Source organism: Aquila chrysaetos, chromosome 11, assembly GCF_900496995.4.
Source record: "Aquila chrysaetos chrysaetos chromosome 11, bAquChr1.4, whole genome shotgun sequence".
Taxonomy (NCBI): domain Eukaryota; kingdom Metazoa; phylum Chordata; class Aves; order Accipitriformes; family Accipitridae; genus Aquila; species Aquila chrysaetos.
The window spans coordinates 20,864,482-21,094,695 of NC_044014.1; the positions used below are offsets into that span (position 1 = coordinate 20,864,482).

The window sequence follows — 230,214 nt, forward strand, 5'->3', positions numbered from 1 at the left end:
TTGGCATTATCTCAGGACAAAGTATGGTATCGGGGGAGAATCAAACTATTCTGCAGGAATGAATAATGGAGTGGGTAAACTCCCCGCTAGTGAAAAAAACCCTTAGAGAAGAACTGCACGGTTTCTACAGCTACAAACAATGAATGCTATCAGAAGGATACTGGGCAGAAAGTCAATTTATTTCTGATAAAAGTTGGATCTCAAAGGCTTGAGGTTTTTAATAGTTTTCAAATAAGACAGCCAAGAGGTTCACAATAAAAATGGATTGTGGTATCTTAAGGAGGACTGCATTCCATGCAAAAATGGAACAAGATTGTTTAAAGCAGGGGGAATGGAAAGTATAAAAGGAGTTTGTAACAGATCTAAGACTTGAAAGATGGACATTTTTTCTGGAAGGGCGAAAAAGGGTGTTGGGAAGGATGAGAGTTAACTAACCAGGTCCCTGATAAGAGAACAGTTCTTTGTTGGTGTTAAGACACACACACACACACACAGGGAATTCAGAGACGGGCTCATGAAAGATCCAGAAATAAACTCCGGCAAAACATCTGGAATCAGCCAAGCAAAGAAAGTCATTCACACTTGACTGAAGCTGACAGAGTGCAGGCCGCTCTGATACTGTGGCCACGATAGCATACAAAACCACCATAAGTAAAGAAATCAAGACAGGACCTGTCTGTGGAGCTCAGAGTCCAGAACAACAGTACGTGACTCGGCACACAAGCCAAAACCATGCCCAGAGTTTAAAATTATGCAAGAGCCATAATTCTTGATGAGATGGCAAGCAAGGCCTGGCAAGTTCAATGATGGTAACATCAACACTGCTACTTCTGGGGAAGTCTGGACAGCATGGCTACAAAACATGATTTGGCTGCCAGCTGTGGGATGCTTACTAATTTTGTCTCTGATGTGCAAGTCAATGTAATGCTGGGAACAGTTGTATTAGCACTGCACTGAGGATAAAATAGGTCAAATGCAAAGCCCATTAAAGAACTGTAAGAATTAGTTGTATGGACAGTTAACAAACTGGAAACAAGACAATTTTCTAAAACTTGGTGAAGAAGGAAAATCTTATTGCTGATCTTAACATGGCAAGTCTGATCAAGACAGAGCACCCATCAGAGAAAGAGTGACCAAGACAACTGAAGAAGGCTTTAGGGACACCTTTCAGGAAATAAGAAAGCTCTCAGAGTGCTGAACAGTGCTGAAAGGACACAATTATTCCAAGACACAGGCCCCCAGGAGAGCTACCCTTGCCCTAAAGAGGAGGCAAGCTTAGGACCATTTCTCTGGGAAGGCAGGGAAAAAGTATCGGTCCAGTTGTTGAACATCTGTTCTGGTTGCTGTAGGGGGCAAAACAGACAATTCATGGAAAGCCAGGAAGTCCCTGAAAACAAATGCTGATATAAGTGAAATCAAAGTACGGCGCAGGGTATTATAGTTTTTAAATTTAAATTTTAAATGTGCTTTTGCACAGTTTATTAATCCACAGATTGTGCAGTATTTAAAAATGGAAATGTCATAGCTAGAAAGAACTACAGATGTTAGTAATTAGTGGCACATTACTCACATTTCATTGTAAAACAGATGTGTGTATTATTTTAATTATAATGACTAATATAACATATGCCTTTGACATATATATAAGCATAATGTTTTCTGTGAGTCAGTGCTTTAAGTATGATTTTGATTTTATTTACTTTCCTAAGTTCAGTGTCAGAGAAGGAAAGTATATTTGTTACATGCTAACAGATCAAAAGAAGCAGAGAAAGCCTCTGTGTATTATTGGAAACCTGTGTTTTGACGGTATGCATTTGCAACTGGTAAGTGGAATGTTATGATCTCCAGCTTCACTCAAATTACTTCTTTTTAATGATAATATTTCCTTGCCCTGAGGCTATACCACAAATGATTATGGAACATTTTGGAGCCTGCACTGTGTGCTATTACTTTCAAAAGATAGTATCCTGCTTCCCTTTTTTCCCTACAATCTTTTTTTCTTCAGAGCAATGTCCAAATGCACTCCTTTTTGAAAATTACTTGCATATGCCATGACTTGTATTACAGCCATTTAGCACTGTGGTCATTTACTGTATGGCTAGCTTTTCGGTTAAATTATTGACTGCCTTTGCACTGACAGAGAAGAGTCTGTATATTAAAAAAAAAAAAAATCAGACTTCAAGAGCAGAATCACCAGCAGACATTCAACAAGGTACTAATGTACCTTATGTGCCATTCAGGCAGAATTTAGATGCTTTCACCCACCCATCCTATTTAATTTTAGAGGTTACCTAGGTTCAGATACAGACTTCACTGAAAGATCAGCATGATGTCTATTGTGAGTCCCAAAGAAAGAGCTGAGTCCTCCTCCTTTCCATTTGCGTCTCTTCCCAGCCACTCAGGCACACACAAACCTTTGAGCCCTCCATTAGCCTGGTGAAGTCAACCCCGAGCACTGGACACTCAGTTACACCCTTCAGCAATAACCCTCCCAGCTGGAAGGCCTTTGCTCAGTGTCTGCTGTGGACAACGTACATTTTGATAAAATTGCTGCTCCAAGTAACAACGTTGTTTTTCTATGTATAATCCCACAGACCCATAAAATGCAACATTAGAGGTATTGACTACGCATATGCAGTGATCCTTCCCCTGACCAAGGGAGGATTGTTTTGGAGAACCTGAAGTGCTTCACCTAGAAGTGATGCACTGATCTTAGTTAACATTACAAGTTTCACTCTCTGACATCCTCCCCCTTTCCATTTTCTCCTGCCAGATCCTCAAAATAAAAAGTGAGTGAAGTATTGTCATGTACCAACTTCTCAAGGATGTAGTAAATCACCAGGGTGGGAAATCAGTAAATGACACCCTTCTTTCCTAGCTGCTGCCCAACAAATCCCAAAGTCGCAGGAAAAGCCCTCAGCCTGCTGCAACTACTGAGATTCAGCAGAGACACGAAACCATGGACGCTTGGCCTGTCGGTATAAGCTGACTTGTGTCAGCTCTGCCGCTGCTCTCAGCATTACTGTTGTAACATTTGCTGGCAATTTCCCCAAAGTTTTTAATATCTGACCTTTTTAAAATTTCCCATTTTAATGTTCACATTGCCGTACCACCTCTTCCATTGCACTCAGCCAGTGCTTTTTGGCACTTTCCATCAGCAATCCCCATCACAACCCTCCACGCCCATTATTAATAACTTTTGACAGACTTTAACCATCGGAGTAGAAATGTTCTACATGTAGGCTCTCCACCAGGAGTTGTTTTTTTTTCAAACTGAGCAAATATTAGCTATCTGTTTGAAAAAAAAAAACAACAAAACAAACCAAAAACAAGCAGCGAGCTTTGCCAACATCTAACTTAAAATCAACACAATAAACTTTTAATACCTTCATAGGTGAGAAAAATAATTTGTCATGTTTCCAGGGGACAATCCTGAGTTCAAAGCTGTCTTGCCCAAGTCATAGAAAAGAAAATCATTCATACAGGCTTTCTGTCATTTAGAAAGTGCAGAGGAAAAACCCTTTTTGTACTTGCACAGAGGGATTTGATGGATGCTTACTTGTAATTCTGCCCACGTCCCTGCCGCCCTGCACAGACTATTGTTCCACGTAGCCATGGAGCCAGCAAATCAGACCGGACGCAGCCAAAAGGGATCTGGCTGCTACTTCACCGCATCAAAATCACTAATTTTAATGGGTCAGGACCTCCCCTCTTCCATCAAACAGTGCAAATAATTTGGTGCCTTTCTAAGGCCCGTTGTTGAAGCAGTCATGTTCTCCGTGCTTTAGGAGATAGAAAAACAAGGAACTTTGTCTATTGCCTTCTCATGTAAGGAGAGGAATGCAGGAAAAAAGATGATTCTTTTCTTTTAATAAGTAGTGCAAATTTAAGAGTTTATACAAGGTAACTTTTCAGACAGAAGAAATACAAGCTAATTTTGTGATATGGCAACACTGCATCTTACCCACGTGGCCACAACACTGCTAAGAAAAATGTCTATGTTTGGTTAAAGGATGCATCCAAGCATACGGTATGTACGGTATGCAAGATGTGGCTTCTCTCATACTCTCTGCAAAGAATCATTAAACAAATGGCACCTGAACTTCTGTATTTTAAAAAAGGACAGATAAAGCATTTCTTTTGCTCCTTATTTTTACCTTTAAAGGAAAGAAGATGAAGAACACACAATATTCAGCACCTGACAGCTACGCGAATGAGATGCCTTTGACTTGCTACAGTATCAGCCTATTTTAAGGCTATTTAAAGGCAGATACTACACATCCTCCTCTACAACATGAAAGAGAATCTATCCTACAATATTTGAGGAGAATCTATCCTCAATATTTGAAGGACACAAAAGTCAAATACTCTGTTTATTCAAAGCTGTGCCAAAAATTCTTCAGAGAGATCATCTTAGAAACACAAGTGAGGTAACTTTTTAAGCAGTTCATGGACCTGCTGGATATTTGGATGAGTATTTGTTCATTATTTCACTGCTCAGCAGGAAATGTAATCACTTGTCTCATCCATAACTCCTCCTGAAGCTCAGAGGTCAAAGTTCGACCACTACTCAACCCTATATAGCATACAAAATTGGCCTGGAGCTTACTGATTAAACTGTCTCTGGTAAAGATCTTTACTGAAACAATTCCTTAAGAAACAGTAGGTTTTTACGTCTGTTTTTAAGTTTAAAGAATCTGTTTTAAAGTTAGCAGCTGCCAAAGCATAGCGACACCATTCCTGACAACAGAGCAAAAAGCAAACACATCTTCCAGGGACATTCCTGAGGTTAGGGAAGGATTCCCTGCTTTTCTGACAACAAACTCTGTGCTGTGGGTACGTGTGTGGGTACTTTGCTTCCAGCCTGGAATGTTTTAAAAAATGCAAAACAGAGAGACGTAGGGTTTATTATCTGAACTTAAGAAAAGCAGAAACAGAAGAAAGTCTTGGGGGATATGGTAGAAAATGGAGATAAGAGACCAAGATGATATCTATGTCTGAGTAGAACAAAGTAGGCCAGAGACAAAATGTTGTTACTCCTTGGGATGTGAAGAGCTTAAATGTCTTTTCTGTCGCGTGTTCAAGGATTTAGTATTTCTACTAAGGAAGACAAACATACAGAGAGCATAAAACAGTATCAAAGAAAACAAGGCTAGAAGAGCTCCTCAGATCTCATTTAGTTCAACATCCTTCTGAAAAGCTGACCTGGTATACTTAGACCATTTCTGACAAATATTTGCCTAATCTATATTCAAAAGCTTCTCATAATGAGGGCCCCTCACCTCCCTATTCCAGCCCTTGACTAACGTCATGGTTAGAAAGCATTTTCTGATATCTAATCTTGCTTCCTGCAATTTAGATCTGCAGTTTCTCATTCTACTGTCAGTGGACATGGATGGTTGTTTATTCCCTCCCTTTGCCAGAGCCTTACAATACCTAGAGATTTATTATGCTTCCCAGGCCTCACTGAGCAATCCCAGCTTTTCAGTGTTTCCTCACAGGCCATGTTTCCTAGAGCTGTGATCTTCCTTGCTGGGCTCTCCTCTGGGGTCTCTCCAGTTGGTGCACATGTTTTTTCAAGTTTGTAGTTGCTTTCCAGCTGTGAACTTCAGCTGTTCCCAAAGGCAAGTTAGCAATTTGTAAAGTGCAGATAGTAATTTGGTTCCACTTGTTAGATAACAGAATTAGTAAGAGCTTCACACTCAATTTTCCAAACAGACTTCCTGGAGAAGGTAGGTTCTACATGTATCATAGCTCTGTAGGTAGGGATAACTAATGCGTAAGAATACAGCGTGGAATATCAGTTAGGAGCAATATCTGAGCAGTTTTGGTTCATATCTCATCTACATCTTCACCTTAATTCACCTTCATCCAAACCCTGTATTCCACAGCCATTCATTTCTCTGCTTGGACACTACCCTCCATCTTTCTCCTTGATCCATGTGGCTGGGTAAAGGCAGGTCAGAAATACCAGGTGCAGGCAAGGGGTGCATTTCTTGTAATATTTCTGGCCTGAGCAGAAACAGGTAGGCCCAAGGAGTTTATGTGGAAGCCTTTATTCTTAAGATACATCCAGGCTAAATTTGCTAATTTCTTCTTGTTGAAGAAATGTTTGAAAACTGAAGACAGTAAATCCAAACATAACCAGACAAAGGCTAGACAAGTACGCTATACCTTCTGATATTAGTTCACTGCTTTTGTAGTATGACTTTTCATGGGCCATGTAGTGCCAGTTGACAGCAGTGGCTGTTTGAGTGTCCATGTACAGGTTCAGAGATTCTTTCATGATCAACCTCACCTCAGAAATTTGTCCCTTGGTAACCACCAAGCTTTATTCCTATCAGGGCCACATGCAATACCGTGGGAGCCACGGAGGCAGCCTGACCAGGGAGGAGGAATATGCTGGCAAACTTCTGTCTCTTCAGCCCAGAACAAAGTGACAAAGGAGCACATAGTGGGGTTGGGTCGAATCAGTGAGGGTCTGAGACGCAATGTCTTGCTGAGACAGTGAGTGCTGCAAACCATATGAAGTTGGAAAAGTCTCCTGGGAGCACAGTACTGTGTGTTTGCCCTGCCCTACACTTCTTTAAGTATTTGCTATCAGCCACAGTCAGAAAGAGGGCACTGAGCAAGGTGGATCATTGCTCTTTCCCAGTAGAGTCATTCTTATATCTCCTGTTGACAAAGAGGCAGTGGGACGTCTCTTGGACTGAAGATCCAGAGACAAATTATGGACACAAAGTTTTAAATACGGTGCCAGCACAGGTTGTGTGGAAAGCACAGACCAATTTCCATGAGATGGGGGACTCCATACATAAACCATGTCCCTGAAGTCTTGGAGAGGCTTGTGCTTCCCCAAACCTGGCTGCAACACTCATTTGGGAAGGCAGGCAAGCCAAAAGAGGGGATAGCATGGTGCATTGTCAGGGCAACTCTCACTGACCATGTGGTTCTGGAGTCAATGCCCTCTCTGAGCTGGGCAGAGGGGGATCAGCAGGCTCACAGCGGGTAGCTCAGAGCAAAGTACTCTCAGTAAAGTTTTAACTGGGATGGGCGCCTAATGAGAATGCCTAGCCAGAACATATTAATGCACTGAAAAGGCTTTGAAATCCATCTTAGCATGACATTTGCTCACCTACTGCCAGAAATAAGGACAGCTAAAAGTGACTTTTTAAAATCTTTGGAGAACAGAACTGGAACTTCAATAGACTTTTTAATGGTCCTCAGATGACACTGCTATGTATCACTATATGAAGCTGAGACTATATCTTTGTGCATGACAATGCACAGTAAGACTTAATCAGGTTTCAACTCTTGCAAACACTTAAGGATGCAGAAAGTACACATGACTGAGGCTCTAAACACTCTTGCAAAAAAATCCACAAATCTTATTTTTTCAGGATTAGCAGTACCCTGCAAATTGGAATGATCAAACTTTAAGCAAGAGCTACGGAAAACATAATAAATCCCCTGTGCTTTTATGCACTCCCAAACATAATCATAAAAGTAGTAACAAATGCACGTTTCCTGAACTAAAAAGATGTGCTCTCATTTGAAGAAAGAGAAAATTGAAAAATACGTTACAGCATCAATAGTAAGGATTTCACCTATCCAGGAAAGTATGGCTGTACCACAGAAAATATCAGATCCTACCCAGATACCTCAGTATCATTCATAACCCTGAAAGAAAAAGGAAAAGAGAACGGAGGAAGGACACCTTACACTGGGGAAAAGGAAATCTTCAGTAACAACATCACCCTCACTAGCAACTTGCCAATCAGTCAGAAATAAATGGCAACAAGTAAACTAGCATCAAAGCCCCAAACACAGTGTAGACATTGCATTACATTCAGAGACCTAAAAAGCATGGTGGAAGCTCTTATGTAGTGTCTTGCCCGTTGACGTGGAGCTGGACCCACAAAACAGTACTTCCTACATAGCAGTCCACAAAATAGCCATGGAAAAACATCAGGGTAGAGTTTTTAATCCAAGCCATGTTGTTCAGAAGCTCTGGGCTGCTACAGTTCAAAGTTAATTTGGCTCGTTAAAGGGATGGGAAAGTTTGGATACAGATTTAAACTCCCTCCATGCTTGGCAACACTGAATCAGTTTGGATTTTATCCATTTCTAATCACCGAACATTAATTTATAATTACGATTCCATGGGCCATGGGAGCTACCAGCTGCTGGATTCCAAAGGAGACCTGGCCATAACTCATGTCTCTATGATAAGGTTCAGGCAGGCAGGTAGCACCTTTGCCTGCTGCCTGGATGAGGTGTGGAGGGTGATAAGCTGTAGCTGCCCTGATCAGTCCAGGTAAAGAAGAGAAGTTCAGAGACACAGTTTATTGATGCAGGTGGGTAGCAAACTCCCATATATCACTCAGAACAAGCATAACTCTCTTTAACAATGTATCAGGTATGAAAGCGCGCAGTCAGCCGACCCCAGTCCATCTACACATGGTGAGAGTTGCAGCCTCGTGGAGACATTTTTCCCAGTGCTAGAGCACAGCCAAAGCAGCCCTGTGTGAGTTGCAGTAGATACTACTGTATTCCTCTGCTGCACTGCAATATTGCTATAAGGGCAAGCCACAATTCTGCTCACAGGAATCCTGCAGGAGTTTTTGGAGACAGATTTGGGGACGTTAGTAAGACCTTTCAATGGAAGAAGATGGGTTAAGAATAGCACCCGGGGAGGGAGGATGCGACAGCAAAAGCCAAGATGCTGTGGTTACCTCTCCTGATGCGACTTTGCAGAGACGCAAGGGGGATTTGCACAGCAGGTCTCCCCCAGAGTGACTGAGGCTGATGATTTCAATAACACTGCCCCCAGGGAGCAAGGGGCTCCAAGCTCTGCACGAACAGGCAGTCTGAGCTGTGTCAGCTGCACGGGAGTGCTGAGTAGGCACTTTCCTCCTCCGAGCAGACCCGTTCCGGCAGGAAAAGAGGCCACGTAGGTTCTGCCAAAGCTGAGAAAGCCATATCCTGCGGGTGAGAAGCTCTGCACTCGTGCGTCAGCACACTTCCAGAGAAGCTAAGGGAGGTGCACTGGCTTACAGAGCTGTGTGCCTGGCCTGAGGGTGAAAAAGGGAATTGTTCTGCATGTTCATTTGGCCTCTGGGATTTTTGGTGCATGGGTAAACTGTAATGGTATCAGGTAAGATGCATCAACAAGCTCTAATAAACATTTTACAAAAGCAGAAACATCTCAGCTGCTACAAATGGGTTGAAGTGATGAAAGATTTTAACAGCGAAATAATCCAAACCACAAAACTGCAACCTTTCATGCAGGTTGCCCCAGTTTCATTAGCAAGCCCTTCCAATCCAGGCACAAAGGAAGGTTACAGATCACCTAGCTGCAGCCCAGAGGTTGGAACCAATTTGCATAAAATCATCCAAGAAGTCAGCAGCAAATCTGAGAAGATGGGAGCTCAGCAGTCTATGTTTCTCCACAGCTCGCTAGCCTGACTAGTGCTGTCTGCCCCATGAGTATAACTGAAGAAATTGGCAACATGTAGATTTATTTAGGTATGTTAGGTGCTGGGCTGCCTAACGAATGCTTCTGGTGGTACAGGTTAGTGGCAAGAGAGAGACCCATGCATAGAAGCTTATGGGTCCCGTTCCTAGCTGTGCAAAAAGAAAAACTCTCCCTTGGTAAACAAACTATGAGGGCAGCATCACCTGAGCTTATTTATGCAGTGACAAGTATAAAAGACTTTCAGCCTAAACCACTTTAAAAAGTACATTCTGAAATTTAAAAGAAATGTCCCTTTAAGAATAAGGAGCCCTTTTCATGCTCTTATGTTAATGAAGATCTTTCAGTGGGGGAGAAATGAACTAAATAATTCTACACAAAGAGAGAACCCACAACACACAGGGAACTGTCAAAGGTACAGAGATCACAAGCAGCAAAATAGAAAGAATATGTTTTCAGTAAACTGGCAGGCACATGAGACTGGAGAAGCCCAGATGTGCCTCTGACTCGTCTTCTGTCTATCTTCTATCACAGGCAAATACATCATATGATGCCCTCTCACCAATTGATCAATCTAGCTCTGTCCCAAAGCTCATTAGGGTTCTTGATGCAATTAAAGGAACTATAAGTGCCATTGGTAACTGGGATGGTAACAATGACAAATATTGATACTGATTCTCACAGTGCATCTTTGAGCTTTGTAGGGTCCAGGCACTCACATGAGAGCTTATGCAGTCCTTACTGATACCTTTACATCAGTCTTTTGTACACACCATTAAAAGATTAGTAGACTGAAGGGAATTATGAGACACATGGCATGAGGCATGACTGAGCCTGGCAGAATTATATGAGCAGGTCTAAAGTGTCCATACAGCCTAATATCTTTTCTCCAACAATAGCAAGCAGCAAATACCTTGGAAAAGAGTATGTAAAATAGGTAATCCATGGTTTCCCTCTCAATCAGCAGTCTAAGGACTTCCTGAGATGGAGCTTCCATCAGGACCATCAAATTAAATAATTGCTGGTACAGTTTTTTGTGAATTTGCCAGTTTCTTTTTGAATTAGCTTATCTCTTTGATAGGATTTCCCTTTGCTATGTTAAAGGAGTAGACTCAAATCTACAAATCTTAATTAGCTCCCCAGGCAGTACAACTTTTAACAAGTCAGTCTGTTTCCTCAGGTCGGCTGATTGTTCTGTGCACAATCCAGACCTGTCATTCTCTTGCGAGGAGTGCTTGCTGTACAGACACAAAAGTCTGTCCCTGAAGTAAACGAATTGCATGATATTAAAGGCAGTGTTCAGTCTCATAAGGATCAGATGAAGCACATGCTAAATTTTCTGTGATGCTTAAAAGCAGACACGTATTAACCTGCCTAAGTGATTACTAGGAGAGGGGTGGAGTAGCTAAATCGGTACTCATTGCCCTATCCAGGGAAGCACGAATGCCAAGGTGTTTGTATCATCCACACTTCACGCCTCGTGAATACTAAAATCAGGCATAACCCATCATACCTGCTGGTAGAAGGATTAAGCCTGTGTCTCTGGAGATTTGTGGACTTTCAAATGATAAACACCTTCAAAAGGAGCAAAGGGGAAAGGCAGGAGTAGATTGCCAGGTGCCAACTTCACTTGTCCTTTCTGGCCTAACAGTATAGTACCATTCGGCAAAACAAGCACAGTAACCTTAGGGTGATGCACCTTAAGCTGTTATAGCAGTTAATTCAGCACTTTTTTAGAGGAGGGTGAATGTCAGTGGTCAGTAGTTGTGCTGCCACAGCAGAGGGCACAATCCTCCCAACAGCAGAGCGCTGTGTGTAATGTCCTAGCACAGGTGTCCAAACAGCCTACAGCATCCATCCCCATGCCTGCTGAAGGGCCAGCCACTCCTGCCTGCCAGACCTCCTTGTCCCCAGGCTGCCACCGACAGAGCCTACAGAGGGGGAGAGAGCCGTTAACTAGAACTGCCTGAAAATGGTGGTCCAGTTCCAGTTAAGGAGTGGGACAAGGGCAGTGGGCATGAAGCCCTGCACAACTTCAAACACCTCCGGGAAAGCAGAGAGGGCGCATAAGACAGCCTTCCCCGTCCCACCACCCTGCCCCACAACCCCTAGCTGCCAGGCTGTCTCACCCGCTGGCAAAGAGGCTTTCTGTGCTCAGAGAGGGGAGCTTCCCGCTTACCATCTGCACAGATCTGTGTCCTTTGGGCAGGGGGGGTGTGCACAGCGGGGACCACAGAGACTACAGATGGAGCCGCCCTATCTAGCCCTACCGCCACCCCGCGGCCCCGAGCTCGGTGGGGAGAAAAGAAAGGGAAAGAAGGCGAGAAAAAGAGGAGGAGAGTTGAACAGGGGGCAGGACGGTGGGAAGAGCAGAGAAGTGGGGAGGGAAGGAAGAAAGCGGAAAAAAAAGGAGGAGAAAGGGGAGGAGATGAAAGGCAAGGGGAGAAGGGAGGACGGGGCGGGGAGGAGGCGAGAGGCCGGGGACGAGAGGAGGGAGGCAGCTCGGCAGAGAGGGAAGGGACGGGACCCGGCGCCCCGCGGGCCATGCGCCTCCTGGCCGCGGCGCTGGCCGCCCTGCTGGCCGCGGCCCCGGCCCCAGGTAAGCGGCACCGCGGGCGCGCAGCAGCGGCCGGCGCGCAGCCCCGGCAGCCCCGTCCCGGCCGGAACGGGGCAGCCCCCCTCGACCGCCCGCGGGACCCCGGGCTCCGCCGCGGGCTGCCGCCCTCCCCTTCACGCAGCGAAGCGGGGGCCGCCCCCCCCCCGCCTTCCCCCGCTCCCTCCCCGCCGTCGGCACCGGGGACGGGGCTGGGCAGCGGCCCCCAGCCGCGGCAGCGCCCGGCCCCCGGGCACCAGGAGAGGGGGCTTAGCGAGAGGTTGAGGGGGGCCGCCGCCCGGGGAAGGCCGGCAGCCCCCGCCGCCCCGCTCCCCTGCAGCCGGGCGGGCCCACCCCCGCCGCCCCCCGCCCCGGGGTGGTCTCTCACCCCGCTCCGCCGCCGCCTCTCCGGGCCCCCGGCGGCAGCGTTTCTGCCCGGCGACCTGATGGGCAACTGTGTTTTTAAAAAAGAAAACCCTTCCCGTGCAGAAGTTTATGGAAATGGGTCCTCCTCCACCTTCTACGCCAGGCGGGACAACTTTGAGCTGCGCCGTGGAACTGCAGGCAAAGCTGAGGCAAAGAAAGGGAGATTTGGCATTGTTTTTTCCACAGGTGCCTAGGTCCCGTAGGCATCCAGTGGAAACGGAACCCGCAGGTCACTTGTTAAAAACCTCCTCCATTCAAGACCCTTATGCCTCCAAAATCAAAGGTGAATTGGGCAGCGTTGTGTCCTAAAGCTGCAAAATGGACACAGAGTCCGGATCTGAACTTCAAGGTGCAGTGAGGGTTAGAGGGGTGGGGAAGCCCTGCTCAGTCAAGGTTAATAAAGGGGTTGAATTTGAACCTTCACCTCAAAAGGGCAGGAGGTGGTGGAGGCAGAGGTTTGGTTCAAGTCCATTTCTAGTCAATGCAGAAGCTTTCTCCGAGAAGGAGCCTCTGACTTGTGAAACTTGCAGACAGATCCGTTCAACTGAAAACAGCTGGTTGCTTTTGGTGATCTTGCTAGCCAGCTCCTAATTATTTTCATTTAAACAAAGAGCTTTGCTTCTTCCTGGCTCATTTGCTCTTCTTACTTTGTAATTATAGAGAAGTCAAAATAAAGCAGGCTTTGACAGCAACATTGTTTCACAGAACAAACTACAACACAGATAAAAGCCATCCCATACGCTTCTGGTCATGCAAATCTGAGATCAGAAGGTAACTACCCTGATGGCATGCTTCTCTAGTCCATTAGCTATCAGCAGGGGCTGAGCAAAGAGCTCAGCCCAGAAGGGTGGGTTGTAGATTCTGCCTGTCAGTGCCCATGGAGGAAGGAAAAGGGGCCTGTATATAACACTAAACCTGGCTTGTGAGCAGTAGTGCACAGGAACAGCTCTACTCAAGAGTATCTCCACCAAAGTAGCTGGGGTTCTTCCACAAAAACACAGCCACGCTGAAACTGCTCACCAAACAGAAGGACCCAGCAGTGACTGTGGGTCCTTTGCTACTGTTCCAGCACAGACAGAGGGGGCAGCCCTGGCATAGACAGGTTTCTGGCTGCTAATATATATAGTATAATTTGTTACTTCTGACAGTGCCGTGAAAGTGTTTTGCTATGTAATATGGCAGACAACAAAGTCCAAACATAGCTAATACTTGGAATTGAACTGGTGTAAGCAGAAGTGGACTATTTTCAAAACAGGATTTTTCAAAACAGAGTTCAGTCAGCAGTAACCTTCCCTGACTTCCAACAGGCTAGTGAGACATGCAGGTGGAGGGTACCAAAGAAACCAACAGCTAAAACATCAGGATGGGGGCCACTAGGTGAGCTGGTTGCAAATAGGAGAGACGTGTTTGATGATTAGGCACATTGCAAAGGAAACCTCAAGTCTTTGACTCACTCTCCTCCCCTTTTCTATAAATAGTTTCCCTTTCCAAGCAGAAGCAAGACTAAAACTCTTGTGGTGAGCTCCACCTGAGCAGCTACATCATGCTATACTGGGAAGGCAGGAGAAGAAAAACAGTGATTCCTTGCTTGAAGCAGCAATATGAAGGCCAGAAATTCAGTACTCTGTTGGCACACAAGCCGGGTCTCGAGTTGTGGAGGAGTCTCCTGTCTTGGCAAGGAGCCCATGACAAGGGTAAACCTCATGTTGGGGCTGATCCAGTGCCTGCTAAAGACAGGAGGAACATTTCCACTGGTGTCTGGGAGCCCTGAAAGAGGCTTTTCGTTTCCGCGTAAGAGTAAATGACCTCTTTCCTCCAAAATCCACCACTGATCCTTCTCCAATGGCAGTGGGAGGATACAGTCAAATGGACACTGTTTTTCTGTTTTATATAAAGCATCACCTGACCCTGTTCAACATAAGATGAGATGACAGTAAAAGCATGAGGAAATTTCCAAAACTCTCCCCATTGCTGCACTTGTACAGTCGCACCAGTAGGAGCCATAGAAGGAAGGTAAGGAGATGGGTTCCCACTGATCAGACAACATGAAGGATGCAAAATTTGATATTTCCTTATAAAAAGGCATGGGCCCAGAGGAAAAGTAGAAGCCTTAGGTATAAAATAACAATGTTTGTATGAGTGTAAACAGCTAAAAGGGGATCAGAGATTCCACATACAATGCTTCTTTATCTTCTTGCAGAGGCTTCCATCATCACCATATCTGAGTTCCTCTGTATTTTCTCTTGGGTACTTTTTGGCACTATGTTCTGCCTAGTTTTGAATTAAGCGATGATTCTTTTGCCTTTTATTTTGGGACTCTATTCCACAACTAATCCTAGCCAGCTTTTTCAAGCAAGTTCACATGTCAGGAAAATGACATAATTGTTTTTCTTTACAGTTTTCAAGACATGTTGATAATTTCAGTAGAAAAAGTTTGTGTTTTTCATTTACCCAAACTACATTTTTATAAATGATTTATTAAACACTTATAGCCTAAGTAATTCTGAGAACACCAGAAAGTGTTGAAAGTCTTAAACTTGTTCCTTATTTACTGAGTAGCACAACCTTCAAAATTTAGTCCTATTTTGATGGCAGAGGCAACCATCTTCACATCTGCCTGTAAAGCACCAAGGTCAGGTAACTCCAGCAAGTAATAACTGAAGTTTCATGCCTGAAAAGCTTTTGGTAGTTATTCAACCTTAATTTTAAATTTCAACATCCTGTTCTACTTGTGTGCTTTCTACAATCCAAAATAATCTCTTGCTTTGGCACTTACACGAATTGCACACACAAACATCATGCACAGATAATTATATCAATAATCTAAGCCATGCTTAGCTGTAGTTTCTTAAAGAAATTAAAAACCAACCCTTTCTTTATACAACTTATTTTCTCCTTCATAAAGAAAAAATAATGTCTACTTGGAAAAAAATACACCATTCAGTAGACCATTCTATTGAAATGACTGAAAATAATTATTATACTATTAATTTTCAGAGGGTTCTTCTCAAACAGTTGAATGCAACTTCTTTAATTTAGTGGATTTACTTTAAGTAAGGTGATACAATTCACCACTCCGTTTCATGGCTTCACTGGGGCCATAAAACTAGTGTCTCTGCCTCCAATACTCCTTCAGAAATAGAATGGAAATACTTTACTTGCTTATTTTGAAGATAAATATATGTTTGTGTTTCAGGAGCTGATGTCAGACACGAGTCTCTGCCAAAACACTCATTCCCTTTGTTAAAATGTTCCTAGCTGATGTGCTAGAAAAGTGTCCAGAAATGAAAAAATCATTCTCTCAGAGTTGCAATTCTCATTAGTATTTGAGTACACTGTATTCACATAACAGGAAGCTTAATATTCACATTTTAGAGGACATGTCATGCTTTGCAGAGTGCATTGCAGGGAGTGTTGCTTACTGTTGAAATATGGTTCTCTCCCTAGTGGATGCCATCAGGCTGGTAGATTACACATTACAAGTCATTTAGGGAACACATTGCCACAATATAGCATTGGTCAAAAATAGATCAGTCTCTGATATGACTAATAAGAACATTCTTAACGTACATTAGGAAGGAAATAAAACAAGTGTTGATTCCCATGCCTCAGAAAATCAGTCCAGCATAAATCAGTTAGGTCAGGAAAGAAAAATCTTCCTTTAATGAACAGCTATGGACTTTCAACCTTCACATATACTGGCTGTTGTTAGAAGTAAAGCAGAGAGACAAACAACTGGTCTAAGCTAAGTTCATGATGAAGAACAGAAAAACAAGAGTCAGAAATGAAAGGAACAATGGAATAATAATTTGTTCCAATATAATCTCATGTCATATTTCATCACGCAAGTAATGTCAGATTAATTTGAATTTGTAGTCAGAAGGACTAATCTGAGAGATTTAACCCAGGCTTGAGATGACCATTTGATTATGACAAGGAGAATATTACTTAAAACAGAGGACATTGGGAACTGCAAAGTGAGGAGCTGGTTAGGGGCGTATAGGGAGGTTAGTAGTCTTTCAGTGATTGTCTAGGGAACAGTATCATGTAAGGTTTGCACAAATGATGTGTAAAAGAAGTAGACAGAAGCATGCACATTGAAATTATGTGACCTTATCAAGTTAGCACAAGATTGGGATAGCACATAGGAAAAACTGAGGACCAAGTAACGAAAGTGGAGCAGAACTTAGTAAAGCTAAGTCACGTACTTGGGGATTAGTAATAATTTCTTTGATACACTAGGAACTGAACCACAAATGACAAAGAAGAGAAAACGCCCAAGTATATTATGTAATTATAAACTGACATATAATCACATGTGAAAATACAATGAAAAAGGACAACATAATTCTGGGCATAGTATATCCCAGGCAAGGTATATCCTGGTCAAATCTGGGAAGCACCATGACTATTTCACAGGACATTGGAGAGCTTCTTTCCAGACACTGTCTATAATTCCAGTCACCCACATTAAAAAAAAATTAAAATAATTACAATCAAACCTAAAATTTAAACTGGAACCAATGCAGAGAAGGGCCACTAAGGTGAATAGGGAAGTGAAGACACTACTTTAGTAGAGGAGACTAACAGAGCTTGGTTTCTTTAGCTCAACAAAGCAAAGACTGAGAGACCAGATAATTGTTTTCTATATGGAGTCAGGAAGGAAGCACTAGGGAAGAAAACACTATTTAAACTTAAAGTTGGCACAGGAACAAATGGGCATAAACTGGCCATTGAAACAATTTAGCCTGGAAATCTTAAGAAGGATGCAAGTCATTGGAAGAGCATCTTGTGGAACAGCTTTCCAAAAGACATTCTTGGCTCTTGCTCCAAGCTAGTTTTAGATTAATGCTTGTTCAGACTGACAAAAGATTATGTGATGTCAGGCCTATGACAGCAACAAAGTGTCCACTTCAACCCTATCTTATTAATTAGTGATAGCAAGAATACTAGAGCAGGCTTGCTGAAGGAGGGCCTCATACCGTCTTTAACATTCACAGAAAGACAGATGTCAGGTTCTAAAAGCTCATTAAACTGCGGCACACTGAACGGATGCCATCGGTTTACCTGCTCTGGACTTGCGTGCTGGGACAGATTATGATGCTGTTGTGCCAGTGTAGAGGATTCTCACCATCTTTTCTTTCCTTTGCAGATGTTTGCGAGGCTTTAAATGTGACAGTCTCTCCGGGACCAACAGTGCGATACTCCGAGGGTGATAATGCTACCCTTTACTGCCACATTTCTCAGAAGAGAAAGACAGACAATTTGCTGGCTGTGCGGTGGGTCTTTGCTGCATCACCTAACCAGGAGTATCTGATGATCAAAATGACAAAGTTTGGGTCTGTCCAGTATTATGGAAATTATACTCATCATTTCCACAAGCAAAGACTTCATCTTCTTAAAGAGAAACATGGAACTATGTACAAATTTCTTATTCTAAGCCTCCAGCAAACAGACCAAGGATATTATATATGCAAAGTCCAGGAAATTGGCAAGCACAGGAACAAGTGGACAGCATGGTCAAATGGCACAGCAGCTACTGAAATAAGAGGTGAGAGGCTACTGATTTCTATCATTTTTTCTTGTCCCATGATCCTTTTTTTTCTTTTCTTGCAAGTTCACCCATAAGACATTTGAAGTTAAGTTATTTTTAAGTGTTATCTGTGGATATGGGAAGAAAACTTAATACTCAACTTCTTTACTTACACATTACGATTTAAACGTTATTCAGCCCACAATGAAATGTAAAAAAGTGAGAAGATTGGTAGATTTGTAGAAGGCAGTCTATTTCCTTTGCCTTTTACCAGAATAGCAGTAATTAAAACTCCTTTACATTTAGCTACAGGTCTGTGGTGGGTCAACCTTGGCTGGACACCAGGTTCCCAACAAGCCGCTCTATCACTCCCCTCCTCAGCAGGACAGGGTGGGGAGAAAATAAGATGGAAAAAAACCTCGTGGGTCAAGATAAATCCAGCTTAATAAAGCAAAAGCAAAGGCCATGCATGGAAGCAAAGGAAAACAAAAGATTTATTCTCTACTTCCCATCAGCAGGTGATGTGCAGCCACTTCCCAGGAAATAGGGCTTCAGTATGCGTAGCGGTTGCTCCGGAAGACAAATGTCATAATAACAAATTACATCCCTCCTTCTTTCTTTTTCTTAGCTTTTGTTGCTGAGCAGACATCCCATAGTATGGAATATCCCTTTGGTCAGTTTGGATCAGCTGTCCTGGCTATGCCCCCTCCCACGATCTTGCCGACCCCCAGCCTACTGGTGAGGGGCAATGTTGGAGAGACAGCCTTGATGCTGTGCAAGCACTGCTCACCAGTAGCCAGAACACTGGTGTGTGATCAACACCTTTCTAGCTACCAATACGAAGCACAGCACTATGAGGGGCTGCTATGGGGAAAATTAACTCCATCTCAGCCATACCTAATACAAGGTCTCTACAACTTTTCTAGTGTGAATAAACAAATGCCATTATTATTTAAATACAAAGAGACAGAAACAGAGAGAAATTAACTTATTTTCTGAAGAATATGCAGTGGGCGAACCTGAAATAGGAGCATTATATTTTAGATCTATGTTTTGCCTCTGTCTTGGTGTTTTCATTGCTTTTAGTTCTAGATTTGCAGCAGTTGGTAATTAGCATTTCTAGTATCACTTCAGTACTTTTGTTTATACCACTCGTAGCCAGAAAGCAGAGCTAGAAAAGCAGTGACCAGCCTGCTGGTATTGAACTTCAGATAAAGAAATGACCAGCAATGAGTGAGGATTTTGAACCAAGTTGAAACCAAGCCTTCTCTTTGGGATGAGTCAGCTCAAATCTAACACCACAACACCCACACTTTCAGAGATGGGTGAAGCTGGATTTAGAGAACAGACTCCTTTGAAGAGGTCGTTGAGCTCAGCAGTTGTGCTGTTAGCACTAGCTGGAAAACTAGCCCCCTGCTTGTGGCTTTATAAACAGAAAAGTTGATTTCCCACAGGGCCAACTCTAAAGATAATGCCAAAAATCAAGGGTGACCGCTTGGTCCATGGGTCTGGAAATTCAAGCGGCTCATCCAGCAATCACAGAAAAACTTGTGGGAGGAAACTGCTTCATCAAGTTTCTGCCATTCCTGTTCATGCTAAATTTATCGTTGTGTTTAGACCCCAAAGGTTATTCCTGTAGCTGGGAAACCCTAATCCTATTTATCTACCTTATATTTTGGTGAAAATGGCCCTAGCTCTCCTCTGAAACCAATTTTGGTCTGAGGGAACTTCACAGACTACAGACCTTTTCAAGATGGATTTTAACATGCTTATGTAGTCTTAATCCAAAGCACATTCCCTCAACACCAGCTTAACTGGTGTCATTCAGGTTTCTGTATTACTTTTGGACTATAAACACACCAGGGAGAGAAATGTGACAGTAAAAAGTAATCTTTTTGAGTGTATGATCTCCTGTGATGATAGCTCTCAGGTATCACAAGCTTTCACTTCAATCTATCAGAAGTTTGAGAACAAAGATGTGAAAAATACAGTATAACAAGAGTTAAAGAGCAGCTTCACATTGACCAGCAATGTTTAGATCTGCCTTGAGAAATCATGGCATTAACGTAATATAATTAACTGATTATTACTAGCAATGATGAAAGACACTAACAATCCAAAGCTGAAGTTCTGTTTGGATTAGTAGCAAAGACCATGGATCAATTTTAAACAACAGCAAGAAAATCCTAGTCTATGCTATTTGGTCTTATTGGGCATGCAAAACTAGTCTGGAAAGCCTCTAAGACATTCATATGGGATTTCCTCTGCTTTTTGGTTGCAGTCAGAAGTATAAATAATGACAGAGCAGGACCCAAGTCCAAATGGAAACCCCAAACCCTTACCTGTCTCCACCAGGGAAATGCCCACCCCTCCAACATCCAGACCCCAGCTTTGTACATCAGTCACACTTCTTTTGCACAGAAGACCACAGAACCTGGACTTAAAGGAAAACTTCACCAAAGTTCATTAGACTCCTAAATAAAAATCACCAGAGCAATCAGTATCATGGGTCAGAAATGTAATCCTGCAGCCAAATGCCATCTGTAATCCATAACCTGGTATCCTAAAGAAACCAAAGCCTACATGATCACACTATCAACTAGTCTGCACTCTTTTGAATCTGTGGGCTGATTTTAATGAGATAACGGTCTTAAAGATATTAAGGTTGTACAAGTAATGTGAAATTGGCTCGGGGGAAGGGAGAGAAGATCTGTACGAACTTCCTCACTGAAGGAAAGCTGTAAGAACAAAAATGGTAAATACTGGTTTTGAGCTGCCATGTGCCCAGTGACCTTCCACATCGCAGTCAGTAACTGGGGCTCCTGGACATACCACAGGAGAAGAAGTCCAGTACTAAGGTTGTTGTGGAGAGGGGAGCCATTTGGGATGGAACACAGAATTCATTATCTTCACAGCTCAAAGAACAGTTTCTTGTTTGATTTTTGTTGCTGTTTTCACTCTTTTGTTTTTAAACAGGGAGGAGTGAAAACACTAGACCCAAACATCTCCTGAACTCAGCCATCTTAACCTCTGGAGGGCATTAAGTTTTACAAGCACTGACCCCATGTTGAGTGGCTGGAGCCAAGACACAGTGGTTAGTCTTGTAACCACACAGGGTTATGAAATGAAACTTTATTGCATGCATGATTTAGCCCTACAGACTTCAGGCATTAGCTTGCTTCATGCTCAGCAGTCTTTCTTCCCTGCTGTTCCTGTGCTTGGCTAGGAACTGGCTTTCCTCCTCCTCTCCCTCTCTCTTCCTCCTTCACCCCTCTAGGTTTGGCTGAAAGCAGAGATTAAGCCACTGTCAAGAAGGAACTGGCGAGCAGGACTGATTGTCCCAGCTGCCTCAGCCTCCCACATTTGGGAAGGGGCTAAGCTGGTGGCTTGTGTGGGGAAGGGAAGCCAAGGCTCTCGTCTCAGCCTACAGAGAACAAGTGGTTCAAACGCTCAAAATGGAAAAGAGGAGGAGAGGCTGAGAGTAACTACCAGGTGTTGTTACTTCCAACAGCACCTCAAATGGATGGTCAGGGATGAAGCTTGCAGGCCTACAAGCAAGGCTAGGAGGCCACCATACAATCCCAGAGTCTCCTAGAGGATAGACTACTCTTTTTTTTCCAGTGCTTCGGAGAAGAGTTTCTCAGAGTAACTTGAGGGAAGGGAGCTAGAGAGGGCCAGGTCTGGTGTCAAGAGACAGAGAGAAGCAGTGAAGGAGGAGAGTGGTGTTTCAGCTGGGGGTTTACACTATACTGACCCTTCCCCTCAGATCCTCTGCACCAGACCAGGTAGCTGTCTCCAAGTGTAGTACACTGAAAGATAGAGTGGATAACAAGTAATGTGTTTCTTGCATGAAGGACTTGCAAAATAGACCAACGCATGTACCCAAGCAGTGCAGAACAAGTAGCAGGCTTGTGGGGGAAAAAAAAAAAAAAAAAAAAAAAAGAGAGAGAGAAAATCAGATGGAGAATAATTTTTAGGATTTTCCTGCGATAATGTCATTTCATAGGGCAAGTCAGCTGTTTAAAGAGTGTTTTCTCATTCACTGAATGATTCTTAAATGCCTGTAGTGAAACATAGGGATTTGTCAGGAGTGCTTGGAAAGGGAATGACATGTTTCAGGTAAATGGCAGCAGAAGAAAAAGCAATACAAAATATTGTCAGACCACCTGTCATACCCCTGCTCACAAAAAGCCACTCTGCATCTTTCATAGCTGCTCAGGCTATTGCTAACCATAACACAGAAACCTCTTAGTGCTCTTCCTAGCTAAAGTGTGGGATTCAGATCAATTTAGTTGTTGCAAGAAGGGAAACTGTACCTTTTCTGTCCAGTCCTTAAATACTACTTTTTCACCTGATTTTTAGTATGATCTATGAAAACATAATCGGGGCGGGGCGGGGGGTTGACACTTATGACTTCATCTTTCTCACACTGTCTGGTCAGCTGTATTGCTTCTCTCTGCTTCAAACATAACCCAAAGCGGAGCAGGAAACCTGAGACAAGGGAGGAAGGCAGGCCCACCTGCAGACTAAACACACTGACAATACGCACTGTGGGGATCTGAGGCAGACACCACCACAACCCTGGGCCCCCCAAAAGAGTATTGATTCTAATTCTAAATCCAGATTAAAGATCCTAAAAGACATCTGAAAAAGGACATATCTTTAAATGCCATAGCAACTGTTTTACTGTTAGAAGCCTTTTTAGTGGAAACAAAGGACCGCCTTAGCTAGCATGGGGTTAATGCACTGTGAGTGTACAGGACTCGCTACACATAGGAGGGAAGGCAACTCTTTTCAGAGTGGTGATAAAGTCTCCAGTTTCCCCAATGGTAACACTTGGGCTTTTCAAGGAAATTTTCTTCCAAACACATTTTGTATTTTATATTATGACAGGTTACACTTTTTACTGCAAAGGGATTTACTTATGTTACGGTTAGATCCAGGATGTAACAAAACGAGCAATACAAATTGCCTGAAGCGTTTGGGTACTTAAATTATACCGCTTGTGCTTTATCAAATAAGGTAACAGTGTTCAAACACATCACAGTTGCTGTCTTGTCTAACATGTTGTTCCAGTTAATGTGTCTGCAGTTATGCCCAAATTCAAAATAGTATCTTTATGCTAAAGTACCAGGCAAATTTCTTACAACCTTGCACATCAAGTGGATGCAGAAATAGCTTTTAGGTCCCTTTTTTGTTCACACAGAAAGAGGAGGTCACTGTGTAAGACACAAATTTCCACAGGGAATGGGAAAGGGTCATTCAGCTTCTTCAAAATCTGACTTGCTCTTGAAGCAGAAAAGACCTGGGACAGTTCAGTACATAGCCTTTGTCAGCCACCAAGCATAGCACTATTCAAAGCAAAAGACTTTATCAGATTACAGCTGGGTCTGTAGTATCTACTGCTATTAACTGATATTCATATTTTGTAATTTGCTAGCAAGTTTGCAGGTGTGAATTTGTGTAGGCCATTCAGAAGTTGCAAATGCATTTTTCTTGCAACACAAATTTATACAGATACACATACTGGAGTTGTAGAAAAAACAATTGAGTTACAGGCTACAGTTCCTTACATCTAATGATGGCAGTTAAAAGTTTAGCTACATATCTGGCTTCTCCTTTGGGGACAGAATACATTTCTTCAGAAAAGGAGCCTCATCTGATGGAGACGGAGTCCTTACAGTCTTCTCTTCATGGACTCATGGGTCAACCAGAGCAACTTTGTAGTGTTTTCAGAATGCCCAGCTGAAATTTGAACTGTTGCAGTTTGCCCCTTTAGGTGTAGTGAATACAAGACATCAAATAGGATTTATAAAAGGCTACTGTTAAATCTTGGTAGTAAAGGCAAGAAAAATCCATGTCCTGATGTTGCCAAGTGTCTCCTACCCCAGCCTTGCAACATCTTCCAACTAGGCTAAGGTGAACCTTTTCCCTTCCCCCATCTTATCAAAGGCATCTGTACTTTTCCTGGGCTTGTGTGGTCAATGTTAGCCTAAAACCAAGTTAGTGATCTTTATTATAGTACTGAATACACCAGAAAACAGTTTATTTGAGGAAAAAAAGACATCAGAAAGATGGTTCTCCCACTGCCTTCCTATCAGAAAACTGAAAATAGTGAGTAGTCCTCTCAGAACAATACACAGCATCTCCAAACCATCATTTACACTTGGGTAATCCCTCAAGCCCACTGTGCAAGGTACTGCACATCTCTTAGGATGAGCAATACATGTTCCAAATGGTTTACAGTCCAAGAGAAGAGAATACATGTAGGAGGACAGTCCAACTATAATCCTACTGGCACGGATAACACAAACAAGTAGAGATGATCACAACAATCTGTCTGGTTGGGAAGTTTATGTGTCAGAGTTTCCCATAGAACAGAATCTGAGTTCTATTAAATATTAGTTGCATGTGGCATTTTCTAACAGCAAAAATGTTGCAAGATACAGGAATGCAAGATTTAGGGGTTTTTTTCCCCAAAATGAATAAAGGCCTTTTTTTTCAGGGAAGGTATTCTAAAATACTTGCCAAAAATCTACACATGTGATGCTTTCATGTAACAAATGAGCAGATCTGTTAAAATATTCAGGATGAACTTCCCATCACAACTGAATAAAAGATTTCATTAGCCCTGAAAGCAGCTCCATATCCATTGAGTTAGCCCCATGCCTCACATCACTACAGGGCACTCCTTAATGAATTCTCTTTCCAGTAAAATACTTGTTCTTTAATGATTTGCCATTTGAACATCTCTTGGAGGTTCAGACCTTATTGGCAATCTGGAGGTCATCACCAGACTCCTATTGCATTGCAATGATTGCTAGCAGAAGAAAAATCATGGATTAACATAAGTGACATCATCTAATCTGATCAAAAAATGTCAGCATGCATAAACAATCTGGCTGAGGAGAGAAGAAAGGGTTTTGAACAGTGATCCAGCAGTCAGACCATTCGGATTCTAGTGCTAGGCTGTACAGCTCTTATGATACTGACATTCAGCCATTCGCCCAGAGCTCTGTAGTCTGCTCCTCCTTCTGAAACAGGGCAGACAATTCTGTGCAAACTCTGCTGCTATTTTCCCTCTTAACTGAGTTAGAACACAGTCATTCAGTCAGCCCTTTTTCTAGGCTATAAAGGTGAGCTGGTACAACTTGTGATCATATAGTCTTTCTTCTCAGGAAAAAAACTCCCATCCATAGGCAGAGGAATTACGCCAGCTGAGAATTTAAGCTATTCTGCACTCAATAGTCAAAGGCCATTGATACAGCAGTGACAGAGCAGTTTACATTAGTCAAGATGTTCGGCCTAGTTTGTTCCTACATCTAAGCTAAGGACACTGAGGGTAAGTAGAGACATTCTGCTTTTCAGCTCAGATAGGCAATTTCTGAAGCATTTGGACATGCTTCAGGAAGTCCATGCACACATGAATGGTTTTTTTGCAGATAGGCAGGTATCATATCCATGTATCTTTAAAAGGTATGGCATGGAAGCCAAATTTCAAAGGAAATAAGAAGAAAAAGAACTCATGAGCAGTGCTCTCACTTGGGGTGAAATGTGCGATTTGGGTGCTGTTGTAGGAATTGCAGGGCAATTCAACCTGCCAAGGGACATCCATGAGAGCTTTGGAAGGAACGCAAGCTGGGCAAAATCAGGGGCCTACAGAGTCGGTCCTGAAGCTGGGGAAATGCTGTTGTGCTGGCAGAGATTACTTCAGTGCCAAGCATTGCTAGAATGACTTCCCTGTTTTTTAAAAAAGCTATGTCTAATGTGGCTGGCTCCAAGTCAGTTCCCAGGAAGCCTTCAGAGCTGTGTCCTTCAGTAAAGCCACTCCTCTTCCAATTATTTTTTTCCTTAACCTCTTAGACTTAGAAATAGACTACAGTGTTAAAAATCTTTCTTAATATATAACTAAAAGGGAGAACAAATTCCTATTCACTTGAGCAAAAGTTGTTCATCTCCTCTCTCAGAAGTAGCCTGTTTTGGGACAGAAACAGAAGCTGCAACCCTAGAGGTACAAGTTCTAGGTAACTAAGAACACAGAGTTGGAATAAAACTAGCTACATACAGCATTAATGGCAGCTTTTTCCCTGGGATACTCAGACCATCTCCACAAAGCTATTACAGACCTTACAAGCACATGGCCACCCTATTCTAAGGCCTAGGCTCTTCCAAAGTGTGTTTCTATTCTCCTGCTGTTCTTCACTGCATTTAACTTTTGATTGAAGAGCCACACATTGCATCTTCCCAGAATAAGATGACAACAGGGAGGCAGTCTCAAGCCATACGGCACTCATGGGGGGTGCCAAGCCAGATGAGATTTGCTGAAAGACATTTTTATAATGCTGCTTTATAACTGAAGTGTTTCATTGGAAGGTAATTATCCCATGAAATAGAGCAAGATCTTGGTGCACTAAAGTCTAAGGCAGAACTACATTTACTTCAAGATGTCCCAACTTTTTATGCCACACGTTTTCAGTTCTTGTCATGTCTTCTTTGGTTTTTTTCCAGTGATTTCATCAAAGTCTTCTGATGATCCCACTTTCAAGAAAAACCATGAAGCTTGGAAGTTTTTTGAAGGTAAAGATGCATCTAACTGCTACTAGTTCTATACAAGATGTTAGTTTAGTCCAATGCTACAGGACAACTAAAGTGCCCCAATCAGGACCAACCTTGCCAGTTCCTGTGCAAACTCAGGCCTTGCCTGAGAAACCATCCCACAGAGTACAAGCTGTGTTGAAGAAAAGGCTCCAGCTTCAGTTTCTTATATATTTGTTATGCTCAATGGGAAAATAACCCATGCAAATACAGACCGTTATCCAGGAAGGTGCTGAGCTTGTCTGAAGAGGTACGAAGTGCTCTATGCTCCCACTAGCCTTAGAAACTGCTCACTGAACATGCTCTGCACTGCAAGAGCAGCTTAAAGCTCCCTTGAGTTTCAAGGCAAGCAGTATTTTCTGTGTAGATTAGTGGACAACTGTTCCAGGAGACTGAAATCCAGAATTTGCATGCAGTTGGGATTCCCTCCTCCTCGTCCCACCCTAATCTGGAGCACCAGTGAAGCACCAGCATGGCATTTCCAGCTGCTGTGCTGCCTGCCAGGCAGCAATGCTTGCTTGCAGGATGGCCTTGCTTCTGTGGGGAGCCTTGCTGTTTGAACCACAATTTACAAACTATATTGTTGTACAGCTTAAGGGGAATGAAGCACAGTACTGCAGGTCAGGGGTCTAGTTCCAGCAATGCTATTTTCTACAAGAACACTTGACCTGTGAGGCTTAGTTTCCTTTCTGTGAAGCAGGAAAGAAGCCAATATACCTCCCTAAGGACATTTCAAAGCTTTAATGGCTAGAGCATCCTTAAAGCACTCTATTTAGAGTTCTAGTAAAAGCAGAAGTAAGTCATTAAAGATTTCTTCTCCTTCTGAAGAAAATACTCCATCTTGATCTGCCATGGTACAACTCCTGTTAGCTCCACTGGGATTGTGTTATGGCACCTGAATGAAAGCCATAAAGGGAGACCGAGGCCGTAGACTAAAAAGAAAAAAATATATACAAAACCTTCAAGCCAGTGCTGCCACCAGAAGAAGAAATTACAGAATTTCTTCCTTTTTCCTCACCCAGTCAGCACTTTTCTTGGGGGGTTTTTTTTGGGAAAAAAAAAAAGTACAGCTGCTTGAACTGGGAAATAATCCAAATGAAGTCCTTTTGGTTTTCAGTTGCTGCATTAAAAAAAAAAAAAAAAAAAAAAAAAAAAAAAAAAGAAAAGAAAAAAAAAGGAAAGAGAAGAAAAAACCCCAAACCAACCCTTTCCTCCCTGCCAAAAGTAAGCCCTCTTAGGTGTAGTTATACCTATTTGCATTTATGGAGATTTCAGCCAAATTTTAAACTGAGCAGGATACTATATGAAAGTTTAAAAGCATTAAATTACTTTTGAACTGTTACCCTAAATCTTTTGGGGCAGGGTCTATTCAGATCTTGTAGATGTAACTTTTTTCTATCCTGTAAGCACGAAGCATACATCTGCAACACTGACTGTCATCTATGCTTTGCTTTCAGATCTGTACGTGTATGCAGTGTTTGTGTGTTCAATAGGAATCATCAGCGTCCTCCTTTTTACCCTTGTCATTCTCTGTCAGTCAATTCTGAACAAGAGGAGATCCACAGGTGAGTGAAATGTCATGCTTGCTGACTGCAAAGCCCTTACCAAAGAGGGAGCGAGGGGAGAAGGAGAATGCAGAAAAAGCCAGAAAGAGAAATATCTCCTTGCCTTGATTTTAATAAAAACAAAAAAAATATTGGTAGGAAAAAACATTTCTGTCAGCAAAACTAGAACAAGGGCATTTTGCTCCCTTTGAATAGCTATTTCACTTTAAATTTGCTTTGGAGTTTTCAGAATCTTTCTGCTTTGCTTAAATATAAATTGAAGGGGTTTGGAACTTCTTTCAAAGAAGACCAAGTGCTGTATCATTAAATTGCATTCTGATCAGATCTAGGTAACAATTTGCATGAGTGACATTTCCGCAGACATTTAGAGGGGTTTCAAAGCAGTCTTTTTCTGTTCTGTTTTATTCTCCCTTCCTGACTAGCTGTCAATATTCTTGGGAATACGGGGGTTGTTATTAGCTCGCTCTCATTTGTAGCATTCTTTGAAACTAAAGCATCATTTCATCATTCAGAGCTGCCCTTTTATAATACTCTTTCATGATCAAGGATTACTGTTTCATTCTTCTCTTCGTCAGGAAGGGTTTCTCAAAGAGGCTACATCTGCATGAAAGCGGCCCTGTTGTAATTAGAAGTGCTATTTCAGATCTGTGGAGTAGCTGGTGCAGGCTCCACTTTCATTTCAGTTTAAGAGTGGTTTATTTGGAGACCTCACACAAGCTGTGAGGATGAGATACCAGCATGCTTAGCAGCCACCATGTTAGAGGAGAGCATAAGGACCACCTCTGAACAGAAGCTTTCAAAAAGGGTTTTGTCAGTGACTTGTCTTGTTAATGACAGGAAAGAATTGTGATCTTGTTGCTTCTTCAGCATTACACACATAGCATGAAAGAATTAGTGACTCAGATACATGAGGGAGAAGACATGTAAGCCAAAAATAGATGTATACAGAAGTCCTTGCCTGACCACAAACACATTTCAGGCTGTGGCTCCGTCTTCCCGGTAGTGTGCTCAATAGAGTAACTCTGATTCTAAATGAACCCAACAACTCTACTTGCCAAGAGGAAGGAACAAGATCAATGTTATTCTTCCTACCCTGTTAAGTGATGACAAAGGTTTTGTGCCAAGGGAGTACCCACACTTAAGTATGTTGGTCATGGTGAGTCACCCTGAAGCCACAAGCGCTAGACACACTGATGTATCCTGGTTTTTCTTGAGCAGACATTGGGCTAGATTTTGCTTCTGGTTTTGTTGATTTACGCTGCTGTAAGCATACAAGCAGCTTGGAGAAAAGGCCTCTTTACATTGAACCAACACCAGTAAAATATAGAAATAATACAGAATACAATATAGAGTAAGCATATACAACAGAGAAAAAGTAATTTCTTCTGAGCTGCTAAATCCTTTCTTCACTACCCTAATATCTGAATAATTTCAGCCTTCACCAAATTTTTATTTAGATTTTGAAATTACCCAGTAAACACTGCCAGCATTAAACTTATGGATTCAATGGAAATATAACAGAATAAATCTTAGCAGACAGGCACTCGGTATACAATGATAAGACTATCAGGCAAATCTTTCAGCTAGGACCACCTGATCAGACTATTTTCCGGAGCCATGTTAATTGGCTCAGCATCCAGTCAAGCATCAGGGAATTAAAATTTCTGAAGCAGTAGTGGAAGAAGCGTCACTGACAGACACAGTCTCCACCAGCCCCGTATTGCTTTTTCTCCCCGCAGCCTCTGGGCCATGGCAGCAAGCTCAGCCCTGAACCTCTGCCCCAGGGAGCAGCAGTTCATATGGGCACGGGGCACAAAGAGCCCCCTCCTCCCATAACACTCCTCTGCCCCCTCCAGAGGCACGTTCCAGGGGTTAGGGTCTGACCACAAGATACCCAGCCTGTCAGCCAGCAGCAGTGCTCTCTCATTCAGACTGTTAGAATAAGGCATCGCACCTCAAAAAGTATTATCTTACCTCCCCTCCACCCTCGGCACTCTGTACCTCCATCCTGGGCTGGACTAGGCAGGTGCTAGTATTCATGTGAAAAGAGCCTGCAGTGAAATCAGGAAGTCCATCCTTCCTTGAGAAAAGGAGGAAAGAGAGGGACAGCAAACCTCCCTCTGCATCACCCCCAGCCTCCAGGCAGACACCAGGCACAGCCTTCTTCCACCTTCAGTGAGGTGGTTGCCGCATCATCTTCCTCAGAGGCCCTCCAAGAGAAGCCTGGCTCTGCTCTTCCCCCTGAGACCAGGTCAGGGGCCCAGGCCTACTGTTCTCCTGTACATCTAAAAAAGGCCAGACAGATAGATGGAAGCGCTGCCTTGGCTGGCTTAGACACAGCCCCTGTGTTGGCCCCAGTTCCTAGCACTCTCAGCTCCCATTTCCTTAGGACTAAAATGTACCCCCCACCAGGAGCTGTGTAGCTTCCTTAGAATGGGAGAATTTGGATAAGACCAAGTATGAAAGCTTTCCTGTAGAGAGGGGCATAATCATGTAAGTGCACTGTTGTCTGGTTTTCATGGCCTTTTAAAGAACGGAGAACATGAAGGGAGGGAGGTGCCTATGTTGTATTGAACTTCACATCATGGCCCAGGGATGCACCCTCTTTTCCTTCTGAGAAATAAGTTGGCAGTAGGTCGACCAGAACAGCCAGAGCCTCTCCTCCTGCCTGCACGTCTCCACCCTCAGCACAGCTTGGGCAGAGCACAGAAGCCACTAAGCCACAAAAGAGCATCTTAATAACCCTGGCTCCTAAAAGACTGCAGGGGAGGGGAGCTGTCCTTGCTCAGGACTACTGGTTCAAAGGAATATGAAGCAGAAGGATTTATACAGCTCACACATACAGCTGTCAGAGACAGGATAGTGGCTGGACTGGACTTCTGATCCCATCCCAGGAGGGAATCGCTTTATGCCTGAGGCCACAATCTATCTTACATTAGGAACAGCAGTGGCTCCTGTGGGTGAATGGTTTATTTCAGGCTTCTGGAAATAAATAGAGGCACCACAAGGGAAATAAAAGTCTTCAAAGTAAAATTACTGGCCTGCTGTGCTTTTCCTTAGCAAGCTGTCTTTTGGCTGGGCTGACTGCTGGAATGTGTGTTGCCCAGCACTTCCACAGCAGATTTTTGGTGGTGGTTGATACGTTCCCCTCTCCGAAGCCCAGCTATGTCTTTGAGTCAGGCTACATTTTAATGCACAATATAATGTACTGTGATGATTAGCAGCTCTCCCAGTGTAACAATCTGGCAACTCCAAAGTCTCAGCAACACAGGTCTAGCTGCATTGACCATTTGTAACTCATAAACTGTGTTGGTGTGAAGCCACATTTTCTTTCTGTTTTTTTGTTTCTTTAACAGTGAAACATTACCTGGTGAAATGCCCCCAGAACAGGTAGGAGATTACACTTCTCTTGACTATAACCCAAGGCACCAGTTCTGGTTTTGTTTTGTTATGTGTGCTGAAGAAGATGAGTAATGTTTTCCAAAATGCCTACAGGAGGTTAAAATGTCCCAGGTCCATGACTCATGAACATGCCTGCAAGCCAATATCTGCTGTGCGTGATAAGGGAGATCTACCTGGGCTATGTAGCTGCAGGTCCTGCAGGTGCTTCAGTGACAAGCCTCTCCTTGAGACTCCGAATTGTTTTCTGGAGAAGCCTGCTTTCATCCTGTGTGGCTTTCTAGGGTTTCCCAATACCTCACCAGATGGTAATGACTTAAACCATCCAGGTACATAGAACAAAACACAATGTTACCCAGTAATTCCCGCCTGCAGGAACAGGGAGTGGGGCTCAAAAGCAGATTTTCAAGGCCCACAGTCTATTTCCAGCTGAAGACTCCAAGTGATGGGAAAAATCCTACTTCTGCTGCAGTCATTATTCACTGTCCCTTTAAATACCACTGACTGCCAAAAGTTTTTGATTGTGTGGTGCTATAAAACTGATTTCCATCATATGATTTTCCTGAGATATAAATTGTGCTGGAACTGCAGTAAAAAAAAGATGATAGAAGTATTTTACAAACAAAAAATATTAGAGAGAGATGCCTCATAACAACATAGAACAGCTGTTTCCCAGTTTTCAATGACATAAAACATATGTTTCTAGCCTTGTAATTTGAATCCGGTATCACAGATACTATTTCTCATAGTATCTTTTTAGATACTATGAGACTCAAAGCCAAGTATAGCATACCCTAGATCCTCAAATAGTGTAATTTTTAGTGCATTCCCATGGGATTATCACTGTGTTCAATCTAACTGACACTCGCATGTAACTGAAGTTGCAACAAAGCAACAGAGAGTTCAGGAGGGGCCAGTACAAACTGAAACTTCCATTATTCATGGAAAGATCTTTGTTCTGTGACCCTGACCAGCCATTGCACCACACCAAAAATTTATAGACACAGCTCAGCAGTTTTCATTTTTCCCTGGATGCTTTCTCTTCCCCCTTCTTTATTAGCTGCTGGGACAAAGTTGGAATTACAAAAGCAAAAAAAGAAGGGGGAGGAGGAGGAAATCAAAGTAGATTGGTAGAGAACACAAAAAGAGGAGAAAAATGAGACCAGACTGAAAAGATGACTGAAAAAATGGAACATGGCAGTCAGATAAAAAGACTCGTACTACAGAATCTGCCTCTTTGGGAATAGATGATGTGGTAGTGATATTACTGCAAACACTAAACTTAGGAGGCTGAATAGTAGAGGGAAAACAAGCCAGCATGATTTCTTCACTGTAAAATGCAATCTCCGGAAGCGAGAGAAATGCGTGACTCTGTACGGATAAAAATATGGTTTCATATATTTCAGTGTGACAAGATATGCTAGTGAAAGCCCCGATTCCACAAATGCATGTCTAAAGCACATTGACTTCAGGGCTTTAAAATCAAATATCTATGAAAGTGTTACCAGTATCATCATTTTTGTTATGCTTCACACTTGGTACCATTTATTTTCCACCCTCTGCTCAAAACACAAACGGTTAATTCCTTTGAATTCATTTCTCTTCACCTGCGCATTCCTTGTCTTGGAACTTAATTCAACACATTTAGACCCAAACCCAGTGTCTAAATATCCATTAGGCCAAACTGATGAACTAATTTGCATGAGATTCCTACCAGTCAAATGACTACGCTGTGCAAAATTCAGTCTTGATTAGAAAGGCTCAGCTCCAACTCCCCCAGTGATATTTCAAACTCAGAGCAGAAACCAGTTTCAAAATTACATTAATAGTTCGGTGTCTAAGAAGTGTCTGTACTCCCACTGCAGTAATACCTAAGCATCTTAAAGTATTTTATGTCTTGACATCATAATGATGTTTTTACTTAATTGGAATCTGAAGCACAAAGGGCTAAGTGATTTGCCCCCGGTCTCACAAAATGGCCTTGGTAGAAAAGAAAATTAAATCCAGATTTCCTGAGTACAACAAAGTAAATGTTTAGGTTTTGGTTTGCTACTTGACCAATAACAAATTAAGGAAAAAAAAAATGAGTTAACCAAACCCCGTTTCTTTCCCACATTTTAAAAATAAATACCTAAATAAAAAGTACAGTTATTTTGGGTTTTCCAAACCACCTAATTCCATTTTATGAGGTTTTCTTTTCTTTAAATACGCTCCTTCTTATTATCTTCCTTGTTATTAAATAATTTTGTCAGTTTTCAGATCCAGAAAACCCCAGGAGGTGTAGCTTTGAAAATAGGAATTATTTTTTTCTGTCTTTTATATTTGTTTTGGCCTGAATGCTCCAGTCCTTAAAGTGACTGCTCTTCTGGAGACAAATAATTTGAGGTGAAAAAATTGTTCACCTCAGAACGCTGTCCGTCTCGACACCTTGGTTCCACAGTACCAGTCTAACATCGTAGGAGCAAATTCGGCCAGACTGAACCAGAACCAAGCACCCAGTCCATCCCTGGCACCTTTTCACACAGCTCCCCTATTTGGAAAATACCAAAGCAGCTCCCAGTTCACTCAAGTGAATTTTTTGTCATCCCACTGCAGATCTTTGACAGTGGGAAATAACTGACTTAGATGACAACAGGAAAAGTCCCACATCCTTGACTCTAGTAAGGATAGTAAAGACAAAATTGTAGTAGTTTTCCAGCTCTTGGGACAGCCATGACCTCCAAGGAAAATGCTGTCCTAGTGCCATGATTGTTAGACATCTTCCACAGGTTTTTCCCCCAAACTCCTGTATTTTTCTTACTCTCTAAAACCTCATTAGATTCTTCAAGAAATGCACAATCTGACACTGTTGAAATAGAAGCCAGGAGGCTGGAGGAGGAGCTGGAGATAAAAAACTAACTTTCCTTTTAGACATAGAACAAGACAAGCTCACAAAGAGGCAGTGTTTTGGAGCCAAGGAGTCTTTTCTGAGCCTCCTTGTTTGGTTTGAGGAGCTCAGTTCTAAGGCAGCAAGTACAGTTATTGTATCTCCCAGAATTAGTTAACCCTGTATGGCCCTGGCATTTAAAAGAAAAGCGTAAGCCACAAATACATTTCTCTGTAGCTTCACTTTTTCAGTAGCAAAGCAAGAATAACAACTAAGGCAATGAATTGACACTAAGCCTTTTCATGTATTGTGCTTAAAGTAGCTATATCAGAATAATAGCAACTTTAAGCTACACATCTGCCGTAATGACCTTGGATTATTAAAACCAAAAACATTTAAAAAAATCATTCTCATCCCCTTTTTGCTATTCTTTGTTCTTTGCAGTTTGCTGTGTTTGGACAATGGAGCCAGGCAGGACAGTTTCATTTCCTGCTGGTTTTAAACCATTTCATGTTTTGATTTTAATATAGAAACAAATGGTTGTTGTGGGATAGGTTCACAATAGTGCAGGCAGACTTTGAGATTATTTTAATGCAACCCTCAGTTTACATAATTGATGTGATTTATTTACAAATCATGAAAATATTTTACCTTTTAAACACTTTAAAAAAAGTTTGGCTGCAAACCTATGTTTTGGACTGAGTACACGGAACAAAACTCAGGAAAACCAGCAAACCAGAGTCTTTTTGTAATCTACGCAAGTGTAAATCCAGAGTGATTTTACCAATGGTAGTGACATTCATTTGGATTTACAGCTGTGTAAAATGATAATGTCTGTTATTTTGTTATTCTTGTGTGAGCAATAGCTGAGACATCTTAATTTTCGGCCCAGTTTGAATATTTTATTCTATTAATATAAAGAGAATATTTCATTATGCAAAAGAACCTGGAGAGGAGCAGGAACTTGTGACAAATGATTTAAAATCCAGTGAAACCAGTGTTGTCAGTGTAATGACTGTGGAGACCCTGGTGGGATCCCATTGTGTGGTGTAACTCACCAGCACAGAACAGAAAGGTCCCCACAACCGTACTGCGTTAATCTTTCCCAGGCTGAGCCCATGGTCAGATGCATCTGAGCAACAGCCGCTTACCAAGTCACCTCCACCACCATAGTCATCATAACTAACTGCTATAACACTCTCCTCCCACCCCAGCTGTAAGTTAAGATTTCTTTCATTACCGGTTAAGTCAATGCAATTTCATTTCACGTTAGTTGCAAGCTAGGAGCACTTGCACAGTCACTTACCACAGCTCAGCTAACACACGGTGACAATCGCTGCAACATGACTGCGTATCCAAGCCCTCGTTTAACATCTTTGTTGGCGACATGGATAGTGGAATTGAGTGCACCCTCAGCAAGTCTGCTGACAACACCAAGCTGTGTGGTGCTGTTGACATGCTGAAGGGAAGGGATGCCATCCAAAGGGACCTTGACAGGCTTGAGAGGAGGGCCTGTGCGAACCTCATGAAGTTCAACAAGGCCAAGTGCAAGGTCCTGCACATGGGTCGGGGCAATCCCAAGCACAAATACAGGCTGGGTGATGAGTGGGTTGAGAGCAGCCCTGTGGAGAAGGACTTGGGGTTATTAATGGATGAAAAACTCAATATGAGCCAGCAATGTGCGCTCACAGCCCAGAAAGACAATCGAATTCTGGGCAGTGTCAAAAGAAGTGTGACCAGCAGGTCGAGGGAGGTGCTTCTCCCCCTCCATTCCACTCTGGTGAGACCCCACCTGGAGTACTGTGTTCAGCTCTGGGGCCCCCAACATAAGAAGGACGTGGATCTGTTGGAGCAAGTCCGGAGGAGGGCCATGAAGATGATTAAGGGGCTGGAGCACTTTTCCTGTGAAAACAGGCTGAGAGAGTTGGGGTTGTTCAGCCTGGAGAAGAGAAGGCTCCAGGGACAACTTATAGCAGCCTTCCAGTATCTAAAGGGGGCCTACAAGAAAGCTGGAGAGGGACTTTTTAGTAGGGCCTGTAGTGATAGGACAAGGGGTAATGGCTTTAAACTGAAAGAGGGTAGATTTAGATTAGAGGTAAGGAAGAAATTCTTCACTATGAGGGTGGTGAGGCACTGGAACAGGTTGCCCAGAGAGGTTGTAAATGCCCCGTCCCTGGAAGCGTTCAAGGCCAGGTCGGATGGGGCTTTGAGCAACCTGGTTTAGCGGAAGGTGTCCCTGCCCATGGCAGTGGGGTTGGAACTAGGTGATCTTTAAGGTCCCTTCCAACTCAAACCATTCTATGTTTCAAAGCAGGATTTACAACCTCAGGCTTTGGGAGATGCTAAGGGTAAAAACCCCAGACTTAGACGATGTTAATCCATAATAGTCCAAACACAGAAGCTTTCTTGGATTGGAGTCTGTTTACAATGTAGCCTGTACTCTTCCCTCATACCTGCTAGTGCTTTTTGAGCACAGATATACTGGAGAATGCCCAAGTTTAGAGACAGGGGCATGGTTTCTCCATTTTATACGTACTGAGCACACTGGCCTCTTTTAAGAAGCTAGTTTTTTCAAATGTGGGTTTGTGAGCTGTCTGAAGACATGGTGCACATCCTCCTGGCCTGCTGGCCGCTCAGCCAGTCTTAGCCCAGAAGTCGCATCAAAGATTTTGCTTTGCCGTATGCTTTCTGTGTGAGCTTACGCAAGTCACCTAACCCGTCTGTGCCTCTGGTCCTCCAGGACATACGGGTACAAGCTCATCCTGGGTGCAGCAGTGGGGTCATACATGTCCTTAAGGAATAGAAGCTATGAAATGAGTCTTGTTTAAACTGACACTTTGCATTTTCTGCACCAGGACAGATAAGACTCCTGAGTTTCTCAGCCAGGCTCTACGGCTGAAAAAATGCAAGACCCAGAGCATTTCAACCCCTGTAAGAGTTTTTTCAGTATATCCTCAGGTCAAAATCCAAGTTGTTGGGCAGGGACTCTCACAAGTAGAAGGTAATGTGTTTGCATGAACTCACTGGGACAAACTGTCTTTCCCTCCATTGCCTTCATTTTGCCCTCACATATGGGTCTCTGCTTTGCAGCTCTGGGGAGACAGTTACCAGTGTGACAAGCATGTCCCCTCTACAGCCCAAGAAGGTAAAGAAAAAGAAAGAGAAAGAGAAACTGGAGCAGCCACCAGCCATCCCAGCAAAAGGTATGAAAACAGAGATGCAGACGTATTTCAAATCCTGAGCACAGCCATGGAGGGACAACAGAGTGCGGGATGTCAGGACTCCTGCACTCTGCCACTGACTCTGCCTGTGAGGTGACCTGTGCTCACTCCCATCGGTGGGGGAAGAAATGGCCCGTGCCTGCTGCTGTGAGCAGGCTCTCACCTCCCTGCAGCTTTGGCTATTGCAAAGCTAGTCACCAAGTCCAAGCAAGAGGTCTCGGCTCCCACTAATCAGAGTAGAGAGAGGAACCTCTGTAGCAATATTCACCCTGTTTAAAGAGAAGATTAAAATCAGGCAGGATGAAATTTCATGTTGGGCATAGACTGAGGGAATCCAGCACATTGCACTCTTAAAATTGCAGGTGCACTTGAGAAGTCAAGCTAGCTGAGCAGATAAAGATCAACCTCTTGGGGACCTCACTTTCAAAGAGCATTTGCAATTGCCTCTGGGGTCAGTCTCACAAACTCTTGGGCTTATTTTCTGAGTGCTACTGCCAGTGCTGAGCCACTGGGAGAGAGGAGGGAAAGGACCTTACTGTGGGTTGAATCACAAGTGATCAGTTCTGAAAGGGTACATTTGCTCTGGCTTCTGCACACAAACAGCATGTTTTGCATATCAGATTCTTTAATCTTATGAATTTTTCTCATTCATAAGCCCTATGTTTCATTGCAAAATATGTTACATGAAATACAGTTAAATTCTGGTATAAGTACATGTATTTGCTCCTAATCTGCTATTAATCTGTAATTTATAAACAATTTATAAATTGCTAATGCATATACTAAAAGTGACGGTGAATGATGATAATATGAAATGATCCCTTAATATTTATTTCTGTAGCTCCAATAGCCAATAATTTTCCTAAGCCCAAGCTCTTGAAACCTCAAAGAAAATTGATCCTGGTAAGTAATTTTCTCTGACATTATTTTCTCCATATTCTCCTCTCCCAATACAATTGCTGTACCAGATACAACGTTCTGTAACCAGAACTCTAGGTTCAGAAACTATACATTGGTTTAAAAATCATACAAGTCCTTTTTTTTAAGTAATACTTTTTCAAGTGATGAATTATCTTGGCTCTTTTCATTTTGAGCATTAGGTTACACTGGATCATGTTTTCCAGCTTTCTAGCAGGCATCGTGTCTACAAATTTAGCCTGTTCTTAAATGAAACCTGCTATTGATTCTCACATGCTTCTGGCAGCTGGTGCTTTGGAAAAAATACCAGTTACTGACAGAATCACAACCATACTGGTCACATGGCTTTTGAGACTTCAAGTCAGAAATGGGGAGCCTGATTCTGCCCTACAGTGGTGTAAGTCAGGAATAACTGAATTGCAGGAATAAGATGTATGTATATAGATCATATTAAGGGAAAAAAAAAAAACCCCTCATATGACAGTTTCTGTTGGATATGAGTTTCTGTTTGAAACAAAAACCCTGCAGATACATGCCGGACAAATCAAATAGGTGGAAAGATGTTTCTCTGCTTTAGTAACAAAACAGTACCAAGGGTAATAGAGACAGAGTTTTATACCAGCTAACTTCAGCTGGCTATATAAACAGGGTGGTCTGCTAGGGTCCCTATATAGTCAATAGAAAGCGAGATGAGTTAGATTGGGAGCCTGATCCTCCTACCAATTCAGACTAGATGCTTTGAATTGCCTTTTGGGGATCCTTTCTCACTTTTCTGGCAATAGAGAGAGCCCAGAGTGACTAACTCCCTAACTTAGGTGAAGGTGGGTGCCTAAAGTTAGGCTATGTGAATAACCCAAACACCTCTGTGATGGTTTCACTTTCAGATGAGGGTTAGAATTGGGAACCTTCCCACCAATTGTCAGGAAAGAACCTCTGCCCTTCTAAGCATGGTCAGGGTACAACCCAGGATACCTGGGCATAACGCGAGGTGACTTCAGAACAGCTCAGCTAAAAATCTTAGGCTTTATTGCTCCTTGGGTATGGAGCTCACCTCTCCTCTGCTGATCCTGCAGGGATTGCACCTTGGCCAGGCTCTGCTCATACAGGTCAGGTTTCAGTAGAGGAAAAGACAGAGTTTTAAAAGTCCATGAAAAAAAGCTTACATCCATGTAGGTAATTGTGTCAGGCCAATGCTATGCTAAGAGGCCAAAGACACAGATGAAAGCACTTGGCATCAGGGTATGACAGCCACCCTTTGCTGCGTGCACACTGCATTAATCACTGCGCCCAGACACACAGCTACATCAGAAATCAGTTAGTCTTCAGCCCTCCTAGGAAAAGCTCTCATAGTTAAAGCACTCAGACGCTTCCTGCAGGTCAATAAAGCACTTCAACACATGCTGAACTTGAGGTAAATCTGTTTCCAGATGCTTTTTCTTTCTGGAATAAATCCAAGGATATGGGCCACAAATAGCTGTTGGCTTTTCCCTTCCTGCTACACAACCCCAGTCAAGGTTCAAACTCTTTGGAGGTGAGCAGGAATAAGCCTTTTCAAACAATAGAATCAGCTTTGTCTTCCCTAGCGTGACTGAGGAGCCACATGCTACGTGCAGCCAGCAGACTCGGTTTTAATGCCTTGCTGTTGGACTTGAGTCTGGCAGCCGTTTCCATATGTTACTCTTTTCCCTTTCATTTTTCACCTCAGAGTGCACCTGGAGAGACATCACAGCCTGCAGAAAACACACGATCTATGGATGTGAGTTAGTTTTTAGTCAAAAAGTAATCCAACAAATACCATCCAAAGGATTTTCAAGACCCAAACTCACCTAGCAATAAAGTGCAATAAAGGACAAAGTAAACTAAACCCAAGTCAGTCTTTAAGGCACATCCAGAAGTTGGGCAGGACAATCCCCAGAGCTGTTTCCCATTTCTGTTCCTATTGCCTCCCTTTACAAAACAGTTGGTTAAACCTCTATGTTTTAGTATTCTCAGAAAGAAGAAAAAAAAAATCCATTTTTTCTGCTTTTAAATGATTTTTTGGTGAGGAAATCAAACTAATTGAAGTAAAAGAAGTTTCAACAAAGATACAAAATTGTAATAATTACAGAGAAAAAGACATATCAAATTCATCTAAATGAAACATTTTATTGCTTTTCAGCAAACTTGCCTCCCCATTTTTTAAATTCTCAAAAATTTCTTGGATTTTAAATCTTCAGTCTACTTTGGGGCAAAAAAGTATTATCATCATCCTGCCAAATCTCTGCAGGATAAAATAATTTTTTCTTTCCAACTGTAATTATTGCACAGCTGGTGTCTGCACTAGGTCCTTTTTCACTGATAGAACATAGTTACTAGGTAATCGTCACTTCAAAGACAGACTCAAATTGCTGAGTTTCTGGACTTCTTCTGCAGCTTCCCTGTGCAATCCAAGGAAGGTACCACACCGGGGCACCAGGACAATATTCTAGAAAACCTAAGCAAACAAGCTAGAGTATCAGGGAACATTACAAAATAATTCCAGTGTTTTGGGAAATTTTTTGTAATAACCTAAATACCAGCAAAATTATTTCCAGAGGACATGTGTTTCTGGTTTCTTGAACGATGTTTATAATAAGCTAGAGAATTTCTTTTGTTGTTAACATGCTAGAGTGGGTTGCAGTATAATTTTACAAGAACACAATAACCTGGATAAAATATGGACATAATCTCAATGAAAATTAAAAAAAAAAAAAAACAACAACAAAAAAAACCCCAAAACAAAAACGAGAGAGAAAGCCTAATATCGTGTTCAGTTGCACAGCCTTGAGTAAAGCCTTTTAAAAACTCTGCTTAAGTCATATTGCTTTTGCTTTAGCCAGAATAACAATTCTATGCTCCCCTTGTTGCAAAAATATTCCCCATCAGTGTCATTCTCTATTAGCATCAATGAGAAATGTGTACAGATCAAAGGAAATAGAGATGCTGAAATGCAAAAAGGGATGGTTTTTATAGCATGCAAGAAGTACAGAGAGTCATTAGGAAGAACAAAATTCTGGGGACCCACAAATTCTGCTCTCTAAGGGCTGTTCTGCTATAGCCTTAAGTACTTAGCCCTTTGAGTTGGTAGAGATAAATCTTATATTTCCTCAACCAAATTTTCTGGTAAGTCTTTCATTGCTTCCTAGAGATTAGTTGTCGTAGCCCAAGAGTGCCAGTTATAGAACATCATCTAAATGAAAAGGTTTCAGTGTCTTTTCATGAAGGTTTGCACCACCAAGCTTAGGAGCTCCTGTGCGATTCACTAGAGCCAATGGGAAGGATGTGAATTCAGGTTAGACCAAATCCTGCAATCTTTACTTATGCAAAATTTTTGTTGACTTCATCATTTTCACACTAAATTTTAAGGGGAGGAATACCTGCACAGATAAGACAGGCTATAGGGAACCTTTCTGATTTTGCTGCTGTCTTATGTGGCCTCTGCTAAGTCATATAATCATCCCACTTTGAAATCAAGTAGGTATATCCTGTATTACAAATGATCCCCTTGGGCTTAGTTCTTCAAACAGATTGTACATGTAAAGCACACAGTACATAAGAGTTGGCTTCTGCTGTTCCTACACTGACTAACCTCTTGAATAACCTCTTTACTAGAGTGTATCTGGCTTCTCTTGTTCCCCACCACAGAATACATATTGGTCCTGTGTGACTTCTGAAGCAGAGTGCTTTCAGTAACCATAGCTGAGCTATTTAGGAGAAGCATCCTTCTACCTTCAGCTCATACAGCATAGACAGCATTGCTTATCTCAGCATGGATTGGATCACTGGTGGCCTGGCACCACACCATTGCAGAGATTTTCTTTTGATGATGATGATGATGATGATGTAAAAGCTACCTGAGAAACAGGAAGGGCTTATGGTTATCTAAGACTGAGGGAAATTTCTGGAATTCATTTTGTTAACTTTGAGTGAAAGCATAATCTTGGGCATGCATTCTACCTGCCTGCCTTTTTTAGGCACCACTTACATATTTTATGCTGAGATTTGCAAAGCCAGCTCAGAGATCTGGATTCCCAGGTTTTAACAGATGTAACAGAAATGGGAAGCAGAGGTTTCTTTCTGCAGCTTTGAAAATCCCATCCTTATATACCATTTTAGGCTAAGTGCTGACAATGTGCTGAGTGCCAGCCAGTGCAGGTCAGGACAGTCCCTGTGCTGAAAGTGCTTACTCTGTAGTGAGTAATATGTCTGAAAGTCTGGAATTTGCAAGTATTCATTCAAAGGACAGCTTCCCTGCTCCTACCATGTCCACAAAGCAGAAGGGTGTTGTTTTGAGCAGGAACTTGACATAGGTTTGACACCTGTGGAACCGAGAAGGCTGTGACTTGGTCTCATCAGTCACATATACTCAGCAAAATCAAGCTTTCAGCATTACACATTTAGCTCAGTGTTCTACATTGGTGTATACTCCTGAATCAAGCAATGAAGACAGGTGCTCCTAAAGCTGCCCAGAAGCTTAAGTTTCCTTCACCTGAAAAATCCTTTTGACTTTTAGGTTTCAGGAGTACGTTTCCCATTGTACAACAAACCAACCAGATCCACTGTATATCAGAACCAGTGATGCTGTAGTCCTTTTGGGAGAGGGGTCTAGATGTGCGAGTGAATTGTCTGCAGTCTGATTACCACGTCAGAGCCCTGAAATGTAAAGAGCTGCTTTTGGTTTTTGATTGCTGGGAAATTTGTGCCTTCTAAGCTGGGGTCCAGCCTGCTGTCCTGCAGCTTCAGCCTCACTGCAACCTGGGAGCAAATTTACACATTGCAAGATTGTACTTGATGGGAAAACTGATTTTTTTCCCTGTCTTCTTTTTCATTTTACAATTAAGCACTATGTCATTTAAACCAGTCTTATACCTGTCCTGGTTTCAACTGGACAATATGGACAGTACCATATGCATCAAACTAGCTAGGTAAGGTAGGCTAGTCAGGTTTTTTGTGCAACTAGTGGGATTCCTCATTATTCTTAACCTGTAGGTACTAGTGGCCCTTTCCTTGAGCAAGAAAAAGGAAGTGAAATACATCTGTTCAGTAATCTGTGGATTCTGGATCTGGGAACAATCAGGTCTTCCTTTCTCCTGGATGATTTTAAATTAAAAGCTATGCCACCCTCTGTTAGAAGAGTTGTTTCCTCCACAACATATAACAATGGGTGATGATTTAAGTTCCCAATTTCTTAAGGTATTATTGATCTCCACAGACTTCAAGTAACATTGTACATGTGATATACAAAGGAGTTGTAAACATTTTTTTCCTTGACTCCCTGTGATTCTTGAATATTTCTATCCAGTCCACATAATTTCTCTATCTGTGAGATGAATAATCCTTTTTTTTTTTTTTTTTTTTTTTTGCAGTCTCTCCTTAAGATGTGAGGTGTCCATAGGAACATTAATATCATTTACACATTCAGGTTGACACTCAGAACACAACATACTCATAACTACTGAGTTATGCCTGCTTTCCCATTCAGATCACAGGTTGCTATCCTTACTCCCAAGAAGGAACAGTTTGTATAAATACATAACATCTCTTGCTGGAATTGTGCCGAGACTTGTGTATTTACAAAATCCCACAGCAGATGATTTTTGTGTGATAAGACATTTGGAGTAATAGAAGTGTCACCAGAGAACTGAAAACCTTTAATTACTTCCTTGGGCCTTTTTGAAGGATAAGAAGAAATCAGCCTGATTTCCAGCAATGTTGGTTTAGAATCTAGGAATAATTCTGTAACTGTAAAGGGAATAAAGCATTAGCAAAGGTGATGATGCTCTTCCCCAAAAGCTGTTAAAACAGGCTGGACAAACCTCTGCCAGGTATAGTTAATTCTGTTAATGAAGAAAGGCAGAATGACTCACCCCTTAGAGTCACTACCTGCCCTACTTTTGTGGGATTCTGTTTCTTTAAAATAAAATCATTCAATGGGACTTAGTAAATCATCTTTGTCCCTGACTTTGTTATCATCACCTCTGTGGGATTCAATAGCAAAATTGAGATGCAATGCTGAAAGAGGCTTCAGAAATTGTTGTAAATATTGTTTCCAGGGAGTCTGGGAAGTATTTTTTACTCTAGGGAGTGAAAAATAGGCATCTTAATGGAAACAACCTGTCCTTTTTAACTGATAGTGCCACTGAAAGTCATACTTCCTACTCTCCATATTTCCCAATGTCCTATTTCTCAGCTTTGGCACTGCGAAGACAACAGCTCCCTTGATATTTCAGCACTCTTACTGGCCAACAGTTGCATTTCTAGGGGATAACTCATCTTGCAGATCTAGCTTCAGATTTACATGAAGGTCTGCAGAAGTAATTTTTGAAGTTCCTCTCTTCCAGAGGAATCTCTGGATTTCTGCCTGCAATCAAGACGCTGACATTAGTAAACTCTCAAAGTACTAAAGAGAAAAAAAAAAGATCTCTTTCTGACTCCTGAGTTAAGTTACTACCTTAATGAAGGAGCCATCCCACCAAAGTTCATAGGGTTTGAGCATAAAGTGTATCTGTGGCCCTGAGGAGTACTACTGATTTCAGCACAAGACCACACATTCTAGAGAGAGTGATTTTTCCAGTGTATATTAAAAAAAAGGACTGTCGAAGGCTAATCCTTTTCTCTCTGAAGTTACAGTGTACAGTGAGTTTTCTCACTATTAACTTTGCAAAATCCTGCCTAACCTCACTGCTAGCACGTGCTGTCTCCCCCTGTCCCGGTGGCCCACACAAGGGGGTTGCAGCTTGTCCACCAAACATACTGAATCTTCACTTCAGCACACTCTTGCCTTTACCTCCATAACTGACCCTCTGGTGATAGCCAAGCTGGCAGCCATATGCCATTCCCTCCCACAGCTTCAAAAAAAGGATGCTTATGAAAAGAAGATATGCAGAGGAAAAGATGGGCTAGCCCCTTTTCCTTAGGCTGCACGCAGTATGCACTTTCCTCCCATCTGGGCATTCAAGCAGAAAGAAGCAACAATCTGTCCCTGTGGCCAAAGCCCATCCAGCCAGCCTGGAGAGTCCTGTCTAGACACTTTCTGACTGAGTTGCTCAGGCGTGGACACAGGATGCTCCTGGGCCATGCCATGTGGACAGTATCCGCATTTTTCCTGTGGAGCTCTTTACTGAGTGTGACTACAAACCAGGATGTTTCTCAAATATGAAAGGGAAAAGGACAAAGATTCAAGTTTGGCCTTGGCAAGAGAAAGGGAGAGAAAAAAATGGTAGTTCCAGCGTGTGCTTGCTAAGAAAGAGCTACTTCATGACACTGGGGCAGGGCTGCTTTCTTTGTGCTGTGGAGTAACCTGGAAAGGAGTGCAATTCCTACAGACTGGATCAAAAAAAACCTCACTACCACCTCTTGACTCTGTACCTTTCCCATTTACATTTCCTACAGCATCCCCCTGGCACCACAATGTGCACCCAACGGCACAGCATGGCCAGTCCATAGGTGGCAATTTGCCATGTATTGGCAATCAAACCAGCAAACATATGCATAACTGGCAAGGTTTTATCCTTGCTAACCTAATAGATTCACCCACGAGCACAGGGCATGCCAGTGAGGTTGGGGTTTCATTTTCAAGTCTTGCTGCAGGAAATTAGGATTACTAAAAATATTATGAAGATCTGACTGGAACTTGGGACATATGCTTGTTAAATCCAGAGAACTTAGAGGTGAAAATTCAGTTTGGTCTATAAACAGTTTTCTTGCCCTGGTCCGTGTTAAAATCCTTCTGCATCATATCCCAAACAAAAACATCACATGCGATCATACAGACACTGAATTCCAAGGCAAATGTCTGCAGCAATAGTCACTAAAATATATAAGATTGAAGTGAACTGGGAATTGAGCCCTTTTCTGCTTATTTTTGATAGTAAACTAGAATCAGGGGAAATTTTTTTTTTTTAAATTAGAAAATTACATTCATTTTGTCATCTTCATGATAACTGGTGTGGTCACGGAACAATGAGATTGCAGCAATCTGTAAGTGCAAGTTGACATCATTTCTTTTTTCCAGACAAGTTAAATTTATTCCTGGTAATCATGACAAAAATCAGTGTAATTTTCATTAAAAATCCCTTCTAGGTAATTTCTAACACGTTTATATACTGGACAAACTCAATAAAAACAAAACTATGTATACACATACTTTAGTTTCCTTTAAATACTCATATGATAGACTTTGCAGATTGTTTATTAAGAAAAATGTTCCTATAAGTGAACTCGTTCGAATAATTGCCCATGTGACTGGAATAAACTAAAATTAAACTGGAAGAAATCTGGAAGAGGGATCATTTTGCATTTGCCAGAAGATACTCTGGAAAATGATGACTCTTCCTAATTTGTATTTGTGCAAAGTGTGTGATCCCAAGATGAGAAAACAGAGATACAAGATAAAGACTGTATCTAGAAATGTCACATTGGAATAGAATTCTATTTGAAGAAATCATTTCAATGTTATTTTAGAACAATAATGGAATTTTTCAGGAAAGGGTGTTGTAGCCATAGAAATCCCAATGACCTCCTAAGTGAAGAGCCAGGATGGAAAGAGAGAGGTGAATGGCCAGTCATTCACTGTCTCTTCCTCTTCTGCCCTAGTATCAGTCCCACCTATAACATCAGTTATTAAAGTCACGCTATTGTTCCAAAAAGGAGGTGGTGGCAGGATTCCAGGTTTACACTGCCAAAACGCTATCCAATCCAAATGAGATATGAAATCGTAGAATTAGTTTTCTTTCCCTGCCCGTTCAAAAAAAATTGTTTTTGGACAAACAAACCAGCAAAATTAAATTAAACATGTGGTTGATAAATGAAGTACAGAAGAGTATATGGAATAAAACCCTGGCTACCATAGGTACTTTAAAGTAGTGTTGGCTTCCATGCACTGTTATTACGCATCCTTTGCTGAAAACTGTATACCCTTCACAATTTTGAACCTCCTGTGTGTTTCCTCATATTTTCAATCAAATTATTACATACTAGAAATATGCATAAGGGAAATTATTCTACACATTTTATGGTGTGCTGTTGCTTGTAGCAGTAATTGAAGTACCTTTTCCACTTATGAAAGTACTAATTTTATTTGGTTTTATTGCTTTTCTAGATGCAATTATTTATTTAGTGTGTTTTGGCTTTATTAAATTATGTTTACTATAGGAACATCATAAAAATGTATGAAAGCAACACATCAGCCACTACTGCCCAATGACTTGTTTTGGGGAATCTAGTGTTATTTTTCATATCCAAACATAATAGAATAAAGTAAGAATAAAGAGATAATCTACACTGGAAAACAATGCAATTTTGAGATAATATAATAAAACACCTGGACAATATGATTTCATAAATCTTAGTTCTAAAATTTACATGAGCTGGGTGTTGGGGTGGCTATTTTAGGACATGCGGCATTTTCTAAATGGAAACATAACATGAAATACAATTAAACAGCAAAGGGGAAAGTATATACAGATTTAGCTTGCTCTGAGCAACTGATTTCTACAGAACAATGAAAATATTTCTACTTCAAAAGATGCACTGGGTCAGTCCTAGGAAATGTAGAGTTTTACTCTGGCAGTGACCAACAGCTTGTTTGAAAGTTTTATCAGATTCATTTTTAGGAGGCTTTTCACATGCACTATATCATTCTGCATTGAGGGTCTGAGGTGACACCCACTGAAGCTGGCAGCAAAACTCCCAATACCTTCAAATAGAGCCTAGATGAGCTATCATACACCAAGAAGAAAATCTTCAACATTTGCTGACGTTATTGTGATGTCCAGCCTCAACTCCTGTATTTAGCCTCTGTACTACCTATTGAATAGGTGGGCACATATAGTTTTGAGATCTCAAAAGGAATCTTTAACATACCAGAAAAGGCAAAAACAACTCAAGCGTCTAGAAACTGAGGCTAATACTCTTGGGCTAGAAGGAAGAGAGGAATATAATAATTGATAAGTATCAAAGCAGTTGACCAAGAGTATTTTCTAACTCTTTAAGCCACCAAAGCCAGGATAGGACAGATGTCTTTTTAACACTGTGGTTCAGTTCAGTCCTGATACACAAACAAAGAAAAGAAATGTGTGATTCTAATTCTGTTACATACAAGATCAGGCTGGGATCCACAGGACATCCTTTTACATCATTACACAAGAGAATTCAACGAAAGCAGGAAATTTTCTGTGTAGTCAACAGTGGCGCATTTGATAGTGAATGAGGACTAGAAGCTGAGATCAAATAGGACTACCCATGCAAGGAGGGGGAGGAAAGACCATGTGAATAATCAAACGCAAAGATTACAGACCTGCAGGCAGCCTGCAAATGGCCTTTACTCACACGCACAGATCAACTGACTTCAATGACACCACTTGCAGCAGCAGCTGCACAAAGTATTTCAGGATTGGATCTACAGAGAAGAAGTAAGATTAAATTAATGCTGGAAAAGTGTAAACTGATCCACCCAGGGGGAAACAATCTGAAATACAGAGTGTGAGCAACTGTCAAGGCAAAATGAGAGGATTCCAGAGCAGTGCAAAAGACAGGAAGCAAGGGAGCACAGGGACTGATTTCAGAGGATATTAGATGTTTATCTTTTTAGCCAGAAGACAATATAATATTTATTCAAACACATTTCAAGGAAACAGGAATCATTTATGTTAAATCAGAAAGAAATAAATAGCAGTAAATAAAACATAAAGGAAACTCTTGGCATTGGAAAATATTGTCAATTTCTTCATTATAACATTTAAATACTGCATGGAAAATCTTGGTTTATGAACTTTGAGTCAGTTTTCAGTTTACAACTGGCAAAGCCTTTCTTGGTCTTAGAGATGCAACCTTTTCTATGAGGTATAGTCTTGTGACTGCAAAAATTTGCATGGCTGAAATGGGTTTTTTTTGTTTTAATTGTCCTTTTTAGGCTTAAACTTGAGGACACCAGTTATATTCAGGTAGAACACAGTACCTGAAAAGATAAAAGAACAAATTCTCCAGTTCTTCACTTGCACAGGGCCTTAGCGCTTCACACTTCTTCAGGAAGCACAGACTTTAATCTTCTACAGATGAACTGAAATCTATTTCAAGTACTAGGGCCCCACATACAATTCCACAGCAACTCTTTTATTTGTTGCTACATTTTCTGAGGTGAATTTGTTATGAATAACCCACTCCCAGCTGATGAGCCAACACACACAAAGGAACACAAGTCAAGACTTTCCTCTTCTAAGCCACCACTCTGAGTCTGGATGAAGTCCCCAATAGCAGTAGGAAGCTCTCCTGTCACCCACATGAAATTTGTTCAGTAAATTGTCTTGATAACATCTCTCTTAGCTAAGTTTTATAGTTTTAAGTCTAAAACTCAACCACTGTAGTACATCAGACAGCTTTGGTGGTATGGCCTTTGTTCTAAACTCTGAACTCATCTATAGCACGGCAAAAGTGGTGAAATCCCATTGGAATGACAGTATCTCAATTCTATCCATTTTTGCTGCCTTCTGCATACTTTTAACATGGTTTTTGGTTCTGTTAAGAAACATATTGAGAGATACTGTGAGTGGCTGTGATTAGAGATGTAACTGGTCCAATGTTTACAGCTGGGAAGCAAATCTGGCATATATATTTCAAATTGTGTAATCCACAAGAACTAAAATTAAATTGGGAAATTTAGGATTAAAGAGGCTGAACATTTTGCTAACATACATCTTTCAAATTTGCAGTATTTGAATTGACCAATTAAAATGTTCAGTGTTTGAGAAACAAAGAGAAATTGGAAATTAACCTGAAAATCCTACTATTTCCTGTTTCTTATTATTAATATTAATTTCATCCTCTATCAACTAAATCTAGTGCTGATTAACTGCATAGTAGAATTAGCATGTGTGAGAGAAGAAATGTAGCCCATTCTATAGAATATTTATATTCAGTGGTAACGACATTATAACTGTAATTTCTTGGTTCTGTTTCCTAGCCAAAAATCGCAGAGGAGAATTTAACATACGCTGAACTTGAACTTATGAAGCCGATTCAGGAAGCCAAAGGCATTCCCAGTACGACAGTCTATGCACAGATACTCTTTGAGGAGAACAAGCTGTAATAGTTCATGCCTGTATAAATGGCCTTTGTCTGTGTTCTATTTAATTCTTGCTGTGCTGTTTATTTATAAAAATCATACAAATGTCCTTATTTTTTTATTTCCATTCATGCACTTCTATTTTTCTATGAGACTTTTAAACAAAATGTAGTTGAAAGTAATCATAGAAAAAACAGCTGGTCTACAAGTGACATCCGAGAGACACCCTTCATAGTGTTCAGCCCCCCTGTTTTAAATGGACTGAAGTTCCACCTGGGGCATTTTCAATACCAAACGTTATTCCTTCTTTGATACTAATGTGACAAGTCCAGCTGCAAACATCAACATCTTAGCAAGCCTCAGAAGGACTAGTAGCAGGATCTATGCACATCAGCCTGCTTCTGAAGGCAAAGACCACTGACCAGGAAATTTGCCAATTGAATGCTGTTGTTTCCATCAGAAAAATATTAGCTCAGTAAAGCTGAGACTTTTTTCACAGCAAAGGAAAAGCTAAAACTACTTTTTCTTTTTTTTCCCTCCAGAAATAGTTATAAAAAGGTTTGGTTTCTATATTTTCAAATTCCCTTTTAAATGACATTGTCTTTAAAAACTTATGTTACTTTTAGTAAAGTGCTTCTTAAGTGCTTGAAAACAAACATTTCAAAATAATCCAAAAGAAACATTCAAAGTTAAACCCCAGTAATTTAAGGAAGAATATTTGTAGCTTGGGAGCATTTTCCAGGATTTGATCTTTTTAAAATTCTGATTGGGAATAGGAAAAACTTGATAGTAAGTAAAAGACTTTGACAGAACCAGGACACTGCTTTTGGCCTTGATTTAGATTGGTGCTTCCAAACCTGCAACAGTGTCCTCCTGTGGCCTACATTACTGAGCTGCTGATCTAGAAGAAAAATCACACAGCTTCTCCTTTAGTATGGAGCAGACTCCGTTAACACCCTGCTCACTTACGTTGGAGTTATTTCTTTGGAAAGACCAGGGCTCAGGAGATAGAGAAATGGGCCTAATGTGAGAGCACAAAATACTCTTCCTCTTTCTTCACCTCTTGATAACTGAGAAGGAATTCTTCCTTTTCCTTTGATACACATTCCTGGAAAATGGGGTATTCTGTGGCATCCTAGGAATATCAGTCATGAAGGATAGCTAGACTGATGTTTTCAAGCTTCTAAATCTACAATGCCCACATTCCACCAAAGCTCAGGGTCAGTTGGGTACCCAACACCTTTCAGCCCTTGAGAAGCTTTAGCCCTCGAGTACCCATAGAGTTAATGGACACATAAAAGCATGGGCTCTTTAGCTCACCATCAGGCCGTGGAGATCTGATATTTGTCATGTGCCAGGTCCTCTCCAGGTCTGGGAGGGAGCCGCTTGACAGGCCACTCATTCAGCAGTATCCAGTGTGGATTTTGGAGTAGCACTTGCAGGCCTTGGGTTTTGAAATCCTCACCGAGGTGATCCAAGTTGCTTCCTCCTTTACAGGTCAGGCCTTTTCAGTGATACAGCAACTTCTCACCGGGGCACAGAGCACAGCTGGGACCTCATGCTCTTATTCCGGTTACTGCAGGGGAGCACAGAAGAGTTGGGCAGGGCTGACAATGCAGGAATGGGGACACACGACAAAGGGGTAGAGCACATCACTGCCTTTTGGAGGGTTTTACCAGAATAAGCGAGTCTGTATAAACTGCTTTTTAACTTTTTTGAACAGGGATAGAAATTAGGCAGCATACATAATCTGTTACTGTATAGCCAGGATGAGTAAATGTAAAATACAGTCACCTGCTTCCATGTTAGATAAAAATCTCTTGTATAAAAAAGGAAATTTAAGAAAAGCTTGGCCATTATGTACAGTACAAATTCCAACTCTAGTCCCTCATCAAAACAGTTCTTTCCAAACTAAAGCTAGCTTTTATCAAGAGGTTTGCTAGTAATTATTTGCATTTTTAATGTTTGCATTTGTGAGCTGTCAAGAAAATGTTTGTTTCACGTTTTCATTATCCCAGGAGTTTAATCACACACCAAAAGGGCATGGTATCTTTCCTTGTCCTCTGATCGGGTGATGGACTTTCAACGACAACAGCAATCAACTCATTGACCAAAAAGAAATTGGTGCTAAAGAGTGATCAAACATTCAGGGATCAATTTTGGAACAGCCAGAGTTCAACTGACTATTCAGAGAGGACATCGCTTATGCAGACAGGTGTAAGGAAGGCCTCAGAAAAGTATAGTATATATACTATATATAGTATATATAAATAGAACTTATTAGTGATTCCTTTGGAATTAAAAATAAAACCCTAACACATTAATGAGTTGACCACTTAGTTGTGAAAACTTTCTAAAGTTTGGTGTATATAAACATTCCTTTTACATACAACTGGCCATTGTGCCCATTGTTCAGAAAAATCCTCTACTGTATGTTTATGCCCAGTATTTTAATGAATACCATTCTTTGTGTATTAATATTCTGTATATTCTTGTTTATATTTGATATCTAATTCCCCAAAATAATAGTTAATTGAGCTAAATAAATTACCTTCTTTGGTGCAATAAGTTCTCTCAGTCTGTGTAGGATTTATTGCTTGCTAGAGAACAATTCGAGGATATGTGTTTATCTCATACTCAGCATTTAGACAATCCCAATAGGTGGCAATTGAATTTTTCATTCTGCAGAAGTTCCATGATTTTAAATTTTTTTCCATTTGTGACTGCCTTCAGATGACAGCAGAACCCTGAAAGGCAACAGACCAGCTGAGTGAAAGGAGGCCAGAAATACTACTTAGGAGAACACCCATCTTCCTGAGTAGACATTTCCTATGCCTTTTATTATGCAGCGTCCACCCAGATTTAATAATGTCAGATCATATCATTGGAGAAAGAAAAACATCATCCTTTACCTTGCAATTAATTGTACATCTTTAAGTATCAAAGCAACTCACTTTAAAGACTACAGAGAAGAAAATTTCACAGAGTATGATGTGCTTTGGTGGGAGAAATGCAGAATAAATTGGATTTAGCTCCTTCTAACAGGAACGGCAAGGCCGAATTAATGTCTGGCCTAACTCCGTCTGGCTTCAGCAAAACAGCAGAGCTGAATGTGGTCTACTGTTCTTTTATGACAGGAGCTCCCATGAAGACTCTTAATACCTTATTAAGCAGCAGTTGGAGTCTGCTGAGTCATACTATTTTGGTTACTCCTTCTGTTGTCATTGGTAAAACATGGGCTAGTGCTGAAATTTTGACAAATACAGCTCTATTAGCTTCATGCCAATTTAGTATCAGATTGTTAAATGTTAATGTACTGCATCCTATAGCTTTAAATAGAATTAGAGATGTTTACAGCTTTGGTTAAATGCACCTTGTTCCTCCACATTAAATTTTATTACTAGAATCCTCCATCAGCAAATAGGAGTAAATCATATTAGTGTTGTGGGCTGTATGGGGATTGAGTCTGCAGCCCAAGGAAAAGGTGTTTTATTACTCTTTATTACAACTTTCTAATTGGTAGGTGTGGTCAGAATGTCATTATCTCTGTAATTACAAGCAAATTTTTTGTTTTAGAATAACTGTAACATAATTGTGGGGTTCTTTTCATTAAGAAATTCAATAAACTTTTGTACTTAGCCAGGGTTTGGCCAGGTTCTGCTAGCATAGCAGGACTCAGACCAGATGAGGTCTCATTTGATGTTTGATTTGTAGGTCAAATTCTGCTTTTTGAGGGCTTCTCCAAAACACCTCTGGTGAGTGACATCAAGGAGCAAAGACCCTTTTTGGCTTCGGTCTAACTTGCCAGGGTAAAACATAAAATTCCTAAATTCCACTGCATAACAGTTGCTCTTCTGAGTTTCCTGCACTAATTTGAAATATACTCATTTGGTGTGCTTTATTCCACCACCTCATTTGACTCCATTTTACTACCTTGGTTGGGAGGCAGGGTAGATTGAAAGACTGCATGTCAATAGAATACTCTAAGTTTGTGTTATTCCTCTCGGAAAAAAAAAGAGAAAATGGACATAGAACGTATTTTGAGATGTTAGCTAGTCTATTATTTGATCTCCAGGTTGGATCAACTCAGCCTGACTTAACCTGGTAGAGGTTGGTCTAACCTCTTCTTAGAAACTTATGATGATAAGGTTCCATACTCTTCTCACCATCCATTTCCACAGCCCTAATCATTCAAAATGCTTCCTAGCATATAGGCTATATCTTCTTGCCTTTTCCCCAGTAGACATCCAGAACATCTCCCTTTCCTCCTAACAAGCTTCTCCATATTTGAAGACTATCGAAAGGAAAGTTGAAAAGAGAATTGACAACCTCAATTCTGTCAGGCTTTCCTCTTGTAAAGAACAAATGATTCCCAACACTGCTTCTGTGGAAAAGATTAACAAATTATTCCAGAGAAAACAGCCCTGGAAATTCAGGGAATGGTTAGATTTGGGTTCTGAGCTGGCTTCCCAGATCCCATTCTGAGCACAGCCCACATGGGAAAACACCTGCTGAAACACCTGCACAAAACACAATATAGCTCCAACATGTGGATCTCAAACAACCCCTCTCCCTGACTGCCCCAGCTCTTTCAGCAAACTTCACAGCAGTTTCATATTCCAGCATTTCTACTCAGAGGCTAAATGCTGAAGCAGTGTGCTCTACTGACTGTAGAGCAATAGGTAGGGTAAGAGTCCTACTCGTCTTGGCACCATATTGTGTTAAGTCTCTCCTGTTCCTCACCAGCATTGCTGGGTTGTATGCAAACCCCATAAGAGGCTTTTCAGTCTTTGACTACCCCAGTCAGAAATGTTCTGGCAGTCCTTTTCGAGCCTCCAGCTGAGACTTGCTCAGGTTTTCATTTTAGTACATAACACAGCTAGTCACTGCAACTGCATTTCTCCCTGCTGTGCAGGACCTGGGACTCTCCTGCATCTCACACCAGGGAAGTAGGAGGTCCTGTGCACAGAGTCCCCAGGCAAGCTCACTTGGGTTCTGGTCCTGGCTAGGGAAAAACTTTGGGCAAAGGGACTTCTTAGCTTCCTGCGTGCCTGTTCCCTGTGCTCCTCTTGAACGCAAGCTGTGGAGTCGAATTTAAAACTTTCCCTCTTGGATTTAATTTGAGTTGTTAAACCATGTTAAAATCCTATCTATCTTGTCTGCAGCAATATTTTACCATAAGGAAGTGAATGAGAATGCAACAGTGCATTAGGGCTCTGTGCACAGAGCTGCACAAGACAAGATCACCTCTGAGGGCTTTTGCCTTCCTGTTCTGGGCTGGCATGGTCTTGGGCACAGCTGACAGCAGCTACAGTACATAGCTACCCACAGCCCCACATCTATCTTTGAGAAATTAGCTCTTGATCTTTTGGATTATCCTCAGGAAAGAGGAGGCGTGCAGGAACTTCTCTGACTACTAACAGTTCTCTCTGACACCAGGGGGGAGTACAGCACAGAACCAAGGCATCACGTAAAACATACAGGGCAAAAAAGATATGGGGATGTGCAACAGTTATCACTTTCAAACATGGTAATGTGACACGTGTCCTCCCCTTACCATAAAAGCAAACAAGGCATCACTGGATGCTGCTCAGTGGTGCTACACCACTTCCTCCACCTCTGATTCTGCCTGCTGCTCACAGAAACTAGAAGGAAAACTGCTCAGCACCATCTGTGAAGGGATTTTTCAGGCAGCCAGTTAAGCAGCTTTACAAATCTCATTCCCCTGCACTAGTCCTGTGGGAGACAAGTAAGTGGAGAATCCTGGCCTAGGTACTCAGATCAGAGAGGATCAACAAGATTGACAGCCAGCCATCATTATTCTACATGGCACCTCTACGCCTTAAATGGTCCTGCTTTGCAATGGCACTCTGCTGTCACAGGAACATGTGCCCTTCAAATCCCTTAGGCAAACATAGCTATGCTCACTTCTACCTCTGCTTCCTCCTTGCTTGCTCTCAGAGAACAGCCAGAGAAGAGGAGAGCTGTGTCCTGCCAGGGAACTAACTCAAAAGCCAAAATTAGTAAATCACTGTGCACGTGACAACGGCAAATGGCAAAGGCCACTCCTATGTATCACTATAAAAAATAACATTAATTGGGATGCTTTGCAATTTCCTGTACAACCCATAATTAGGTTAGATAAGAAACTAGCAGTGTCTAAGTGCTATAAATGTCTAAATTAAGTTATTTTGAAAGTGCTCGGCACTTTGACATTTGAGAGTTCAGAGTAATTGGGGGATTGAAATAAAATTGCTTCTGTTATTTAAAAGGTCATTATCTTCTTCGGGTAGATATATAAGGACTATTTTCCACTCTACTGAGCTGTTCTATTTGGTACAATTAGACCTGCTTGAGTAGATTTCTAGTGGGCCTCCTCCCACTTATCACAGTCCCAGCACTGCCACAGGGAAGGTCCTGTAAATATACAGCCCAAATACAGAGTATATATTCAGCTCATAATCGGGCTCTGAAGAGCCAAGATTATGTGTGGAGCTTCAGACAGACACCCACCATGAACAGCACAGGCTGCTACACCCAGCAAGGTGGCAACTGAGTCATTACACAACAAAAGTCAACAAATGCCAGGTTACAGGCAGAAGCCAGCCTGCCAGGCAGACAAAGGCTTTGGAGCAAATCAGAATTTTGCCTTCCCAACCAAATTACCTCGTAGTCTGGCAGCAACTATGGTTATTTCAATAACACTACCGGAATCCCTTGTTTACAACATCCATGGTCTCACTGTCACAATAAAGATATGCCTTTTGCTTGCTTCCCAGATCTGGTGCTCTGCAACTGTGACAGTCAAAGATGGGAACTTACATGACTACACCTTGACTGCATTTTATTTTGGTTAGTCGAGCAGTGTCAGTAAAATAAGGGGGTATAAAGACATAGACATTGGCAGAGGAGATTTAACTTATCACCACTTCTCCACCAGAGGCTGCCACAGCCAGGAGACCATGGGGAATGGACTGAGCACAGGAGTGGCCAGAGAGCACTGTTCATTGCAGTGGCTTAATCCCTGTGCTCCCCCCATGGGAGCTGAGCATCCCACCAAAACTGGAGTAGCTATGGGAGCATGACTCTTTGTTGTCCCTCTTGGCCAGGGAACAGGTGTACAAGGGAGAAGCAAAGTCCTTAGAGTCTCCTGTCCAAGCTGAACAAGAAGACAATTTCTGACCTGAAACAGGGAAAGTTCTCATGCTGCTGTTGCAGTCACCCACACAGAGACAGCTTCTCCCCCATCCATAAGAGCTCACGATGTTCTTTCCACCACAGGACTCACCTGACATCCTCAGCACCAGCCACCCAGCCAGCACTCTCACCGTTGCTCCCTCACTGACTGCCCTACAACAACAACCCCCCACATGCATAGGGTTGTAACACTTGAGTATGAAACACATCAAGTGATGACTGAACACAGGCACAGCTGTCCCCATCACAAGGCCTACATTTGCTCAATACTCATTACAGCAAATATTACTCATGGTTACCAAGATCCCAATGTACTGCTGAAGGCTGCCTGGTTCCAGATGCCAAGTTTCCATAAGACATTTAACTCCAGTGCAGGGAATGAGGGGGTTCCCTTTTAAAAACTTCATGTGGCAAATTTCCAGGAGCCTCCTGACACTTGGGAAGAGCTCTGATGACAACAAGTGTAGGGAAGGTTGGCATTCCTCCATGTTGTGGTTTAACCCCAACCAGCAACTAAGCACCACACAGCCGCTCACCCACTTCCCCCCCCAACCCAGTGGGATGGGGGAGAGAATCAGAAAAAAAGTAAAACTCGCAGGTTGAGATAAGAATGGTTTAATAGAACAGGAAAGAAGAAACTAATAATGACAATGATAACACTAATAAAATGATAACAGTAATAATAGAAGGATTGGAGTATACAAATGATGCACAGTGCAATTGCTCACGACCCACCGATCAATGCCCAGTTAGTCCCTGAGTGGTGATCCCCACTCCCCCACCCCCCCAGTTTATATACTAGATGTTGCGTCACATGGTATGGAATATCCCTTTGGCCAGTTTGGGTCAGCTGCCCTGGCTGTGTCCCCTCCCAACTTCTTGTGCTCCTCCAGCCTTCTTGCTGGCTGGGCATGAGAAGCTGAAAAATCCTTGACTTGGTATAAACACTACTTAGCAACAACTGAAAACATCAGTGTTATCAACATTCTTCTTATACCTAGCTCAAAAACATAGCACTATACCAGCTACTAGGAAGACAATTAACTCTATCCCAGCTGAAACCAGGACACTCCACCAGCCCTGTTCTCACTCACACCTCCCCATCAGCCTGCCTGATGTCAATGACAGTAATTGCTATGCACACGTCTGAAGAGTGACACCATAATGCAACAACTAGTCTGATCCTTAAGTGATGTGTGTGACCATAAGCAAACAAATCACTCCACCTACCTGGCTCAGAGGTGCTCGGTACCAAGCAGGAGGAGACAAGAGAGCTGGGATCAGGTCCAGAGCTTTTCTGGGCTTCTTTTTCAACTTTCTTTGGATGTCCCTCCCAAAAAATGAGAGACAAGCATAACAAGCTGCATTTTCATGCAGAAGGGAGCATATTCCTGAAAATTATTTTAGCTCATATGGCACTCAGATAACTTCGCTTGTGACAGCCATAGGCAATCGTGAATGAGATGATCTTCTCACCAATACCCTCTTGTAACAAGCTTTGAGATCCCTGTATGAAAAGGACTTGAGAACAGTAGCACATGGTGACAATCACAGGGGAAATTTTCCTGTGGGAGTTACAGATCGGTTTGCATGGGTTTCTCAAAAAAGGTTTGAGCAAATTCTTTTTTATGAGGATGCAAAGGCCTGGCAATGCACAGGCAGCTCTGCAAATATTGCTTCACTAGTGTTTAGTAGCCAACAGAAAGCTACAGAAATCAGCCAGTATTTAATGCTCACTGTAACATTTATAAGACTTCTATTGCCGAACAAGGAAGCAAGATCATCTATGCAGTAACCAAATAAGTGTGATTAAGGCATTTTAGGGTTTATGATCCTCGATGAGATTAAACTGATTTTTAAAGTCACATAAAGGTTGTGCTGTTCCACATTTCTCTTCTTGTTTTCCCTACAGGGCAGAGGTAAGACTGTGCCTTATTTCTGCATTTCTTATCCTAATGGGATTGGATTTCTTTTAAGGGTAATTCTCACCCTGAGCTACTTACCCCTTGCAAAAGTTGGTTCGGAGATAATTACAACACTCTGTTGATGTTCACACTGTGCCACTTACAGCAACAATGGAGTTGTGCTCAAAGTATTTGCTGTGGAATTGCTCTACTTGCTTAATTTTTCAAGCATGTTCTAGATCTGCTACCCCTACATCCCACGCAGCTATGAGAGAATGAGTATCACATCAGGATACCCACCAAGTAGGCACCACTACTGCCCCTGAGCTAGCACCAAGTCTTGTCTATGTGTCAGTGAAAGCTACCTCCACATCTAGAGCTGAGAGAATTTCATGGACATTCATCATTTATCAAATACACAGGAGACCAACACAAATATAAAAGTAGGTGCTCGTAAGAGCATTAGTTTCAGCTAATTGTTCAACCATATATTACAACTTTCTAGCAAAAAGTTCATGTCACAGAGACTTGCCTGCAGAAAAATGACCAGGTAGCACTCTACCACTGTTGCACACACTGGCTGTATCAGACCTAGGGAATGTGATGACTGCAACATGCTTACATTTGTGCCTTAACTCTGCAAGCAAGGAGTGGTGCTTTTGGTACTCACAGTATGCATTTCTTCCCATGACTTACAACTCTGAGGAAAGATCCTCTAGAGCTAGAGAAGAAACCAAAACTTTCTCAACCAAAAAATCACTCCTAATCAGAATTTTCACCAGAGGGAAATTGCAACCCACTTCTTCTATCCATTTGCCTTTTATATTCTCCCAAATTACAACTCCCTGAACATTAGAACAAACTTGACTCAGGAAGATATTAATTGGTAACCTGCTGACTTCCATTCACACTTGCACACTTTGGATTTGTTCTAGTGATCCAAAACAGCTGATGCACCTCATCCTTCTCTTGAAGATGTAAGACAACTGATGTTAGGCACAAGGAGATGAGCCTGTCAAATCCATGCATGGCTAGCCTACAGCTGGCCTCTTCTTATACCAAACAAAGTCAGGTTGATGTCTAGAGCATTGGAGCCATTAGTGCAGCTGTCCAGGCTGCAAAGTAGGTGCCAGTGCCGGCTCTAGGAAAGGAAGTATCTGCTATTTGCAGACAGGCTGCATGAAAAGGCTACAGGAGGAGACACAATTAGCAAGCTATCAAGATGCATACTAGGTAAATGAAAACATAGGTAGTGAGCTTCTTTCATGGCTCTTAATCACCTTTATCATGGTTCAGTAAAGCTGTATTCACAGCGGACAGGAGTCCAAGTTTTGCTGTCCATGTGTCCAAATCACAGGTTATTTTTAAGGAATGTGCAGAAGGAAGAGGAAAGAAGCAGTGTACTTAATTTTGTTGAATTCTGTGACAACTGACCTTTCCCCAGTCCTCAAGAAAAGGAAAGATGGGCATGGTCCACCTTTGCTCCATAGGGTTACTTTGATTGCAAAAACATCGGTGCGTTTTGGCCTGTTTTCAGTCTATGTTTCACTGAGCACAGAAAGGATAGTATTCGAGTCATCAAGTCACGCACTTGGAGGTTAGAAAGGATAACCAGCCAGGTCATCTGTGTAGACATAATGCAGTCTTCCTTGTATGTCTGCATCATGAGCTAGCCTCTAATTACTACATTTTCTACAGGCAATTACCTCACTCACTGTGGAGGTTAGACCAAGCTGTGGGGTGGGTTAGGGCGGGGGACATGTCTCAGCACTCAGTAAGGAAGGAAGCTGTTTGCCGTAGGCAGTCTTGCTCATTCAGCAGCATAATTCAAAAGAAGAGTCATTAACAAAGCAGTGCCCTACAGGAAGAAGAAAGTTGATGGTGTAGTTAGAAGACAACTGGTAAAAACCTGTCTCCTACTCCAGATTCTTTCAAATGATGCTGGCAAGTCTCTAGCACCAAGATTTTGGCATATAGCAGTTCCTCACGTTCCTCAATCTCTGACTGTCCAGTGCAGCACACACAGGGCTACAATCCTGCAGTGCTAACCAGTCCCAGTGTAGTGGAAATCAGGGAACTCTCCCGGCTCTGTCTGTTCAGGGTTGTGTTTGGTGGTATGAACACAAGGGCCTTCATGGCCATAATGTCCTTCGTGTTCTTCCTGGCTCTGCCCTGACCTAGTCTGTGGTGTTCAGGAAGTGGCTCTGCCTAAGTGGGTACTCAGCCCTTCTGTGTGTAAGATAAGATACTCAAGTTCTTTACCAGGTCAAGGAGGGGCAGGGGAGAGAGGGAGCTGAGTTGTCAGTTTAGCTCCTTCAAATTATCATAACTTGTTAAGGAGCTTGATTTTTCACACTTTCTCCATCTCCATTAGGGACACAAATGGCACTTAAATTTATTATGCTACAAATACCCACCTCTACCATGCAGGGTGATTGTGAATGTAAATCCTGAAGTATGTTTTATACACTGATATTCCACAGAACATCTAGACAAAGCTAGGAAAGAAGGCAGTGAAGGAGGAGAATGAAAGAATATGTTGACCAACTGTGTCAGATCTTCATCCTCACCCATTCCATGCATTTTGCCTGCCTTGCTCACTATGAAAAAAACAAGTCAGAGATTAGGAAACTAAAGATTGCACTGTAACACATGTTCACAATGGGGCTGGATAAAGGCACCACTATCAACCTGGGAATTCCTACCTTTACTTTGCAAACAAAATAGCTTTTCAGAAGGCATGCATACATTTTCATGCAGATTCAGGGAAGGAGGAAGAGTAGGAATGGATATATTAACATACCTGCATGTTAATAAGAACAAAGATACCGCAACAAACTCACTTAACATCTGTTTAAAGCCTCAATATTTTCTGATCTCATGGTATTAAAATTAGAATACTTGAATTTTATTAAGCTACATTGCTCTTTGGCATAATCAAGGCAGTTTTATTTGCTAGCTATTATTTGTGAAATACAATGTTTTATGCCAAACTCAGTATCTAAAATAACATTTGAAATACAAAAGCTTTCACAGGACAAATACTGCAAAATCTCATTGTCTATGTGCATGTCTGTCAGTGTGTCTCACAACTTTGGAGTCCATTCTCTAATTTCAATCAGGCTTGACTGCAGGGTCAGTCCAACAACTCCTTTGAGATTCAGTCAGCAACCATAGGCTTCCAGTTTCTCTGATTCTTTCATGCTCTGAAGGGTAATTTTCTCTCCATCCAACAGGCTGAAAAAACAAGAGTCCTTGGCTATTTCTTCCTACCCATCCACAGACCAGCAGCAGACTCTTCCCCAGCTATCACCAACTAGGAGCTTGGAGGAATTTCTTGAGAAAGAAAGAAAAAGAGAAAAAAGTTTAAGAACAAGACACAGATAGGATCAATGCTTTCTCCTGTATGTGTAGCCATTAAAAGGATGCAACATTCAGGGGAGTAGATTACCTTTTATGTTAAATTTGAAGAACACTGATATAGAGTAGACAAAGATTTGTACTTCAAAGACTGAACTTAGAGTTGGATCCAAGCTTTCCTGGAGTTCAGTGGGTTAGTTGTGGACAATCTAGCCATATCAGAAGCTCTTACCCTTCTCTGAGACTCTATGAATGTTAAATAATCTACTGGCCAGATTCAGAATTCAGACTTCTTAGCACATAACGTCATGGCTTCAGCCACTGAAATCTCTGCTGCATGCAGTGCCACCAACACTAATGAAACTAACCCTCCCCTGCAAACTTTCCCACTTTCAATGCATATAAACATCACACTCACGAAATGCTCTAAATCTGAGCATGCAAAATATAGGAACCATTTTAGCAACTATCAAAATGCCAACACTTTTGCAGAGAAAGACAGCAACTGTTTTACAGTACATCGTAACATCCTGGAGTAGGAGATAACAACTATTACAGCCAGATGAAACTGCAGGAGGGGGATTGCGTAAACTCAAATACTGCTGGCTGTGCAAACTGAGTGGAGTTTGACAACAAAGTTGTCCATTGGCCAAAATCTTCCTGTTTACATTTTAGGGAGACAGTACCTCCAGCAACTCCTAGGGTAGAGTTTTTTCTATGGTGCAGAGACAGTGTAGCAGTTACCGATCTCTACAGCTATTCTAGCTGAAACCTGCTATTTCTCCTGGGTTGTCTATCTGACCACTGACTGTCCCAACATCCTTCACTTAATAGTTAGCCAGGCCAACTCCCAGAGTGTCTGCATTTGGCTGAGAGTGACTCGACTGAGATTTAAGAAAAAAAGAAAAAAAAAACAACAAAACAAACCACAACACAAACACCAAAAAACCCAACAACAACAAAACCCAAACCACAAAAACCAACAGTAATACTAACTCCAGAATAAAATAAAAACCCCTGCCGATTTGGGGCTGGGTGGTGAAGACCCCGAGGCTGGCGCAGTGCCCTCCACCGGACAGCGGCTGCAATGCAAAGGGAAGGACAGTACCTCGATACTGCCAGCGCTGTCACCACTGGGCTGGTCTTACTTGGTTTTCCAGTCAAGGCAAGGCTGGGATTCAGTTCCCGACAGAGAACAAGATGTTTTCCACACTTGTTACCTGTTGTGTGGTTCAAAAATAAATATTTAGAAAGTGTCTGGGGGCAGCATGGATGGGATTGTTATTATTTACGGTCAGCAAGTTGTTAAGTTGAGAACAAATATATTTAATCTCAGCCTGTGCTGTTGTAAAATAGGCCCATCCCAATTTAATTTGTGGCTATGATAGTTACATGTGCTGACGTGCGGCTGTATCAATTGTGTGCTAAATTGGATTTGTGTATTATTGCTTTCTAAATTGCATGCCTAGTTCAGCAAAATTGTTCATCAGTTTTCACTGGCTCTATGCTTAATAAGATGCCCCACAATACCTTGCTGCCAGGATATAATACAGCCCATAATTGCCTAGTAAAAAGAAATTACATAAAGCCCTGGTATTATCAACTTATCTAAATCTGCTCATAACAGAACCAATAATTAAATGCTGAGAACATTTCACATACACACACATACGTACACACACACTTAACAACATAACTCAATCATAGTTACTTTGGTCTTTTTAATGGCTGTGTTTTGTATTAATTTTATTTTCTTTAATGCATAGAATGAGATGTGGGAATATTGGGCCATTTAAAATAATTCTGAAGTCATCTGAATGGTTTAAGGGAGCATGTCACCACTTTGATTACACCTCTCAACTCTTTATTAAACGCTGTTGCTGTATGCATCTGAGAACATGCATCCTTATGCCCATGTGCAAACAGGTGTGTGTGTCTACACATCACCAGATGCCTGGGGTCAGTGCATGTCTTCTACAATCCTTTCTGAAAAAGCCACAAACAGGAGTATTCTGCTGTGCTCCCATGGGCAGCTTTTAAGTCCTCGTTTAGAAAACTGTTTAAGATATAAATTTTAAAAATAGCTAAAATCTCAGTTTGTTCAGAGACATGCTTATGCAATCGTACCTGAGTAAATAGGACATGGAAATTTCTGCCACAGGAAGTTATGGACAACAACTTAGGAAATTCTTAAAACAAATTGGATGTTTCTACATGTAGAAAGAATCTGCAAAATGACTACAGAATACTACAAGGACTTTGGAAGGAATGTTAAGTCTTTTGCGTTGACTTACAGCAATCTCTGATTAGAGACCACAATGAAACCAAATATGTAGCTACCACAGCCAGACTATCTCACATCTGGGATCTCTGGTGTTCTTGCACGTTCCCTAGAAGCACCTGGCTCTAGCTACTCTGAGACATGACAAAAGGTAGGATGGGCATCTGGTTTGGCATTAGCAATATGCCTCTGTATGTATAAAGATTTTCACATAGCAATCTAAGTAATGTAGATGCCAAGTTCCATGAACAGCATTTCTGAAGATCTCAGTGGTAATGCCCAATTACTGTATAATATCTTTTTATGCAGATGTTACATCTATAGCTCTTTATTTATGCAAATTGTATGCCTAAAATTGAAGTAATAGAGAATGTCTGTAATGAGGATCACAGCAAATAAGTGGTGTAAATTATACATACTAACAACATAATTCCTTTCGCTTATAAAATGTGCTTGTGAAAAGAAGCAAACTGTGCTATTTAGGATGTGCCTTTAAAGCTCCCTGGCAGGTTTCAGCTCCTGTATTTGTTAGAACAGAGAGGTGAGCTTGGGTTGGTTTTAATACCAGTCCGCACTGTAGCCCCATCATGTTATTAACCTCAACTCTGCAAGAACTCCCGGGTATCAACTTTAGCTTGGCACAGCCTTGAATAAACAGCTCCATGCACTAGGGTGTGTTGCTGGCCTCCAACCAGTTTGAAGGGCCTCTGACCTCGTTTAAGGTGGCAAAGACAACAAACTTCCGTGTTCCATCCCAGGGCAGGATCTGGCACTGCCCACTCTGACATTATGCCAGTATACTTTAGTACAGACCATCAACAGAGGTGCCAAGGGAATGGGCTTTCTGGAGCCAGGATAGTTCATTAATTTCATAGGTTTATGCAGCAAGGTGGTCTATCAAGCTTGACAGAACCCGTGAGAGAGCCTATGAAGAAGCTTTCAGCTTCGTCCAGGCTGGATGTGGCCATGAGACTGGTGGCTCAGGGCTGCTCTCTGTCTCTAAGGTAGGGCAGTGGCTGCCCACTACTTCTGCTGGTTACAGTAACAGAATGGTAACAGTTACCTGCACCACCTCCACTTCACACCACTGTGCCCACACACCCTCTTCTTCCTCAAGACCAAACAAGGTCTGCAGCACACAGTCACACTGCAGTTCACAGCCCACTCTGTGGTCATACCTGTGTTGCCTGGCTCTTCCATTGTGCCTCTCTGCAGTCTCAGTCCAGCAGCTTGGTCTGTGGCATTGGTGTATTCAGTCTTCCACAGCTGTGCCGGGAAGGAGGTGAAAACAGAAAAAGCATGGATTATAACAATGCAACAAGAGAGAGATGCAGCTGCCTGCTTCCCAGCAAGGGGTGGAAATTGGACTTCTAACATCAGAACAGGATTTTGCAGTCATCTCTCCCTCTGCCACTGTGCTGCAGGGCATCACACTAGAGAAATGCATGCAGGGAGCTGGTAGGGTTGCGAGGCTGACACACTAACGAGGATGCCAGTAAACCAGGAAGCTCTCCCACCAGACTGGAGGTGGAATCAGCAGTGAATTCCTGCTCCTGAGAAAGTGTGACTTAATAAACTGGGCTGTGAACCAACTCTCAGAAACCAGACTCAAACACATTTTTGATGGACAATATAATTTTTGCTTTTAAAACCACACCAGAATGAAAAGCGCATTTTCAAAACTCTTCCTGAACAGCAAATACTCCTCCATTGAGGAGGATAAAAATTGATAGGAAGCAAACATTTTACTCTGATTTTCAGCTTCTGCCCTGTGCTGCCCTGTTAAGAAAGTGGCATGGGCTTTTAGTAGTTCTGTCTCTCCATTTAGGATGCAAAGTTCTGCCTCCGGTCTACAGTGAATCAGGATTCCCTTTCCCCTCTCCCATCCACCTACCCTCACCACTCCATCTGTGCTTCCTGTGATGATGATGCTGCGTGTGTCCCAGTCCATCACTTCAGCAAAGCAACAGCAAACAATATGGCATTCAGGGCTGCAGGTGGTGTTAACACTTGCAAGAAGCTGGCCATTGACTGTCCACAGATACAGGTAAGATCCAGCACAAGAGATAATATCACCCTGTAACAAAGCAAGAGGCAGTGTTTCAAAATCCTACACTCATCCTCCTCACAACCCTTAAGTGCTGATTACAAATTACAGAGTTGTTCTGACTTAAATTCTGACCTTTGTTTTGCTTCTGGGCAGATGAAGTAAACCAGAGAAAGTAAAAATGACTTTTTTTCTTGTGAAAAATTCTGATATTTTTACAGGGTAGAAATCCAAACCAACTGTCTCAGATTTAGCAAGATAATGCAGAAACGAAGGGGGGTTTACATTTTTTAAATGAAAACATTTATTTAAATGTTCCCTTCCTATTTTCCAGAAAATCCAGGCTTTTAGTAAAAAAGCTGACCTAGCTGCTGTCAGGGACAGGGACTGTGCACAGGGAATGCCTAGCACAGGTTCTGGGCCAGGGCTAGTGCTCTTAAGTTCTACAGATAAGCATTCTCTTAAACAAGGACACGGTGTTCACCTGCTTAGCTGCGAAGCCTTTGGTGATTTCATAATCCTCCTCTGCCCCTCACAGGGAACTTAATGTCATCGCATATTTAGACTGTGTTTTCCATTTGACCAACGACCAGGTCAGCATTCAGCGACCTGCACTTCCGATGCACAAAACATCCTTTGCAACTGAATCCCTCCTCTCCTCTCCCTTCCATGTAGGTGCATAATCTTACCAAAGACTGCGCGTAAGGAGCAAATACACAGGTAATCCCTTAGCGGCAAGAAACACACAGAACCAAGAGCCAATGCTGCATTTTTAAATGATCTTATCAAAAGTGCATTTTGATCAAGTTACTAATTGAAATTCCACCTAACCTTTCCACCTTTGATGCATACTAAAACCCAACTAAATAGAACACTGTCAGCAAAGTCATCTGATTCTGGCAAAGGCCAGTGTGCCCTTAAATTAGCAGCATGCATCTGGTTTAAATCAACTAACACCGTACTTCACCCCTGCCTGATTCGGGGCCAGGGCTCTTCACACTGCAGGGCAGAATTCTGAAGACAAAACAAGGATAGTGCATTTGAAACAGAGTTGCCAATAATTAAACAGATTAAATTTCAGCTACCTTATCTGCATGAGAGTCCATAATGTCCAGGCATTTGGTAATGATCTACAGTTTTTTTTCAGGTCTAGACCAGGGATTTAAAACTAACTGAAATCATTCATTACAGCAAACTTTTACAATCCTCCTTAGCTTATAAACTTTTTGGGACAGCCTTTTTATTTTGTGTCTACGTGATACAAACACCATGAGATTTGGATCTATAAATGGAGCTTCTAGATGCTCAAGCAAATATAAAAACTAACAATCACATAACAAAGAGCTGTATAGGGTTCTTATTTCACAGAAAGTACGTGGTTCAGAAATTTGTTTCCTTCAAAAGTTTGCTTCGAATCAGTCTGCATTTTCCAGGAAAAAAACTTTGTTACCAGACATGTAATTTTGTGTCAATCAACATACTTAATTAGCACAATGGAAACATTTTGTTGCTATATTCGTGTTACAATATATAAATATATAGAGAAAATTTAAACAAAAACACTTTTCAGAATGAAGCATCCTGTTCTGCTAAGGTCAAAAAGAGTTTGTTCATCCACAACATATGGACCCCTTCATTTTTTTTTCCTTGAAGTTTCAGTTGTACTTTCTTAAGGCTTCTCCTCTTTTAAATGAACCTTTCTGCAGACTACTGCCCAATCAGTTTAACCATTTGCACTCCAACAAGCTGGAGAGCTGTGCGTGGATCAATCGCCAGACTGTTCTGGCACAGACGACCTCGGTTTTGGACAGCTCCAGAAGAGCAGGCTACCAATTAAAAAGGCTGCTGTCAACGGTGGGCTGGGACATAGAAAGGAAAGGACTTCATCTTATTGGGGTCTCAAGCCCATGCTCTCATTTCTGAATGCTTGGCACTGCTTCAGCTGACTTCATAAGGAACACCAGGGTATTCTGAACTGGCCTGCTGAAGCCACTAGCCATTTTACACTAACCAGGACCTCTGGGGCTCGGAGCTGAGCTGGCACTGAACAGACCAATTAATCCCCACCCTCAATTACTAACCATCAGACTGCATGGTTAATAAAGATCTGATATGATATGAGATGACTGTTTTGGCACAGACTAAGCAGAGAATATCTGCCTGGTTTCTTACTGCTATGAACTCAATTTTGCCTTTCTTGGTGCAAGTTCCAGTACTGGATCCAACCTCGAATTGTCTGAGCAGCTGGAACCCTGCTCTGGTTTATTAACAGAGACAGAAAACACAAATGTACAAGCAACATTTTTGGGAGGTAGAAGGTTGGAAAGAATCTCATCCAGAGTGTTTATAGTAAAATCCAACACAGAATGTTTTCATAAAAACACGCATGCAATTCTGGCCAGGCACAGACCACAACAGAGTTATACCCACTGCTATCAAGAGCTCCCCCTGCACCTGAGAGTAGAAGGGAAAGCAAAAAGCCAACATTGTTACTGCAAAGGTGTAAGGTAGTTGTCAGCTGAGGTGGCAGACTGAGGTCTAATATGTCTCAGCTGATATGGCTCTGCTGCATGAATGTCAGGAGAAATTAATGAAATAATGGAGTGAATAAAGTTATGGGTGAGCCAAAGCCAGGAGCTACTAGGATAATACTTCATGCTCCATAAACGAAAAGTTGTTTAATCCTGCTATCTACCCATCCAAAGATGCTTCTACTTAGCTACTCAGTCTAAGACGTTGCTTTTAGTGCTTGCCTCTCATCATTAAGAACACTATTAGCAACCTCTGTAGAAAGAAAAAAAAAAAATCAATGTATCAGACTCTCAGGATGTTTTTATGTTGGGAAGAGCACCCATTAAATTATCATGAAATGTTCATGGATGCATCAGAAAAAAGATGATAAATGAAGATCTTACTGTTGAATTGTTGACAGCAACAGAACAGAGGCTTGCCCCGTGGGCAGGAAGCTGGTTTATGTACGTCAGCTGGTTCAGGTCCCAAATGATGCAGGTTCTGTCATCGGATCCACTCACGAATATGCTGTAGGTCACAGATGCAGCAAGGCAGGTCACTGCCTGAGTGTGGCCATACAAAGCCTGGTGGGGAAAAAGTAACCAATAAACCACAGCAGAGGATGGCTGATTTGCTAGGGAACCACAGTCCTACTGTCATTTGCTTAGTAAGAACAAGCAACCTAGTCATTCTTTGCTGAACCAAAAAGGCTATGAGGGGGAAATACTAAAGGATCTTATAGAAGCATCCTTGTCCTCAAATCGTGGTTGAAGAAAGTTGAGACTCCAAGAGATTATATGACTTGCCCTGAGTTACACAGTAACTCAGCGCCCTTGGCATACGTTTCAGACTATACAACAGTGCTTTAAGCTCAGCAGCAAAACATCATTTTTCACTTCAGTCCATGCAGTTTTCAGTAAAATTTATGCTTGGAAATTACTGTTTCTCGATATTTTTAAAGCATTTTGAAATAAAACTGAGCAGGATATATTTCAGTGACCTTCTCAGTCTTATCTTTCTGTTTTTCTGAACTAATATTTTTCCAATTTTATTTAAGAAAAACAGCATTTGGGGAGAATCTTTGCTTTAAAGCCATATAGGAATTCCTTTCTCTCTCATCATTACACAACATTCTTTTGTTGTTGTTTTATAAGTTCCAGAGACACAAGGAGTGCCCAGTTCAATTTAGCCTTATTTAAACAGTTTCATGAAAAAAGACTACACTTTAGGCAATTTAATAGCACAGATAGAAGTCACGGATTGAAGTGTACTGATGACAATTGTTCAATGCAGCATTCTCAAGTGACAGCAGTATACATTTCTGCTGCATAACCACCAATGACAGTGAAGCCTGTAGGGCAACAGAGAAAAAGTCCTTCACAGCTTTCCTAAAAAGACTTTCAGGGCTCAATTTTTAGCTGCCTTACTGTGAAAAATCAGACCCACAAGTTTTAATATTGGTTTTAACAGTAAATGCATATTCCCTGCTGGCTTTCTCTACATGACATAAATAGCACATCTTCAGGGTCTGTCTCAGTTCAGCATGGAGCAGGAGAGCCACATGTCCCAGATGATTTTTGCAAATACATCTCATACTCTTTTCCAGTGTGTGACTGTGAGACTGAACTCTTGCTGGCTAACATGTGCTGCCACTTGCCAAGGTTACTAGGACAACAGTGTTCAAACATTAATCCACTGGTGAAGAAGCTGAGCTGCAGCAGGTTACGTACTACTGAAGGTGACCTGCAACTGCAAGGGATGAACTTCAGCTTGTGATTTATTCCATTCACAAGAACTGCTGACTAAAATACTGGCACAAAATGGGGTCTCCAACAGTGGTTTTCAGAGGTCAGAAACACTCTCAACTGAGCATAGAAAAGGAGGCTCAGCAATAGCTTTGGACTGGCTGTAGAACAGTCTCTTTACAAAGGGCTGGGCATAATCCAGTGCCTGTGCTCAAGAACTGCACAAGGGCTCTGCAAAAAGGGCTGGGACAAGGCAAGTTCAAGGGCTCCAAATATCATCTCCTTCCTCCAAAGCATGAAAGAAAACATACCCACTGTGACAGCATCCAAACTGCCAAGCCAAGCCAAGCTGAGCTCCTGCACAAGTTTTAATAAAACCCTTTTTTTTCTCTTTTTAACCCAGAAAGATCCTACCTAGCAGTGAAATGCCTTAAATACAGCCTGAGGGTGGAAGAGAGAGCTAGACCTGTGCCCAGTTATAATCTCAGCTTCAATCTACCAGTGTCTCAATGCATACACATGCAAAAACAGTTGCATGCTTTTAGCTCTCTACTGTCTTCTCATTATTGCTCTGCAAAGACTGGCAGCTTTTCCCATAATAGGAAATAACCCGCAGCGTGTCTGCAGAAAGAACTGTGAGGCCTACGTCCAGAGTAAGTTCACAAATATCAAAAGACAAAAAAAGAAGACCAGCTTCACTGCAGGAATGCTTAGTCCATGAAAACTTAAACCAAGTTTGACCATCCAACTTAGCTGGCTGACATGGACAGAGACACTTCACAACTATGCTCAACACCTCCCTGAGAGGTCTGTGTGGCAGAGAGCACAGCTTGCCCAGACGCTTCTCCAAGTCTAGGGTTTCATTTGGCCCAGAAATTCTGGGAGCTGGATTGCACAGATCGCTTTGCTCATGAACACCAAGGGAACTGGTAAATTGCATAGATCAATACTGAGGCTATTATGCTCAATCTTTAGTGTTCCACGAAACTGGAAGCAGCTCCTGCTAGAGAGGGAAAAGCGACTTTTTCTGCTGAAATATAGTTTCTGTACTTTACTACATTCCAAACCAGAATGTGTCAGTCCCATGAGACAGCTGGTAAGTGAATAGCATCCACTTTATAGCACATCAGCTTTACTTAAGCAAAGCTCACTCTCAGGAAAGATGATACAATTTTTTTGTTCAGCAGAAAAAGCAGCCACCATGAAACAGTGAATTACATGAAAGTAGAAAGTAATTCACTGGAAGACATTTAGAACCGTAGTTCAAATTTACATCTATGCCAGACAGTCATCAAAAAAAAGCCTCTGCTAGCAAAGAGAAGGAAAAAATACGGAATTGGTCATTGCATGATCTCATGCCACTTTGTGGACTTTGGCTAATACCAGATTAATCACAGTGGAACACATCAGCAAAGCTGATTTTAGATTGTTAAAGAGAAAGGCATTATATTGGAGAAAAAAAGACAGCCTCTTCAAACAGTTGCCTGAAACTTAAACTGACCCCCTGACTGGTATAATTTTGATGTTGATGAAGATTAATGCTTATGCTTTTCTCTACTGCTATTTCTTCCATTTCTATGTCCATGTCCTGGTTTGGAATAATAACCAGCTGGATTAAAAGGTCATCACTGAAGATCTTGTCTAATATTTCTGGCTTCTCAAGCAGGAAACATCATAAACCACAGAAGAGACACTGCTCTAAACACAGTTTCCCCCCTAATTTCAACACACAAGAATTTCAGATAAATGAAGATCTAAATACTTCTCTGGCATCCCAAAAGACATTGAAGTTTTCACATCAATTAATGACAAATAAAATATGTTTTGGCTCAGGGTATGGAAAGCACTGAAATATAATCTGAATATTCCTCCAGAGCAAATGAACAGAAGAAGCTTCTAGCACTTGGAGACCTTGCTGATCAGTGAACCCTTTATTAGTTTGCCTGAAAGTAGCAGAGCATTTTCTGTCTCTTGCTTTCTTAGGGGAAAAGGGTCCCATGCTGCCTTTCAGATATGATAGAGGTGTACTCTAGCTTTACTTGTAAAGTTGAGAACTCACCATAGCTGAACCACACAAATCTTGAATGAGAATTCACTTTTGTAAATGAAATAGTATTTATACAGCTGTTTGATGACTATAGATGAGCTCCGAATCAACAACCACTAAAGGACTTTGGACAATGAGGACACAAACTATATCATTTTTATTGAATGCATCCCTACCTCATGGAGTGACAGATAAACCTTTTATGTTCTGAATTTAGGTTGAGAGAAAAGAATTGAGAAATTTGCCTAGCTGAGCCTTCATCTCCATCAGCTAAGTTCTCAGGGTGTTTTGGATATCCTATCCATTACTGTAGCAGCCCTAAAAGAACTATAAGCATCTCCAGGTGATACTGTTTTTTGAAAATAATCCAAGGGTTGGCTGCACTTCAAGTAAGAAGACCATATGCCTTATCTTCACTGTTTCTTTGATTGTGATAAACTTTGGAAATGCTACCAAACATAAAAAAAACAAAAAAAAAAAACAAAAACAAAAAACCAAAAAACAAGCAGAGTTTATAACTGTAAGCTGTGAGTTTAAGGCATATTATCAGCTCCTGACCTGATAACAGGCTGTCACATGATACTGATGATTATTGGGTTTTTTCTCCCTTCTTCATTCACCTAAAGTTGTTTCCTCTGCCAGTCATCTGAGAGAAAGAAACTAATCTTTTAATTTTCATTAAGTTTCTATAGCAAAAGAGCCACAGTACTGACCTGTCTCAAGTTTAGACATTTCACTTTGTCCTTGACCAAGGAAAGTTCCCAGACACACACAACTGAGCTTGTTCCAGATGTGATTATGGTAGTTGCTGAAGGACACACAGCGCAGAGGCACTTTCCCCAGTCCGCCATGCACTCAAATGTAGTCACGTTCTGTGCAAGAAAGCAGCTTTAAGTCAAATGCTCATCTGGCAATACCATGCATTTGTTAATACCAAATGGTAGACTCAATTTTCAGAACTGAACCTCCATCTCTTTAAATCCAGGTAAGAAAAGCTCATCTTAACCACTCTGCGCTCACAGCACAGCTGCATAATATGTACATGCAAAGGCTGTGTCTGCACACAGCTGTGGCTGCATGCAGCTGTGCCATCCTCCAGGGGCCAAGCAGGAAGGCTGGGCAAAGGTCAGTGTCTTAAGTCTTAGGAGACCCGAGTCCCAATCCCTCTTGTGCCACAGACTTCCTACATAACTTAAGGCAAGCTCATTCTGCCACCGTATAGTGACAGAATGCAAACATTCACTGTAGATTAAAAAGAAAGCTCAGGCTGTGATGGCCACTGCTAACAGAGTTAGTGCCAGGCTCTGCAAACCTCCTCTTACTTGGATTGAAGAGACAAAAGCCAAAGCACTAAATTCCATTCTGTGCCAATGGCTCTGTTAGCAGCACCCAAACCAGTCTAAACCAAGGTCAGGTCTATTACACTTTGCTACAGTTACAATATAAACATCCTTCTGCTCACATTCTGCATTAGCTCTCTCCCACACCACGGAGACAACACTATGGTGCTAAAGATTCTGGTGGAGCTGGACAGCACAGCTACAAAAACCGTACCACAGACAGAACAAACATTTACCTATTCACAATGAGGACAAAAAGTTCTTTTAATGTCATGTCCAGAGGCACTGTTGACCCAGAGAGAACTCAAGTTGGACTCCTAACTACTTCTCACAGTGACTGTGTAATCACACTCACTATGCTCAGTGTCATTAGGCTCAGTGACACCCTGACTTTTGAAGAGACAAAACAAGTAATTTATACCTACAGCAGCACTATGAATTGCTAAGCACTGATTTTAATTGAAATCAATGGAGAAAACTCTCAATAATTTTATACAGTAAGCAGAAAGTAAAATACATCTCATGGCTTTTTCACTTCCATTGACTGCACGTATGTCTGTAAAAACATAATGATGTGTCTTGTACAAACACCCAAGTCAGTATCTTGCTGAATGATGTATTCTGCTATTCTGGTACCCAAGCTAACTCAGATGTCTTTGCATGTCATAACATTGTCCCAAACACACCCAAAAATCAGTGTGTTTGTGGTAGAGGAAGAAACTGGATCTGTCAAGTGCCCTAACAAGCTGTGTGATGACATAGACTGTTGATTTTTAACAGCAAAGAAGTAAGAGTATTACCTTTCTAGAATAGAAGACATTATTATTTTGAATGAATGCACTGGGCTAAGCTTGGGAGCCAGAGGGGAATAGACAGATGGTCTTATCTTAATTCCAGCAGAAAGTTCTGCACAATGAAATTCTAATCAGTGGCCAGGAGACCTTGTATTGTCCTTACAACCTATGAAATGGGGTTTCTCCTTCATTTTGATGGACAACACAGTCACTGGAAGGAAAGCTTGAGATAATTTAGAGGGGAAATGCCACATTTTTGAGCCTTGTAGAATGACTTTGTACTCTGTTGGGCTATCCAACCTGAGATTCCTCAAGAAGCTTGACTGTACAGCATCCTCTGAAATCAGCTCCCTAACAGCCTCTGAAATGGGTGCCCAAACTAGCCAAAGACCACATCATATCATTCATTTCTGGAATGCTTAGACTTTTTCTTATTTACCTTCTCAGACCCATAGTTGCCAAAGCAGCAGGTGAAGTCCTCAAATCCCCAGCAGAATGTTTTGCTCCAAAGAGGAGGCATCAAAACTTTATTTTTTTCGACAGCCAGAATGCCTTTCTCAGTATGAACAATATGCCCAATAGCTCCCTTGGGATAGTCTGACAAGACAGAGAACATATTTAATTCTGTTGTTTTTAGAGCACTTATGTTAACTTTCCTCCTTGCACAGCTTGTGTGGTGAGGCTGGCAAGTCCCACAACTGGGCTCAGTGCTGTGGCCAGGCCCACAGACAGAAATCCACTCTACAACTGAGATTCCAGACAGAATAGTGGAAACACTCCTCTCCAACGGACCACATAAATCCATGCAGAGGCAGTGACGTACTCCAAAGGAGGGGGTTTAACAGCTGTGTCATTAAGCTCCTTTTCATGCCATGCACTACAGAGGATGCTGGGCATGTCACCAACAGCCTCTGTAGTACAGCTATGGGAGCCCACTGTCCTCACAAAGATGTGTGATGTAAAGAACACCACTGTGGGATGAAAAAGTAGAAACACTGAAATTTCCAGACTTCTTTATGGTAAGAAAAGTAGCAGACCAAGAAAAAGATGAAGAAAAAGAAAAGATTTGAAGATTGAGAAGTGGGGAAAGACAAGCAGTATTTACTTTGCTGTTGAATATGAAAAGAGAGAATGTGAATGGGAAACAGTGAGCTTTATGTTTCAATTTAACATATCCAAAATGTAGAAGACAGAAAAGATTTAGGTGTCTTATAAAAAAAAATCTGTTCTGAACTCTACAACAGAAGTTTCAAGATTTCTCCTGAGTATTTGAGTGTTTTCAATGCCCATTCACAATACACACATACACAAATAACAATTGGCAGAAGGGATCTTGATTGCACCAACTCATACAAAGCTGTGTAGCTATTTCTGTCCTCTTGAAAATCCAGATTCACCCCATCCAAGAATTCTGTACTCATTAGCTCAGAAAATGGAGCACAGTCCCTGCAGCACCTTTTATTGTAACTGGTGAGAGTTTCAGATTTTGCAGGCTGCTCATAAAAGGAGGAAGAATTCCACTTGAGTGAAAGGACAGCACAGTCTCTCTTCCTGAACTTTTCCCTTGGGCATTCCTGGATGGATGTGGTTTCATGAAGAGCTAGAACAAAGGAATGGCATTGAAAAATTAATCTCTGTTTGCCAGATCATGCAGGAGAGACATCTGTTTACATCCTTAATCATAAACTCCAGTACTATCACACATGAACCTCTTCATTAAAATAAAATCTTACCCTTATTACATTTTCATCACACTACATCCTTTCCTCACAGAGATAGGAAGCTAATCCCAGCAATTCAGGAGAAGAGAGAAAAGTATAGGTGAGACTTTGAGCTGCTTTTATTTGACGGTACCCATTCCCAGACTAGTGGTTATTTGTGACTGTACTGAAGGAGCAGAATCAGATTTGATGCCATAGCTCTATGGCATACAACAGGAACAGCACGATTAGAAAGTGGAATCACACACGTGTGTGGGTGCATACTGATGTAGTACACCATCTGGAGAAGTCTATAGCCTGTCTTTCAGCAGATTTAAACCAGAAAATGTGTCTGATTTAAGTTTCTATTCTTGCTTTCCTGTTGAAATACTGCAAGATCAAAATAAATTATGCTTTCTACTCTCATGATAAAGTGGTACCTGCTTTGGTATCTGTCCAAAGTTGCTGATAAAACCCAGGATGGTGCTCTTAATCAGAGGATCTTTGATGTTGTTGAGGTCCATCTTGTCTCCATAGAAGTAAGGGTGATAGGTGTTAACTGCTTCCACCGCAGCTGAGCCTTGTTGCTTGTGGCCAAAAATCAGATCTATCCAGCAATGGAGGTGTGCACTGACATAGTCACTTTCCAGTGCCTAAAACCAAAAGAAAATTAATTAATTCAGTAGAGAGTATCCATTACAAATGCATTACCACTTCCAATCCCTGCTGGAGACTTAAATTCTCTACAAGTGAATCTTCAGACTTTCAGTTCCTCCAGTGCCACCATTCTCAGCACATCCTCACAAAATGTGAACAGACATGAAAGGTGAATTCCCACAGGAAAAGGACGGACAGAGTGCGGCATGCTTGACTTAATAGACTCCAGGAGCAATATCCTCAGAGACAACACAGGCAGGTTCCACAAAGCAAATTGCAAGCACTCCACAGATCTTAGCACATCCTCCAGCTTCCAGCACACATTAAAGCCTGGGTTATCATGTCTTCAACAATACTGTTACTGACACAAGATGGTTTAAATGAGCAAAACATTTGTTAGGATTTGGTACCACCACTTTGCTCTATAGGAAAACCACAGGTAAATTTCTGTTTGTAGAAATATGCCTTAGTTATGAATCACATGGAGTAGCAGAGACGTTATTTGAAAAGATACATATAAACATAGATTGGAAAGGGAGATGACTAGAAGAGGGGCTTTAAGCTGGGTCTGAAGGATACAGCATGGGAGGCTGAATGCCATGAAACAGCAAAGAGAATGTAGAGCTTGTAGCGAAATGGCAACGGGTGCTGCAAGCCAAGAGAGGCAAGGGGTTTTGCAATAGCAGAGTTGGGGTGCAGTGAGGCAGCTGTATGACAGAAGCTTCAAGACTGACTTGGTTTGATCAACAAACATTTTGCTACCCTCGTAGGGCACCACCAAATTTCCTCATCCTGGAAAAACTTGGAGTCTGAACTTTTTTCCCTGAAATGGTTAACTTTGATTAGATTTGCCACCCATAGTGACAGGTGTGTGGATTAATGGGACCAGAAAAAAAAAATTACTACTGGAGAAGACGGGGAGAGATGCTACAAGGCAATACATTCACCCCAACATGGGCACCCTAGAAAGCTCAATATAATCGTAGTGGAAAACTTGTGCTTGGAAGACCCAGACAGCAAGTTCATAAGCAGTAGAAACAAGTCTGAGTTGAACCTTTGCCCATCTCCAGGTTAGCCAGCCTTACCCATGAGGCTTCACTAAATGCTTCTGCCCCTGCCATCACCTGCTTCACCAAATTTTTGTGCATTCCCAAACGGCCTTGCCCAATGATTCAAGCAGCAGTGTTAAGCATTATTAAAAATACTTTCCTATCTCCAAATCATTTGACTGTGCAATACTCCCTGATGCTCAGTTAAAGGTCTCCCAAGCAGACCATCCCACCCAAAGCACAGCAGAAATAAACAAGCTAATGGGATCCAGAACAATGGCTCATTTCACAGAGCAGACAGTTAGCCCAGTGCAGCTGGTTTAAATGACCCTGCCCACAGCTATAATGATCACAGGGCAGCTCAGAGAACAAGTATGGCATACAATCTGTCCCCTGCAAACAACAGGAAAACACTTATGAACAGACTCAGAACTCATCCTCATTAATAAAAGCAGTTAGTCCATGAATTACAAACTGTAAATTTTGCCTGGCATCACTGCCAGAGCAAAACAAAGCAACCAACAGAGCTGCAACTGTGCAGCCTCTCAGTATTTCACTGAGCACTATGACAAGCCCAGCCAGGAACGGAGAACTTGTGGTCTAAGTAGGAAGTAAATAAATTTCTTTAGTATACTAGATTCCTAACTTATTAAACATGAAACAGGGAGCTACTCAGAGTTTTATGTCAAGAACAAATCTTTGCTCTCATATTCTTTAAAGCAGTAGCCAAACCTCAGAACAGTGTTGACCTGGATCTGTTTAATGCACCAAACTCACTGTGAAGGCTCCTAAAAACGACCATGATACCGGTAACAAGTACAGCCAGTCTTGTGGATGATTTCAGAGGAGACAGAGACCCTCATGTTTCAGAATTCAAGATCTCTAACTCTTCACTTCAGGGTTAGATGAACTTTCCCAGGCAGGCTAATCAACTTTCCACAGTAAGATTTCTTGCACTCTCCTGTGTAACAGCTAGTACTAGCCATGGTTGGAGATAGAATATTGCACTGACTGTACATTAGGTCTGATCAGGTCTGGCAAATCATTAAGAACACGAGTCTATAAACATGATCTTTCATTTGCTAAATTGCTCCTATTTGAGATTTGAATTAATTTGTAAAAGTTGTGTGGCTTTATCAGCTGTGCCAATGTTATCAACTAGTGCAGCTCAGTGGAAGCAGGTCTGTAGAACAGAACAGATGGTAGAGAGGGCCCAGTATCCACATTATGTGCACTGTGGGGGCTTTACTTCAAACTAGATCTAGTCTGCTCCCACAGGCTGAATGCCACCAGCATCTGGAGTGCACAACTGGAGTGCAGTTTTTGGTTTCGTTTAATCCCAAACAAATCTAGTTCACACAATCTGAGATCAGTCTACAATGAGAGCAAAACCATGCCATGCAGGGATGATTGATAGATTCATTTCCAAACTGCACCCTTACTCCAAAGTACAAGGCAAAAGCAGATGTTCCCCATTGTATCTAAGTACCTTCATAGTGCTCACCATTACACAAGCAGTAAGGAGCACAGCTCAGTACTTTCCACTCCAGACAAACCACAGTGTAAGAGACAGCATTTCTAACTATGTTCTTCCTTAAAAAACATCAGCATAAAATTGCAGCAGCTTTCAGGCATCCATGGATTTCTGTCTGTAGCACCTCTGTTAGGGAAGGACAGTGTTGTCTTTCCCATGTTTGGTAAACTGGAGAACAGAAACTAAGCACCTTGGAAGGTCACAGAGGGAGCATGAGATAGAGCAGAGAAAGGAACCAGAGAGCCCCCAAACCTCCATGTCTTCACTGGAGTCACTGGAGAACACCAGGGAACTGTTGCATGTTTGACCTCAGTGGCCAAAACCTATTTGCAGTGGGTAGCACTCAGTTGCTTCCCTGCCAGGAAAGGAATTGGGCACTCCCTAGGCTCAACTCTTCATTTTAGCAAGGACTGTACTTCAAGTAGCAAGCCTGCAGTGCACACAACACTTACATAACGATCTCCTTCCTCGTAGTAGATGTATCATCGTGTGGTTACAGGCACTGACAAAAACTCAGGTCTCTCTTCCCTTCCACTGCCTTTCAGTGTGACTAGAGCTCTGAGCCTCTAAATCACTCTCTAGGCAGCTTCAGAGATGTCTGACTCAGTAATACCTAATATTGTGTATATACAGGAGCTTAAGCAGTCTGAACACGGCTCTTAATCTCTCTGCATCTCAGTTCCTTGGCAAAAACATTCTCTCCTTATCCCCTCAAGCTAACAGGTTGCAAATAGGCAGGGGACAGAGTTTAGCTGAAAAAAATAGAAGCTAGTTCTGGGGGAAATTCAGACACTGAATAGTGTTTTCTTTCCAAATCAGAACAAAAAGCCCAACTCTCAAGTTTTCTCATGCATTAAAATCTGCCCCCCACCCAGTTCTAAATTTGGAAAAACTACATCCTTTTATCTTACTAATAATGAAGTTATATACCATACAATACAATACTAGTTATAACAGCTACATCATAAAATCAAGTATTTTCAGTTCAGCCTGTAATCTAATATAAACATTGCAATGAAAAGATCGTTTTGATAACAAAGACAGAAAGTTGAAATAATTTATTGAGACACTTTCTTGTTACTACTGACACACTCCCATTTCAACCTGACTAGTTTTCTGGTGAAAAGCTTTTCCGTACACTTTTTTTCCAGGCAGGTCTACTCGCTGTGTGCTTGTCAGCCCAATAATACTGGGCTGTGATCCAAGTTATACAGGTAACTGCCACAGAAATGAAGATTGAAGAAATGAAGAAAAAGAACAAGAAGATTAATGTAGCTTCTGTAAAGGGCCTGATTAGTCACTGAATATGCTGTAAATTCAATGTACTGGCTTAGGTTACTAAACTGTGTGGCAGCACACCATTGAGTCAAGCTACTAGGCATGGAGACACTTGAGACCTGCTAATAATAGTAAGCAGCTATTTTCCACACCACATGACTTGGAATATCATTAATTCACAAGCTTTTATGTATTGAGGCAGGATTCTGGGGCAAAAAGTGGTACATGACTACTTTCAATTACATTTTCAAAATGATTGAAAATAACATTTTTAATAAGTATGTACAAAAGTTATCAATTTCAAAATAGGTAAAGTAACAAGATAGATATCTAACAACTTTTAAATATTTTTTAGCATTACTGTTCTGACACAGATTTGAAGTGAAGTGTTCAGGTCATGAATTCACAATAGAGGCTAAAGGAAGCCTCTTAATTAAACCAAAAAATGAAATATCTCACTATATACTCAACAGCCCTAAAAAAGAAACAAAGGTAGGACTACTGCACAAAAAAGTAGGCAAGTACAGGCTTAGATCACATCCATGTTCACTCACAAGAGTAATCTAAGCACATGTGAATGAATCCAGAGTTGAACAGGCTCACTCTCAGAGTTATTCACAAGCCAAAGTGTTTGCAGCATCAGGAACCTATAGACACAGCATGGGATGCAGGTGCTACAAAGCACTGACTTGTCTTTGGAATATAAAGTTTTAACAACAATTAATTCTTCACAAGATATGCAAATGATGCACACTACCAGGAGCCTGTTCTCTTCAAACTGGGTTAATAGAAGAAAAATTTCTTCAGGATGGATTCACAGTCCATAGATCAGCTTATAAAGGATTTTTTTGTTTGTTTTTTAAACATGGATAAAAATGGCATTGCCAAACATGGGCCTAAGGCTAGATTACTAACAGCACCCAGGTGGCTGCAGGGAGAAGGAGATGTAAGAAGAGGCCAGAACAAATAAATCACATGTGTAGAGTCTCAAAAGGGAAAGGAGAGACACTTTAGGTATGAGGAGTGGAACCATACAGAAATTCAAAATATAAGGGCATGGGGAAGGAGATTTGTATGCAATACCAGACAATGAAGATGGTGCCCTTCCATTTGTACTGACTTGAAACAAGGTATCAGCACATCAGAAAGAATGAGATGAATGTTCAAGAGAATGCCCATGAAAAGTACGTAAATGGTTTAGTAGTATGGACAATCACAAAAAGTATGGACTCTGAATGCAGCACAGAAGTACAAAGCAAGGGACATGAAAGTAATGGTAAGTTAGTGGGAGCATGGTGGTTGCTGTCAATAGTTAAGAAACAGTGGAGAAAAGAATATTTACAAGACAAGAGTATGAGACATGTTTTTCAAAACTCGAACAAAAAGTTAAGTCAGTCAGTAAGGAGGTCAGAGACAGGATTTAAACCAGCATTTGGAGAGGTCAGCTGAGGAAAGGCTTATCTGGAGATATCAAAATAGAGAAAATACATGTATCCACAGGTTTGGATACAATCACCTAGAGAGATTATAGAGAATGAAAGCTGAACCGCCAAGGGCAGGACCTGCATAGCATAGGAGAGGTGAGAAGAACCCACTGAGGCAGAAACTGAAGGTACACATAACAAATTAGGATGATGCAATGCCTTGAAGATCATGGGCTATTTGTTTAGTCCCACCAATGCTAACATATAATCATCACACTTCTTGTACATAGCAACAATCTGCACACACTCACAAATACAGATTGACTCCTTTTGCCAGAAGAAATCTCATGAGGTAATGCAGGGGCATTATAGTACAGCCCATTACCTTTTTAGCTCTAATAAAAAGAAAGACCTGCACCAAGATATTCTGTTGCAAAGTCTGTGTTCAGTGCAACAACCCTCATACAGAATTGCCTTTGCACTCACTGCTACATAGCAGGCAACATCATACAGAAGTTAAGACTTTCTAACTATTAATAGATAGCACTAATTGTAGTAAGTCTCAGGACCTTAAAGCTATTTGCTTTCAAATTGCCAAGGCTGACTCCATTAAAGGCAGGAAATCACATTACGTTTCCCCACCCCCCACCCCAAATAAAAAAGCAATTGTAGTCCTGGCATGACTCAGAGGTGGAGGTAGATAGTTTAAATAAACACACAGCTGGTTAGCAACAACATGGAACTGTATGCATATAAATGCCATGTGCATGCATTAGGTTATGGTCACATATATTTATGGGCTGATAGGTCCATGCTATGGACCTAGATACAAACCTCACCTGGTCTGGAAAGCTGGCCTTGATTCAGGCTGAATTGTTAGGCAGACAAGTAGATATGCAAAGTTCAGAACCCACATGAACTCTGCAAAGGTGGCATGCATTTGTATCTTAACATTTTGGTTTGTGACTCTGGTCTTCAGAGTTTCATTTTCTGTGGGACCCAGTTCAGCATTTTGTCACAAATCTTGATATTCACTGACCTGTCTGTGCAGGAGAATGAATTTATGGGGGTCCCCATCTGCCCAAGGAGGAAGCTGCACATCTCCCAACACTGTTCCATCCTGCATGCAGCCTGCAGGAATTACAAAAGGAGAAATAAAACCAAGAATCACACACACTGCAAATAGGAACACCTTTTCCAAAACACTGAATTCAAAGGAAATTGAGGTGATTTTCACAGATGCAGTTTCAGGTTCTACATCAAGTATAGCTTCATAGAACACTGCAGAACCAATTTCTCCTGGGATTTCTGATTCAGTAATAAAGTACTGAGAAGATGTTCTAGTAACTGTTGCTAATGCAGTAAAAATATGCATGTCCTCAGCACAAAACGTTTTAGCACAGACTGCAAACTTAGACAAGACAAACCTGTTGGCATAACTCTTTTTATACATAATCCTGTGGGCCTAACTGCCAGATATTCCTACTAAAGCAGCCACTGAGAGGGATTTTGTTCTCAAGTCCTTTGCAATCTGATTCCTTTCAGAAGGTGAGCATATGTTCTTAAATCAGAGCACAGTGTTGCGTAACTGGATGAATTAAAATCTAAGTTGAGGCTCAGGTCTGGGACTGCAAGTTTCCTTACAGTGTAGCGGTGAACAAATTCAGTTTCTTGGCTTTGCCTATTGTAAAATCTTCCTGTATATTTGCTCTCCATTGGCAAGATTCTTGTGTCTTTTTTAGGTCCCTCCACTTAATTCCGCTCAGGTCAGTCTCTGGATCTTGATTTCAGCCAGGCTCTGTTTCTTGGCCTCCTCTCAGGATGAAACTAACCCAATTCTTCCTTATCTTTTCACAATCTTCTAACATCTTTTCCCCATTCTGCTCTTTTCTTAGCATGTCTCATTTCACTGAGATCTTAAATACAATTATAGCTAGACCTCAATACCATGGATTAAGTTGCCTTTGCTGTCACCAATTTAGGATGATTCTTAAGGTGTTTCTCCTCTGCTTTAACTGTTAACCAACCTGTGTCCACTACAGAAAGCAGCTCTCCATTGCAAATGCAATGAATTTCCTGTAAAGTGAAGTGAATCAGGACTGCCACGCCTATTTCTGAACACTGTTTTTTCTGGATTCTCTCTGACCCTCCATCACTGACGCAGAAAGGTCTAGAGAAAGTGTACATTCAGAAGGGATTATGATGCTGCTTGAGGCCAGGGACAATATATGAAGTTCATGTGAATTGTGCAGAACCTTTCAAGATGATAGTGAGAACATTTGGCAACTTTAATCACTAGAGACATGAGATTTAAAATAACACCTTTTACCAACACCATTTAAACAACTGATCCGTCTCCAAAAGTCAAATTAATATATTGTTCATAGCCACAAAGATGTGATTATACAGACCAGATTTTCAAAAGCAGCCGACTAGACTGCTTATATCAAAATCCTCCTTTGTCTGACAAAATGTGTAGTTCCTTTGCACAGTAACTAATAGGAACTACAATCCCTTCTGAGCTGCGAACTTGGTTCTTCCGATATCATTCAGGTATCAGAAGCTTGTATTCTTGTAGCTGTATTTTAACAAAAATTGATCTCTCATCACTAGAAAGCCTCAACAGTCTGCATAGTCCAGGGACCAGTTCTCAACATGTGATCTGGATCTTTTCCCTTGGCAGGGTGCTGAGGAGTGGAAGGAGAGCACTGAAGTCCCTTCTAGAACTTACCAAGTTCAAAGTTATTTGCATTAGTTAGGAACTCTGGCAAGTAGAAGAATTCAGGGATGAGTTCCCTGACATCACTCATGTTGTCCCTTGATGCTGATTCCCACGTGCTCTTTACACTGTGAAACATCCTGTCTGCAACATCAAAACTCCCGCCCTGTGAAATGGACACAGACAAAAAGACTGCAGCGTGAATATTCTGTTAAATAAAAAGCAGATGCAGATTCTTAGCCAATTCTGCAATAACCACCTTATCACATGTTTGATATCTCAAGATCTGTCCCAGCTCGATTTACTGTGATATTATATTAGGGGCTAACTTAGTCCTGATTTGTAGATATGTAGTTGAGAATACCATAAAGCTTGGAGACTTAGCATAGCTTGCAGTAACACAGAGGCAAGCAGAAATGATCATGTGCAGCTTGAGAATATCGGCATACCCATTATTAATGGTTCTGAAGGCAATTCATTCCTTTCATACCAAAGTGATTTGCAAGCAGTGGACACAACTTCAGTGTTTTCACTTCAGTTGTGACCCAAATAGTCGTGAACAATCTTATGTGCAATTCTCCTGAGAAAAACCTTTGGGGTAGGGGGGGTACCACTGAAATAACATTCATCAGATCCAGGCAAACAGGAAAGGCCCAGTGGGCAGGAGCCTGCAGGGACTGTTCATTCCTTATGGGAAGGAGGGACAGCATAAAGAGGGGAAGAAAGGAAGAATGTCTAGGTCCTAAGCTTAACTGGTGTGCAAGGAAGGAGAAACAAACTACATCACATCCTGAGAGCATTTGAACATGTTTAGTTTAATGAGAGTCAAACACTAGACAAAAGCAGCCTTAGTAGCCCAGGACATCGTCCTGAACTAAGGCCTCAAGAAGAAAGAAAAAAAAAACCACCACAAACAACCATAAATAAATCACTCACTCAATGAAGGGTATATGCCTTACATTGGAACCATATTTCATACAGAATTTTCTAATGGGATTTCAGATACTGTATGCATTTGTGAAAATCTGGGTTCACCTTTACATAGGGATCCCTACATCGACCATGAAAGGATTTATTTTAACATAAAATTTCTACAATAATGGGAATAACCAAATAGAAATCAGGTTTTGGAGATCATCTGAATGAGCTTGTCAGAAAAAAACAAGCTGTTTCAGAAGAAAGCTAACTTTTTAACTCTATAAAGTGACAGAACCAAATTGTTTCTCACTACCTAGTTCAGGTGCTGGCAACAGTATAGCTGTCCAGCTGCAGCATGCTCCCAGGCTAATATAGGCATTTCTCATTGCGGTTAATTAATTTGGATTATATGTCATGGGACATAACACCACATCCCACTGCCAGGGCTCAAGAGAGATTATCAGAGATAGAACAAGTATCTTTAAATAGTTTTGCAGTGCAGTGAAAATGTATGAATGATTGTTCATCCTCAACCATTCAATCTTCAAAGCTGCTTCACTAGGCAAAAAGAATAAGCCAGCGGGTTTGCAGAGTGAAGACACTAAAACCCAGAGGTGGTGCAAGAGTCAATCTGTTAATGAATATGAGATGCAGTCAGGTTCTGTCTATGGCTGACCTCTTGCGAAAACTTTATAGCTTTTGGTTAGTTTTCTCTCTGCCTGTAGACCGTTGCATGTGCCAGATGAGGAGGATGCTGCCCTTCTGCACAATAACAGTCAGCTGAAGCTTTGACTTGCAATCTGTTAAATAGGAAAATAACATCTAAGCATCCTCATGCTGTAAGGGTGGGATCCCACTCCCATGGACCAGATGAACCCTGGGCAGCAGTTCCCACATTGGTTACTGATGGTAAGAACCACAGCCCTTTTGACCCGCTGAGTACCTGCACACTTATGATGCAACTCCTTTGGATCTACAAACTCTGCTAAGACTGGGAACTGCAAGTAAAAAAATAACTTTTGCCATATCTTTTGTTAGGGAAAAACTACCCTCATGGATAAGCTATCAAAACACAGAAGTCAATAAACCCTAAGTTCTGAAGCCACATCTCTTTGCTTGTCCTTTGAGATAGACTCCCACCAAAAGCCAACACATATTCCAGATGGAAAGACCCTTGTTTCCCTTGAGGTCAATTCTGACCAGGCTTTTGGTCCAGCCTCATCTCTAAATGACAGCATAGTTCTGCTTTATCTCCTTGTCCTTCTTCGTTACACCGCTGAGAGTTGTGAATCCTTCCCACACCCACTCAAGGGACTGAATGAAAAAGTGGCTAATCACATGAGTAAGCCTAGCTGGAGTTAATCTGATGCACAAGGTCATCTTGTTCTTGATCATTATTAGGCAGGGACCCTTGGAGTCAAATTCAAATTGAAATTAAAACAGAGTAGAAGAAGGGCTATAAATAAATCAACAGCTAACAAGTATCTCATTGAAGCATATTAAAGGGCTTTGTATATTTAATCTGCACACAGTGTGCTGTGTCTGGTGGTGATTGATGCTTTTTCATCTTTTTTTGCAGCTTTTATGAGAGCTGATGGTAATCTCCTGAGAAACAATATGATTTGTAATAAAAAGATTACCTGTATTAAATAAAAATAATATATACATAGGAAATGCTGTTAGCGCGACAAATCTGGTTAAAGATATTACCACCACGAAAAAATGTGATTTTTTCCCTGGCTGTCTAATTCATTTTAGGGAAAAGTAATATCTTTAAAACTTAAGCCTGTATTATTTATAAAGGAAGCAATAACTGATTTTCCCATTTCCTATATTAATAAATTTATTTGCATATATTTATATCAGAATTAATGAGTTTTCTCTCTCTATGAATGCAAAAACTGCACTGAAAGGGAAAAAGAGAATCAAGAATTGCTTTATGCCTTTAGATTGCAAGTCAACATGAACTCTTACGGCTTTTCTATAGCTAGACACAGTAAGTCTCTGTTTTATTTCCTTTCAGTAGAAGCCTTACACTGTCATCAGGAATACTGGAAAAATTTGCTTTTTAAAACTACAGTTCAGCAGGGTATAGAAAGAAGAAAGAAACTAGTCAAAAGTGATGTCTAGAGAGAAGTTAGAACTTCCCATGTTTATAAAACTAAGTATCAGTGATCCTTGGTGGTGCTTTAAACCCAAAGACCTCAAAGTGTTTGTAAGAGATGCTCGTGAAGGTGCAAAGACTTACCACACACCCAGAGATGCTAAGAAGTAATTACCTGCAGACAGTGCTTAAATGACTGCTGAAGAGTCAGTGACACGATGGAGAGTAAGAACCGTATTCTCTATAAGTACCTTTGAGAGGCAAATGCCAGGAAAGAAGATCAGCCTGCTAGCTGAAATGCAACAGTGGGATAAGAATAAAAGGGGATAAAAGCTGAGTTGAACCAAAAGCAAGTCTCACTAATCATTGAGGGCATGGGATCCTAAAATGAGTTTCCAGTGAAGACACTAAACACAGAAACCTTTGCTGCCTTTTTGTGGTGCTAAGAAAAATCCTGAAAGGAAATCCAGGAGGTACTTGACTAAGGTGAAGTGGAAGGTACCATCCAACACCTGTCTGATGAGCCAGTTTTTCATCCATTCCAGTACAATATGCAAAGCACATACACACTTTTCTCCAGAGTTAGATCTTGATACACTTAAATAAAATGTGAAATAATAAGGTTTTGTAAACTCCTGTACAGTTCCCTTACTAAAGGCAATGTTTCCTCACTGCCTTCTTCTGTAGTCAGGTGCAAATCAATTCTTCAACTTGAGAAACAGGATGTTATGCCAACATCAATTTTTCACAAGGGGTGCACCCAAGTTGTTGCATCTCATTGTCATGTACATTCAGACTGGCAATTTGCAGTTATAAGCATAGCTTTTCCACTTTTTAAGATGCTGACAAGCTCCCAACTCAGCACCCTTCCAAGGTCTTAAGTTTGGGAGTACTCCTTTTCCAACCTCCTCTTGATTTGATCATACAGTTCTCAGGTCTGCTGTTTGCCTGACTGCCTCTCAGAGCAATTCCTAAGCCACTATAAGACTAGTCACCTGGGGAAAATGACAGCGATGACCTCAGCTGAACATGCAGCAACATAAGAGCAAAGGAATGAGAATGGAAGAAGTTCAACAGTTTCAGTGGATCCACACCCAGACAAAATTTTGAGTGTTTCAGATCTCAGCAGCCTATGAAGATAACTATCCCCACAAAAATGCTAATCACACTTTAACAGAGCTGCAAAGCAGCTACTCAGACTGGGAACTTGTTATGCGTGAAAAGTGTGCCAGTGAGATGCAGCAGCCTTTGTTGTTTACAACAAGAAACAACTGCTCCACAGTCATTCATGACTGCAGCTAACATATGGCTCACAGAGTGCGATGGTAACCATTGCCTCAGGTGGTTCACTAACCCATCAGCTACTGCTGGTAACAGCTGATATCATAGGGCTTATTACTTAATTAGCACAGAGCTTTATTTGTAGTAGTTCATTTGAAAAAAAAAAAATAGAAAAAGAAAAATAAAAAAGACCAGCACAACAGCAAAGCACTTGGAAAACTGCAGGAGGCATGGCCAGCCCTCAGCACAGTCTCTGAGTGTGGAATATTCTGGCCTAGCAGTCTCCCTCACATTGCTTTATAACAATAGCTAGATTTTAGCAAGACACTCCTTAAAAAATACACTTTTGAGGACCTGTCCTCCTAGCAGACCCTGCTACAGCCCAAGTGTCTGTGCTTGTGCATCACCAACTGCCTGCTGAAGAGGGCAGTCAGGAAATTTGGTGTCCTTGTATGCTGACCAGCTGGGAAAGGTAAGCACAAAGTTCAGTTTCCATGAAATTCAATTCCATGGTGAGTGCTTTTGGCACCATAAAACAGTGTCAAGTTCAGAACAAGCTAAAACAAAATACTCCTTCTGGAGCACTGGATGTAGTCTCACCCCACTTCTCCTTCTGGGAGCTGATCCCATGATCCCTATTGTTTCCCACCCACCAGAACCTGTGCGTCCTCATTTGGCCCAGGAATGCTCTTTATGCCACCATAGCCAGCTGCAAGTGCTTGCCTGTAGCCGCATTACTGTATGGGCACCTGGGCTTAGAATACCTACCATGAAAGTCTCATCTGTCCCAAAGTCAGAAGCTTATGTTCAGACAGATAGTGAAACATTGTCTAGGTGTTTACATGCCTCAGTTCTCACAAAATGCATCACAGGACCAAAACGAAATAATCCTTCTCCCTCAGAAAAAAACAAGATCATCAGGCATCAATCATGCTCCCATTAAGATGTTTTCACCGAATTCAATAGACATAGATATAGCCTTCAGTGAGTCCAGAGTCCACATATACAGAAAATGTCGAAAGAATTAATCCCCCTTCATTACACAGCCACTATAATGTGCTACATGGTTCATAACGAGGTGTACGAGGGAAGCTATTTTGCCCCCTTACCTGCAGAGAACAGAAGGTCTGGGTAAATGGCTCCATTCGGACCAGGTAAGATGCCACTATAATTGCTGATGAATAGTGAGTACAGTAATGGCACTGGGCTGACAGGTCTCCTGGAAATTGAACACAAATCTGATTCCAGTGCAAAATATCATGATTTCAAGCCCATAGTGTCCAGTTACCGCAGCACAACTAAATAGGAAGCATCTTTAAAGCAGATGTGTTCAAGGATCTGTGAGCAAAAGCACACCTTGCATATTTGCATTGAATGTGCAGTTACTATCATCTCTATATGTTGGTGGTTTTTTTCCTTCCACATTTCATTTTCTGAAGAATAAGGCCTTTAACTTTCCAGACCATCCCTTTCCCCATTAGTACCAAAAAAGGTCTTGATCTCCAGAGGTCAACAGCCTCAATGTTCTGTTTCCTTTTCTTAAAGTAGCTGTTAGCTAAGCTGTGTGCAGCAGTCTTCTACATGCAGCTTAGCTAACAAACAAGACTAATGTGTGCAGCTTAGCTAACAGCGCAGTCTTTTCTAGGGAACATTGCTTTTGCTGTAGCATCTCTTCCTGCCCAAGGGATGAGAACAGAATGCAGCAGTACAAGGCACATAAGGCAGTGCTTGCAGGAGTAATTTCTCTTTGAATCCTCAACCAGTTTGTATCCAGAAGCGAGAGGACCTCCTTGGCATGGTGCTTCCCTTAGCCGCAGCTCTGGAAAGTTTTTGGGTGACATTTTCCAAGGGATTCACCAGAATCCCCAAAGGCCTGAGGGGACTCAAGCCTCTGCTGTCTGTTAGTGTCCTAAAACACTCACCCTCACTCTTCTCTACCTCATTGTAGCGCTGGATGAACTTGCGTTTCCTCTCCACAGTCTGTGCTCCCATGGGCTTTGACAGGTCCCGAAATGTATGAGGATTAGTAAGGTTTAGAGTCTGAAAAGCAAAACCAGCAAAGATGTAGATTTTTAGATCCCTGAGTCTTAGACATCATGAATAGCTCAGTGACACTGGACAGCAGCAAGGCTGTGTTGGAAGTTTCACCTATACAAGAAGGTCACAGATTCAGTACTAAAATACCCATCTCCAGAACTGGGATGGGACTTGAAAAGAGAGTGGCAGCATGTGCCACTGAAAGGGTAGCATGTACAAGGATCTTCACAAATAAAGGACCTGGCAGGTTGCAAATGGCTCTCAAGACTTTTCTGTCCAAACCTCTTTGTCAGGGGCCAGAGAAGCCTGTCCCTGACTATCTGCTGAGCTGATGTAGCCTGCCCTTAATTAGGGATGTATTTAACAGATGTTCATCCACCTTTCTGAGACAGAACATTATCCTCAGCATGCTGATTTGAAGATAAGGCTAATCTATAAAGAATCAGTACAGTTCAAATGAACTATCTCAAATTTTGAACCCTTGGTCTAGACCCATTTTCTTCAATGGCATCATTCAACAAACCTTTGTATGGTTGCTATCGTAGAAAGTACAGAATGCTGCAGCGAGCACTGACCTCTGAGTGATAGTCAGCGAGGACCCATGGAAACACAGGATACTGCATGTAATCATTGTAGCTGCGGCCAGCCAATGTGTTCAGGTACATGAGGTAATCAAAATTGCTGATCTCCCTTTTCTGCCGGGAAAGGAAACAAGCATTAAAATCTCCTAACTCCACCCCTGAAAACCATGCCTCAAAGGCACCCTCAGAGCCCTGTGGTTCCCAGGTCCACCAGGACAAGAATTTTAAATAGTGTAATCAATCATCCATTGCCATTCAGATCAGCACAATATCTCTTATACAACAACCCATTCAACAGAATCTTTCTTCATTCTGGCTCTTCTTCAGACAGGCCATTTGCATTTGTCTATAATCATGCAGTGCTTTTATGCTGTATTTGCATAACAGAGCACCTTTTTCCAATTTAAAAGTGAGCCAAATGCATGCAATCTGTATATTGGAAAATCCTGGACAACTGCCTGTACAGAAAAGGCTGCACAAAGTGCTACATATAAACAAGAAGGTATAGATTTCTTCAGTGTGTCTTAGGTCACCCAGATCAGGGGTACAGGAAAGTTAATGCATCTCTCAGCTAAGCAAAACTTCTGGGAAAATGAGAGGTGCATTGAGTTAGATGGACAGGTGATCTGTGAACAGTCATTCAGCTGGGTGGCTCTCTTTGGTCTCAGTTTAAAAATGTGCATAAAATCACACTTAATCTGCCAGACAGTAGCACCATATGTTTCACAGCAGGAGGAGCAAAACCTCTGCAATAACCAGATGTAAATACTCTGCTCCTCTTGAGAATAACCTCACCTTCAGCAGCAAGAGAACAGCTTAGGCCTTGAAGTACATACCTACACACACACACATATCTGTGTCCAGACACACAGACAGGTGCTGAAATTCTTCGCTTAACCAGGTGAAGCCAAGATTTAGCTTACCTGCCACTTCTGGAGCATTGTCTTTTCCCCTCCTGAGTGTTTCCTGTATGGAACAAACATTTGATTGAAATGGCCTGCTTCAGAGCAATAAAAGAAAGTCAACACCTTAACATCTGTGCTCCCTGTGTGCCCCCTGTTCTCATCCCGCAGAAATGAGAGAACATCAAGACTAGAAGAATGTTGAATTTTCATGATTGACCAAGTAATTCAAAAATCAGAGTGTCATCAGTTAGGTTAGTGCAGCACAATACAAATTTCATTACTGCTTTCATTTGGACTGAAGGCTCTGCCTGGTGAACAGGGATGGCCTAGCTTCAGATGGCTGATGAATTTATCACTGTCAGTCACTCTCCCTATGACATGCTGACTCTCCCTAAGCTACTTGCCAGTCTTCTCCTGAATGAAGTTCCACTTAAAGTATGATATTTAATAAAGAAAAAAGAAGGAAGTAGGGTGGTGGTGCTAAGGATGGATTCTGTTTGCCTTAAGAAATTGCTGCAAACTGCCATGGTGGTGCCATATGGTAAACTGCAAGAATTCAGAAGCTGACTCACAGGCAGGGAAGATGCCCCTGCAGCAGAGGCAGATGGACAGCTGGGGACAGCAACCTCCTCAGCTGTTCCAAGCTAAGCCACACTGCTAATCAGTCTGTGCTCCTGGTCTCATCCCATTGTTGAGCTAGAGTGCTAGTGACAGGTACCATTAAGGCTGTCTGTTTCTATTCTGAAGCCTTATTCTCAAAGGCTTATGCTTTTCTGAAGCACTCTGAAAACACTGACTTGAAAACAGAGGTGTCTTGGTCTCCATATCAAAGATGATATTTTTGCACAAAGCACTTTGAATCTAATGTAGTCCTTAAAAAGTGGGTTGCCATTTTTATGATTTTTTTTAAAGTAATAGACTAAATATGGTTTTTCCACTTTGTTCTCAAAATGCAACTTTTTCTGAAACTTTAAATAAGAAACAAATCAGCTGAAGACAGGTTCTAAACAGGGTTATTGACTTGAAAATGTGAAAGGGTCAAAGGTTCTGAGCAAACTAAAGTCACATTTCAACTACACTGAACTAGAAGGTGTCTCAGTATCTGAAGGCCATGGACTTGCTCTTGTCAATTCCTAGAGACCAACCTCAGACAAGTGACAGCTTCTGGATTAAAGAAACTTTCAATCTGCCAAAGTAAACAGGGTTACTGATATGATACGATATAACTGTAGTAGGAGATGCTTTTCCCTTTGAGTGTACAACTTTAAACTAATCCTAAGGTGCCAGGTCAGAGACAGGACTACTAACTTCCCGAAGAGTAAGGAAATCAGTTCAGCCATAGATTATAAAACTGCTACAGTAATAACTAGCTGCTATTTTGCATTCTTGTGCTCTGTATTGGATCACACTAGAAATCCACAAAGCTAGGCTTAAAGCAGCCTCAGAGATCTAAATAAAACACCAGAATGGTCTATGATCATTACAGTTTTATTGAATTTGCAGTATTAAATTCTTGTAAACTACCTCTCATGATTATGAATCATTATTTTACTGCCTATTCACTCCTGGACCAGTTAATAGTGTACATAAAGGAAAAACACTATGGTTTACTCAACACAGTATTTTATTGCTTGCTTAGGCACTCTTTTCAGAGAAAAGTGTGTATCTGAGGGAAGGATTTTGTATTGCCTAAGGAATAACCTATACCATGAACAAACATGAAACCCAGGACCAATTCTAGCACATGGTCTACAACTCTCAAGCTTTGTTTAGTTCTCCTGCTAAGCATATGAAACCTAACAATGATAGGCTATGTTTATAGAAACCAGGCAACACAAAAAGGTGTAGTTCATTTCTGATATGGGAAAATAGGATCTTCACTCTTTGTCCTAAAAGAATGAATAGATTATATGATGGTCTAATTTACACAATGTAAATCAGAAGAAAGTCCATTGACTAGAGTAGAGTTATGGTGGCTTTCCACTCCCAGTTTGAGCCACATGTGGCTCAAGGATGTAGGAATTCTAAAGTAGAAAACGGGTATCATGAGCACTTACCCTTTACAATTCAGCCCTCTCGCACTATATGTAGATTTCACAGAGTTTTGCCCCACTGGCCTTTGTAAGGTCTCCAACAGACATTCGGAACTCAGAGAGAGTATCTCAAAGGGACGGAACAGGATCAGGATGCCTGGCATTATTTGAAGTGTGGTTGGATTAGGGTATTTGTCACAGAGGGATCAAGTTAGGTTCTTCCCTTTCCAAAGGGGCAGACTCACTCACTAAAACTGCCCAGGTCTATTTTGGATTTATGGCTGAGTTAGAAAGCAGGGGATCATGTAATGTACAAACAAACCTGCTCAATCCATCAGTCCTCCAACATTTAAAGTGGGAGCTTTATAAAATACTATACACAGGACTAAACTGGGCCAGTCTGTGTGTATGTTATGCAAATATACATATGTTGACTTGGGGGTGCCATGACCCTCTAGTGGAACTCTTGCTTTGCTTGTCACAAGCCCTAACAGCTAATAAGGACTCTACAAGGGTCAAAACAATCCTCTCTGCTGACTTTGGAAGCCGTTATATAACTCAAAGAGGTCAATGAGTTCACCACGTCATGAAAATATGCAAGGCTAAATGTAGTCACTCCTCTGTTAAAGCCATCCTTCTGGGTTTTGGGGGACCAGGCAGGATGCTGCCTCCAAGTCCCCAGAGATCTGGAATTCTGCATTCTCCCTTGTCGACTTGCAGGGGCTCAGAACAAGAATCGCATTACAGGCAGCTCAAGCCTGTTCCTCCCTTCTCCTTGGTAATCAATCAGCATTCCTCCAGCCAACACCTCTCTAGCCAGCACAGCAAAAGCTCAAAGTAGATCAACTGCAGCTATCCAACTGCAGTAAGTGCATTTAAAAATAAATAAATAATCAAAGGCTGGTTTGAAAAAGAAACAGTAGAAGTGCTTTATAGATATAAATAACTAAACTTCAAGAGGGGGTGAAGTTATGTGAAGTCAAGAGAAGTACCTACACATCTATCTATATCTAAATCTATAAGGTATTTGTAGGACACTAGCCATGGCAGAATCTAAGCATGATGTATACTAATGATGATCCACCTTTGGCTACACTATACATAAGTGATTTATTAATCCCTCTTCCATTAACATCAGACTATGATCTCACTCTTGTGATAGCCAGTGCTCTCCATTTGCTAGAGACAGGTGGACCTCAACCCATTTGGAGATTCATTGCAGATGAGATAATCTCAAAGGATAAGATTTTGCCCCCACTGAAATGAATACAAAAATTCCAATAAACTTAATGGGTTCTTAAACTTTGCAAAGCTGCTTTCATTTTCTTTTTGTCTTCCATCCTCCAGACTTCTTAAGTCTGCAAAACAGTGCCAAGGATCTCCTAAAACCACTTTTCCTAAAGAATCTTTGCAATTACCAAGAATATTGTAAGGAAAATCCCCTTCCTGGTAAGCCACAACCTCAGTCCAAGTCCTACTATTAAAAGAGGAAATAAGATGCCAAAAGGAATGCCAGCTTTCCCTGTGAAACAATCAAGTCTCTCTCAAACTCAGAAAAGTGTTAGGTTAGACTACTTTAGAATAAAGGTACAGCATCTTCCTTGTTTGATTGTACCAGTTTACCTTCTGGGGATTCTTAGTCTGTGCTCAAAGAATAGAAATATAATACAAAATTTATGAATAAGTTTAATATTAAAGTAGGGCTCCTTGAAGTAGGATGTCTTGAAAGGGCTAGGGTGGGAGAAAGGAATCTCCCTCATTTATGGAACACTGTTTGCACCTGTTCACAGGCTTAAACCAGACAAAGGAATGACATTTCCACTGCAGAAATGCTGCACCCAGGCACACTTTAGGTCATAAAGAAAAACATCAAGTAAATTCAATTAATTTGTTGAGGTGAGCAGAATGCAATCTCCAACCCTGGAATCAGGCAAGCACATCAACATTATCAGATTCTTTATGCCAATAATATCCCGGACCCATTATCAGCAAGAGAGGGACTTCAATGTTGCATCTCCCGTGAACAATACTTACCACAAAACACACAGCTATTTCTCTTTCATGGTTCTTTTTTTCCAGATACTATTTTGAAATTATTGCAACCAGTTACTAAAAGCTTGAGCTTGTTAGCCCCAGTCACAGAGACAAATTCCAGTATATTCACATGCTACAAAGGGAAATTGTTGTACCAACTGCAGTTTTGAAGGGTCACAGATAGATGAATATAAGCCGTAGCTCACATCCTCTCTGCTGCGCTGCTGAATGAGCCTTCCCTCCTGTGTCCATATCTGTCTGACCTGGCATGTGCTAAAGATGGCATCACAAATGTTGTGAGTTTTAACACACACATACAAGTATCTCACACTGTGTTACATCCAAGTAAAATGAAATAGCCAAATGACTAAAATGGACAGTTAAGGCAACGTTAGAAGCTGACGAACAGCTTCTAACGAGGTCCAGATGCTTTTTCTTTCTGCATAATTTGAAATCTAACATTTGCAGGCACTGCATGCCGTTTAGTTCTTTTCCCTCCAGCTTGAACTTGCATGCTGGAACCAAACATTATGCTAATGATCTCTAAGGACCTAGCATTGCTGTTGCTTAGGAACAAAAGTTTCACAGGCTGTGGAAAGAGAATTGAATAGAAAGACCCTGAAGCTGGGGAAGTCCTTTTCACTGTTTCTCCTCCTCCCCGCACATTCACATACACAAGTTTCTTGAAGGGCTGCTATTTTCCATCAAGGAAGTACAATTCAGAATTTGCAGGACTGTGAAAAGGAAATTGTCCTGTGCTCCCTGCTCGTGGGTTTATTTACAGACTGAAAGACTAAATCATTACTCAAAGACGAGTAGACAGAGGACAACTGCACAGTAACAGACCATGAAGGCTCATCCTACACTACTGAAAAAAACCAAGCAGCTTTTGACGTCTATACCTCGCCTTCTCAGTCTTCCTAGCTGCTAGCCGGTAAGATCTTATGCAGGGGGGCAGTCTGGCAGAACTGTTAAGATGAAACAATATTTTCATTTATTTTTGGTGGGTCTTGGTTTTATAAGTGACCTTGCACTCAGTGATAGCACAGTGGCTCTGAAGTGATCTAGAAAAGCAAGAAAATTAAGGAAGAAAACCTCTCTCTGCCTATTTGCTCATGGCAGGATTTAGTCTAAACCTGCCTGTTCACATGAGACTGCATTTAAGATAGTGAATTAATCTCTCTTCCACAACAGATTGTATCCAACAACAAAGAAATGGTAACAGGCTTGTAAGCAGGAAAATAAAAACCTACCCTAGCTGGAACTGCTTGGCTTCATGCAAAATCATTCACTGTACAAATGCTGTTTTTAAGCTTTATATGAAAGTATTTCCATAGAGCTATTCCATGGGTGAATTAGAACATGTCACGTCACTGCTTTCCTGCCACCAGAGAGGTGCAGGGCATGCGTAGCTCCGCTGGGCTTGGCAGGCCTGCTCTGCAATACGCAGACTTCCAGGAGGAAAGACAGAGGAAACTTTTCTCACAGACTAGTTCAAGATGGGGTTAAGATGGTTCTGTGCAGCTTTGGGTGCAGTGAAGCAACCTATAGAATGAAAAGAACAGGCAGAACCACAGAGGACAAGGTCCTGAAACACCCAGACAGTGTCACAGGCAGAATGCCTGTTCTGCTTCTACCAGCCCTATGCTGAGAAAGGAAGAAGGGTCAGGCAGAAGAGACTGCATCAGCAGGGTCGAAATCTGTATTCTTCTAGCATCAGATCTCCTTCTTAAGACAGGCTTAAGCTACAAGGAGTCATGACTGGGCCCTGTGCAAGTGCTTAAGTGCAGATAAGGAGTAATCTCCAATCCTTCCTTGCCTCAGGGAGACGCTGACAGCCCTAGTCCTGATGCTCAAGGTCTGTTCCCTCCCTGCAGCTCCCAGCAACACAGAGCACCACAGACAGCATGATGCCCTTAACACATTTTCTATCAATTTCTGTATCAGGTCAGCCTCAAAGCTCTGGGCCTGTGAAACACTCTTAAAGCTCTGGGGTTAGCCCTGGGCTTTCAAAAGCCCAATCCAGACAAAAGATTTTACCAAGCGTGGATAAAAAGGGAAAGAGTTTTCTAGTTAAGATACTCTTTAGCAAGACCTTATACACACAGAAAAGCAGCATCCCACCCCTGGGCAAAGGATTGCCAGCAACTCAGAGGGTCAACCTGGCAGTGTGGTGAGGGTTTCAAGAAAATGAGTAAAGAGAGTTCCCTCTTGTCATCATTGTTTCTCAGGTAGTAGGGCAACACATGTAACTCTCCCTCTGCTATCCCAGGAGATGCACTGTAAGCATGAGGTCAAACAGCAAGGAGGGCTCCTGCAATTCCTGAATTTTTAATATCAGTGGCTACAGAACTGGAGCCCTCTTATGCAGAGCTAAAGAAAATGAGACACGGCTAAGTAAGTTCCATTATCTCCAGCTACAGCCCTGTGAAACACTGATAATTAGTTTACAAGCATGCGGAGAGAAGAGAGCTATTCATTCCCTTCAAGTTGTCTGGCTCTCGGTGTTTCTGCAGACCTCTAGTGCAAATCCGTATCTTTGGGATTGCAAATCACCTTTTTGTAAGTTTGAAACATGGCTGCAACTTTTAACCCAAAGGAAATAGCACTTGGAAAGGATGAGCAATCCCTAGGGACTCATGTTTTCCTGATCAGTGCATCTTAGAGGTCCACAGTAAAAATTTGACTAAAGGAGGTGGTTAAAAATCTCTTTGAAGTCTGGGCATTATCCAGTGCAACACACAAAGAGATCTGTCTTCAGGAAAATTAAAGTGATATGTTTGTTTGGTCTGAAAGTCCAGGTTCAAACTTTGTAACAAGTTGGCAACGGTTACTGACAGAGAAGTACTCAAACCCAAAAGGTTGAACGGTGCTGTTCCTGACAAGCCTCCAGCACTCAACCTTGTACACCAGGCTCCCTCTAGTGCTCCCAGGCACGCACAGCACAGAGGGACACCAGCACTGGGAACCAGCATTAACAGACAGCTGCAGAACAGGCTGATTTTTTGGCAAGCTGGTATTTTTAAGAAAGGAAACTGTTTTAGATCAGTGTTTCCCCCTTGGATTTTAAATGAAAAGTAATAGAAAAAAATTACTAGGAACTGAAAAAAATGTTTTATTTCTGAGAGTTTTACAGATGTTTCAAAAAGCATTTTAAAAGAAATTATCATTTTTTATTCAGAAAAAAATTTTCCTTGAGGCTCCCTTTCATTTTTTTAAAGGCATACTTGGCTGAAAAGCTTCACTGATCAAAATGTGCTGAATGTTTTGGGCAACTCATCCATCACAAAATTCAGAGATAAAGTTGGACCCAAAAGTCACCAGGTTCACACCAATTGCAGGAAGCAGAAAGTCTCTTTCCATTCTGCCAAAGTGTAAGGAAGCTGCCCTGCAGATCTTTTTCTGAAGCATGGTAGTGATGCTCGATGTACCAGTAACAGATTCAAGGTGTCCTGTACCAGCGGTAGGGCTCTGGCATTTCCCATGCAGTTGAACTTTATCTTCACAGAATTGCCAACAAGAATATTGCATCAAATCCTTAAAATGAGTGAATTGTGATTAAAAAAACTGTTGTTTTGATCTCCAGAATTTCCTACCCACTCCTGGGCAAATTATTTAAGCTAACTTCAACAAAGGTGGAGAAAGTGCTTAATTTTCCACTGTAGAGTACTTTGCTTCAGTTACCAGTCTACACTATGGAAAGAATAGCATTGATATTGTCCCTGGGGCACTGTCAGGTTAAATACAACAAAGAGTGAGAGGCCTTCAGATATAATGGTAATATGGCCCTGTAAGTACTGGTGAGAGACAGAAATGTGGGAGTGACAGACACATATTTAACTGTGTTTAAATATTTTTATATAAAATAACAAAGATCCAATTTTGGAACATACCCTCAGGGCAAGACTGACCCCACTGTGATGCTTCCAGTATTTTTTGAAGCATCTGCCTCATTATGGAGCTCTTGAGAGGGTGGGTGGTAACTGGCAGAGATCCCCCTTGCTTTCGCATTATTTTTGGCTATGGCATGTAATTGAAAAGGAGCTGAAATGCCTTAGTTGTAGCCTGAGCTTCCCCTTCATGTATTTGCACATGATTAATGAGTAGCCAAAAAGCCTGAAGGGTTTGTAATGAAGCCTTTCTAATAGGGAAATGTATTGTAGACAAATCCATATTTTGTCCCAAACAATCATTCATCAAAGCTGCAATTTGACTCTTCACAATTAAATGCCAGAGCACCCGGACCATCCTGAGATTAGCCAGCTGTAACCCATGCTCCTCTCTGCACTCTGGTTGAGAGGACATTGTCATCCATTTCCAGGCAATCAGTCTATTTCCTTTGTCACTAGCCATAATTAGCAGCTGTATTTGATGACCTTCGATTAGAGCAATAGTTCACCAAACCTGAAACTACAGTGGACTACTACTCATACAGGCCTCAATTCGACAAAGCACATAGTACACGCTGAGCATCAGTATGAGTCAAAAGTCTGGCCAGAGCACCTACACGCATTTTTTGAGGGTGGGACACCTTTGCAGTGGGAGCCCATCTATCCTGCAGCATGGATGGAAAGACAAGGTTAGAGTATCCAGAGTCTGTCCTTGAAAGCACAGGAGGCACTTAGCAAGGCCTGGTTTAACATGTCATTAAGCAGCACTGACACAGACCCCCTGTTGCAGTCTGCCCTGCAGGTGATCTATGAACTGGAAGCAGTCCTGGCAAATCTGGGACCCCACTATGTTCCTGAGGTCCTGGTTAAAACAAGACCCTTAATCTTTTGCTTTAAATATTTAATCTTTCAATAGTGTCTACAGCCCAAATCTCAGGTCCATTAAACAGGATGTTTAACCAACCTTTCAACAGATGCCAGGCCTGTAAAGAAGGCAACCTGTTGGTCTGGCAGAATATGTGCAATTTTGGATAGCTTCTTTTAGTGCAGTCCCTAAGGACCGGATTGAGACCCACAATACATTTTTCTTAGGTCCCCAAACAGCTGATAGGTAATTACACATTTCACTCAGTTTCATTACATGCTGAGCTCAAATCAGTATCTAGGGATGAAAGACAGAAAATTTCTCCCACTTGTAATTTCACCCTGTAATGCAATGTAGGTGTTACAATGCAATAAAATAATATTGTAAATTATTAGAATTTCATCTACTCAAAATACTTTCAGGAAAAACTTTCAGAGTTGCAGCTTCAGGGTTGAAAATTCCTGACCTTAAAAAAAAAAAAAAAAAAAAAAGAGACTTCTGAACAGTCCAGCAGTCACATGTTAATTTATAATTATGTGATTCTTTTGTTTTTATTTAGGGAGTAACAGCCACTGCTTTCAAAGGCTTTACTGGAGTTTCCACCTTTATCTACAGAGTCTGGTGTGTCTGTCTGCCTCTCAGTGGAGAGATGGCCAAGGGGAAAGCAAAAGGTCAAAAAGGGAAAAAGATCACCTTGAAAATTGCCAAAAATTCCATCCGGATATCTTTTGATGGAGGGCGCCGTCTTGACTTAAGCAAGATGGGTATCACCACCTTCCCCAAGTGCATTCTGAAACTGGCTGATGTGGATGAACTTGATCTGAGCAGAAACATGTTAAAAAAGATTCCAAGCAGCATCGAGAAGTTCCAGAAACTGCGCTGGCTGGACCTGCATAGTAATCAGCTTGAGGAGCTGCCCAAGGCAATAGGTACACTTCAGAACCTCTTCTACCTGAATATATGTAACAACAAGCTGACCACCAAAAATCTGCCAGAAGAGTTGAACCTTCTCAGGAACCTGCGTATTCTTAACCTTGGCTTGAACTGTCTTGACAGTATTCCCACCAGTCTTGGGGCCCTGAAGGAACTTAATGAGATAGGTCTCTTTGACAACACCTTGACCACCATCCCAAACAGTGTGAAAAAGCTCCCCAAGCTCAAGAAACTGAATGCAAAAAGAAACCCTTTCCCAGATTCAACAGAACAAGAAGAGCATGCTGACTCCGTTAAACGCACAGAAATGCTTTACTTAGTACAAGATAAAGACCTGTGCTCTTCCTGCCTGAAGATGTGTCAGGATGAGAGGGTCAAGCTGAACAAGCTAAAGAATGTGACACCTAGCCCCTCAAAGAAGCCAAGTTTCCCTTTACTCCTAACACCCAATTCCACTGCAAAGGATAATCAAGAAGAATGGAGATTAAGAGGCTTAAAACATGATGATTAAAACATCCCTGAAATATACCAAGGCACTCCACAGACCATGTCCCATGAAGTCCAGTCCAAGCTAATAAAAAGCTGACTTCCTTCCTCCTCCCTTTTTCTGCAGTTCTCTTCCTTTAAAGATCTACTCAGTTTTAGAAGCAGCAGACCTGTGTGGTCTCTAAAATGGAATCTAAAACAACTAAAACAGATGTATACTTGGGAAAGGAAGGACTATTTCCATCTGGACCTGTTCCTACAACATGTTCTCCACGTTTGGGTTTGGGGTTTTTTTTGGTCTTTTGTGTGTGCACGTGTCCAGTGAAGGAATCTTCAAAACGATAGTTTTTTCTAGTAACTCCACTCCCACTACTGAGCTCCAAACATTAGTTCTGTTCATTTTCATAGGGTGAGACACAGTTAAACTAGTCTCAGTAAATACCATTTGGAGGAAAAGGAACAGACCTGGGAACCTTCTGCTGCTGGTGGCTGCCACCAACCCCTCAGAGAATCTCAGATAGGCACTGTCAGTGTAGGAACCGTGAGCCTGTTCCAATTCAGCAGAGGCAGACGACACAAATATTATGCGCAGGAGTAACTGAGCAGTGCAAACACAATGCTTAAAGCTAAACAACCAGTCATCCTGTTTGCCATCAAGGGGCCAGACTTTGCATAAGGAAGTTCTCTGGGATTTTGGGTGCTATACCTGGGTGCAGTGATCTCTAACTTGAACGACACAATCAGCACCACCACCTATGTTCATTGTGTTTTGTCTGCCTCTGAGTCTCCCTCCAAGGAAGGCACAGAATAGAGAAGGGGTAGGGAAAAGATTGCTCTTTTTAAGGGTTCTGGACATATCACTTAAGCAGTGAAAAGAGAAGAAGAGTCACCCTCTTCCATGATCCAAGAGTCAGCTGGTGAATTGATGAAATCAGGTGTGGTGTCCCCACAGTACTTCTAGCTTTCTGTTCACATATGCACATGTACATGTGCACCTGAGCACACACATTCACTTGCTCAAATCACATCCCTAGGGCAGAGAGTGCTGGCAGCCTGCAAACAGCAATATACAGGTACAACCAACAAGCAGATTATAAAAGCAGTCAAGCATGACACAAGAAGAGATGCTGGCTGTGGCCGTAGTAACATATGGTGACGGCAAACATATAAGTATATTTAAATGAAGAATAAAGTGCCAGGGGCAAAGTACTCAGTTGTCCAGTAACAGCCCATTATAATTTCTTCAATGGCTACAGTAGAGCCTGGGAGTCAGAACTCCTGGGTATTATTCCTATGGGCTAGGTGGAAAAACTGATATGGGGTTTCACAGAAATGCTACTACCTCAATGTCATAGGATACATCAAACTAGTAATTTCTTCTTTCCATGCTTCAGCTGTGCAATTATTAATAGTGTGTCTGGGCAAAGAGCTCAGTCTGGACTTCCTCCCTGTCTCAGGTGGGGCAGGAAAAGCTGGGATGCTGTGGAAGATGGCCATTGCCCCCTAGATGGGGAAGGAGCCCCTTGTGCTGGTCTTAAATTTTTCTAACTCAGAAGTGGCTCCAGAATTTAAATGAGAGAAAAGTAAAATCATCAAGTCCTCAGTCCTTTGGTTCCCAGACTGGAGCTTGGTAAAGGGAATCATGCCCACTGGGGTCATTTTCTCTAACCTTCCACTTAAGCACAACTTTTCTGCGATCATTACTTAGGCAGTGGCACTATCTCGTGTTTATTTTAATTCAGCTCATGGTCTAACATGGCTCAGCCAAAGCTATGCCAAAGGCCCCTTACATGCTGAGAGTAAGGTGCACAGGGTCCTCTCTCAGCCAATAGAGTAAAACTGAAGGCAGAGCCTTATGGGATTCAGGACAGGCTACTTTAGACCTAGACATATTCCCTGCTTCAATCTCTGAGACCAGACATGAGTCAAGTTTTTCTCACGATAATTGCATGCCCAGCTAAAGCCCAAAGTTCCTGCAGCCATAGTGCATCTTATCTCAAGACATTCCCACCTGTTGAGCACCCAGCAAGCACTGGGAAAGGAAACCCTGGGGTCAGTTATTGGTTACTCTGCACAGAACATGCATCATGCTCCAGAGTCAACCATCACCTCTGGCATAGGTTAGGGTCTAGCCAGAGCTGGCTGCATACTGCACTGATACTTTTTGCAAGCTGATAGCTGGTAGTCAGGGGTGAAAATATTCATTTACAAGATAGGTAGTGATCTACAACAGGTAGAGTAAAAATTAAGAAGAATAGTACAGCTGACACAGGCCACAATAACTCCCAGGGGTAATCTGCCCCTCAGGTCTCAGCAGTATTCCAGCCTCCAGGCAATCATTTCAGAGGACACCAATTAGGCATTCAGGCTTGTGTTCCTCAGATATCCAAATTGAGAAGAGTTACAGGCGTGCAAGTAACTCAAGGTCAGCATGGAACATGCTCTCAATCACCTCCCACTAGAAGAAATCTTTTTTCCCTGCAGTGGTAAATCTGACAGAGTTATTATAACATGCCAAAACATCCATGTGTGCATCTATCGTTGTCTGCCCTAACCATGCAATAAAGAGGCCATTATGCAGAAGCATTATGGATTAGCTCTAACCTCACCTCACTGACTGTCTCTTTCCCACACTAACCGTCTGTGTAGAGTTTACCAATAAAGTCATATTAAGGAGGTAATAATTATTAATCAACTATGCACAGTCAGCTACTCAACATGTTCTTCATGTCTTCACACTGTGGATGCTGTACACTAGAATGCTTTTCAGAGTTCTGGGGACACCTTTGAATCTTTAAAACAGGGGGCACAAATAGGTAAGTTTCTAGATGCTTTTTTAAGGTGCAACTTATTCACACAATTGCACTGATACAGTTATCCAATGTTTCCTATGTTTTACCTTATATTCAAAGACTCTTCCGTTATCCCCTTTGACTTCAAAGCAGGTTGGAAAGAGCAAAATCTATAGGAGATATGAAAGGTCACGTTATAATTATTTAAATGGTTATCTGTATACTTTACATATGTATATAACCTATATCATGTTCTGACAGCAACTTTTTTCCTTAAGGATGCCACAGCATTTCACTGAGACTCTAACCTAGGACAAAGCTGCAAGACAACACAGCAAAAGCTTACATTTAATATTAAGGAGTTGTCTATGGGTTGGATAAAAGCAGTTTCTTTCCCAAACAGGACCTTGAATTGATATATAGGGCTATGGACTTATGATCAGGTGGTTTAAGGTGCTATTAGTTAAAGCCAAAGAATGAGAACCTGCTCAGACATTTATCGAGGAAAAACAGCAGAAAGGAATACCAACCCATGCCTCAGCCATTCCTGTTTACTTTCACTGGGGGTTTATGATGTCAGACACCAAACTCTTGAAATATGTAGGTTTGGTGACCTTCAGCTGAGGGGCAATACAGGCAGCTGAGGATCAAAACCTTATATTGAACTGCCTCCACAAGATTCCCCTAAGAGATATTTGTCAGAGCTGAGACACAGCAAAGATAAGGGCTAAACAAAGCAGCAGGCTCTGGGGCAGAACCTGGTGATTTTAAGTAGCCATACTATGCAGCCAGTTTAGAAAGAACAAACAGATAAATCTGCATTGACTTTTTAAGCAATACCCCATTAGAAACTGTTCAGAGATTTCAGGAGCAGAAGGAACTGCTATGATTGTTTAGAAATTAACAGTACCAATCCTCAGTCCAGGCTGCAGAATTTGCCACAGGAACTACTACGTATTGAAGTATTTTTTCTGCATAAAGGATAGTGAAATTAAACCTGATATAACGGCCAGAACTGCAGTAGGAAAAAAAAAAAATGCAAGAAAACAAAGTGCAAATTAATCACCTCATAGTCTTACATTCAAGTTCCATCAAACAAGACAAGCACTTAAGGAGAAATCTTTTTTTAAACAAAAATTCCATTGTTAAAAGTTAACTCTACACCAAAGATTAAGTCAGAGTCAGAGAGACAAAAAAATTTTATTCCTAAAGAATCTAATGACACTTCCTGTGTTGGAAGAAGGCAGGAAGAAACCTTCTTTAACCCAGTACTGTGAGGCGAGATGGAGGTGGCTGTCATCTCAGTGAGAGGAAGCAGCACAGCTACAAATGCAATTTCCTGGGATGCAGGGACATACAACACACCTCTGGGTGCTAGAACGCATGCACTAGCTCCCTTGATAAATCAATATATAATGCTCTGAAGAATTCACAGGTCAGCAAAAGGAAAATTTCATAGCTTTGCTTAAGTGTAACCCAGTAAAGACCAAGGGCCTGCAATTGAAGAAAAAGCCCCTGGGGCAGCACAAGACAGACATCTGAAACCAGGATAAATAGGGGCAATAGACCAGGAGTGTCACCTGGGTGTTCACGTGTTATTATGAAGTAGTGATTACCTCTTAAATATCTTATTTCTGTCGCTGTCATGGAAGACAAGAAATCTGGAGTAACCATTTTTGAAGAATATTTCCAAGGCAATCTCCTGGAAAGATAAACCATTTACAGTGTGAAGAGCTGCAGAGCAAAGCCTAGTGCTGCAAAGAGTCCATCATGGCCTGACCAATTCTTCAGGGCTTTAAAAAAAACAGGCCTTGACTTTGTCAAGCGTGAAGAACTATAGCAAAATATGCTTAATATTCCCAATTTCTCCAACTGTAGGAATGGTCCTACTGGGTTGACTAGGAGTTCAAATGCTTCTCTGAAGCAAACCCAAACTCCAGATATTGGTTCCATCACCCACCTCCTCCTGCTGCTTCTGAAGCATTTTTATCTTGAAATCTCAGTGTGATTAACAAGACATTAGTAGTATTCACTTCTGATTAGGTGAGAAAGATTACATGAAGAGGGGATGCTAAATAAGAGTTTCTTTTAGAAAGCAACCATACTGCTTTCTAAATGAATAGTGAGCTCAACAGAAATGCCAAAATAATTTCTCCTGACAAGAAGCAGCAGAGGAGGAAGGGGAGTTTATGACACTTCTCACTGAAGCTTTAAACAATCAAAGTTGAAAACTTCACCCCCTTTTTTCTGCAAGGTCTCCACACAATTGTTGTGTCAGACATTTGCATATAATCCTATTATTTACTCATTGAGTGGCCCTTTTTTCCCCAAAGTCAGTCAAGTAAAACTACAAATGACATGTAGTGTCTGGGGACCCCAGACATGAGTTTCAATTCAAACATGGCAGGTGCAATACAAACCTAGAAAAACATCTCAATGGCAACTGCCCCATACATGATTCACAAATAAAGTATAATCAGAAAGGTAATATGAGAGCAGCTATGACAATAAACAGCTTGCAGCGTTTGCTCTGAAGCTCAGCTTCCCAAACCAAGTCTGCTCAAGTGTCATCACTACAGAATTGGGCCGTGTGGTTTCACAGTGCTTTGCTCTGAGCTGGGCTATGTGCACGAACAGGAGATAGCTTTCTGAGGCACAGTAGCTGCCCAAACAGCTGATCCACCTGTCCTGCAGGGAAAGTGCAAGGAATCAGTTTTCTTCTTTTTCTGCAGTATTTTTTCAAAGCAGTTTGTGACATGGAGTCCTAGTGCAAGAACTTGAGAGCCTGATACAGATACCTGAGTTTTTAGTTTGTTAATTGAAACAAATCAAAACAAAACAAAACCACCAAACCACCCCCCCCAACCAAAAAAACACAAAACCCCCTCAAACCAACAAGCCCCGCCTTTGCCCCAAGCCCACTCAAACAAAGACTGCTTTTACTCATCTCCATTTTTCACTTTGGGTCACACAAAACATTTCCATTTCACATGTTTAAAAAAATCCATGCATACACAGACATTTGAATATATGAGAAGGCAGCAAGATTCCACTAGCAACTTTGATGCTATTCACAAAACAGAAGAGGTGACAGTTCTGTTGTTCAGGTTGCTCACCAGTGATATAAGAAAATAAGCTTCATACAGTTACTCAGAACAAGACTTAACGTTCCTATACATGCTTGGAGAGTGACCTAACCACTGAGATATGCTATATCTTGAAGCAAGTCTCACCTAATAAAATTGTCCATTTTGCATACATAATTAAATATAAAATAAAACAGGCCTGAGTCATGGATGAGTGCCATACTACATGACATAAGACAATTATCAGCCCCATTTTCTCCAACCTTTGAATCTTCTGAATGTTTTCTTAATTCTCTTTTGAATGTCCACCTTCCAAAAATGGATTCAAAATAACAGGTAACCAGTTATGGCTGCTTCAAAATGCCATACTTTTGTCAGACAAAATCTGTGAATTACTCTTTAGACTGTACCAAAACCCTCTAGAGCAAGCACAGGCTCTGGTGCTGCAAGGAGCTCTAGCTACAACTCTTCTGTGATTCTCATCACAGGCCCATCTAAACCAGACAAAACTAAAAGGGTACCAGGCTACTGGTGATGAGTAGCTTCTGGGTAGCGCAGCTAAAGGCACAGAGGATTCAAATCCTCTGCTCTGACTTATGATTCATTTATTGACTCACATGCACAACTTGGAAGTTATTGCAAGAGGCCCAGGGTAAGCATGTTACACATACCCATAATCCACTGGTGTCCAAAACTACTGAAGTCTGTGGGAGCTGAATATTACTGAAAGTCAGACACTTACTGGGAGCTTCCATCAAAACACAGGATATTGACTTCAAGTCTTATTTTCAAAAACATTGAGATAAGCTGTGAAGAACATTGTTAGCCTAACAACTAATAAGCCAACCACTCCAGTGAGGGTGCTTAAACACTCTGGTGAATATAGGAAGGAGTTTGTATTACCAAAGGCTAATGAAGCAATGATGGGAGCAAAGGCATTTTGGGACTCAAGTAAATCTCAGCAGTCTTAGTAAAAATTGTGGAAGTAGTTTTCAGTCACATGTCATCACTGCTGTTGCAGCTTTTTCTCAAATGACTGAGCATGTTAGCTCCTACCTGCAGAAGAAAGCGCATCAAGTGAATTTCTTTTATATCATGATACGAATAACGGGAACACATCTGGTCTCCCACAGCATGATCTTTATGACATAAGTTGAAAATAAATGGATCACTGATGCTGGAAGAGAAAAATATAAAGAAAGAAAAATTAACTTGAAACAAAAAAGATCAGGAGAGCCATCACGAACATCCAAGTCCTCCCTAAAGAAGAATAAAAATACTATGAGAGAGCAAGATCAACTGGGGCATACATGAATTGAAAACAAAGCTAAATACTGAAGGCAGATTTTGTACTAGTTCCCAAAATAAATTAAAGAGCCTGTGGAGGCTAAGGGTAGGTTTGGAATTATTTTAGTGCATGCAAACAGGCAGACAGCAAAGTTTTGCACACACTGAAGTGTGAGAAGCAGCAAGGGAAGGAGTTGGGTGGGAGAACCTGAAAGCCTGGGGCAAGGGCAAGCATCATAGGGACACACAGCTATTATAAACAGCAATTAATTGGAACTAATAATTAAGCAATTAATTCATTATTACTTTAGTCATGTACATGTACTGCAATTGCTATCTACAGCCTAGTCCATAGCAAATCCCTTAGAAAAACAACCTAAGCTTTTATCGGACCCAGTCCAATCGATCCTTAAGTCACCTGATCAGATTGACTGATATTGGACTTAGTAAGAATCGGATGCAGAGCAGACAGTCAGGGAGTAAAAACACTGAGTTACTCACTGTCCCACTGGGCTTTGCACATGAGCACACAGTATGCGCAAAGAGCTAAGTCTAACAGACTCATTTTCAATATTGATCAGTTTCAATATATCATGAGTCAAAGATGATAGCAGTGTGCCAAATATTAATTACGATTCTGTCTTGGAGAAACAAACAAAAAACTTACGAGACAATGAAACTAAAGGCTCTTGTAATGACTGTTCCATATGAATAAAAGATGGGAGCCAATTAGAAAGAAACATTAACAACACTTTAAAAGAATTGAAAAACAGCAGTGTGTTAGACTGCCCACCATCTCCATCTGTGGGAGCTGGGAGTTCTTGTTGCACCTCCAAAGCCTGTGAACAAGCACCTGTGTTAGTTATGTTAAACAATTCCATTAATAGATAGAAAGAATGGGAAACGTCTTGCTGTGCTAATATCCTTCTTGAAATTCCCTCAAAGTCTGTGCAAATCCTAGGTATTCATGTGTCAATACTGAAGTTAACCAAGCAGATCTTTGGGAGGAAAGAATGACTCACCTGGACAAGCAGTGACGTGTACAGTAGACTTCTTCTAGAGGAGATAACACAAAGCACTCGCAAATGTAAAAGTGCTCCTTGCCGAAAAGCAGCACTCCTTCCAATGCTGTATGCCCCTGCACAACTGCCACAGAGGACTTGAATGTGACCTAGTATGGAAGCAAGCATAATGAAGCCAGGAGTGGGTAACACAGGAGACAGGGACAGCAGGAAGCAAGACCCAATGATTCAGAAGGACATATATTTGTACCAAAACAGCTGCCATCTTGATCAGCAGGTCTATAGGGATGCAACCACAAAATCACCATATGACTGACAGTGCCTGCCTCTGTGGTACTAGTAGTGGGAGGGTCTTACGCTCTTTTCCCCCAGTAAATCTGTTACTTCCCCGTCTATCTGTGGCTATATTTAGCAACATCACTACAGAAAATGAAGAGCTTGCAAATGTTACAGGAGTTATCACTGCAAAACTTTGTTAGACAGCAGTACTTACTACACAGGCAGGGGGTTGAAGCCCTGAGGAAGGAAGTGATTTACACAGCATCAAACAGAAAAACAGTGGCATATAATAAATATATGTATATTTAGAATACAGTGAAAGGCAAATACTTTTATTTAGATCCCAGTGAAATATATACTTGAAAAAATCCTACAAAGGGATCCCAGGGAGCAATGAGCAAGGAAAGGATCTAATAATATTCTAGGTATCTATCTCACCATAGTCAGCTGGATCAGCATACAATGGATTGAAATCTCAGTAACATAAAACTCCTTGCACTGGCACTTTTCCATCCTATATTATACAGAAGGCTAATCAAAATATATGAATCTGTGATTCTAGTTGTCTTAAAGATTTAGTTAAACATTCTGGAATAGTTTAAAAAACCTCCCTTGGCATCCTAAGACTCACTTTCTTTTTCTTTCTCCTGAGCAAATTAACTTGGCCCTTAAAATAGAGGAATTTCTAACTCACAGTTTAGACGCATTGGGAATTTTTCAACAAAGTAGTTCTTCAGTCATATATGCCAGTTCATAGAAAATTTTCTTGGGAATTGACCAGATTTGATAAAGAAGAAAAAGCCTTTTTTCTGGAACAGTTTCAATGGCTGAGCGATGGTATAGAAAGGAAACAGACCAATACAAAGACCAGAAAAGCCCAACAATCTGGAAAATTGTGTGGGCTGCAGGAAACTTAAAGTTCTGATTTTAAATCAAGCAGTAATTCTTTGTAAAGAATTTCCCTAACATTTAGAGGCATGAAGTTCCTAATTTTTCTTGTCTGTCGATTCACTCTTCTATACATACTCAGCTCCAAAAGAGCAGTCCACTGGTTAGTGCAGTCAACTGGGAGGATCAAGGTCAACCCACTGCTGTGCCCAGTTTGGACCAGAACTTTGAACCAGTATATCCTACTTTCCCAGGGAAGGAGGTAGTAGCTAAGCATCAGCCTATAAGCCCAGTCTTGGATGAAGCACCCTCTATTTGCAAAGATCCCTTTAAATGTTCATACTACAACAAAACACTAATGCTTCCAAAATTTTAAAACACTAACAGTACCTTACATACTAAGAAAACTGCTCACTGTTGAGCTCCCCCTATAAATCAAGACAATCCTGAACTACCTACAGTCCAGAAATTCGTGTAAAATTTTGTAAGCTGAGTCCATCTGAGCTCCAAGGACCAGAGGGCTGGATACAGAGGGATTAGATCTGAGAGGCAGTTACATAACAGAAGTTTGCTGGTTCAGAAATCTAGTGCAATGTTCTTGAGAGAACTGATTGACAAGTATGAGAAGTATCACAAAGTCTGTTTTTTCTTTTAAAATCTCAATGATCTTACCTCTACCAAACTTCATAAGAACAAGGGTCCTGTATTATATTTTGTGCATGCAAAAATGACCCAGAAATAGCATTGGTTCTACTGGATCACGTAAAGTCTGCACAGTCGTATGTAGAGTAGGTATGGTTCTCCTTTGCTTTTTGCCTTTGTTCCTACCACACAATTTCTGGAATCAAATCTACAACCTTCCTTGCCTCTATCTCAAAATACACATAGGCTAACTCAGGTCAGCTGAAACAGACCCACAGTGCTACACAAGCTTTCAGTCTTGGATGCCAGCATAACATAAATAATAAATTCATAAATAATTGAAATAAAATCTTTTTTCTACATTTAATTTTTTTTCACTGAAAAGCAATTATTTTACCAGCAAAATAGGGGGTTTCATTTTGAAGTCACATAGTGGGCACAGAATGTTGTTTTCAGTCTGGGTTTAAAAAAAAAAAAACAACCCTGAAAGATTTCTGTGGGTAATTTTTCATTAAAATCCCTTCAATCTCTTTTTATTTCCCCTCTAAATTATTTCTAAGAGGAAGCTAGCGTTTTTCCATCACCTCTCCTGCAGATCCCACAGGAATACCTGTCTCTGTGGGGATATGCCAACCACAGAACTCTCTGAACTGGACTGCCTGCGTATGTCTGTACCATTACATGGTTAGAGGCATGTATGCTTGCACTGAGAATACTGGGGAATTCTGCTCACATTAGCAAACCACAGGGTTTCCTGAAGTAATTAAATAGCAGAAAGATCACTTCTTCCCAAAAGGAAGGTAACTGAATATTGAAACATCAGGCAGTTGTGTAAAATAGCTAAATGGACACAAAGTTGAAAACCAGACTTCTAAGAAATCCACCTCAGCAAACACTGCCCATGTGCCAGAGATCATGTGTGTGGTTTTGGGAGGCACGTGGATTGTGAAGGGGGCCTGCTCACGATTACTAATACGGTCTGGCACAAATAATCACTTTGTTACTCCACCTAAGGCAGGACCGGCACATTAGCAGGCCTTGAGAGGGGAGAGACCGTGTACCTCTCTTTGTCAAACCTTAAACTCTAAGCCCCAGTACATTCTGTCTTCTGTACTACCCAACCAGTAACAGTCACCAGTGCCAAATCCATTTCTTCAATTTGATGTCATATCCCCCGACAGAATTAAACACATTTGCACTGTTAGGAATACTAGAGCCCTTGGGCTGAGACAGTTGTTCCAATTTGGAGAGCAGGGCCATTTTATTCCGGGTGGGTAATAAAGATCTGACAAAGAGGTGTACTACAGAACCCCCACCAGGACAGTCTTGTACCTACGGTCTTGCATTGAAACACAAAGCAGCCTGAAATTATCATAGATTAGATAAAACCTTTCCTTTTCTGTCAAAACAGAACAGAATCCAGTTCACCAGCCACTAGAATCATTAATCAATGAAGCAAACATGACATAAAATAATTGAATAATTACCTTCTAAGGTATTGCCCAAAGCCCTGCATCTCTTGATTGCTCTGTTCATTCAGATGTACAAGGAAATTAAAGCTAAAGGCATGGGGTTTTTTCTTTTTCTTGTTTTTCAGAAGAGCTCTTTGTAAATGTTCCAGTTACATTAAGCAAATAGCCATAAAAGCATATCTGCTCTTGAGTTCAAGAGCCAGATTTCCAAAGGGATTACATGCCTGAAGATGTAAAGAGTCTACACAGTTTTTCAAAACCACTGAAAGAGGTTAGCCATCTATTTCTGCAGACTCTAGCAGCGTTAGCATGGCCCCTCCAGGGAAAAATACAATGCAAGGAAATTGAAGTCACAAAACCATGTTACTGGAACACACTTACCCATGCCACACAATCTCCTGAACACAGCATGTTTACAGAGTAAGGACAAAAGAATGGCTACTCCAAGGCAGTTCAGTGGTTCATCTAAACAACTATCCTGCATCTTAGTAATAGAAGCTTATGGAAAGAGTGTAAGAAACATGCTAGGTATGGAGTGATTCTTGATCTTCATATACCTTCTCAGCAACCAGTGGCTTAGGGACTTCCTGAAGCCCCTTCCTCCTCATTGTCACATCTCATGTTTCCTTGTAAACACTCACAGCTGTCTCTAGTCACTTGCTCAGCAAAAGCTACAAAAACTTTACACGACACACATAAAAGCAACACATTCAGGTAGCACTGTATCAGGAATCACAGAGATGAAACCTGTAGTCATATACTATTTCTGCCCTTTCTGTTGTGTATTGAGGAATCCCAGGGTGTATCAGCTACAAATGACATGTCAGTAAACTAGGGCCAATGTTATTTAAGGCCACAGAGTTTAAAATTACTGGGAGTGCATGAAACCAAATACGCTGCCTTCACAATTTTTGCTAGGGAAACATACGTGTTATCATGGTAAGTGAGACCAACACAGGTCCACCTCTCTGTGCCACTCACAAGACCTTTTTCCTGCAATGATTGTTAGTTTGCTTGTTGTTGAAGTCTCATCTTACTTTGAAACCATCACACATGCGTCTCATTAATCACAAGAGTACATGACAGGTTGCTTCATTCTCTCCAGCTGCTCAATGACCAAAGGAAACTAAATCTGCTTGACCTAGTCTTTAGTGGTAGGGGCTCTAGGCTCAAGTTTGGTCACATCTGAACTGTTACAAACATTGGATTAAATTTCTTCTGCTCAGACTTGAGTGAAACCATTGCAATCACTAGAAAGAAAGCCTTATTGTCACAACTTTGCCTTAGAAGACCGAGGACACATTCCTTTTTTGCAGCTAGCCTCCGCTCACCCTCCCTCCCTTACTCCACTGGAGCAAAACCCCTTGTGGAAGGTGTTTCTTTTGCACGCACTTCTCAGATTTTAACAACTTCTCAAATGCTGCAAGGAAAGAATATCAGATATTTGGGAGAAAGCAATGGTGGCAGGAGGCTTTTGTCTTGTATGTGGTTGTGGGCACTGGGACTGCTCTTTGTCCTTGCTTTCTGTGATGAAAGCTGCCATCTGTCCTGGCCCATCACCAGCCTGAGAAGCCGGCATCCCTTAGCTGATGATAGCATCTGGAAGACAGTTCTAATAGGATTGTGCTTATACCTCTTGCACACCCAGACATCTCTGTCTCACTCCAGGCTCCTCTCAAAAAGAAAAAGCTGCCAAAAACTAATATAAGCCCTTACATTTCCCCTTAGGTAAGTTCACTCAAGTTCATGCCCTTCCAACTGCTCCCGTGAATCTCTCAGGATTAACCACAGCAAAGTCTGCCTGCTTCTTTCCCTGCTGCATCATTCTAAAGAAAGCAACTGTTAGGGGATCAGCTGCATTTGCTTGAGGTGGCAGTCAGGGCCCTGGAGTTTGTCAGGAGCTCTGCAGAGATCCAGGGAGAAGCTACAGCCTTGCAATTGAAAGACTTTTTTCATCAAGGCAAACACTGAAGAAAACCCACCCTAGAACCAGATATGAAGAGAGAATACTAGAAGGTATCCACGGAGCACAAAGTAGTATGGTAAAGAGGCACATCCAGAAGAGCAGAGATCTGGCTAAAGATGCTCTGGGTTTTTTTGTGACACTTACAGCATGAGTCAGACCCTGTCCTTCGCACCTAGTAGCAAAGTTGCTCACTGAGCTGGGGTAGGGGTGGAGGAACATGGGCTGGGGAAGGGGCTTGTGCCAAGGACCTGGCTTCCCAGCCTTCTGCTTTGACCACAACAGCTAGTCCCTGGTTCCCACTGTACATCAGCACATGTAAAGTTCTTTACTGCTGCAGCCTTGCACTGGGATGAAGTGTAACAGTGCTCCCATGAAAACAGCGTGCCTTGATGTTTTGCATTTTGCTTTCTACAGCTTCTTGAGGATGGGTAGTGGAGAGGGAGGTGCTGATCTCTTCTCCCTGGTATCCAGTGATAGGACGCATGGGAATGGTTTAGAGCTGTGCCAGGGAAGGCTTAGACTGGACATGAGGAAGTATTTCTTTACCGAGAGGGTGGTCAAACACTGGAACAGCCTTCCTAGAAAGGTGGTCGCTGCACTAAGCCGGTCAATGTTTAAGAGGCATTTGGACAATGTCCTTAATAACATGCTTTTAACTTTTGGTCAGCCCTGAAGTGGTCAGGTAGTTGGACTTAATGATCACTGTAGGTCCCTTCCAACTGAAATTATTCTATTCTATTCATAGCTGTGAGGTATGTGCAATGCCCCTAAAAACATTGGCTCCACAAGTGGATGCAGAGCTGCTGCACCATTCTGCCAGTCCTAGATGCTGACCTTTATAGCTGCTCCCTCTTTCAGTTGAGCCTGTTCTTTAATCAGCTCTTTTCTCCCAACCATGGATCCCACTCCCTCTGATTTATGCTAGTCCCTTCAGCTACTGTTCTTTGCATCTCCTGTGCTCTCTCCAGCCCCTCCTTCAAGGAAAGGCATTGTGCCCAGATTTCTGCTAGGCCATGCCCTCTTGTTAGCTTCAGATTCATTACCCCAGCTGCTTGGATTTCTTACCATCTTGAATGACTTGCTGGCAAACAGAGGTTTACTTTTCCCCAAATGTCACAGTTTCTACACCAAAACCATTCCCCAAGCCTTCCAACGTTTTCTTCATCTATTACATGCTAACTGCACATTAACAACCTGGTAGGACTACTTTAGGCTTGTAAAGATCAGGGAAGCAATCTTGCAGTTGGGGCTCAGGTTGCAGATAAGGAATGCAATCTCCCTGTCTCTGCTGGTAAGCCAGAGTTATTTAAAGGGTTGGCTCTGGCTTTCGGTAGGCAAGTTGATAGATTAGTTCAGGACAAGTTCCTATTTGCATTTCTCTTGCAAAATTCTGCAGCAGCACATGTTGTGTAACATCACCCACATCACATATAACCTGTCCTTCCATGTCTGTGATGTGTACAGTCTCAGTATACTAAAGATACCTGCAAAATATAATCTTCACTGTGCACATTATAACCTTAACGGAGTCTCAGCAAAATGTATAACCAAGCAGCCAGAGTATGACAGTTCAGTAACTTCTGAGAGGACAAGCCTGACAGCAGCACCTGTAAATCTGCACCTGCAGACTGATATATTCATCTAGTGAATTACACACATCAACTTGTGTGCAGGAAAAAGAAAAACACCTTGTGCTGCTTTGGGCATATACACATAGATACTACTTTACACTACTGTAACTACAGCACCTGTTCCAAACATTCAGCAATAAGGTGACTCAACTCCCAACTTTGACTTCAAAGTCACATTTGTCCCAACCACACCAAGAGCAGTCCTTTTGCCCAGCTTTCGCAAGTGGTCCCTGCTGGGGCCATCTGTAAGGGAGGATGTGAAGCAACAAAATATCTCAGCTACCAGCCCACCATTCTGCTTTAGTCTGCAAACAACTACCCTGACCCTCCATCCCTTGTGCCCAGACCCTGAATGTGTGGGTGAGCCACAAACATCTACAACTCCTCTGAACACCCGCTTACTTCTTTATGTACCTCCACAGAGCCAAAACACAACAATGGCCCTCTGTATCTTGCATTTCACCAACACTGCATACAAGGTTTTTGGCTTTTCAATCTGCATCTAGCAGATCACTGAAAGCTGTTGAGGACTAGGGGGAACTGGTGCAGAATATAGAAAGAAACAGGGAAAGAACAGCAAGGAGCTTCATATAACTAGAAATGACACTACATCTAGGGTAGGGTGACTGTAGAGGAGAGACTAGGACTCTCTGGGCAAGGGAAATAGGATGAGATCAAGAATCCTGAGAACTGGAGGCTGTACTATATAGGTGAGGAGAATGGGGTAGACAGCTCAAACAACAGGAATTCAGGGGCATCTAAGAGGGTCACAACAGCTGAGGCTAAACTTCAAATAATCAGGAAAGAAAATGTGCTCACCACAACATGCTCTCCCTCCCAAAGGAAGGGCTGGGACACACGGTGGAGGAGATTTGTGTTTCCTTTGCAACCTCCTCCCTCTACAGGACAGGTCCATATCCAGGATCAAACATACTCCTACTATCCCCTCCAGCTGCCACTTGGCAGAAGCCATTATAAAGGCCTGAAAGGCTCTAAAGGTGTTTTCTCCAGCAGATGACAGTGTGATAACTGTAATTTTCAGCAATTCTGCCATTGGCCTGCTATTCTTGGGAGGTCTGATAGAGGCCTCCATTTTCAAGCTTTGGGAATGTCACACAAAATTTAAGAAAGCATTATTATGATTGCAAAGTCATACCCTCAAAAGCCAGCCTGAATTCAGCACCTTTGTAAATGCATTATGTTACCATGTAACTACAGGATTAAATACTATTCTTTTCATAGAGCCTGCTCAGGATGGACCTATTCTAGTAACAAATTAACACTGTGTAAGGAAGATGACTGGAATCTACAGCATTCCTACTTGCTACAGAACACAGAACATGCAGTTATATGATTACAAGGATGCTGGCTGGAAGAGACAGACTTATGATCAATACAACTAAATACTACTTTAAAGGTATGAATTTGGATGGACATACCTTCCACTCTATGTACTGGTAAAGCAGAATGGATAGTCTTACAGTAAAATCTCAGCTAGTGATTATGTCATTAAGGGCTGTAATTGCACAGATCTGGCATTAATTTCTTGTTTTCTGGCATTTCCTAAATTCAGAGTGTTTGACTTTGAAATCTGGGAAATGCATTCCTCTGTGGATAGTTTATTGCATTAAAAAAGTGACAAAAAAGGACATATCTAAAGGCTGGACTTTGCATGGTCTGGGTGCTGTTCAAACACACAGAGCATGACTGCTGCCTCATACAATTAGTCTCCCCTCCCTCAGGGACTAACCACTCAGTAGCTTCCTTTAGCCTATACTCAAACTATATTCATTTGCTTTCTCCTTTATAGTCCCTTTCTCTTGCAGTCCAAGTGGTAAACTTACCTTGTTTAAATACTTAAAATTATTTTCACAGGAATGCCTAGAAATGTTTTATATTCTATTTTTCAAGTAAGATGAAACAAAAGATTGATTATATTAGCATAACAATACCCCATCTACACCCATATTCTCCTGATTTAACTTGCTGAAGAACAGACTCTGAACCAACAGACAATGTCAATAGCATTTGATCTGCTGCTTCTGCAAAAAAGCCATCTCTCATATCTGAATGTGTACAAAGGTGTCTGTTTAATGGTAATGCAAAAAAATAGCACTGGGTGACATTATAAAACAACGATCACTTTCCAGACAAGGGCTATCCCTGTGTTCCAGAAATCAACCTAGTATCTGCCAAAGCATCGCAATGTGTTTTCTGTGCAGTGCAGTAGGTAAGATGGTTCCAGTTGCCTGCTTAAAGTGCAAACAGCTCACGAGGCAGCCATTTACAAGGCAGGACCGCAGCGCACTAAGTGAGCGCAGGACAGCTAATGTCACCCCCTACTGCTTTTTTTAATACTTCTGTCAGCTCAGCAACACAGTGACTGCTGCTGGAAAAAAACATGCCTGGCGTTTCTGACGGCTTCCTGTGGAGTTACATGGAGAAGAGACAAACAGCCTGAAGGCTCAAAATGAGATCAGCTCACGGAAAACATGCCTCACATTTTCATGCCTGTCTCCTTCTCCTGGGGAGAGGTATGGGGGGAGAGGAGAAAAGGAGGAGGGGCAGGGAAATGAATTATGTTGTATAGACAGACAGTGTACCAACAGCTCTAATAGCATGAGGAAGCCATCATGTTAGAGAGCACAAATGTGACCCTTGGCCACTGGCAAAGCATCAAGAAAATTTGGTGATGGTATTGAGACACAAAAATAAAACAATTATTTCTGTATCTATGTACAACTATCACAGCACTCTGATGGCTGAGTTTAAATACTCCAAGTCTGACCCTTGGCTTCCACTATGGGATGCTAACACTTGGGCCAACAGGGGGAATGATGCAACTGGAAGAAACAGGTAGACTTCAAAAGATCATAGAACGAGGCCAGGTCTACTACTCATGACAAAATCTCTCATAGTCCTGCGGAAAATGGCTATATGCAGTGCATATCCAACATCAAGGATTTGATTTGGAGTCACCCTTGTGGGGACTACGCTAAGAGCAAAGGGCAGGTTGCTGGCTTTCGAGCCAAGGGATTAAACGAGAACACCAGACCAAAGTTACCATCCCCCTAACAGAGTCACCCCTATTTACTCCACAGTTCATGTCGTCCCTCAGTGTTCCTGAACCTGCCTCTTCCTTACGCTGGGAAGAAACCTGGGAGAAGGGCCATCTAGTCCAGTACAAGAGCAAAGAAGGAACAGCACTGTTTTGACTAGATGACACAATGGAAACATCAAACAAGAAGCAGGGAAAGTCTCTATGGCATTAGAGGGAACAATCTGTTCAGTAGTCATGGGGAGGCAGAGAGGAAAAAGGCATGTGAAGGGAGGAGGAAACGTTTTCTGGTATTCATCAGGAAGAGATTTAAACATCACTGAACTAACAACCTATACAAAATTGGCACACTCTTCCAGAAGTAATAAATAAATTTGATCCAGGCACTGCTCTGAGCATGAGTAAAGGTGGGGAAGCAGGATAGGATTCTCAGAGCCTCATAATAACCAATTATGTTTATGCGCGTGTACAGCGTTGATATAACCAATCATTAAGTGTAACTAGGCACGTGGACAGTGTGTGAATAATGTGTGTAACCAATAGTAAAATAGCTAAACGCATGTACGGATGTAACCAATGTATAAAATGATGTCTGATGCTCTAGTAAAGGGTCTTCAACTATGTTCATATTGATCTGTCGTTGAGTCCATGATTATGCTCCCGCAAATACTGTCTCACAGGTACAAGAATACCTTTGTCACATGCCCCAATTTTTTTTCTGTTACTTCAAAGAGTTAAATGTTAATGTTAAATGTTCTTCAAGAATAAGTCTATATAGGAGTTCATACAGAGGCTGGAAAATTTTAACTGCTCTAAGGAAACAAATAGTGATGATGTTTACTGTAGCCAGAATCCACCTGAACCCCAAACTGAAAGGAACAGATAGACCTCCAAATACAGCTGACCCTCTAAAATGCCATCCCCCCCCCAGAAAATTTTCTAGCTCATCTTTCCTACCTTTTCACTCTCTGCAAACTCCTGCAGTATAATTTGTCTCTCCACACACAGTTCCAAGAAGTCTTCTGAATGGAAACTTTCGTGTAGTGCAGGGAAGAACGTTAGCTGGTTGCAATCCAATCCCTTCTTATCCATCTCCCTTTCTGCTCCATTTAACATCAGCTCTCCTATATCAGTATAAAAGAGATTGCAGTTTTAGTGGCAGCCGAATGACACCAAAAGCATTTGCAATTTAGACTTTCACCCAATCTGTTCTACCTTGGGAAATAGCATTATTTATCTGCAAAAAACAGGCAAGAGAGAAGTAAAACCTGTGAGTGCTAAAGAAGGATGCTTAGTTCAGGGAACTAAAAACAGGTAGCTGGACTCAGTCATAATTCAAACTAAATTCCTACAATCACTGAACATTAGGAAATTAGGAAAAACTGAAAGTGGTAGTCTTCTGGGGACATGAACTGAGCAGGATCTTAAGAGAACCCAAGGAGTGACAATCCACTCATATCTTGCTTTGTCCCAAGTTTTGCAAATTCGTGCAGTTCACACAGTTAGGGAAGGCATGATCAGCCTTCTTATTGAGGTAGACTAACCACTTTCATGCAGAAACTATGTAGTACTTCAATCTTGTTTGGAGTCTACAACAATGAGCTCCACTCTCACTTGTTTGCTAGGCCCTATCACATTAAAAAAATATACGACAATACTGCCTATTTCCAACAGTGTACACTAGAAGCTTGACCTGAAGCAGCCATACAGGTGGTTGAAATCCACAGCCTTAGACTTGGTTGACATTTCCAAACTACAGTTCTTTCTCAATGTTTCCACCCCCCTTCTGAAAAACTATTGACTTCTATACCATACTTTATCCTCCCTCCCCTCTTCTTTTACTGTCTCACGTAACAGAAAACTGGCCTTGGAAAATGAAAAATGTTGACATACTGATCATATTTTGAAAAATCTGGTTCTATTTTGAACGTTGAAAACCAGTTTGAAAGGTTAATATTCTTGATGATTTCCTTCCGCTTTCCACTATTTTGTCCACATTCTCAGAAAGTTACAATTCCTATTACCAAGTGGTAATAGCCATCTATCACCTGGTTTTAAATACTATTTCAGAGGTAGAGCTGGAGTGTCTACTAAAAGCAGGGGGAAAGTCTGCACTTTTCCTTCTGAGTTTAAGCAGTTAGGAGCTTTCCAGGTGCCCAAGAACGCGCAAAGCTTTCATTTCAAGATAGCTTTTTTGCTTTCAGATCTTCCTGGTGGCAACAAGAGAGCAACAAATTCCAAAGACAATTTATGTACCACCTCTAACGATTGCATCAGTCTTTTCCCAGACTTTTCCCAGTGACTTTTTAGCCCAGAGCACTGACAATAAGTTTTTTCCACTAGATGAAATTCTGACCTGGAACTCCATACACTAACTCCAATTATCTTTGGCTGTTTGTGTCCACCCTCTTGATGATGTAATTTAGGCCTAAAAGGTTACCTGGATTCACTTCAGCAGGGGGTGTTGTTTCATTTCTGTTTGCTAGGAGAACCTGAAAAGAGACTAGGTATGACTAGAGTGGAATATGCAGACAGGTAAACATAACTCAGAATATTGTTGCAGAGAAAAACACAGATTTAGAACTACATTGCAAATAAAGGCCTTGGAAATTCAAATAAACTCATGTGAAAGGACCCAAATGAACAATATAATGTAGGAACAAATGTCAACAATTAAGCAAAAGGACTATTGCCTTTTCAAAGACGACCCTGCATGAGGCCAGTTATAGGATAAAAAACATACCACCCAGCCTACAGAAAACTACCAGAATCCAAGCTTCACATAAAGGCTGAAAATGTCCTAGAGATGGGAACCTCCTGATATACTAAAGTGCTTCAGCTTTGGTTGATAGGATTTGGCACTTAGACACTACAGAGGTAGACAGTTGTAAATACGCACATATACGCTTCAATGCTTAGTTCAAACCAGTCTAATTCCCCTTTTGATCATCCACCAGTTCTAGCAGCTCTGACAAGCATAAGACTAACAGAACAGTGCAGTCTTCTAAGTGGGCTCTGTGGCATACATTGGGAAGCGCTATACCCATGAGATACTACAAGCAGAAAAGTATGGTTGGGTTATAATCTCATCTTTCTGGGGAGATCTTACACCAGAAAAGAGGGAAAATCATTCTGTTGCTGCTAAACACAGTGCAGCCCCTCTTACTCTCAAAACCAGACCCATTCAGTGGGTTCTTTATGCGTGGCACAGCATACTGATGAATCAGGTGACGAGAACCAGAGGAAAGAGGTGAGTATAAAGTCACCAGCAACTGCTACAGAAATTGTGCACCTCCTGCAAAAGCTTTCTACCTCACTCTTCATTCGCATAGTTGCCACTCGGGTGTTCACATGTTGAATCCTCCTCCTCATTCGTGAAGGCCCTTCATAACAATCAAGAATCCATCGTGGCTCTAAGGATTGTGGTGCATCTCTCCACAGGCCTCTTCTGTAGAAAAGTTGCTCCTCAAGTATCATCCAGTCCTTGGCTGCTTTGCTGTAACCACACTGCAACATCTGTGGGACAGAACCACTTTGTGTCACCTTTTGCACACTCCCGTCCTCCTGCCTAGCAGTGGCACCACCCCAGTGATTCAGAGGGATCTACCCAACCTACCAGATGGGACCCCTGCAGAGGGAGCACTGCAGACCCAGCAAACACAGGTCCAACTGACCACTGAAAGTATGCTGTGGGAGATACTAGTAGTCAAACTAAGATACAGTGACAAATACAAGCACGTCGCAACCTTCAACCTCCTTGAAAATGGCTGCTTTCATTAGATTTCCAACTCAAAAGCAGTGAGTCAGGAGAACAGCATCACAGGTTTTATTCAGTCCAGTTTTTTCTGGTGAATGTTTGTGTCAAATGACAACAACCACGCTCACTGAAAACACAGTCTGAAAGTCTCAGTCAGAAGTGTACTGTGCTCCCTCCAAGAATGGCACAAATTTAATTATTTCTGCTTAGGAGGTGTGTGCAGGGAGTTGGGGGACACTAAAATATCAATTTAAAGGAGAGAAGAGGTGAGAATTTCAAAGAATGAAAAGCTTGTTGGTCTCTGATGGCCAATCCTGAAACAAAAACATACCTGTGAGATTTTACTGGCTACGAGCTTGAGACCTCTTGAAAAGTTTTACTGGCTGCTGAGAAAAAAAGGTCAAATTCCTCACTTTCATTTTTGCTACTGTAGGAGTGGAATAATTCATTTAAACAAAAGAAAAAAGGCTCTTGAAGATAAAAGTGAAGAATCTGGTGAGTGATGCTATATCACACTTCAGGGGTGATGTCAGGAACAGAGTATTGACTCATTAACTCTCGGCATTTCTTTGGGCATACTACTCATCTCACTTCCGAAATGCCAGATTTCTTAGGGTAGTCCAAGAGCATCCTTTCAACAACAGAAAGCTGTTGCACAATATTCCTGTTCTTTACCTGTACATGGTTCTTGTACAAAGAGGCATACAGCTCCTGCCCAATTCTTCGGTACTGTTCCATACATGACACAAATCCCTAGAAGAAACATCAGAACACATTACAGCAAGATGCTGCAGGTGTAAACTCTGTGAGAAGCAGAAGCAGGCATTAGTTGCTCTGTCTTTTACAAGAATAATTAGGCAATATGACCTGTGTCTGCAAGTTTGATGGCTCTCCAGACAGTATAGTGATGAGGCAATCATTTGAGAGCAAGTTGCACACTTACACTGGGAAGATAAACATATTCATGATCTTAACAATGGTCATTAGTGGAGCTACTCAGAAGGAGAAAGAAAACAGCAAATAAAATTTAAGGCTCCTCCTTTTGGAGCTGAATTAGTTAGTACTGCAAGTAGCATAAAAGACAATTATCTGTTGTAGTGACCTCAACTGAGGTAGGGATCCATAACAATACACCTGCTTCTTGCTGCGTAAACAGAAAGTGCAAACAAAGGAATGGTCCATGTCCCCTTTTTGCAGACAGGAAGCTAACTGCTTCCAAAAACATTTTTGAGATTTAGGAGCCTAAGTCCTCTGGCAACAAGAGGACTTGAGTATAAACACACTATTTAATGGGATTCTGATACAGAGATATCTGAGCTACCTCTAGAACTGGAAACTTGCAGAGCTGTGCTAGTGCAAGACAATACCCATAATAACTGTCTCTGCTCCACTACACAGCACAGACATGCCCTAAGCCCCAGTGCTACTCAGGTGTTTCTGGAAATACATGTATTCCAAAGCAGTCTGACAGAACTTTCTGGCCACCTTTCCTTTCCTTCCAGAATGCACTAGACTCACAGAACAGTGAACCTATATTAACAGTCATACATTTCATCTGCTATTTTATTGGAATAAACTTCTCAAGGTAAGGGTCTCTGTGCAAGTACAAGACTGATGAACTGCTGTCAAGAGATTATGAGCTGCATTCCCCATTCTGCAAACAGACTGTTATGTGATCTTCAGCAAGACATGCAATTGCCCTAAACCACTACCTCTCTAACCACAAAACAGAGACTAAAATACTAACCTCAGAGCTACACAGACTAACAATGCTCCAGTGTGGTGGGATCCTTAAACTCAGGGAGTAGGGAAATTAAATGGGTTTCATTCTCTTCTTACCTACTCCATCAAAACCCACAGGTTTTGGGGTCACAGGGTTCACATAGCCAAGACCTATACAGAACACAAACTGGAGAATTTCAAACAGTGCTTCCTATCTGAGCCTCCCTTTTGAAAAGGTCAGCAGAAACATTATTAAACTCAGTAGTATACCTCAGGTGCGAAACTAGCATCATGCAGATAACAACAAAATACAACCTAGGATTTTCACTATCATACTAATTCCTGAAATTCCCCTGTTTAATCAAAGACAAGCTTCCAGCTTTGAAAATACTAGGTTTGTTCCCCCATTTCTCCTAGCCATCTATGAAATTCTGGGTCCCAAAGAGACTTGAAGTAAAGTATTTGTTCTCATGACATTTTTTTGCCTGATCAGAGACACAAAGCATATGGAAAGGCAGTGTGTATAGCTGAAGTACTGAATAGCTGCTGAGTAAGGTACTGGCTCATTTTATCTTATTGCATGAAGGCAACTGAAGAACCAGCACAGGACTCTGCTTTAAAATGTTGTCCAATGCTCAGGGGACTGTTCTACAGTCTTGTAACTCAGACTTTCCTATGCAAACACAAGGATAGATGCTCCATCTATTTCTCTCCTTGCTCAGTGTCTCTTTGTGTGACTGCTGACAAGTAGCTACTGGGAAGAATTCATTATCACAGCCTTCTTACTAACGGTCTCCTGTTTGACAGTGTATTTCCTGGAAAAAGATTCTAGCTATCCTATTACAACTACATGATGCCATGTCTGATCTTCTGGGCATACTTGCTTTAAAATTTTCCAAACCAAAAGCTCTCTTAAAGAGCAACTTTTTTTTCCCTGAAGTTAATGGTACAGCACATTGGGACCTGACTCAGGATGGTGCTCCTAATCACTGCTGAAAGAAAGAGAATCTCCAAAATCACAGTATCCAAATAAACTATAAATATCTATTCCATGTGCCAGCCAAATTTGTAGGAAGGATGCAGGCTTACTTGAATATGATTTTGAAGTCAAAATAAGATTGCTTACCCTTCCCAGGAATTTACAAAAGGTACACCAAAGCCATGAAGTGGGAAAAGGAAAAAAAAAAAAAAAAAAGGAATCAGAGTGGCTGATCATTAACGGCATTACAGAGAGCAGCAGAAGTATCTGTTCCTTTGATATGTTCCTGAGGATTAGAGGTGGCAGAGAAGGCAGAAGCTCATCAGAGATTATACAGGAGAGGTTAAAGTGCCCCCAGTGCCATTTGAAGGCTCTCACGCCCACCGGAGCTTCCCTGACAAAGGTGAGACTGCTGTGAGTCACAGCACGAGGCTAAACTGGCTGTGAAAGTCCCAGCCTCTCACTACCTAAAGCCATGGATCAGATGGGTAACTTTTAAATGCATGGACTCTGTGCCATGCTGGCAGTGATTCCTCACAGCAAACTATCTAGCTGCTGCTTGCACTGTGCTATAATTAAGTTAACACACAAGGTCTATGTGGTGTGCCGATTACTGCTGGCTGCCAGCCAGGTCTGTACCCCTGCCGCGAAGTCACATTTATTGGTGTTTCCCTGCAGGAAGCTCCTGTTTTACACTGATGGAAGTCATTACATTTTTGTTTGTTTAAAGCATCATTAAACCTGTAATCACAGTTGCGGCCTCACAAAACTATTCCATAATTCATATAAAACTCCCATAAAGGCTGACCTAGAAAGCAACAGCATCTCTGTGCTGTTGAGCCGGGCCCAGTACAGGAGAAGAGCTGAGATCCCAGCTGTATGTGGACATCGGGTAAAAGCCATTCAGAATAGACAACCAATTCCTCCAAGTATTAACAACCACTTCAGATACCCACAGGCTATTCAAGCCAAGTCAGTGCTTTACTGGCAGCTGTTTCAAAGTAGCTCATAGTCTGTTATTTCACTCATGGTCACCGATCAGACCCCTAAGGTCAAAGCCCACATTGCAAAGATTCTCACTGACTTCACTGACCCAGCTCCTAGCCTTTGAAACATACGAAGAGTCCTAAGAAAGAAAAATGCTGCTAGCCACGTCTGGTGAACTGAAGACTAACCACTTTGGCTTCCAAATGAGCTATAGCTAGCCATTTTCAACCAGATGAACATGTCCCTGATGATGATCCCCACAGGAAAACCATCTGGTTGTAAAATGAAATGAACAGTTAACAAAATTGGAGATCACTGTGACTGGAAAAGAAAAAGAAAAAAACCAAACCAAAAAAACCCCCAACCTGCAAAACAAAACAACAAACAAAAACAAAACCTGAAAAATATATAAAATAAACATGGAGAATATAGACCAGGCTATTATTTATTAAGTGTTCAGTCAGAACAATTACACTGTAATGCTTAATGAATAACCAGTGCAAACAAGTTTCTAACAAATAAAGAGTTTCCGTTAAAAATTGTAGGTAGTTATCCTTTAAAATGGCAACTCCTTATGCAGTAGATTAAATACAACAGAGCCACAGTGTAATATCTATCTTGATCAAAAACAATATGCCAGCTTTGATAATTGTTAATATTGTGTAACATAATATAAGGTTTGAGTTTCATATGCTGAAAAGCAGGTGTAAATGCAAGAAATATGACTCCCATTCTAGGGAAGAGCAGACTAACAGGCCATATTGACCCATCCTGGCCTAAAAATTTGAGTATGATACCATGCTTTAAGTCTTTTTTATACAGCCTTCTCTACTTTGCAGCCTTAGACAATCACATTCTAAGTAGAATCAGGTTGTTTTGCTGCCTCAGATTCCCCAGCCAATATTTAGAGCTTGAAAAGGTGATGGAATTTACAAGCTATTTCCCTATTAAAAAAAATGAACCACAGAATCAAAACCTGTTTCTCCTCTGTCTGCATGGAGACCTGAAGCAAATAGGAGAGAAAATGATTAGCACTGGGGAAAGGTAAAACCAGCAAGGAGAAAAATGCTGGCAAAAAGACAAATTAGCATGCCAAAAAAAACCCAGAAAGTGGATTTTCTATAATTTCTTTCAACTAAAGCAATTGAAAGGCTGCTTGTAATAAGAAACAGTTGAAAAGAAAAGAAAAAAAAAAGAAAAAAGGTTGAGGTGTGACTTCTAAGTTAACAATTCTCTACTGAGCTCTGGAATGTTTTATGTCTGATTTTTTTATTATTTTTATATATTTATATCACTTAGTACTCCTGCACCCCATAAATATTCAGGCTTGCCATAATAATCTCATATTGCATGATACAGACGCCACATATGCCACAGTTCTTTCCTAAAGAAACATTATGTCATTGGAGCGCTACACTTTGAGGTTTTCTTTGGGGAATTAAAGGCTATGTGTTGTATTACAGAACACACATGCACACAAAAGTATGTGCCAAAACTCTTAATAAATAAAAATAAACTTCAAGACAAAATATTTTTGGACTTTGAAAGGCCAAAAGGGAAGCCGAAATATCCAGATCCCTCACTGTACCAAGTGAATAGTCCCATGGATGATAGTGAGAATACCCACGTAGTTGTTCTGAAGCATGTGTTTTAGTCATCTGTTAGTGAGGACTAGAATTGGTGATATTAGCCTACTATTTTGCTCTTCCAAGCAAAAGAAATATTATAAATATAGAAGCACACACAGTAAGAGCATTCATATAGCATCACAGCTATAACAAAAATATCTACTCTTGTACAGTACTTTTCACCAGTACAACTCGAGAGGTCTTCATGACTGAGGTCAAAGTCTTCAGCTTACAGATGGGGAAACAAAAACAAGTGAGTTTCTGGAACATCCTGCCACTATGACTTGGTTGCAGGGAAGGGGGATTGGGGATGGGGCAAACCCAATCTGATTTAATTTGAAACAGCCTGATAAGCCCACAAAGGGGATGTATATGGTAACAGCATGCAGTAGTGGGAGGGGGAAACAATTTGATGAACCAATTTGGAAATCACTTCTACTCTTATGTTCCCAGTGCCAGATAGTATTCTAATATAGCTGATTTACTAGATACTAGATCTTATATCACAGGAAGAGTCCACATACTGTATTTATCTAACTTGGGCTTTCACAATTCTACATGGAAGGTTTTTTGATCTAATTACAGCTATTCAAGCAATCACTAGGCTTTTAGAAAGTATTCTATGGACATAGAAGAACTTAACAGCAGGTAAGGAGCTCTTAGAGACACAAGAAACTGCATGTAAATAGCATATGTGACAGTGGCAAAGAGTTCGTGCATGGCAGAAACAGATTTGATGACCATGATTCAATAAATCACTGTGTTTCAGGATGTGTTTAGGCATATACTTCACAACTTTTATATACAGGTTGTCTGCTACTGAAGGGGGAAGATTTGCCTTTAATCCAAGCATTTAAGGTACAAAAATACAGATAATACATATGCAGCACTTGTACCTTAAAAATGGCAATTAAACATGCTTAAAACCTCTATGGGTGATGACTGCAAAAGAGTGAAACAAGAAATTATCAACATTAGAATGAAAAATATGACATGATACTAATGTGATACACTCTTCCCATCTTGAATAAAACAGAAAAGCTGCATTTTTATGAAATGGAACGCTAAGGAAATGCCATTTTATAAAGAGCAAATTGTTCAGTTTTACTTAAGTATATATTTCCCAGGAGCACAACATTAAATGGCATCCACCTGTGGTGCAGCATTGCTCCTCTTGGCAGCCCCATATCCCAGCTCTGTCCTCTGGACTGCATGCCCTAACCAGTGTGGATCTCCTGTCGCTGATGCTGTGACTTAGTCAGGAAGGAGACACTTTCTCACAAAAGTGACTGATTTTCGCAGTCACCATCTAAAGCCAATAATCTTTTTAACGGAAAATTCCTGAACCACTATGATTTAAATAGCTACAGAGCCAGATTGTCAGCAGTTAAATTTTGAGCCTAAACTCTTCTGAGGTGTGAAAACCATCTTCTTGTATTCACTTCAGTTCTCATGCTCCTCCTTTTTCCACACATCTAACCAGAATTTCCCTTCCTGACATGAACAATTAGAGCCCAATGCTTCTGGTCCTTTCCTGCTAAATCACAGAGAATAAATCAATCCCTTCTTCAACAGCCTCACAAGCAGAGGATAGGATTACAGCTAGCATGGCAGTTTTACAGAGAAGAATCTGAATGTTATAGTAAATTACTAGAGCTGGGTGAATTCTCCAATTCACCAGCCATGTTGCACTCAGATACAGGGACAAAGTGCATAACATCTCCAAGTCTACTACTGCTACTAAATCTAACATGGTGAATCAGAGACCAGGTATACTGCTACCCAGTGCAAACGATAAGCCACCCATCTTGTGACAAGACTACTTTTCAGGTAATTGACTATGCACTAGGAAGCGAATGGGTTCATTTCATAAGAGGAAAAATTGTTTCATTAGTCACCAGGTAACAAGCATTAGGCTAAGGCAGATCATGTTTTTCTTAGCTGATTAAAGATCAGTTTATCTTAGTCCTTCGCATACACTCTCCATGCTGAGGGTTGTTTGCAGGCTCTTTTGAATCACAAAATTGTTATTGCCATGTGGATTTTATTGTTGCTTTGCCAAAATTCATTTAGCTTTTCAACAGACTGTAGTTCCAGCAGTTAAGTGTTGCATGGAAGCTTCGTGCCTCAACCCGCTAGGAGGCTAATGCACAGTGCCAACTGCTCCTAAGATCATGGATGGATTCCTGGCATCACCAGTTGGTTGGGGAATAGCAAACTTAATGAGAAAAACCTCCATATTTCAGTGCATCATAAATGTACCCACACATGGGGGTGGGTTTCAAGAGGATAAACCCAAAGTATGGTGTACATGTGATGAGACTTCCACACTGTATTTATCAGCTAAACTCAGGCAGCACAGAAGCAGCTTTACTTCTATAGCAACTATATATATGTATGTATATATGTGTGCATACACACACACTCCAACAGATGATACTACTGAAGAGATGAATTCCTGGGAGAACAGATAACTTGTCTCCGAATAGCAAAAAAGCTCAATGGGAGGTGTGACATGTTTGTTCTTTAATCCTATCTCTGAGAATGACTTCTGTGACTTTGGGATAATTCACTCAACCTCTTGAGGGTTCAGTTTCCATCCTGTTACAGCAGAGGTATTAGCTTTTACCTCTAGTGAAAGGTGGCCAGACTTCGGCATTATGGGGAATAGCAATGGAGTCTCTTCTTGCCTTCACTTGTTCTTACTCACCATTTTCCTATTTCTATTTAAAATGGTGATTTTCTGTGAAGTCCTACAGGTGTATGTAACTTAGGGCTTTATTACATAGTATCTCAATGCATTTATCTGAAAGCCTCATGCACTGGCGTTTTCTGATTACATTTGAATCATGGCTTTTATTTAAGAAAAATGTGCACTTCTAATTCTTTAGCTGATGAAAGAATTCTGTAAAAATTAGCATGTGCTTAGAGCTCAGAGTACAGAATACAAAGAAACATCTCTTCCCTGACCACCAAAATTATCAGTTTTCTTAAAATGACATGCATTTAAAGGTGACAAGATTACTTCTGGAGTTTTTTAGTGCCTGTAGAACAATCCTGGACTCTACAGAACACTCTGCAGCAGAAAGCATGAATGGAACACAGGCGCAACCAAGCTTTACCTTTAATTTGGCTAGCAAGGATGAGAACAGCAAGAAATGAATGGTCACAGACTTCAGCACAGGTTAGCAACTTATACCCTCATTTAGGAGAAACGTTTAAGTTCATCTTGCAGAGATTTCTAGGACCTCCCCTGACTTCCTGTTCTCTACTTGCACATACCACCATCCAGTTCACACTCTTAGCTATTTTCAGTCCCTGCTGTCTGATGGAAACTCATACTTAATTTTCTGGGCACCCAGACTCCTATGTGCATTTTATAATGCTCCCTGCATGAGATGAGACACCATATACAAACTCATAACTTGTTGATAAGCAAATTTGGTCATAATTCTTCTCCTTATAAAGATTTCTAATAATAAATAGCATAATTGAAAAAGTGCATTATTTGTCTTTAAAAATAGAGCAAATATAGAACTTAAAAAAAAAAAAAAGAATAATGAAAAACTATTTTCTTTTGGGAAACTGGATGAGAATGTTGATTCTACCCAAAGTTTTAAAACAAAAATGTAAGTTTGATTCGGTTTAATGCTGCTTCAGGCTTTTGAATCAAACGATCCATATAAAGCAACTTAATTCAAACAATTTTTGTGAATTTATTATAAATAATAGGTTGCATCAAAATTCTGGAAGAAAATGGACATATTTGAACCAAGAAATATGAAAAATCATTTGACTTTCTATATATTCAGCAGGAAAAAAAAAATTTTGTATCACTGGCTAGCACTTGTTTCTAGGGTTTCTCTGCAACCAGATAAAACGCTGCTTTCATCCACATTAACACCATTCAATTCATTTGCCATCCTCTCTGTTACATGAGAATAAAACTCTGCAACCAGCAGCTCTTGAAAGATGAGATTTCAATGCCAACAGCTTTAAACATTAAAGTCCACTCGCTGAAATCCTATATCCAAGCCTAAACCTGAACAAGACACAATCTCTGGCTTGGAAAGCAAAAATCTATTTTAAAAAAAATATGCAGGAAACATAAAAGAAAACATCTTTTTATACAATGCGTAATTGAATGAAGGGTCTTCACTGCCACAGGACACCACTGAGTTTAAAAACATAGAAAAACTCCCTCTGAATAGTTACTAACAAAAAGTTTTGGAAGGGATATTATTTCTTGTATTTTAGGTTTTAAGATGAAAGTGATATAAATCAAGAAAGGAACAGTTTTGCTAGGGTAGATTTTCTACTGTGCATTGTGCTGTCACACACCATTTCCTGTAGCAACCGGTACTGGATTTCTGGGGACAGACTGTGGAGTGAGTGGCCTGTGGATCTGAGTCAGCCTAATGGTTTGTATTCATCATCATACAACCTTTATATTCCAACTTCTCTGTTAAACAGTTGTCTTCAGTGAAGGTGGAAATTATTCCCATGTATTTCAGAAAGTTTGGTGATTTGTATTACATAAAATCAGATAGCTCTGCATTTTGTGTTTTCATGCAGTTCTTATCTAACTTATTGACCTGTTGAATTATTTCTTTATGATCTTGGGAACAATCTGAAAATGATAAGTGAGCAGTGTGTCAGATAGATACCCACTTAAGAGGACATAAAAATTTCTTTGTTCAAAGTTAAAGAAACTTTTTCCAGCTTGCTGCAGCATACTGTAATTTAGCTTTGAGCCAGTTATTAAACAAGACAATAATATTATAATGGAAATTTTTTAATATACATCATTAATAGTAAAGTGCCTATTTCATTGAAGTAAAAAAAAATGTGTGCTATGAGCAGTTTTGAAATGAATATTTGATTCCAAACTTCCCTTGTGCATTTAATGACATGCTAATTTACATTTTAATTACTTCCTAAGAAATCAAACCATTTGTTGACAGAAGAACATAATGTCAACTTCACGGTGCACTGTTGGTGGATAGTTAATGAACTTAATTAGATAATTAGTGATGTTAATTATCCTTCTATTCTGAAGATAAAGATGTTACACAAATGATGCACTTTTCAAAGAAATATCATTATATGTTTGCTTGTTTTAACTCAGTTAACTTGAAAAGCTAATAAAAGATCAACTGATTGGTAAGAAAAATATTTGTTTAAGTAGTAATCGTGATTATGTTTCAAATATTTCTATCTTCTTCATTTCACCTACCGTGAACTGCTAAGTTGAGCTTGTTCCTCCTTCATCCCAAATGATCAAGTTCTTTCTGTTCAACCCTGCTCTCCTTTTCAGTACCCTGCATTCCTCCACACCTTGAACAACCACTCTCTGATGCAGTGGCTCTACTATTGTTTGAAAACCCAGGCTCATCAGCATCAGCCTTGATTTTACAGTCAGTTATTGAAAGATGCTATAAAAATGCAGGAAAGAAGTAGCTAGTATTTGAAGGCACTGGTCCACTAACTAGCTCTGGGTTCAGCTGCTAGTGTTGCCACTGACATCTTGGATGATAATGGCCAAGTCTATGTAAATTCGTGTCTGTCAACTTGAGATAAAGCTTCTTTCTTACAGAAGTCAAAGCCCACTGACATACAGCATTTTGAGCTAACGCTGATTTTACGTCCTGGGGCTGAGTCGTCCATGTCCTGACAAGAGCCTCGGAATACATCATCAGCCTTCCAGTTCAAAATCAAACACTTCTGTTTGAAAACCCTTGTTTAAAACTACCCTCTAAAACACAGACTTCTGCACACAGACATCTCACCCAAGAATTTGTGAGTATGATCTGTACATATTAATTTGAAACAGGTCATTTCTCCCTCTTCCCCCAAACCTAATGCACAACCTGTAAAGATGGCTGCAAAAAGTGTGAAGCAAGACTGACAGCCAGGAGTGAATGAAGCCCCAGTGCTCTTTCCTGGTGGAATCATGTGGGGTGAGAGCCCTGCCCCAGACAGGTCTAATTCTCTATCTGTGATGCAGCTACTACTTGTACTAGGTAATTAAGTCCTAACACTGTACAAAACATAAAAAAACTCCTGTAAGCGTTGATGTAGAGATATACTTTTCCAGCACAGAAGGAATTTAAGCCTGTAGTTCAAGCTTCCACTGAAGTTAATGGAATTCTATGTTTAAATACTTCTCAAAATATAATGCATTACCACCACAGGTGAATGACTAGAGATACTAGGTATACTAGCCATATTTATCTTGAGTGTCACATGTGAAACAATTCTGTAAAATCTTTTGCTGTCTGTGAAATTTGTTGTTCTTGGTGTAACAAACAAATAATTTTCTGTAGCAACAACACTTTTAGGTGCTGGTCTAAGAGAAGCCTAGTGAATAAACAGATGAGAAAACTAAAAAAATAAATTTCCTGTAAATCTAAAACTAAAGAAAGTCCTAAAGACTTTGAAATAACATATTGTTTGAAACATGCCTCAGTCTTTCTCAGAATTCAAAAGAAACATTAACTCCTAGAAGAGATTTCAGAAGCTGTCTTTCTTTCCCTTGGGAATCTAACTATAGAGGCAGGACTCGACAGACAACTTTCAGTGGAGCTTGCCCAAGAGACATTTGCTATTACTTCAACCAAGGGCATCTGTTGTTAGGAAACTATGCAGAATTCAAGTGGTCCTTGGTCACATCACCATCTTCTTGCTCAATGATAAGATGAGGATATACAACTCACTTTCCTAAAGGAGTTAATGAACTTGCAGTTTATTTTCAGCAGGTACATCAAGACTGTTTAGGGATCAGTATAAATAAATAAAATATTACATTGTAAAAAATGAAGAGAAAGAATTTTCAACAGGAACTGAAGTAGATTCTGCGTCTGACAGTGACTTAAGTGTCTCAGCCAAGTGGTCTTTTCTTGGAGCTCCTGACTTCAGAAAGTTATCCGCAGAGGCAAAGAAGGGTCTTGATGACACACTGATGCAGTTATCTTCTACAGATTTGCTGTGTGTTTATCAGTCTGCCTGTTGCTTACAAAAGTAAGCACAAGAGATGGGGTCTTACTGCAAGCCCAAGTAAAGAAAAATTAATCACTCCCAGTCAAGCCACACTTGACATCTAGTATTTTCTGATTTGTAGAGCTACACCATTAAATGCTTTTTTTGCAGCTAGCTCTGCAGTGACCTTCATACACTAAGGGCAGCAGATCAGAAACCAAGTTATCCATCAAACTGCTCAAAAATCCTTAGAGTTCAAAAGCTGCATTCTCCCATCACTTAACTAGGAGGAATTATCTTGCAGCAGAGTGACAAAACCAGCACAAAGGAGGTCAGATGCTGGCTCTTTATCTATAGCTGTCTTCACAAGTGTATGTTTGCTGTCCAAAATCCTACTGTAAAGGTTCCGTTTTTGCAATTACAAGTTAGGTCTCTGTTACCCTCTTCTTTCTGAAGACTGGGATTAAAAAGACCTTTTCTATTTCATTCTCTGAAGGTATATGGGCCTCTGGCATAGAGGAATGTAATTAATGAACCAAAACAGGAGAGGACAGGTATGATCAGGCCTGCTGTAGAACTCAGGAGGCTCTGCATTTCTTGTAAAGAATAACAGCTATATTTACAGCACTGAGGCAGTGTGTCTTACAGTAGTTAGAAGTATGCTGCCTGTAGCCTTGCTTGGGCACTCATCCTCAGGAAGAACTTCAGGACACTGCATGGTAGAAGCTGTTGACTGATTTACAATTTACTGAAATATGATTGTGATAGTGGTCCCTTGCTGCTTTTGCAGCTTGTTGAAGATGACAAAAACAATCAGTCATTGCTAACCTAAACATTAAATATATATCCTAGATTCTGACAGCAAAACTGGGGGGAAGGGGAAGTGGGGCAGGAAAGGAGAGGAAAGAGCAAGAGATCTAGAAGCTCGCTTTGAAACAGGAAAGTCAATGACTTGGAAACCTTTGGCACTGTATTCAGAGTCTTACAGACTCTCTTTCTGGCAAATTTATCCAACTGAGTCACCTGTAAGCATTAAAAAATCTGACTTTGTACAGTGCTCCTCTTGTTCCTGAGTGGCTACTCAGACTTCCAAGAAAGCACAAAATAGTAATTACCAGAGCAGATGATCACCATTCTACTACCAGAAATGTGATCACACTCTCCTTTCTGAATGATCATGCCTTCCAGATAAAGCCCAGAGCATGAAATAGCAAAGTAGATTCAGAAATATGGGGGAAACACAGCTGTATTTGATTGCTAATTCTGACATTTACCACCAAATAGCAGGGAATTGGCTTCACTGATGCTGGTGATCCTGAGTGAAAGTACAGGAGAAATATGGAGCCTGATCCTTTGCTGGACTGAATAGTTTGAATTTTGTGTTTTTTTCCAGATTGAGGATTGGGTCTCAAAAGCACTCTTGCTATCTTGTAAATGACAACAGGGAAAAAGCTGACAGTTTTGAGGGGGGTGTTTTGTTTGGGGTTTTTTGGTTATTTTTTTCATCTGCAGCAAATGCAACTACAGCTTCAACTTCTTTGTTTATTATAAACCCATTTCTTCTTTCTACTGGGCAAAGCTTTGAAATCCTGGCTGAATTTCTGCACTTTTCTCAAATGTAATAGTTTTGCTCAGTTAGGAACAATCATGATTAGCTCTCAGTAAATGCAAAGATTGTTATTTTACTATAAGATTTAAAAGCTTTGTCTCTCACTATGCTACTTGTCCTTTTATCTCAATGTTTCAACCAGGTGCCTGTCACTGTAGGACGTAGGTCCATAACTATCAGTAGTAAAGACAGAGGCCAGTATCTGAAGATTTCTCCCAAGTCAATACAGAAGGTACCTGAGACACAGCAAATGATACAAAATCACATTACAGCCCTTTTTAAAGTGACTACCAAAGTGAGGTCAAAAATACAAGTTAGAAGCACAAATACCATTTATTTTTAATGTAACTTGTGCTCCCAACTTCGACACAGAAAATCCCACCTTATACCTTGCTTGTGAAGTGTATGAAGAAAGAGGGCTGTTGAGGAACAAAGAAATTAATTTTCTTCCTCTTAGATTTCATTTCTCTGAAAAGTGCATCAAACTCTTTCAAAGATAGGCTGGAGGGAGAAAGGGGGAGAGGGAGAGTGGAGAAGAACATTTGGAACTGTAGCTTTGTATCTCATTGAGAGGAACAATTTATCAGAGCTGTGGAGCTGTCAGTCCTTGACATGATAAGGAATAACACCAAATGAGTAATGTTTCCTCCAAACCCAGCTCCTTTAATTATAAGCCGCTTCCTTGCAGAAGAGAGACAGAAGATGCAGAAACACCAATTTCATGCACTTGTGCCTGAATAATGTCTCCGTGCTGCCTTTTCCAGATGGCAACCTTTTCACTGGAGGAGCTAATGATGTGGGCATATTTAGGGAAAAACCAATAACGGAGTCTTTAACCTTCAACAGCAAAAAGCATGTTGTACAAAATGTTCCTTGGGATACATTTACAAATATCAATTACATTGCTCACTGAGGTGTAATCAGCTGTAATAATCAAAATTAATTTTAAAAAATAATTAAACAGACCCCAGGGCAAATAGTTGATGCTCTTGTAGTATGACATCACAGTCTACATATGTACCTGGGAAGAACTTGCTCACTCTGTAAGCAGCAAAGTGATTTTAAGGAATGAGAACGATGCTGTGGCATGCTGAGAAAAAACTTGCAGCTCAGTAAGGTACTATCAGAAACATTACTTGGGTATCATAGCCTTCCTGATCAATACACCTGGAGGTGAACCAGTCATCACTGCAGATAAAGTTGCAATCTGCTGCAGCTTGAGCTAGAGGGTTAAGACTCCCTAAACTGATGCTGTTACAGACTCGCTGTCTCCTCAGCAGGAGAAAAAAAGACCTTAATATGATCAGCACTGCAATAACACAAGCTTAGTCCAAAGCTCTGAATATTCTGTCAATGCACTGCTGCCCTACCATATAGCTGGTTACTCTAGCCCTAACACACTTAAACAAGTAACATCTAACTGGTGCTTTTTATTTGTATTCTCAACATATGCCCACCAAAAACATGGAAATGGCCCTCACTCTCAGTAAAGGAGGAGCTTACACATGCAAAAGATAGTCCAGCTGCATTGCTGGCAGTAGGAATGCTGCATACCCTCCAGACCCATCCCTGGTTTATATAAACACTTGTCTCCTTATCTCTTGAGGCTAAACTAAAATTTGGGCCTTTAATACTTCATATTGAGTAGAAAATGAAAGGACAGTACTATGGTAATACCTGATCCTTTCTACTAATTCAGTGTCTGAAAGACAAGGTTTACGTAACTGATGTAAGTCAAAAGCAGCAGCAAAGCCAGCATCTCCTCACCTTGTTCTGACCCAAGCAGAGCCCTGCGAGCACAAACACACAAGGGTGCTTAGGTTTTTCCTTTCAAGTGCAATAATTAGGCCTCATGCAAAAAGTATGCATTAATACTTTGTAAGTTAAGGCTGCCAGCCGAAGTTCTTCAGATCAACGACTATTTCTTAGTCATTATTTCTAGCAGTCTAGAAAAGAATCCTTAACTGCAATAGGTGTCTAGTTTGCAATGGAACATGTCAACAGACATACTCAGAAGACTCCCAAGTCCAGACAAACTCTGCAGAGCCACATAAAAGGCAGACCAGTGACAGAGCCAGAAAAGACAAAGAGCAGAAGTTACCTGAGATTTGCATGTCATTTCCTTTGTGTTTCGGCCAGGCATCAACCTGATGGCTGAAGAGAGGCTTTCACTCCAGGAATTGTGCTTGCTCTGTGATGGGCCTGGCCCCGCTTTATTCTGGAGAAGCTTCTTTTCAGATGCTGTGGGCCAGAACAGACATAAAAACTTGTAAAACTTGAAGTTGAGCCTGTGGGAAGGTAGAGGGTTTGTATCACCGTTACACAAGACATGACAACATGGCAGTGCCTCACTCCAGCTGGATTGTCCTTCAGTTTATAAGAAAAGCACTGAATTAACGCGCACTTCTCAAGTCTTTATTTAAAAGCCTCACAGAGGTGTGCCATAGATCAGTTTCATTATACAGATGTGAACTCTGAATCACTGCAGCACTGCACACATGGGGATGCCCTGCTTCAACCAAATATACAGTTGTCTATGGAGATTTCTATTTCTTGCAGTACGGCAGAAGCCCTACAACATTACCAGGTGATTACAGAAGAGCTGGGGCATGACACAGAGAGAGATCACCATCCTGGATGAGAGAAACTGAGAATCTGCTTTATCTAACAGGTGATGTGCAGAGGAAGGGTATAACCAAGGAATCAGCGGCTTTCCATTAAGTGCTACATTTACTGCAATGTCTTTGCTTACTACAAGTGTTCCATAAAAGAACAGACCTATCAAGTGTTGCCAAGCTTTTGTCATAATTTCTTCCCATAAAGGAGTGATCTCTGTTATCTTCATGTCCCTTTCTTTGTCATTTCCTTTTACAGAAAGATCCATCTTGTAAGTGTCCTCCAAAGCCTGCCGCCTCTGAGAAATGAGCTGCTTCCAGATGATTTCTACTGTTCTCAGAATCTCCTGATGGACTAGGAAACAAAAGAAACTACAAATGAAGAATCATTTTTTGTGTAACAAGTCAAGCAGCAGATAAAGCAAAAATATCTCATTTGGAACAGCACTAGTCCAGAGTAACTGCTGGAGTCAGTGGAGTTGCTCCCTGTTGTCTACTGCCTCCATAGGTTCTAAGCCAGACTAGTTAATCTAATACAGAAAACAGCAGGACTTTTCTTTTACTATATTTCAACTCCCTGAAAGAAACAAGTAGGAGTGACAGATGATCCTAACTGGTTTCTGCCTTCGAAAACCATCTCATCAGAATTTTGATGATCTTATTATCATATATAGAATGCCAGAGCACATAAAGGACATTCCTTTGTGTTGCCAAACATTGTTAGAGACAGTGGGGGGAAGGTAACTAAGTTGTGAAACAATTTGACACAGCAAGAGTATGCTGTACAAGGAAGTGCTGAGCTGTTTTGCTGTATTTCCCTGCAAATCAGACTTATTTGGTTGCGTCACATCCAAGCCAATATATATAAAAAAAAAAAAAAAAAAAAAAAAAAAAGAGAGAGACCATCACTCTGCTGTGGGGTTCAGCTGACAGCAGCTCCCACACTGAATCCAGCCCAAAATATTTCCATTGTTTCTCTTAAAAGAGCAAAATGTTTCTTCCTGTGTAAAATACACAGACACAAGCTCTGTATAGGCCTTGAAAAAAGAAATAGAGCTACAAATAGTATGTATCTGGGCACGGATACTGGCCACAACATAGGGAAGAGATCTCCAAACTGATATTCATTACTCCTGAGGATGTGGGGTGTGAATTTTGAATAAAAGGTATGATACAAACACAAGTCATTTTTAGCACAACTTTCCTTTCTCTATGCTGTGCCTGCAGTGCCTATACACCAAAGAGGCAATTAAGTAGAAATTGCACAAGCTGCTGATAACTGTTTAGGCCACGCACTTTCCTGCTCTGTAAGCCAAAGGCAACATGTGCCATAAATTACCATCATCAGGAGTAGGCAGGCTGCCCTTTTCCTCTTCACTGGGTGCAAGGAAAATTTGGTGATACGAAGCCAGCTTTGGTTTTGCATCCACCCCAAAACCTTCTGAACAGCTGTGACAAAAAAAAAAAAAAAAAAAAGGGGGTGGGGGGACATGTGAGGAAACCAGACTTAGAATAAACTGAGGATAGTGAAAAACCTAAAGGTATTTCTATACATGCACTCCTACTCAATTCATTAAGTAGATCAGTATTCCCAGGCTCAAGGGCTTACACCAATCACATGATATTGCAGGATTTACAGGAAGTGGGAACTAAACCACTGCCAGTCTGGTTTTCAAAGTCAAGGAGTGGTCATCAAGATCCTATGGATCACTCTGTCGTACATGACTTATCCCTGCACTTAGTGCACTTGCATCTACCATTCACCTCAATTAGCTGGAACATAGGGCTGTACTGATGTAGCCAGATTGCATCCAGCTTTCTTGCACCTCCCCTGAGCATCTTGTATGCCATCTCTTTGCTCTGAATTTCTTCACTTGAGGTATCTCCCATTATGTGGGAAACACTGCCTTGCCGTACCCTACAACTGAACTGCTTACTTAGACTAAGTTCTTTGCACCAATGATTGTTCATTCAGTTTATAAAGCATTCAGCACAAAAAAGCACAGTCTTTTGCACCATGGTATTAGTATCATGTAGATGTGATTACAATTGAGAGCATCACCACGGCCAAAAAGAGTTAGTGCTGCTCCGGGGGTGGGGTGTGTGTCAGATAATTTACCAGTCAGTAGATAAAAGACACCAGGAATTTCAGCACAGCAGTAATGCATACAATAAATGCAACAGGCTTAGTTAAGGCATCCAGACAACCTGGACTTGGTCACAGAAGTGCTGTTGATAATATATATATATTATATATAGCCACTAGTAACATACAATGTTCTGTCAATTGTAAACAGGCACTACTACATGGGAGAGTCAAATCTCTTGGGTATGCAAAGCTACCATTTTAATTTCTGATTTTATTTAAAATACCACAATTCTGATTCCCTGGATTTGCTATGTTTGGCTTTTGGCTAACAACAACACTTCTGTAATTTATTTTTTTTAAAATGTTTCTGCTCTTGCTACATACAATCAATCCTTACCCCATCTCAACAGTTTTGGCCTGGAAATTATTATCTGACTGGAATAAGAATGATCAAGAAAAGACCTCAGGAAGCGCAGCTCATTTCTGATGTGATATTGTATTAATGGATTCAATTCAGACCATCTAAGCAGCACAGAAGGTTTTCATTGAAACAACAAACATCATTGTAGTGAATAAAGCACAAGGCAATATTTGCTGCTTTTCACAAAAAAAGTTTCCAGAATAACTCCTCAGCTTAGATTAGCAAGAGTACCTCTGATACATCACCTGTAAGAAGAGCGAACAGAGTGGGTATGGATGTTCTAGCCCTATCCAAGCCAATGGCAAAACTCCCAGCTTCAGTATGACCAGGACTTTACAGCTCAGATCCAGGTAACAATAACCATAACAGAAAGATTCACAAGATCCATGCACAGTTTTATATATATTTTTAAATGTACCCACACAACAATAGCTGCTGGATCAGAAAAACCATCTCCCTAAATTAGCCCACGCAGATGTCTCAGAGTGGCCACCTGCATGCTTGTGGAGTGATTCTAGCCTACATCCCAGGAAGATTTCCAGATTCTCATTTTAATGATGGGCTTGTGAGCCAACCCCACTAAAATCAGTTCAAGCTTGTTAACTGCAGTTACTACTCCAAAGTGAGTAAGCTGCTGGAAATGCTGGATGAATAAAACAGATACAACACAGCTGTTTTGGTTAATAAAGAGTAGCAATTAAACCTACGTGCAAATTTAAGGGTTCTGCTTAGACAAACATGCAAGCTTGCCTGGGTGTCTCTGAAATGGAACACCCTTTCCAAAATGAAAAAAGTGGAATTAAGTGTTACGTTGTTACCATCCACTGTGCCTTGCTTACTAGATCCACAAACTCACATATTAGCTGGCCTCCGAGCAAGAGAGATGGTAGGAAATTTTCTGCTCACTAGTATTCAAGGCAAAAATAGCCTTCTGTTTGAAGAACAGTTTATCCCTTCCGCTTTCTTGCTGAAAGACAATCCATTGCCTCCAGAATACTGAGCATATCAGTAACCTTCCTCTCCTCCAAATTAAATGATAAAAAATTACATCAAAACATTTCTGTTGTTATTTTTCATTTAAGCGTATGAGGAAAACAACCTCTTTCCCCAAGTGGCTTTACTCTGCCACTTCTACAGACACCAAATCAGAGCTGAAGGTTTGCCCTATTTAAAGCAGAATGGTGCTTTTAAACCCCCAGAGCACTGAGCCTAATGGGTTAAATACTTGCTAGGATACAGTATATATACTACATCCAAAGTCCTTAGTCTAGCTGAATCCAGCTCAATTTCAGCTTCTGACAATTCCCCAAAATGGATATTGCCTAAGTTTTGTGACATCTCCCCCTCTGCACCCACTCCCATAGATAACAGCACAGAGATGTAAACAAACGTTATGCTGAGATGAACATTTGTACCTGCTCAAATTCAGTTGGCAAAGGCAGTACATTAGGCAGATGACAAAATTATTATTTGAGTTGTAATTTGCAAAAATAATGTCCCACTGCTCCTGTAGGACATTGAGAGTGTTCAGGACGTTAAACTGTTCAGGCAGCGATTGTTGTGGTCTGGATAGGCAGTATAGGATGGCTCTGTTTAGACAGCTGTACAGGGCACCGAGGAAAACTTCCTTTTGAGAAACAGAGCTTTCTAAGACCTGTGAAAACACAAAACACCAGAGTACTTGGCTTGCTCAGAGAACTCTCTCCCCAATGATCCACTCCTCTCACTTCATTTAAGCTGTTGCAAACTTATTTCAGCAAAATTCCGCTGAACTACCTGTTAGATACAAATTAAATTTTTCTGTATTTCTGCTGAAGTCCCCAGAATTGTGGAAGAGATTAATTTATTCCTGTTCAGCAACACGTACATAGCCAACAGACAGTGGCACAAAAGAGCTAACTATCCCTTCTTTATGCTGCACTATCCAGCTCTGATTGTCATTTAGAGCCATTATGTGCTCACGCAAGAAAACAGGAATAATCAAAATCACCAAATGGTTTACAACCATCTTCCTGAGAATTGTGGTATCGCAACCTCAGTGTGAAACAGAACATTAGAACATGTTGATAACAGTTGGAAAAAAATTTCATGTGACTCACCCCCATAATCTGCTTGGCAGTGAAGATCAGGATTTGCTTGGGGTCGGCAGCAAACATTCTGTTGTTCAGCTTCTCAACCAGCTTCTGAGCAAAATAAGCAATATTCATCATGGATACAGGTGCAGTTGATTCTGAAGTGCCATGAGGATCACTGGTCCCTGGAAAGGTTACAGAAGGGTTGATTATTCCAAAACAAGATGAAATGCTAAAAAAAATTATGCAAGATATGAGGTTACCCAGCCTGAGAAGGACCAGTCTTATGCCATAATGTCTCAGAGTTGGGACATGTCTAAGAAAACTCTAGGTCTAGCAGAAATACCTGTATTGTATTTGTGGGGCAAGGTTTTGGTAGCAGGAGGGGTTACAGGGGTGGCTTCTGTGAGAAGCTGCTGAAAGCTTCTCCTATGTCCTACAGACCCAATGCCAGCCGGCTCTAAGACGGACACGCCGCCAGCCAAGGCTAAGCCCATCAGCAATAGTGGTAGCACCTCTGTGATAACATATTTAAGAAGGAAAAAAAGTTGCAGGGGACACAGAAATGGCAGACAGAGAGAGGAGTGAGAACATGTAAGAGAAACAACCCTGCAGACCGCAAGGTCAGTGAAGAAGGAGAGGGAGGAGGTGCTCCAGGCATCGGAGCAGAGATTCCCCTGCAGCCCCTGGGGAAGACCATGGTGAGGCAGGCTGTCCCCCTGCAGCCCAGAGAGGTCCACAGTGGAGCAGATATCCACCTGCAGCCCATGGAGGACCCCACGCCGGAGCAGGTGGGTTTGCTGAAGGAGGCTGTGACCCCGTGGGAAGCCCACACTGGAGCAGGCTCCTGGCAGAACCTGTGGATCTGTGGAGAGAGGAGCCCACAGAACAGGTTTGCTGGCAGGACTTGTGACCCCACAGGGGACCCACGCTGGAGCAGTGTGCTCCTGAAGGACTGCACCCCATAGAAGGGACACACGCTGGAGCAGTTTGTGAAGAACTGCAGCCCGTGGGAAGGACCCACGTTGGAGAAGCTTGTGGAGAACTGTCTCCCATGGGAGGGACCCCACGCTGGAGCAGGGGAAGAGTGTGAGGAGTCCTCTCCCTGAGGAGGATGAAGCGGCAGAGACAACATGTGATGGACTGACCGCAACTCCCATTCCCCGTCCCCCTACGCCGCTGGGAGGGGTAGGTAGAGAATTTGGGAGTGAAGCTGTGCCCGGGAAGAAGGGAGGGGTGGAGGGAAGGTGTTTCAAGATTTGGTTTTATTTCTCATTACCCTGCTTTGGTTTGATTGGCAATAAATTAAGTTAGTTTTCCCCAAGTTGAGTCTGTTCAGCCCATGACGGTAATTGGTTGAGTGATCTCTCCCTGTCCTTATCTCGACCCACTAGCCCTTTGTTATATTTTCTCTCCCCTGTCCCGCTGAGGTGGGGGGGAGTAATAGAACGGCTTAGGTGGGCACCTGGCGTCCAGCCAGGGTGAACCCACCGCAATACCTTACTCGGACTGGAAATGACAGCTCCATCCTAAGGACAGAACCAATCTCACTAAAATACTATCATGAAGGACTGGTCCAACTAATGACTCGGAAAGGAGAGCAGCAACAACTAAGTTATCAGGGTTGTTTCCAGAAGCACTCAAGGATAAACCTAGGTTTCTTTTTAAGTACTCCCTTTTTAATGTTCAGTCTGTTCTCAAAAAGAGAGAAAAAAAGTGAAGAGGCTCTCTAGAAAAACAGTAAAACTACACTAATTTATGCAAACTGGCCTATAGCAGGAGTGAATGGACAGTCCAGCCTGCTGAGCTGCACTGTCCTTCTAGCTACTGTTTCCAAACCTTTCTAGCAATTACAGCTACATGCTAAATACCAGCTAGCTAATGATCTGATTTTCACCACTCACCTCTTGGTCTTGTTTTCCCCTCGCCTTGGCTAGTAACACTGAAGATTTCCATAGCAGACAGCAAAACTTTTGTCTGAAAATGTCTCTTCTGCTCACTGGTGGCATCCTCTGGAGAAGCCTATATAGTGACCATATACATATTAGTACAGCAGAAAACCAGCCAGGAAATCAGACTCAAATTCACTTTCAGCCTTTATTCAAAAGGCCTTTGATTTCATTGGATCTTTGGCAGATTATGCCTGTCAAAGATTCAGATTCAGCAAAAGTTTTCCTCAAAGAAGCAAGCAGAAATTCCAAAAGACACTCAGTACTATCTAAGATAATTAAAAATGCCCGACATTTCCCTTAAACACCCAGGCACCATCTTAGGAAGAGGAAGGGAAAAACAGCACAAGAGCAAGGACAACAACTCCACCTCACTTGCACATTTTAGCCTTAGGTGTGGGCATATGAAACAGCTGCTGCAAGCTGAGAAGTTATCTGTGACAGCTAATCCACAGTAACACATAAATGCAGAGATCTGGTGTACTCCTCCATGCAAAGGCAACATGGCACTTCTCAAGAGTGCATGTGTGGACAGTTACTGGGCAGCAGATGAGATGGCAGAACCTCATACCCTAGCTGGGAAAACAGGAAATCTTACATAGGTCTACACTCTCTAGCTGATAGCCAGCATAGTTGCCCTCTTCACACTAAACACAAAGAAAGTTTTGCAGAGGGACAGAACATAGATTCACAGGTGGTTCCCAAGAGATCTTGCCCTCAGGATATTTCAGCTCCATTTAGGAAGGCTCAGGATTCAGATAGCCAGAAGAGCCATCCTCTATTTTAAACTGCACCAAGCCTCGGGATGTTATTGTATAAACCTTTAGGGAACTGCTGCTCTGCAACTTGATTTAACTCATGATAGTTGCAGTCAAGCTTATGTTCATTACTATTTGTATTACTAAGCTAAGTCTGCATCAGAACTCAATCTGGGACACCTGGACTATTGACAGTTTGGAGCTGAAGCCTAAATTTTATATTTTCCCTTTCTTCAGACTACTCTCTTTCTTTCCAGTGCTTTGAGTGGTTGAAATCCATAATCCAGGCTTAGCTTCTACAGCTTGTATTAATCTGTACTAAAAGTGGAAACAGTTGGTTTTGGTTTATTTGAGCACTAAAAAGAAATTGTTGTCTCAAAAATGAGTACACAGGAATGCTCTATGTGAAGTCTTCTGTTCTCAACAAATTCAAGGGCTGCTCTAATGACAAGCAGGTATCACTAAGGAAAAGGGAAATTTTTTTACGCCTTACTTCAATATTAAATGTTGCCCCAGAAATGCCTCTATTGTTGTCTAGAGGCAGCATTTTCTTAGTTCACATGAATGCAGGCCTTTATTCCTTGTTAAAAAGGTAGGAATTCCATTCCACTAAGTAGGCAGTCCAGATTGGCCAGGATGTAGTGCATGTTCTCTAAGAGCTGTGATCCCAGCCTTATCCTAGACTGTCGAAAATGCTGACTGAATACACCTCTTCGTCATCATTAGCACTTTTTTTACTAGGCTGCTAGCAGGATACCTCCTGTCCTTCCACACCCAGTGCAAGGTATAGCAGCAAAGCCTGATGAATACAAGAGAGACCTCAAGAATCAGCTCAAGCGGATGCCCTTGTTTGTTTGCTGGGATGCTGAGAAGACTGTCCATCAGGAGGACTCGCACAAAATCCCACACTTGTTTCTTGGCAGGGTGTGGTAGGAGCGGGAGAGAGGAGGGATCAACACAGCCTTTCCCTTCAGCAATGGCTGGACCATCAGGAGTCAAAAGGCCTTCAGAGCCTCCCTGTGGAAGCAGACAGCAATGCATTTTAACTCATAATCTCCTTTAAATTGATTTTTCTTCCTAGCAAACCATCTCTGATCTGAAGGGCTTGTGCTGGTCCAGATGGACATACCTTGGGTGGTCCAGAATGGAAAGCAACCATAGCCAAAGTTTTCAAGAAGTCAGGACAGTGCCACACAGGGTCCTGAGTATAACTGTGATAGACCAAGCACAGAAACTGGATAATGTTCCCTGGATAGGCAATCTCCCAGGAGGCTTCTGCATCTGCAATAGGCTGAACACAGACAAATGTGCATCTAGTCAAGGCAACATTCTTCTCACTCATATAAGCTCATCTTTGGTCCTCTCCAGGTATTCCTAAGCAACTAAGCAAACATGACATGGCCACAGAGAATTCAGGCAAGGCACAAGCAGCTAACTCCCAGCTTGTAGACTGAAGAAACACTGAATCAAAAAGGTGGCATATCCTCATCATCAGGAATGAACAAAATGGGTAGTGCTGTGGGTAAGATCCATCTCTGTGTTTACTTCTTAAACATGAGACCATCACATCATCTTCTGTGTAACATAACCAGGCCAATAGCTGTGCTGACTGTTTGAAGTCCCTGCTCACTGTTATGCTCAGTATTGCCCTGTGAGGGCAGAGGAAGGCAAGGAGTTGCAAGTAAAGACTGCCACTGACATCCGACACTCTCAGGCAGTTTATTCTGCCATTCACACTGCACTGTACTTGCAACAAAACGCTTACCTTGTCCACAGTGACTCTAACCATTTCCAGCAGTAAAGCAGCTGCCTCTGCACACAACCCAATTTTGAGGACATTCTCCTTAAGGTGGTGCTGCAAGATCCACTGCAACATAGACTCAAGATCTTTCTACAACAGGAGGAGAGATATTTCAAGAAGAGATGGGAATTATTAATTCTGAGATTTTAATGAGTCTTGACAATGTAAGAACAGACAGGGAAGCTAATCTGAATTACCTTCTAAAGTATAGTAGTTACATAGCATTTAACACCTGCCTGCATTAACAAGTTTGTTGTGAACACAAATTTTCTTAAATCTCAGTTATCTTACTTTATTTTTAAAGTATGAATGACTAATTTTAACTATCACAAAAATCAAGTAGAGTTAACTTGCCTGAGAATCCTCTCACAGAATAGGCCACAAAATGCCAAAGTAGTAAAGCAATAGCAGCTTCATGGCTGTCCACTATTTTTTTCATACCTTGGCTGCTTCAGGTGGTTCAGACTGTGGAGTTGCCAGAAAGAGCCCTGCCACAAGCAAGTAGATCTCAGGGATGTGGACATGATCAGTCAGACATCTTTGCAACACAGAAAACCCAAAAATCAAGAAGGAGCCATTGTCAGGCACTGGAGGATCAGTTTTTAAGTTATCTTTAAAGGAAAAGAAAAGGAAAACATTCTGAGGAAGTGTCTAAAAACGAATTACTGACTTAACTTTATCCTCATTTGTCTGTGTCCCAGGACACTCAGTACTCTGTTAGGCTGCAATATCAACAGTTTACAAAACTTCTTCAGACTGACAGATAACAATTGTTCCCACTATCACTTTTGTTATGGGAGATTCTCCCTGAATTATTATTCTTCCTTTCTCTTCCCTTTCTCAGAACCACAGGTCTAGTTATCAAAAAGCAAGCTGAACAAATCTTAAGGAAACAGAAGTTTTCAGGGCACAAGCTGACATCTGAACACCTCACAGGCTTATCAATTAGCCTGATTTTATGCAAGACAAAAAGGCCCATATCCCTGCAAGTGTTAATCAGAAATGCCAACTACCATGCAAGGGAGAAGCAATGCTTTCCACTCATCAGCACAGAAAAGCTGAAGTACTAGGACAAGCTTGCTCTAGAAAGTAATATCAATTCTTGGTCTACTGAGATCATGGGAATTCTCCTATCACCTACTTCAGTGATCTACCACTGAGCTGAATCAAGGGATTGTTTTGGGAGCATTAAACCAACACGTACCCATTAGAATATTCAACCCCACAGAGCTGTTTTCCAGCCAGCGCCCAGCCACTATCCCCTCCTTGAATTTGTTCAGCAGCAAACGGTTCTGGAGGAAGCACAGAAGTAGCTTGATTCCTAGCACAACTGTGCTAGAGTGCACGTAGCTCTGTGTGAACAGCAGAAACCAGTCTGATCCCAGCACCAAAAATGTCTCTTCCTGCTCCCTAGGACAAACAGGGAAATGAAAACACATGAAAGGAGATGTGGTGGAAGACAGAAAGGAGATTTTATTTAAAATTATCTCTAAGTGATTTAGAAGCCCAAGTTTCTCTAGAAAAAAATCTGATTAAAGGCATACCGCAACACAGAATTACAAAGCTTTAACAACACACTCATCCACACAGTTCAAGCCGCTTAATTCCCACTAAATCCAACCTTATATTACTACCAGACAAACAAACCAGTTAACATGAAGCTCCTTCTGAGAGTGTGTATCAATAACTGAGGTAAACTACACCACAGACTAGATCTTTCAACCTATGAAATTCAAAATTCCCGTTTAAATTTTGAAGTCCAAGATATGTTAACTAATGAAAATGCAGTTACAGCTCCCAGAACTATGAACTCTGCCATTCAGTTATACAAGGTAGAACTGTAGTAACTGCATGTTCATGGTTGTGATAGAGGGTTGCAAGTATTCCCACATTAGATTGAATTGATTTTCAAAGACAGCTGGGATTTCTTCAACCCTTGCAATGCAGAAGAAACAGCAATATATGAGTTCCTCCTTTGAGACATTTTCTGAAAACATTAAACTTTTTTCAAAATGGATATCAGATGTGTGATCTGATCACACATCTGTGTGAATGCCAGATAAATCACTGACAAAAAATAACTCTGAATCCACTCTGTTCTTACTTACTATTTTGTTGAGACTCAAATATTACCAGTATGCTTAGTCCCGGTCAAGTACCACCAAACAGGAAATCTAGAATACACTTACCTATGCCTTCCTAAATTGTTTCTACTTACTCAGAGGACAGATGAAGTTTGTCTGAGAGCATTACATCTAACAGCGTCTTCAGTAACTGGTTTCGAAGCCAGATTGTCTTTCCAGATGTTTGGCTTAAGGCTACAAATATCAGAAAGTAATAAAGAGTAATGAAGAGACAAAACACATGTTCCATTGCATTGATGAACAACCTTGTTTGCACCAGATCAGCCCAGTGGAAGTACTTATATCAGTCTTTTGTAGAGTAAAAGGATGCAGACATCAGATTTTAGACATAAGAATTCCTGCTAATATCAGAAATGACCAGTGCTTACATTGTCAAAGTCCTCTCTTAGAGGTACTTAAAACTCATCCAGACTGTGTGTTGAATAATAATCCACAGGAAGCAATCTCAGGTTAACTAGAGAGGGAAATGTAAACAGGCAACCTGACTTGTATTGCCTAGCTGTGATGTCTATATACAGGAACTACAGTTATCAGTGTCTCCTTAATAAAATACATTTTTAGAGGTGCAGTAACCAATATAGTCTCAACTGAAAGTTCACAATGAGAGAGCCAGCTGACTGGAAGTTCCCACATACAATGTTGACATAAATACACAGATGCTTTAAAAAGTACAGAGCTCCACATTATTATTATTCACAGAAAATCCAGGATCCCAAGTGAAATTCTATTCCTCTTAACAATCCAGTACGTTAGTTTTGGGGCAATTTCAATTTAATGGCCTTCACCTCTGTGTATATCTGTGAAATTCAACATTGTGTAGGCTCTGGACAATGCAGCCAAAGTACTGCTGCCTTATTAGCAGAGAGGGGACAAAAGGGGAACTCCCTTAGCAGGAGCAGTATCTTGCGGTAGGTCAGGCCTTCCTGGATCTATACACAGTGACTGTCACTTCACTATTCTTCACACCAGGCCTTTGTAGCAATGTAAGTTTTCCCCCACAATTTCAGGTCACCTCAATGCAGCCTGTCCCTTTCCAGATGAAGTCATTTGACTTGTGTCTCTTCCTGCCACTGGAGGCAGAAGCACTATGTTGCATTTAGGGTTCATCATGCCCTGGGGAAGAAGGGAAGTGCTTAGCTGTCTATCAGAACACATACACCAAAGGTAGCTCCTCACCTTCACTGGGCATCTCAGCCACACCATCCAGGCAAATCTGATTTTCATCCACAGAAGAAGGTTTCAAAGTGTAAACAAGGAACAATCCAATCCTTGCAGAGAAAGAGGGAAGTAGTTTTGGTCAGCAGAAAGACAGACATTCATTTAATTACTTTGAGATTACATGCAAATCTCAGTACTCATTAATGATGACTGTTAATGACAACCATTGGAAATTCTAATTGCTGCAGAAATAGGGTTGAAATAGGAATGCAAAAGTTCATAAACTAGGAAGCAAATACAAAGGACATCTATCTACAAATGCGAGTAATATCTATTCTACCATGGAAATATTTTTCTCTATATCTTAATTTTAAAGGTCTTTCACTATGAGGAAAGCAATACTGAGTTAAGCACTCTATTCATACAAAAGATTCTGAACTGCCTGTGGCATTCAGATATCACCTTTATCACCACTTGGTTTCCAAGCACATAGATGAGAGCAGAGAAACCTCAGCAGGTACTCAGGGAAGAAGACTGGCAATCTCTTTTCACCTGTAGTTTCCTTTAACACATTACCTGGTTCTAAGGATAGATAGATTAATGTGACATATGCACTTAGTGGAAGTGCAATAACCTCTCCTGCCCACAAGAAGGGCGTTTCTTGAGGGACAGAACACCAATTGTTCTGCAGGAATGGTCCACACATCAATTTCCATTAGATGTGTCAAAAGTCTGGGACCAGCAGAAATCCCAACACCTTTCAGTGCTGCTGAGAGCCTGCTATAATCTCTGCTGTCCTGGACCTGGAAGGATAAGGACTAACTTTATCCACTCGCTCAGCACTCATGGGCCTGACAACCAATCAAATTACCATGGAATAACAAATCATGATATTTTAAGAAAAATGTTCATTCACACTCCTTACCACATGGCAAATTTAATATACTAAATCCACTACTTGAACCTGTATGAAAAAAGAATATGCTAACTCGTATAAGCCCAGGGTAGGAACATATGTACATGTAAGTCCACAAAACAGCTGGCAAGCAGTACGTTCACATATTAGCTTACACCACTGAAGCTACTTGAGGTGCTTGTACTCTTCAACAGAGCTAAAGGCTGACTGCAGAGACCACAGATTTGACATGCAACTCTGTTTCTATGTTTTATTTGGACAAAGGGTTTTAAAAACAGAGCTGTCATCTGTGCAGTGCATTTCCCTGGAGTTAGGTGGCTGTAGACAGCACTGTGTGGACTTCCCTCAGTTTATAGGCTACAGGCTGATGCAACTAGGCTGGGAATATAAAATGGAGCAGTGCTTACATTCTGTGGAAAGCAAACAAGGATTTAAATTCTTTGCTTCATGAAATCCTGACTAACATATCTTAACTGGTTGAAATTCACAAACAAAAAGGATAGTTACTGGGATTTAAGCCAAACCAACAGGATTAGGTACATAGTTGACTGGGGCCAAGTTGCAATACTATAGCGATTGCAATACTTCAGGGCCAGGATTTAATGAAACCAAATATTAAGTACAGACTTTGAGTAGTTCCAGTCATAGCAGCAGAGCTGTTTGTGCCATCATTGTAAGGGCCATCACCCAACCCATCTTCACACAAATATAAGGTTGGACTGAACTCTGTTTTGAAGGCATGAAAGAGTTTTTTTATCAGTGGGGATCCTGCAGTTGTCAAAGATCTGGGGGCTCCTACCAAAGATGAGGTGAGGGAAGTTCTACTATAGAGGTCTCTCCAACACTGGCAGGAGTATAGTTCATCTACAAACTGAGAAAAAGCTATAGATTTGAAGGTTACCTGAGAACATCTCTTGTGTTAAAGTACCCTTGCAACAGATGGGAGAGAATAGTGCAGGCCACAGTGATCCTGGAGTTACTGATTTCAGGATCATTGAAGAGGAAAATGAGCTTGGGCACCATTTGCACCTGGTAGGCAACTGCAGCATTCTGACATCCATCTCTGTAAAAAAGCACAGGGACTATTAAAAGCTTTTACTGGAAAGAACCAAATTTGCTGGGTTTCAGCTAAAAGGATTCTCAGGTTGCACTGATACTTTGCACCTTTGGCTTCTAATGTTGCCTTGGCAACATTTCAAACACTGTCAGACAAATTGAATATGTGTCAGCAATGGAGATCTGAAGACTTCTTTGTGTGTTCTCTACCCTTCCCATCTGCCCTCTCCCCCGGAAACTGCTGCATTTCAGTGAGTTCAAAGAAAACAACATTATTGAATCTTCAAGCAGTGAGTTGGTGGTAATACATGCTATTGCTGTAAAACTCAGTAAGGGACACCAGACACATCTGCATAGAGCTTTCTAGTACCAAAAAGAAGGAATCTAGCATCCTGCTCTGTTCAGCCCCTCTGCCATGCTATGTCTCTTCAGATACATTTAACTCTAGTACAGCTGATTAAGAAAGTATACTGTTATAAAAAAGTCTTCCTGGGTTGTATTTTGGTTTTAAAAACAACTTCAACTACAACTTTTTTTTAAATTATTTCATACTCAGTTCAAACATTCAGATTTCCCCTCCCCAGCAGACATTTAAACTTTCATTGTACAGCAGTGGTTCCATGTGACCCAGGTCACCAGATAGCTTTTCCCCATCTGGCCCCACAGTCATCTCAGCGGCCGATCAAATCACTAACTCCAGCCTTGAAAGAGCAATATAGGAATGATTCACTCCCAGAGTCCACTGATTCCAACTAGGGATTGGACCCTTCCTATCCACCTCACAGTTCCAGCTTCAGGTTACAGATGAGCTTGTACCACATGTTTCTGATTCAAACACTAGCTTGTATACCTGGAGGACTGCAAGATCTCCACAAGATGTGAAAAAAGAGCAAGGTCAAGATTTTCTGGTGCTTTCATCCAAAGCTGAAAGACAAATGAAAGCAGAGGTTTTACTGCTCCTGCTGAGCTGAGAGGACAGTAACCTGTGGCAGAGAAACAGTTACAAGTAATTCAGGGAGTTTAACATCATAAACTCTCAGTCATTTCTGCAATGTCAACCTGCAGGCACTGAGAAATCCCTGTCAGTGTGAGGAGTTGCTGCTCCTGAGCTAGCCCTGAGAAGCAGGCCCTCAGGATCTGCAGGAGCACTCCAGAAAGCACCAGGGCACAGTGGGGAGCCATGGTGACAGAGGACCTGCCATTCCAGGAGCTACCACCTCCCCAGGTGAGCTACAGTGTGGAAGATCACCACACACCACCCCATCCAAAATATTGTATCCAGGAGGTACTATGAACAAACCAAACCTCATACTATAAAGCCATTGTTAATACAGCCAAACCCACAAAGTAACATCAACAGTTTTACCTCAAAGTTGCAGAGAACATATTTGAATGCACTATAATTTTTTATGACTGAAGACTCAAAGCCAAGCTCAGCTGTGCCCACTAGGGAGAACATTAACTGTAAAATCCTATTGTTTAACAGCTGTGTCTTCCTCTTCAATAGATAGGTCAGCAACTGAAAAAAAAAGACTTAGTAAGTATCTGGCGAGTATAAATCTGTATTTATAAACTAACATATAACACTATTTTTTAATTCAAGACAAATGCACAGTTTAATTGGCCGTAGTAGTCATACATCTTACACAAGCATCATAAAGAAAGTGAAGATTTCAGTCCAGGCATAAAATTTTGTGCAGTAAGTGAAAGGGTAAGTCTTTGAAGGAGTTTGACAACTCTGTGGCATTGAACAGGAGCAAAATACATGCCATATTATGTTGAATGGAATTTACAAAAAGCAACATAAAAATATAATTGTAAATAACCACAGTAGGTTTTCTATACTATTCATGGATGTATTCTTAGTTCCTTGCAAATGGTGTTAGTTTAACACAAAAAAATTAATGTTGGCCTTTTCAAATGAAAGACCTTTGTATGAAACATTGCCAGTTTCTCAGCTGAGTCTATCTTTGATTATTCAGTGAATTTTTGGTACAGTGAGAAAAATGTTCAGAAAGTCACCACATTCTTAATAGCTTGGGAGGAATATATCAATTTAAAAATACATACCAAGACACGTTTTTATTAGTTGGCTGTTTAAAAAAAAAAAAAGGTTCAGACATCCAAACAAACAGCAAAACCACTTCATTGCAACATGATGATCTATCGCATGGAGAGAACACTATTTAGCACAAAGTCAAAAGGAACAGCTTGTACACAATCTAAAGGCTGACGTTCACCTACAAGAAAGGATTGGGCAAGCAATATCGAAGTATGATAAATATATTCATATGAATCAGGATCAATTTATGAAAAATTCACAAATTGGGAAAATGGAAAGTTTATAATAAATCATTCATGAAGCCCTGAAGTTAAGAGTCTTGTTTGGAACCATCTCTGTTAAAGAGTCTTCTCCGTTCCATAAGACTCCGCTTAGCCGATGCAGCATAAAGTAAATGATACTGAACTGAAACATCACACTTGAGACTTAACCCATCCAATATTACATATATAGTGCTTAAATACAACCAAACTCTTCAGTCTGCACAGCTTTCAGGTTTGAAAAATGAATTCAGGACAGACCTAATCAATGAAATCCAGACAACACTTATTTATATCAGCACCATTCCTAACACACAGTGAAGACTTAGCCATAGGAATTCATTGTCAGCCCTAGACTGGGCAGTCTGTAAAGAGGAATCTTAGGCTGGATGAGCCAAGGGGAGGAAGCAGCCCTGTCTGTGAAGTGGTCTCTTGTGGGAGGGATCAGCTGTGTTGGTAAAAGGTGAAGGTTGGGTCAACTCACAAATCTGCTGCACTGGCTTAATTGTTTGTCACATCTGACTAAGAGGCATCTGTCCTCACCTTCCCATCAGCAGATATACTCTTACAGAGGTTCCCAGAGACTGTAAGCACAGGATTTACAGCACTACCCTATATCCCCCTCTCAAAGATCACTTAACTTACAAAGTTCCAATTGTAAGTGCTAATAGCCAGGATATGTTTGGTTCATTGCCATTGATAGGTTTTGGGATAAGGTTCTCCAAGGGAAAGACTATAACCAGAATGAATGAACAAAAGAGTATCTACCTGGTATCCATGCATGTGCCTCATCAATTTTTCACTCATTGGGCTACTGTTCAGGATGGAGTTCAGGACTTTGACAGCTGCATACATGGTGTGGTCATCACGGGCCATAGCAATGAGACCCAGCAGAATGGCAGGACCTCCAATAAAGTTCAGGCTAGTAGCTGCCGGAGAAGACTGGAACACTCTTACCCCTAGGAAATTGCAGTGTTACTCTACCAGGAAGTTACACGGACTAAATCTGTTATTAGACAGAGAAAGGCCCAACTCTTAAAAAGTATGAAACATTAAGGTATAGTGCATTTACCGTATTGGCCCACAGCAACTGACCCAATAGTCCGCAAGGAACCTGAGAGGTGTCCAGCAATATTCTTAGCTAGGAATATTGGAGTTGAACTGTCCCGAGAGTTAATCCCAATCTAAAACAGATAAAAGACATGCTAGGAAAAAATGAGGTAGTATTGGGGAGACAAAAAGTAACAAGCAGATGCTCTAATACTTCAGATTATTTTATTACCTTTAGACTATGAAAAACATTATTTTTCCTTCAAAGTTAATTGTTAGGGCAAATATTCACCCACCTGAAATATCCTACAGCCCCATTACTTTGACATGTCAGTAGGCCTGGCATTGGCAAGAATGCTAGAATAGCATGTGAAAGGTCATTCTGAAGGCATTAATAAATCACAGACTGAAACAAATTATCATTAGACCTGAAAACTATGGCTTCTGTTGCTGTTTCAAGAAAGGCTTTTAACACTGTGCTCACACTATCCAGTCTATTCCTCCCCACAGATGAAAACAAAACTATGAATAGAGTTAAGGAATGGGAAGAGAAGATGGAAAAAAAAGTCATGGAAGGTACGCAACTAAGACAAAGTCACAAACTTTGCTCCAGGAAACCAATCAGAAACAAGAGAACACATGTTCAAGACAAATGAGGGAAATTTGTGACCTCTTTGGCAATCAGTCGGCCATCCACTTCATTGTAGGAGCTCTTTATATCTTGGACTGTCGTGAGAGATGAACACATGGCATTGATTCCAAAAGAAATCTTCTCTTCTGCCACCAGAGGTGTACGATTATGATCACTGTACTGCTCCTCACCTAAACCAAGAGAGACTATAAACCTCTGAAGGAACTTTGCATGCTCAACATACAAGAGGCAGATGAAAAATAACTAGAGGAAACCAAAGTTTAGATAGGAATTTGATTTTGACTTAACTATAATCAGAAAAAAGCCCTCAGCCTATGCAACACAGTCCATGGCAGCTTGCCAGCATAAGCATCAATAGGTGATATGCTTGGCTTATCTCCTTTGGTTACTGCTTTGTGTAGATACTACATCCTCTCCCAGTATCTCATGAAGCTCAGAAAAGTCCAGAATAAACCTTTTCTGTCCACACAATATAAACAAACTTTCTGGGCAGAGAAAACATTTCAGAGACCTTCCGTGTTACTGGGAGCTTTCTCAGGGGTACCAGGAGCAAGGATTCATGTGGAAGAAAAAGGACAGAGGCAAAAGTTTAGAGTTGCCAACTCACAACATATGGGAAGCTTCTAAAAAGTACCAGGTTCAGCAGTTTAATGTTTGCATGAAATTCTCACATGTTTTTCTTTAGAGAATTTTCTATTCTTGCTCGCACTTGGAAAAACTATGTGTACCTTTTTAAAAAAAAAATCTTGTATTTTTGACAATTTTATAGTCTGGGAAAACAGTTGATTTATGAAACTGTTTACTAATGCTGGTGACACAGCCCTTATAGGCAAAAAGAATTAGCACATATTCTGCATGAAGATTAACTAAAAGTAAATGCCCCAAGACTGTGTCACCTATTTTCCTTCCAGTAGGACATGGACTTATGGCTAAGCCTCCACACAGCTGCTGCTGATTAGTGAGAAGCAATGAGATACTGGTGAGATGGGACACAACGCTGCTGAAACAATTCAAATTGCTGTTTGCAACAAGATCATAAATCCATTTTAAGGAATAAGCTATAATATTTGGGGGTTTTGTGCTGAAACTTTTTTAAGTAAAAATTTCCATTAGAAAAGTTACTTTGAGTGTTTTGATGGAATAGGGAGATGTTAGGTACCACATCCCCTCCCTGCCTACCCCCTCCCCCCAAAAAAAAGAGGCAGGGGAGTAGGAAAAGAGAAAGAGAGAGAGAGATCATTTCACAATGCTAAGATCACATCTTGTATGGTGCCCTGTGATTTCCCTGCATCAAGGCATGACTAGAGTCAGATAGCCACAATCCATTATTAGTACTAAAGTCCAGCTGGAAGGACCAGTGTGCAGAGAACAAGCACCCCAGACTTTATAAAGACTCAACATTTCAAAAATCAAATCCTTCTGACTTCTATTGCTAATATTTTTATTTTAGGGCTGCATTTTGATATAACTTCTCTTTCAACAACCCCTTCCCATGCTTGACTTGGAGGTTTGGGGCGTTTTTTTGTCTAGATAGACAGCATTCTGAAGGAGTACTTTCAGCCAGGCTTTTCACTTTGCTTTAGGCTGAAGCATCACCAGATGAGATTATTCTGCTCTTTTCAAATGGGAGATGACCATCCCATTTCATCCCAAGCTCTAGTACAGAGGTGAATGCACTACTTGTTGAACAAACAGTAATCAATAACTGAAATGTTTTGTCTGCCTGTTTAATAATTGAAGCTAACAGTATACTTTAGTTAAAAAGCCTCTTCATTAAATGGAATGTAACTTATTCCCCTACCCCTCTCTCCCCTGTGCTCTTTCCTACTCTGCAGGCATTTGCAATTAAAGACGATGCTTCTTTTTCTGCTGTGTTTTTTCTGCAGGGCCATAAATGCAGAACGTCGCAGTTAAAGCTGCTGCTTTAACGTTTGTCCAACAGAAATTGCAATATTACATCTCCTCAAGGACATGTTATCCCTCTTTACTCTCCAGCTTTCTCTGCTGCTTGATTCCTGCCCTTTTTCTGCACAATTTACAGTATGTTAAAAGATCCTCATGGTATCTTATTACAATCTTGTACAACGCTCAGTAACGCAGAGTTCCAGGCTTTTAGAGCAAGGTCTAGTCTCAGTTGGAATACTAATAGTAGATTATAAGAATAAAAAGAGCATTGCCCTGACAAACAAATAGAGATGGATATGAGAATTATCACATACCTTGAAGCTGTACTGCTTGGAAATTGCTACAATACCGTGGGCCAAGCTTATTAATCACCTCCATGGTTTCCACAGAGATGGCTTCTTCAAACAAGTATGTAGGACCAAGGCGCCAGGTCAAGGAGGACTTCTGTTTCCAAATTCGAGGAGTAGCTATGTACCCATAGACATCAATAAAGGAAGAGGGTTCCATGGAAATACAGCTACCAGGTAAGGGCTGGAGATACTGCATCTGCAACAGAGGAAGAATTCACTGAGGGGACCAAATACACTCAGGGTGCCTTAAGGTCTTGTCCCCAGAAAGTACTGCCTGTCACCCCTTTCCTCAATGAAGTCTCAGTCAGCTATGCAACACAAGTATCAACTACTGTTTAGAAACTGGACTCTCAGAAGTGTCACAAACATAAGCATTTTCAAAAGTTCAAGCCTACTTTTTGTTCAAAAAACAGAGTCAAAATCATTTCAAGTGTAGGCAAAGAAAAACCCTATCTTGACCCCAGACTTATTCTTCCTGTTCTAAACTTCGTAACTCAGACTGTGACTTTCAACACAGAAACCCAAGTTACAGATCACACTTTGTACTAGGCACCTAGAGAATAAACAGTTTTAAAGAGTGTAGAGTGTCCAAGTGCATCAGCTAGCTTCAGTGAAAGTGACATAGTTTAGGAAATTGGACCATTTATTTTTGGTATTAGAATAAGGATTCAGCCTCTTAAATTAAGTCTGTTATTTTATTTATATGTGGACAGCTCTAAGAGGAAGTAGTTGGAATTTTTTTGGCAGAGAGAAACTATATTGTACTTCAGGGCTTAGCTCTGCCTTTAACTATTTGCTATTAGGATGAGAGACTCCTAGTATTTACTGATCTCTGACTACTGAGATGTAGAAGACAGGGCTGATCAATATTAGAAAGCAGGACTTGATACCTGAGTGAACATATATTAGGCTTGATGCAACACAGTAACCCGCATCCCCACCCCCTGGCTCCACCACCCAAAAATAGCTTTTTGTATTGTTAACAACCCTTGTGCAATTCTAAATTCTTACACAATCTTTTCTTCACTGTACGCATTGAGATGAAGGCTTGCATCATGTCCGAGACCCCAGCACTGGGACAATCTTTTATTTACTAAAGGCTTGTTTTATTTATTATGAGCTGTTTCACTGTATATTAAACACATTTGCTCTGAATTCTTTAATCAATTGCAATGCTTAGGCCTAGTTTTATTGATGACTTTCAGTCTCATTTGAAGGAAGGCAAATTAAATTAAATTTTCATTCTTGAAATGGATATAGGTCCCAAAAGGCATTTAGAAGACAGATCATTTTTCTCAAGTATGGGAAAGAGAATATTTGGAATTAAACAGGTTGTTTTTACAAGGGAAGTATAAAACACACAAGTGAGCTTTGCATGTGTTGAGATTGCTTTGAAATATGGGAACAAGAAGGAAGAGACCAAGGTTACAAATTTCAATTAATAAAAGGATTCTAATCAAAACCAAAACCAAAAAAACACCACACCAAGCAAAGCTGCAATAGAAATAGGCTGCATTTTCAACATTGCCAGCCTGGAGGATTCAAAATCCGAAAATCAAATCTCGCAAATAATTTGAGATTAGCTTCAAAACCAGGAGCATAATGATAATGATAATATAAACCAGGGGCTCTTCTCATTTATTCTGTAGATTATGAACCCTTCAGGTCCATTTGTATTGCTTTGCCATGATATCTCATGCAACCTGAGAAATTCACCATGTGAGAACAGACTCTGATGCAGCAAGACGATCATAAGAAACGGCACATTAGGGGTAATATTAGCTACACCAACATTTGCAATGAACTCATGAGTTGATATCACTGAGATTTATAAATTTATCCTAAATGAAATATTTCATTTCTATTAAACTGAAAAAGAAGCATTATTTTAATTGAAGAGCTATCTCACACATTGAACAACTAACCTGGAGGAACATCTATCTATTCCTGAATGCTTAGAGTGCCAGTGGGAAAAAGGCCACTGACTCATCAGCTGATTGTTCAACGGGTGTAACAGGAAGAGGGCAGCTTGAAATACGCCCATGTAAGATGCTTGAGGAAATTCCATCCATCTTGGGATTCTTGCAAAGAGCTGGCCAGTCACAGAAGCTTATTTTTCTGCAACCTTTCTGCTTTTCCAGGCTTTTCTTCAAAAAATGGAGGCTCCCTACGTAACTCATCACCTTTGCAGGTTTTAGCCTAAATCCAAAGCACCTTTGGTTTAGGGTTCTCTGGTCACACCTTAATGTGATGTACTTTTTATAGCTGACAACTTCTGAAAATCTCAGATGTTACCTGAGAGATCCTCAAAATCACAAGTCAATTCAGAAAATTTTGGCCTAAGAGTACAACTGAATTTCATCAACATAACCCTGAGCTACCTGCAAACTAGATAACCCCAACTCTCAGGTAAGTGTCACCACTCAAAATTGCCCTCGTTATCTGCATGCTGAGGGGAGAGGGGGGAACTAGTTCAAAGCATCAGTATAAGCTGATAACATACTTCTGAAAAGCAGCAGAAATACACCCTGGTTTGTATGGATTTCTGACTCAACTCACACACAGCGCAGAGTGGCACGTGTTATATATGCAAATCACCATGCTTTGAGTCTCTCAGATTAATACTGAAAAGTCATGGTATGTGCATAGGGAGATGAAAATTGAAAACAATGAAAGGCAAATGTCAGGCACAAGATCTATGCAGAGAGCCTTTACCTTTGCAGAGCCAAGCATCTGACCATTTATATAAGCTGACACAATGCAGTTCTTCTTTGCTTCCTTAGCAACTGTCACTGTGAGATGATGCCACTGGCCAGTGACCAGAAGCTTGCCACAGCCAAACTGGACTTGCCCTGGAAATGGGGAGGGATTTATGATCTCACCCTCAGGTTCCATGATATCTGTAACAGCAAAAAACGGGCCAGTCAACAGCAAGTCTCTCACCTTCCCCTGCCTCTGGAACACAATTATCAAATGTACCACAAAGAACATGACACTCTGTGGGTATAGAGTGATTTGGTGCTGTTCAGTTCAATGTCTTTAAAACATTCCCTGAAGGTCTGTTATAAGGACCTGAGACTTACACAACTCTCAAGATCTCTCTAGCATAAAATGTGTCATACTCCCAAATAACACCTGCTAGCTGCCTCAATGCTGCAAAACTAGACTGAACTAGGACAAGGCCAAGATATTCTCTGAGAGGAGAACCCCTCAGGATATTCACTGAGTTAGCTGACAAAAAAAATTCCTAGTGAATTCATGAGATGATAAAACTCTGTACATTAATTTGTAGTTTTTATGAAAAGAGGCAAGCTGGGATTTTTAACATCATCTAAGGGAATCAGAGCACTCACACAATGTCAGCTGTGCATGAAAAATCCCAGCTACTATTCCCACTCCATTCCCAACCTCCTCTGCAATGTTCAATCACGTTCACATTTGAAGTACCTACTGTACTCAGTAAGGAGAAAGGGATAAATGTCAACAAGGAAAAAAGATTAACAGGCTGACATGATAGAAAACATTCTAAAAGTGAGGAGATTAAATGAACTGTTTGATTATGAAGCTAGATCACTCCCAGACTCCTCAGTCCTACTCTCCAAACCTGCCTACTGCCACACAGAACAGGCAGGGACCAGCTGGTTCAAGTCCAGTCTCCACAACTGCACACAACCATATAACTGACATTCAAAAGTTTTCCTTAGAAGATCTCTAAGTTTTATCACATACTGCAGGCCACAAAATAATTCTCAATGCCTACAGCAAACTTAAAACTGAAATATGACCAAGAATTAGAGTCATAACAGGCTGCCAGAAGAAAACTGAAGAGGTAAAAAGTCTCATTAATGTCCTGGCTACTTATAAGAAGAGGAAATTTGTTAATGAAAAATTCCAGATAATCAGAGGACACAGCACTGCAGCTGGACTGAGAAGAGCCTTACCAAGTGGCTGGAATTCCACTTCTTCTGTGGAAATTACCAAAGAAAGGTCCTGTGGGAAGAAGCTTACTGAAAAGCAAACAAATTCTTGCTCTGTTCTTGACACGTGCCTCACGACCGTGAGGAAACGGAGTGGGTGACTGTTGTGCACCAAACCAAACTTGCTAACCAGAAACCAGCAGGAGAGTGTCAGGCCGCCTGAGGGAGGGAACATTCTGGTGCCTGCAGACAGGAAGCAAAAAAGGCAGTAAGGACGTTGGTTTTCCTGTGCAGACATTAGCAAACTGCTTCCTGCTTCATTTGTAGCCCAAACATTAGAATATGAGGTTTAATTTCTATTCTGTTCTATTAGATTTCACTGCCTATCTTCAGTATCATAAAGGCTGCACATATGAATGTGTGCACATATATAAATGACCTAAAATTGACTGATGAGAAATGACTACTAGGTCTCCATGCCACGGACCTCATCAATTGGGAAGCACTGAGCCAGAAACAAGTTTTCAAAGTTCACAAAATTTGGGAAGCAAAAGGTACAGCCATCTCCCAGTTCACCCAATAGAGGATATTGATCTATAGGAGAATCCCATTTTACGTTGTGACAATTTCTATTCCTTCTGTGGGAGACTACCATAAAATCTGGTGGCTTTTGCCTGTTAAGACTGTTTTCTTAGCATCCCGTTTTAAATTTGTATTGTTAATGTTAATGTTAATGCATCACACTATGAAGCTGCATCTGATCTGCATTTTGTTGAGCAGTCTGAATTATACAGCTCAGAGCTGGGCTGGGAGACAGAAGTGTACTAAAATACACAGCTTATTTGCTGCCATTTCTTAGAAATGTTGAACACTTTCAGTGGGGCTGAAAAGTCAGTGCTTTCAGGAAGCTGTAGGTGAGTCAAAGTGCTTACCCATGCCAATTCCTCCTGAGACAGACTGCTCTGCACTGGGTCCCATGACAGTGGCCAAGGTAGGGAGGTATAAACACCTACAAAAGCAAGCAAAGCACCCATTCATCAGAAACATAAAATCATCCCTGAAGGTCAGCAGTGGCTTAATACAGCAGAATCATGGTAGCAAGGCAGAGCCTAGGCTATCAGCAAGAAGACAATAACAAAATAAGTTGGCAACATTGTTGGAAGGAAGGCAGCAACAGGGCACAAGGACTGACTAAGTTGGAGAGAGAAGTGATTAGTTGCGGTGTCCAGAATAAGGGTTTCGAGACTGCGGAGCAGCTAAAGAGAAAAGCAACAGCAGCAATACCCGTATCCTTCCATGGACATGTCAAACTCCACAAACGATGGAGCCAAAGCATTGCTGCGGAGCTGGAAGTTTCGAGGTGACGTCATGGAAATGAGACTCATTGCAGTCTGGAGTGCCAATGCAGATCCCTTAGACACCCAAGGAGAGCTGCTGACAGGCACAACTGTCTGAGGATCAGTTTTATTGTCCACCATGTCCTCTTCTGAACCTACAAGATCAACATAATGCCTAACCAGATCAGTGTCTGCAATACTTTTTTCAGTCACAGGTTTTGCCCATGTTCAATTCATCACTGCTAAGAACAGCGCTGCATGCTCTTCAAATAACACATCCTCAGCAGCCTGCAGAAATCCTCAGCAATACACAAAAATATTGCACTGAAGGAATTTCAAAATGGGATTCTGGCAGGAGAGATGAGCTTGCAGAAGTGATAGCCATATTTCCTCCTGACACATCTTCAGGCAGCTCCAGATTTCACCTCTAGTAAAAAAGATTCCTGACCCATTGGTGCCATTTTTCTTATACACAGACTATTCAATTCTGCCATAACAGAATAGTTACAACCAACATGTGGGAGAGGATCTGAAGAATGACTGCAAAGAACATAAGACCCAAATTTGTACCATGCTGTATCAGGTGTCTCATAGACATGAGAACAGTTTAAGCACCAAATACTACTACCGTAGCCTTTCACCTGCAAAATATCTTAGAACAGAGAAAGGACTTGGATGGAAAATGGCCTGTATAAGCAAGGCAGACTACTAGGGTATCCTAGGGATTACAAAAAGCTGTGCTCCTTATTCACATCTTTATTCTATTTCTAGATATAAACCACAGAGAAAACATGCTGCAAACCCAGGAGACACTCCCCTTGGTTTGTGGAATATGATTAGCATTTTTATAGACCACTTCCATGTCTGATCCAGGAAAGTCTGAGTCTATATCAGCATCTGGCTTCAGCACATGTATTATAATTTGATCTCTGCTGGTCATTAGATCAGCTCTCACTGTTGGTCAAGTACCACCCAACCTGGGCAATACCCAGTCTAAAACATCCAGGCATACTCCACCTTCACTGTGCCTGTCTTGGAGCAACCTACTCCAACAGCAGCTTCCTGTCGTTACAGAGACACCTATAACCCAGCCACTGTATCAGCAACAGACTGTTCATTGTGTGCTTACCTTCATTCCAAGCTGAATCACTCCCCTGACATGAAAGGACCTCAGTCTTGTTTGTGCTGGGCCTGGAAGATAGTGGTGGAGCACCTCCCAACCAAAGAAATTGCCTCATATGGAAAAAAAAAAAAAGAAGAAAACAACTAAAAAAGGGAAAACAATAAAGCCAGACAATTTGGAGTCATAGCAACCATTCAAATACAGCTCAGCCCTATGAAGACCAACTTTCTTATTGAAGACCAAATTTTAAAGACATCCCAAATAAAACAGAAGAATGTTTTCTATTATATCATCACTAATATTTGTTTTGCTTTACACTTCCCCTTTCAAGGTTTTCCTATTGAAAAAAAATCAAAGGTTTATTTTCTTCAGCAATACTTTTGAATACTACTAATTTTTCAGAAAAAAAAAATCTATGGGGGTTTGGGGGAGGGAGGGTGGTGTTGTTGGGTTTTGGTTTTTTGTTTGTTTTTGGTTTGGGGGTTTTTTGTTTGTTTTTGGTTTTTATTTGTTTGTTTGGGTTTTGGAGGGGTTTTTTTTAAGAATTCTGTTCAATTTTTGAGTAAAAGAAATCCAACTGTCCACTGCATATCCAACTTCATCTGCACTCTGATCTCTGTTAGGTACTCTCATGCCTAGCATTTGCAAGCATTAAAGAAGAAAGTACATTTTCAAAGTCGAAACAACAGAGACTGAGAAACAAGACTACACTTTTTATTTCTGCATTTATAATTGACATGGATCCAAGCTAAGAGAAAGTCACTTTTGCTCTTCAGGAAACAGCTTCTCCATATGAATACCAGGAGAGAATAACCCTAGTTGTTTTGCAATTACTTAATTAGTTACCATTCATAAATGGCTTTACAACCCCTGCAGAGATGATGCAGCAGAACACTACAGACTCATACCATCTTCAATAAGTCATTTAAACATATATTCTGTGATCAATATGTAAGTAGTATTAAATGAGACTTGAAACAAAAGGCTGAGTCTTGCTGAATTAGAGCACTACATGAAGTATCCAATTATTACACAGACTTTGCAAAAAATTTGCACCACTAAAGCAAATTGGTTCCATTAGATAGAATCTGATACCTTAACACATCTGGCTCAATAGCCTGTGATGCAAGCTTCTCAAACACTCTAGTGAGGGGCAGATGCAGTGGATGGCTCTTATTGCGGAAGGCATCCTGACAGGAAGTTAGGACAGTGCTCAGCAAACCAGATCCACACATCACCTGGCGACTCTTCTCTGACTTCACCAGGAACTGGATATGATCAACCACAGCACATTGGATTTCCTGTGAAAGCTGAAATGGACACAGAACTGAAGTCAGTGTGCTGGAACTAAAACAGTACACGGTGACTGATTCCCACCCCCACCCCCCCACCCCCTCCAAATCTCTGGATGTAAAAACCTGGCCCAGAAAAGAAGAAGCCTCTAAGGCGAGAGGCTCAAGTGCAACTGCATGGCTGTTCTATAAAGCTCTGCACGTGAACAGTATGCATATATCCACCTGAGTAGCTGCTATCCACAGTTGAGCTTTCCTGCCACAACACTACGGTAGTGAAGGAAGAGAGCAATCACTGTCATTCAAAAAAAGGGACCACCACCAAGGGCAGGTTATTAGGCATAAGCTTCAAGACCAACACAGTAACTCAGAATATATGTAACGTTAAGCACATGTAGAGTCATATTGACAGGATCTACTCTTCTAAAAGCACTGTTCTTAAACAAAACTGTATCTAGCAATGCCATGAAACACTTAATTTTAAACACTTCTCTACATGTTTCGCTGAGTTGAAGCTTTACTTCATTATTGCTTCTTAATGGTCTTAAAGAAGTATCTCAATTCTCATAAGTTATCTTTAGAGCAATTTGTTTCCAATTAGGAATGGAGCCTACCCCATTGACCTAACTAGATTTCACAGAAAAGTAACTGTGCATCGTATATTTAAACACAAATCTTAAAAAGATAAAGTGTTCCCTACCCCCAAGAGCTCTTTGGCTTTCTCATACATTCTTGTAGGAAATATCTATGCAAACTTTTAAAGAAAAGGACAGACATGAAGATTAGGACATTGGGATTTGATTTTATAACATGAATGAGAAGCAACTTCACTGGATTCAGAATAAGCTAGTTTATTAAGTGTAAAGAGGAATTCAGCTCTTTTGCATCCAGACTAAACAAAACCAGTACAGGACAATTTCAAAGCCAACAAGCAATTTGTTTTCAAAGTACTCAGCAACCAAAAGCCCCAACTGCAACACTTAGACAATAATACTAGCACATCCAATGCAACTTACATATTGTTTTTGTGAACTCAACTACTATTTTTGATATCTGAAGGGTGAGTTCTTTGAATAACATTTTCTTCTTTCTGAATGACTGCTCATTCCCAGTGACACAAGTTTCACTGTGCATCTCATTACATATAGAACTCATCCACCAAAGTACACTATTCTTCAGAGAGGCACTTATTGCTACAGTGTATCAAAGCTTTTCTTATAACTTTTTGTTTCTTTTTATTACTACTTTAGTCCATTTTTGACTGGATGCAGGAAAGTATTTAGATGTATAAAACCATGAGAAAACAGAGGACACAGGTCTTGACTAAGTGAAACAAAATAAATCCAATAAAAGCATAATGGCATACAAAAAAATTGATTGTTTTCATTAGCTTAGCATTTTTGTCAATACCAGTATTGCCTTGTTTTGAATAAAATGTGCTGTTTTCATGGATCTTGGTTCCAGTAAAATGAGATTTTAGTGGAAATATTAATGGTGGCCAAGAAACCAGGCTGTGTGTTTCTATATGCATGGATTGATTTTCCTAACACATACTACTTGCACCATGAATCAGGATATTGAAGGTGCAAGTTAGAATGCAGTTGGGATCACAGCTCTGCCTCAGATTAGAGTCTGAAGGGCGAAATGTCACCTAACAATTTGTCCAATCTTCTTAAGTAGTTCCCAGATTCTTGCTCCTAAGAGCCCATAGTTTCAAAACTTGGTAGCTGAATTTAATTCACTGTTATTCATCTCCAAAATTATTATGCTATGTTCCAGATGAGCAAGAACTTTGAACCTTTGGCAGTGTGGATTCACTTCAAAGGGATGTGATTTCTTCAGATTTAAGAATGATACAGCAATAATTCTGTCTGCAATTGCAAAAAAAGCAAACTTACTTTTCAATCTCAAAGTTCCTCTCACTTGAAAAGCTAGCAGCCCTTCATAGAAAATTAGAATTAACTTCCTAACATAAGATAGAGATTTAGTTTTACTAATGAAGAAATCAAGGCATCAAAAGTAGCACTTTCAAAAAGTTCCAAGTGACCCAGGATTTTAAATCATGCTTTCAATAGAAAACTTAGACATCCATCAGTTTAGAACCCATTGTCTCTAGAAAGTTTGAGTCACTTCTGAAAATCACCTGTCCAATTTTTTTTCCCTTAAGATGTTACCAAAATTAAATAATTCATAAATTTATCACAGCTCAAATTCCTGATGCACAGTTCCCAGCTGCAAGCACATTCCCATTCTACCACAATATTTTGCTGATTAAATCTCACCCACAGACCTTAACAAGCAAAACTTCCTTTGCTGACAGTATGTATAACTGGGTTTTACAAAGTTACAGAATAACTTGGGTTCATGCACTCCTTGCAAGTGGACAGGGAAAAAAAGCTCTATGACCTGTGTGAACTGTTTGTACTTTTCAAAAAACATGGAGCTAGATTGGGCCTAGTTAAATGCCCTACATAAATTATATCATATCCATCAGGCTTTTCATATTTCCCCTTGGTATACCTTGTGCGTAAGAGAAGCTACAGAGCTTTCCTCATATGAATACCAGGGCTACTATTGCCTTCTAAAGAAATTACACTAGTAAGTCTTGACCATTTGAAGCCAGGCAACAAAACCTCTTTGTAATTTTAAGAATCCTTTTGTTAATTCTGGTGGTCTGACAGACCTCTTGGACACCAAATTACATTAGTTGCAGTATTTTTTTTCCCCCACAGTATTAGCCAAATGCAGTGTCTCCTCATTTTTCTAAGCTACTGTGCAGTGCTGTAATATGATGTTCATCGGACACCTGAGAGGAAGGCAAAGCTGTCTCTGTGTGCCACCTTATAAATGATACGATTGCACGAAAAACAAGACAAAATAGAAAATGATCTTCAGTATAGTTAGCCAAGGATTCTTGGCAGAGTTCCTATCTCTTCAATCCAGGGTACATTACCAATATTTTAGTGCAACTTTAGAGACACTGACTGCTTTTAAAGGAGAAAGTGAATAGCAAGAGAAACAGGACAAATAAAAGGGCAGGCTGTGGGGTTGGACGAACAGGAAGAAAATTACTTGGTCTGTATAAACAGTGAAAGCTTCAGAAGTTGGTTGATCAATGAACAAGCAAACTTCTTACTAAAAGCCTAAAAATAACCTTGGAAAAGAACATGCAGACAGGCTGTGCATTTTCTTTAAAAAAAAAAGTTGTGCTGTAATCAGGCTTAGCAAAGAAAAATCCCCCAGGGGACAAGGCTGGAGCAAAGCCTGCAGGAAAGTGCTCAGGGGAAAGAGCTGAACTTCAGCTACCAGCACAGGCTGGAAGACCCACAGCCAAGGTGTTGCTAGCCTCCTTCCTACCAGAGTTCTAGTCCATTCTCCTCTCCCTTCTCTCAAAGCCTTGGATGCACAGCCCAAAGGGAAATGAAGCTCTGGCCAAATACCCAAAGAATTTCCTTGTGCAGAAAATGCTGTACGGTAATTTAGGAATTCACTGTGATATTAACAGTTACATTAGCAGTGATAACAGTAACATAAGTCTAAAGGCAGACAAATCTCAAATGTCACACAGTCTTCTGTGGGCCATGTCTAACTATGTCAGAGACCTTTTCAGTTTGGAAAGAATTTACATTTTTAAGAAGTACATATACTTGGAAAGTGTTATGCTGTTAACATCTACAGTGAGAACAACTAGTTCAGGCTAAATTTAAACCAGGGATAAAGGTCTTTAAAAAGGTGCAAAGTCCTTATTGATGCACAATGTTTTAGTTTTACAACAGTGAATATGACAGCAGATCATCATAGGAGAGACATGGATAAGAATAGAAAGAACAAATCCAGCTGTGGAAGCAATAATATTATTTAACATAAGTATAGATAATTTACATATTGAATCATGTGAGGATTTTTTTGTCCATACTCACAAGAAACCTGCCAGGATGATGACACAGAACTGAATTATGCTTTGATTTTTCTTTTCAAAAGTTCTTTTCATTCCCTTTCCCTGCCTTGTCTGATCTAGGAGATCTCCTTATCTGACATCGCAAAGGGGAAAGATCTGGCATAACACTCTGGACGCCTAAAAGCCACAGTTCTAAAATGCCAGATAAGGATGACATATGTCTGAGGGGAAACTTCTTTCTTTTTAAGGTAGAACAAAACCCTGTCAATATCCTGAGCCACATATCTAAAGTAGATGTTAACCTGTCTCACTTTACTTAGTTTTTGAAACATGTGACAATGCTATCTTTCATCACTGAATAGGCAGCATATTAATAAAAAAAAAATCCACCTTGTGTTTGGTCAAACTGTTTGCAGTCTGATGGGAACTGGCTTAGTACCAGTCCCAGGCATGAACATGAGCAATATCCTCTACATACAGTTTACTGACTCAAAGATTGTCTCTTGGGGAGGGGGGGGTTAAGGCTTTTAAGCAAATTTTCATCCCCATATGACATTCAAATTATTTTTGATCATACGTAGGAATAGCAGTAATATACAACCACAAATCTATTCTCCTCAGCTTTTAATTGTCATTCTAGACAGGCAGAAGAAATGGCTGAAGTGCAAGACCACCTGTTTTACTGTCTGCTGTTGCTTTTTCTATGCTGACAGGCTCAACATTTCTTCAGCCCATCACTGCTTGGGTCCGACAAAGGTCACTGAGAAGCTGCAAATTTGGCAGGAAATGGATATTATCTCTGAGGGTCAGAATCAAAGTACATTAATTTTATTGAGTTCCATTAATGTTTCTGTAAAAGCAGTGCTTTCTCATTGCCATTTCTGTGAAAACAAAGGATTGCACATGACTTAAACTGATTCTGAAGATTTTTCCAGATTAGTCCTGAACACCTTGGCCTAAAAGATCTATCACGGCACTAAAACAAGCAGAAAGAGGTGAGTTACTGTCTGTTCTTCACCATTGCTCCTGAAAAATGTATGATTTGACCCAAACTCAGAGCAAGAAGGCCCTTCAGATTTTTGAATGAAAGTCTGCAGTAAAAGAGTTCCACCCACAAAGAAATTATTTCATCTCTCATATAGCTGTCAAACACTATTGCACTAAAAGAAAGAATAATACCCTGTTTGGGACAGAATAGATCTATTCAAAGAGAAATTCCCTCAGTTATTATCCTTCTACCAAGTAGCTCCCCTTCACTAGCCATTGAGGTCCACCTTTTGCATCAGATCTTGCCCGACTCCCATGTTCCAAGTAGCATCTCATTGCACGAGGGTTCATGTCATGGTATATGTTATGATTAAAGGTACTAAAGTCCAGCCTTTTGTGTCACTACCTGGCAGCATCAGTGAGCTGCCCAAGCTATGGGACACGAGGTTCCACTCATTCTCTCACCCACTTTTAAATAGAATTAGCCAGAAAAATCCTATTTTTCCTCTATCCTTTTTGTGGGTCATTTGATGAAAAACTCTTCAGGACATGTTTTAACTTCTAGCTAGAGTCTGACTATGTAGGACCCCACACAACAGCGGTCCCATTTTACCTGAGGCAATCCTATTCACAACAGCAAACGCTATCATTAATAATTTCTTGTCGACTAAGAAAAAATGAGTGAAAAGGGAAGAAAAGATGAACACACTTAAATACATAACTGAAATTGCTGGAATTTGTGCTCTAGTCCTTCATATTTTTAAGAACACTGCCATCTAGTGAGGGTCTGAGAGACTTTCTCTCTCATAGAGCTCAGCCCTAGAGCCAGCTCCAATAAATTTCTTGATGACACTCTCTCTCATCCAATTAACTGTTCTACTTGTTTTTCAGAAATTAATTACTGTACTTAAAATTTCACTAGCTGATGGCTTGGTTCCACTACACAGAGTTGAGATGTGCCAGCAGTTAGTTGCACTCCCACCTTCCATAGCTCTGAATGAACAATCTGATTTTATTTCAATCGCTCCATATGTACTTTAACTGTATTCAAGTATTTTAGACCAGATAGCAGATACAATATAGGCAATATGCTTGTTCAGAGTGGGTGTGTGCACAGAAGGTTTGACAAAGCAAAGCAGATTCTAAGCTTCATTGAAAGTTTATGGACTGTTAGGCCTAAAAAGCCAGACTGTTCTGGTTGCTAGGTCCATTAGCAATATTTTAAACAATTTTCAAGGGACTTCTACACTTGTGCCTTTGCAGTAAGTATTCTGGGACCAAGACCCATGCACTGCATCAGATAGGTATAGAAACACTTAGTCAAACTGATAGCCAAGAGCCTTTGTTGTTCTTATATCTGTTGACTCAGTGAAATTTGCACTGTTCCTCTTGCCAGTGTTCTAGGTAAATTTCAGTACTTCCACATTTGCAAAGAGTAAGCAATTCTTGGAAATGAAGCTACAGAAAAGCAGCAGACATTGTTTAGACGGCACTTTGATATATTCAGACTCACCTCAGAGTGTCCCTTTTTGTACAGCTTTGGCAGCAACCTCACCATAACACAGACAGCACCTGGATTTACAATGGCACAGTCACCCATTTCCCACCTGCAGGAAAAAGACGCATAAGACTTACTGTCATAATTATCATTAAGATCAGCAAAGAGGGTCCAACAATATTCCAGCAGAGTACAGCATTAAATCCTCTTAGCAGTAATAGGCTCAGCATTCAAAGATGTGCAGCAGCCTCTTTAAACTACCTTTGCCTTTGAAGGTACTTGCAGTACAGAGAGAACAGACAACCAGAGGGACCTCTCTGTTGCATCAGCCCAGAACTAGTGTTACATTTTCTATTTTCAAGCAGTAACTTTGGTCCTACAATAACTGGCATACTTTAAAACCATAATAGTAATAAGAAAAGATGAGACAGTCTCTTCCAACACCAGAATCTACTTAAACTAGTAAAAAAAAAGTTAAATGTCTGTGCTTCCCTACCAGTTTTCATTTTTGCCATGTATCACCTTTGTACATTCAGGCACAGGAATGAACTGTGGCATCAGAGTTACCACAGAGAAGATCTCCTTATGCCATGATGCAGGCTAGAGGTCAGATATATCTCAAAGATGAAGACACAGCATAGCAGTAACTCTAGTTTAGGCACTGCAGGCTTGTCATGCTCAGAGTATCATCAGCATTTCTGGGTGCACCTCTGAACCAGAGTTGTGATGTGCACTGCCAGAAACATCTGTCCCAAATAGATCTCATGAGAAAAGAAAAGGCAACATCTAACAGCCATAATTAGACTGAAAAAAGTAAAGCACAATATTCTTTATGGACTATATAAAACAAAGGGTACAAGTAAAAGAGTGAGCATTAAAAAAAGCCTTTACAAGGGACCTAAAGGAGGGTTAAAAGGCTGTAGTAACATGTTAGCCACTTCCAAAAAGACTCATTTGATACATCAGAGCAGCGAGTAACGTGTAGCACACTGCCACACAGTGACAAATAATTCTTACTGCACCCTCAAGAAAGACTCAAAGAAATTGTTCATTTGCAATATTTTCTGTGTAATGATTCAAAATCAGATGTGGTATAAATACTAACTGCAGCAGTGCCCCCAGTTTTGACACACACACCTGTACTTGACATGAATGTGGGCGAGTTTTTCAATGTCAAACAAGAAAAAAGTACATACTAAAAATATGCTTTCTTCTCATCTCCCCCCAAAAACCTTAACCACCTTAAAAGAGAAAAATCCAGGCCCACTAGAATCAATAGTATCGAAATTTCAGTCTGTTTTCCTGCTGTGGCTGTGCTCCCCAGAGCAAGTTCATTTTTAGCCTAAGCCACTATTTTCAAGGACTGACTTCCCAAACTTTCAATTCAGTTCAAATTCCCATCTCTGGCACTATAAAAATACATTGTCAGGCAGTGTGTCTGGTTCTCCTAACCACACAGCAGTCTTCCTAAAGACTTAGACACTGAAGAAATATGGTTACTTCCAAACCTCAAAATTTTGCTTTCATATAGAGAATTTTTTTTATAACCCATATGATATGTAGTAAAGGTAAAATGTGAGCTAACGAAATGTGAATATCAGAAGGCAACAATAGAAAATGATCCTTTAAAAAGTAAATAAAATCATGAAATGGTTAAGACATTGACATAACTATAAGGAGATATTTTCTTATTTTTGAGCACTGCTTGGCAGGTTTAGCACTCTTCAGGGCTGTTAACAAGGAAGAACAAAGAAGAAAAATCCAGAGTCCCTGACCAGCAATGAACTACACCTCAACTTCCCTGCCAGCTCTGCATACTTGCTCCCCTCTAAGGATATTATATAAGCCTTGTCTCCAGCCTTCTCTGCAGTTTTCCAAGAGGCCCTCATTTTCTGGTTTGTCTTAGTACAAAAGCTGGTACCAGCTCCTCACTTCTGCAGATTTCCCATCTCTTGCAATCCTGCCTCAGGGCTATCCAGTCAGCCCCATGATTCCACTCCATCTACCTTACCAGTATCATGGTATGAATCCCAAATCTACTCTGCACTGGCTGCTACTTAAACAATAGATAAATAAGAGGGTTTGGGGACAAAATAAGATGCTGCAAAGAACCTGAAAAGCCATTAGCGCAGTGAGACTGTGGTAACAGCAGCTGCAGCAACCATTCTGCTAGGGTGGACATGAAGAAGGGCTTCCCTCCCAAAGAGCGATCAGCCTCAGTTAACACAGTTTGCAGTAAGGTATCACTAATCACCAGTAGCAAAAGGAAAAACAGAGACCCCATCTGTCACAGAAGGTATTTCAAATATTAATGCAGGAGCAGGAACACAGAGGGCTGTTTTTCAGATGGGAATGAAACGGTCAATTGCCCTGTGGCCCAGCAGCTTGCAGCATCATTGACCACAGGACAGTGTAAGGGGCTAGAATATTATCCAGTTAAAATGCTGATTTTTCTCTCAGTCACAGGCTCCCATAGGATGACCTCCTTTCCCCCTCTTCAGGGTTGTTAAATACATCTTGCAGGATGGGGTGTCACAAGCCACCTATGGTGACTGCACTCAAGTTCCTCCTTTCAAGCTGCATAGCCCCAGACTGAAGCCTTCTTCAGGAGGAAGTGTGAGCATGGAGTACAGCTAAGAGGAGGATGCATCAGAGGGGAACCACAGGCTTGCAGGAACTCTGGGAACTTGACTTCTTATTTTCATTTTCAGAAAATTTACTGCTGGAAAAGGATACAGGCTGTGTGGCCTGAAGATTGACAGCTTGCCAGAACATGTTGCTCTGCTGTGTTTGCATACACTTGTCCTGGACAGTCTCCAGCCACCTCTAGCTAATCTGGCTTCCTTTTGTGCCTTCACATCCCAGAACCAAAGCCCAACTGTCCCAAACCAGACACTGTGAACTGAATGGATCCCAACTGATATGATTAATTTCCCCACAAGTTGTATTCATTCAGTTACTACACAGCCTCACAGCTCAGCAGGCAAAACAACACAGGACCTAGGAAGCCTTGCTTTACATTTCAGATCTAGTAACTTGAGAAAGATAAGCAGAAGACAGAGCCATACCCTTGCCAGCATTGCCACCGATCTACTCTTTCTCCCTCATCTTCCCTGAGACTCCCTTATACACACGAGCTACAGGCTATGGACTTCTTATAACCACCATCATCCATATAGTCTCCGCACACTGACCCATGTTCTCCTAAATGGGGCTAGGAAGATCTACTTTGAAAAGAGTATTCATTCCTCCTGAGCCACCGAGTCCTCTCCCCAGCACTGAGTATCTAACCAGAAGCTTCCACTGTAATTCAAAGAGTGGTGATAGGGAGAAAACTTCCCCATGACTATTTTAAAATCAGCTGCACAAGGAGCAAAGAAATCTACTGCAGGTTTTTCTAGTTCCTTCAAACCAGTACAAATATGACCAGAAATACTTACTCAGCCTGCCTCAGTACTCAGGGAATGAAAGTTCTGCTGATTTCAGTGACTGCTAGCTACAAGTGGCAGACCTAATGACTTGGTCTTTAAACCTGGAAGATGACTGTGGAATAACCTACAATAAGGGCTGAAGGAATCTCACAGTTATAAACTTAGCCTTTTTAAGCATAAGTCCAACCAGAAACATTTTTGAGAAAAGGACTGAAAGATTCAAGATCAAGCTACAGACACATGAAGGTGCAGAAGACCTCACAAGTTATGAGATGCAAGTTATTCAGAATTGATTCACAGCTGACAGCTACATTGATTTCTGGTGTAGTCTTTTCTTCCTGCAAAGGATATATATTTTGATATAATCCTTCATTATATGAGACAGGCAGCATTATTATTGCTTTTCCAATTTTCTCTATTTCAGCTGTATGAGTAAATGAGTGATAGTGTGTGTGTCTGTACACCTGTCTGGACACACATGCATGGGAGAGCATTTAAAATAACTTAAAATAGTTTTTATTTTTAAGGTACCAGGTGACTGGAAACAGCTTTCCACATAATTGAGAAAATCAAAATTGATCGGGGCAGATTCAAGCAGAGACTAAAGACAAGCTTCAAGTCCCAGCAACCTTTTCCTTAGAGCCCATTCCTGCTCCCACATTGCATATGTCAGAACCATCAGCACAAACTGTAACTCTGAGTTGTGTGTCCCTCTGCTCCACTGAACACATGCCCCAATGTTTACCACCATTTACCTTTCAAAAAGAGGTGATTTCTGCTGTCTGGAGGCCTGGGTGTTGGGACTGTGGCACTGATTTGTTTGTTCTAGGCAGGTTATGTCACACCTTACCTCAGTTTACTACCATATAAAATGGAGATACCAGTCTTACTGTTCTATTTCCTGTAGTAAATAAAGACTTACTTCTCTTCAGGGTTTCCCCATTGCCTGTAGGCAGAGGCAGGTAATTTGTTGCCTGGTCTTTTGAAAACAGCAGGATGCTCTTCTTGAGCTTGGGGTCCCTCCTGATCGTCTCTTGATGCCTCTCCCATCTCTGGCTTTCTCTCCTTGAAGTAGCTCTTCAGATGGAGGGTTCCTTTGACCATGTGATCAAGAAAATTCAGAATCCATATGCAGTTCTTTAGCCACATTGGGAAAGGTTCTGAAGAACAGAAAGCTGCATCCAAGAATTCCGCAAAGGTCCTTGTCTTCTCAAGGGTCACAGGGATTTGCCATTCCCCTTGTGTCCAGAAGCATCCAAGTGACCCAAGATCCTCTGCCATCTTTTCAAAGAGACCATTCCTCTGGAAGAAGTAGCTGTTGACAGGGTCCAGGTGCAGGGCTGCTGATATCCCCTGAAGTGTGTAGAAAACAAGCTCCAATATGCAATTCTGCCCAACTGCTGTCCACAGCCCAGATGGAGGGTCCTGCAATGCACCTTCCATATCTGAGAGAAGGGACAAGAGTCCATTGAATCCACTGCAGGTTCTGAAAGCTGAATGGCTCTTGCGACTCTCCAATATCCTTAGGAGTGACTACAAACATTGGGAAGAAAGGAGACAAAAGAAGCACTTAAACCAAGGGACAAAGAAGCTTCAGAATATTTTAAAATTCCAAGTTTGTACCAAAATTCTTTCACTGAAATTTCACTCTTTGACCAAAAAAAAAAAAAAAAAAAAAAAAAAAAAAAAAAGTTGGTCAAAGTAAAGGTCACCACTGCACAACTTTTCTCCTCCTCCCTTCCTGCATATACCCAATGAGTCAAACAACCAAGATTTGAATGCACACTCTGGAGCAACCCATGCAGTCAGCCTGACAGGTAGAGAATAGAGCTCACAGGAATAAGCGAAGAAATCAAGTTTCCTGCATTACACATCCTAGTCAGTCTGGCCAGAGGTAGTTTCAGACCTTTGGCTGTTCTTTCATCAGTCTTCTCAGACTCTCTCAAGAAATCTGCCTTTGCCTTAAATAAATAAAAGCAGAGATTCAATTGTAAATAACCTCATATAGTAACTGAGAAGGCAGCACAGCTCTCTATAGGCAAGTCTTCCTACAGCCCTGAATACACATGAGAAGCTATACTGGACTTTTGCTCATATGACTGAGCAGACCCTTTCCGAAAAGGCAGTGACACAGGATGGCTAAAAGAACACTGCAAGCAGCAGGCTCTCCTCATTAATAAAGGCAATAATAATTCCGTTTCTCAGCAGAGGCATTTTTAAAGTTTGCACAACACTTTGGAGGAAAAAAGCCATAAAGAGTCAGATCCCAAGATAATTAAGTGATCAGATTTTCTCTAACTTCAATGGGCTTAAAGCAGGTTGTAAGTGAATGCCACTTGACAATATTACCATGCATGAAAACCAACCTATAACACTTGTAAATTTTGAATGCTATGGGCTTGCCATTTTAAAACAAATCTAGAAAAGTTATTAAGAGTTGTAGTGGTGGAAGTAACATTACTGAGAAAAAAGAGATTGTAAGGAAACAGTCTACTGTATTTGAATGCAATCCATCCCAGGTTTTTGGTATGTTGCACAATTCATTTTGTAAATATGATGCTCTTTCAGGCACCAGGGACCTTTCAAATTTGAGGCTGTACCTTTTCACATTGGAAAGGGCTAATTTTACATACAAAGTTTCCCAACAGATATCCAATGAAAGAGGTTCACTTCACAACCTGCTGAAGAGGAACAGTTTCTAACATAAATATATCTCCCTGTAACAGGATCTAGGACTGTGAGAAATGGTTGCCAGAACTGGAGGGGGAGGGGGAACTCTATTACTGTCATTCAATTTTGTATGATAATGTATCAAACCAGGCAGAGACTTCTGAACAGGGAGTAAATTTAATAACTCAGAGTTGAAGTTATCAGGATGGCTTTAACACATTTCAAAGAAGGTCAACAGTAACTACATTTTCTCCAGCTCTAACTCAGTTAGAATTTAATCACCTATGAGTTAGTATTCCTCTGTCTTGAATCTATAAAACTGATGTCTGCTGGAAACCCCCTAACCCAGTTAATGTTAACAGAATTTATTTCACATTCCATTATTTGTTATTCGTCATAATTGTCCACGTGCCACGATGGAATACGGCAGTGCTAATTGCATTTGGGCTCAGGCTTTAACAGCTAAATATATATTAGCAAATCAATCTGAATTTTTGTGTAACACAATCACAGTCCCAATGGGTGTAGATAATAAATTCATTTGCTTGCATTATGCTTTAATACAGTTATCATTTGTCAAAATTAGACACTGCAGCTGCATTTATTTTCATATTAGATTGGACACTGTACTCAACTTTTCCACAAATATTGTTAAAGTTTACTGTTTCATATCAAAGCTATAAACTTTGTCACGTTTTTGTTTTTTTAAAGTAACATGGTTCTTTTATCACAGAAGCAGCTGCTATATCATGCTGAAAGGTGAATTCAGTTCACACTTGGTAGAGAATGTAGAATGAAACTGTTCACAACACTGCTGCTTTTCAATTTGATGCCTATGATCTAAACCAAAATAAACCACACTGATTCTTTCCCCTGCTTCATTGCTTATGGATCAGACCCTCTATAAACACAATAGAGGGTATGAATAGTTCTAGTTCCTTCCTCCAAACTTTCATAAGACTCCTTCTTTCCATCATCTCACATCTCTTTCCATGACACTAGTGTATGTGAGAGTGACAAAATTAAGGACAGCAAAGTTTCAACCTCAGAAAATTATCAGAATCAAGCTGTTTATCTCATGCCTACCCTGCCCCTTCCAATCTTACTCCTTCACCTCTTCTCACATCCTCCCTCCACATCTCCTCCACTTTGATTCACATTTGTCTCTCCCTTCTCTGTCACGTTACATAGAACTGCTCATACAACTGTGCCCTTTGCCATTTCCATTTCTCCGTTCTGCATTACTATTTAAGTCTTCAAAATACTTCACAATCTGATACTGGGTGAAGGTGTTGACCACAGACACATCACTAAAAATCAAAGCGCCCATTTTACCAGAATCAAAAACTGGCCCATGGTTCTTTTTTCTTCCGCACTTACCTTCTTGGAAAAATACAGTGCTAGGGGTGAGATTAAGAGCAATTTGCCACAAGCCAAGCAGTTTCCAAGAAAACAACAACCAAGTGGGAAGCCACATTAATTACCTTCAGCAGATCTAGTTTCAGATGTAGCTCCCCTTGAGTAGAAGAACAGAGGGCCCCAATGATAATGCTCATATATTCTTCATAATTGATGACTGATAGTTGCTCCAAGATGCTGAGAGTAGCACTCCTGTAGCATTCATCATCCAAAAATATCTTGATATATGGCACCATTCCATAGTCCTTCAGAACAACTGGGGACAAATATGGTATCATTTGTTACTTAAACTATCCTTTACTTGTAGTTTTCACAGGCAGATTTTCAGTGTTGGTATGGAGTGTCACATTTCTACAAATATAGCAGGAGAGGCAAGAAGAGCTGTTTAAGCTACAGACAACACAAACTGAATGGCACAAGAACAAGTAGGGATAAAATGACTGGATGACGATGGTTTCTAATCACAGAATCATAGAATGGTTTGGGTTGGAAGGGACCTTAAAGATCATCTAGTTCCAACCCCACTGCCATGGGCAGGGATACCTTCCACTAGACCAGGTTGCTCAAAGCCCCATCTGACCTGGCCTTGAACACTTCCAGGGATGGGGCATTTACAACTTCTCTGGGCAACCTGTTCCAGTGCCTCACCACCCTCATAGTGAAGAATTTCTTTCTTACCTCTAATCTAAATCTACCCTCTTTCAGTTTAAAGCCATCACCCCTTGTCTTTTCACTACATGCCCTTGTAAAAAATACCTCTCCAGCTTTCCTGTAGGCCCCCTTTAGGTACTGGAAAGCCGCTATAAGGTCTCCCCGGAGCCTTCTCTTCTCCGGGCTGAACAACCCCAACTCTCTCAGCCTGTCTTCATAGGAAAAGTGCTCCAACCCCTTGATCATCTTCATGGCCCTCCTCTGGACTTGCTCCAACAGGTCCATGTCCTTCTTATGTTGGGGCCCCCAGAGCTGAACACAGTACTCCAGGTGGGGTCTCACCAGAGTGGAGTAGAGGGGCAGAATCCCCTCCCTCAACCTGCTGGTCATGATTCTTTTGATGCAGCCCAGGATACAGTTGGCTTTCTGGGCTGCAAATGCACATTGCCAGGTCATGTTGAGCTTCTCACCAACCAACACCCCCAAGTCCTTCTCCTCTGGGCTGCTCTCAATCCATTCTCTGCCCAGGCTGTATGTGCACTTGGGATTGCCCTGACCCATGTGCAGGACCTTGCACTTGGCCTTGTTGAACTTCATGAGGTTTGCACAGGCCCACCTCTCAAGCCTGCTTTCGAATACAATAATGAATGAAAAGACACTTTATTAGTTTTCAGCTTAAACATCTCTTTAGTTTATGAAGGGGACTGTTTGATAGTTTGTGACAATATATTTGCCCCGTATAAGATGCTGCAAACATGGATTCCAGTATTCAGAAGAGTTCACTTCTATGTTACTATGTTCCACAAGATTCCCCACACATACACCTCTTAGGTACACCAACACTAAATGTATGAGTGTGTTTTGGGTTTGTGTGGTGGGGTTTTGGTAGCAGGGGAGGGGCTACAGGGGTGGCTCCTGTGAGAAGCTGCTAGAAGCTTCCCTGGCTCCAAGTCGGACCCGCCTCTGGCCAAGGCCAAGCCCATCAGTGACGGTGGTAGCGCCTCTGGGAGAACAGAGTTAAGAAGGGGAACCTGGAAAGGGGGAGGAGATTGGAATGTGAAAGAAACACCTCTGCAGACAGCAAGGTCAGTGAAGAAGGAGGGGGAGGAGGTGTGCTGGAGGAGGGGATGCCCCTGCAGCCCGTGGTGAGAGGGCAGGTTGTCCCCCCCAGCCCATGGAGGTGAGCGGGGGAGCAGATGCCCACCTGCAGCCTGGGGATGAGCCCATGCCAGAGCAGGTGGATGCCCCCAAAGATGACCGGGACTCTATGGGAAAACCTGCGCTGGAGCAGTCTGTGACTGAAAATCAGCCCACAGAAAGGACCCATGTTGGAGAAGTTTATGAAGGACTGTCTCCTGTGGGAGGGACCCCACGCTGTAGCAGGGGAAGAGTGAGGAGTCCTCCCCCTGAGGAGGAAGGAGCGGTAGAGACAATGTGTGATGAACTGACCTGACCATAACTCCCGTCCCCCTACGCAGCTGTGGGGGGGAGGAGGTAGAGAAAACCAGGAGTGGAGTTGAGCCAGGATGGAAGGAGGGTTGTGGGGAAGGTGTTTTAAGATTTGAGCTTTACTTCTCATTATCCTTATTTCGATTTGATTTGTAGTAAATTAAATTGATTTTGTTTTTTCCCCAAGTTGAGCCTGCCTTTTGCCTGTGACCGTAAGTGGTGAGTGATCCCTCCCAGTCCTTGTCTCAACCCACAGGCATTTCTTTATATTCTCTCCTCCTTATTACACCGGGGCTGGGAGGGGTGGGCGGGGAATGAGTAAGCAGCTTCTACTGGCTGGGCTTAAACCACAACAGAGTGTTAGTTACTCAGCATGCATCTGATCCCATCAAGATTTCAAGTAATAGATACCATGGAAGAAAATCTGGATGAACAAACAATACACAAAACTTACACACACAGTCTTGTTTTCCACAAGGTAAGTTTGTGTTTTCTATGTAAACACTTCAGGAGTATCCACATGGATGAGGGAAACAGGGTCACTACTGGGATAAGGCTCATTATGCAGAATGAGAATATCTTTGCCACATTTCTTCCTGGTGTGACACTGTTATCCCTACACTTCTAGCTTTTGTCCTCCACTTCTCTCTCACTGAAGCACAAAAGTCAGAAAATTTGTTGGTGCTCCTTAAGAGGTATCATGGCCACTTACCACCAAATATCACAAAGGTAATGCAGTCATATGTTATTTCTTACCAGTGTTCCTCACAGACCTCGCTGTAAGGGCAGCCACCATCTTCAGCATCACAGCGTTTAATTCCTTCTCAGTGCCTTCTTCCAGACCAGGCAGATGGGTTCCAGCTGTCAGTATATTAAAAGTCATAATACAATTTATACAAGACATGGTTAACTGTAGCTAAAATATATTAAACCAAAAAGGAAAACTAGTTCTCCAGCAAATTCTAGTTTTCTTTTAAATATTACTTACAAGGTACTTGAACCCCAAAATGAGCAACAAAATACAGACAGGGCATTGTCTAGTCATCAGGATCTAGTCTGGGACTGGGAAACACAGGTCTGATTCTATGCTCTGCAGCCCAGATCTCCTGTATAACTATAGGCAATACTGGTAATAGTGGTGTTTCCACTTCCCAACTGATGCAGAGTTACCTGTTTAGTGATACCTGGTAGGAATACACACAGATAAAAGAACATTACAGATTATGAGCTATAAAGTGGTAAAATATTACAGCAACAGGGAATACTTAAATATCTAAACTAAAAGTGAAGAGTAGAAACCCCCTGCATGTTCAAAGGCAAACATTTCCAAGATCAGACAGTGTCAGGTAGATTATTTTTAGATCTAAAATTCTTGAAGTTTGCAGGCTAAATTTCTGGAAACCAGAAGAGGGAAGTAGTGATCACTTCACACAGTGTCTTCCCACCTGTCCCTCTTCATCTGTGTGTCTAAATTTACAAATTACACAGCCATTCAATCACTCATTCTATAAAAAGTACTCTTGTACAGAACTCTAGTTCTCTGACATCAAGAATGCATATCTAAGTGTCCTTGCAGGTAATGGATGTCTGCACTCTGGAACTAATGTTGCAATTCATATTCCTTCTGTTGCTTGGAATAAATGTGTATAAATAATTCAATTGTGCTTGCTGCATCAGAAGTTATAGCTAGTTCTTTGGGTCTCTCCTCCTTTATTAAACAACTGTTGTGCTGAAATTTAAAGGCATTTCCCAAATCATATAATGCATTTATCTTTCTTTAAAATAGCAGTTATAAACTTCTAAATATGTGAGTCTGTCCCCTAAGTCGGCTGTACCCCACAATTACCAAACCAGGACTATTACCTTTTTGTTTTCGTAATAGGACATAACTATAGATAACAATAGGTGGTAGTATTGTGGGTAATATATGGCCAAAATTCAAGAAACTGCTTTCCATCATCAGTCCTCAGGATTAAGTGATATTTTCAGAGGAACTAAGCACTGCAGAAAACTCTTTCTCCCTCTACTCTCAAGCTGGCATCCTAGAGAACCCCAAATTGTGACCTGTTTAAAAGTGTGGGCTGAATGATACCCTCCGGAATAATTCATTGTACACTGGTGAAGAATAGCCCAGAACTGTTTATGCTAGTGAATAGGATGATAAACAGCTAAGATTTCAGAGAGGACCCAGCTTAGTATGTCATAAACTTAGGCCAGTTGGCTTGCAGACAAAATCTAGCTACTCAGTATATAAAATTTATAAATTGATTGTAGAAAGAGATTAATTCATTCCTATTGATCTGCCTACTTCAGCAGTCATTATGAATGACATTAAGTTGTACCTGACTTCCTTAGGATCTTGGCTTGCTTCCTCAAAAGTGCCAGCAGTAGGCCTAAGAGCCCAGAGTCACGGAAAATGTCACTGAATAACAGATCCTTCTTAGTCATGTTGAGAAGGCACCGGAGAGCTGTTAATGTGCAGAATGGCACTATGTTTTCCTTTATCAAATACTGAACCTTCTTCAAAATTTCATGGGGGACATAGGAGAGGTCTAGCACTATGGACTCCACCAGTCTGAAGAACTGGACTTGGACAGGGTGTGGTTTGAAATGGATTATGTCAGTAAACTGGTTGATAGGTTGTAGTGTCCATTCCAGAAGAAAGAAGTTTACTGTGTCCCAGGCCCATATGGTACCAATTGCTGCCAAGATTCTTCCGCACAGGTGCTGATCATTACTTTTCTGGAAAATGGACTGCAACACCTGAAAAGCCTGGAGGTTTTTCACTGTCATTCCTGTAGGATAAAACCAGGTGAGATCACTTCTACATCAATGTTATTTAAGACTGCAAGCACCATAACTATAATGTTAAGTCATGTCTGAGAGTGGAAATAGGAGTCACAGACACAATGGATGTGATTGGAAGGTATGTTCTCAACCTTGGATCAGACCCTACAGCTGACATAGTCAGTTCAGTTTGATGTAGGTAGCATTCAGGCTCCTGCAGCATTAAGCACATAGATCAGAAGATGCCATTTCATACTCCTTCCCCCATCTCAAGACATGTAATGAATAGAGCTTCATTTTTCTATGACCTGCCTATGTAGCCACATATATATATACTGTACCAGAAGACCGTGTCCGTTCGAAATCGAAGTGCGGTAATTGTGGGTGTACAATATTGCCAGAAACTTTCAGTTCAGTTTTTCCACAGGTTGTAAGACAAGTCAACATGTCCAAGATCTCATCCAGATAGGGGTCTCCTTCATTTTGCTGCAACCCCTCACATCTAGGAACAAAACTTGGGATAGTCACATATTCACGCCTTAGTAATACAAATATTTTGGATATATCACCAGGTACTGAGCACATAGGAGCTACCCATTTTACTCCCTGCTCCTCCCCAGCCTATTTTACTGTCTTTTTGTCTTATTTCTGTGACTTGTTTAACCATCTTACAAACAGTAACTCCACACCATGGTGGCACATTCTGAATCAGAACAAAACTTACAAACTGAAGAAGAAAACTGAAGTGACACTATAAGATTCTTCTGAAGAAAAGGAAGATAAATGTTAGAATTTCATCCAGTTATGTGTACTTAAAAAAAAAAAGTAATTCTCTCCAAAAGAATGCCTGTTTTGGGGAGTAAAAATTTAAGTTTTGTGAGAGTTCAAAAAATTAAAACAGACACTTCACATTAAAAGGTAGGCATATGGTTGGCAACGTAAGGCACTCGCTGAGATAAATAACAGAAAAAAATCTCAGTCCTTAGGAAAGGAAAAATATTGTATTGCCTGAGCTTTGTGAATCAGACATGAAGATGGTATGTCTCTCTTACGTAAGGAAATAGTTTGAACTGTAACTCCAGATTTGCCATAGTTTAGACTGAAATGAGAGTCTGTCAAAGGGCAGAGTGCTGCTTATCATGTCGTCCTGTTCTGTACTGCTTAGAAGGGTCAATTCTTAAGGAAAACTACAGCATCTGGGCATGGGTTAGCAACAGAGCAATAGAGTGATACTGGAAGTTAGGAAAATCTCAGAAGAAAACCAAAACAAATATGTTTTGGTTTAATCTGAAAAAAAAAGGGGGGGGAGAGGGGGGCAGGGGGAGGGCAGGTAAATGCTAGTATTCATTTCAGCAGGAAAGAATGTGATTAGCAAGATTCTTTTTACCTGAAAAAGAAACTCCAAACATCAGAGAAGAGGAAACCTGGTCACACAAAACATTCAGGAAAGCTGCTCTCTGTCTATCCCTTTCTGCCAGTATACACTGGGAAGGGAGACTAATCTGAGGCCCTGAGCACCTGTATGCTATTCCTGTCTCTCCAGCCTAGTTACATCAGTTAAAAAGGATGGGGGCAGTCATAGCCTCTACTGATAAAGATCAGGTGTTTCTGTCCTTATAGGGATAGAATTTCATCAGAAATATACATCTCAACACAGCTTATTTATAAGGGAAAGCTAGATAATCTATGGTAACTAAAGAAAACACTGCTAGAAAAAGACAAAACTTTCTCCAACTGTAGGTTAATAATTTTGTGCCACCCAAAAATCATCAGAAATACTCACCTACGGATATCTTTTGGTTCATGATTCAAATTACAATCCTCTAGATCCAAATTACAAAATACCCCCTCTCAGTCTAACATATTGGTCAGGGACCAAAGTTCTTGCAAGTGTTGGAGAAGCACAAGAGAAGGCAAAGTCAGAATGGAAACAACAATAGATTGAGAAGATCTGGAAATGCTCTCTTCATATGATATTAAAGAAAACCAGAACAAAGCTCCTAAGTACTTCTTGGGAAGTGGTAAAATGTACTGTTTTGACATAGCAAACTCAGAGCCTGGTTAGACAATGCAAGGGGACAAGGAGAGTCAAAGATTCTACTTTGTGTTTTTGATTAGGATAACTAGTGGGGATTTGTCCCAATATGTTCATATTCATCTCAGTTTTGAAGAACATAACCATTTCAGATATAAGTTTGGGTGGGTTGGTTTGTTTCTTTTCTGCACAGCAAGGAGATCAGGTTTCCCTCCCTAGCTGACTGCATTCCTGGATCAAGAGTTCACCTTAACTGAGACAAATATCTTTGACCTACATCCCCTCTAATACTAACTGATGAAGAACCTTTGTCTTGTGTTTGGTAAGTCCCTATCCCACCTGTAGACTAAATTCTCCTACCATTCATTTCCATTATGGTTTCAGTAGAAGTTATGTGCTGCTTCCCTTGTAAAACAGCAGTGAAAGACCCCATATCAGGGTCTTTATTACTGGCTTTGCATCCACGCAGGATTACCTACATGATTCATGTTTTAAAACAGACCACTATACATTCTGAAAATAAAGTTTTACTATGCTCTAGAAGCCCACTAAAAACCTCTCTACTTACCTGAGTAAAATTTTTAGCAGGAGTTGGTAGCCATCATTATCTTCAAACTCTGTTAATAAAGCTGATGATATGGGATAGGAATCTTTCACAAAGCACAAGACAATACTAGCAGCTTCACACACATCACAAGCAGGTAGGGTATCAGCCAGTTTAAAGAGATTCTGAATAGCTATTTTAATGCAGTCCACAGCTGTGGGAACAAAAATGTAGCAGGTATTTAAGAACTGACAGTCAAACAAGTTCAAAGTTACTAACAAAAATGGAACAACAAGTTTGAAAAGTTATTTCCTAGTAAAATAAGAGTCAGTTAACTCTTTTTCTAGAAAGAAAAAAAAGGGTATATGAACATCACCACTCATCTCAGAGGCTACATGAAGAACGTTACTGGTTTTAAAGTATGCATGCATTTCTTTGCTTAAACCCCAGAAGCTGATTCAGTGTCAGGAGTATAAACTTCCAACCCACCCACTCACCAAAATTCACATACAGTGAGTCCAGCTGTCTGAGTACAAAGTGGAGGCTGACATGTTTAATTGTCTTGTACTAAGTCAATCACACAGTCTGTGCCGCATTCACAGATTAATTCTTTGCTCAATGAGGCATGTGTAATGGGGTATACACATACACAGCAATGAAGCCTAGTTCTCTTGTCTAATCTGATGGCCAGTCCTTCCAGGACAGCTTCAAAACGTCCAAACAGTTCAGTACTCTTAGAACTATTAGTCCTCAGTCTTTCATTCTCACCCAGGAAGCCAAATTTTTATTTTAAAAAATAAAAATACCTATATGCAGTTACTCCATGATAAGGAATACTGACAGTAAAGTGTGGATTCTAAAACTTTTTTTTTTCTTTCTAAGAAATTGAGACTCATGTTTTCTTAATAACAAAAAAATTGGTTACTCTAACAAAGCCTAGGAAGAAATGATGTTGTCCCAAAAGATACCGTTCCTCTGGCAGTGCCCTCAACCTTGTATTTAGAGTGTGCATGAGCCTTAGGCTCACACATTGAGTCACACAACTCAAAAAAACCCTTAATACATCTTGTCCTAACCTACATTAATGGGATCAGATGGGATTGGCTCTTGCCTGTAATATTATTTCTTGTGTAGAAAAAACTTCAGTTTCCAGATAGCTATCAGAACTAAATAAAGCTCCTGTCTAGAAAGCCAAGAGCCCATGTTTTGCAGTTGACTGACTACCAGATGATGTAGAGATAAAAATCTGTCCTAGGGAGACCTGTCTTGAGAATTCATTCTCAGTGGAGCTATGAGGAAAGGAGAAGCCAAATTACTAAACCAAACCTTGTAGGTACACAATGCTGGTTTTGGTCTGAGCCTTTGAAATTGTTCTCAGCACACGGCCTGTAGGTACTTTCCATGAGTGGCTACACTGGTCCCAGAGGGAAGCAGTTGCTATGATTAACGACTGAAGCTTATCAGCTGCCAGAAGTTCCTCTACACCTTGTTCCTCTCTGTACATGTTAAGCATTATCTGAAAAGGAAACAAACATCAGCTACAATAATCACCTCTACAAATATCTGGGAGATGAAGAAAAAATCCACTGGGGGGGGGGTGGGTGTTACAGTTTGATACTAATGCCAGGAGAAAGGATGGAGTGAAATGAACAAGTAAAACTACCACTAGGATAGTCTTATAGGATTTTTTCCCACTTAAAAAGTCATGTTGTTTTGTTTAACAAAAAAAAAAAGAGAATAGTGGCATCATCTCAGATTGTTTTATACTGCTCCTGATGCTTGTTCAATGGTTTTCAGTCCAAATTTACTCCTTTTTTTGGCAGTTTGAATCAATCACCAGCTAAAAGCCTAAGTGAACATGCAAATACTCAGGGCAAATGAACTCCCAGAGGCACATCTCACCTTAACAAGCATTTCCTGAGTTTGGGTGTCATCTTCACTTGCCTCTCCATCATCACTGGTTTTCTTCAGAGGAAAAGTAAAGAATAGGTACAGGCACTGCATCAGAGCAGCTGGAAGGCCAGATCCAATGATGTTCCACATAGTCCTCTAAGTAAGGAAAATAAAAATCAGCCCCTCCAGAAGGTGACCACAGTTTCCTTGTGTTTCTACACACTGAGTGTAGTCATGGCAGATGAAAGAGCTGCTTGAGCATTTTATCCTTACAAGTGTTCTAGGGCGCACAAGCATGGCAATCATACAGCATGGCTGTACAAATACACTTCGCAGAAGTAAACTCATTGACAGTGTGTTGCTATAGCTGTTCCCAGGACTTCCCACTAGAGCTGAACTACAGCTTTGACAGAGATACTAACTATGTCCTGCATAAGGAGACCTATAGTCTATAAAGCACACAAACTGCAAACTAACTAGCACCTAAAATTAAGCCCAGGGGCAGACAGTGCCCCCTTTATCATTAGTTCACAGGACACCCTGCAGCTATAGAGACCTGGTATGTTAAAAGCATGAATTCTCCATTCCCTCCTTGACCCAGCATAGCAGCAATTTAGCGATAATGCCTTTGCTTTTGTAACATATTAAATAACTGCACACACACTTCTAATTATAGCTTTTATAAATGCAAGAGACACTGTTTCTCCACAATGTTTCTCAACACTTAGTTCCTTTCCATCTTCACTACGGCTGTGTACAACTTAGAGAAGTCCCAGTGTGCCTGCTTGGCACACAATAATCAAAACAAAAATCAGCAGCAAATTAAACAGAAGAGTGAGGTTTGTGATATGAAGTTTTGTGAGTGTGTGTGCCACAAAAAATAGCAATGTCTTAAACCTGTGAAAAACACAAACCTCATCAGGAACTTCATGCTGTGACTAACTATATATAATTTTACAGAGCTCCTTATGACACAGAACATGCCCACTAGAAGCTGACAGTAAGATTTTATTTTCATGTATCTGAATAAGGATGAGACCAACTGCTCAGCTCAATGTCAGGGATAAACACACCCCTGATGCCCATCAGCAGGCTGTACTGCTGACGCCAGTCTGCATTCGGGATGGTTGTACAAGTAGAGTTTGTGAAATGCTTTGAAATGCTTCAAAATGACAGGCTATCAGTATGGAAAATCCAACAACTGCATTACCAGACAGACAGATCCTTACTAGTCATCTTTTTGATATGCAAGCTGGAGTGACAAAGGTTGAAGAGCAGTGATACACAATGGGGGGAAAAAAATAAAAAAAGAGAAATCAGAGGAACATTAGAAAAAACAGCTGCCTGATGATCAAAACAAAAAGGGTATCTGAAAGCACAAAGGCTTACTTCCCTCTTTAGAAAAGCCTGGACTATAAACCTGGTGGTGTGTCCTCTATGTGACTGTATACCCTGGGTATGCTGAAGCACAAAGCATTGGGGATAATGCAAACTTCATGAGACTTAGGTGTTCCACTGTTGGGGTGGCTACCCAGCTTCTCTGAAATAAAAAGGAAAAAAAAAAAAAAAAAGACAAAACAAACAAAAAAAAACCCCAAACCACTTTGTAGTCATTTCTCTTACCAAGTCAGTCTGTGAGAGCACATACACTGATTTCAGGAGCAAATGGCCATTTTCTGTTTCCCCTTTCTGTTGTAGCAATTGCTCCAAAGCCAGACGAGCTTCCTCTGTTACCACAAAAACATTAAACTTTAATTTCTTAATGAAAGATGAAAATGCTGCATTGATCCTTTCTTAACAGAGCTGACAAATTTAACAAAATTACAGTAGCAGGAGTCCACTGAAGTGAATAGAAGGACATAAAAGGATTTTGATCCATCATCAGGCTCAGGTCAGTTCATGTAAACTACATGTTTCAAACCGACAAGCTTCACTGGGAATACCAGCTCAGTTCATGAAGTCTGCCAGCTGACCAGTGCTAAGAATGTACAACAGCCACCACGAAAGCCATGCATAGCTAGCAGTACTCTTCTCATTAAAGAAAGCTCCGAGAAATAGTGTGTAGCCTACTCTTTTACTGCATAGCTAGAGTATTACACATTTCTAGCTATGAAAGTTCCAAAAACAAGGTCAGCACAGCATACAAGGCCAGATCTTCAGTGCAATCATCCAAAACCAGCGCTAGCTCACACCTACTAAAAGATCTGGCTTGCTACACTTAGCACTTTCCTGCTCCCCCTTCATTTCCCTCATGGTAAGTACAGAGGACAAGCTGAATGACAGCACATATCCAGAATAAGTGGGTCCAGTGGATATAGTATGGGATCATTACCTGCAGGTTTGCCATTGAGGTTCCTCTTAATTTCTTTTGTCAGAAGCTTGGAAACCTCACTGGCTAACAGCTGAATGTTGGGGAATACAATTGCTCCAGCAGACTGTTCCCAGGCCTGAAATCCAAGTGTAACTGTTAAGTCTTTCTGATGCAGCATGTCTTTGGTAGATTGACAAGTACTAATACATATAAATAAAGAAACATAAAGCTAACATTCCCCTGCGAGATTCCCTCCCCAGCCAGTATAGTCCATTAAGCAGTATTTGCCAGGCAGGCAGGAGCCTGACACTACAGACACAGAATTCAACCTGCAACTAGCTTTAGAATCACGTAATGCACCTACTAGACAGCATTTACATTATTTTCTCCATTGAATACAATCAAAACAATGTATATGTTTGTCATAGCCCCTGTGTCACTAATTATTTGTATCAAAAAGCATGCTAGTCCCTTTCGAAATACAATATAAACACCCTGTACCCTGAAGAAGTTACAGCTACAACTGTCTAATTTTTCAGTAAAAGTAAATCCTTCTCCAAAAACCGGTCTCCCCAAAACTATCGTCATAAACAAAACCCAATTTTCAGTTGAATAAAAAATAAAAATAAAAATTGTATTTTCTCTGTTCAGCCAGTCATTGCACAGTCTCAGCTGCTTAGAGACTGAAATGGGATTAGAACTGCTGCTCTCATGGAGCATTTGTAGCAGATCTGTCAAGAAGAAATCATGCTAATACAGGACTACTGCTCCCAAGTAGCAGTATACTGGCCAAGATTCACCTGAAACTGAAGTATTTATTTCAAGTCAATAAATTTATAAAAATCACAGAATGAACAAACAAGCAAAAGCCTTCGGGGGGGTTGGGGGTGGTTTTTGTTGTTGTTGGTTTTAATACATTCATAAAGTTTCTGCCTTTCAATTCTACTCTATTTTGGGAGGAAAGTAAGGCTCATTAAATCAGCATTTCTTGCCAGACAGAAATAATCTTTGTTGCAAACTAAGGAAATAAAAGAAAACATGGGGAAAGGAGCTAAAAACCCAGCAATATTCTAGCCCAAAAGGCACCGGATGTGTTTTGCAGCAATATGAGTTGCCTAACCCATCTGCACATGAGGTTAAGATGTAGGCTGCCAGGCCTGGACTGACAACCCTGTCTGGCTAGGAATTTACAACATTACAAGACAACTTACATCATGAGTACAGATCGGTGCTAATATAGGAAAAGATGCACTTTTAAAATGCTGAGATGATGACAGTAAGGGTTTACCAGATCAGGATTTCTAAACATTTCCTATGCTATAAGAGGCACCCCTAAATACGAAAGTATAGTCCTAAATGCATAGCTAGCCAAGGAAAACAAGTTTATAGACAAGTTTATAAACAATTTATAAATAAGTTTGTAAATTACTTGTTCAAGAATGGACAAGCAATTGAATGCAAAACTGACAAGAGTAACAACAGCAAGACTTGAGATTTCCCTGCTCTGAGTCTGACAAACAGATCCCCCCTCAAATGTTTCTTAGCCTTGACTTTGGGGGGAAAAAAAAATCAAAAGCAATAAAAAAATATTCCAGTAGACTAATACTATTGCACCCAACTGGCCTCCAAGAATCAGGTACCATTACTTTTATATAGAACATTAAACTCTACACACATCAATGTATGAGCAATAGTGCAGCATTCACCTCTAAATAACAGGCTGAGACACTTCTGTCCCCAGTAACCTTGAAAATTTTCTTTAGAAAAGTTACCTCCTTCTAAAAGCTCAGAAAAATCAAGCTGTAAGGCCAGATGATGAAAGGAAGATAAAAAAAAATAATGACACCTGTTCTCCTAAAATAATTTGGAGCAGACACCCCGTAACAGTCTGCCAAAGAATCAGTGCAACTCTTTGTGAAAGAAGATCCTCTAAGAACATATTTCCTTCCATACCACTGATTTCAATCACTTGTTCTTTCTTTGCTGATGGCAGCTTGTGGACAAGCTATTTCTTTCCCCACAAAGTGCCAGTTGTCGGTCGGCAATCAGGCAAGCACCTACTTTTTACTTCATTTTACTGCATTGACCTCTGGAACTGCACCCAACTCTTTTTTCTAGGCTACAAAAGTGTGACATGCAATCACACAGTGTGCTTATCAATTAATTTTCAAACAATCAACAATATTAAAACAACAAGCTAGTTTTTTCAGATTTTGACCATAAATGATTTTCAGAGACCCTCAGTTGCAGGAGCAAGAGCCACCAACTTCTCTACTTCTGATGTAGAAGTGAGGGAAGACCTGTAAAGAACAGAAGCTGGGCAAACACAGTGACAAGAAACCCACAGCTACTTAAGAATACACAATAGTTGTCATCAACCTAAACCCTTTTTCAGAAGAAAGCAGTGATAGATTCCTCCCCCTCTGCCTCAGAGAGGAACGTCCTCTGAACACTTCAGAAACGACTTGTTATACTCACTCTTCTGCTAATACAAAGAGCAGGATAAATTTTAGAAGTTCAGACCATACGCAGCAGAGAGCAGTAATGAAAGGTTCATAGAAATGCTATCATTATGCAAATATTTAGCTAGTCCGTCTCACTACAGACCAGGCCTCTAATGTTCTGATTTGATTTTACAGGTGATCTTCCTGTGGGTCAGACACCAATCTCTAGAATACATTCTCTTTTAAGAACAGACCTAATCAGTTCCATATTCATCTTTGAGCCTATAAAAGGTCTGTATCTGGAAGAGTATCAAACTGACTCCATTCCAGGATGTCTGCCTTCAGGGGAAACTCAAATAATATGGTATCAATGTAATCTGATTTTCTTTCTTCCTCTTAAGCCTGTTTCTACATGTTTAAGGTTCTGCCACAAGTTCCCTGTGTCTGCTGTTGCCATCTGTCCTTCCTATTCCATGCTTCATGGAGAGATGCTAGCTCAAAAGCCAGACATGTAATAGAACATTCTGATACTTTCTGAGGCACCAAGAGGGAAGATACAGAGGGCACATTAAAATTACTCCCAGCCTAGGCCTGAATCACAAGCAGATGGCTAACATTTTCCTCCTACACCTTTTCCTTCTACATCAAAGCATATCAGTGAGTAATGAGTCTCCACACCCCAGGTGGCTCCTGGTTAGTGCCCTCTCTCTCCAGCCAACTGAGTAAGAGCTAAAGCACTCTAAGACAAAAAGACAGAGATGCACTGGCATCTGCATGATCAAACAAGGAAAGGAAAAGCAAGAGATGAAAAACCTCCAAGGAGAGAGTAGATTTATGCAGAGTCCGCTGTTAAACAGGAGGAAGCAAGGTAGTTTCTGTAATAACTTCATAACACGTACAAGTCAAATTGACATGCGTTTCCCCAAGCCAGCCCAGGGGCTTAGTACAAAGCAGAAGGCTGGTACATGAAGGGAGTAAAAGTCACATGGGGAAGGACATCAGGACTCGAAGCTAAAAGGCCAGATCCTCTACAATGTACTCCTGAATCAATGATGCAATGCCAAAATACTCTAGCCACACATCTGAACCTAAATGCCTACAAAGAACTGCAAAGCTCCACAGATACATCTAAGGAAAGTGAAGGGGAAGAATCTCTCTTAGGGCACAAAATCAAGTGTTAAGCTAATGAGAAATGCACATCTCCATTCTGAATATATTCTGTAGCCAAAATATCCTTTAGGAATTTAAAATTCCATCTTTGTGAGCATTACTGCAATTCAGGAAATCACTTTCTACAACCCTAAAGCATGTGAAGTTCAGTCCTACAGAAGGGAAACACATGGTGGGTGTGCATATGCATAACATGACCAGTTCCTTAGCCATACTCAGCTTGCCTCCTGTGGAATAGCTGTCCTTTGACCCACCAGTACTAAAGTTTATTTCTCATGTGTCATGATAAGTAAGCAATTTCCTGCTTTGCTGTCCAATTTTTAATTCCTCAGACTTCTAGACTTTATTGCTTTCATCATCTTTGTTCAGTAACAACTTCCTCAGTCCTTTGAAAATTTCACTCCAAAAAAATGACCTTTGCATGGAAGGCATTCTTGCTATTCATACTTTGTTAATGATCAGCAAATCTGAAGTTGTTCTACATAATCTCATCTCACCAAGATTTGCTTTCTTCATGTTCACTATATGGTATTCAAAAACTAAAGCCACAACAGAAGTCAGAAACCTTGAGATCTGGGAATTTCAATTTCGTTGTAAATTTGAGGCAGGAAAACCTCAGCAGATTTTCACAAAAAGCCTGCAATACATTGCTTACAAGAGGGGGAGGGAGCAGTTTGGAGAGACTATCTTCCACAGCAAAGCCTATTTTTGTTGTGATGAATTTATACCCTCAAAACATTATGGATGTATGTTTTCCACGGAGCTTCAAGAGGAAGGAAGACAGGAGGTCTGAAAACAGCTCTAGGAAAAGCAGAATAGACAGCTCTTGCTCCAAGCAAAAAGGTTGTATCTTGTTGCTGTGCTGTCTCAAGAAAAAGAACAGTGCAATTTTCAGCACACCATTTAAAAAGCAGATCCATGGAATAAGAAGGTGCTCCTCTACAGGAAACTGTCAGATCATCAATCCTGATCTGACTTTGAAGAGCATTCTTTGAAGGCTGAGGAAGGAATGCTGCCCCTTTGCAAAGCCAGAATTTTTGTGACCTGATAAAGCTGTGGTGAGCTCCCAAGAGAGCCAAGCCTGCCCCAGCACATGTTGTGCCCTATGCAGAGAGAGTGACACGTTTCCAGTGACAGCCACATATGCAGAGTAACAGCTCTTCTGCTCAAATATAGCCTTTGGTTCAGGAGGGAGACTATTCAATGCAAACAAATCCAGAAGTTGAGAGGAAGTGGTGAAAAGTCAAAGCTTTGTTCAGTAATCATAAAATATTTGTAGGGCCATTTAGATTAAATGAGAAGGCTGTTTCTGAGACTCCAGGCTATACACTCACTGCCTTTTCAGACCCTTCCATTCATTTTGTCTGCACTGCCTTGGACCAGGGCAAGCTTGTACTTAAACACAGCAAACTCTTCACCATAGGCATCACCAGATCCTACCTGCAGCTCAATTGTTTGCATTACACTAACACCAATGAGTGACCTAATTCAGTGCTGTTAACTGACACCAACATCTACAGTGATTTCAAAGTCCTGCTCTGCACAAGGACTTACAAGCTTCACAGGTTCGTGCTCCATCTAGCTGAGTGAAATGTTTATGACCATCTGGAAGTTAATCCTGCTTTACCGTCACGGACACCAAAGATTTCATAGCCCTGAGCACAGCGATTTCCCTGCACACACAGTTCAAAATGTTGCTCTCACTACAGATTATCCCTTTTTATGTCCCACAATGCTTCCATATAAACCGAGCGACCATGTCTTTAACATTATTTTTTTTCTCACCTACCCACCGACGACTTATTAGAAAACCCACTCAGCTAGGTAGGGAACAGATGGATCTGAGTTTGGTCACTCAAGAACACTGAAAACTCACAAGTACAGATGGCTGAAGTATGCCATCATTAAAACATGGTTTCACCAAAACCAAGCTTTTATTTTCTTTCTGAAAGACTTACATAGTGAGAGTGTAAAAACACAGATTCAATACCCAGAGATACCCAAGATAATTCAAGAGAAAAACAATTCTTCTGTACTACAACATGGCCACAGTACATTTAAAGATAGGCCAGCTTTTCTCCTCCTCTCAGTATAAGCTCTGCCATTCTGTTGCTATATGGTCCACTCAAACAGTTCCCTGTACATTTCACAAACTCCAGCAAACAAAACCAACCCATAAGGCTCCTATTCATCACAGAGCTCTTCCAGCTTCACCTTTCAATATGGCCATCTCAGAAATAGTTGGCTGATGGAAGCTCTAGGTCATGGGGGAGGGCAGCTAGCTAAAATGTTCTCATTCTCAGCTGTGTCCCTCACCTACAGTGTGACCTTCCTCTCCTCATGCCACAGTTTCCCTGTCTATAACACAACTCCTCTCTGAAGCACTAAAATTAAACATCAGCACTGTCATTAAGCCCAAAATTCCCTCTTAAGACTGTACCCCTGCATTTCCCCTAGCTGGCTGGATGCCACAACCACTTTTTCCCAGACTGAAACTGTGCTCAGCCCCCCACTAAGTAATAAAATAGATGAGTCAGACATGAAGTGACCACTTCATGGGGTACTCTGAAACATGCCTGTCTCATCAATATATCCCTTGACTCCAAGAATAGAATTTAGCCATTCATGAAAGTAAATCAGTGCTCCCCCAGATACTTTTCTCATGCTAACATAGCAGGTTAGTTAGATGAAAGGAGGACAAGCAACTGTTTCCCCAGGCTCCCAATGGAATAATAGTAATTATCACCTAGACAAAGGGATCACATTCCAATTAACTCCACTAGCAGTTAGGGTGAACACAGAACACATAGAGCAACAGAAACTCAAATTCACACTCTTGGCATCTTCACCAAAGGCAACAAGGAGAACAAACCTTTAAGAAGGGGGGAAGAAAATCCAGCAGCCTTCTCTGTTGCTCCTCTGGGATAAGAAATTGAGCCACCTGCTCATACTCTACAAATTGTCTGCCTAGAGTCTCCCACTGGAGGGTATGGCTCTGGGGTGGCTTGTCCTTGCTGTGTGCAGGCTGTCCTGGCACTTCTGCTTTGTCTCCATCATCAGGGCTTTGCTCTTGCTGTTCTGTTTTGCCGGGTGAATCCTCCCACTGCCACGTGAGTTCAGCTGCTTTGTCCATGCTAAAATGAGACTTGAAGTTAAAGATACTGTGTTATTTACAGTTAGCATCATCTCTTACCAGTCAACTGTCCCATGAAACTAGACACTGACAGTTTTAACTACTGGAGCTGGGGAGTTTAGAAGTATGGAAATGCTGGCAGCCACTGACTCTTTTCCAATCCTGATGGCAAAGCACTCTGCTCCTGGACAAGAGCATTACCACCCTGCAATCACATGAACAAGCTCTCTCCCATGAGACATGTGTACATGTGCTACACAACTCATCTGGGCTTTGGCAGGACAAACTGGTAAACCACGCAGGAAATCTAGATTCCAGCTCCAGCTTTGCCACTGAGCCAGATCCTCTCCCTATAGTTCAGTCACCCCAATTGTAAAACAAGTCATAACTATTACCATCATCAGATCTGCAACAGAAGAGCACTACTCAAGAGCCAGGTTACACATTTCACTGAGTATGGATGCTAAACTAAGCTGCACATTTCTGATGCATTCCTTACCTAGAGTGAGGTTGAAGCACTGGCTGGAATAGGAGCTGTGTGGAAAAGCCAAGGATTCCCCACATGGGTGTGCTGGCCCAAACAGGCAGCAACATTCAGCTCTTCTAAACTGCAGATGTACAGCTCTGTACAAGAGATAAGTATTTTTACTACAACATTACCTGTTTTGCTGCTCCTGTAAACTGAAATGGATATGCCTCAATGAAGAAGCAAGGTGATTCTAGCAGCCTTATTTCCATCAGATTGAACTTACAATGGGTCCATCTTGCACTATAGGTAGAGGAATCCTTCTGGTACCTTCATCTCAACTCCAAGTCCTCTAATCTTCTTTACAGCCCTATTTTCATCCATAGTCTTCTGGAAGGTCACTGACACAGCCTTGAATCCACAGCAACCCTACTCCTTTGCCATAGCCTTCTGTGAGCTCACCCTGCTACCCAGAGCCTACATAATGACAACGCTTACACCAATGGAAATCAGGCTTCTCCAGTTTCCATTGAAATCAGCCATATGCTTATTGGTGTTTAGGATATCATCTGACTACTCAAAATATGACACATAAATTATCATAGTGTGGGTAGGCAGCTAGGGAGTTGTCACCAAGATGAACGTAGCTCATTACTTTACTTACCAAATATATTGTCTTTTAAGAGCCTAGAAGAATCTTTAACATATCATTACACCCCCTCAAAGAAAATCACCAATGTACCTCCATTCCTAGGCAACAGGTTCCTTCTCTACAGTGTCTCTTTGATTGCCATTCTAGCTTGTCAATAAAAATGCCAAAAAGCAAACATAACTAAAAAACTGAGTTAGATGTACACTACCAATACATACACCCCTTAAAATAAATTTTTAAAAAAGACTATTAGAGCCTAGTTTAGCAATTAGGAGCCAACACTACTACTAGATTTGGGGTTCTCTTCCTTCACCATCCATCAGTTATACAGCTTGCTTACTGCTTGCATCCTACCCCCTCCAAGCCAGATGAACCAGTTTCACTTCCACACTCACACAGTAGCTCCATACCGCAGAGATGAAGAGGGTGACGTTATCTTGTCACTGTGCACCACACCACCTGCAGCAAGGTGATGGTCCCAGCAGATACCTATGCTTGGATGTAAATGCTGATCCTTCACACTACAGCAGAGGGTAACTTATTCTACCACAGCCCATACTCTGTCCTTTGCTAGGAGATAGAAGGCTATGAAATTTTGACCAGTCTCCAAGGATGTCAATCTGGAACTTCCTACATCAACAACAACATTTTGTGTTTCACTGCTGTTGTTTCCCTTAATTATCTGTGCTAAGACAACACAGCCCCCTGAGCAGAAAAAGTGTGATCACTGTCTGCACAGAGTAAACAGGAAGACTCTGTTCCTCATGACTGCGTGGGAGGTACATTTGTCATATGTTATACTTAACCCTAGTATGGGATTTTGGCCCACTTGAGTCATCGTGAAGCTGTACAGTGTGTTGAGAAAGCCTGGGTACTGTTCTAGGGGCTTCAGTGAGCATAGGTCAGAGTTACTTTTTCAGTGAGGCTGCTTTTGCATCCCAAATGGCACCATTCTCTTCCTACGGGAAATCTCTCACCTTGGAAGCTACTCTGCTAAACCTAAATCAATGCTAAGTAACAAGTAACTCACTCTGCCTTTTCTTGCGTCTACAATTTCATTCGGACTTCTAAATCCTTTGTGTCTTCTGTTCCTCTTGGAGGATAATTATTCTTCTAGACCAATCACAATATCACAGGGTCCCTTGGTATTAAGGATAGCTTAGGTATTTTGAAAAGATCTTATATGTTGGCTGTCTTCTACATCCCACAATTTATCCTGATCCTCAGTGTAAATTAATGGCTTATTTCAGTTTTAGTAAGTTATAAATATCACAATGATACAAAAAGTAAAGTCTAAATAATTAAGATTTTAAAAGACATGAAAGTGAAAATATATCAAATAAACTTGATGCTATCATTCAGAAAGTAGTGTCAGGTAACAGAGAGGAAGTGGAACTATTTCATGTATTTTCCCTTTTGTTCTAAATTAAGCTTGTGTGAAACCACGCTGCATTGTGGCTACGCCTTTTCAGACTGGTAAGACAAAAGGGAAGAAAGGCCTGACCAAAGATGGCAGGACAGGCAGAATGCTGATACTATAAGTTTACTGGCTGAACAAGCATGATTTTTTAAATGACGTCTTAATTATATTTATCTGGGGCTAACTCCCCCAGCAGTCCAAAGAATGATCCTGTACAGCTACAAAATCCCAATTTGTACCAAGATCAAGAAGTTTACTTATACATTTAAAATCATTTATTATCAGAGAAGGGTCTCACGGCAAGATGGTTGACCAAAACACAATCAAGTCTCATGCCAAATTTCATAGTTTGGTCCACTTTTTATGGTAAGTATCTGCAAAAAATGTCAGATATTTGAGTGTACATGGAAATCTTTAATCTCCAAAAGTACATGAAAGCAAAATGAGGACTACAATTTGCCTTCTTGTTTACTCCAACTGTCCAGATGACAAGAGGCATCTTAGACTCAATATCAGACACCTAGTACTAGGACTAGCTGCTTTAACTATTCCTTCTCCTAATAGCCTTTTCTTGCCTATTAAAACCCAGGATTCTGGTGACTATCAGAAACACATGGCTTACAGCACTCCAAAAATTCACTGTGTGATACCTCCTCATATGCCTTTCCTTTCCTGGGCAGCCAAGATAGATCTGTTCATTAAACAGTCATGCCAGTCAATCATTTTAAATGCTAAAAACAGGGATTCCACTACCTCCCCAGGAAAGCTGTCTGATGCCATAACAACCCCAAGCAGTAGAAAACATTGCTTGTTTCCTTTATGAACCATCTTATCTCACAAATTATAGTTCTCTCCCAATTCAACTACAAACTCCCTCTTTGTGGCTCACACCACTCTGTGCTCACAGGAAATGACAGTACCTCAGAATGAACACCGTGCCATATTCTGTCCATCTACTACTCTCTTACCTCTGTCCCTCCTAATCACCTTGGTTCTTCCCCCCTGAGCTCCCTCTGCCTTTCCTAAATTATCTACACCTATCAGTTCTATGTCTAATGATCATACTTGACATATTTCATGAGGCAAACCTAAAAACACCACCAAGAAGATTTACACTTTGATGTCACTATTTATTGCAGAACAATACGAGGACTGCAACGAATTAAAACAAGTTGCAAAATTCAATATCCTACCCATCCTTGCCAGGTCCATTTAATTGTAAATTCTAAGGGGAAGGTATTCTCTCTTCCTAAGTTCTGGCACAGCACTTTACACAATATGAGCCTAACCTGGCTGGTGCCTTGAAATCCAAATAGCTGACAAAATACAAATAACAGAGGGGTTTTAAAACACTTGTCAGCTTAGAGAAGGTTGAATACTGTTCAAAGAACAAGTCCCATTTCAGTAGGGGCACAGCCCCTATTTTTTCAGCAATAGAAATACAGTTTCAGCTTGTTTCAAGAAGGTGTGACACTCTTACTACTAAAGGAGTTGCATTCATTTACGCTCGGACTTCATTTGTCCAAGCATATTTTTACTTTTTGAGTACATCTAAGTTGGACAAAGCATTTCTGCAGTGCAACCTCACAAATCATTAATTCAAACACTTAACTGCATTCCTCTTTATTTTTGTTTGAAGAGCATCTCCATGCAATCCAAAAGTAGCTATAAAACTGACTTAGGCTCTCCTTCATGTATCCACTCTTCTTTTTTTTTTTTTTCTGTTTTAAAAAATAGCTTCTAAATATCTAATTGGGAACTGTTTCTTCTCTGACTTGTGTATACCCCTACGGCAGCCAAGAGAGAAGCAGAGATTTGGGGTATACTTGCTTTTGAGATTTGGTGAAGAAATGCCCCCATCTCAAGAGCAAACAGAATGCTTCTGGTAATTCACAGACAATATAGTTGCAACAAACTCGAAGGAACAAGACCAGGGCAATCCTGATCATCTCAACACAACAGCTCATTAGATAAGGACATGCAGTTAAACCAAATCCAACAAGTCTCCACAGCAGCAGCAACAGATATACCCCTTACATCTGCAATCCTATTACCACCCCTAGATTAAAGGATACAAGCAAACCACTGATCCTTTTTCCTCCTTGTACTGCAGTTTAGGGTCAACTTTGACTGAAACCTTTTCTGTTTGAAAATGATCCTACTACAACAAACCAGTTGCAGATAATACAGCAGTTTCCTTCAACAGTTAACAACAGTCTGTTCCTTTTGCTTTCACAACAGATCTCTCTACATACCTGGGCTCCTAGATTTGGCACCTCCTGTTGCAGTCAATAACCACATCCAGAGAAAGGAGCATTACTGCTTCTGTCCTCCTAGGCATTTTGGTGCATGCAGCAGCTCCCACTCTGCTCTTTAAACTTTCCACTGTTAATCACCTGATTAGCTGCTGCACTTATTTCCTGAGGAAAGCAGAAGTGAAGAGCAAATGAACCACATGCTTGGGGCCCACCAAGCTCCCAAAGCAACTTAGAACAATTCAGCTTATGCACAAACCTGTGGGGAATTGCATGCTTCTCCCTGGGTCAAGAGTAACCAGATATTTCTCCCCATACCATATTCACAAAGAAGGGGGGTGGGGGTGGGTGGTGTTTCATTTTGTTTTTAAATTTAAGGTTTACCGAACTACTACAGGAATACATCACCACAAAGCTCATGCTCTCTGTGCAACCTGTGCCCAAAGGAAAGGCAACAGTTGGAGTCCTTCCTCAAATGCAGTTTCCTTAAAATAAATACATCTGAATGCTGAGGTGAAGGGTAAGTCCTTGATCTCTCTACTAAAACAGCCAAGGCAGCTACTCAGATCAAGAGGCAAACAAGCACTATAAGCTCACTGACAAAATAAAGGAGCCTAGATTAGCTATGGGGTTGGCGGAAGACTACTTCTCAGTTGTCTAGTTGCTTTTTTGTTCTCCCTAATAACACACCTGAAAGGCTTTATAATTGGTTTTTAAGGGGAGGTGGAGTTTAAACTCCACAGGAAATTCAAGTGTTTCCTAAACTGCTTCTCCCGGAGAGAATTGTATGCTGACCTTGAGAATCAGTGGGATCATGGCTCTACAGTGACTGAAACCTGAGGGGATTTTACCCTAGGTGGTTAAAGCCATCCGTTTTCTGTTAACATCCACTTCATTCAAATGCCTGAAAAAGTATTCAGGAGAAAAACTAATTTCCTCTTCCAGCTAAGCTAGGGCAGTATCCGCACTGGAGGCTGCTGACGTTTCTGAAAGTAGAAGCAGCAAGTCTTAAAGGGACTGATTTCACTGTTCGATAGGGTTAAGTAATAAGACAGGACAGCGATTGCCTATATACTGCAGGGACCTCAATGCAGCAATGCTTCTGGCATAGAACAGTCCCAGAGGATTGTTCTCATCCCTTACTGTGGAAGTGTATTTATTGAAAGAAAGATCAACAATAGAGACAGCAGCAAAATCATGGGTTTAGTTCACCCCTTTACAGATTATACCAGGAATTAAACAGCTCTGTAGCTTTGCTGCAAAGAGAAATAAACTGAGGAAAATCCTGAAGAAAATATTGCACTCTAATCTGTATAGACAGTAGCCTTAAATTGATCAGGTTTTGGAAAGCATTAGCTCAACTAAGTATCTACAGGGTGTTTTCCCAGCAGATGCAAGTTCACACTGAGCTACCCACACCCAGGGCGGCTCCAGTGAATGTCACATTTGGCCACTTTAGTGAGCTCCACCGAGACACACACAGGTCTGGCTGAGCTCAGTGCTGCACCAACATGGCTGTGAGGCCTCTGGGCAGCTCTGAGCACAGGCTGAGCAAGCTCACACAGCCTGCAAAAGGCTGTGCCTACACATCCGCTACTTTTCTGCTTTAGGCCGTTCGCATATTGGACAATACTTTCCCAGTTGGAATCTAGCCAACATTGTTTTCCCTTTCCTAACTCAGAAACAAGCCTAAATGTGCTCCTTTTCCACCCTTTTAGTGTCAGTTTAAAACCACAAAACAGAACATCATTTGCAGTAGCCCTTCCATGCTGTTTCATCTGAGAGGTTTATTTCCCAGAAGCCTCCCTACCCAGTGGTGCCCCCCTCACTAGATGCTGTCAGGACTCAAGCAGCCACACAGTCATTAGTAGATTTCTAATCCACACGGCAGAGGAAGCACCATTTCTCTTTTTCATTCTACGCTAACTGCTGATGGGGCTGAAAGTCCAGAGTTTCAACATGCCCTCCTGCTTCACTGGAGCAAAACAGCTGTAACCAAATTATCTGCAGTAAAAATAACTCCAAGGGGTAAAGAGAAGCTAATAGCTAATGTAGTAGGAGACAGTGCCACAAGTCTCTTTTTGTCAGTTTGGGCTCTTTATATTAATGACCCTTTGCGCTGTGCCTCCACCTACAAAAATGGAGAGAAAAATCCTTCCTTTCTTGGTCCTTTTTCCCCCAATCTCATAGGAAAAAAAAAAAGGCATGTTTCCCACATACTTGCATTTGCATCTCTGTACAGGGCACCTAATTCAAAGGAATCCTCATCTTAGTTTAAGGTTTCTGGAAAGGGCACTAATAACTTCCTGGACCCAGGAGCTAGCTCTACCAACACTGACTGGAAAGTGCCATCTGATAGGGGCAACACTCTTAAGTAGATCATGCAAAGCCCAGTGGAGATAAGATGTCCTGCCTGAGACAACATAGAGCAGGCTTCCTGAGGCAAGGATCTGGAGATAACTACAAGGTCCACCTGTCTCACAGCATCAAATAATGTCCCCTATGTTGGTTCTTATTATACTTCTCTTCTCTTTGCCACTCCAACCTCCACACACAAGTGGAAAAACCCTGTTTCATGCCTTTACATTAATACCACCCACATGGAGGTATCTTAGTGGTCCAGAACAGCTAGAAGCGCAGCATTTCTCCAACCTGAGGCTGGAGGTCAGCTACTGCAGGTTTCTCCAGAAACCCAACTTGCAGTACGTTTCAGTTGCATTAGATTCACCAAATGGGCTGACTGATTACACCAAGAGCAAACATGTCCTCTGGCAATTGCTGTTCAGTTGCCATTGCCCAAGGGGCTGATAGTTCAGCCCAACTTGCAAATCCAAATGGGATGGAGCTTTGCCGAAAAGCCTGTATTTCTCGCTTCAGCAAGTTTCTCTCCTTGTAGACATAAGAAATAAAATGCAGCTGATTTTGCTGAGACAATACATTTTTCTGCTGCACATTCATAACTTTCAATTTAGAAAAAAAGCCAATTAAATGCATGTCCCTTTCAACACTGCAGTGTCCAGAAGTTGAGTTAGCTGCAGGTTTTTTTCCAGTCTTCACCTTTCCTGCTAAAATCCAGCTATCTTTTTTTTTTTTTCTTGACAAAAAGAAAGTTGATTAGAAAATGTTCATCAAATCATTTTTCATTTATTTAACATCATAAAGGGAAGCAGCTGTGTTTCATTTTCCTCTCCTCTTTTCAATGGTAGAACAGAAGCTGACAGGGACACCACAGAGAAAGGCAAGGCAAAAATTTAAACCACCTGCTTAAACATCATTTTCACTCATCGTTTTTCTCAGCAAACCTTGAAATCTGCAATGAAGGAGGCACTCAGCTCCTTCAGCAAATCTTCCCAAAGAAGTGAAAGCAGCGGGCTACAAAGCGAAAAGCCACAGGACTGTGAGCTTGAGCAGCTCAGCTCCTCTCCCTGTGGCACACACACAGGGGAGGCCTGGAGCAGCAGGGAAGGCCACCCTACCTCTTTGGCTGGGTTTTCCCGGGAAGGCAGAGCTCTTGGGAGGTGGGAAGTAAAAGCCAGCTTCTGCTGGTGCTGCCAGGCAGCCACAAACTGGGCCAAGGCTCTCGAGAGGCAGCCTGACCACCCAGGCCTGCAGCCCCCAGGCCGCACCACCACCACGTCTGAGGAAAATAAGGCGGCACGTGCTGATGCATGGCCACACTATGCAGATCGTAAAGTAACTTGCATATTTTTATACCTGCACAGATAACTAAATTTCAGCTTTAAATTAAACGGAGCTCATGCTGGTGAAACCACGACAATGGTAGCTGGTAAAGATGTACAGCATATCTGCGAGGCAATGTTTCCTAAGCACTCTTAGCCTGGCTCTGGAGGTCTGGTAACACCACTGACTACTTTGGCACCATGACTGCTGGGCTTTAAAAAGACGGGGCAGTTTGCAGTGTTCGTGCTGGAGTCAAGCTCCTAACTTGTCTCAGGAAAGGGATACCATTTCCTTCCCCTGGCGTTTCCCCTGAAGCAAGGCCAGGCAGTCTGCAAGCAGTCCTCTGTGCCACCCGGCATCCAGCCTGCACCTTGGCACTGGTAAGGTTTGATCAGTAGTAGCAGTGTTACATGATAAGGACAACTGGTCACATGAAATTCTGCTATTTCAAAACATTTCATTGGAAATTGGAACAAATTCCCTCCATCAACAAAAATCTGTAAATCAAAATGGGATTTCTTCCAATGCTTTTGTTGTTTAAACAGGAATGAACCAAAGTATATCTAATAGCCTGCATCTTAGAGGTCAGACTGGAGCAGTGGTTTTCAGGCTTTTCCAGTCTGTGCAGTCCTGAAGTAGTTTCCTATGAACCCTTACACTTGCTGTGTAAGTCTGCTGCTTGACAGCCTCCCCCCCCTCGCTCATCTTTTTTGGCTCCTTTAAAAGTAGTTGCGGGGGGGTGGGGCAGTCACTGGACTATATAATCACAGAAATATCCTAAATAATTTTAAACTACATTTTTTTTAAATTCTGTGCTTAACTAAATGCCACCAAAATTATTCCAGAGTCAGTAAAACAATATCAACTTTTAAAAACACAAGGAAAAAGAAGCCACATTTAAAAATTGGTTTGTAACAAAAGTGAAAACATTCTTGTTTGAAACTGTCAGACCCAAACATCTTGATCAAATGAACAGAATCTTTTTTTTTCCCCAGAAGAAAAAAGTATCAAATATGAACGTTCCTCTGGGAAGATGCTATTTTGATTAAATGCCACCTACTGACTAGCAAAATGTTGTTCAGGAAAATTTTTAAGGCAGCTTGACTGAACACATGATCTCCACACTAGAAGGCATGTTAGTCTAATGAGATCGAGGAAGTTGAAAGGCTAATGCAAAATATAACAGCATACCATTTCTCCACCCTCCTGTACCTCAGATTAACTTTCTACTACAGGATACACAGGAATTCATTGTTTTCATGATCAACTCGAAAGTTGTCAAATGAAAGGATCATGATACAGAAGTTCTGCAGGAAAATTTTTACAAATACTTACAAAATAGAAAGGTAGACTTTAACACATAGTGCTTATCAGAAAATACCACTCTCAGATACAGCCTTAGACAAAAAGCACAAGATATAATTACATAAACACATATTGACCAAGACCTATTTTCTTGGAAGATTTACTCTTTTCACTCTCTCTGCAAAAGAAGGACCAAAACCTCTGCAGAAAACACCACTTTCTTAAGTGTCAGAAATTGGTCCTAGTTCCTGTTTAACATGCCTCTCTTACTCTCTGCGAGGGTGTTGTGTAGCTTGCACAGGCTACAGCAACTCTCATCAGCATCTTAGAGGAAACAGGGAGCTTCAAGTTCAGCCTAAACAAATTAAGCAAAATCCTCGCAGCACAAGTATGAGAGCAGACGTTTTTCCATCTTTGATGTGCCTCATACTAACTACTATTATTTTTCCTTTTGCAGCTCCCAAGTCTATTTATAAACTCCTGCTCCTGTGACCTTGCTCTTCCGTAAGCTGCTGTGGTAGGTTGACCCTGGCTGGGCACCAGGTGCCCACCAAAGCCGCTCTATCACTCGCCCTCCTCAGCTGGACAGGGGGGAGAAAATATAACAAAAGGCTCGTGGGTCAAGATAAGGACAGTTTAATAAAGTGAAAGCAAAGGTCGTGCGCGAAAGCAAAATAAAACAAATGATATTATTCTCTACTTCCCATCAGCAGGCGATGTCTGGCCACTTCCTGGGAAGCAGGGCTTCAGTACGCATAGTGGTTGCTCCGGAAGACGAAAATGCCCCCCCTTCCATCTCCCTTTACTTAGCTTTTATAGCTGAGCTGACGTCATATGGTATGGAATATCTGTTTGGTTAGTTTAGGTCAGCTGTCCTGGCTACATCCCCTGCCAAGATCTTGCCCAGCCCTAGCCTGCCGTTGAGGGGGGTGAAAATGTTGCAGAGACAGCCTTGATGCTGTGCCAGCACCGCTCAGCAGTAGCCAAAACACTGGTGTGTGATCAACACCTTTCTAGCTACCGATGCAGAGCACAGCACTACTAGGGCTGCTATAGGGAGAATTAACTCCATCTCAGCCAGACCCAATACAATCTCCACCCCTTATTCCATACCATTTGCGTCATGCTCGGGTCTCACATAATTTAATAGACATATATCTTCTAACCATGTCATTGTATTTTATTCTTATTACCAAAACCCCTTCCTACCAACATTTACAACTGAAACTACATACTTAAACCACTTTTATACCCAACATACAGATGTATACATTCTTATTAACTACTATCCCCTGTCCTTTAAGAGAGAGATATTCCATGGGCTTCTTCCACTCCTCCAGATGTTCACACACAGGGTATGACTTGGGCCCCATCTGTCAAGATGAGTGGTCAGGACAAGAGAAGCAGTATGTTCAATTGTTGGGCACCAACACCAGCTTGGTTTGGGTCACCGTTGCACTTGTCTGGTTCCTTGTGAAGTTCACTCCTCTGTGGTTCAGGTCATTCCTGCTATGTTACTTCCTACAACATACAACTCACATCACAGATTATTTTGCCCCCAAGGTTAAATGTCCTTGAGGCACACGCTGGGTCTCCCCATCCTTCCACCAAGTACACCCAGGTCCTTGAGCAAAGACAGTCCCGCAAATGCATTTGCCTTTTCCCATGGGAGGAGAAATCCACACCGCCTTCCCCAGCCACTTCCCCATGTACGCTACGAGGTCCTTATCTCCTCCCACAGTATGTAGGGGTTTTGCTTGGGCGGGACTGGGACAGTTAGCAGATCCTCTGGTGTTAACTAGCCAAGCGGCTTCTGCTGAATTTGTATACCTATGCTTCCACGCCCCATTGCCAAGCGCTCTCAATATAGTCTTTAACAGTCCATTATATCTCTCACTTTTTCCAGATGCTTGCGGGTGATAGGGGATGTGGTACACCCACTCAATGCCCTGTTTCTTTGCCCAGGAGCTTATGAGGTTATTTCGGAAATGAGTCGCATTGTCTGATTCAATTCTTTCTGGGGTACCACGTCGCCATAAAATTTTCCTTTCAAGGCCTAAGATGGTGTTTCGGGCAGTGGCATGGTTTACAATATAAGTTTCTAGCCAACCAGTAGTTGCTTCCACCATGGTGAGTATGTAGGGCTTGCCTTGGTGTGTTCATGGCAGTGGTCCAATGTAGTCAATTTGCCAGGCCTTGCCATATCAAAAGCCCAGCCACCGCCCTCTGTTCCAGGGAGACTTTACTCTGGTGGCTCGCTTGATTGCAGCACATGTTTCACATTCATGAGTGACCTGTGTGATGGCCTCCACGGTCAGGTCCACCCCTCGATGACGAGCCCATCTATATGTTGCATCTCTCCCTAGATGTCCTGATGTTTCGTGGGCCCATCATGCTACAAATAGCTCATCCTTACGCTCCCAGTCCAGGTCCACCTGAGCTAGTTCAATTTCGGCAGCCTTGTCTACCTGTTCATTATTTTGATGTTCTTCAGTGGCATGGCTTTTGGGCATGAGAGCATCTACATGACGTATCTTTAGAGCCATGTGTTCTACCCAGGCAGCAATGTCCTGCCACAATGCAGCTGCCCAAATGGGTTTACCCCTGCATTGCCAATTGGTCTTCTTCCACTGCTGTAGCCACTCCCATAGGGTATTAGCCACCATCCAGGAGTCAGTATAGAGATAGAGTACTGGCCACTTTTCTCGTTCGGCAATATCTAGGGCTAGCTGGATGGCTTTCACGCCTGCAAACTGACTTGACTTGCCTTCTCCTTCAGTGGCCTCAACGACTTGTCACGTGGGACTCCACACAGCAGCTTTCCACTTCCGATGGTTCCCTACCACATAACAGGATCCATCAGTAAACAAACCAAAATGCCTTTCATCTTCTGATAACTCATTATATGGTGGTGCCTCTTGGGCGTGAGCCACCTCCTCAGGCGATGCTCCAAAATCTCTGCCTTCTGTCCAGCCCATGATCTCTTCCGGAATTCCTGGGCGGTTGGATTTCCCCAGTTGAGCTCATTGCGTGATCAATGTTATCCACTTGTACTCCATGTAGCGCTGGTTGCGTGATGTGTAGAGGGGATGTTTCCTTTGAACATCCAGTGTAGCATGGGCAATCGTGGTGCCAAGAGGAGATACGCTTCTGTACCGACAACTTCTGAAGTGGCTCAAACCCCCTCATATGCTGCCAGTATCTCTTTTTCAGTCGGGGTGTAGTGGGCTTCTGATCCTCAGTACCCCCGGCTCCAAAACCCTAATGGTCGACCTCAGGTTTCTCCTGGTGTTTTCTGCCAGAGGCTCCAGTTGAGACCATGCTCCCCAGCTGCGGTGTAGAGTACATTTTGTACATCTGGTCCTGTCCGGACAGGCCCAAGAACTACCACATGAGCTATTTCCTGTCTGATATGCTCAAAGGTTTGTTGTTGCTCAGGGCCCCATTCAAAATAGTTCTTTTTTCGGGTTACTCAATAGAGAGGGCTCACAAGCTGACTATAACCTGGAATATGCATTTTCCAGAACCCCACAAGGCCTAAGAAAGCTTGTGTTTCCTTCTTGTTAGCTGGTGGAGACATAGTTGCTATCTTGTTAACCACATACATAAGCACATGACAGCGTCCATCCTGCCATTTTATTCCCAAGAACTGAGTCTTGGTCCCTTGACCTTGCTTTTCTTTATGGCGAAACCAGCTTTCAGAAGAATCTGAATTACTCTTTTTCCCTTCTCAAACACTTCTTCTGCCTCGTTGCCCCACACAATGATGTCATCTCTGTATTGTAAATGTTCAGGGGCATTACTCTGTTCCAGTGCAGTTTGGATTAGTCTGTGACAAATAGTAGGGCTGTGCTTCCACCCCTGGGGCAGTCAATTCCAGGTGTATTGGACACCTCTCCATGTGTAAGCAAACTGTAGCCTGCACTCCGCTGCCAAAGGAATGGAGAAAAATGCATTGGCAATATCAATTGTAGCATACCACTTGGCTGCCTTTGATGCCAGTTCTTATTGGAGCTCTAACATGTCTGGTGCAGTGCTCAGTGGTGGTGTCACTTTGTTCAGGCTGCAATAATCTACTGTTAACCTCCACCCTCCATCAGACTTTTGCACTGGCCATATGGGACTATTAAAAGGTGAGTGAGTCTTGCTGATGACTCCTTGGCTCTCCAGTTGATGAATCAGCTCGTGGATGGGAGCCAGGGAGTCTCGGTTTGTCCAATATTGCCGGCGGTGCACTGTCCTGGTAGCGATTGGCAACTGCTGTTCTTCAATTCGCAGCAATCCCACAAGGAAGGGATCTTCCAAGAGGCCAGGCAGGGTAGATAGCTGTTTGATATTCTCTGCATTTACAGTGGCTACACCAAAAGCCCATTGGTACCCCTTTGGGTCCCTGAAGTACCTCTCTTGAGGTAGTCTATGCCAAGGATACAAGGGACCTCTGGGCCAGTCACAATGGGGTGCTTTTCCCACTTGTCCCCTGTTAAGCTCACTTCAGCCTCCAATATAGTCAATTCTTGGCATCCCCCTGTCACTCCAGAGATCCAGATGGGTTCTGTGCCCCTGTACCCTGATGACACCAGTGTACACTGTGCACCAGTGTCTACCAAAGCCTTATACTTTTGTGGGTCTGATGTGCCAGGCCATCGAATCCACACAGTCCAGTATATCCGGTCATCCCTTTCCTCCTCCTGGCCAAAGGCAGGGACCCTCTAATGCTGTTCCTCATCAGAGTATTCACTGTCTGACCCTTGTGGTGCCAGACCAGAAGTCCCCTCACCAGAATCGAGGGAGGTGGTTTCAGTTCTCCTATGCCTGGAGGATCGCTGATTGCTTTCTTGGGCCTCTACAGCAACTACACTGACAGCTGCCTTCTTGGGTGACCCCTTCTTAACAGCTGTCTTCCCTCTCAATTCATGTACATGGGCTTCCAGCTTAAAGGTGGGCTCACCATCCCACTTCCTCATGTCCTCCCCTTGGTCACGCAGGAAGAACCAGAGTGCACCACGCAGCGTACGCCTTGGGGTCCCTTTCCCTCTGACCAGGGCAGGAGAGGACTGATTTCTTGGAGCGTCCCTAACAGCCAAGGCACTGTCCTGTAGGGATGAGGAGATACAGAGATTTTCTTCAAAGTTTTGGAGCCAAGACAACACTTTCTCCACAGTTGGTGTTTCCATATCTGGGCAATACATTGCTGCCAAGCTGCTAGAATATGATGCTGGGGCACCTTGAATGACCTTTCTCCACATGGCCCATGTGCACAGGACATTCTCTGGATCTTTGGAGACCTCATCATCATCTAGATCACTGTAGATGACTTCCAGCACTGCTAACTCTCTCAGGTACTGGATGCCTTCATCTGTGGTAGTCCGCTTGCCTGAGGAGTTCACAAGATCTTCCTTGAATGGATATCTTGCCCTCACACTTGAGAGGAGCCGGCTCCAGAGACTGCAAATTGCTGCCTCTTTTCCAATTCCTCTCTCAATTCCCCGGTTTCTAGTGAGGGATCCCAGCTGTTGGGCTTCCTTACCTTCCAGTTGCTGACTGCTGGCCCCGTTATCCCAGCATCGGAGCAGCCAGGCAGCAATCCACTCACCTGGCTGGTGGCTGTAGTCTTTCCACATGTCTTGAAGTTCTGAGGAAGTCAGGGACTGGGTAGTTTCCGCTTCCTAAGTTCTCTCACTCCTTCCTCCAATTTCTTTATTGAAGGACGGGCTTCTAGATCAAATCTTTCCTCTTATTCTTCTTCCCTTACTAATTGATGATATGGACCCGTTGATCTCCTTGTCCACTTTTCTTTTTCACTACTGGGGCAATTACTGTAGTTGTTGTTTGGGTCCCTATCTCAAGCACGGTGTCCTCAGATGCAGTTTGGGTCCCTGCCTCAACCATAGTCCTCTGAGAGTGCTGAACTATGGCTCAATAGGCACAGGCCAGGCCCCAGTACAGTGCGAGAAGCTGCTGGTTTTCATTGGGGTAGGCAAGGCACCCCTCTATCAGGTGGCGTGTCAGTTTGCCAGGGTTGCTTGCCTGTTTGGGTGTAAAGTCCCAGATTATGGGAGGTGATAACTGTCCTAGGAATCTGCCCAAATCCTTCCATACACCCTGCCACCCAGGGACTGGTCGCTTGGGGGCACATTTCAGTATTGCCTCACCCAAAACTTGTCTTCTGTTACACCAGGATGAGACCAGATTCCACAATACCCATAGTATACCACCAGTATTAATTATTAGTATTGAACAGCTCACATAAGGGTGAACAAGGACCTCCGGAGCCTGCATAATAAAACGATTCACATCAATGCCAGGTAGGGAGAGGGAGATGTATTCCCTCATCTCCTCCACAAGATAGCTCCTACAGCACAGCAAAGCCATCAGTGCCAGGACAAAGCACATATAGCCGTTGTTTGTATTAGCATGTTCCCAAGTTCCTTCATCCTCCCCACAAAATAGCTCCCCCAGCACAGTAAGGCCATCAGTGCCAGGGCAAAGCACATAGCCATTATTTGTATTACCACCTTCCCAAGCTCAGCAAAACAGAGATAAGCAAGCAGCCAACGAACTCCATGACCCGCACAGGAGCTTGCCACTTAATAATTAGCTATAGCACACTCAACGAAAAACTGCCATTGTCGAGCCCCACACTGGGCGCCGAAAAGGACTGTGGTAGGTTGACCCTGGCTGGGCACCAGGTGCCCACCAAAGCCGCTCTATCACTCGCCCTCCTCAGCTGGACAGGGGGGAGAAAATATAACAAAAGGCTCGTGGGTCAAGATAAGGACAGTTTAATAAAATGAAAACAAAGGTCGTGCGCGAAAGCAAAATAAAACAAATGGTATTATTCTCTACTTCCCATCAGCAGGTGATGTCTAGCCACTTCCTGGGAAGCAGGGCTTCAGTACGCATAGTGGTTGCTCCGGAAGACGAAAATGCCCCCCCTTCCATCTCCCTTTACTTAGCTTTTATAGCTGAGCTGACGTCATATGGTATGGAATATCTGTTTGGTTAGTTTAGGTCAGCTGTCCTGGCTACATCCCCTGCCAAGATCTTGCCCAGCCCTAGCCTGCCGTTGAGGGGGGTGAAAATGTTGCAGAGACAGCCTTGATGCTGTGCCAGCACCGCTCAGCAGTAGCCAAAACACTGGTGTGTGATCAACACCTTTCTAGCTACCGATGCAGAGCACAGCACTACTAGGGCTGCTATAGGGAGAATTAACTCCATCTCAGCCAGACCCAATACAGCTGCACTACCAGACAGACTCTGAATGTACCCAGGAAGGCTCTTTCCCACAGTGTTAACTACTCAGGTACCTTCAAATAGCTAATAAGCATGCCTAATGAGCTGTAACACCCTATTCATGGATAAGCCTGGCTTTTCTACAAATATTCTTCTAGCTCTCTGAACTTGACTCATGTATCTTCCCCTCTAATTCCATATTTACAGAACTAATTACTCCAATTGCATTTTGTTGCTAGCTTTTGCCATGTCATACAAAATTCTGGACAGAAGGAATGGGCTCAAACTGATGAAAGCATTAGTTTTGCTACCTGGTGTACTCTAGTTTAAAAAACAATTCTTGAAGGTGAGTAGCTTCCCTGGGGACTGTAGTTTCCTTTTTTCCTAGGAAAGGACTGCTTTTAGAGTGTTCAGATGACTGTTGTAGGCTGATAAATAATAAGAAAAATCTCCTTAACCTCTACTTAAATTTATAGCAAGATTCTACATTAGTGTTTTCTGTTGTGCTAGGAACTTGACCTGTAAGGATATACAAAATTGCTGCTGCTGCTCAGCAGAGAGGTAATGAAATTAAACCCTAGCACTAAACACGTAGAAATACTTTGTTAAAAAAGCAAAGTAGAGCAAAAAGAAACTAGTCATTGGGTGCATGATCATTTGTGAGCTCAGTGTATTGAGCAGAACTTGAAAGCGAAGCTTTCACATTTGAAGCAGAGGCTGCTACCACATGGAGTAAAGGAGGAACTGGCAAAAGAATGCAGTAGTTACCTTGCAGAGAGGCTTACCACGAGAGGGAAGTGCAACAGGCTCCTCAGCAGCTGTGTGTCAGATCGGAGTCCCTTTTGCTGTGATACCTTTCCAGGGCTGGAGAGCCGTGGCTCAGAGCTGACAAATTGGCAAATTCCTTCTGCAAGGCTGTGTGTTAGGATGCCAGTTCCAACACAGGGTCTCTAGGTCTGCCTCTGCCTGGAAGAATTGTCTCTCTGTAGGCAGAGAAATGTGAATGGCAGGCTTCGCATGGAGGTCTGAGAAGGCTTATTCAGTAACAAGAGTTGTTAAGCCGTCTGAAAACCAGACACCAGTCATGAGGTGAAACTTAAATAATTGTTTTGTATCTCAGTACATTGGTCACTACACTTTGCTTAGAGGAATGTGCAGATGTCTCTAACTTGAAGGAAGCAGAAGTCTACCTTGTAAAAGTTTGGGACCAACATACATTCAGAATGCAATCTGCAAGGCTTGTCCCCTTCACGCCAACTATGTAGCAACAAACTAGTACCAGACCCAAACTAGTACCTGCAACAGACTAGTACCAGACTAGTACCACTAGTACCAACTATGTAGCAACAAACTAGTACCAGACCCTGTATTCAGATCATTGGCAGAATTACCAGTGAAAAAAAATTGGTCAAAGTCAGTCCCATGGCTTGTGTTTTATTCTGCACGACTGAAGAAGTAGCTCAGAGATTGGATCCATCTTAAAATCCATCCTAAATGCACAGATGACAAGTGTATGACTAAATACTTAATGCAGACATGCCAGGCTCTAGTGGTATTTTTGTTTCTATTTAAGTTCTTATCCTCTTTCATTTCCATTCAACTTTTATTTTCTATTTTTATTTCATATTTCTTCCTCCAGTGAGATGAGAATAAAGACAAAAAATTCAAACAGCCTGCGTTTGCCCAATACAGGCATTACTGCCAGAGATATTCAGAACTCTTCCTTTCCCACACACCTATTTTGTCCATACAGACCATAAATACGAAACTATACTTTACAGCCTTGTAGCTTCTGCCCGAGCTCCAGACATTATCTGGTTTGTGGGTCTCAGCAGTAACATGGGCAGCCTTAATTCTGAGCATCTTTTGTGTTGGCATCTTCCTCTCTGAGCGTCACCAGATGGCAGTACGACAGAAGGGCTTTCAAGGTCTGCTGTTAACGTGAGACGGCAGAAATCATATATAGCCGCAGGTACACAATTCATGTTATAATTGCAGCTTCCATTTCTTTTCCTCAGTCCATCTTAAATAATGAGACAGGAGAGTATCACAGCACAAAGTATAACGACTTACTTTCCTGGTTTTTTACTTTCAGCAATCTGAGCATTTATAGGATTACGTTTTCATACTCCCACCAGCCTCTGGAATGGACAGGTTTCAGTTGGGCACCCAGCAGAGAAGCCACTTGGAAAACAGTGGTCTACTTTGACCCTCTCACTCTAGGGCACAGATTATAAAAGTGTCTGCATGTAGGAGAGCAGATAAAAGATTGTGAATGAAAAATGGACTTTTGGGGGAAACAAATTACTTGTAAATTGGGTCAGCTTTGGCAAAGGAAAAAGAATAAGGGTTATTTAATAGAAGGCGGTTTTTTCAATACTTCCAAAATTAAACTAGTTGATGTTCTGTTTTGAAAAGGCATTTTTCATTTAAACATTGAACAAAAATATTAGTAAGGCTAAATAAAGCATAACATAAACCAGAATATCTCAAGACAAATGTTATTTGTGGGGAGTTAATTTTTAGATGGTTATTTCATTGTTTTTAAACAAAAAAATTCCTATTCATACAACTTAATGAACAGTTCGGTTCTGTCTCTGTAAATCCAGTAATATAGAGCTTCTCAGTACATGTTTTTTTCCCAAGCTATAAATTCCCTGCAGGAACACAAGGTTAGGAACTGTCTTGCTAAGCATTTAGAACCATGGGGGTTTTTTGGTGCTACAAATTTCTGATTTTCCAATTATGTATCTCTATGCAGACTCAGCTGCTATGAGTGGACAACCTCCACAGAAGATCGTATCTGAGAAGACATCTGTATAAATACACAGTTGGATAGTCCAAATAAGTCTGCTCCACATATTAATACTGGGGCAGGGAAAGGGAAGAAGTATTTGTCATCTTCCAGGAAACAAGTATCCTTGTAAACACGATGCTGACTACCAAAATTAAGACCACTTTTATTATGACTTTATCTGCTCTAAACTGAATGCTGATTTTAAAAGACTGTGATGCATAAGTTATTTCTTTTACCCCATGGAAATTCTGACATCATTATTTAAAAAACAAAAATGCTTTTCACATTTTTGTGTTACATTTTGATGCAAAAATATTTACAGGAAGAAATTTTCAGGTCACATTTTTACTTAATAAGTAATATTACATATATTAAACCCATTTTATTGGGCATTTTTCTTCCATATATCGTGAAAAGTTTATCAGAGAGGTCAGTATTACAATCTCCATTTTGCAGGCTGGAAACAGTGACATTAAGAATTGGAAGGACATACCCAGGGCCACATTGCTAGCCAGTGGCAGAGCCACAGATATTACCTGGGCCTCCAAAACCCAAGTCCAGAAGTCATTAATAATTACAACTCTATTTTAATTTCACTATTTTCTCCCTCTCTGCTTAAAATGATTTGAAACAGAAGAAAAATGGGTCAGTGTCAAAATAACAGCACATTTGAAATTTTTAGCTCCCTTAATTTTTCACCTAGCCTCCAGTTTTTACCCTTGTTTCATTTTGAATCAGATCTGCCTAAATGACTTATTTTTCCCTGAGACAGCAGGAGGAGGTATGTTCCTGAGGATGCCAGCCTCAGTCCCCAGTGTCTAAAATATGCATGCACTGCTCTTTGGTTCCTGCCACTAAAAGAAAAAAAAAAAACATTCTGCAGAGATAGCATTTAAGTTTTAAATAATGCATTTCTTTATCTCTTCTGAGTCAAGGACCTCATTTCTTCTAGGCCCATAGATGACAGATAGGATAAGTGATTGCCCAGGTTACCGTGTTTTAATGTGGCTGATTCATGAGGTCCTGCAGCTCCTGACTAAAGGATATATTGCTGCCACTGTTCTCAAAGGTGCAGGGAAGGTCTGGCATGTAGAGGAACAGATGAACAAGGGAAAAATCAGTAATCTTTCCAGGCTTTCACAACCCACCTGTCCCAGGAACATCAGAGAAACTCAAACGGACAAATTTTGTTGGGAGATCTGAGTGAGAGCAGACTGATGTCAAGATACAACTGGAGGCATAACTGTGTACATAATGTAATCAGAATCAGAGACCTGGGCGGGACAGCACAGTTAACTGGGACTTGGTCGTGTAGCTTCCTTTGAAGTTTGAGGCTCTATGCTTTGCTTACATAATGCAAAATCCAAACAACGTGAACTACTCCAATAAATTCTGATCCAGCAGGTCAGTTAACCATGTATTTTGATGCGAAGCATGTGAGTAGTCTCTCATGGTTTAAGTTAAGCCTTTAAATGCTTTTCTGTACTGGAATCAGGAAATCAGGTTCAGGTAAAATCAGAATTCATTTCATAGAGAATTTCTGAGAGAAGAATAATCCATTTGAAAAAGGCAATGATGAAGGGAAGACCTTCAGCTGCCATTTCCCTGATTTGAAAGGTTTGACTGCAGTAGCAGCCCTGTTAGACCCATAATGATCTGAAAGTGATAGTGAGGCAAGGGTTGGAGAGAAAAGTAGCATTTTGATAGATCAACAGCTATAGCAGCAGAAAACAGGCATTTGGACAGACTCACAAAAATGTTGGAAGGAAGGGACCTCTGGAGGTTACTTAGGCCAGCCTTCTATTTGGAGCAAAGCTAGCACCAAAACCAGGCTAATCTAGCAATCTTGAAAACCTTTGAAGACCGAGGTCTCACCTGCTCTGTGGGTATCTGCCCCAGTGCTGCACCACCCTCCTGGTGAAAAAGCTTTTCCTGGGCTCCAATCTGAGTTTCTAAGCTGAAACTTGGGAGCATTGCTTTTTGTTTTAGCATGTGCCACTACCAAGAAGTATTTGGTTTCATAGACTTTGAAACTGTCCTTTAACTAGTCCTGGGTTGCTATTATATCCCCCCATTAGCCTCTTTGCCAGATTAAGCAAGTCTGTCTCCCTCAAGCCTTCATTGTAGGTGATGCACCCTAGTCTTCAACCATCTGAGTAGCCCTTATTCAGATGTGAAACAGATTTCAAGCCAAGTACCACTTGGGAAAAATTTGTTTGTATGTACCTTAATTATGTTACTCAGTATATTATCTGGCTATGAGACACAAGTTACAGTGTCATTGCCTTTCTATTTCAGATTGGAAAATATCTACTAGACCTTGTATGGAGCAGAAAAAAATAATTCAAAATCTCTGATCTGCCCTGGGGTGTCTCCAGTAGATTTTGCAAAGATAAAAAGATTTCTGTCTGCCTCATTAATAAAGCTATCATCTAGGCAAAAATTTAAGGTAGGCACTGGTTGTCCATACAACTAGTATCCATTCTGTATGTAATTTATCTCCTTACCCTGTGAAAGGCAAATGAGATGCAAGACTTGGAGCCACCCTGTTTCAGTAAGCCTATGTTTGCCTTCATTACTGAAGAAAACTTTGCTTGCAGACATGTTTAGGAATACTGCAATAGCAAGAGAATTTCTGGTATTTAAGGGGGCATATAATCTCCATTCCTCATGTTGCTCTTGGTGTAATAAGGATGATACCACAAAGACTAGTACTGAACAGAAAATATACAAAATTAAATAAGAACTAGGAGCATGCTTTGTCCCATTGCTTATAAAGTTTAGAGAAGTCTAGAATCTTTGAATTTATAAGAGATATGTTGGTTTTAAGAAAGTTTTTACAGTCATAATCTAAGTCTTGCCCGCCTCCAATGTATGAAGGTGCATCACAAAAAAAAGTTGGAAATCTTTATCAGATCATTCAGAATTGTCTAGCCATTCTTTTGTCACCTCTTGCACTGCCTAATAACTTCTTGGAAGTCAGAAATTTCTGTTAAAGGTTTTGCTTCTCAGTATAGGGCACACCCTCGACATGGTCAGAGACTACTATTTATGACAAAACCAGAAAGGGCACTTCAACATCTCTGATGTTTGTCAAGTATAAACAAAAAAGGGAAAGAAAACACTAAGTCAAGCTTTCCTTATCTACTATGAACAACAGCATACAATTCTCAAAGTGCTTTTGCAGGTCACTTAAGTAAAATACCTATTCTTCCTACTCACAGGGCACTCTTCTGAATAAAGTCAAATGATTTTCAGGTATTTGCTACAGTAGTAGGAGAGATCTTTAAGGGATATAGGTACACTTTGTGCATGTTCATCACTGCAGAGGAGAAAAAAATAAAAGCCATCTTTGGCTGCCAGCAGTATCACTGCTTGGTAAGTTTCTTGCCCCACTGAAGTCTACAATAGCTATGTTATAGCCTTCTCTCAAGCTGTAGCTGCTGTCTAGAGATTCACTCTTACATCCTGAAATGAAAGCTTAATTACTCCTGACCTATTTGTGGAACGTGACTAGATGGGAAGGAACAGTGACTGTAAAAGAATTATAAAGAAACCCAGAAATCGCCTAGTTTCACTCTGTAAAATATTCAAAATAATTTTTGTTTACAGTCTCCACCTTATCCCTCATTCCTGAATGTAACTCCATGAGATCATGGTTCTGTCCCCTCTTAGGAGTCTTGATGTGTTTGGCATATTCACTGCCTCCTCCAGGAAGCATTACCCCTGGGAAGCCCAAGATGCCATTAGGCTTATGCATTTTCTTAATTTTCAGCCAAACCTAAAGAAATTGCTCCATTTCTTATCTTTTGGCCTTAGATAATCCCTGAACTAAAACTTCTCCTGAACTATTAATTTTTCTCAAAAATACTTTTGAGCATCCAGTTGTTTCAGAGCTGCTCTAGAACACCTGCACAGCCTTCTCCATACTGCAACATCAGCTTACCTGGTACTAGAGAGGCCATCTCAAAAGGAGAGTAGGGGAATTCTCTCTTCATGGTCTGAATATTTCTTGCTCTGTTTCCTATTCTGCCAGTAAAACCACCGGTTACTGGCAGCTGAAAGACCAGTGGCCCTCTTCACCTGGAAAACCAGATGGCATCATCATCAAGAGGTTTGAACTGGTGATCACTTAGCCTGGACGCAAGCGTCATATCAAACTGAAATTCCTTCTGGTCATTAGATACTTGAAAAGTTGTCAATATATGCCAAATCTTCTTCAGCAGAATTCCCATAGTTCCTGTATACATAATTATTCTAGCTTGCCTTGCAGAGGCAATGCTGCTGCGGTTATTGATCTCGAAATGCACACCATGGTCCTTCTTGTTTCTTTGGACCCTTTTCCATCAATTCCATTTTATACCATATGAGAACAGATTGTAACCAAAGCTGCAATCTAAATAAACTGGATCTGGATTTCAATGGTGCCAAAGTCCAGGGTGATCAGATCTTGGGCTTTGATCCAGATGCATCTTGCTGATGAGTAAAGAAAATACATCAATCAGCTAGTTATAACAAGTCCTAGGCCTGCATATGGAAGCAGAAGATGAGGAGGAGGAAAAAAGGATATGCCGTGTAATAATTGGTAGGTGACAGCATGCTATGTGCACAGCCTGGGGAAACAGAGATCCATTCAACTCCCCCACAGAGATTCAGCAACTTCACTAGCCCACACACTCTTCCGTCTCAAGCACCCAACGTGTTTCATAGCCTCCAGCCATCAGCCTTGGCGCCAACAGATGAATCATATCTTCTGTGAGTGTCCCTGCTGCAGTAACTTATTCTCATCCTTTGCATTTAGATAGCACTTGCCAATCCCAGGTCCCAAAACACTGCATGGAGTTGGATGGGATCTGGGACTGAATATCCTGCTTGTAGCCATGGGAAATCAGTTGGCATTAAGGCTGGAGGCCATGCCTCCCCACTCTTCTTAAGTTTTCTAATCCCTAGGCCACATGACCTTCCTTCATTATGTGTGCTTAGCCATCAATGGTAAACACTTGTGATATACAGAAGAGTTTTTCTACATTCCAAACAGGCAGCAGATAATTAATGAGCACATTTATTTTTAGATTCTTATACAAGACAGATAGTAGCACTTCTCTAGTACTTGGTTAGTCAGCTGATTTCTATTTTCTAGCCTTGTAGATGCTTAGTGGTCCATGATAGACTGCCATTCTGGATTTGGACAAACAGAGAGAGATAACCATGAGAGCAGTGGTTTCCAACAACTGGTACACACCTTGACATTGGTATCTCAAGCCATCAGGAATGCTCCTCTTGACTTAGGTCACTCAGTCATAAAAGTCTTATTGCCTGCAGCCCAGCAGCTTCCTAAGTCTCTCTGAGAAGCCTGCTAAATTAGGCCACCTTAGCCTGGCTTTGGAATGGGATGACCAGCAATGGCCATTTGCTCCCTAAAGGAAAGGGAGGGACAGCACAACAGTGTAGGGCATAGTCCCCACAGTACCTGAGTGAGATAAGGAAGAAAGACTTAGAAACAATGGTCAAGTTCAATGAGGAGTCCACATCATCAAACACATTCATGATGATGAAGCAGGTCTAGGGTCAAGTGAGGAAAACCATGCACAGCTCAGTCAGAATTAGGTTGGATGAAAGTTACCACTATCAGACGCAATCTAGCAATTGTTAGGTAGAACCACAGCTACAAGGGAGGTACAAGGTCAAGCTGAGAAAACAGTCCAATGTGCAAATCACAATCAAAACCCATATATCAGTACAGCTGAGCTAGAGATCAATATTCCTACAAGACAGCTCAGGCTAGAAATAAAGCCCTAAGCCCGGGCTTAAGTGGAGCTCCTGGGCCTATGGGCAGAGGGTGTGGGTGGTGGCCATGTGAGGCTGATCAGGGCTGTTAAGGCTATTAATGCACTTCAGGGCCACAACGTAAGTTTCTATAGTCTTTGCAGAGTGTGCTTAGGTGCAAGAATGACTCTACTGCTTGCTGTGATTCCACTACAACTCCTTCTGCACCTCTATGCAAGAATTTTTCTGGTATCATTATCCTATGTTTTCATAGCAAGGACACAGATGAATCGTGTTCTGAAGCAGCAGGCAGACATTACTCGGAATTGCTGGTGCAAGGATTCAGTCTGAGGCTCAGCACACAACTTCGGGTACTCTCAAGCTGGGGAGCCTACGCAGATGCCTTTTCTGGCGCTTCTGTCTAAATTCTTTTATCAGGGTATTTTCAAACTCCCCTTGAGGATACCTTTGCTAGGTGAGAGGGGACAACTGGTGTCACAGAACTGTATCTCTATTTTCCTCAGTTCTATCACCCCTGTACTTACTAGCTTTAATTTAGCAATGAAATATGGGGCTAATATATCCCCAGTTGGACTGGGCTAAAGTAGGATCCCTTTTTTCTACTATGTGACTGCATATTCAGGGAGAGATCTGACGCAAATACAGCAGAAGTAAAACTTTCACAGATTATTCCTTCTTTCTTCACATCTTTACAATCCTTCAAGTAAAATTACTGCACTGAAATAATTGTCCCTAGACGAACTACCAGATGAACTTCAGTATACTTCAATTATGTACTCTTCAGATTGCAATTAGTGTCCTCCACAAGCAATTGAAGTCATCAATACCATTGCCATTTGGAAGCAACATCTGAGTCAGACAAAACCTGATGTAGGGAGAATAAGTTATATCACCCATTACTCAACCTTTTTTCCCTCCTGCATCACCACAGACTACTCTGAGCTCTGTCACCTTTTACATATGGGCTTTTCATATAGAAGGGTATATGTTCAAAAAGCCTCTTGCCAGCTATGTATGTTGAAGGGGCAGCTGGCAGTGGTGTGGGACAGATGCAGGTGAAGAGCTGACTTGGGCTACAGAAAAAATGCATTCCCAGCCCTGCTCCATGGGCAGGGCCCCTGTGGGAGGTGGTTCTGTGGGGTCGGTACAGCTGAGGAACACATGCCCTGAGAAACTAGCTGTGGAATGGGAAGGGGCTGTGAAACTCACAGGAGAATTAAGGTAAATACAAACCATTGAGATATGTTGTCCTAATTATCCTGCT

The 230,214-nt window shown here is 41.4% G+C and overlaps 2 protein-coding genes across 7 annotated transcripts; one reads left to right on the top strand and one right to left on the bottom strand.

Moving 5' to 3' along the window:
- Positions 1-11,910: 11,910 nt before the first annotated feature.
- On the top strand, positions 11,911-107,005 carry LOC115348064 (V-set and transmembrane domain-containing protein 4-like). 3 transcript variants are annotated; one of them, XM_030030031.1, is made up of 8 exons: positions 11,911-12,074; positions 17,647-18,045; positions 26,536-26,604; positions 28,080-28,187; positions 31,544-31,577; positions 37,543-37,655; positions 38,515-38,576; positions 103,465-107,005. In XM_030030031.1, the coding sequence occupies exons 1-8, from the start codon at positions 12,020-12,022 to the stop codon at positions 104,347-104,349; spliced, it is 1,725 nt and encodes a 574-aa protein (XP_029885891.1). In that variant the 5' UTR covers positions 11,911-12,019; the 3' UTR covers positions 104,350-107,005. The 3 variants fall into 3 exon arrangements, with proteins under 3 accessions (XP_029885891.1, XP_029885892.1, XP_029885893.1); XM_030030032.1 differs by lacking the exon at positions 103,465-107,005 and adding an exon at positions 50,569-51,867; XM_030030033.2 differs by lacking the exons at positions 11,911-12,074; positions 17,647-18,045; positions 26,536-26,604; ... (2 more) ...; positions 37,543-37,655; positions 38,515-38,576 and adding an exon at positions 98,665-99,084.
- On the bottom strand, positions 62,464-208,338 carry WDFY4 (WDFY family member 4). Of its 4 annotated transcripts, XM_030030029.2 has the most exons (62): positions 208,148-208,321; positions 203,094-203,367; positions 196,629-196,743; positions 195,920-196,023; positions 194,306-194,452; positions 193,730-193,919; positions 192,428-192,617; positions 190,166-190,326; positions 189,380-189,832; positions 187,794-187,898; positions 185,003-185,193; positions 181,771-182,381; positions 177,433-177,526; positions 170,838-171,052; positions 169,749-169,852; positions 168,567-168,774; positions 168,215-168,291; positions 167,307-167,525; positions 166,081-166,265; positions 163,330-163,561; positions 161,129-161,280; positions 160,481-160,592; positions 160,177-160,367; positions 158,453-158,605; positions 157,937-158,010; positions 156,932-157,093; positions 155,133-155,224; positions 154,031-154,130; positions 153,017-153,222; positions 152,254-152,423; positions 151,777-151,902; positions 151,141-151,302; positions 150,831-151,028; positions 149,209-149,326; positions 147,332-147,489; positions 146,648-146,886; positions 144,062-144,171; positions 142,886-143,077; positions 142,209-142,348; positions 126,880-126,957; positions 125,760-125,963; positions 124,888-124,939; positions 123,405-123,571; positions 112,512-112,660; positions 111,259-111,379; positions 108,733-108,818; positions 107,224-107,286; positions 94,102-94,144; positions 93,173-93,292; positions 92,483-92,600; positions 91,670-91,779; positions 86,270-86,423; positions 84,578-84,669; positions 78,037-78,249; positions 77,352-77,496; positions 76,336-76,493; positions 74,476-74,634; positions 70,375-70,554; positions 67,307-67,489; positions 66,591-66,678; positions 64,240-64,351; positions 62,464-63,107 (listed from the first exon to the last, which is right to left on the bottom strand). In XM_030030029.2, the coding sequence occupies exons 2-62, from the start codon at positions 203,352-203,354 to the stop codon at positions 63,041-63,043; spliced, it is 9,579 nt and encodes a 3,192-aa protein (XP_029885889.1). In that variant the 5' UTR covers positions 203,355-203,367; positions 208,148-208,321; the 3' UTR covers positions 62,464-63,040. The 4 variants fall into 4 exon arrangements, with proteins under 4 accessions (XP_029885889.1, XP_040983135.1, XP_029885890.1 ...); XM_041127201.1 differs by lacking the exon at positions 64,240-64,351; XM_030030030.2 differs by lacking the exons at positions 62,464-63,107; positions 64,240-64,351; positions 66,591-66,678; ... (40 more) ...; positions 166,081-166,265; positions 168,567-168,774 and having other exon boundaries at positions 167,403-167,525; positions 208,148-208,337.
- Between the last annotated feature and the right edge of the window lie 21,876 nt (positions 208,339-230,214).

Excerpts from the sequence above, each read along its gene's own strand:
- WDFY4 (XM_030030029.2), bottom strand. The coding sequence starts at position 203,354 with ATGGACAAAGCAGCTGAACTCACGTGGCAGTGGGAGGATTCACCCGGC. Across the intron at positions 160,593-161,128 it reads GCCGACTGATTGCCAAAGAG|ATTGGGATTAACTCTCGGGA; the intron begins GTCACAAATTTC and ends TATCTGTTTTAG. Across the intron at positions 153,223-154,030 it reads AAACTTCATCTGTCCTCTGA|GGAGCAGGAAGAGACATTTT; the intron begins GTAAGTAGAAAC and ends TGTTTGTCCTAG.
- LOC115348064 (XM_030030031.1), top strand. The coding sequence starts at position 12,020 with ATGCGCCTCCTGGCCGCGGCGCTGGCCGCCCTGCTGGCCGCGGCCCCG. Across the intron at positions 26,605-28,079 it reads AGCTTGGAAGTTTTTTGAAG|ATCTGTACGTGTATGCAGTG; the intron begins GTAAAGATGCAT and ends CTTTGCTTTCAG. Across the intron at positions 37,656-38,514 it reads ACCAGCCATCCCAGCAAAAG|CTCCAATAGCCAATAATTTT; the intron begins GTATGAAAACAG and ends TTATTTCTGTAG.